This window comes from Halichoerus grypus, chromosome 3 (assembly GCF_964656455.1).
Source record: "Halichoerus grypus chromosome 3, mHalGry1.hap1.1, whole genome shotgun sequence".
In the NCBI taxonomy this organism is placed as follows: Eukaryota; Metazoa; Chordata; class Mammalia; order Carnivora; family Phocidae; genus Halichoerus; species Halichoerus grypus.
The window spans coordinates 208,213,812-208,502,169 of record NC_135714.1 but is presented as its reverse complement, the minus strand read 5'-3'; the positions used below and the strand labels follow the sequence as shown (position 1 = coordinate 208,502,169).

The 288,358-nt window shown below is 46.7% G+C and overlaps 3 protein-coding genes, 2 long non-coding RNA genes and 2 pseudogenes across 9 annotated transcripts; 2 read left to right on the top strand and 5 right to left on the bottom strand.

Moving 5' to 3' along the window:
* Nucleotides 1-15,928: 15,928 nt before the first annotated feature.
* On the bottom strand, nucleotides 15,929-16,876 carry OR11A1 (olfactory receptor family 11 subfamily A member 1). The gene has a single exon (XM_036117509.2). The coding sequence runs from the start codon at nucleotides 16,874-16,876 to the stop codon at nucleotides 15,929-15,931; it is 948 nt and encodes a 315-aa protein (XP_035973402.2).
* A 73,898-nt stretch (nucleotides 16,877-90,774) lies between these two features.
* Nucleotides 90,775-106,163, bottom strand: LOC118551639 (uncharacterized). The gene is made up of 5 exons (XR_013446684.1): nucleotides 105,973-106,163; nucleotides 104,374-104,530; nucleotides 104,073-104,241; nucleotides 93,032-103,508; nucleotides 90,775-92,808 (listed from the first exon to the last, which is right to left on the bottom strand). It is a non-coding gene; the product is annotated as an uncharacterized LOC118551639 (long non-coding RNA).
* Nucleotides 106,164-109,966: 3,803 nt separating this feature from the next.
* Nucleotides 109,967-164,786, bottom strand: LOC118551618 (zinc finger protein 705F-like). Of its 3 annotated transcripts, XM_078069929.1 has the most exons (12): nucleotides 164,592-164,784; nucleotides 154,745-154,901; nucleotides 154,056-154,182; nucleotides 153,229-153,324; nucleotides 152,590-152,672; nucleotides 136,774-136,837; nucleotides 133,512-133,874; nucleotides 120,460-120,678; nucleotides 119,987-120,155; nucleotides 115,610-115,753; nucleotides 114,423-114,497; nucleotides 109,967-110,456 (listed from the first exon to the last, which is right to left on the bottom strand). In XM_078069929.1, the coding sequence occupies exons 2-7, from the start codon at nucleotides 154,847-154,849 to the stop codon at nucleotides 133,822-133,824; spliced, it is 528 nt and encodes a 175-aa protein (XP_077926055.1). In that variant the 5' UTR covers nucleotides 154,850-154,901; nucleotides 164,592-164,784; the 3' UTR covers nucleotides 109,967-110,456; nucleotides 114,423-114,497; nucleotides 115,610-115,753; nucleotides 119,987-120,155; nucleotides 120,460-120,678; nucleotides 133,512-133,821. The 3 variants fall into 3 exon arrangements, with proteins under 3 accessions (XP_077926055.1, XP_035973383.2, XP_035973372.2); XM_036117490.2 differs by lacking the exons at nucleotides 109,967-110,456; nucleotides 114,423-114,497; nucleotides 115,610-115,753; ... (1 more) ...; nucleotides 120,460-120,678; nucleotides 133,512-133,874 and having other exon boundaries at nucleotides 135,551-136,837; nucleotides 164,592-164,786; XM_036117479.2 differs by lacking the exons at nucleotides 109,967-110,456; nucleotides 114,423-114,497; nucleotides 115,610-115,753; ... (2 more) ...; nucleotides 133,512-133,874; nucleotides 136,774-136,837 and adding an exon at nucleotides 144,305-147,316 and having other exon boundaries at nucleotides 164,592-164,782.
* LOC118551619 (uncharacterized) lies at nucleotides 117,375-123,495 on the top strand. 2 transcript variants are annotated; one of them, XM_036117492.2, is made up of 5 exons: nucleotides 117,375-117,453; nucleotides 119,089-119,215; nucleotides 120,103-120,198; nucleotides 120,665-120,747; nucleotides 121,205-123,495. In XM_036117492.2, the coding sequence occupies exons 1-5, from the start codon at nucleotides 117,442-117,444 to the stop codon at nucleotides 122,447-122,449; spliced, it is 1,563 nt and encodes a 520-aa protein (XP_035973385.1). In that variant the 5' UTR covers nucleotides 117,375-117,441; the 3' UTR covers nucleotides 122,450-123,495. The 2 variants fall into 2 exon arrangements, with proteins under 2 accessions (XP_035973385.1, XP_035973384.1); XM_036117491.2 differs by having other exon boundaries at nucleotides 121,202-123,495.
* On the top strand, nucleotides 138,301-286,358 carry LOC144381433 (uncharacterized). Of its 2 annotated transcripts, XR_013446682.1 has the most exons (3): nucleotides 138,301-138,397; nucleotides 139,025-139,312; nucleotides 286,260-286,358. It is a non-coding gene; the product is annotated as an uncharacterized LOC144381433 (long non-coding RNA). The 2 variants fall into 2 exon arrangements; XR_013446683.1 differs by lacking the exon at nucleotides 286,260-286,358 and having other exon boundaries at nucleotides 139,025-139,477.
* On the bottom strand, nucleotides 217,292-227,418 carry LOC118551640 (ADP/ATP translocase 2-like; annotated as a pseudogene).
* LOC118551626 (cytochrome c oxidase subunit 7C, mitochondrial pseudogene) lies at nucleotides 244,952-245,509 on the bottom strand (annotated as a pseudogene).
* Nucleotides 286,359-288,358: the final 2,000 nt, after the last annotated feature.

Below are 288,358 nucleotides of genomic sequence, written 5' to 3'. Positions count from 1 at the left end.
TTTTCCCCAATTGCACCTATGCCATGCACAGCATGCAAGGTTCCTGTGCTTCACAATATCCTATGCTGCTTGGCATTATCTAGCTTCCCAATCTTCACAGATCTGGTGTAGGTGACATGGTGGGTCAGTATTGTTTTAATTTTATTTTATTATGTTATGTTAATCACCATACAATACATTATTAGTTTTTGATGTGGTGATCCACGATTCATTGTTTTCTTATAACACCCAGTGCTCCTTGCAGTATGTGCCCTCCTTAATACCCATCACTAGGCTAACCCATCCCCCCACCGCCCTCCCCTCTAAAACCTGCAGTTTGTTTCTCAGGGTCCATAGTCTCTCATGGTTCATCTCTCCCTCCGTTTTACTCCCTTCATTTTTCCCTTTCTTCTCCTAATGTCCTCCATGCTATTCCTTATGTTCCACAAATAAGTGAAACCATATGATAATTGACTTTCTCTGCTTGACTTATTTCACTTAGCATAATCTCCGCCAGTCCCACCCATGTTGATGTAAAAGTTGGGTATTCATCTTTTCTGATGGCTGAGTAATATTCCATTGTATATATGAACCACATCTTCTTTATCCATTCATCTGTTGAAGGGCATCTCGGCTCTTTCCACAGTTTGGCTATTGCGGACATTGCTGCTATGAACATTGGGGTGCATATGGCCCTTCTTTTCACTATATCTGTGTCTCTAGGGTAAATACCCAGTAGTGCAATTGCTGGGTCATAGGGTAGCTCTATTTTTAAATTTTTGAGGCACCTCCACACTGTTTTCCAAAGTGGCTGTACCAACTTGCATTCCCACCAACAGTGTAAGAGGCTTCCCCTTTCTCCACAACCTCTCCAACATTTGTTGTTTCTTGCCCTGTCCATTTTTGCCATTCCAACTGGTGTAAGGTGGTATCTCAGTGTGGTTTTGATTTGGATTTCCTGATGGCTAATGATGATGAACATTTTTTCATGTGTCTGTTAGCCATTTGTATGTCTTCTTCAGAGAAGTGTCTGTTCATCTCTTCTGCCCACTTTTTGACTTGATAATTTGTTTTTTGGGTGTTGAGTTTGAGAAGTTCTTTCTAGATCTTTGATACCAGCCCTTTCTCTGTAGTGTCATTTGCAAATATCTTCTCCCATTCTGTGGGTTGCCTCTTTGTTTTGTTGACTGTTTCCTTTGCTGTGCAGAAGCTTTTTATCTTGATGAAGTCCCAAAAGTTCAGTTTTGCTTTTGTTTCACTAGCTTTTGGAGATGTATCTTGAAAGAAGTTGCTGTGGCCGATGTCAAAGAGGTTACTGCCTATGTTCTCCTCTAGGATTTGGATGGATTCCTGTCTCACATTGAGGTCTTTCATCCACTTTGAGTTTATCTTTGTGAATGGTGTTAGAGAATAGTTGAGTTTCATTCTTCTGCATGTGGCTGTCCAATTTTTCCAGCACCATTTATTGAAGAGACTGTCTTTTTCCCATTGCATGTTTCTTCTTGCTTTGTCAAAGATTTTTGACCATAGAGTTGAGGGTCCATATCTGGGTTCTCTATTCCATTCCATTGGTCTGTATGTCTGTTTTTGTGCCAGTACCATGCTGTCTTGGTGATCACAGCTTTGTGATATAGCTTCAAATCGGGCAACGTGATGCCCCCAGCTTTGTTTTTCTTTTTCAACATTGGCTTGGCGATTCGGGGTCTTTTCTGATTCCATACAAATTTTAGGATTGTTTGTTCCAGCACTTTGAAAAATGTCATTGGAATTTGGATCGGGATGGCATTAAAGGTATAGATTGCTCTGGGTAGCATAGACATTTTAACAATGTTTATTCTTCCGATCCATGAGCATGGAATATTTTTCCATCTTTTTGTGTCTTCTTCAATTTCTTTCATGAGTGTTTTGTAGTCCCTAGAGTATAGATATTTTACCTCTTTGGTTAGGTTTATTCCGAGGTATCTTATGGTTTTGGGTGCTATTGTAAATGGAATCATTTCTCTAATTTCTCTTTCTACAGTTGCGTTGTTAGTGTATAAGAAAGCAACTGATTTCTGTGCATTGATTTTGTATCCTGTCACATTACTGAATTGCTGGATGAGTTCTAGTAATTTGGGGGTGGAGTCTTTTGGGTTTTCCACATAAAGTATCATGTCATCTGCGAAAAGAGAGAGTTTGACTTCTTCTTTGCCAATTTGAATACTTTTTATTTCTTTTTGTTGTCTGATTGCTGTTGCTAGGACTTCTAGTACTATGTTGAACAACAGTGGTGAGGGTGGGCACCCTTGACGTGTTCCTGATCTTAAGGGAAAGGCTCTCAGCTTTTCCCCATTGAGGATGATATTCGCTGTGGGTTTTTCATAGATGGATTTTATGAGCTTGAGGAATGTTCCCTCTATCCCTATACTCTGGAGAGTTTTAATCAGGAAAAGATGTTGTATTTTGTCAAATGCTTTTTCTGCATCAATTGAGAGGACCATATGGTTCTTCTCCCTCCTCTTATTAATGTGTTCTATCACATTGATTGATTTGTGCATGTTGAACCACCCTTGCATCTCGGGGATGAATCCCACTTGGTCGTGGTGGATGATCCTTTTAATGTATTGTTGGATCCTATTAGCTAGGATTTTGTTGAGGATTTTGGAATCCATATTCATCAGGGATATCAGTCTGAAATTCTCCTTTTTGATGGGGTCTTTGCCTGGTTTGGGGATTAAGGTAATGCTGGCCTCATAGAATGAGTTTGGAAGTTTTCCTTCTGTTTCTATTTTTTGAAACAGCTTCAGTAGAATAGGTATTATTTCTTCTTTGAATGTTTGGTAGAATTCCCCAGGGAATCCCTCAGGCCCTGGACTCTTGTTTTTTGGGAGGTTTTTGATCACTGCTTCAATCTCGTTACTGGTTATTGGCCTATTCATGTTGTCAATTTCTTCCTGTTTCAGTCTTGGCAGCTTACAGGTTTCCAGGAAGGCCTCCATTGCATCCAGATTGCTCAGTTTATTGGCATATAGTTGTTGATAATAATTTCTAATAATTGTTTCTATTTCCTTGGTGTTAGTCGTGATCTCTCCCCTTTCATTCATACTTTTAGTAATTTGGGTCCTTTCTCTTTTCTTTTGGATAAGTCTGGCCAGTGGTTTATCGATCTTATTAATTCTTTCAAAGAACCAACTTCTAGTTTCGTTGATCTGATCTACTGTGTTTCTGGTTTCTAATTCATTGATTTCTGCTCTAATTTTAATTATTTCTCTTCTAATGCGTGGCTTAGGCATCGTTTGTTGCTTTTTCTCTAGTTCTTTAAGGTGTGGAGTTAGTTGGTGAATTCGGGGTTTTTCTATTTTTTTGAGTGAGGCTTGAATGGCTATGTATTTCCCCCTTAGGACGGCCTTTGCAGTATCCCATAGGTTTTGGACCGATGTGTTTTCGTTCTCATTGATTTCCATGAATTGTTTAAGTTCTTCTTTGATTTCTTGGTTGACCCAAACATTCTTGAGCAGAGTGGTCTTTAGCTTCCAAGTGTTTGAATTTCTGCCAAATTTTTTCTTGTGATTGAGTTCCAGTTTTAGAGCATTGTGGTCTGAGAATATGCAGGGAATAATCTCAATCTTTTGGTATCGGTTGAGACCTGATTTGTGACCCAGTATATGGTCTATTCTGGAGGAAGTTCCATGTGCGCTCGAGAAGAATGAGTATTCTGTTGTTTTAGGGTGGAATGTTCTGTAAATATCTATGAGGTCCATCTGGTCCAATGTATCATTCAAAGCTCTTGTTTCCTTGTTGATTTTCTGCTTAGATGATCTGTCCATTGCTGAGAGTGGAGTATTGAGGTCTCCTACAATTAACGTATTGTTATCAATATGACTCTTTATTTTGGTTAACAGTTGGCTTATGTAGATGGCTGTTCCCATGTTGGGGGCATAGATATTTACAATTGTTAGATCTTCTTGTTGGATAGACCCTTTAAGAATGATATAGTGTCCTTCTGTGTCTCTTATTACAGACTTTAGTTTAAAATCTAATTTGTCTGATATAAGAATTGCTACCCCAGCTTTCTTTTGAGGTCCGCTGGCATGGAAGATGGATCTCCATCCCTTCACTTTCAGTCTGGATGTATCTTTAGGTTCAAAATGAGTCTCTTGTAGATAGCATATGGATGGGTCCTGTCTTTTTATCCAATCTGCAACCCTGTGCCATTTTATGGGAGCTTTTAGGCCATTCACGTTGAGAGTGATTATTGAAAGATATGAATTAATTGTCATCATGTTGCCTGTGAAGACGTTGTTTTTATAGATTGTCCCTGTAAATTTCTGTTGTAGATCACTCTTGGGGTCTTTCTCCTTTTATAGAACCCCCCTTAGTATTTCTTGCAGGGCCAGCTTAGTGGTCACATATTCTTTCAGCTTCTGCCAGTCGTGGAAGCTCTGCATCTCTCCATCCATTAAAATGAAAGCCTTGCCAGATAAAGTATTCTTGGCTGCATGTTCTTCTCATTTAGTACCCTGAATATGTCTTGCCAGGCCTTTCTAGCTTGCCAGGTCTCTGTGGATAGGTCTGACGTTATTCTGATGTTCCTCCCTCTGTACGTAAGGAATCTCTTCCCCCTAACTGCCCTTAAGATGGTTGCCTTGGTTCTAAGATTTGCAAGTTTTACTATTACATGCCGGGGTGTTGGCCTGTTTTCCTTGATCTTAGGAGGGGTCCTCTCTGCCTCTAGCACTCGAATGTTTGTTTCATTCCCCAGATTAGGGAAGCTCTCAGCTATGATTTGCTCAAATACATCTTCTAGTCCTCTCTCTCTCTCCACTCCCTCCGGGATTCCAATGATTCTGACATTGGAACGCTTCATGGTGTCACTTATTTCTCTGACTCTATTTTCATGGATTCTGAGTTGTTTTTCCCTGGCCTCCTCTTTTCCCTTTTTATCTATTATATTGTCTTCCAGGTCGCTTATTCGCTCTTCTGCCTCAGTTACCCTAGCTGTTAGATTGTCTAGATTGGATTGGATCTCATTGATAGCATTTTTAAGTTCTGCCAATTCACCTTTTATTTCTGCCCTTAGAGACTCTATGTTGCCATGAATTGATTTCTCCATTCTAGCCATTGTCTTCACAATTGCTAGCCTGAATTCCATCTCCAACATCTTGGTTATATCTGCATCCATTTGTAAATCTGCAGCATAAGTCATAATCTCTGAGTCTTTTCTGTTTTGGGGGTTCCTCCTCCTAGTCATTCTGTTGATGGGTGGTTGAGGGAATGTATAGAGTCCAAATTATTGACCAGAACCCAAGCAAGATGCACCTGTTTTCTTGGGACCTTAGGGTTGCTGGCCTCTTGTTTTCCCAGCCTGTCTTCTGCGGGAGGGGCCTGCCGCGCTGTTACTCAGGCAACCCTGTTTGGGCAGAGTTGCCCTGTGCCCCTGTGGTGGGGGATGGGCTCAGTGGGAATCAGTCTTTGGGGCTTTCGTTCTCTGGCGCTTTTCCCTGGCGGCTTTCCGCGTCTCTTCTACGAGTCAGAGCAGAAGAGACCGTTTCCAACCCTCTGCCTCAGAGCAGAGAGACCGCAGTCTGTTCTTCAGTGAGCTCTCCAGGCCACACCATCTCCGTTTCTGTCCGTGCTGCTATAAACTGCAGCGTCCTGGGTTGTGCGCCCCTCCACAGCGCTCCCAGTCCTGCCTCCAGGTCGGGGCACCTCTCTGCCCTTTGTGCTTCTAAAACCGGCAGCCGCTCCCAGTTTGTGCACACGTGACTCCGCCGCTCTGGGTTTCCCTCCTGGGGACTGCAGTTCGCATGCATGCGATCCCCCCACTCCAGGATTCCGCCCTGGGGGCTGCAGTTTTAGGCGTGACCCTCCCGCTCCAGGTTTCCATCTGGGGGCTGCAGTTCGCTGGCGCGACCCCGCTGCTCCGGGTTTCCGCCCCTCCGGGTTTCCGCCCCGGAGGCTGCAGTTCGCAGGTGCAACTCCAGGTTTCTGTCTGGGGGCTGCAGTTCGCATGCGTGCGACCCCGCTCCTCGGGGTTCCACCCCAGGGGCTGCCCTAGAGTCCTTTCCCCGCCACTACCGGTCTGTGAGTCTGTGCCCGTCACAGCGCACGAGGGTGTCACTCACTGGCGGTGTAGGATCCCCACGTCCAGGCACCCTCTCACTGCCGTTTATCCTCCGATATCTGCCCGCAGAATCACAGCTCCCCGCTTCATACCTCAAAACCAACCTCCTGTGATATTCTGTTTGTAGAGATCCAGATCTTCTTACATCTCAGGCTGGTTTTGTGGGTGCTCAGAGTGGTCTGGTGGATATGCAGCTCAATCCCAGGGACCAGTTGAAATAGGGTCCCCTACTCCTCTGCCATCTTTCCCCCCTCTCCTGTAATTAGGTTCTTATCCATTCATTACTTTGGTCTTGCTGTGATGCTGACCTATTATCCTCACAGAAAGTTCTTCTTTGTCTCTAGTGGTGCTCCTTGTATGAAAGCCTATTTTCCTTTCTATTTATTTTTTTATTATGTTATGTTAGTCACCATACAGTACATCATTAGTTTTTGATGTGGTGATCCATGATTCATTGTTTGCATATAACACCCAGTGCTCCATGCAATATGTGCCCTCCTTAATACCCATCACTGGGCTAACCAATAAGCCTATTTTCCTTCAGAATAAAGCAACATTCCAGATTTCTTATACTTTTTATTCCCACGAGATATTCCTTACCTCCTTAACTTTTTACCTATTTTTGGCTTTATATTTCAAGTTTATCTATTCTACATAGCATATGGTCTATCCCATACGTTTTTTTAATTCAAATAGCCAACATATAAAACATCATTGGTCTCAGATGTAGTGTTCAACAATTTATCAGTTGCATATCCCATAAAGGTTTTTTCATGACTTTTGTTCTACAAAAATAAAGTGATCTATGAATTGCTCAATGAATGGCTCCTTCCTTCTGACAGAGAGTCATAGGTGTGGCAGAAAAGGGATTATTGCATCATGTGATAAGAGAATGCACTCTAGTTCAGTCACTATGACATGTCCTCTGGTCTCTCTCTACATACCATGCACTGTGTTAAAGCAGAGAACACATATTACATCTCTTTGTGCCTCCCCTGTGATCCTGTGATTACACATTATGCTTTGTAGAGTCTGATCACATGCCTGACAAATAATTCTGTTTAGAACAACAACTCAAGCTACATGGATTAAGAAGAGCTCTAGCTTGGGAAGAGTAATCCTGACATTCTCAGGCTGGGTTTTCTGTTCAGCAGCTGCATATGACCAATTCTCAGCCTGGACTTTCTTCCTGGATCATCTAGAAGTCAAACTTTTCTTTCCATATCCAACCTAATGACTTGTCACAGCATGGGTTCAGAAGTTATTTTGAAATGAAGGAATATTGCATGGACAATCTGAGTTCACACTTCTTCTGGCTCTCCAAGCAGTCTTTCCAAGTCCCCAGGATCTGGTGAATATAGGCTTTTTTCTTTCCCTGAATGTCCATCCTTTAGCTGGATACTGTATGGCTCTGGACAACAAGGTATCAGAGGAAATCCAGCCATTGGATGTTGTGAAGGTGAGCAACAGAGGTCAAAAGTCCACTAAGGAGTCAGGAACCAGTGAGGGTAACAATAATCCAGAGCATCAGTAGTAGGTAAGATTCAACACCTAGTTCATTCAGTGCTTCATTGGAGGACATGTTATAGGATTCCTAAGGACCAGAACCAATGCTGAAATTTGACTGGCCTGGGAATATTAAGTTAAGATGGAATAGGATATATGGATATAGAGAAAATTTACATATAAGAATTGGTTTCTGAGGGGCACCTGGGTCGCTCAGTCAGTTAAGCATCTGACTCTTGATTTCAGCTTAGGTCATGATCTCAGGATCATGAGATTGAGCCCCATGTCCAGCTCTGTGCTCAGTGGGGAATCTGCTTGAAATTCTCCTTCTCCTTCTGCTCTTTCCCCTGCTCCCAAGGGTGTTCTCTCTCAAATAAATAAATAAATAATAAAATGTTTTTAAAAAAGAATTGGTTTCTGAGAAGAAATATAAGAACCCCTTTCTGAAGTGCCTTTCATTGTTATTGATAGTGTATAACCCTGGCTCAGGGTAAGATGGGAAGGACAGAATTATGTCTCCTGAATTAAAAAAATAAAATGCAGAATTATAACCTGTGCGTCTTGCTATTTGAATTGTGCATTTGTAAAGATCCACACTTGTGACCAGGAATTTTGAAACAAGGACTTGACAGTAGCTTCACTAGTCACTTCTCATGCCTGTCCAGCACCACCACCACCCTTTACTCTCTACCACCATCATTTCCCTCATTACCTTTCAACAAAATATAAGCCAAGTCTACAGCATCTATTGAACATCTGCTGTGAAGAAGTCATTGTGAGAAGTCTTGAAAGGGTGATCCATCACCACCATTGAATCTTAGATATAGATGCACCGTTTATTGCAATAACAATCTAGTAAAGTATTTTACAGAGCTTTGCCAGAGTTATTTTGGTTGGTATGTACTTTTTTATTCATTATTTCTGTTCTTTTTGGGGGGGAAGAGATGAACGTTGAGACTCCCAACCCTCCATCTTTCTGACATAGTACCAAAGAATATCCCATGTGATTTAATGTATAGTGTATTAACCTCAGTCTTAGTGATGAATATTTTTAACATTTCCATTTTTAGAGGCACTCCAAAGAAATAAACCTTCAAAAGTTGGAAATCTAGGTTAAATTCATGTCCCAATAATGACAATACTATCATCTTTATCCATCCAAATGTTAACTATAACTCTGCATGCCTGAGTTTTCTCTGAGGCTTGCTCCTGTGTTTGTTCAGTTAAGGTTAAGTATATATCAATAAGAGTTGTTCTGCCTTTGAAAAATTTAATGCATCCCCAAATCTCCAACTGGGAATTCCAGATAAAATTCACTCTTTCACTGTAAAATATGTTTCCTCTTTAATCCTTCATTGGGCAAGATCTCATCTACTCTGCCTCAGATACACAGAACATGGGTATCCATGAAATGCCTCTCTCTTGCTGTGTTAGAATTTGTGCAAAGGGAAATACACTCCCTCCTCACTTTCTAAGATCTGATGGTGTAACACAGAGCACTGACCCAAAATTTTGTGTCCAGATCGGGTAGATAGAACTGGGAATTTTCACATCTGCAAGCTGGAAGGTAAAGAATCTTAGGGTGAGAGAGAGAGCTCAAGGGTGCACATTAAATGATCCTTAAAGGTTTATGTTAAATAATAAGAAATTACTGGTTCTGAGGTCAAAAGATAGTTGAATATTAACAATTACATTTGGTTCAACCTGTACATGGGTACAGCCTATGCTACACGTTTCATTCTGACTAGAGTCATATGCTGAGTCTCCAACCATTCTAAGAATTCTTGGAAAATGTGACCTTTTAGGATGTATTTCAGTAAGTGCTCTTCCATAAAACACCCGCCCCATTTCCAGGCCACCTGCCTTCACTAAACCTTCTCCATCAGTCTTCATTTGTCTGGCAATTTGAAACTGACCTTAAAGGTTTTCTGGGAAGCAGCAAATCCTAGTCTCTGAATGCCCCCAACTTTTTCAAGCTGATTTCTTTTCACATGAAAAACATAAAGACCAAACCTTGTTTTGATGCATTTTTAGAATAAACAGATCTGAGGTGCTCTTTCAGTTTGGCTGACTTCATATTTCTATTCAAAAGAATTTTCCACCCCAAAGCCTGAGGCCCACCTTGTTAAAAGTGCAGGCTCCACCCACATGCCCTTAGCAGATACACTTAGGTTGGTCATCCCGGCAGCAGCTGCTCCAGGTCTCAATTAGCAAGCACACCAGTGTATATCTTCTTAAAATGCAACACTCACCTGCCAGGGACAAAATGCTGCCCAAAACAGTTAAAGAGAGCCACTGTAGACAACTGAATTAAAGGGGAAAGAGGCAAGAACACAACAGAGACATTCAACTCACACCAGAGACACTCCCTGGAAGACCAGGTCCTGGAAAACAGGAAACACTGCACTGCAGGACATTGCAGGATCTCTTCTTCATAATAATAGTAATAGTAGGGGACTTTATCACCCCACTTAGATAAGTGGACAGATCATCTAAACAGAAAATCAATAAGGAAACAGTGGCTTTGAATGATACACTGGACCAGATGGATCTAACAGATATATTCAGAACATTCCATTTTAATACAGCAGAATACATATTCTTACCAAGTGCACATGGAATGAACATTCTCTAGAACAGATCACCTATTAGGCCACAAGATAAGTCTCGACAAATTCAAAAAGATCAAAGTCATACCATGCATTTTTTCTGAATACAACACTATGAAACTAGAAATCAATCACAAGAAAAACTCTGGAAAGAACACAAATGCATGGAGGTTAAATAACATGTTATTAAACAATCAGTGGGCCAACTAGGAAATCAATGAAGAAATCCAAATGTACATGGAACCAAATGAAAATTAAAACACAATGGTCCAAATCTTTGGGATGCAGCAAAAGCGGTCCTAAGACAGAAGTATATAGCAATACAGGCAGACCTCAAGAAGCAAAAAAAAATCTCAAAGAAACAACCTCACCATACACCTAAAGGAGCTAGAAGCAAAAACAACAAACAAAACCCCAAACCAGCAGAAGAAATAACAAAAATTAGAGCAGAAATAAATGATATAGGAACTAAAAATAAAACAAAACAAACAAACACAAAACAAACAAACAACAATAGAACAGATCAGCTTCACAGGCAAATTCTATCAAACATTTAAAGAAGAGTTAATACCTACTCATCTCAAAATATTCCAAAAACGAAGAGGAAAGAAAACTTCCAAATTCATTCTATGAGGCCAGCATTACCCTGACACCAAAACCAGGTAAAGACACCACAAAAAAAAAAAAAAAAAAAAAAGATAACTACATCTGATAAACATAGATGCAAAAATCCTAAGCAAAATACTATCAAACCCAGTGCACATCACAACACATGCCCTCCTTGCATTGGTGTTATATGTAACTAATGAATCATTGAACACTACATCAAAAACTAATGATGTACTATACAGTGGCTAACTAAACATAATTTAAAAAGAGAAAGAAATGAGTACCTTAAAATAAATTGTTTTGTTGCAGTGAAAAAAAATACTAGCAAACCAAATCTAACAATACATTAAAAAAAAAATCATTCACTATGATCAAGTGGGATTTCACCCCAGAATGTAAGGGTGGTTCTATGAAAAATCCACAGTGAACATCATACTCAATGAGGAAAAACTGAGAGCTTTTCCCCTATGGTCAGGACCAAGACAAGGATGTCCACTCTCAACACGTTTATTCAACAAAGTACTGGAAGTCCTAGCCACAGTAGTCAGACAACAAAAAGAAATAAAAAGCATCCAAATCAGTAAGGAAGAGGGAAAACTTTCACCATTTTCAGATGACATGCTACTCTATATAGAAAACCCTAAAGATCCCACAAAAAATCCACTACAACTGGTAAATGAATTCAGTAAAGTCTCAGGATGCAAAATCAATGTACAGAAATCTGTTGCATGTCTATATACTAATAATGAAGCAGCAGAAAGAGAAATTAAGGAAATCATACCACTTACAATGTCACCAAAAATAGTAAAGTATGTATGAATAAACTTAATCAAGGAGGTGAAAGACCTGTATTCTGAAAACTATAAAACACTGATGAAAGAAACTGAGGAAGGGACAACAAAATGGAAAGACATTCCATGCTCATAGATTGGAAGAACAAATATTGCTAAAATGTCTATAATACCCAAAGAAATCTACATACTTAATGCAATCCTTATCAAAATATCAAGAGCATTTTTTACAGAATTAGAACAATCCTAAGAATTTGTATGGAACCACAAAAGACCCTGAATAGCCAAAGAAATATTGAAAAAGAAAAGCAAAGCTAGAGGCATCACAATTCTGGACTTCAAGTTATATTACAAAGCTGTAGTGATCAAAACAGTATGATACTGGCACAAAAACAGACACATAGATCAATAGAACAGAATAGAAAATGCTGAAATAAACCTATAATTATATGGCCAATTAATCTTTGACAAAGCAGGAAATAATATCCAACGGGAAAAAGACAGTCTCTTCAACAAATGGTGTTGGAAAAACTGGACAGCCACAGGCAGAAGAATGAAATTGGACCACTTTCTTGCACCCTACATAAAAATAAATTCAAAATGGATTAAACACCTAAATGTGAGGCCGGTAACCATAAAAATCCTAGAAGAGAGCACAGGCAGTAATTTCTCTGAGATCAGCTGTATCAATTTCTTACTAGATATGTCTCCTGAGGCAAGAGAAATAATAGCAAAAATAAACTATTAGCACTTCATCAAAATAAAAAGCTTTTACATGGTGAAGGCAATAATCAACAAAACTAAAACGCAACCTCTGAAATGGGAGAAGATATTTGCAGATATATCCAATAAAGGGTTAGTATCCAAAATATATAAAGAACTTACACAACTCAACACCCAAAAAAACCAAATAATCCAATTTAAAAATGGCCAGAAAACATGAACAGACATTTCTCCAAAGAAGACACACAGAGGGCCGACAGACACATGAAAAGATGGCCAACACTACTCCTCATCAGGGAAATACAAGCCAAAACTACAATGAGCTATCACCTCACACCTGTCAGAATGGATAAAATTAACAACACAGGAAACAATAGGTGTTGGTGAGGATGTAAAAAAAAAGGAACTCTCGGGGTGCCTGGGTGGCTCAGTCATTAAGCGTCTGCCTTCGGCTCAGGTCATGATCCCAGGGTCCTGGGATCAAGCCCCGCATCAGGCTCCCTGCTCGGGGGAAGCCTGCTTCTCCCTCTTCCACTCCCACTGCTTGTATTCCCTCTCCCACTGTCTGTCTCTCTGTCAAATAAATAAATAAAATCTTTAAAAAAGAAACCACCAGCATTTTTCACAGAACTAGAACAAATAATTTTAAAATGTGTACACAACACAAAAGACCCCAAACAGCCAAGGCAACCTTGAAAAAGAAAAGCAAGCCTGGAAGCAATACAATTCCAGATTTCAAGTTATATTACAGTAGTTGAGAATATCACCCAGTGCTCATCATATCATGTGCCCTCTTTAACACCCATCACCCAGTTACCTATACTCAACTAATGAATCATTGAACATTATATCAAAAACAATGATGTACTACACCTTGGTTAATTGAATTTAAGTTAAAAAAATTAAAATATTTTTAAAAATCAAGTTATATTACAAAGCTGTAGTCATCAAAACAGTATGGTACTGGCACAAAAACAGACACATGGATCAGTGGAACAGAATAGGGAACCCAGAAATAAACCCACAACTCTATGGCCAACTAATCTTTAACAAAGCAGGAAAGAATATCCAATGAAAAAAAAATACAGTCTCTTCAACAAATGGTGTTGGGAAAACTGGACAGCAACATGCAGAAGAATGAAAGCGGACCATTCTCTTACACCATACACAAAAAATAAACTCAAAATGGATTAAGTACCTAAATATGAGACAGGAAACCATAAAAATCCTAGACAAAAGCACAGGTAATAATTTCTCTGACATCAGCTGTACCAATATTTGTCTAAATATGTCTCCTGAGCCAAAGCACATAATAGCAAAAATAAACTGTTGAGACTACATCAAGATAAAAAGGTTCTGCACAGCAAAGGAAAAAAATCAACAAAACTAAAAGACAACCTACAAAATGGGAGAATATATTTGCAAATGATATATCTGATAAATGGCTAGTATCCAAAATCAATACAGAATTTATCAAACTCAACACACAGAAAACAAAAAGTTCAGTTAAGAAATGGGCAGAAGACATGGATAGATATTTCTCCATAAAAGACATACAGATGGCTAACAGACAGATGAAAAGATGCTCAACATCACTCATAATCAAAACCACAATGAGATATCATAACCTCACACTGGTCAGAATTGCTAAATTTAATAACTCAGGAAACAACAGATGTTGGTGAGGATGCAGTAAAAGGGAAGCCCTCTTACACTGTTTGAGGAATGCAAACTGGTACAGCCAATCTGGAAAACAGTATGGAGGTTCCTCAAAAAGGTAAAAATAGAGCTACCCTATGATCCAGTAATCACACTACTGGGTGTTTACCTAATAAATACAAAAACACTAATTCAAAGAATACATGCATCCTGATGTTTATAGCAGCATTATCTACAATAGCCAAAATGGAAACAGCCTAATTGTCCATCAATAGATGAATGGATAAAGAATATGTAGTGTATATATACAATGGAATATTACTCAACCATCAAAAAGAATTAAATCTTGCCATTTGCAATACATGGATGGAACTAGAGGGTATCATGCTAAGTGAAATAAGTCAGAGAAAGACAAATACCATATGATTTCACTCATATGTGGAGTTTAAGAAACAAAAGAAGCGAGCCAAGGGGGAAAAGAGAGAGAAACAAACCAAGAAACAGACTCTTTTTAAAAGATTTTATTTATTTATTTGAGAGAGAGAGAGAGCAAGAGAGAGAGCACTAGAGGGGAGAGGAGCAGAAAGAGAGGGAGAAGCAGACTCCCAGCTGAGCAGGGAGCCCAACACAGTGCTCCATCCCCAGACTCCGGCATCATGACCTGAGCCAAAGGCAGATGCTTAACCAACTGAGCCATCCAAGTGCCCATGGAACAGACTCTTAACTATAGAGAACAAACTGATGGTCACCAGAGGGGGGTGGGAGGGGGGATGGGTGGACTAGGTGGTGGGGATTAAGGAGTGCACTTCATCGTAATGAGTACAGGGTGACCTACAGAAATGATGAATCACTATATTGTACACCTAAAATTAATATTACACTGTATGTTAACTATACTGGTATTAAAATTAAAACTTAATTAAAAATGTCTTTACCAGTCATAGAGCACAGTAAATATTTGCATGTGGAATATGTCCTTACACAATGTACACATCTGAATCTGCTCTAAAATTTTGCAGAAAAAAAGGAGGTATAAGTCTTTGAAACAGGGTTGGCAAATGCAGAGACTGAAGCTATATGATTGCTACATGGGGTTGCTATAATTTTCTCTCCACTTTCTCTCCAATTTCATATGAAATTGTCTACAATAAAAGAAATTAAAAAGAAATAAATAGGGGTGCCTGGGTGGCTCAGTCGTTAAGCGTCTGCCTTCGGCTCAGGTCATGATCCCAGGATCCTGGGATCGAGCCCCGCATTGGGCTCCCTGCTTGGCAGGAAGCCTGCTTCTCCCTCTCCCACTCCCCCTGCTTGTGTTCCCTCTCTCACTGTGTCTCTCTCTGTGAAATAAATAAAATCTTTAAAAAAAAGAAAGAAAGAAAGAAAATGCATTCATCTTTAAGTTTTAAAAAATATTGTAGAGCCTTAGACCAGGCAATTGAAGTTCTAAAGATTTATTGAAGTAAAATCTGGATGTAAACTATATTCATATGGTGAAAGAATTGCATACAACTAAAAAGATCCCACAATTGTACATTATTTAAACAAATCATGTTTAGCCATTCTAAAAAACCCAAAAGAGTATATAAGTACATACTTATTGAAATAGAATAATGTTTAAGACACAGTGTCCAGTGGAAAACCAGATTACAAAGTTTCACAATCCACACACAATACTAGTAGCCAATATTTCCAGGTCAGCTTTCTGTTGCTACTTTTGTGTATCTATTTTTTCTATTAAATATACATAGACTATTTTAAAAAGAATAATAAAAGATAAAAGTAAATTTTAAGTTAGCTTGAAAATTGTTGATCCTTTTTTGAGTAACCATAGAATGTTTTACAAAGGGAAAAGTCAAAATAGAACAAAGTTCTTCCTCCCCAACAAGTCCTGAAAGACACCCCAATGGAGACATCCAAAGTCCAAATAAAATATTCACCACCATTCTCCTTCAATCAGGTGTTTTGGTGTGCTTAATATACAGAAGCCTTTGCAATGCATGATGAATCTCCTTATTCCTCAGGGTGTAGATCACAGGATTGAGAAGAGGGGTGACCACAGTGTAGAGCAGGGCAAAGACCTTGGAGAGGAGCTGGGAGTGGATGGCAGAGGGTGCAATGTACAAAACCATGAGAGTTCCATAGAAGGTGGACACAACTGCCAGGTGGGAGGAGCAGGTGGAGAAAGCCTTTCGCCTCTGGTTCCCCATAGGGACCCTTAGCACAACTACCATGATCCGGGCATAGGATGTCAGAATCAGTCCAAAGGGGGCAGTGAGGCAGACCACAGAAAGAATGAATGTTGTCATCTGGGTGATGCTGGGATCCGAGCAGGCCAGGCCCATCAAAGGCATGAAGTCACAGTAAAAGTGGTCAATGTGGCTGGGGCCACAGAACCTCAGTTGGCCCATTAGGGCCACAACCAGTCCATCTACCATAAAGCCAGAAAGCCAAGCAATGAGCACCAGCCCCAAACACCCTCTGGGCCCCATCAGGACGGGGTAGTGGAGTGGATAACAGATCGCCAGGTAGCGATCATAGGCCATGATGGCCAGCATGAAGCATTCAGCCGTGGCTAGAGAGCCGAAGATAAAGAACTGGAGCAGGCATCCGGCCACAGAGATGGCTGCCTCCTGCAAGAAGCCCTGCAGCATTTTTGGCACCACCGTGGAGGTGTAGAGGATCTCCAGGAAAGACAGGTTAGCCAGGAAGAAATACATGGGTGTGTGGAGACTCTGCGAGCTAACCACCACCACAATGATTAGCATATTCCCCACAACAGTGGAGACGTAGATGACAGTGAACACAATAAAGAAAAGGAGATGCAGCTCAGCTATGTCATGGAAACCAAGGAGGACAAATTCTGTGATAGTTTGGTTTTCTAGAGCGACCATTTCCATGGGGATCATCCAAGCTGCTCTCTGGCAGAGATTAAGGGAGATATTCTGGTGCATCTCTTCTCCTACACCAACTCCAAGAAAACTAGGGCTAAAATGAAAATGATGAGAGTGAGTCTCCAGAACAAAAGTCCCTTGCACGTCCTCACCTGTCCCTCTTTGTAGTGGCTTACTCCTTGTCCAACTCCTGTTCCTGGAGCTGTCCTTAATTGTGCATGTTCTCCATGGCTCCAGAGAGTTCATCCAAACACCAGTGCAGTCTTCAGAGCCCTCCACCCTATTAATTCAACCCAGTGTTTCTGTGACACAGTGAATCCACCATCCTAATCTGTAGAACCACCCACACAGCCTTCCTCCTGAACAACACCCTCCAAATGCCTGCTAGACACACCCTACTCTCAGCTCAAAATCAGCATGATCAAACACAAATTCCTCTATCCTTCCCAACCACAACCAAACAAGTGAGTGGTACAAAATTCTGCTTTGATACTGAGCTTACCATATCATAGTCATTTTCATCTGAATTTCCTCTCCTGTTCCCCACCCCCAGTCAGTGATGTCCCTCACACATTCCCTCCTCCTTACACACCACTCACTTCAAAGCCCCTTCATGACCATCTCAGCACAGTTACCTCTGTGTGGCCTGCTAGTCCCCAATTTTCCCTCTCCCTTAGCAAGAGATTCTTCTTTAAATGCTTGTTTCATCAAGTCATTCAAGATTTTATAGTGGAAATGTGATCAATGATAGTGCCGGGAAGTATAGGTACTGTGGGAACAGAGACCAAATGCAGAGGAGTAGAGGAGGTGTGAGAATCTGGTCAGGGAAGATAGTTTGTAGGCTCAGTTTTGCAGGACAGGGAAGAGCTGGCCAGGCAACAGGCAGGAGAGTGGGCAGGGCGTTCCAAGCAGGGGAGGCATCCATGAAAGCAAAGACATGTCACTGAATTTTGAAGATCTAAAAATGGGTCTGTGTACCTACAAGAAAAATCTCCTATGCTATCCAAAGTGATGTGTGGGGTTTTATATTGAAAACAGTAAGAGTACATCAAATGATTGGGAGCATAACGGAAAGATACAGAAACAAACCCCTTATATTCATTTATACACACACACACACACACACACACACACGCATACCAAATCCTAACAATGTTATTTTTTAGGCTGCAGGATTGATAAGCATATATTCTGTTTATTATCACATAAAATATAAGCTCTCTTTAATACAGAGAGGCTAAAACATCAGTTGCCTAAGAGGTGGACCTGGATGGCTGAGAGCCAAAGGTGGGTGGGAGACTTCACTTCACGCTATTTTGTACTTCATGCCCGAGGCCACATCTGCCTTTTTCATAGAATCCAGGGTCCCATTCCCCTGCCTGCTCTGACTATGAAATATTCGAAGGTCCAGTTTACATTTCATCTTCTCCATAAAACCTCCTTGACCAGTAGAGCCCTTTACTTCTTGAGCAATCATGCACTAAGTATATAGTGTATAGAAGATATTATGCCAGGTGCTGAGTATTCTAGGTCAAATGAAACCGGTCCATATGCTCATGGAGCTTACAATCTTATGTAGAAAATGGACACATCAACAAATAATTGCAATACACTAAAAGAGAGCTCATGGATCTAACCTGTAAGAAACACTCCTGGGAGGAAGTGACCCTGGACTGATGTGATGGCTGTGGAAAACAGAAGATATGGAGGTGAGGACATTTCAGGTAAAAGGAAAATGAGCAGTAGAAACTGAGGCCAGAAACCACATAGAATATGAAGAGGGGAAGGGGGAGTCAGGGGGAAAGTAGCCAAGGACAATTAAAAGAATTTCACTTCTGGAGAAGCATTAGGATTGAGGCAAAGAACATGGAAGGTAAGGATGGAGGGGTGGTCCAGGACCAGAGCACAGGGGTCCTGTCCTGTCACAAGGAGGAACTGGAGCTCTATCCTATAGGCACCAGGGCACACCTGAGGCTTTTAGAAACTGGGAAGATGGGGTCCACCTGCACTTGGATGGTATTGAGGAAGCTGGGCCCAAGGTAACCAGAATGGAAGAAGGAAGATTCCACACAGCTGGAACCTGGGGAGCAGGTGCACTGCCTTGAAGTGATCATTTATTATTCTGTTGTTTGCACTTTCTCTTCCTTGGAAAGACTGCTAGTTCCTCTATCACAGAGATTACAATTTATATCCACCACACTCAGGAAAGTTCTAAACAAAGATGAAGGCTAATAAACACTGATGTTTATTTTTTTTTTTTTAAGATTTTATTTATTTATTTGCGAGAGAGAGAATGAGAGACAGAGAGCACAAGAGGGAGGAGGGTCAGAGGGAGAAGCAGACTCCCTGCTGAGCAGGGAGCCCCATGCGGGACTCGATCCCGGGACTCCAGGATCATGACCTGAGCCGAAGGCAGTCGCTTAACCGACTGAGCCACCCAGGCGCCCAACACTGATGTTTAAAACCACCTGTACCACAATTAAAGCCCATGTGAAGTGGGGCTTCTGCACTCCATGGACCTAGAAATCCCAGAAGTTTTGTTACTGTCCTATTCCATATTCTATACCTCAGTGTTCTTCCTTGTGGTATGAATTTGGCTTTCCTTTGAGGACCTCCTGTAGCCCCTAGATCATTTATGCAACCCAAACCCAATCTGAGGGGTGGGTCCTTTCTACACCATTGCTCTCCCAGGAGAGGAAGGAATGCAAACCAGTCCAGAACCTCCAGTCATAAATAGCTCACCATCACCCCAAGAATCAGTGCCAAAAGTGGATCATACTGACACAGCCACTTATCCCTATAGTGAACCAAGATTTTCATACCTATAGATTCCACTTATTCACTCTCCAGGTCATAAATGAAGTGGAATCCTTCTTTCTTGTGGCAGCATTCAGCTGGCTGAAACCAGAAAGAGGTGGAGTGGAAAACAGCAAGATGAGGACAAACATAAAATTAATGATTTTGTTGTGAAATTCATGTGTGCCTATTGAAATCCATCTCATGACTTTGTTCATGAAGGGAGCAATGTTTTATTTCCCTAACTCCAACTATCCTGGAGAGGAACCAGGATTTCAGGAAATGGATTTCAGGGAATGCAGAGTGAGGATGAGAGCAAGTCAGGTGAACCAAAGGAAATGAAGTCCCATTGACCTCCAAGTACAAGAGCATCAGCAGTCAGAGGCATATGTCCTTGGGTGGCAATCTCTAGGGCACCATTAAGACCTCAGTCTTGGCAAAACCCAGCCCCCCCCCACATACACACACACAATATGAGGAGAACAAACACATTACAATGTCCCAAACACCACTGACCTTCATTATGCCACTGAATAAATGCTAAACAATGCCAACCTATCCAGGGATGTGGTCAGAAAAACAAGAGATGAGAATGGAAACAAAGGGTGAAACATAAATGTTAGGGGAGCTTGGGGTATTAAGCCATTTTCAAAAGGCCAAGGTGGTGTCATCCACCTATACATGAGCTAGTCAACCTCAGTTTCCATCCCCAGTGGAATATCTAATTTCAATTACTGTGTGTATGGTCTCAGAATCCACTAGCAGAGCTTCTGGAAATATGGTTGTATTCTATCTCCCAAATCAGATTGTTCTTGGGAGTTTTTTTAAAAGTTCATTCTTGTGAAAACTAGTTTTATATTGTAAGATAACCCTCGCCTTTCAGACCACTGCATCCCAGACCTGTTTTTCAAGGAGTGAAGGGAGTGAAGGAAAGCAAAGAGGTATGGGGTGTGTGCAGGGTCACTGGAGGAGAGGCCACTATGCCCCAGAAACAGAGAGGGGCCATCAAGTAGGGAAGGAGTTGAATTTTGTGCTTGAAGACCCCATTCTAAAAGGGAGGGAAGTGAAAATAGTGCAAAATATCCATTTTCTGAAAAACACCCAATCACAGGCTCAATCCTGTACAGATAAAAGTCATAGCAGGGGGTCCTCAGTTAAAAATATCACCATTGATGGAAATACAAACTATGAATTTTAATTTTTCTTTGGAAAATGAAGAAAATTTATTCCCATATATTTTGTAACATCTGGTAAACATGTTATTTTTATAAACAGAAAACAATAAATAAATTTTCATTTAGTTTGAATTCTTAATTTAACTCTCTTTAGTCTTCTTTGGCATTTACTCTGTAATAAAGTAGAAAATATACTAAATTTTTTTAAAGAAAACATAATGACATTAGGCATATCCCAGATCTGTTATCCCATGAGAAAGAGGATAAATATCCATCATGAGGGAAATTGGTGTGAAGGTGTCCTACTCCAACTGAGGCTGCTTCATGAAGATCTACGGTCCACCTCCAGGAGACAAGGAAATGAACAGGGTACAGAAGGGAGATTGAAAACCAGCTTCTTAAGGTCCCAGTGATAGAAGTGGCAACAATAGGATTCTGGAGGAACACTGTAGAATTTCCTTAAAAACTTTTGAAAAAGAGACTTTTTGACTCTCTGAGTTAAAGGAAATGTGTTACTGATTAGAGGAGAAAACTCTGCAAAGACCAATTCTTTAGATTTCTAAAAGGATCTGTGAACTAAGCTGCAAAGAATTATACAAAAATAGGAAACTCACCTGAAATAGCAATCCTAAAGGAAAACCGTGAGTAGGAGAATATGTGCCAAGGTGGGCTGAAGGCTTCAGAATATTGACATTTCCTGCCTTCATTGCTCTCCCTCTGTGAGTTCAAGCTGATGTCATGCAGGGCACTGATTAGCAACAGCTCACCAGTCACTCTCAGCACCCTAGACCCATTCTCTCCTCCACTCTCCGTCTCTTCTGCCAGCACCCAGACTCCTGTGACCTTTCCTCGTAGGTCCTTCCTTTATCACAGGGAAGCTGACAATTGCCCAGAGGGGAGAGGCAAGCCCCTGAGAGCCAATTACAGATTTTCTGGAGAGCAGCCCTAAATGCACAAGAAAGACCAGCCTCCTGAGACACTTGTCTCTTTCCAGAGGAGTTTCCTGAGCTGTTGGCTTGACCAGAAATGGAGCAGAAACCAAGAATCAAATGGGAACGTGCCTTTCCATCCACACAGGGACTGATGCTCTCCCCCAGCAGCTCATTCCCAATCCCCAGTCTCTTCCACCAAACTCATCACAAAACTCCCCAGAGTTCTCTGAAGTATCCCTCTACCACCACTAAAACTGGTCCTCCCAGAACCCTGCTCTGAACTCACTCCCTATCATGCTGCCTCTAAGCTCAATCACCATGCCAGACAATACAGCTGACCCTTGGATCATCATGGAGCACCAACTCCCTGCAGCTGAAAACCCACATATAAATTTGGCTCCCCAGAAACTTAACTACGAATAGCTTACTGCTGACCGAAAGCTTTACCAGTAACATAAACAGTTTATTAGCACATATTCTGTATGTTATGTGTATTATACACAGTTTCTTACAATAAAGTAAGCTAAAAGAAAGAAAAATGTTAAGAAAAGGAAGACAAAACACATTTACAGTACTGGACTGTATTTATAAAAAAAAAAAAAGTCTGCATGTAAGTGGATCCGTGTTGTTCAAGAGTCAACTGTATTTCTGTAGAGACAACCCTTCAGAGGAGCGTTTTATGTAGACGGTCAGAGGTTGCCAGAACTGGGCCTTCTTTTAGTGGAGGGAAGCTGGCATTTCACTACAATGTCCAAATGTCACAGCAATCCAACCTGTCTTAAGAGTTAACTGGTTTCAAGCTTATGTGCTTCTTGCTTGCTGACCTAAGTCTGTAGCAGAAATAGTCTACTTTCCTTGAGATTTGCAGACCACTGGCATTTTAGGAGTGAAGGACCAGACTTTCCCAAAGATAAGGCCTGACCGCATTCAAAAACAGCTGCCACAGAGTCCAGCAAGTCTGTTCAGGGTCATGTCCACATATGAGTCACGGGCTAGGCACCTGCTCCTCCCACATGTATCCCCCTCCCTTTCTCCATGCCTTCCCCTTTATAGCCCCTGGTCTCACCTGGACAGGAAAGATGGTCTTTGAGATATTAGTTCACCATCTTCCCAAGTTGCTGGCTTTCCTTTCCCACCATCACTTGTCTCTGAGTATTAATTTTCAAGCGGCAAGCAGTTGAACCTAAGTTGGGAAATTGTTCTCTGTCCATAACATAAACGGTTATATGGCCTTTCAATATCCTCTGAGTGGGACGTCTGCCCAGCACATCTACTGCTTTGTAAGTAGTACACACCCAAGATGTATTATAAATGTTGTTAACCTTAAAAAGTTATTTTTAGCAGCTAAAATGGGTGTATTTCGGAATAGCAGAGAATTGAAATTAAGGACATGCAAGCCACCACATGTTAAAATTTCAGCACCTAGGAGAGTTCTCCACAACTGAGAACCTGGAGGGTGGACTCCACCTTACCCCTGCACAACACACCTATGAGGAGTCTCATTGTCAAAGTCTGCGTTGAGGAACACATGTCTTGGATATTTTGTACTCTCCCGTCAATTTCACATATGCTGTTTTTTCTCACAGCTGTTTTTGTGGTTGATATAAGGGACACTAATCATCTTGAACAGAACAACTTGGATATAATCCAAACCAAAGGAAGTTCAAGATTGTTGACATTCATTTCATGACCCTGACTTGCAGCAAGGCTGCTCCAGACATGAAACTGATGGGAACACACCACTTCAGAGAGGAGTCAAGTTTACCATTGAAAGTGTGAATCTTCTTAACTTTGAGAGATAGTTGACAAACATTTTTGTCAAAATAGATTTTATTGTCTTGTTGAGTCCACAGGTCCAGAATAAAATTCCATGGTGAAAGCAAAGATCGTTTGTGGGTAGTAGATGTTGTACTGCTAATCATCCTGGGAAGAGATTAATCTTGGGCCAGAAAATGAGGCCTCCAAAATATGGTGTGATATTAGCAGGAAAAATATATTTCTACCTCCCTTGGTGTGCTGAGGTCAGTTTGGCCTAGACTGGGAGGTGTGAAAAAGTCACGAGCAGTCCCAGATGAGATGGGTATACCAGGCAAATTACCTGGCCAGGCAAATTACCAAGGACAAAGACACTCAGGTACATGGGGGACAGTATGAGAGCAAATAGTTATCTGCATCATCTTTATCTCCCATTAAATTAAGGCTACAGCAGATTCTCCTATAAGCTACAACTTGATCTAAGTGGCACAAAGGAGGATTCTGGAATGGCCTGTTCCCTTGCTTACAAAGAGCAATTACAGGGGCCAGCAGTCACCTTCCTCACAGCCAGGGTAGGGAAAGAGATGCCAACCATGCAAACAATGGCTAAGCAGAGGGAGGCAGTTGGCACTGTCACAGAGCAGGATCATGAAGGCACAAGGAGGACACTGGGCAGGAAGGACCAGAGAAACCCATTCTTGAACACACCTTGCCAACTCTCAGAATTGATTAAGGGACAGTTCAGGGGGACTAATGTCAAGCTCAAGCCTGATGACCATCTATATCATTGTTGTTTTGGTCACATATACACCCCACTTTGTATCATTAATTCCACTTGTAAGGGAAGCACACATTCCCATAGGCCCCCATGTTGCTAGGATACTTCACAAGCCAGAGTGCAGTATCATTACCTGAGTATTAGCTCCCAAGCCCATCTGGGGCACCTTACACAACTTGCATCCAAGGAGCCTTTAACAACAGTGTCTCTTGAACCTAACTCAAAATATTGTCTTACCCCATATCTTCCAAGGCTTCTTGAGGATTAGCAATTCATTTTCCTACAAAAGAAATGGTATTCTATCCAGCGCGATTTATCAAGATAAATCATAGTCTTTGTGGCTTCTATTTAAGGATTTACACATTCTTGCATTTAGCTTTCTTCTTTACTAGACTACAAGCTGGAAGTAAATAGTGGCCAGGGCAGGTAATATATGTTGTTCACCTTTGTTTCCCATGCACATTAGCTGTTTCATGAAAGATTAGTGAAAGCATAATAAAAATACATGAAGACATGAACGAATGAATAAAAAATTGTCATTTTATTCATAATCCCTGGCATTGTGAAATGTATTAAACAGTATCAAATGGAAATAAAACACCACAGATCACCACAGTAGAGATCAGAATAGTCGATCCTCATTACTTGTGGATTCAGTATTTGTGAAATGGCCTGCTCTCTCATATGTATTTGTGTCCCCCAAATCAGCACCAAGAGCACCTTCCCAGTCAGGTGTGGACATCTGAATCTGTGATGGGCATGTTCTCGGGGGTGTTGAACAAGATGAAGATCTCCCTCTTTTTCAGTTCCCATACTATAAACGTAAGTCCTTTACATGGTATATTGTAATGCCACATACTTTGCAATTTTGGGGTGGGGGTGTTGGTGATTTCACAGTTTAAAATGGCCCCAAGTACAGTGCAGAAGTGCTGCCTGATGTTCCTTAGTGCAAGAAGGCTGTGATGTGCCCCACAGAAAAAGTACATGTGTCAGATAAGCTTTGTTCAGCCATGAGTTATAGTGCTGCTGTTGGCTACAAGTTCAATGTTCATAAGCCATACCTATTAAATAAGCTGTCTTTACGCCATGAACACTGAAAACAAAGTTATATATTGAGCAGTTGATAAAAATGTAAGCAGAAACCCAGCCCTGAATTTCACCTAGAGCAAGAGGGTAATTCAGAATTAGCCAGTTCAGTGTTCACAGCAACTTTACAGAGAGAATATAATTACCACAAAAATAAGAATCAGCTATAGAAGTTAGAGAACCAGTCCATGATTAACATACCCAGTCTTGATAATAACAAAACTGTCTTCAAATTCCAAATTTGCCAAGTTTTAAGTCCACAAATTCGTCCATGTGTTAACTTCGGTTTCTTCATTTTAAAATGAGATTACAATAGTAACTTCATAGAGTTCTAATGAGAAGTAAATAATATAATGTTTATAAAGCACAGAACACATTTTGGCACATAGCTATCACACAAATATTCACTACATTATCCCTTTTACAGAATAACTCGAAATATTGGTCTAGAATTATTAAGTGAAATACCAGAATAAGCTTCAAAAGAGGCTCATAGTAAAATTAGTTAATACAAAGGCCTATCCATAGAAATGGTAGAGAACAAAAACGTGGAGCAACCAGGCTTGTCTGCACCAGCTAGGATGCTCTGTTTACAGCCAACTGCAGCTCACCACCACATCCTGTGGCAGCAGGCGGCATTGTCACAACTTCCTGCCTCTCACCAAATTGCTGCTCACCACTGCCTCCAGTGGCAGGAAGGGGCATAGGCTGGGTTTCCTGTTTTGGCTCACTGCAGCTCACCATGCCTCCAGTGGCAGCAAGCTGCACTGCCACATCTTCCAGCATCTCTCACCCTGCAGCTCAACAGTGCTTCTAGTGGTGACAAAATGCACTGTCATGGCTTCCTGGTCTATGGTTCACTGCAGCACACCACTGCCCCAGTGGCAAAAAGCAGCACAGGCAGGTCTTCCAGCATCTCTCTCACTGCATCCACCACTGCCTGCCCTGGAAGCAAGCTACACTGTCACGGCTTCCTGTTATATGGCCACTGGAGCTCCCACTGCCTCCAGTGGCAGCAGGCTGCAGTGACATGATTTCCAGAGTCTCTCGCACTGCAGCTCAACACTGCCTCCAGTGGCAGCAATCTGCTCTGTCACAGCTCCCTGTTCCGTGGACACTGAAGCTCAGCACTGCCTCCAGTGGCTGCAAGCAGCACTGGCATGGCTTCCAGCATCTCTCACACTGCAGCTCACCACTTCATCCAGTGGCAGCAAGCCGTACTGTCACGTTTTCCAGCTCCTCATGCACTACACCTCAACACTACCTCCAGTGGTGGCAAGCAGCACTGTAATGGCTTCCTGTTATATGGTTCACTGCAACTCAACATTGCCTCCAGTAGCGGCAAGCTGCACTGTCACGGCTTCCTGTTCTATGGCTCACTGCAGCACACCACTGCCTCTGGTGGTAGGAAGCTGCACTGTCATGGCTTCCTGTTCTATAGCTCACTGAAGCACACCACTGCCTCCAGTGGCAGCAAGCTCCACTGGCAATTCCAGTGGCTGAGTGCAGCTCACCACTGCCTCCTATGGACGCAAGTGGCACTGGCACGTCTTCCAAGTCTCTCGCACTGTAGCTCACCCCTGCCTCCAGTGGTGGCAAGCTGCACTGTCACGGCTTCCTGTTCTGTGGTGCACTGTAGCTCACCACTTCCTCCTGTGGCAGCAAGATATACTGGCATGTCTTCTTGCATCTCTCGCACTGCAGCTCACCATACCTCCAGTGGCTGCAAGCTGCACAACTGTCACAACTTCCTGCATCTTTCCAACTGGAGCTCACACTGTCTCCAGTGGCAGCAAGCTGCACTTTCATGCCTTCCTGTGTCTGTTCAACTGCAGCTCAACAGTGCCTCCAGTGGCAGCCAGCTGCACTGTCACGCCTTCCTGCATTCCTCACACAGAATCCCTATCATTCCACTAAACGAATCTCCTAGAAACAACATTGTTCCAATTGCTTAATTGAATGGACATTTTTCAGTGTTTACTGTTCTTCATCTTTCTGTACCATTCGATGTGGACCACAAGCTGAGAAACTTTGTGCCAGGGATTGTCAGGCTCCTCAGGCTTTCAGGCCCAATACCAGCCAACATGTTTCCATTGCAACTGATGTTGAACAATGGAACTGCACATGCTGTCTCCTCTGACATATCCGAAGTGTACAACTAAGCCCTGGCAGAACTTAAAAAATGTGTGGGAGTGTGATTGGGATCAGCAACCACCATCCACACCAGCACACATTCATCACAAGTGTTCAATATAGATTACTGACATAGAGAAGCCAGTCTGAAAAGAGAAAACATGTCATAGTCTGAAACTAAAGAACTGAATGGCCTCTACAAAGCATAGGAATGGGGGGGGGGCGGCAGAGAGAGAAGGCAAATGAAGCATTCTAATGGTCTTACCTATTGAGGAAGAGGGAGGAAGTAAAGCATCTGAAAACCTCTCTTCCCATGAAGAGATGCAGCAGGGGGACAAAGCAGTTGGACTGGGGACATGGGGGTCCTCTTTCTTCCACATAATGGTTGAGAAATTTGTTTGTAAGTGTTACAGGGATGGTAATAACCATTAATGGAGTAGGAGAGTAGAAAATAGAACTTCTTAATTAACCAGAAAATTCTAACGAAAGAATAAAGAATCAAACTAGGAAAAAAAAAAACTAAGAGGAAATATAAGAAAAAAAACAAAGTGAAACAATCAATAATTAAAAAGTAGATCTAAAGCATAAAATTTAATGAAGCAACTAAAATACTTATTATGAATGAACTTAATTCCATTAAATCGGAATTGAAGACTGCATGTAAAATGTATTGTTTATAAAAACAAGTCTTAGCGAGTGTAATAAAGATTAAAAATAAAAAGCAAAATTTCAGCAAATGCAAATAAAAGTAAATCTGAGGTGGCAATATTAATATCAGAAAAGGTAGAATTTAACTTAACAGCACAAAAAATAAAAACAAATAAAAATAAACAAACTTAAGAATACTCATCAGAATAAAGAGGGGCATTATATAATACATAATTTAAAATAAAAAGCCATTTTAAAAACCACCATGATAAAGAATATGTGGTACACACACACACACACACACACACACACACACACACTGGAATATTACTCAGCCATCAAAAAGGATGAAATCTTGCCATTCACAATGACATGGATGGAACTAGAGTATACTATGCTAAGTGAAAGAAGTCAGTCAGAGAAAGACAAATACCACATGGTCTTACTCATATATGGAATGTGAGAAGGAAAACAGATAAACATATGGGATGGGGCCAGGGGGATGGAAAGAGAGAAATAAACCATAAGAGTCTTTTAACCATAGAGAACAAACTGAGGGTTGATAGAGGGAGGTGGCTGGGATATGGGCTAGATGGGTGATGGGCATTAAGGAGGGCACTTGTTGTGATGAACATTGGGTATTGTATATAAATGCTGAATCACTGAATTCTACTCCAGAAACCAGTATTACACTTTATGTTAACTAAGTAAATTTTAAATTAAAAAATATATATATAAATAAAAATAAAATACATTTTAAATAACCATCATAGTAATCATAAATTTGATTAACATGGAATAGTGAAAAAACATACAATGTCCCAAATGAGAAAGGTGTCATAAAACATATATAGGGAAAACATTTATTATTTTTTTTTATTACACGTGGTAAAACTCTAAAAGTAAGTTTAAAAATATAGAGAGGATCGGTAACTTTCTGTATTGTTATATCTGTATAAAGTACAATTTCTGATGAAATAGAACTAAAAAATTTGACCAAGGATACCTCGAAAATTTAAATCAATCTCAACTTGACAAATGAATACTTATCATCAATCCTAATAATGATAACAGTAATACAGCACTGATAGTTTCACATAGTTAGCTAATCATTAACAAATAGATAACTCAAATGATTTAAATTAATTCAAGGTATAGAAAAAGAAAATTCCATAAGTGATTCTATAAAGTCAATATTACCTATCTGTGCAAACTGATAAAGATTTTTGTAATGTACATAAATCTCACTTATAAACATCTAACATGTTTATAAGTTAAATGTTTATACAATAAAATTTTATTGAAAAAAGGAGCAGGGTATCAAAAGCATGCATCATGACCACATGAAATCAGGATATCAAAAATCTTCCAACATAAGAATTACATCAAGGGACGCCTGGGTGGCTCAGTTGGTTAAGCGGCTGCCTTCGGCCCAGGTCATGATCCCAGGGTCCTGGGATCGAGTCCCACATCAGGCTCCTTACTCAGCAGGGAACCTGCTTCTCCCTCTCTCTCCATCTGCTTGTGCTCTCTCTGTCAAATAAATAAAATCTTTAAAAAAAAAAAAAAAAAAAAAAAAAGAATTACATCAAGAAAGAAGACTGCCAGGGTGCCTGGGTGGCTCAGTCATTAAACATCTGCCTTCGGCTCAGGTCATGATCCCAGGGTCCTGGGATTGAGCCCCACATCGGGCTCCCTGCTCCACAAGAAGCCTGCTTCTCCCTCTCCCACTCCCCCTGCTTGTGTTCCCTCTCTCAGTGTGTCTCTCTCTGTCAAATAAATAAATAAAATCTTTAAAAAAAAAAAAAGAAAGAAAGAAAGAAGACTGCCATAGGATATTAATAGATACAAAAATCCTCATTGGACAAAATTCATAAGTGGCTTATCCAATAAAACCTTGAAGTACAATATGAGAGTAGCCCACTTAAAGACAATGAAGTTATTGACCTAAAAATAGGAACCTAACTGGTAAAACGCTAAAAGGTATTTCTGTTCAAACTGGTTTTCCTGCCTACAACTACTACCAACATTACCGATATTGTTGAAGGTTAACAAAGGCAATAAGAAAAAAATAATCAGTATGATATTTGGAGAAAATATCAAGTTATTTTTAGTCTGTTATTATTTTTCACTGGATTTTATAACTAGGAAGCTTAAAGGTTTATAGAAATGCTAGAATTAAGTGACTTGAGCAGCTGTTTGGATACAAGATAAATATACAAAATTAATCGCTCTACTTTTTTCCTTAACAATACCAATTAGAAATGAAAATGAAGGGAGATGGCATGAAAATTATAAAGGAAAACATTGAAAAACTAGGGATAAGTAAAACACCTATCTAAATAATACTGTAAAACTGTGTTAAAGATTTGGACCAATGAAAAGATATACTATGTTCCAAAAGAGACAGTTAATATAACAAAAATACAAGTTTTTGTATTTGTTATACAAAGTTAATATATAAATTAACCAAAGTTAATATATAAATTTTATATAAAAGTAAAAAATTCCAAAGTTAATATATAAATTTTATATAAAATAAAAGTAAAAAATTCCAAGTCAGGTACTTAAAATTGGACAAAACAATATTAAAATTTATCTAGAGTACTTTTCTCATAAAATTCTAGAGAATGGTACAAAAAGGAACATGGGGAGAGGAGAGCTTAACTTCACAGATCATAGGGTATACTATAAATTTATACAGTCTACAAGAGACTCAGTTTAGATGTAAAGATGTATATAAGCTGAAAGTGAAGAAATGAAAAAATACATGTCACAAAAGTGGTAATCAGAAGAAAACAAATATGGTTACACTTACATCACACAAAATAGACTTTCAGTCAAAAACTGTCTCACTAGACAAAGAAGGCCATTATAGGATGGTGAAAGGGTCCATTCAACATGAAAATGGAACAATTATAAATATATTTGCACCCAACATTAGAGCACCTAAATATGTAAAGCAAATATTGACAGATCTGAAGGGAAAAATAGATAAAAATACAATAATAGTAGACTTCATGACCCCACTTTCAACAATGGATAAGCCATCTAGATGAAAATCAATAAGAAAACACTGGACTTCAACTATGCTTTAGGTCGAATGGACAGTCAGACACATACAGAACATTCTATCCAATAGCAAAAAAATACACATTCTTCCCAAATGCACATGGAACATTCCCCAGGATAGATTACATTTTAGTTCACAAAACCAGGGTTAACAAATTTCAGAAGATTGAAATCATTTCAACTATCCTTCTCCTGACCTTGGAGTGAAGCTAGAAATCAAAAAAAAAAAAAAAAAAAAAAGAAGAAGAAGAAGAAGACAGGACGAGAAAAAGAAAGAATTTGGACCATTATCTCCCACAACACACAGAAGACTCAAAATGAATTGAAGACTTCAACAGAAGACCTGAAACCATAAAACTAGTAGAAGAAAACAGGGGGAAAGCTCCTTGACATTAGTCCTGGCAATGGTTTTTTGAATTTAATACCAAAAGCAAAAATTCACAAATGGGGCTACATCAAACTAAAAAGCTTTTGCACACAAAATAAACAATCTACAAAATGAAAAGGCAAACAGATAATGAGTGAGTTAATTTCCAAAATATATAGGGAACACATACAATTCGATAGCAATAAAACAAACAACCTGATTTTAAAAGCAGACATAGGATCTGAATAGACATTTTTTTTTTTCCCAGAGAAGACATACAAAGGCCAACAGGTACATGAAAAGGTGCTAAACATCATAAATCATTAGGGAAAAGCGAATCAAAACCACATTGAGGTGACACCTCACACCTGCTAGGATAACTGTTATCCAAAAGACAAAAGGAACAAGTGTTGCTGAGGATGTGAACCAAAAAAAACTTGTAGATCATTGGTGGGAATGTAAAGTGCTATGGCTATTATGGAAACCAGTAAGAAGCTTTCTCAAAAATTAACAATAGAACTGCCATATGATCTAGAAATCCCACTTCTGGATATATATCCAAACAAACTGAAAACAGGATCTCAAAGAGATATCTGCAGTCCTATGTTCATTGCAGCATTATTATGGTTGATAAGATATGGAAACAGCCTACATGTCTGTGAACAGATTAATCTATACACATATATTTTTATATTTGTGTATAAGTGTATACTATGTATATACATATTATATATACTGTATATATGTATGTGTATTTATAAAAACAAATATTGTTTAGCCTTAAAAAAAAAGAAGGAAATCCTGCCATTTGTGACAAGATGGAGGAACTTGGAGGACTTTATACTAAGTGAAATAAGCCAAACACAGAAAGACAAATACTGCATGACCTCATTTACGTGGAGCCTATCATAGTCAAACTCACAGAAGCAGAAAGTAGAGTAGTGGTAGCCAGGGGCTGGGAGAAGGGAGAAATGGAGAGATGCTGGTCAACGGGAATGGAGTTTTAGTTATGCAAGCTGAATATATTCTGGAGATCTAATGGACAACACTGTAACTATAGCTAACAATATTATATTGTATACTTGAAATTTACTAAGAGGGTAACATTTAAGGGCTCTTACCACAGGAAAGAAAAGATGCTAATTATGTGCGGTAATGGATATGTGAACTAGCTTGATTGGGGTGATTATTTCATAATTTACATGTATGTGAAATCATCAACCAGACCCCTTAAATATATACAATTTTTATGGCTCAATTATACCTCAAAATTCTAAAGGAAAAAAAACTATAAAAAAAATATAAATTGTCACCCTTTTGGAAAAGGTACATAAATACCTACTTAAGCTAAAAATATATTCTTCAATTCCATTCCTGAGAATCAAATATAAAAATAAAAATACTCATACACAAAATTGACATATATGAGGATATTTAAGGAAGCATTATTTATAACAGGTAATAACTAATCACAGTGAATAATCATCAATAGGGAAATGAAATAATGCCAAACAAATAGATACATATATACATACATACTAGTCCAAGTGATTCAGAAGGATTTCTGTGAAGTGTTACTAAGGAAGAAAATCAAAACACAAAAAGTATATAAAACAACTTCATATTTTTGTTAAAAAAAATAACAAAACATTTGTGTGATGGAGAGAGCAGATAAAATGTATAAAAGGATACATGCCAGATTGTTCACATGAACTGCTTCCGTTGGAAAGAAAGCTGCTCTGGAGGGAATTTGGGAGAAGAGGGGATATCAAAAAATATAAGGAAAAGAAAAAACTTCATTTAAAAATGTTTGTGTGTGGGTGGTTGTTCACGTGTATGTATCAAAGACATGCACGTTCAGACTAATGTATCAAAAGAAAAAAAGAAAAAGTTTAAAAAGATTGTAGCATTTGAGTCTATAAAAGCAGAAACTGTAGCATAAAATAATAACATAACTAAGATCAAATTTTTATTCCATAAATAAACATAAATGGGCTACATTAACCTATTGGAAGAAAGATTTCAGATGGGATCATGGAACAAAACTCAGCTCTATGTTTAGAAGAGACAGATCTAAAACAAACTGATTCATCAAGATCAGAAATTTTTAGGGGCACCTGGGTGGCTCAGTGGTTAAGTGTCTGCCTTTGGCTCAGGTCATGATCTCAGGGTCCTGGGATTGAGCCCGCATTGGGCTCCCTGCTCAGTAGGAGTCTGCTTCTCCCTCTGCATGCCACTACCCCTGCTCATGCTCTTTCTTTCTCTATCAAATAAATAAATAAAATCTAAAAAGAAATGCAACAGATCTCTGTATATTGACTTTGTATCCTGCAGCTTTACTGAATTTGTTTATTCTAACATATATTTTTTCTCCATGACAAGTTTGATTATTCTGTAAGAATTATTTTCCATCCATGACCCTACTACTCTAATTGAAATGGCTCCAAGTGATTAAGAAATAGTCTAACAAGGGGCACTTGGGTGGCTCAGTCATTAAGCATCTGCCTTCAGTTCAGGTCATGATCCCAGGGTCCTGGGATCAAGCCCCCCATCGGGCTCCCTGCTCCACAAGAAGCCTGCTTCTCCCTCTCCCACTCCCCCTGCTTGTGTTCCCTCTCTCGCTGTGTCTCTCTCCATCATATAAATAAATAAAATCTTTAAAAAAAAAAAAAGACCAGAAATTTTTAAGTGATCAAGTGTCCATTAGGCAAATGAAATAACAAAAATCATATATATATAAATATTAAATGGAAGAGCACTTCATCATGCTAGTGGATAAAATTTACGATGAAGATAGAGCAAAGATAAATATTTATGTACCAAATAACAAGTATCGATATTCATAAAGCTGAAAGCATAGGAGATGCAGAGAGAAGTAAATACAGATTCATTAAGTTACCATGTCTTTTAAGGCTATGGAAAGGGCAAAATAAAATCTACTTATGTAATTAATAATAGTAGCAGATCCAATGAAAATACATATATATGTGAAATGGAGCTCTGCTTTTTCTGTGGGGGCTCCTCTGAAACACTGGCCCCCAAATGACCATATTACCTCCAAAAGGACAACTTTTGATTGGAAAGACAGGCAGGGGGCAGGGGGGATAAGGAGAGGAAGGAAGAAAAGAGGGAAGGGTAGAGTACTGTGTGGGATGACAAGTCAGCACAGGGAAGACAGCTATCCTAGTGGGTCATCTGCACCCACAGTGGATTCCCTATGGCTGAAAGTAAATTGTCCCATGCTAAGCTGTGAAGGTTTGAGATTGCCTGCAATTGTAGCCCAGCCTAGCCTGACTAAGATGCTCCAAACCTGAAGTGGCGGGAAGAAGAGTGTGGAGCCTATGCAGCCCCCTCAGACAAGAGCAAGGAGGGGAACTAACAGGGACACATACCACGGAGCAAAGTGCAGGGCCTCCAGATACACACACATTTGCCTGTTTGGATGAACCACTTAGAAAAAGGTGCAGCAAGCATGACATTTTGCCCTTCAATACTTCACTGTGATTAAATATCACACCAGAGGAATTTAACATGTATACAATCCTATAAAGTCCTCATTCAATTTCCCAATTGTTCCAAAAGTCTTTTAAAGCTGTTTTGTTTTTGCTTTATTACCTAGGTTCCAACAAGGATCCGGAATTCTATATTATTATCATGCATTTTAGTCTGCTTCAATTTAGAACAGTATCCCCTCTGCCTTTGTCTTGTCCTTAAAAACATTAGTAATTTTTTTAAAGATTGATTGATTGCATAGCAGCAAGAGAGGTGGGCAGTGGCAGAGAGGGGCTGCCGTTCCACGGGGGCGTCCATCTGCTGGACAGCAGCTCGGTGGAGAATGCACTGCAAGTCAGGAGAAATCCCAGGCGTAGGATTGTTCCGTGATATGCCTGAGATGTAAGTCTATATATCTGGATCTCTACAAGCAGAAAAGCCACTGCTTTTTGCAAGTAGTGGCTTCAGACCACTCCAGATTTTACTACGGAGCATCTTGCTTGGGTCGTGGTTGATATTTTGGACTCCGCTCATTCACTCACCCATCCCTTGACAGAATGACAAGGAGGGGGATCTCTCAACAAAGAAAAGAACCAGAGACAATGTCCTCTGCCCCAGACTAATGGATATGGATCTAAGCAAGTTGTCAGAGACAGAATTTAGGATAGCAATCCTAAAGTCAATAGCTAGGCTTGAAAAAAACATTAGTGACAATATAGACTCTCTAAGAGCAGAAATGAGATCTAACCAGGCCAAACTAAAAAAATATGCTATGAATGATATGCAGTCTAAACTGGATACTCTAACCGCCAGGGTAAATGAGGCAGAAGAGAGAATTAGTGATCTAGAAGATAAGCTGATGGAAAGGAAGGAAGTTGAGGAAAACAAAGATACGCTGCTTGTAGCACATGACAAAAGGATTGGAGAGATTAATGATAACATGAAACATTCCAATATCAGAATTATTGGGATACCCAAGGGGGTGGAGAGAGAGGGAGGGCTAGAAGGTATATTTAAGCAAATCATAGCTGAGAACTTCCCTCATCTGGGGAAGGAAACAAGCATGTGAGTCCAAGAGGCAGAGGGGACCCCTCCCAAAATCAATAAAAAGAGATCAACTCCCCAACCTATAAGAGTGAAGCTTGCAAATTTTACAGCCAAAGAAAGAATCCTGAGAATGGCCAGGGAGAGGAGGTTCCTTCCATATGGAGGGATGAACATCAGAATACCATCAGACTTGTCCACAGAAACCTGGCAAGCCAGAAAGGGCTGGCAAGATGTATTCAGGATACTAAATGAAAAGAATGTGCAGCCAAGAATACTTCACCCTGCAAGGCTGTCATTCAGAATGGATGGAGAGATAAAGAGCTTCCAGGACAGGCAGAAACTGAACGAATATGCGACCACCAAGCCAGACCTACAAGAAATATTAAGGGGGATACTGTAAGCGAAGAGAAACCCCAAGTGTGACATGGACGAGAAAGAAACAAAGAAAATCTATAGACACAGGGACTTTACAAGTAATACAATGGCACTAATTCCTATCTTTCAATAGTTACTCAGAATGTAAATGGGATGAATGCTCCCATGAAAAGACACAGGGTTGCAGATTGAATAAAAAAGCAGGACCCATCCATATGCTGTCTACAAGAGACTTAGTTTGAGCCTAAAGACACCTCCAGATGGAAAGGGAGGGGATGGAGAACCATCTACCACACTAATGGACCTCCCAAGAAATGGACTAATGGATGATTCACCACGACTAGGTGGGACTTATTCCTGGAATGCAAGGGTGGTTCAACATTAGGATCAATCAATGTGATAAAGCAATCCTCATATCAGACAAATTAGATTTTCAAACAAAGACTATCATAAGGGATGAAGAGGGACACGATATCATACTTAAAGTGTCTATCCAACAAGAAGATCTAACAATTGTAAATATCTATGACCCGAACACAGGAGCTGCCAATGATAGAAAACAAAAACCAAAGTAAAGAAACATATTGATAATAATACATTAATAGTAGGAGACCTCAACACTCCACTCACAGCAATGGACAGATCATCTAAGCAGAAGATCAAAAAAGAAACAGGAGCTCTGAATGACACATTTGACCAGACAGACTTCGTAGATATATACAGAACAATCTACCCTAACACAACAGGATACTCATTCTTCTCAAGTGCACATAGAATGTTCTGCAGAATAGACCACATACTGGGTCACAGATCAGGTGCCAACCGATACCAAAAGATTGAGATAATTCCCTGCCTATTTTCAGACCACAATGCTATGAAACTGGAACTCAACCATAAGAAGAAATTTGGAAGGAACTCAAACACTTGGAAGTTAAAGAGCGTCCTGCTCAAGAATGACTGGGTAAACCAGGAAATTAAAGAATAACTTAAACAATTCATACAAACCAATGAAAATGAAAACACAGTATTCAAAACCTATGGGATATGGCAAAGGCTGTCCAAAGAGGGAAAACATAGCTATCCAAGCCTCTCTCAAAAAATTTAAAAAAAATCCCAAATGCACAAGCCAAACTTACACCTAAAGGACGTGGAGAAAGAACAGCAAATAAGACCCAAACCAAGCAGGAGAAGAGAAATAATAAAGATTAGAGCAGAAATCAATGAAATGGAAACCAGAAAAACAGTAGAAGATATTAACAAAACTACAAGCTGGTTCTTTGAAAGAATTAATAAGATCGATCAACCTCTGGCCAGACTTAGCCAAAAGAAAAGGGAAAGGAGCCAAATCAATAAAATCATGAATTAAAGGCAAGAGATCATGTTTAAAACCAAGGAAATAGAAACAATGATTAGTAATTATTACCAGCAAGTATACGCCAACAAATTAAGCAATCTGGAAGAAATGGATGCATTCCTAGAAACTGATCAACTACCAAGAGTGACACAGGAAGAAATATATCATCTGAATAGACGAATAATCAGCAAGGAAATTGAAGCAGTCATCAAAAACCTCCCAAAAAAACAAAAGTCCAGGGCCAGATAGCTTCCCAGGGGAATTCTACCAAACATTTAAAGAAGAAATCATACCTATTCTACTGAAGCTGTTTCAAAAAATAGAAATAGAAGGAAAACTTCCAAACTCTTTCTATGAGGCCAGAATTACCCTGATCACAAAACCAGACAAAGACCCCATTGAAAAGGAGAATTACAGACCAATATCCCTGATGAACATGGATACCAAAATACTCAACACGATCCTAACCAATAGGATCCAACAGTCCATTAAAAAGGATGATTCACCACGACCAGGTGGGACTTATTCCTGGGATGCAAGGGTGGTTCAACATTAGGATCAATCAATGTGATAGAGCATATTAATCAAAGAAAAGCCAAGAATCATATGATCCTCTCAATCGATGCAGAAAAAGCATTTAACAAAATACAGCATCCTTTCCTGGTTAAAACTCTTCAAAATATAGGGATAGAGGGAACATACAGCAATATCATAAAAGCCATCTATGAAAACCCACAGCGAATATCATTCTCAATGGGGAAAGTCTGAGAGCTTTTCCCTTAAGATCAGGAACAGAACAGGGATGCCCACTCTCACCACTGTTGTTCAACATAGTACTAGAAGTCCTAGCCTCAGCAATCAGACAACAACAAAAACAACAAAAAATAAATAAAAGGCATTCAGATTGGCAAAGAAGAAGTCAAATTCTCTCTCTTCACAGATGACATGATGCTTTATGTGGAAAATCGAAAAGACTCCACCCCTAAATTACTAGAACTCATACAGCAATTCAGAAACATGGCAGGATACAAAATCAGTGCACAGAAATCAGTTGAATTTCTATATACTAACAATGAGACTGAAGAAAGAGAAATTAAGGAATCGATTCCATTTATGGCAGAACGAAAAACCGTAAGATACCTAGGAATAAACCTAATCAAAGAGGTAAAGGATCTATACACTAGAAACTACAGAACACTGATGAAGGAAATGGAGGAGGAAGACACAAAGAGATGGAAAATCGTTCCATGCTCATGGATTGGAAAAATAAACATTGTTAAAATGTCTATGCTACCCAGAGCAAGCTACATGTTTAATGCAATCCCTATCAAAACACCATCGAAATTTTTCACAGAGCTGGAACAAACAATTCTAAAATTTGTATGGAACCAGAAAAGACCCCGTATCGCCAAGGGAATGTTGAAAAAGAAAATCAAAGCTGGGGGCATCATGTTGCCTGACTTCAAGCTACATTACAAAGCTGTGATCATCAAGACAGCATGGTACTGGCACAAAAACAGACACATAGATCAATGGAACAGAATAGAGAACCCCTATATGGACCCTCAACTCTATTGTCAACTACTCTTCGACAAAGCAGGAAAAAATATGCAATGGAAAAAAGACAGTCTCTTCAATAAATGGCGCTGGAGAAAATTGGACAGCCACATGCAGAAGAATGAAACTGGACCATTGTCTTACACCATACACAAAGATAAACACAAAATGGATGAAATACCTCAATGTGAGACAAGAATCCATCAAAATCCTAGAGGAGGACACAGGCAGCAACCTCTGTGACCTCGGCTCCAGCAACTTCTTTCAAGACAGGTCTATAAAGGCAAAGGAAACTGAAGCAAAAATAAATTTTTGGGACTTCATCAAGATAAAAGCCTTCTGCACAGCAAAGGAAACAGTCAAGAAAACCAAAAGACAACCGATAAAATGGGAGAAGATATTTGCAAATGACTTATCAGAGAAAGGGCTAGTATCCAAAATCTATAAAGAACTTATCAAACTCAACACCCAGAAAACAAAGAATCCAATCAAGAAATAGGCAGAAGACATGAACAGACATTTATGCAAAGAAGACATCCAGATGACCAACAGACACATAAAAAAGTGCTCGGGAGGAGGGAAACAGATAGCAGAGGAGTAGGGGACTCTATTCCAACCAGCCCCTGAATTGAGCTGGATATCTACCAGACCACTCTGAACACCCACAAAATCAGCCTGACATGTAAGAAGATCTGGATCTCTACAAACAGAATATCACAGGCAGGTTTTTTCGAGGTATGAAAAGGGGAGCTGCGATTCTGCAGACACATATTGGAAGATAAACTGAAGAGGGAGGGAGCTGTTGGGATCCTGCACCACTGGTGTGCAAAAGCCTCCCGCACTGGGGATGGGACTCACAGACCGATAGCGGCGGGCAAAGGACCTTAGGGCAGCCCCACGGACTGACACCTGGAACGGCAGGGCAGCACATGCGTACTGGGGGTGGCTGGAGGTTTTAGAAGCACAAAGGGCAGAGACATGCCCGACCTGGAGTTGAGGACTGGTAGTGCTGCTGAGGGGCGCACAACCCAGGACACTGCAGTTTATAGCAGCACGGACAGAAACGGAGATAGTGTGGCCTGGAAAGCTCACTGAAGAACAGACTGAAATCTCTCTGCTCTGAGGCAGAGGGTTGGAAACGGTCTCTTCTGCTCTGACTCTCGGAATAGACGCAAAAAGCCACCAGGGAAAGCTGCCAGAGAACAAAAGCCCCAAAAAACCGGTTTTCACTGAGCCCATCCCGCCCCACAGGGGGCAGGGCAACTCTGCCCAAACAGGGTTGCCTGAGTAACAGCACGGCAGTCCCCTCCCCCAGAAGACAGGCTGGGAGAACAAGAAGCCAACAACCCTAAGGCTCCTATAAAACAGGTGCATCTTGCTTGGATTGTGGTCAATAATTTGGACTCTATACATTCTTTCAACCACCCCTCAACAGAATGACTAGGAGGAGGAACCCCCAAAATAGGAAAGACTCAGAGACTGTGATGTCTACCACACATTTACAAATGGATACTGATATAACCAAGATGTTGGAAATGGACTTCGGGTTACCAGTTGTGAAGACAATAGCTAGAATGGAGAAATCGATTAATGGCAACATAGAGTCTCTAAGGAAAGAATGAAAGCTGAACTGCAGAACTTAAAAATGCTATCAATGAGATCCATTCTAATCTAGATAATCTAACAGCTAGGGTAAGTGAGGCAGAAGAATGAATTAGTGATCTAGAAGACCAACTGATAGAAAAGAAGGAAAAAGAGGAGGCCAGGGAGAAACAACTCAAAATCCATGAAAACAGAATCAGAAAAATGAGTGACACCATGAAACGTTCCAGTATCATATTTATTGGGATCCCTGAGGGGGTGGAGAGAGAGAGAGAGGCCTAGAAGATATATTTGAGCAAATCGTAGCTGAGAACTTCCCTAATCTGGGGAATGAAACAAACATTCATGTCCTAGAGGAGGAGAGGACCCATCCCAAGAAAAGGAAAACAGGCCAATGCCCTGGCATGTAATAGTAAAAGTTGCAAATCTTAGAACCAAGGAAACCATCTTAAGGGCAGTTAGGGGGAAGAGAGGGAGGAATATCAGAATAAAGTCAGACCTATCCACAGAGACCTGGCAAGCCAGAAAGGCCTGGAAAGACATATTCAGGGTACTAAATGAGAAGAACATGCAGCCAAGAATACTTTTCTGGCAAGGCTGTCATTTAGAATGGATGGAGAGATGCAGAGCTTCCAAGATCGGCAGAAACTGAAAGAATACGTGACCACAAAGCCGGCCCTGCAAAAAATATTAGGGGGGTTCTATAAAAGGAGAAAGACCCCAAGAGTGATATACAACAGAAATTTACAGGGACAATCTATAGAAACAAGGATTTCACAGGCAACATGATAACAATAAATTCATATCTTTCAATAATCACTCTCAACATGAACAGCCTAAATGATCCCATAAAATGGCACAGGGTTGCAGATTGGGTAAAAAGACAGGACCCACCCATATGCTGTCTACAAGAGACTCATTTTGAACCTAAAGATACATCCAGACAGAAAGTAAAGGGATGGAGATCCATCTTCCATGCCAACGGACCTCAAAGGAAAGCTGGAGTGGCAATTCTCATATCAGACAAATTAGATTTTAAGCTAAAGACTGTAGCTAGAGACATAGAAGGACACTATATCATTCTTAAAGGGTCTATCCAACAAGGAGATCTAACAATTTTAAATATCTATGCCCCCAACATGGGAGCAGCCAACTACATAAGCCAACTGTTAACAAAACAAAGGGTCATATTGCTAATAATACATTAATAATAGGAGATCTCAATACTCCACTCTCAGCAATAGATAGATCATCTAAGTAGAAAATCAACAAAGAAACAAGAGCTTTGAATGGCACAGTGGACCAGATGGACCTCATAGATATATACAGAACATTCCACCCTAAAACAACAGAATACTCATTCTTCTCGAGCACACATGGAACTTTCTCCAGAATAGACCACATACTGAGTCACAAATCAGGTCTCAACCAATACCAAAAGACTGAGATGATTCCCTGCCTATTTTCAGACCATAATGCTTTAAAACTGGAACTCAATCACAACAAAAAATTTGGAAGAAATTCAAACACATGGAAGCTAAAGACCACTCTGCTTAAGAACGTTTGGGTCAACCAGGAAATCAAAGAAGAACTTAAACAATTCATGGAAACCAATGAGAACAAAAACACATTGGTCCAAAACCTATGGGATACTGCAAAGGCAGTCCTAAGGGGGAAATACATAGCCATCCAAACCTCACTCAAAAAAATAGAAAAATCCCAAATTCACCAACTAACTTTACACCTTAAAGAACTAGGGAAAAAAAGCAATAAACGATGCCTACACCATGCAATAGAAGAGAAATAATTAAGATTAGAGCAGAGATCAATGAATTAGAAACCAGAAACACAGTAGATCAGATCAAAGAAACTAGAAGTTTGTTCTTCGAAAGATTTAATAAGATTGATAAACCACTGGACAGACTTATCCAAAAGAAAAGAGAAAGGACCCAAGTTAATAAAATTATGAATGAAAGGGGAGAGATCATGACTAACACCAAGGAAATAGAAACAATTATTAGAAATTATTATCAACAACTATATGCCAATAAGCTGAGCAACCTGGATGAAATGGATGCCTTCCTGGAAACTATAAACTCCCAAGACTGAAACAGGAAGAAATTGACAACCTGAATAGGCCAATAACCAGTAACGAGATTGAAGCAATGATCAAAAACCTCCCAAAATACAAGAGTCCAGGGCCTGAGGGATTCCCTGGGGAATTCTACCAAACATTCAAAGAAGAAATAATACCTATTCTACTGAAGCTGTTTCCAAAAATAGGAACAGAAGGAAAGCTTCCAGACTCATTCTATGAGGCCAGCATTACCTTAATCCCCAAACCAGGCAAAGACCCCATCAAAAAGGAGAATTTCAGACTGATATCCCTGATGAATACGGATTCCAAAATCCTCAACAAAATCCTAGCTAATAGGATCCAACAATACATTAAAAGGATCATCCACCACGACCAAGTGGGATTTATCTCCGGGATGCAAGGGTGGTTCAACATTCGTAAATCAATTAATGTGATAGAACACATTAATAAGAGGAGAGAGAAGAACCATATGGTCCTCTCAATTGATGCAGAAAAAGCATTTGACAAAATACAGCATCCTTTCCTGATTAAAACACTTCAGAGTTTAGGGATGGAGGGAACAATCCTCAATTTCATAAAATCCATCTATGAGAAACCCATAGCGAATATCATCCTCAATGGGAAAAAGCTGAGAGCCATTCCCTTACGATCAGGAACACAACAAAGATGCCCACTCTCACCACTATTGTTCAACAGAATACTAAAAGTCCTACCAACAGCAATCAGATGATATAAAGAAATAAAAGTTATTCAAATTAGCAAAGAAGAAGTCAAACTCTCTCTCTTTGCAGATGACATGATACTTTACGTGGAAAATCCAAAAGACTCCACCCCCAATTTACTAGAATTCATACAGCAATTCAGTAATGTGACAGGATACGAAATCAATGCACAGAAATCAGCTGCTTTCTTATACACTAACAATGCAACTGTAGAAAGAGAAATTAGAGAAACGATTCCATTTACAATAACACCAAAAACCATTAGATACCTCAGAATAAACCTAACCAAATAGGGAAAGGATCCATACTCTAACAACTACAGAATACTCATGAAAGAAATTGAAGAAGACACAAAAAGATGGAAAATCATTCCGTGCTCATGGATCAGAAGAATAAGCATTGTTAAAATGTCTATGCTACCCAGAGCAATCTATACCTTCAATGCCATCCCGATCCAAATTCCAATAACATTTTTCAAAGTGCTGGAACAAACAACCCTAAAATTTGTATGGAATCAGAAAAGACCCCGAATCGCCAAGCCAATGTTGAAAAAGAAAAACAAAGCTGGGGGCATCATGCTGCCCGATTTCAAGCTATGTTACAAAGCAGTGATCACCAAGACAGCATGTACTGGCACAAAAACAGACATATAGACAAATGGAACAGAATAGAGAGCCCAGATATGGACCCTCAACCCTATGGTCAAATAATCTTTGACAAAGCAGGAAAATATATGCAATGGAAAAAAGACAGTCTCCTTAATAAATGGTGCTGGGAAAATTGGACAGCTATATACAGAAGAATGAAACTCGACCATTCTCTAACACCATACACAAAGATAAACTCAAAATGGATGAAAGACCTCAATGTGAGACAGGAATCCATCCAAATCCTAGAGAAGAACAGAGACAGTAACCTCTTCGACATCGGCCACAGGAACTTCTTTCAAAATACCTCTCCAATGAACCATGAGAGGCTATGGACCCTGAAAAACAAACTGAGGGTTCTAGAGGGGAGGGGCATGGGGGATGGGTTAGCCTGGTGATGGGTATTAAGGAGGGCACGTTCTGCATGGAGCACTGGGTGTTATACACAAACAATGTATCATGGAACACTACATCAAAAACTAATGATGTAATGTATGGTGATTAACATAACATAATAATAAAAATAAATAAATAAATAAATAAATAAATAAAATTTAAAAAAATACCTCTCCAAAGGCTAGTGAAACAAAAGCAAAAATGAACTTTTGGGACTTCATCAAGATAAAAAGCTTCTGCACAGCAAAGGAAACAGTCAACAAAACAAAGAGGCAACCCACAGAATGGGAGAAGATATTTGCAAATGACACTACAGACAGAGGGCTGATTTCCAAGATCTATAAAGAACTTCTCAAACTCAATGCCCAGAAAAACAAATAATCAAGTCAAACAATGGGCAGAAGACATGGACAGACACTTCTCTAAAGAAGACATACAAATGGCTAACAGACACATGAAAAAATGTTCATCATCATTAGCCATTAGGGAAATTCAAATCAAAACCACATTGAGATACCATCTTACACCAGTTAGAATGGCAAAAATGGACAGGGAAAGAAACCACAAACGTTGGAGAGGTTGTGGAGAAAGGGAACCCTCTTACACTGTTGGTGGGAATGCAGGTTGGTACAGCCACTTTGGAAAACAGTATGGAGGTGCCCAGAAAATTAAAAATAGAGCTACCCTATGACCCAGCAATTGTACTACTGGGTATTTACCTCAAAGACACAGATGTAGTGAAAAGAAGGGCCATATGCACCCCAATGTTCATAGCAGCAATGTCCACAATAGCCAAACTGTGGAAAGAGCCGAGATGACCTTCAACAGACTAATGGATAAAGAAGATGTGGTCCATATATACAATGGAATATTACTCAGCCATCAGAAAGGATGAATACCCAACTTTTACATCAACATGGATGGGACTGGCAGAGATTATGCTAAGTGAAATAAGTCAAGCAGAGAAAGTCAATTATCATATGGTTTCACATATTTGTGGAACATAAGCAGTAGCATGGAGGACATGAGGAGAAGGAAGGGAAAATGAAGGGGGGGGAATCAGGAGGAGATGAACCATGAAAGACTACAGACTCCGAGAAAAAACTGAGGGTTTTAGAGGGGAGGGGGACTGGGGATGGTTTAGCCCAGTGATGGGTATTAGAAGGGCACGTACTGCATGGAACACTGGGTGTTATACGAAAACAATGAATTATGGAACACTACATCAAAAACTAATGATGTATTGTATGGTGACTAACATAACATAATAAAATTACATTAAAATTTAAAAAAAAGAAAAGAAAACAAGCTGGAGTCGCCACACTCCAATTTCAAGCTAGATTACAAAGCTGTAGTCATCAAAACAGTATGATACTGGCATAAAAACAGAAACAATGGAACAGAATAGAAAGCTCAGAAACTAACCCACACATATATGATCTTAACTCACAACACAGGAGCAGAAAATATACAATGGGGAAAGGACTGTCTCTTCAGTGAATGGTACTGGGAAAACTGGACACTAAATGCAGAAGAGTGTAACTGGATCACTTTCTGACACCCCACACACAAATTTTAAATGGATGAATGATTTGAACGTAAGACCTGAATCCACAAACCTCCGAGAAGAAAACACAGGTAGTAAGTTTCTCAACACTGTTTTTGGCAAAGAGGCTTTTAGATCGGACACCAAAAGCAAAGGCAACAAAAGCAAAAATAAACAAATGGAACGACATCAAACTGAAATCTGCATGGCAAAAGAAACCATCAAGAACTTAAAAGGTGACCTACCCAACAAGAAAAAATATCTGCAAATCATATGTGTGAGAAGAGGCTAATACCCAAAATACACAAAACACTCATACAAATCAAAACAAACAAACAAACAAAAAACCTGTATAAAAAACGGGGAGAATATGTGAATAGATACTTCCCAAAGATGGCACCCAGGTGGCCAACAGACACAGAAAAGGTTGCTCGACATCACTAACCATCGTCAGGGAAACATAAGTCAAAACCGCAATCAGCTATCACCTCAGAACTGTTGGAAAGGCAATCGTCCCAGAGACAGGCACCAGGTATGGTTGAGGGTGTGTAGACAAGGGGACCGGCTGCACTGCTGGTGGGAACGTAAATTGGTGCAGCCACTGTACCAACAGTATGGAGGTTCCTGAAAAAAATGAATACAACTATCGTATGACCCAGGAATTTCTCTACTGAGTAGATTTATTTGGAGAACACAAAAACACAAGGTCAAAAGGATAGATGCACTCCCATGTTCACTGCAGCATTATTCACAGTAACCAGACATAGAAACAGAGACCTTGGGAGAATTATGCTAAGTAACACAGACACAGAAAGACAAATACCAGATGCTGTCATGGACATTCCACATGGAAAAAAAAAAAAAAATACTGAACGCATAGATACTGAAAACAGATTGGTGGTTGCCAGATTTGGGGATGGGGTGGGAACGGAGGAAGGTGGTCAAAGGCACAATATTTGAGTGATAAAATCCATAAGTCATGGAATGTTCTGTGCAGCATGGAGACTAAAGCTAACCCTGCAGGATGGGGTATGGACTCCCCCACTATTTGAAAGTACAGTGTTCTTAGGAAACCATTCACAGCAGGAATGGTGTAAACCAAGGGAGGAATTACCATTCATTTATACAGAAAAATTATTGAGCATGCTCAGACTCCAAAAATGACTTCTCTTTGGCTTTTCTTAGGCCTCGGGACACAACTTCCTAATGGATGCCTAAAATAAATGGAGATAAAGCACAACAGACACTCACAGACACAATTCAAAATGCTGGTGGCTGGACGTGGAAAGCGGTTCCCAGGAAGGAGCTGGTTGGGGTGCAGGCCGCCTCTGCAGTGGCTCCTCACAAAACAGACGCTGAATGCAATGCTCACTTTTCAACATTTTCCATAAGAGGGAAATCCTCTTAGGTTTCTTCCTGTTACTGAAGCTGGGTAATGACCTAGATCTTTCAAAAAAGCCAAGTGTCTTACTGTGAACTTTTAAAAAGTGGAGGATATTTGTACTTGAAAGTTGCTGACGGAGTAGATGTTAAATGTTCTCCTGGACACAAACATCAGTAGATCCACCATGAAAGTCACCTTGCTCAGCATGTGGAACACGGACTACCTCCTATCCCCAGAAACCTCCTCCTTCCTCTCACTCAGGTCAGGACAACCAACCACAGCTGGGAGTTACCCAATTTCTCCTTTCTCCCCTGCCCCATATCTAACCCATCGGCAAATCCTGTGAGCTCCATCTTCAATACGTACCCAGAATAGGACTAACCACTTCTTCCAAGGCCACCCGTCGGGTCCACACTGGAGCCCATCTCTTGCCTGAGTTCCTGGAAAAGCTTCATCATGGACCTCCCTTGCCTCAACCCTCTGTCATCTGTTCTCAACACTGTAGCCAGGATGGCCCAGTGAAACAGGGTCCCATGGGGTCACAGCCCTGCAATGGCTTTCTGTCTCCCTCTGTCCCCTCCCTGAGGTCATGTCCTAAGCTGTCTTCTGTGGCCACAGGGCCTTCTTGCTGCTCCTGGACATACCTGGTATGCTCCTGCCCTGGGACCTTTGCACATGCTTTCCCTTCCATTTAGAATGCTCTTGATGTGATATCACTCACCTTCTTTAGATCTTGACTCAAGTATCACGTTCCTAGTGAAGTCCCACCTGGCCCCTATGTGAATAGCAAGCACCACCCTTACCTCCCCTTCAGCACCCAGCCCTGTCTCCTGCTTTATGTTCCCACAGCAGTTATCACAGTCACCAGTCCATCTCAGCAGGGCAGAAACGGAGGTCTACACTGATGGTTTCACCTCTGACTCCCTCTGATTTCCTGGTCCAAAGCCCAGGAGGAAAAGGTGCCCCAGGGCTCTTGCACAACCAGGATGCACAGGACCAGGGGGTCCACCTACTGCACCCTGAACACCATCAGGAAAATGAGCCATACGAGGAATCCACCTGCCCATGAAACCTGAAACCAGACAGCTTCCTCAGTTACAGGTGAGCACACACACTTCCTCCCCTGGCCTGAGGAGCTCATCTGAGAAAGCTGAGCAGAGACACACCCCAGGGTCCAAATCCCCCTCTGGCCAAGGCCCTGGGAAACAGACATCTCTCCTCCCTACACCAACCACCTGGGATTGCGTCCAGAATTTTCCTGTCGTCAGGCAGAGTGGTGCACCTGTCCCTCTTTCCTGTGATGTCATCACAAACCAGGCTTTGCTGCACAATTTTCAGGAAGGAGCCTGCAGCAGGGTCAACAAACCGCCCAGGTTTGGTGTCAGTCTCACACATCAGGTTCCACGTGGAACTAGACCTTCATGGAGACTGGTGTCCTGTGTGGCCTCAGATCCAAACAAAGGAGCTGAGATTTCAGTTCCCAATGAAAAGTGACCTCTTGCACACAGCACAGGTACATGGAGAGAGGATTTCTCAGGGGTGTGGCTCTGGAAGAAGTGTTTCTGCCAGCTGAATTCACAGACACCAGGCAGAGGACATCTGCTGTGCCTCCTCTGAGGAAGCAGGCGGCACACTGGGCAAGAATCGATAATGCTGCATGTGGGCTGCTTCCCAACCACCCTGCTGAGCCGAGGGCTTGAGAACCAAACAGGAAGCACCTGTCTTATCACATCTGCAGCAGGAGGGCTGGCCAGGGGTAAGGGGGGGTGGGGGGAGACCCCAGTCCCTGTCCCTGTAGCAAGCTGGCCTGCCCATCAAGAGCAATGGTCCACCACCATGGCGTCACAATCTCCCAGGTATCTGATCCGACTACCCTGCCAGGCTCAGACTTGCTCACACAGTGAGTCATAAGACCCAGCGACTTCTTTCCACTCCAGCTCAATGCTTCTCACAGAGAAGCAAACTCCAGCCTCACAAATGTGCTCATCATTAGCTCTGGAATTCCCTGGGTTGTGTCTACACTCCACAGTTACACAGACCAGCCAAGTGACTCAGTGTGCTAGAAAGTCGGACAACATCCTTGCTGAACACCAATGCTTCCAAGTCCAAGCTTCAAACCTTCCCTCACTGGGCACTGAGCACCATGTCAACATCAACACTGCTCTTTCAATTCACTTGTCTCCCATTCCTTAAAATCAGAAACCAAGCTCCAGTCACCACTCTATTTTCCCTTCAGAGAAATAAGGCAAATGATAGAATAAAACACTACATGTGCACAGCACACTTCTAATCAAAATATTATTCCTTGGTCTTTCTCATTTGGGCAGCCCTACACTACCCATACTAATGAGAGATACCACAAGTTCAATCATCATATATATACTTGAACTTGTGTTTTTCCTTTTGATATTTGTATCTCAAAGTTAATGTCTATATTGCTTTCTTAAAAGAACAATAATAATAATGACATGGTGACATAAGGGTCTGGGTCTCCATAGCCAGACAACATGGCTCTGGTCCAGATAAGGATGAAGACACAACCTCAGCCCATGAAGCAAAGCCCACACCCTCAGGGATCCCGACACGCCTCACGGGTGAAGAGTTCCTTTGCTATGTGGTTTTGTCACAGTACAAAGGATACAGGCAACCTCCAACATTCATTCTGTTTTCTTCATAAATCCCCCCAGTTCAAGTTGCAAGTGACTCACCGAGTCAAGCTTCCAGAGCCCAGGAGGGGCCTGCAGCAGGAAGGCTGGCCAGGGGTAAGGGGGCTTTCAGGTGAAAGCAGACCCCTCAGGGAAGGCTAACATGAGGCTCAATTTCCTTTGGGAGCACAATGAGCCCTCCCCGAGCTCCTAAAGAACCTACATTCTTTCTCCGTGTGTCCCTCTCACAAAGGGCACTGCACCCTGTATCAGCTCTGAGGCTGTGTTTTACTTTAAAACATAATTTCTAATATCAGAATGTGGTTAATGGAGAGAAAAACATGAACACCCACAAAGGATTCTTTCAATATTTCAAAAGATCGTTTTCCCATTGTTTAATTAAAACAGGAAATAAAAACACACAGATAGCCCTTTCCACTAGTAGGTCCGATTCACTTCACTGATTGAAAGAAGTGCAGGAAATGAAAGAGTAACAGATGTTCCGATGACCTGTCATTTCCATCGTCTAAGTTAAAACTTCACACACGTGCAAAGAAAGAAGGACGAAGAAATGTCTTGGCCTGGAAACTCTGAGTCTGAATTTGAGTGACAGGGACAGACGATGAGGTTGTGTGTGTTGGGTGAGGCCAATGGCACAGAAGAAGGTGCACTGCCAGCTCTCCACCTGTGCCTCAGTTTGTGCTCTAAGGTTGAATCTGTTTCCTCATTTGCCTCTCTCTTCTACCCCACCCCACTATGTTCATCTGTTTTCTTTCTGAAATTCCATACAAGTGAAATCATACGGTATTTGTCTTTCCTTACTGATTTTGTTTAGCTTAATCCAATCTAGATCCATCCACATCCTTGAAAATGGTAATATTTCATTCTTTTTGGAGCTGGGTCATATTCCATTGTATATATATCTCCCACATCTTCTTTATCCATTCATCAGTGCATGGACTTTGGGACTCTCTCCATAGTTTGGCTATTGTTGATAATGCTGCTGTAAACATCACGGTGCTTGTACCCCTTCAAATCTGCATTTTTGTATCCTTTGGGTAAATATCTAGGACTGCAATTGCTGGATCATAGGGTTGTTCAGTTTTTAGCTTTTGGAGGAAACTCCATACTATTTTCCAGAGTGGCTGCACCAGCCTGCCTTCCCACCAACATTGTGGGGGGCTTCAACTTTAAGCAGAACATTACCTGCCAGCAATTTCATACAGAGGCAATGGAAACTCTGTGGGATAACCTGACTCACCCAGCATCAGGCAAGCAGTTCCAGAATTCACCCCAGGGCTCCTGACGCCAAGCCCCTTGAAGCCACCAGCATGCCTCTATCCAGGAGAATTCCCAAAGACTCTCCTTCTGACTTCACCACAAAAGAAAAATACAGAGAACATTTGGCATGTCCAAATATCTAGATGATACATTTAGTCAAGCTAGAAAATCAAGCTCAACTTTTAAATGGTAAAAGGCTACTTTGAATCATTTTGAATTTTCCCTCTGCCCTCATTGTAATTCTTTGTATGAAAAGACTAATCAGTTATGAAACATCACCTTTGACAAATGATAAGACATCATCCAAGTCTGTATCTGATGACAAAAAGCCACCTAACTCTGGATGCTGGCCACTCAACCATATCCTAGGCCCAGTTGAATAAACACTGTTAGACGAAGGAACAAATGATATGTTAAAAACACACAAAGAGTATATCTCATCTTCCCCTTCTAATACAAGTGATTTCCTAGAAAACAGATGTTCAAAATACATTTGTAAGCAATAAATGAACAGAGAAAATGGGATCCCCTGCAATGTTCTACCTGCAAGGAAATTAAGTAACTCCTGCACCAAATCCAGAATGCTGACAGCTACTTAAGTTTTACTTTGTGGCTCAACTAGAGAAACGTGAAAAGCCCAGGAGCTTTTGGGTTAATGAGAGATCTTACCTCCAGTCCTGACATGCATGTGACATTGCGTCAAATATACCTGCTGCATTCTCTGAACGCTGATGTCCTGTGACAAGCTGCATCACTGACTCAGATGCTTATGTTCAAAACATCGGGTCTCATGGAGCCAGAGCAGAGAAGTGTTGTCAGGTGGGGATAAGTAGGACCTCCGACCTATAGCCTGCACACCTGCTTCGGTTTCTGGGAGAAGGGCAAACACATATTTGTTTCTTAAGTAGTAATGGTCGTCATTCTAAAGTAGACCAATGACATTGTCTTTTTTGGAAAAGCGAAATTACTCTTCCAAATTAACCCTCAACTCATCTGTTCCTCATGCAACTTCAGTGGGGTCTGGTTTACTCCAGCTTCCAGGCCCCCACCTGGAGGACCCACCTGCATGATCCTGACAGCCCATTACCACCAACCTGGGGGACACGGGGCACAATGCTGAGCTGGTGGACGGCTCTGGGGGTTGTTACCGTCACACCAGTGCCTGGAGGAACAGTGACTACAGCTCACCACTGCCTCCTGTGGAACAAGCCACACTGTCACACCTTCCTGCGTCTCTCCAACTGCAGCTCAGCACAGCCTCCATTGGCAGGAAGCTGCACTGTCATCGCTTCCTGTTCTATGGCTCACCGCAGCTCACCAGAGCCTCCAGGGGCAGCAAGCTGCACTGGCATGACTTCCAGCGTCTCTCGCACTGAAGCTCACCACTGACTCCAGTGGCGGCAAACTGCACTGTCACATCTTCCTGTACTGTAGAAGAAGGCAGCTCACCACTGCCTCCAGTGGCATCAGCTGCATTGCAACGTCTTCCAGCGTCTCTTACAGTGCACCTCAACACTGCCTCCAGCTGCGGCAAGCTGCACTGGCACTTTCAGCATCTCTCGCACTGAAGCTCACCACTGCCTCCAGTGGCGGCAAGCTGCACTGTCATAAATTTGTGTTCTATGGTCCTCTGCAGCTCAACTTGGCCTCCAGTGGTGGCAAGCTTCACTGTCACAGCTTCCTGTTCTGTGGACGACTGTAGCTCACCACTGTGTCCCATGGCAGCCAGCTGCACTGGCTCATCTTCCACCTCCACTCCAATATCTGTGGTTTCCAGACTCGTTAATTTTAGCCATTCTGACTGGTGTGAGGTGGTATTTCATTGTGGTTTTGATTTTAATTTCCCTGATAACAGGGCGCCTGGGTGGCTCAGTCATTAAGCATCTGCCTTTGGCTCAGGTCATGATCCTGGGGTCCTAGGATCGAGCTCCACATCAGGCTCCCTGCTCAGCGGGAAGCCTGCTTCTCCCACTCCCCCTGCTTGAGTTCCCCCTCTCACTATCTCTCTCTGTCAAATAAATAAATAAAATCTTTAAAAAATAATAATAATTTCCCTGATGTCTAGTGATATAGAACAGTTTTTCATGTGTCGTTTATTTGTATGTCTTCTTTGGAGAAGTGTCTGTCCATGTCTTCTGCCCGTTTCTTGACTGGATTCTTTGTTTTTTGGGAGTTGAGTTTGAGTAGTTCTTTATAGATCTTGGATACTAGTCCTTTATCCAAAATGTAATTTGCAAATAACTTCTCCAATTCCTTGGGTTGCCTTTTAGTTTTGTTGACTGTTTTGTTTGCTGTGCAGAAGCTTTTTATCTTGATGAAGTCCCAAAAGTTCATTTTTCCTTTTGTTTCCCTTGCCTTTAGAGACATATCTTGAAAGAAGTCACTGTGACCAATGATGAAGAGGTTACTACCTGTATTCTCCTCTAGGATTTTGATGGATTCCTGTCTCACATTGAGGTCTTTCATCCATTTTGAGTTTATCTTTCTGTATGGTGTAAGAGAATGGTCCAGCTTCATTCTTCTGCATGTAGCTGTCCAATTTTCCCAGCACCATTTATTGAAGAGACTGTCTTTTACCCATTGGATGTCTTTCCTGCTTTATCAAAGATTAATTGACCATAGTGTTGAGGGTCCATCTCTGGGGTCTCTATTCTGTTTCATTGATCTATGTGTCTGTTTTTGTGCCAATACCATACTGTCTTGGTGATCACAGCTTTGTAATATAGCTTGAAGTCAGGCATTGTGATGCCGCCAGTTTTGATTTTCTTTTTCAACATTCCCTTGGCTATGTGGGGTCTTTTCTGGTTCCATACAAATTTTAGATTGTTTCTACCAGCTCTGTGAAAAATGTCAACAATATTTTGATAGGGATTTCTTTGAAAGTGTAGATTGCTCTGAGCAGTATAGACATCTTCACAATGTTTATTCTTCCAATCCATGAGCATGGAATGTTTTTCCATCTCTTTGTGTCTTCCTCTATTTCTTTCATAAGTGTTCTGTAGTTTCTAAAATATAGATCCTTTACCTCTTTGGTTAGGTTTATTCCTAGGTATCTTATGGGTTTTGGTGTTATTGTAAATGGGTCAATTCCTTAATTCCTCTGTCTTCAGTCACATTGTTAGTGTATAAAAATGCAACTGATTTCCGGGCATTGATTTTGTATCCTGCCACATTGCTGAATTGCTGTATAAGTTCTAATAATTTTGGGGTGGAGACTTTTGTGTTTTCCACATAAATATCATGTCACCTGCAAAGAGAGAGAGTTTGACTTCTTCTTTGCCAATCTGAATGCCTTTTATTTCTTTTTGTTGTCTGATTGCTGAGGCTAGGACTTCTAGTACTATGTTGAACAAAAGTGGTGAGAGTGGACATCCCTGCCATGTTCCTGAACTTAAGGGAAAAGCTCTCAGTTTTTCCCCATTGAGAATGATAGTCACTGTGTGCTTTTCGTAGATGGCTTTTATGATATTGAGGTATGTTCCCTCTATCCCTACACTCTGAAGAGTTTTCATCAGGAAACGATGCTGTATTTTGTCAAATGCTTTTTCTGCATCAATTGAGAGGACCATACGGTTCTTGTCTTTTCTTTTATTAACATGCTTTATCATGTTTGTTGCAAATGTTGAACCACCCTTGCATCCCAGGAATTAATCCCACCGGGTCATGGTGAATCATCCTTTTAATGGACTGTTGGATCCTATTGTTGAATATTTTGGCATCCATGTTCATCAGGGATATTGGTCTGTAATTCTCCTTTTTGAAGGGTTCTTTGTCTGGTTTTTGGGACCAGGGTAATCCTGGCCTCTTAGAAAGAGTTTGGAAGTTTTCCTTCTATTTCTATTTTTTTAAACAGCTTCAGTAGAATAGGTATGATTTCTTCTTTAAATGTTTGGTAGAATTCCCCTGGGAAGCTATCTGGCTCTGGACTCTTTTTTGGGGGGAGGTTTTTGATAACTGTTTCAATTTCCTTGCTGGTTATTGGTCTGTTCAGATTATCTATTTCTTCCGGTTTCAGGCTTGGTAATTTATAAGTGTCCAGGAATGCATCCATTTCTTCCAGATTGCCTAATTTGTTGGCATATAGTTCCGTGTAATAATTACTAATCATTGTTTCTATTTCCTTGGTTTTAATCGTGATCACTACCCTTTAATTCATGATTTTATTGATTTGGCTCCTTTCCCTTTGCTTTTGGCTAAGTCTGGCCAGAGGTTGATCGATCTTATCAATTCTTTCAAAGAACCAGCTTGTAGTTTCGTTGATCTCTTCTACTGTTTTTCTCATTTCTATTTCATTGATTTCTGTTCTAATCTTTATTATTTCTCTTCTCCTGCTTGGTTTGAGCCTTATTTGCTGTTCTTTCTCCAGGTCCTTTAGGTGTAAGTTTAGCTTGTGCATTTGGGATTTTTTTAATTTTTTAAGAGAGGCTTGCATGGCTATGTATTTCCCTCTTAGGACAGTCTTTGCCTATTGGGGTTTTATCCTATATAGGATAAAACTTATCCCATACGTTTTAAACCACTGTGTTTTCATTTTCATTGGTTTGTATCAATTGTTTAAGTTATTCTTTAATTTCTTTATTGACCCATTCATTCTTTAGTAGGATGCTCTTTAACCTCCAACTGCTTGAGTTCCTTCCAAAAGTCTTCTTGTGATTGAGTTCCAGTTTTACAGCATTGTGGTCTGAAAATAGGAAGGGAATCATCTCAGTCTTTTGATATCAGTTGAGACCTGATTTGTGACCCAGTATGTGGTCTATTCTGGAGAAAGTTCCATGTGCACCAGAGAAGAATGAGTATTCTGTTGCTCTAGGATGGAATGTTCTGTATATATCTATGAAGTCCATCTGGTCCAGTGTGTCATTCAAAGCTCTTGTCTCTTTGTTGATCTGCTTAGGTGATGTGTCTATTGCTGTGAGTGGAGTGTTGAAGTCTCCTACTATTAATGTGTTATTATCAATATGATTATTTTGGTTAATACTTGGTTTATGTAGTTGGCTGCTCCCATGATGGGGGCATAGATATTTACAATTGTTAGATCTTCTTGCTGGATAGACCCTTTAAGTATGATATATTGTCCCTCTACATCTCTTACTACAGTCTTTGGTTTAAAATCTAATTTGTTGGTGGAGCAAGATGGCGGAGGAGTAAGAGACCTGGATTTCGTCTGGTCTCAGGAATTCAGCTGAATAGGGATCAAACCATTCTGAACACCTACAAACTCAACAGGAGATCGAAGAAAAGAATAACAACAACTCTCTGAACAGAAAACCGACCACTTTCTGGAAGGTAGGACATGCGGAGAAGTGAATCCGAGGCGATATTCAGGAGGATAGATGGTGGGGGAGGGGCTTCTATCGGCCGCTTCTGGCAAGTGATAGAGCCACAGAGCACAAAATCGGAACTTTTAGAAGTTGGCTCTGCTGATGGACGTCGCTCCAGTGGCTAAGCAGGGGGTGGAACCCTCGTGGGACAGTGTGGTCTCAGGACCCTTGGGGTCACAGGAAGACCGGGAGTGCCTGAGTGCGGCAGAGCTCCCAGGTATCAGAGCGAGGAAGCCGGCTGCAGAGACGGAGCCGAGGTGCAGGCTCTCAGCTCGGGGTTGTCATAAACCGTGATCCGCAGCACAGTCAGGCCACTGCTCCTCCAGCAGGGACCCAACAAGCAGCAGATCCAGGGAGACTCACCTTCCTTCCCTGGGAGAAGTGGCGCAGGAGCACACCGCAGGGATCTGCTGGGTTTGGAGGCTCCACGCGGGGTCGTGTGCCAGAGATAGAAACGCACGGTCACAGGCCGGGTGAGCGCAGAGTGTGGCCAGAGACCAGGGAGACGGGAGTGACTGACTGCTTTTCTCTGGGGACGCACTGAGGAGTGGGGCCCCGAGTTCTCGGCTCCTCCAGGGCGGAGATTGGGAGGCCGCCATTTTCACTCTTGGCCTCCAAAGCTGTACAGAAAGCTTGCAGGGAACAAAAGCTCCTGAGAGCAAACCCAAGCAGATTACTTAGCCCGGACTGGGCAAGGGCGGGGCAATTCCGCCTCCGGCAAAGACATTTGGGAACCACGGCAACAGGCCCCTCCCCCAGAAGATCAGCAAGAACAGCCAGCCAAGACCAAGTTTACCGATCAATGAGAACGGCAGAACTCCAGCGCTAGGGGAATACTGCACATAGAATCCATGGCTTTTTTACCATGATTCTTTAGTCTTTCAAAGTTAATTTTTTTTTAACTTTTTCTCTTTTTTTTTTTTTGAATTTTTCTTTTTCCCTTTTTCAACCAACATCTTTTTTTTTTTTCTTTTTTTTTTTTAATTTTTTTATTGTTATGTTAATCCCCATACATTACATCATTAGTTTTAGATTTAGTGTTCCATGATTCATTGTTTGTGCATAACACCCAGTGCTCCATGCAGAACGTGCCCTCCTCAATACCCATCACCAGGCTAACCCATCCTCCCAACCCCCTCCCCTCTAGAACCCTCAGTTTGTTTTTCAGAGTCCATCGTCTCTCATGGTTCTTCTCCCCCTCCGATTTCCCCCCCTTCATTCTTCCCCTCCTGCTACATTCTTCTTCTTCTTTTTTTCTTTCTTAACATATATTGCATTATTTGTTTCAGAGGTACAGATCTGAGATTCAACAGTCTTGCACAATTCACAGCGCTTACCAGAGCACATACCCTCCCCAGTGTCCATCACCCAGTCACCCCATCCCTCCCACCCCACCCCCCACTCCAGCAACCCTCAGTTTGTTTCCTGAGATTAAGAATTCCTCATATCAGTGAGGTCATATGATACATGTCTTTCTCTGTTTGACTTATTTCGCTCAGCATAATACCCTCCAGTTCCATCCACGTCGTTGCAAATGGTAAGATCTGCCATCAAAAGGAATAAGATCTTACCATTTCAACCAACATCTTATCAATCCCTTTTTTAAAAAACATTTTTATTTTTCATTTTTAGAGTCATATTCTATCCCTTCATATTAGTTACCCTTATTTTTGGCATATATATATATATAAGTTGTTCTCTCTTTAAAATTTTGAGATAGTTTCTTCTAACAGATCAAAATATACCCTAAATCTCTAGTGTATGGTTTTGTTCTACTCTCCTGCCTGATCACATTCTCTCCCTTATTTTTTTTTTAAATCCTCTTTTCTTTTTTCAAACAACTTCTTATCAATTCCTTCCATAACATTTTTTATAATTTTCATCTTTACAGTCATATTCCATCCCTTCATCATATCAACCCTTATTTTTGTATATATATGTTTTTCTTTCTTTAAAATTCTGGGAGGCACTATTTCTAACAGACCAAAATACACCCAAAATCTAGTGTGTGGCACTGATTTATGCACCAGCCTGTTCATATTTGATCATATTCTGTTTTGTTTTGTTCTGTTTTTTTGTTGTTGTTTTTATCTTTTTCTTTTTCTTTTTCTTTTCTTTTCTTTCCTTTTTTTTTTTTTTTTTGCTTTTTCTTTTTTCATTCTTTCCCTTTCTTTTTCCCCCGGCCTCAGGTCTTTTCTGATTTGTTTAGAGTGTATTTTCTGGGGATGTTGTTACCCTGTTAGCATTTTGTTCTCTCATTAATCTAGTCTCCTCTGGACAAAATGACAAGATGGAAAAAATCACCTCAATAAAAAGAACAAGAGGTAGTACCGACTGCCAGGGACCTACTCAATACAGACATTAGTACGATGTCAGATCTAGAGTTCAGAATCATCACTTTAAAGATACTAGCTGGGCTTGAAAAAAGCATGGAAGTTATTAGAGAAACGCTTTCTGGAGAAATAAAAGAACTAAAATCTAACCAAGTTGAAATCAAAAAGGCTATTAATGAGGTGCAATCAAAAATGGGGGCGCTAACTGCTAGGATAAATGAGGCAGAAGAAAGAATCAGTGATATAGAAGACCAAATGATGGAAAATAAAGAAGCTGAGAAAAAGAGAGATAAACAACTACTGGATCACAAGGGCAGAATTTGAGAGCTAAGCGATACCATAAGATGAAACAACATTAGAATAATTGGGATCCCAGAAGAAGAAGAAAGAGAGAGAGGGGCAGAAGGTATATTGGAGCAAATTATAGCAGAGAACTTCCCTAATTTGGGGAAGGAAACAGGCATCAAAATCCAGGAAGCACAGAGAACCCCTCTCAAAATCAATAAAAATAGGTCAACACCACGACATCTAATAGTAAAACTTACAAGTCTCAGAGACAGAAAATCCTGAAAGCAGCTCGGGAGAAGAGATATGTAACCTACAATGGTAGAAACATTAGATTGGCAACAGACCTATCCACAGAGACCTGGCAGGCCAGAAATGACTGGCATGATATATTCAGAGCACTAAACGAGAAAAATATGCAGCCAAGAATACTATATCCAGCTAGGCTGTCATTGAAAATTGAAGGAGAGATCAAAAGCTTCCAGGACAAAAACTAAAGGAATTTGCAAACACAAAACCAGCCCTACAAGAAATATTGAAAGGGGTCCTTTAAGCAAAGAGAGAGCCTAAAAGTAACATAGACCAGACAGGAACACAGACAATATACAGTAACAGTCACCTTACAGGCAATACAATGGCACTAAACTCATATCTTTCAATAGTGACCCTGAATGTAAATGGGCTAAATGCCCCAATCAAAAGACACAGGCTATCAGATTGGATTAAAAAACAAGACCCATCAATATGCTGTCTGCAAGGGACTCATTTTAGACCCAAAGACACCCCCAGATTGAAAGTGAGGGGGTGGAAAACCATTTACCATGCTAATGGACACCAAAAGAAAGCTGGGGTGGCAATCCTTATATCAGACAAATTAGATTTTAAACCAAAGACTGTAATAAGAGATGAGGAAGGACACTATATCCTACTTAAAGGGTCTATCCAACAAGAAGATCTAACAATTGTAAATATCTATGCCCCTAACATGGGAGCAGCCAACAATATAAGGCAATTAATAACAAAAGCAAAGAAACACATTGACAACAATACAATAATAGTGGGGGACTTTAACACCCCCCTCACTGAAATGGACAGATCATCTAAGCAAAGGATCAACAAGGAAATAAAGATTTTAAATGACACACTAGACCAAATGGACTTCACAGACATATTCAGAACATTCCATCCCAAAGCAACGGAATACACATTCTTCTCTAGTGCCCATGGAACATTCTCCAGAATCGATCACATCCTAGGTCATAAATCAGGTCTCAACCGGTACCAAAAGATTGGAATCATTCCCTGCCCATTTTCAGACCACAATGCTTTGAAACTAGAATTCAATCACAAGAGGAAAGTCGGAAAGAACTCAAATACATGGAGGCTGAAGAGCATCCTACTAAAGAATGAATGAGTCAACCAGGAAATTAAAGAAGAATTAAAAAAATTCATGGAAACCAATGAAAATGAAAACACAACTGTTCAAAATCTTTGGAATGCAGCAAAAGCAGTCCTAAGAGGCAAGTATATAGCAATACAAGCCTTTCTCAAGAAACAAGAAAGGTCTCAAGTACACAACCTAACCCTACACCTAAAGGAGCTGGAGAAAGAACAGCAAATAAAGCCTAAACCCAACAGGAGAAGAGAAATAATAAAGATCAGAGCAGAAATCAATGAAATAGAAACCAAAAGAACAGTAGAACAGATTAATGAAACTAGGAGCTGATTCTTTGAAAGAATTAACAAGATTGATAAACCCCTGGCCAGACTTATCAAAAAAAAAAAGAGAAATGACCCAAATCAACAAAATCATGAATGAAAGAGGAGAGATCACAACCAACACAAAGAAATACAAACAATTATAAGAACATATTATGAGCAACTCTATGCCAGCAAATTAGATAACCTGGAAGAAATGGATGCATTTCTAGAGATGTATCAACTACCAAAACGGAACCAGGAAGAAATAGAAAACCTGAACAGACCTATAACACTAAGGAAATTGAAGCAGTCATCAAAAATCTCCCAACAAACAAAAGCCCAGGGCCAGATGGCTTCCCAGGGGAATTCTACCAAACATTTAAAGAAGAATGAATACCTATTCTTCTGAAACCGTTCCAAAAAATAGAAATGGAAGGAAAACTTCCAAACTCGTTTTATGAGGCCAGCATTACCTTGATCCCAAAACCAAAGACCCCATCAAAAAGGAGAATTACAGACCAATATCCTTGATGAACGTGGATGCAAAATTCTCACCAAAATACTAGCCAATAGGATCCAACAGTACATTAAAAGGATTATTCACCACGACCAAGTGGGATTTATCCCTGGGCTGCAAGGTTGGTTCAACATCCGCAAATCAATCAACGTGATACAATACATTAACAAAAGAAAGAACAAGAATCATATGATCCTCTCAATAGATGCAGAAAAAGCATTTGACAAAGTACAGCATCCTTTCTTGATTAAAACTCTTCACAGTGTAGGGATAGAGGGTACATACCTCAATATCATAAAAGCCATCCTTGAAAAACCCACAGCAAATATCATTCTCAATGGGGAAAAATTGAGATCTTTTCCCCTAAGGTCAGGAACATGGCAGGGATGTCCACTATCACCACTGCTATTCAACATAATACTAGAAGTCTTAGCCACAGCAATGAGACAACAAAAAGAAATAAAAGGCATCTGAATCAGCAAAGAAGTCAAACTCTCACTCTTTGCAGATGATATGATACCTTATGTGGAAAACCCAAAAGACTCCACCCCAAAACTGCTAGAACTCATACAGGAATTCAGTAAAGTGGCAGGATATAAAATCAATGCACAGAAATCAGTGGCATTCCTATACACCAACAAAAAGACAGAAGAAAGAGAAATTAAGGAGTCGATCCCATTTATAATTGCACCCAAAACCATCAGATACCTAGGAATAAATCTAACCAAAGAGGCAAAGAATCTGTACTCAGAAAACTATAAAATACTCATGAAAGAAATTGAGGAAGACACAAAGAAATGGAAAAACGTTCCATGCTCATGGATTGGAAAAACAAATATTGTGAAGATGTCAATGCTACCTAGAGCAGTCTACACATTCAATGCAATCCCCATCAAAATACCAACCACTTTTTTCAAAGAAATGGAACAAATAATCCTAAAATTTGTATGGAACCAGAAAAGACCCCGAATAGCCAGAGGAATGTTGAAAAAGAAAAGCAAAGCTGGCGGCATCACAATTCTGGACTTCCAGCTCTCTTACAAAGCTGTTATCATCAAGACAGTATGGTACTGGCATAAAAACAGACACATAGATCAATGGAACAGAATAGAGAGCCCAGAAATGGACCCTCAACTCTATGGTCAATTAATCTTTGACAACGCAGGAAAGAATGTCCAATGGGAAAAAGATAGTCTCTTCAACAAATGGTGTTGGGAAAATTGGACAGCCACATGCAGAAGAATGAAACTGGACCATTTCCTTACACCACACACAAAAATAGACTCCAAATGGTTGAAAGACCTAAATGTGAGACAGGAGTCCATCAAAATCCTAAAGGAGAACACAGGCAGCAACCTCTTCGACCTCAGCCACAGCAACTTCTTCCTAGAAACATCACCAAAGGCAAGGGAAGCAAGGGCAAAAATGAACTATTGGGACTTCATCAAGATAAAAAGCTTTTGAACAGCAAAAGAAACAGTCAACAAAACCAAAAGACAACCGACAGAATGGGAGAAGATATTTGCAAATGACATATCAGATAAAGGGCTAGTATCCAAAATCTATAAAGAACTTATCAAACTCAACACCCAAAGAACAAAGAATCCAATCAAGAAATGGGCAAAAGACATGAACAGACATCTTTCCAAAGAAGACATCCAAATGGCCAACAGACACATGAAAAAGTGTTCAACATTGCTCGGCATCAGGGAAATCCAAATCAAAACCTCAATGAGATACCACCTCACACCAGTCAGAATGGCTAAAATTAACAAATCAGGAAAGGGCAGATTTTTTTTTTTAAAGATTTTACTTATTTGACAGAGAGAGACACAGCGAGAGAGGAAACACAAGCAGGGGGAGTGGGAGAGGGAGAAGCAGGCCCCCCACCAAGCAGGGAGCCTGATGTGGGGCTCCATCCCAGGACCCTGGGATCACGACCTGAGCCGAAGGCAGACGCTTAACGTCTGAGCCACCCAGGCACCCCAGGAAAGGACAGATGTGGCGGGGATGCGGAGAAAGGGGAACCCTCCTACACTGTTGGTGGGAATGCAAGCTGGTGCAACCACTCTGGAAAACAGTATGGAGGTTCCTCACAAAGTCGAAGATAGAGCTACCATATGATCCTGCAATTGCATTACTGGGTATTTACCCCAAAGATACAAATGTAGGGATCCGAAGGGGTACGTGCACCCCGATGTTTATAGCAGCAATGTCCACAATAGCCAAACTGTAGAAAGAGCCAAGATGTCCATCGGCAGATGAATGGATAAAGAAGAGGTGGTATATATATACAATGGAATATTATGCAGCCATCAAAAGGAATGAGATCTTGCCATTTGCAATGACGTGGTTGGAACTGGAGGGTATTATGCTGAGCGAAATAAGTCAATCAGAGAAAGACATGTATCATATGACCTCACTGATATGAGGAATTCTTAATCTCAGGAAACAAACTGAGGGTTGCTGGAGTGGGGGTTGGGGTGGGAGGGATGGGGTGGCTGGGTGATAGACAGTGGGGAGGGTATGTGCTATGGTGAGCGCTTTGAATTGTGCAAGACTGTTGCATCACAGATCCGTATCTCTGAAACAAATAATACACTATATGTTAAGAAAAAAGAAGAAGAAATAGCAGGAGGGGAAGAATGAAAGGGGGGAAATCGGAGGGGGAGACGAACCATGAGAGACGATGGACTCTGAAAAACAAACTGAGGGTTCTAGAGGGGAGGGGGGTGGGAGGATGGCTTAGCCTGGTGATGGGTATTAAAGAGGGCACGTTCTGCATGGAGCACTGGGTGGTATGCACAAACAATGTATCATGGAACACTACATCAAAAACTAATGATGTAATGTATGGTGATTAACATAACAATAAAAAATTTTTAAAAAGTCTAATTTGTCTGATATGAGAATTGCTACCCCAGCTTTCTTTTGAGGTCCGTTGGCATGATAAATTGCTCTCCATCCCCTCACTTTCCATCTGGAGGTGTCTTTAGGTTCAAAATGAGTCTCTTGTAGACAGCATACGGATGGGTCCTATCTTTTTATCCAATCTGAAACCCTGTGCCATTTGATGGATGCATTTAGCCCATTCACGTTGATAGTAACTATTGAAAGATATGGATTTAGTGTCATCATATTCCCTGTAAAGTCCCTGTTTCTATCAATTATTACTCTTGGGATCTTTCTTCTTTTATAGAATCCTCCTTATATTTCTTGCAGGGCTGGCTTGGTGGGCACATATTCTTTCAGTTTCTGCCTGTCCTGGAAGCTGTCTCTCTATCCATTCTGAATGACAGCCTTGCTGGATAAAGTATTCTTGGCTGAATGTTCTTTTCATTTAGTACCCGGAGATGTCTTGCCAGCCCTTTCTGGCTTGCCAGGCCTCTATGGATAGGTCTGACATTATTCTTATGTTCCTCCCTCTGTACGTAAGAAATCTCTTCCCCCTAGCTGCTCTCAGGATAGTTTCCTTGGTTCTAAGATTTGCAAGTTTCACTATTATATGCCATGGTATTGGTCTATTTTTATCGATCTTGGCAGGGGTCCTCTCTGCCTCTTGGACACAAATGCTTGTTTCCTTCCCCAGATGAGGGAAATTCTCAGCTATTATTTGCTCAAATATACCTTTTAGACCTCCCTCTCTCTCCACCCCCTTGGGGATCCCAACAATTCTGATATTGGAACATTTCATGGTATCATTAATCTCTCCAATTCTTTTTTCATGTGCTACTTGCAGCCTATCTGTTTTCCTCAGCTTCTTTCCTTTCTATCAGCTTATCTTCTAGATCACTAATTCGCTCTTCTGCCTCATTTACCCTGGCTGTTAGAATATCCAGTTTAGACTGCATCTCATTCATAGCATTTTTAAGTTCCACCTGATTAGATCTCATTTCTGCTCTTAGAGATTCTATATTGTCATTAATGCTTTGCTCAACCCTAGCTATTGACTTCATAATTGCTACCCTGAATTCTATCTCTGACATCTTGCTTAGATCCATATCCATTAGATCTGTTGCAGAGTACATTGTCTTTGGTTCTTTTCTTTGTTGGGAGTTCCTCATCCTAGTCATTCTGTTGAGGGATGGTTGAGGGAATGTACAGAGTCCAAAATATCAACCATGACCCAAGCAAAATGCACCTATGAAAAATCCAAAGTGGTCGAAAGCTACCACAGATATGTCATAAAAGCCAGGATAATCCAAAACAAGAAAAAAGAAAAGAGAAAAAAAGAAGGGGGTGGGGAGAGAGATTATAATCTCTCAGGGTGGACTCAGCAGGGTGATTTGCCTATTCCTGCTTGATTTTTGGTCGTGTGTTAGAAGACACTATATCTTAAAATTGTAAAGAAATCAGAACTTACATATATAGCAAGATAAAATTGAATAGAGTGAAAAATGGGCTAGTATGAGCATAAATCTATAAAAAGAAAATAAAAGTTAAGAAGTGACTTAGAAACACAGGTTGGGAAATACGAATTTATTTGAAATGGGAGCAGGGTTAAAAAAGAGAGAGAGAGAGAAAGAAAAAAGGAATAAGAAAAGAAACTAAAAAAGAAATGTAAAACTTTAGCCTGAAGTATAAGCAAGTCATGAGGGAACACCTGGAGCTCCCTATATTATTTTCCTCTGGCGCTGGAGTTTACAGTCCCGTGGGAAATAAGCTTATCATTCACCTGTTCTTCCAGTCTGTCTTCTGGGGGAGGGGCCTGCTGCTTGGCTACTCAGGCATCTTTGCCTGGGTGGAGTTGCCCCATGCCTTGTCAGGGGGATGGGCTTAATGTGAGCTGGTTGGCTGTGCTGCTTTTGTTCCTTGGCATCTTTCAACTTCTCTTTAGAGGGTCAAAGAAAATATGGCCATGCCAGAATCTCTGGCCCAGAGCCACCATGTCGTGGTTCCCCCCAGGCCCCCACCTCTCAGCAAGTCCTCCAGGTCAATCCTCTCCACCTCTGTGCATACCAAACTCTACAGACTCACGCAATTTGTGCCCACCACACCTCTCCTGGGCTACTCATGGGGACCTGTGAGCATCTCTGTGCTTTGTGACTTTGCAATTGCTAGCAGCCATGGGCTTGCATGTGCACCCTCTTCCACAGCTCCCAGGTCATGCTGACTGCCGCCCCAGCATCTCCTCTGGGGCCACACCACCCCGAGAGCTGTCCTTTTCATGGGCACAAGCAATCTCTATCTCCCCTAGGATGTTAGACAGCCTGCACCCACTAGTCCTTTTCAGGGTAGTCAGGCAGAGGGCGGTCTCCCTACCAGCTCAGCTAGCAGTTTAGGATGTCCGGAGCTGAAAGTCCCCTCTGGGCTCACTAGCCATAACCAGTCTCCCCGCTCTACTGCTTGGGCACTGTATCTGTTCAGGCTCCCCCATTCATTCTGAATCTCTTGGAATCCTGAGACCACAATGATCCCCCTAGAGTTCTGCCCTACTCACCCCCTGTACCCTTTTCAGAAGGGGATGCCTCTCACTAGAGTAGATTTTCAAGGGTCTCGATTTTTTTGATCCAGTGTTATATCACTTTCTGGCAGCTGGCTTATGGAGGCTCCCTCCCCACTCCACTTAATTTTGGATATTTCCCCTGAAGATTCAAGGTTCTGCACCTCCTACCACAAAAAGAAAAAAAAAGAAAAGAAAAGAAAAAAAGTAGTTTTTCTGCTTGTGGAGATCCAGATAAATCTTACATCTCAGGTTGAATTCCTGTGTGTTCAGAATGGTTTGATAGATATCCATCTAAATTCAAGGGACCAGATGAAACGAGGTCCCCTACTCAGCCGCCATCTTGCCCCAATCCCCATATTACAATCTGGCTAATTGAATTTAAATTTTAAAAAATAAAAAATAAAATAAATAAAAAATAAACATAACAGTAAAGAATGTCAGCAAACCACAAGGGAAGAGAGCAGGAGAAGAAAGGAAGAAAGAAAAGTACAAAAATAGCCAGATAACAATTAACAAAAGTACAATAAGTATATATCTGTCAATAATTACTTTAAATGTAAATGGACTAAATTCTTCAATCAAAACAGAAAGTGGCTGGATAATTAAAAAAAAAAAAAAATCCACCTATATCCTGCCCACAAAAGACAAAACTTCATATGTAAGGAAACATATAGATTGAGTGAAAGGATGTAAGAAGATATTCCCTATAAATAGAAACCAAAAGAAGCCCAGTGTAGCAATACAGAAAAAAAAACAACAGATTTTAAAACACTGTAATAAAAGAAGAACATTCTATAACAATGAAAGTGTCAATCCAGCAAGAGCATATAACATTTATTAATATCTATGCACCCAACCTAGGAGCCTCTAAATATATGAAACAAATATTAACAAACATTAAGGGAGAGAAAGACAGCAAGAAAATAGTAGGGGACTTTCACACTCCACTTACATCACTGGATAGATCATCAAGATAGAAAATCAGTAAGAAAACATTGGCCTTAAATGACACGTTAGACCAGATGCACTTAACAAACATATGAAGAATATTCCATCCTAAAGCAGCAGAATACACGTTCTTCTCAAATGCACTTGGAACATTCTCCAGGATGGATCACGTATTAAGCCACAAAACAAGACTTGATAAATTTAAGAATGTTGAAATCATATTAAGCATGTTTTCTGAAGTTGTTTCTTTAAGTATGAAACTAAAAGTCAATCACAAGAAGAAAATGGGAAATTTATTAATAAGTGGAGTTTAAACCACATGATACTGTGCATACAATGAGTCAATGAAGGAATCAAAAAAGAAATTAAAAGTGCCTTGAGACAAATGAAAATGGAAACACAACACAAATTCTATGGGACACAGCAAAAGCAGTTCTAAGAGCTAAGTTCATAACAATAGTCTTCTAAGAAAGAAAAGAAAGAAAGAAGAAAGAAAGAGAGAAAGAAACAAGAAAGAAACAAGAAAAATTTCAAATCAATAATTTAGCTTTACACTTAATTGAACTAGAAAAAGAGTAAGAAATAGAGTTCAAAGTTAATAGAAGGAAGAAAATAATAAAGATCAGATTGGAATTAAATAGAAACCAAAACCAAAATTACAAAGATCAATGAAACTAGAGCTGGTTCTTTGAAAGGATAAACCATATTGACAAATATTTACCTAGACTTGTAAGGAAAAAAAATAAAAAATAAAAGGCTCAAATAAATAAAATTAGAAATGAAATAGAAGTTACAAATGATACAACAAAAATTCTAAGGATCATAAGAGACTACTATGAACAATTATAAGGAAACAAACTGGACAACATAGAAGAAATGGATAAAATTCATACCAACATTAAAATCGTTCAAGCCTAAATCATGAAAAAATAGAAAACCTGAATAAAAAGTTACTAATAAAGGAACACCTGGGTGGTGTAGTGGGTTAAGCATCTGACTCTTCATCTCAGCTCAGGTAGTGAGTTCAAGCCCCACATTTGGCTCCATGCTGGGCATGAAGCATACTTTAAAAAAAAAATACAGTAAGATGATTAAAACAGTAATCAAAAATCTCTTAACAAAATTACTAGACCAGACAGCTTCACCAGTTAATTCTACCATTCAAAGATTTAAACCTATCAATCTCAAACTATTAAAAATGAGAAGGGACTGCTTTTCAATTCATATTATGAGACCAACATTATCCTTACACCAAAATAAACAAAGACAGTGAAAGAAAGGAAGAAAGGAAGGAAGGAAGAGAGAGAGAAATTAAAAACCAAAATCTCTGATAATATAGATGCAAACACCCTCAAAAAAATATTATCAAGCCAAATTCAACAATACATTAAGGGGAGCCTGGGTGGCTCAGTCAGTTAAGCGTTCAACTCTTGATTTCAGCTCAGGTTATGATTTCAGGGTTGTGAAATCGAGCCACACATTGGGCTCTGTGCTGAGTGGAGTCTGCTTCAGATTCTCTCTCCCTTTGCCCCTCCCCACGCTGCTCTTTCTATCTCTTTCTCTAAAAAATTAAAAAAAAAAAAAAAACCAGTACATTAAAAAGGTTATACACTGTGATCAAGTGAAATTTATTGCAGGAATGCAAGGATGACTCAACATCTAAAAAACAATCATATGACATACCACATTAACAAAATGAAAAGTAAAAATCATAGGATGGTATCAATAGATACCAAAAAAACGTTTGACAAAATTCAACATACACTGAAATCATAAAACTCACGATTAAAAACTCTTGAGGAGGAGGGAAGATGGAGGAAGATTAGGGGACCTGAGTTTCATCTGATCCCTTGAATTCAGCTAGATATCTATCAAATCATTCTGAACACCTGAGAATTCAGGTGAAATATAAGAAAAAAAAAGTTGCAATTCTACAAGTAGAAAAGCAACCACTTTTGCAAGGTAGGAAGTGCAGAGAAGTGAATCTGAGGCGATATATCAGAAGATAAACGACAGGAGAGGGAGCCTCTGTAAGCTTGGGACCAGAAAATTATATAGCAGCTGAGCACAAAACCTTTAGAAGTCTGCTCAGGTGAGGGACATCCCTGAATGAAAGGCGCTCAGGTGGTGAAGTGGGGGGAATCCTAGATGGGACAGCCTGGTCTCAGGATCCCCAGGGCCACAGGAAGAACAGGGGTGCCCGAGTGCAGCAGAGTTCCCAGGCATCAGTGCTGGGAAGCTGGCTACAGTCAGTGAGTCCCAAAGTGGGCTCACAGCTCGGGGTTGCCGTACACTGTGAACCATGGCAGAGTGGGGCCACCAGTCTTGGAGCAGGGGCCCAGCAAGGGGCAGAACCATGACAAGACCCCCCCAGTCCTCCTCAGGAAGGCACAGTGCAGGTGTGCGCCACAGGAGTTTGCAGGGTTTGGAAACTCCGAACAGGGTTGCCTGCCTGAGATAAAGATTCTTGCTCAATGGCTGGGTGAACATAGAGTGTGGACAGAGATGAGGGAGACAAGAGTGATTGACTGTTTTTTTATGAGGGCACACTGAAGAGTGGGAGCATGATCTTTCAGCCCCAGGCCTGGAGATCAGGGTGCAGCCATTTCCATCCTCTAAAGTAGTTGGGAAAACCTTCAGGGAACAAAAGCCACATAGAGCAATCCAGAGCCGCTTACACTGAGCCTGGCCTCCTGGCAAGGGTGGTGCAATTCCACCTGGGGCAAAGACACCTAAAAATCAGCACAACAGGCCCCTCCCCCCAGAAGATCAGCAGGAACATCCCATAATGCCAAGTTTACAGATCACACAGAACTGCAAATCTCCAGCGCTAAGGGACAATAGTATATAGAATTCAGGGTTTTATCCTCATGATTCCTCAGTCTTTCAAATGTTTTCTTCTTTTTCCTTTTTTCCCTTTTCAACTAGTTTCTTATTTTATCAATTCTTTTTTTGTTTTTTTATTTTATTTTTTATGTTTACATTTTATATATATATTCTTTATTTTTTGCTTCCTTTCATTGTATTCAATTTTATTTTTGTGTATGTATAAATTTTTCTTTCTTTACAATTTTGGGATCTGGTTTCTTCTAATAAATAGGCAAAAATACACCCAAGACCTAGTGTATTCCTATGTTCTGTCCACCTGTTTGATTATATTCTCTCTTTAGTTCCATTTTTTCTTTTTGGTTTCTGATCTCTTCTCATTTGTTTAGGGTATATTTTGCTAGGGTCATGGTTACTATTTTTGTATTTTGTTCACTTGTTCATCTATTCTTCTCTGGACAGAAAGACATAACGGAAAAACTCATCCTAGAAAAGAGAACAAGAGGCAGTAACTAACTGCCAGGGACTTAATCAATATGTATATAAGTAAGATGTTGGAACTAGAGTTCAGAATAACAATTATAAAGATACTAGCTGGGCTTGAAAAAAAGCATAGAAGACACTAAAGAATCCCTTATTGGAGAAATAAAAGAACTAAAATCTAATCAGGTCAAAATAAAAGTCTATTACTGCAAGGCAATCAAAAATGGAGGCTCTAACTGCTAGGATAACTGAGGCAGAAGACAGAATCAGTGATAAAGAAAATAAAATGATGGAGAATAAAGAAACAGAAAAAGAGGACAAACAACTACTGGACCATGAGGGGATAATTTGAGAGGTAAGTGATACCATAAAATGAAACAGTATTAGAATCATTGGGATCCTAGAGGAAGAGGAAAGGGGGGGTGGGGCAGAAGGTTTATTTGAACAAATTATAACTGAGAACTTCCCTAATCTGGGAAAGGAAACAGGCACTCATGTCCAGGAAGCACAGCAAACCCCCCTCAAAATCAATAAAAATAGGTGAACACCTGGACATATAATAGTGAAGCTTGCAAATTTCAGAAACAAAGAGAAAATCCTGAAAGCAGCTCGGGACAAAAAGTCTGTAACCTACAAGGAAAGAAACATTAGACTGGCAGCAGACCTATCCACAGAGACCTGGCAGGCCAGAAAGGACTGGAATGATATATTCAATGTGCTAAATGAGAAAACCATGCAGCTAAGAATACTTTATCCAGCTGGGCTGTCATTTAGAATGGAAGGAGAGATAAAGAGCTTTCAGGACAAACAGAAACTAAAAGAATTTGTGATCACTAAACCAGCCCTGCAAGAAATATTAAAGGGGATCCATTAAGTGAGGAAAGAGCCCAAAAGTAACACAGACCAGAAAGGAAAAGAGACAATACACAGAAACAGTGATTTTACAGGTAATTCAGTGGCACTAAATTCATATCGTTCAATAGTTACTCTGAATGTAAATGGGCTAAATGCTCCAATCAAAAGACACAAGGTATCAGATTGGATAAAAAAGCAGGACCCATCCATATGCTGCCTACAAGAGACTCATTTTGGGCCCAAAGACACCTCGAGATCAAAAGGGAGGGGGTGAGGAACCATTTATCATGCTAAGGGACATCAAAAGAAAGCTGGGATATCAGACAAAATAGATTTTAAACCAAAGAGTGTAGTAAAAGATGAAGAAGGTCACTAAATAGTTAAAGGGTCTATCCAACAAGAAGATCTAACAATTGTAAATATTTATGCGACAAATATATAAACCAATTAATAACAAAATTAAAGAAACACATCAATAATTATACAATAATAGTAGGGGACTTTAACACCCTCCTCAGTGAAATGGACAGATTATATAAGCAGAAGTTCAACAAGGAAACAAGGGCTTTGAATGACACACTGGACCAGATGGGACCTCACAGATATATTCAGAGCATTACATCTTAAAGCAACAGAATGCAGATTCTTCTCGAGTGCACACGGAACATTATCCAGAACAGATCACATACTGGGTCACAGATCAGGTCTCAACTGGTAACAAAATACTGGGATCATTCCCTACATATTTGCAAACCACAATGCTTTAAAACTGGAACTCAATCACAAGAGAAAATTTGAAAGGAACTCAAATACATGGAGGCTAAAGAGCATCCTACTAAAGAATGAATGGATCAACCAGAAGTGTCGTCAGCCACTGCTCCTGGGCTCCCAGCCAGGGGCATGGGGGCTGCATGGAAGGCCTGGATTGCTTTTGGGGGGAGGGGTGCTCACTGGCGACACCGCTTACCATACCCCTCTGCACTCTGCAATCCAGGCTCTGTGCCCAGCTTAAATCAATCACCAACACCCCACATGTTCCTGCCATGGGAGCGATCATTCAGCATCACCCCATTGCACAGAGGAGGAGAGCGAGGCCCAGAGAGGGGAGGTAAATGGCTCCAGTCCCAGGGCTGGTCAGCAGAGAAGCTGGAAGGCCAGTGCTCCAGAACCCCTGCTAGCCCAGCCACAGACTCCCTGAGCTGAAAGCGAGCCCTGCCCTGCCTGCCCAGCCACGCACTGGCCCCTGAGCTTCATGATGGCCTGTTCTTGGCCCTGAAGGTGTTGCTGGCCGACTAGGAGGGGGAGTCCAGCTCGTGGGACAGGCTGTAACTACAGGACAGAGTGACAGGTCTAAGCTAGCAGGAGCCACACTCTGATCTCGCTCCCAGAGCCTGCCCGGGAGCAGGAGTCTGGGTGCCCTAGGGGCCAGCACACACCAGGGTCTGTGCTGACCAGGGAGCCATGGCCCCCAGGGAGAGTCCACTCTGCCCTCTCCCTGCTCCTGCCTGGCCTCACCTCTCCTCACTGTGGGGCTGTAGGACCCGGAATCAAGCCCCATTGAGCTGGCTCTGCTCCACCTTGTAATGATTTTACAGCCCCCCGGGAGCAGCTGGATTACCTGGGGCTGGAGGGAGGACTGGTTGCAGACAAGGATTGGGCTGGGGAGGATGCAGGGCCTTGTGGAGGGTGAAGGATGGGGCAGGGGCCAAGTCCTGGGGCCACTGCTCATGTCTAAAAAGGGCTGAAATCCCTGAATGCCCACAGGGTCCCTCATTACAGTAAAGACCCCCTTCACACTCGGGCATCCTGCTGGTGGGCCCCTCCTCCCCGGCCTCCTTCCTGCCCCTCTGACTCCAGCCAGGGCTGCAGCCAGGGACAGGCTGGACCTCTGTCCCGGGTCCTGCCAGGAAGACACGGCAGAAGGAGGAGAGGAGAAGGGGAAGGGGCGGACTGATCTCCCTGCCCTGAGTTGGCCTCCACGGATGCCTCCAGGTCCTCTGGCCCAGCCCTGCACTTAGCTGGACCCTGAGAGGGAGTCTACATTCCAGGCCAGCTGGTTGGGGGGTATTCAGTGACTTTTGCATCCCCAGATGTCCAACCCACCTGGCCTTGCACCCTGAGGCCTGCTGCCCAGGGTGGGTGTGGTTGCGGGGCTCAGTGGACTTTGGGGCCACAGAGCAGTCGGCAGTGGTGAGGGAACGTGGGGGACCGGTCAGGTGCGGAGCCATGGGTCTCGTGCACATCCGCCGCAGGGCTGGGTCATGGTACAGGTGCTGTGGGCAGGTCCCCTGTGCACACCTGGCCGTGACACACCTGCTGGCCCTCTCGGTGGGGAGGCCTGTGTGCCTGGTGCACCTGTCCCCCACTTACCCCTGGAGGAGTGGCCGCGTTCAAGCGTTTCCATGTCCAACCCTCAGGGACAGTTGGGAACCTGGGTCAAGAGAGGCAGGGACTGGCCCAGGACAACTGAGGGGTGCAGAGTCCAAGGAGCAGGGCTGCTCTCCAGTCCTAGGCCAGCCCCAACCCTCCCATGAGGTTTGCTTTGGGGGTGAGAGCCCCTCAGATCCTCGGGGATAGCTACCCACCCCGTCCCCTGTGGGGACATGACCTTGGGCATCCCCAGGCACGTAGAAGTATGCGCACCTGGACACACACACACACACACACACACACACACACACACCACTCTGGCTGCCCAGCTGGGGGTCAGAAGGGGAGGACACCCTGGGAGCGAGGTGGGTGACAAGGGGGAAAGAATAAAGAGGTTGCAGACAGCTGGGCCATGGGGCAGGGCAGCAGGACTCCTGGCAAGGACCCAGATCCATAGCATGGGGAGGGGAGACAGGCCAGGCTGATGCTCAGGGGTCCCCAAGGGGCCCAGGGGTGTTGCCAGGGCACTGGGAGAGAACAGGGTCTGGGTTCCGGTGTCCATCACCACCCTGGGCACTTGGAAGTAGGAAGAGATACCCACCCCCAAGTCCAGAGGGGCTACAGCACAAAAGGCCTCAGCTTACTCTTCTGTCACTTGGGCTGTAGAGATGCAGTGTCCCTAGGGTCCCACAGGCTTGTAGAAGAGCCTGTTGGCCTTGGATCTCCATCCCTGACCCACTGTGCTCCCAGTCCTGGGAAAATGCTTTGTACTCCCTTGAGGTCCTTCTGAGCAGAGGACAGCCTGGGGGCTTGGGGGGCTGAGGACCTGGGTACGCAGAACGTGGCAGAGCACTGGACGACTGGTCTGGGGACCAAGGTCAAGACCCTCCTTGTTGCAGCCTCAGGGTCCCCATTTGGAAGAGGTTCCAGAATCACTGCTCTGGTCAGGGTGAGGGGGCCTTAGGAAAGAACGGAGCACCAGGACAGGAGAGGGAAATGGGGACAAGGGAGGCTTCTGAGGTTTCTCACATCGCCCCCAGAGCCTGAAGATCCTGCTCCTGTGAGAGACGCAGAGACAGAGACAGAGACAGAGAAGGAGACAGAGAATGAACACAGGAAAGAGGGAACCAGAAGAAGTCACAGACTTTCCTCGATCAGCTTGGAAATGACATCCCAGTATTTTGCCCCATTCTATGCCTGAGAGTGCAGTCACACAGGCCATCCACCCTGGAGGGGAGGGGATTCCATAGGGATGTATGACCAGGATTCGGGGATGCTGGGAGCCACTGTGGGGATTGCCCAGCACATGGGCACAGACGAGGCCCTGGGACCTGAGCCGAACCCTAATGGGAGCCCCTAGAAGTCTGTGTTGTGAGAGGACAAGGTCAGAACCAGTTCATTACAACCTTCCCACGGGGGCTGGGACACAGGCAGGAGGGGGGTGGCTTTGCCCGGACCCCAGAGCAGACCCAGGCCCCTCTGAGCTGTGCTCCATGCCAAGCCCAGCCCCTGGCTCATCCTAGCATTGCCAAGTGTGCACCAGCCTCCTGTGATAGCAGGTACCGAATGTATGTAGAGGTCCTACCCCTGATGGCGTCCCTAGAAGTAGAAGCCAGAATACCCTACTGTGCAGATGGGCAGACTGGGGAGGCCCTGAGAGGCACAGGGTCTGTCCTGGGTCACGGCCTTGGGCACGCACAGGAGCCCCGTCTGAACCCAGCTCTGTGTCCTCACAGCGGGGACAGCGGCTGCACCCAGGCCTCCCGGGGGCTGTGGGTGGGCTGTGTGGGTGTCACTGTATGGATGGGGCATGGGGGGAGGGTGAACGTTGAGCAGCTGTGGGAGGGGGGCCCTCGGGGGGCTCTTGTGTGAGGAGGAAGTTGGGTAAGGGGACCCCAAGCAGTGGTGACCTCACTTCCCTGACAACAGAGCCCAACAGAATTTGGAACCCCGGTAACCAGGCACCCACATTCCAGAGACAGCCCCCTGCCCAGCTCATTTCATTGGAGACCCTCCAACAAAAAGCGTGTTCGGGTGTTGCTTCCCAAAGTCCAGAGGCTGCAGGCTGAAGAAAGAGCGCCCTGCAAACGCTGTCCCCCCTTGGGATGTCGTGTCAGGGCTCCCCACCGCCTCTGGCCATTTGGCCGGAAGGACAGAAAGGTGACACCAGGAGGCCCAGAGCTGGCCACCCAGCCCCACATGCTCTGATCTGACCTGTGTAGCCCCAGGTGCCTTCCGTGTGTGTGTGTGTGTGTGTGTGTGTGTGTGTGCATGTGTGTGTAAAGAGGGGTCATGCGGGCCATGAGGCCACCCCGAGCAGAAGCAGGCTGATGAGGGGTCAGATACCCAGTGGGCAGGTCATGTTCAAGGTCAAGCCTGGCTGGGTGGGATGGGGTGTGTGGGCGCTGCCCCTTCTACCCTAGGTTTATCCCGATAGCCCTGCAGGGATGGGTCACTGCATCCCGGGTGCAGGGCTGTGCACTCACAGGTCTGCGTCTGATCTGGGAGCAGCAGGGGGACTGAGCAGGGGGACAGGGAGGATGGCCGGGCAGGGCTGTGATGTCTTGGGGTCGTCTACCAGTCCCTGTCTTCGCAGAAGGCCACAGATGACATCGAGAGGAGCCTGGTGGACATGCCCTCCTCCCTGACAGAGGGAGTGACCCCACAGGGCTCTCGAGGAGCAGGGCCTGGGGATTGCCTGGAAAGGCCTCTGACACCGCCCAGACCACTGTCCCAGGTGGTTGGTCACCGGACAGTGGTCCAGGAGCCGGAGCCCACCGAAGCCGAGCCCGAGGCTGAGAAGGCTGGGGCTGGGTGTTTGTGGTGTGTGGGGATGGGTCAGTGCTGTCCCCACAGGGAGAAGCCCCCAGAAGCTGGTGAGCTTTTCTCCTCTCACAGCTGCTTCATCTGAGGAGCTAGAGCCAGCTCCAACTCCATCGGCAGCTCTGGAGGGAGGGGTGGTGCCTGCAGCAACTTCAGGAGGAGACCAGGAGCCGGCAGGTGACCCGGCACCCGCCCACGGAGAGCCTGACGTGGGCCAGGAAGAATGGGCACCTGCTCCTGCCCCAGCCCCTGCCCCTGTTCCTGCCCCTGCCAGAGCCACTGCCCCTTCCCCTGCCTGTGCTCTTGTCCTGCCCCTGACCCAGGTCCTGTCCCTGCTCCTGCCCTGGATCCTGCACCTGCCACTACTGCTGACCCCGTCCCTCCCCTTGCCCCTGCCCCTGGCCCTGCTCTTACACCCATCCGTGCCCCTGGCCCTGCTCTTACACCTGGCCCTGCCCCAGGCCCTGCCCCTATCCTAACCCCTGCCCCTACTCCTGCTCCTGCAGGGCTCCCAGAGCCACATGCAGAGCCCACAGCCCTGCGGGGAGAGCTCCTTGTACAATTACCCTTAGTGCCATCACCTGACTCCGAAGCCCCACCAGAATGTTTCATCCCCTCCCCCTATGTTCTTTCTCTCTGGTACATATTAACTATTATTTTATCTTTTCATGTTCTCTATACTGTTTATTATTTGTTTTAAATAAAATTACTTGTTTTCAATTGAACACGTCATGAGCATTAAGTACATTCCCAACGCTGTGCCACCACACCCCAGAACATTGCTGCGGAATATCTCCTTCCCCAAAGGAGTCCCCGAACCAGAAGCCCCCCCTGCCCATTTCTCCCCCAGCCCAGGCCATCAAAACCCCCAAGCTGCTTTCTCTCCCTGTTCCTTTCCCTGTTCTGGATGTTTCTATACATGGAATCACGCAATAAGAGCCTTTGTGTCTGCCCACCTATTTTCACAGGGGACTTGTTTTCTTCTGTGTTTATTTGACATAGAATTTCCCTTATTCGATATTGAAATGCCTGATGGATTACACATCAGAGAGGCCACTTTAGGAATTATGGGCACAATCTCGGGGCCGAGACCCCTGTTCCTGCTGGGACACCACAGCCTGACCCCAGACAGGACAGGGCTGGCTCCTCCTGTGGCCCACACAGAAACCAGGGAAATGCAGAAAGCTGGGCAAAAGCATTGCAGGGAGAGAGCAGGGAATGGAACAACACTAATGCCCAAGGAGATGGATGGGATCCACAGTCCTGGTGCACAGGGTGGAGAGAATGCCAGGTGGTGCTAACGCGGGCGCGGGGTCTCTCTGTGCCCAGAGGGAGACCTCGGGGCCCTCTCCCCTGAGACCCACCGTCTGCATCCAGGACCCCACCTGTAAGACCACACGGATGTGATCTCCACAGGGAGACACCTAGATGGAAAGAGGTGTGCAGGTGTGAGAGAGAGAGCCCGAGACTGGAGATGTGCATCAATCCCGTCCTGATGGTCACCTCAGGGTGGGACTTGCAAATGCCTCTTCTCCCTTAGTGGTGTTTCCATGTTTCATGTACAGTGTGTCTTACTTGTGTAATTCCAAAAAGAGTCAAGTCCTAGGTTAAGTGTTCTCCATGTCTCAGTCATCCGCGGACCAAGTACATTATTCATTTTTCATCATCAAGGATTTATTACAAGGACAATAAATGTTTATCATAGTAAAATAAAGAGAAGCAATCTAGAGTGAAAGTAGCAGAGCCTCCCACCCCCGAGAGCCCTAACAGGGAGTGGTCACCTTTCCAGTCCTTCCCCTGTCTGTCCCCATGTGTAAGAGTGCCCGCCCCTGGGTCCCGTCCCACACGCGCCCGCGGGTCCCTGTGTGTCCCCCTGGGAAGCAGACTCACACCAGCTGGACAAACCCACCCTGACACTGCTCTGTGACCTCAGCCTCCAGAGCACAGCCCTCCCCCCTTGCACATTCTTTCTGTGAGCCACACCTTTAATGACACCCTCTGGCAAGAAGGTCCTCCATCTGCCCTGGAGATTGGGCGGCGACACACACCTGTTCTCCCACATCCTCCTCCTGGGGCTGTGAAAACAGGTCTCACGGACATGGGCTTGTGGAGATGGACTGGTGTCTGGTGGTGCCCAAGGCTTCCTTCTGTCCTTAGGTCCCTGGAAAAAACCATTTCTTGTCAACAGGACCTGTCTCCTTTTCTTCAGTCTCCCGGCTCCTTTGGCCTTTGGGGGTCGCTGTGCACGCACCCCCCTTCCCGGAAGAGCACGCACGTGTATGGGGGGGCACCTGTGTGTTCGTGTGCAGCAGGGCGGGTGCTGGAGCGTGTGCTCTTCCTGCAACCTGCTTTTCCAATGGGTGGACACTGGCCCCTCCATTCCCCTCCTCCCAGGCTTTTTCTGTCTCTGCATAAGAATTTGCCCAGAGCCCGGGCTCTGGACCAGGGGCCATTCCACTGTTTTGTCTGCATCACGGAGCTGTTGGGAACATCTGTGACCGTCCTCCTTGTTTATTTTGGACAGGCCTCCAGCATGAAGAGTCTCCCTCTCGTGGAAAACTGATGTGAGGTCCTGTCTGCCGTCTAGCACATCCGCAGTCTCCTTGTCCACTCTTCCCCACCTGTGTCACCTCACTGAATCGCCCTGACAATTCCATGAGGAAAGAGGGATCATTGTTCCATGTCGCCGATGGGAACACTGAGGCTTCAGGAGACTTGCCCAATTGCACCCAGCAGAGGGCAGAGCCAGGATTTGAACCCAGGGCCTGAGGACTCTGCGCGGCCCACCTCACCAGGAGACTGCACCCTGAAGCTGGGTCCTGGGAACCTTTGGTCTGGTGCCCACATAAGCCTCATGCTGCCAGGGGGCAGACAGGCTGGACCAGGTCCTGGGCATAGCCACAAAGCCCAAGGCTGGCCCTTCCCTGGCCACCCTTGCCCAGCCCCAGGCACCACTGTGCAGCAGTGCTTAGGACGAACAGTCTCCAGCATCAGATAGGTGGGGTTCCTAGTCCCTGCTCATCCTCTTTCCAATCCGTGACCCTGGGCACATCTCTCAGCCTCATCTGGGAAATGAGGAAGTAACTGGGCCGGCTGAAGGCTTGTAGGAGAATTTCCTGTGGAATGACTTGTGCATCCCTTGCCCAGTGCCTGGGAGGTATTTTGAGCCACTGCCAGGCTGTCCCAGCAGTCCTCAAGGACACAGAGTCCAGGAAGACCCTCCTCGGGGGCCCTTGCTGTTGCTTTCTTCCCAGGATATTCAGCCTGGTTTGGGGATGAGATGGAGAAGACCTAGGACAAGAGCGTGTTGCAGGCAAAGGAGGCTCAGTGGCCAGAGGACAGCTGGACGCACCCCGTGGACCATTCAGGGCCCATGCTAAGATGCCCTCCATCCCCACCCAAATCACGGCTCCTGGTGCATGGTCCTGGCTTCTGTGGTTTCACTGGCTCCCTCATTCATTGACCTATGAGCTAGTAATTCATCGTGGCCACCAGTGAGCTTCATCAGTGAGCCCGACCCTCTTTGGCCTGGGTGGGCCACATGCAATCAGTGGAAGGCCATTCGAGGAAACGGACTGAGGTCCCTGGAAGAAGAGGGAATTCTGCTTCCAGAATGTCTTCAGGCTTAAGGTGCAATGCCAGCTCCTCAGGGGACAATTGGGAAACTGAGGCCAGGGGAGAGGCAGAGACTGGCCCAGGACACTCGAGGTGAGTAGAGTCCAAGAAGAAGAGAGGGTTCCCTCCTCCTAGACCAGGGCTCCACCCTCCCATGGGGTTTGCACTGGGAATGGGAGCATCTGAGGTTTTGGGGCCCCCTGCCCACACCCTTCCATGGGGGGCCCTTTTCCCTGGGCATCCCCACCTGGCACAGTTATACACATGCACACACACACACACACTGACTGCCCAGCTGGGCATCAAAAGGGGAGTGCATGCGGGGGAGGTGACAAGGGGGAGAGAAGAGGTCGGAGGCAGCTGGGCCATGGGGCAGGGGCATCCCGAGTCCTCGCAACATGCTCAGCGCCCTGAATATGAGGAGGGGAGACTTGCCAAGCTGATGGCCGGGATGTCTGCCAAATGGCCATGCGGTGCATGGGCTGGGGCCATCCCTAGGTGCCATCAAGAGCTCAAGGGGCTAGGGTTCTGTTTCCACTCCCCTTTGCGTCTAAAACTGGGAGGAACCCCCTAGTGTGCGGGCAGCCAGAAGAGAGGCAGCCTCAGTTTCTTCTTGTCAGTCAGGGAGCTTGGAGGGAGCAACTCCAAGGCACGTGCAGCCAGGACACGTGTGTGTTCAGCTGGGTTCTCGAGAGGTGGCGAGTGACCTTGGACATCCTGTGCATGGTCCCCAGAGCCTGCAGCTCCCGCCCCTTTGCCCCAGGGGCCCTGGGAGAGCCGATGGCACTTCTCAGTCCAGATCACCTGAGCCCTCTGGGCGAGGGCGCCTGCGTCCCCAGCCCCGCCATTCCTTGTCCCTCCCCCCTCTCTGGGTGGAACCTGTGGGACACAAAGACCCAGAGCCAAGCTACAGAGAGACTCTTCCCCAGCAGGGCCGACACCCTCCCAGGAGTAACCACATGGTCAAGGACACAGAACAACTTCAGCTCCATAGTCGCCAAAGTGCACAAGGCACCTTTCCTGCCTTGCTCTGGGGCACTAGCACAAGAGAATCCTTTCTGAGCAGGGGTCCCGGATCCTAAGGCGCGCAGCGTGTCCTACAAAGGAGGCTCCTGGGTCCTCAGTGTGGTAGTTAGTGGGACTAACCAGCTAGAGATCACCTGGTTAGTTCACCATGTCTTTACAGATGGGGAGGAGCCTGAGACCGGGAGGGTGGTGGGCAGCAGGCCCCGGGGGGTTCTCCCTGGCCCTCACCTGGAAGACACGTGGACTCCATCCCCATCACGCTCCTGCGTCTGGCACAAGCCACCATCTACCACCTCTCCAGCCCAAGAGGGAGGGAGGCAAGAACAAACACGGAGCCATATTTATGGAGTTCCTGCGGAGCACCAGCAAGGACTTAATCCTCTCACTAAAGAAGACAGAGGTACCAAATCTGACCCATGAAAAAGCTGAATCCCAGAGTTCATCAGTTGGCCAGGGTCTCCAGAAAGGAAGAGGTTAGACCCAGGATATGAATCTGTGCCCCAAGATGCCAGAGTCCGGAGCCCGGCACTGTGCGATCTGGCCTTGGGACTAACCAGAAAAGCACTTTATCATCGTGTGATTGGGTTTGCAGGCTGGAGCAGAGCACACATACCAACGGTCTGGGACTCATACTTGCAGCGCTGCACGAACCGTCCGAGGGGAGCGCAGCGGGAAACAGAACCCACGGGACTGCTAACTCGCCGGACACCCCCTGATGCGTGCATCCCATGTCCCTTTCCTCTCTCCCCCAAGGGGACCCCATACTGTCACTTCCAAATTTCGTTTTCTCGTCTCTGACCTTCATGGAATGGAATCAGACAGAGCGTCCGCTGTCATGCCTGGCTACTTTCGTCATGCTTCTGAGACTCATCCCTCTTCTTGGATGTGGCTCAGTTGATTTTTATTTCCGTAGAGTACTCCACTCTAAAGCATGTCACTCGCTTCATTTACCCACGCGGCGACTGAGCCACTTTTGGGTTGTTCTCACTGTGCTGACAGGCAGAAGAATGCTGCTCTGAGCCCTGCCCGCACACAAGGGCGCATCTGGGTTGGGTGTGCGCCTACTGTGGAATGGGCGGGTCAGGGAATAAGTGTGTGTCGATCTTGGGAGATCGTACCAAAGAGATTTCCAAGTTCACACTCACAGCGGGGTGTGAGAGTTGCAGTGGGTCCACATCCTCACCAACACGAGGTGTGCTCAGCGCGTTTCAGCAATGGGGTCTATGCGTGGAGGTGTCTCACTGTGGATTCTGTTTGTATTTCCTTGAGAAGGAATGATGTGGGCACCCTTTCATACACTTCTTACCATTTGGCTACCTTTCTTGCTAAATGCCTCGTCAGATCTTATGCCATGTTTTCTGGTGGATTGTCTGTATGTTGATCAATACGGTAGGTACGTATCCTAGATATGAGTCCTTTTGATGTGGCTTGTAGTAGTGGTGTAGGGGTCTAGAACCAATGGCCTAGAAACAATTCTTGAGACCTCTTTGGTGCAAAAGGGCAGTTTTATTAAATCAGGGGAACAGGATCCCTGGCAGGAAGAGCTGCTGTCCAGGGATTGTGAGGAGCAACTGATTATACACTTTGGGGTTGGGGGAAGTAAAGACAAAGGAAGTTATAAATGGATTTTCATACGCTAAAGAGGACTCACAGGATTTTGGAGGCCTTGCTATGGTCAAGCTAAGGTTGTTTTTCCGTCTAGCAAGGCATTACCATTAAGACAGTTGGGACTCTCCTGGAGGAATCTTACACTCTGCCTGCCTCAAGTATTTGTCAATGGGCTGCAGGTTAGGACATTTAATTTTGTGTCCATTTCCTTCTGCCTTTGTTTCCCACATCACTTTGTCCAATAAAAAGATGACAAATGTGTATCCCCATTCTGTGCCTGCCTTTTTTACTCTCTTAAAGGTGTCTTTTGATAAAAATAGGTATTCATTTAAATGATTACCAATTAATCAATTTTTTGTGTTTAGTACACTTCATGCTCCAATAAATCTTTGCTGGCCCCAAGATCTTGAAATTATTTCCTAAGGTACCTTTTAAAAATATTATTCTCTCAAACTTCCACATTTTATTTGAGATCCACCTGGTATTGATTTTTGTTCATGGTATGAGATAAGAGTAAAGGTGAATTTTTTCCCATATGGTAACCAGTTGACCCTGGACCATTTACTCAGAAGTACCCTCTGTCACTGCTTTGCAGAACCTCCTTGCTATAAACAAAATGTCCCTAGGAGTGAGTCTATGTCTGCCTTTATTTAAATGGAATCTTGTAAACTATGGGAGGAGTTAAGATGGTGAAGTAGGGGGACCCTGGGCCTTCCTGGTCCCTGGAACACAGCTGTATTGAGGCCACATCACCTGGAACACACAGGAAATCGATGCAGATGGGAAGAAGGATGTCCGCCATTGGAGGGAGATAGTGGGGCAGGTGCAAGGTGCCTGGAAAGGAATTGGGGAAGAGAAAAGCTGCCCTGCTGTGGTGGGGAGGGAGCCCTTTCTGTGGGGAGAGAAAAGGAGATGGAGAGAGGAGTTGAGAGAGCGTGGTGTCGGGTTTGAACAAGACGAAAACCTCTTGGACCAGGGACTGGGGAGACGGGGGAACTGAGTGTCACAGGTTTTTTGCACACAGTGAGTGGAGCTCAAACGAAAGTTTTGGAAGTGTGGGACGTTCCCAGGAGTGGAGCTGTGGGGTGGGCTCCTGGAGAGGAGGAGGGTACTGGCCCCCCACCCTCCTGGAGATGCCTTTGCAGCAGGAGGGACACCAGACAGAGCAGTGGGGCAGGCCCCCTGAGGAAGGCAGCGCTGCTCACACCAGTGATGGAGGGCTCCCTCCCATGGAGACTGCCGGCCCGCACATGCTGGCCGGACCTCCCCCTGCCTGAATGGCCGGTGGGGGTGGGGTGGGTGGGCCTGGCCTCTGGATGGAGCCTCCCCAGGGCTGCCCCAGGGGGCTCGGTGGAAGGAAGGGCCAGGCCACTTACTTTGCTGTTTGTCCTTCTACCTCCAGGGCCATCTCCTCCATTCTGGGCCCCTGGCTGGACCAGTACTCAGAGCACTTGTCAGCCCCAGACTTTCCCTGCCTCAAGCAGCTGGTGGCCTATATGCAGCTCAACATGCCCGGTTCCAACCTGGAGCGTCATGTCCACTTCCCTGGACTCTGCTGGAGGACCTGGACCCACGGAGGTCATGCCCAAGGTTGAGAAGACCAGGGGTGGGTGTATGTGGGTGTCTGGGGATGGGGTGGTGCTGGGCCCCACCGGGAGACGCCCTGAGAGGCTGGGAACAAGAGCAAAGACTGGGCTCAGAGCGCCCAGCTGGTGGACTGCAGTCGGGAAGAGGTCCTGGTGAGGGTTGCTGGTTTCGACTTCTCTGGGAGGCTCTGGGCTGTGCACACACAGGTGTGTCTGATCTGGGAGCAGCAGGGGGACTGGGCAGGAGGACAGTGAGGATGACTGGGCAAGGCTGTGATGCCTCGGGGCCGGCTACCGGTCCCTGTCCTTGCAGAAGTCAACGGATGACATGGAGAGGCAGCTGGCGGACATGCCCTCCTCCCTGACAGAGGGAGTGACCCCACAGGGGTCCTCAGGAGCAGGTGCTGGGGATTGCCGAGGAAGACCTACACCACCACCCAGACCACTGTCCCAGGTGGTTGGTCACTGGACTGTGGTCCAGGAGCCAGAGCCCACCGAAGCCGAGCCCGAGACTGAGAAGGCTGGGGCTGGGTGTTTGTGGTGTGCGGAGATGGGTCGGTGCTGGCCCCACAGGGACGAGCCCCCAGAGGCTGGTGTGGGGCCAGGAGGAATGACTGGGCTCAGAGGACCCAGAGAGTGCACTGCAGTCGGGGAGACGGCTCCATGAGGGTTCCTTCCTGGCTGTGGCTTCTCTGGGAGGCCCTGGGCTGGGCTCTGTCTCTGCAAAGGCCCACGGAGAGCAGGCACGGGGGTGAGCTTTTCCCCTCTCGCAGCTGTGAACCCATCTGACCCATCAGAGACGTGTCCGACTGCAGATTTCGAGGAGCCAAGTCCAGGAGTGGGAGCCAGCGCAGCTCCAGAGCCAGAGGACAGACCATCTGCAGCTGGGGGCCACCTGCAGCAGCTCTGCAGGGAGAGGTGGTGTCTGGAGCGACTTCTGCAGGAGACCAGGAGCCAGCAGGTGACCTGACACCTGTGCAGGGAGATCGGCCACCTGTGCGGGGAGAGCCTGAACCTTTTCAGGGAGAGCCTGAACTTGTGCCTCTGGATGGAGCCTCCCCAGGGCTGCCCCAGGGGGCTGGGTGGAAGGAAGGACCAGGCCACTGATTCTGCTGCCTTCTACCTCCAGGGCCATCTCCTCCATTCTGGGCCCCTGGCTGGACCAGTACTCAGAGCACTTGTCAGCCCCAGACTTTCCCTGCCTCAAGCAGCTGGTGGCCTATATGCAGCTCAACATGCCCAGTTCCAACCTAGAGCGCCATGTCCACTTCCCTGGACTCTGCTGGAGGACCTGGGCCCACGGAGGTCATGCCCAAGGTTGAGAAGACCAGGGGTGGGTGTATGTGGGTGTCTGGGGATGGGGTGGTGCTGGGCCCCACCGGGAGACGCCCTGAGAGGCTGGGAACAAGAGCAAAGACTGGGCTCAGAGCGCCCAGCTGGTGGACTGCAGTCGGGAAGAGGTCCTGGTGAGGGTTGCTGGTTTCGACTTCTCTGGGAGGCTCTGGGCTGTGCACACACAGGTGTGTCTGATCTGGGAGGAGCAGGGGGACTGGGCAGGGGGACAGTGAGGATGACTGGGCAGGGCTGTGATATCTCTAGCCGGCTACTGGTCCCTATCTTTGCAGAAGGCCACGGAGGACATGGAGAGGAGGCTGGGGGACATGCTCTCCCCAGAGGGAGTAACCACATAGTGTTGTCTGGGAGCAGGTGCTGGGGATTGCCTTGGAAGACTTCTGACACCACCCAGACCACTCTCCCTGGTGATCCTTCACTGGACTGTGGTCCAGGAGCCGGAGCCCACGGAGGCCGAGCCCGAGGGTGAGAAGGCTGGGGCTGGGTGTTTGTGGTGTGCGGAGATGGGTCGGTGCTGGCCCCACAGGGACGAGCCCCCAGAGGCTGGTGTGGGGCCAGGAGGAACGACTGGGCTCAGAGCACCCAGAGAGTGGACTGCAGTCGGGGAGACGGCCCCATGAGGGCTCCTTCCTGGCTGTGGCTTCTCTGGGAGGCCCTGGGCTGGGCTCTGTCTCTGCAAAGGCCCACGGAGAGCAGGCACGGGGGTGAGCTTTTCTCCTCTCGCAGCTGTGAACGCATCTGACCCATCAGAGACGTGTCCGACTGCAGATTTCGAGGAGCCAAGTCCAGGAGTGGGAGCCAGCGCAACTCCAGAGCCAGAGGACAGACCACCTGCAGCTGGGGGCCACCTGCAGCAGCTGCTTCTGAGCTGCAGGCCACTTCACCCATTGCATCAGCAGCTCTGGAGGGAGGGAGATGCCTCCAAACGGCGTGTCTGCCCATTGTGAGGAGCCAGGTGCAGGAGCAGGAAACAATGCAGCTTCCATGGGGCTCTGCAAAGACAGGGACCAGTAGCTGGCTCGGAGGCGTCACAGCCCTGCCCAGCCATCCTCACTGTTCTTTACCCACTCACCCTGCTGCTCCCAGATCACAGTCCTGCACCTAGGATGCAGTGATATATACCTACAGGGCTTGGGATAAACCCTGGGGAGAAGGATGCCGCCCCAGCACACCCCGTCCCATCCAGCCAGCCTTGACCTGGGGTGTGAACATGACCCACCCACCGGGCTCTGATACCTCATCACCCTGCTCCTGCTCAGGGTGGGCTACCCTGCCTGAGACCTCTGCACACACACACACAGGAGGGGAGCTGGGCTGCACGGTCGGATCACAGCGGTGTCTGGCTGGCCTGGCTGGCTCTGGGCCTCCCTGTGTTACCTTTGGGTCCCTCCAGGCAAATGGCCAGAGGTGTCAGGGGTGAGACCCGACCCCAGGTCTGCAGTGTAGGAAACGGCTCTCACTGTCGGCTTTGCTGAGACCACATCCTGGGGACATCAGAATACAGCAGGATTGGAGCATCTCCCGCCAAGTGACCTGAGTAGGAAGGGGCTGTCTCTAGAATGCGGGTGCCTGTGACAGCCCTTGGGCATCTTGGGGACGCCCTGGCCATCAGCCTGGCATGTCTCCCCCGAGCCCCATGCTACAGCCCCGGGCATGTTCCCAGGAGACAATGCCCGCACCCCACGGCCCAGCTGCCTCCAACCTCCTTCTTCTTTCCCCCTTGTCACCTCCAGGGTCCACGCCCCCTTTGACCCCCCTGGGGAGTTAGTGTGTGTGTGTGTGTGTGTGTGTGTGTGTGTGCACAGAGCCTTGTGTGTACGTGTGCCCATGCGAGGATGACCAGAGGAAAGGGCCCCACATGGGAGTGTGGGCAGGGGTCCCCCGGATCTTAGGGGCCCTCATTCCCAAAGGAAACCCATGGGAGGTGAAGCTTGGCCTCGGAAGCTGGAACCCTCCCTGTTCCTCTAGCATCTGCTCACCTGGTGGGTCCCAGGCCAGTCCCTGCCTCTCCTGCCCTGTTTGCCGACTGTCCCATGAGGGGTTGGAGGAGGAACTTCATTAGTGTGGTTCGGCGTGGCCGGTCGGCTCCCACCTTTTGGGTGGACGTGGCGCAGGTGCACTCTGGGTGGGGGGGGGGTCCTCCCACCAACGGTCGGTCGGAGGCAGGTGGATCCTGCGCAGGCGCACACGGCCCAGCAGACAGCGCCTGCGCGGGACCCCACCTCCCAGCAGGCATGCGCAACACCAAGGTGCTCCCTGTGGGGTTGGTCCCACGTGTCCCTATCTCCACTGCCTGCTCAGTGACCCTCACGTCCTCTTAGGCCGGGGCCAGCCCCACTCCCACCAGGCAGGGCCGCTGGACTGAGTGGACATGGAGACCTGGGGACTAAAGAGAAATGAAATATACCCCCCACCCTGCCGTCCTGGCCCCCACGTTCCACTCCAGTGTTCGTCTCGGTGCATGGCGGGGTCAGGGGAGGGTGATGGGGACACGTCTGGGCAGGGAGGAGGTCAGGCCGCCTTTTCCTCCTCTACATCCCCTCCCCCTGTCTTCCTGGCAGCACCCCCACTCCCCAAAATCCGGCACTCAAACACCTTCATCTCCCTGCTTTAATCCCCAACACATCCTCCTGAGGCGGGAGTCACTGACCCCATCTTCAAAGTAGAAACCTGAGGTCCCAAGAGTTCCCATAGGAGCTTGCCAGTCACAGGGCTGTGACATGGCCCTGCTGTGGATTTGAACCCAGGTCAATCTGACCCAAAGCCTGAGCTTGCACAGAAGCCTGAGGAAGTGGCCTTTGAGCCCAGCCTCGGAGGTGAGGCCATCCTGGATGGGGGCCATGGGGAGGGATGGCAGGGGGCTCTGAGGGGCAAAGGCTTGGCAGGCTCCCTGGAGGAGGCTGGTTGGGGTGAGGAGTGCACGCTGGGAAGAGCACCTACCAGATCACGCAGGGCTCTCTGGATGTCGGGCAAGGAGTCAGGGGACACTGCGGGTTGGGGGGTTCAGGGGACACAATCCGGGCAGTCTTATCAGAGCCACAGCACCCTAGATTTGGAAGGAGCTTGGTGGGCATGTTATTGCCCCCACTCAAGCATGGGTATCCAAGCACCAGCCAGGGGTGTTGAAGCTGCCTCAGTTTCCTCCAGTGTAGAGTGGCGTTCGTGGTGGTCGTCTGCGTCCTTCCAGGCCTGGGCATGCCGCCTAGAAGGTCCAGACATGGCTTCTTGTCAGAGTAGTTGTTCCAGTGAGGTCAGTACCCAGAGAGGTCTGAGTGAGGGGACCAAAGGGATGCCCCACATGCCCAGTTCAGCAGGAAGCTCTTGTACTTGGTGCCAATCTTCATGTCCAGGCTGATGGGGATGAGGCAGCATCGCCCACCTGCTGGATGGAGAGCGGCAGCAAGGAGCTGCGGTTGCTGACCCTGAGACACAGAGCTCGTGTGAGCCCAAGGCTGCCACGGATGTGGTGGAGACTGAGGAGGAGGAGGAGGTGCTGTCTGAGGCTGAGATGGTGCCTGAGGTCTCCAGGGACGACTGGGAGGTCAACTCCAGAATGAGAGGAATTGCAAGATCAGCAGAAACACTGGATTGTGCAGGGCACTCCATGCCAGCATAGCCCAGAGGCTTCTAGAGACTGAGTATGCCTGGCTTCTTGTGGGTATGGAGTGGGGACCCAGGCTCCAGGTAGGGATGTCTGTCAGGGAGAAAGGGTAAGGAGGTCACCTTCTTTTCCTGGCCATCAGGGACCCTGGGACAAAGCATGTTGATCTCCTCCACATCCGGCTGGAGTTGCTGGTTGAGTGCATGCAGAGTAGGCAGGCAATGTCCCTACTGCTTAGGTAGGGGCTGCATCTGAGCTGCTCACAGGACTTGGAGTGAGGGCTCCTTTTGGTCTTCGGTGCAGTGTTGGGTGTCTGGTGGTGGAATTGAAGGGTTAACATTGCATTGATCAGACACCCTGGGTGAATGGGTGCTCAGACAACCTGGGTATCCATGGACACAGGTGGCAGTGACCCCCACATGGGAAGGTGTGAAAGAAGTGCACAAAAGACAATGCCCAGTACTACATAGGGTTTCCTACCCATGGACAGTGCTCCTTGGCAAAATTCAGCTAGTCTTCTTGTTCCCAGAGCACAGAAGTTGCTCAAGGCTGTGATTCGTCCATGGGAAGCCCAGTCTATTGCTGGACATCATACCTTGCAGTAGGAGAGGTTCAGCCTGAAATTACAGTCTGGGGGTGGCCTGGAATGCCAGGTGAGGTAGAAATTGCCCAGGTAGACTGATCCACTCCAGTCTGTAATTGCTTCTCTACCCAACAACCCAGACCTAGATGGTGGCCTTCTGACTGGCTGGTGTCTGTTACTGCTATTGGGTTCCTCTGGTTAAGAAGAAGAATGAGAAGGAGGAGGGGGAGAAGGAGAAGAAGAAGAGGAAGGAGGGGGAGGAGGGGGAGGAGAAGAAGAAGATCAAAGTTAGTAGAGCAAAAGAAACTGTGAGGATTAGAGCAGAGATATATGGAAGAGAAGAGCACTCAAGAAAATTAGTGAAAACAATAGTTCTTTCTTTTTGAGATTTACCAAATTGATAAAAGAGACAAAAATGGAACCACTTTATACCAACAAACTGGCTCACTAAGATGAAGCAGATAAATTCTGAGAAGCACACAAACTACCAAAACTGCCTCCAGAAGAAATGGAAACCCTGAGTAGACCTATAATAAGTAAAGAGACTGAAGCAGTAATGAGAACTTCCCAACAAAGAAAAGCCCAGAACCTGATGCTCTCCCTGGTGATTTGTCCTACACATTTAAAGAAGATGTAACATCAATGCTTCTAAAATTCTGCATAAAGTACAAGAGGAGGGAACACTTCCCACGTCACCTTATAATGCCAGCATTGTCCTGACTCCAAAGACTGACAAAGACCTTACAAGAAAAGACAACTGCAGGCCAAAATCCATTATGAAGAGAGATGTAAAAATCCTGAACAGAATTCTAGCGGACAGAATCTAGCAGCACATTGACAGGACTATACATGACCAAGTATGATTTACGCCAGGAATGCAAAGGCTGTTCAATGTAGGTAATTAATGTCATATACCACATCAATAAGAAACATGATTGTCTCAACTGATGTAGGATAAGCTTCAACAAAAGCCAAACCTTTTCATAACAAGTGCTCTCAATAAAATAGAAATAGAAGATTAAATTGTGATAAAAGAGGGGTGCCTGGGTGGCTCAGTGGGTTCAGTGTCCGACTCTAGGTTTGGGCTCAGGTCATGATCTCCTGGGTGGTGAGACTGAGCTCCAGGGAGGGCTCTGCACTCAGTGGGGAGTCTGTTTGGAGATTCTCTCCCTCTGCCCCTTCCTGCTCTCTGGTTCGTGCACTCTCTCGCTCTCTAAAATAAATGAGTTTTTTAAAAATTATGGTAAAGAATATTTATGAAAAAACTCATATGTATATCATTCTCAGTGGTGAAAGACTGAGAGTTTTCTCCTTAAGATGATAAATAAGTCAAGGATGCCCACTTCCACCACTTCATTTCAATGTGTCATGGAAGTCTGGTCAGAGCAATTATACAAGATGCATAATTAAAAGCCCCCAAATGGAAAGGAAGAAGGAAAAGTGTATTTATATATGACATGAGCTTATATCAAATGATCCTAAGAATTAAAAAAACTGTTTGAGATTATAATATTTCCTCCAAGGTACGAGCAGAGAAGACCAACACTTAGGAGTCAATGGAATACCACTGAGAATCAAGGAATACAAACATGTACGGTCAGTTGTTTTCCAACATGGAGACCAAGATCATTCAATGAGGCAAAAACTGGTGTTGGGAAACTGGATATCCACATACAAAAGAGTGAAGTCACAACATTACCTTACACCATGTAAAAAAGTTAACTCCAAATGAATCAAAAACCAAATCTAAGAGCGAAAACTCTTAACACTCTAGGGGCGCCTGGGTGGCTCAGTTGGTTAAGCGACTGCCTTCAGCTCAGGTCATGATCCTGGAGTCCCGGGATCGAGTCCCGCATCGGGCTCCCTGCTCAGCGGGAAGTCTGCTTCTCCCTCTGACCCTCCCCCCTCTCATGCTTTCTCTCTATCTCATTCTCTCTCAAATGAATAAATAAAATCTTTAAAAAAAAAAAAAAAGAAAGAAAACTCTTAACACCCTAGAAATAAACTAAGAGCACATGGGGTAAATCTTCATTCCCTTGGATTTGGCAATGGTGTCTCTAATATGGCACCCAAGCACAAGCAACAACAGAAAAAACAGAGACACAGGACTTCATCATTGCTAAAAACGTTTGTGAATGAAAGGACAATCTCAAGAGACTGTAAAGAAAACCCCCCCAAAAAATGGTAGTAAATATTTGCAAATCATAAATCTGATAAGGGTCTTGCATCTAGAATATATAAAGAACTCCTACAACTTAAGAACATAAACAATCCCATTAAAATAGTAGACATTTCTCCAAAGAAGATACACAGACAGACCACTAAGCACATGGGAAGATGATCATCATTAGATAGTAGGGAAATGCAAGCCAACACCATAATGATGTACTTTCCGTGCCGGGCAGGGGTGGGCTATACTGAATAAACAGAAATAACAAGTGTTAGAGAGGATTTTGAGAAATAGGAACCCTCATACACTGCTGGGGGAGATGTAAAATGGTAGAGCCACTGTGGCAAAGGGTGTAGAACGTCCTCCAAATGTTAAGCATACCATTCTCATTTGACCCAATTCCACTCAGTATCTAACCAAAGGAATTGAATACAGGTACTCGAACATAAGCCTGCACATAAATATTCATAGCAGCACTATTCACAATAACCAAAAGATGAAAACAACCCACATGTCCATCCACAGTTGAATGGATAAACACAATGAGGGGTGTTCATACAATGGAATTCATTCAGCCATAACAGGAATGAAGTATTAGTACTCGCTGTCACCTGGGTGAACTTCAAGAACATTATACTGAGTGGGAGAAACTAGATGCAAAATACCACACGCTGTATGATCCCATGAAAAATTCATCATAGGTAAACGAGTAGGGACAGGTGCCAGATTAGTGGTTGCCAGGGAGCAGGGGAGGTAGGGAATGACAAATGACTGACTGCTTAGTGGGTGTGGGGTTTCTCTCTGGGGTGATGGGAATGTTTTGGAACTGGATAACGGTGATGGTGCATAGCATGGGAAAAGTAGTTAATGTCAGTGAATTGTACAATTTTAAATGTTTAAAAAGATAAAGTTTATGGGACGCCTGGGTGGCTCAGTCGGTTAAGCGGCTGCCTTCGGCCCGGGTCGTGATCCCAGGGTCCTGGGATCGAGTCCCACATCAGGCTCCTTGCTCGGCAGGGAGCCTGCTTCTCCCTCTCTCTCCCTCTGCTTGTGCTTTCTCTGTCAAATAAATAAAATCTTAAAAAAAAAAAAAAAAAAAAGATAAAGTTTATTTTATCTTAAATTAGAAATATACCTGGCAACATGAAGAGAAAAAAAAAAAGCCAAAAGAGAAGAAAAGGAATGCCTTCACTGGTGAGGACAGGCCGACTCTGGTACTGGAACTGGCCCTGGATGTAGCTCATCAGCTGCTCCGGGAGGTGGGGCCGGAGCTGGCTCTAGCTCCGGAGCTGGTGCTGGATTGGGTCTTGCTGCGCAGAGGCCCCTGGCTCTAGCTCTGCAGGGGGAGCCAGCACTGGCTCCGGGTCGGAGGTGCCGCGGGAGCTGCCTGTGGAGCCGGTCCAGCTCGGAGTCTTGCGTTGGCTCCAGCTCTGGAGCGGGCAGCAGGCTGACCCCAGAATTGGTGGCCCCGCAGTCTCTGTGTCTGGAGTTGCTGCTGCTGGTGGTGCTTGAGCTACTGGTAGCTTGTGTGTAGGAATCAGAGCACCGGTTGTGGCTGGTGTTGGCTCTGGAGCTGGCCAGGCTCCAGCTGGGAACTGGTGTGCCAAAGCGAGTTCTGGACCTTTCTCTGACTCGACCTCGATCTAGCTCTAGATCTGGTGCTAGAGAAGTATCGCTGGAGCTTTCATGGGAGTTGGTGGTAAAACTGCCTCTATTTCTGGCCTTTGTGTCTGAGCAGAGACTAGTGTTTTCTGCCTCCAGTTTTGGTGGTGCTGCTGCTGGAGTGTGTTCTACCTCTGGAGCTTGTCCCAGATCTCCCTGTCCTCTGGAGCCGGTGCAAGAGTCCTGCTGGCTTCGGCTGTAACATCGGAGCTCATGCTCGAGCCAGGGCTGCTGCTGGCTCCTCCTCTGAGCCCGGCATTGCCCCTAATTCTGCAGGTACTAGTGGAGCTGGTTCTAGCTCTAGGAGTCCTGCTGCACTTCCGTCCTGTGGAGAGCATGGGGCTATGGTATCCCTCTTTCCAGGGAGGGGCATGCTGCCAGGAAGTCCCGACGGGCTCATTCACAAGGAGCCTTTCAAAAGAGGTCTGTAGGGAGGAGGCAAGATAGCGGAGGACTAGGGGACCCTGTTTCAACTGGTCCCTGAATTTACCTGGATGTCTGTCAAACCATTTTTATCACTCATGAAATCAGCCTGAGATGTAAGAAATATATCTGGATCTCTACAAGCAGAAAAGCACTTTTTGCAAGGTAGGACGTGCAGAGTCATGAATCTGCAGGGAGATAATCGGAAGATAAACAGAAGGGGGAGGGAACCTCCCTAAGCTGCTTCCTGGAAAGTGATATAACACCAGAGCACAAAATCAGAACCCTGAGAAATCTGTTGTAGTAAGAGACATCCCTCTCTGAAAGCGGCTCAGGAAATGAAAAGGCGGAATTCCAGGTAGGGCATTGTGGTCTCAGGTTACAAGGGACCACAGAACAAAAGGAGATTCCTGAAAGGGCAGAGGGCCTGAGCATTGGGGCCAGGAAGTAGGTTATGGTCAGTAAGCCCAGCAAGGGGCTCTCCGCTCAGATCGCCATAAACCACAAGCTGGGCTAGTCGTTAACTGCTCTTTCCTTGAACAACCTGAAAAAATCTGGAACCTGCACCTGAAACTGGGTAAAAACCCGCAGAGCAGTAGTGACCGGAAAGGGGCTCTAGGGTGGAACTTCAGGTGGGCAGAGCACTCAGCCACTCACGGTTTTAGAAGCACAAAGGGCAGAGGCTCTCCTGGGCCCCTGAAAACACTTCTGAGAGAGTAGCTGTGAGCGTGCACCGTGAGAGGCGGCAGTTTTCAGCGGCACATGCAAAAGTGGAGACTGTGTCCTGGAGGGTCTATTAAAGAGGGCAGACTGAGATTTTTCTGCTCTGGGCCAGAGGTTTGGCTGTGGCCATTTTTGCTCTGATCCTCTGAAGAGAAGCGGAAAGCCCCCAGGGAACAAAAGCCACACAGAAGACCAGTTTCCACTGAGCCCATCCATCTGACAGGGGACGGGGCAACTGTGCACAGGCAGGGTTACCTGAGAAACAGCGGGCAGGCCCCTCCCCCAGAAGACAGGCTGGAAGAACAAGTGGACGACAACCCTATGGACCCCGTAAGACTGTAAATTCCCAACGCCAGGGGAAAATTGTATATTGAGCTCCAGGTGTGGCCTCACGACTTAATTATTCTTCAGATATAATTCTTCTTTTCTTTCTTTTTTTCCCTTTTGTCATGCTTTTTTCTGTTGTATTTTTCTTTTTGCTTTCTCATTTCAACTAGATGTCTATTATATCAACTCAATTTTCATACTCGCTCTTTAACTTCTATTTTTACACACCTATATTTTTTATAGATATATGCTTTATTTTAGCCCATTTTTCACTCTAGTCAGTTTTACCTTTTTATATATACAAATCTTACTTTCCTAGTAATTTTGGGACATAGTGTCCTCTAACACACAGACCAAAATACATGCAATAACAACTGAAACACCCTGCTTTGTCCACTCTGAGAGATTATAGGCCCCCTTCCCCTCCTCCCTTTTTTAAAAATTTTCAATTTTATTCTTGTGTTTCATTTTGGCTTTGTTTTTTGGTGGTGGCTCTGACTGCTCCAGATTTTGCTAGGGTACATCTAGCTGGGGTCATGGTTGATATTTTGGACTTGCTCATTCACTCAACCATCCCTCGACAGAATGCCTAGAAGGAGGAACTTTCAACAAAGAAAAGAAACAGAGACAATGTCCTCTGCCAGAGAACTAATGGATATGGATCTAAGCCAGATGTCAGAGATAGAATTCAGGACAGCAAACATAAAGTCAATAGCTAGGCTTGAATAAAACATTAACGACAATATAGAATCTCTAAGGGCAGAAATGAGATCTAATCAGGCCGAACTTAAAAATGCTATGAATGAGATGCAGTCTAAAATGGATACTCTAACAGCGAGGGTAAATGAGGCAAAAGAGCAAATCAGTGATCTAGAAATTAAGCTGATAGGAAGGAAGCTGAGGAAAATAGAGATAGGCAGCTCATGAAAATAGACTTAGAGAGATCAATGATGCCATGAAACATTCCAATGTCAGAATTATTGGGATCCCTGAGGGAGTGGAGAGAGAGGACTAGAAGATGTATTTGAACAAATTATAACTGAGAATTTCCCTAATCTGGGGAAGGAAACAAGCATTCACGTCCAAGAGGCAGAGAAGACCCCTCCCAAAATCAATTTAAAAAGATCAACACCCCGACATATAACTGTGAAGCTTGCAAATCTTAGAGCCAAAGTAGCTATCCTGAGAGCAGCTAGGGGGAAGAGATTTCTTTTTTTTTTTTTTTTAAAGATTTTATTTATTCATTTGAGACACAGAGATACAGAGAGAGAGAGCATGAGCAGGGAGAGAGGCAGAGGGAGAGGGAGAAGCAGGCTCCCCGCTGAGCCAGGAGCCCGATGTGGGGCTTGATCCCAGGACCCTGGGATCATGACCCGAGCCGAAGGCAGACGCTTAACCATCTGAGCCACCCAGGCGCCCCAAAGCGGGGGGAAGAGATTTCTTACGTAGGGAGGAAGCAACATCAGAGTAACATCAGACCTATTCACAGAGACCTGGTAAGCCAGAAAGGGCTGGCAAGACATATTCAGGGTACTAAATGAGAAGAACATGCAGCCAAGAATACTTTACCCAGCAAGGCTGTCATTCAGAATGGATGGAAAGATAAAGAGCTTCAAGGACAGGCAGAAACTGAACGAATATGCAACCACCAAATCAGATCTACAAGAAATATTAAGGGAGATTCTGTAAGTGACACCCCAAGAGTCACATAAACCAGAAATAAATAGAAAATCTATAGAAACAGGGAACTTACAAGCAATACAATGGCACTAAATTCATATCTTTCAATAGTTACTCAATGTAATGGACTGAGGGGCACCTGGGTGGCTCAGTCGGTTAAGCGGCTGCCTTCAGCTCAGGTCATGATCCCTGGGTCCTGGGATCGAGCCCCACGTCCAGCTCCCTGCTCAGTGGAGAACCTGCTTCTCCCTCTCTCTCTGCCTGCCTCTCTGCCTACTTGTGCTTTCTCTCTCTGTGTCAAATAAATAAATAAAATCTTTAAAAAAAAAAAATGTAAATGGACTGGATGCTCCCATGAAAAGACACAGGTTTGCAGATTGGATTAAAAAAGCAGGACCCATCCATATGCTGTCTACAAGAGACTCATTTTGAACCTAAAGACACCTCCAGATGGAAAGTGAGGGGATGGAGAACCATTTACCACACTAATGGACCTCAAAAGAAAGGTGGGGTAGCAATTCTCATATCAGAAAAATTAGATTTTAAACCAAGACTGTAGTAGGAGATGTAGGGAGACACTATATCACACTTAAAGGGTCTATCCAACAAGAAGATTAAATATGCCCCCAACATGGGAGCAGCCAATTATACAACCAATTAATAACAAAAAAAAAAGAAACATATTAATAATAATACATTAATAGTAGCAGACCTCAACACTCCACTCACAGCAATGGACAGATCATCTAAGCAGAAGATCAACAAAGAAACAAGAGCTCTGAATGACACATTGGACTAGATGGACTTCGTAGATATATACAGAACAATCCACCCTAACACAACAGAATACTCATTCTTCTCAAGTGCACATGGAACTTTCTCCAGAATAGAACACATACTGGGTCACAAATCAGGTCTCAACCAATACCAAACGACTGAAATGATTCCCTGCGTATTTTCAGACCACAATGCTGTGAAACTGGAACTCAACCACAAGAAGAAATTTGGAAGGAACTCAAACACTGGGATGTTAAAGAGCGTCCTGCTCAAGAATGACTGGGTCAATCAGTAAATTAAAGAACTTAAACAATTCATTGAAACCAACTAATGAAAACACAAGGCAGTCCTAAGAGGAAAATCCAAGCCTCTCTCAAAAAATTAGAAAAATCCCATGTGCACAAGCTAACCTTACACCTAAAGGATCTGGAGAAAGAACAGCAAATAAGGCCTAACCCAAACAGGAGAAGAGAAATAATAAAGATTAGAGCAGAAATCAATGAAAAAGAAACCAGAAAAACAGTAGACCAGAACAACGAAACTAGAAGCTGGTTCTTTGAAAGAATTAATAAGATCAATAAACCACTGGCCAGAGTTATTCAAAAGAAAAGACAAAGGACCCAAAGAAACAAAATCATGAATGAAACAGGAGAGATCACGACTAACACTTCAAGGAAACAGAAACAACTATTAGAAATTATTACCAGCAACTATATGCCAACAAATTAAGCAATCTAGAAGAAATAGATGCATTCCTGGACACTTATAAACTACCAAGACTGAAACAGGAAGAAAGAGACAATCTGAACAGACCAATAACCAGCAAGGAAATTTGAAGAAGTAATCAAAAACCTCCCAAAAAACAAGAGTCCAGGGCCAGATGGCTTCCCAGGGGAATTCTACCAAACATTTAAAGAAGAAATAATACCTATTCTACTGAAGCTGTTTCAAAAAATAGAAATAGAAAGAAAACTTCCAAACTCATTCTATGAGGCCAGCATTACCCTGATCCCAAAACCAAAGACCCCATCGAAAAGGAGAATTATAGACCAATATCCCTGATGAACATGGATGCCAAAATACTCAACAAGATCCTAACCAATAGGATCCAACAGTACATCAAAAGGATTATTCACAAGGTGGGATTTATTCCTGGGATGCAAGGGTGGTTCAACAGTCAGAAATCAATCAATGTGATAGAGCACATCAATAAGAGAAAAGACAAGAACCATATGATCCTCTCAATCGATGCAGAGAAAGCATTTGACAAAATACAGCATCCTTTCCTGATTAAAACTCTTCAAAGTACAGAGATATAGGGAACATACCTAAATATCATAAAAGCCATCTATGAAAAGCACACAGCGAGTATCATTATCAATGGGGAAAAACTGAAAGCTTTTCCTTTAAGGTCAGGAACACGACAGGGATGTCCACCCCCACCATTATTGTTCAACATAATACTAGAAGTCCCAGCCTCAGCGGCTCCTATTACCCACTTACATCAAAGGTTCTACTTCCAAATGAGGTCCTGAGGTTGGGACATAGACCTCTCCCTCTTTGGGGACACAACTTACCCTACACTCTGAGATAATCTTGCTCAGAAAAGAAGAGAGTTCTCCTCCTTAAACCAGTCCCTAGAAAAGGCCTGCCTGGTCTATTAAAAACCCATGTGGGCAAGAGAGTGAGGCCCAACAGGCCCATATGTGAAAGGCACCCAGGAGTCTGCTGATTTCCTCTTGGCCTGTTGGGCTCAGGCCAGCTCCCCTAGACCTGCACAGCCTGGGGTCAAGATAGCTTACTCCCCCAAATTCTTTCAAAGGTGGTAGCTTGAAACTGGCCAGAGACAGACTCCTTTTGGACTGCATGCTTGATTGGGCCCAGGGAGCATCCAACACCCCAGGCTCCCAGAGGTCTGTGTTTGGTAGGTCCCTCAGACAATCCCACAAAGGCTCATCCGGGGGGCAGGAGGGCTCACCAGATTCCTCAAGCTCTGCCCTCAGAGCAAGGTTCAATGATGAAAATGAGGCAGACCCTTCATACCCTCAACCACCCACTCACAACACCTGCCTTGCCCCTCGGGCTCTGGGTCCCCTGCCTTGTGCAAGTCTCATAGTGCCCCCCACTTCCACCTCTCCCCCACTGAGGACAGTGGGGCCAGCCGGGGCCCTCCAGGCCTCTGGGGTCTCCAGTGGATCTCAAACCATCTGAACACCCCCCAGGGCAGAAGGTACCCCCCTACACACAAAATGTTTCTGAGTCAACAGTCAGTCCCCACCACAACAGACCCTGATGGCATCCCAGGGTTACCAGGAATCAAGGTTCCCAAGCATCTTTACCCTGAGAGCCCCACGGGCCCTGTTTGGCAAAGGCAGTCCATGCTCCTCCAGCTTTACCTTGAGGGGGAAATAGGCTCCTTTGTGTAGCACAGAGTGGGAATTAGGCAGAAGACTTGGATAGCCAAAGACCCATTCACAAGAGCCAACCTCTCCGCACCCCTGCCCTCTTCAGGTCCCTGGCTCCCTGCATCTGCATGCCTAGCCACCCCTTCACCTGCTTTGAGGAGGCCGGGTCTCTGCCTGTGCAGCTCTGCCCACACCCCAACCACCCACAGAGCCTCTTGGGCAGAGGGATCCCACCCCCGAGAATTTTTCAGAGGAGGAAGTTTGAAAGTGGTAGCAGTCAGTCCCCATCGAGCCTGCCTGCCTGATGGGGTCCCCAGCTTTACCAGCAATCAAGGCTCCCAGGGGTCTTTTGTGGGAGGATACACCAGCCAGGCAGCCTCTGGACCAGTGCTGACAAGGGAGTCCAACTGCTTCTAGCTCGGCCTCCAGTGGAAATATGTACCGCTGTGTCAGCTAAGACTTCCAATGAGACTGACTTCAGGGACCCACATAGTAGACTACACCTGTGACATGGCCTCTTCCTACAGCTGCCTCCCCGCCCCCCTTCCAGGTCCCTGGCTTCCCTGACCTGCAACTTGCCAGCCCACCAGCCCACCTTGGCCTCCAGTCCTGTGGAGCTCCAAGTCGACCCCAGGGCATCAGAATGGCATCAGGGTGGAGGGAGCCGACAGGAAAACAATCTTTCTGAGGTGGGAGGTTGAACCTGGCCACAGTCATCCCCAGGTGGACTGGCTGCTTGAGGGGTCCCAGGCTTCTCCAGCAAAGGAGGCTCCCATGTGTCGCCAGGACATCTTGCCAATCAGGGCCATAGTGGGCTACTGGGGTCAGAAGCGTGCTCTGGGGCCAGGGTTCTACCTATGGTGTCCCATTCCAAGTCCAGGCCTCCCTCCCAGGCCTGAGCAGCCTGTGCGTGTGCAGTCAGCCCTCCTCATTCACCTGCCCCCCCAACTTTGTGGGCCAAGCCCCTCGTGGAATACTGGGCTCAGGCCAATGCCCCAAACTGCACCACCCCAGGGTGGAGAGTGGTTACTCCCTGAAATTCTTTCAAAGGCAGCAGCTTCAGACTGGCACAGACAGATCCCTTTCGAAACTGGGGGCTTCATGAGTCCCCGGGCTTCTCAAACAACCAGTGCTCCCTGGGGTCTGTGTTGAGGTCAGAGGGGTCCACCCGTAGCCTGCTCCAGGGCCAGGCTCTCCCTCCCTGTTTGTCTTTCCAGTTGCATGAATTGCCCTCAGGCCTGGGTTGCCTGTCCGTGCCCAGTCAGACACCTCTCGGCCAGCCGCTGACCGTGCGAGCACAGCAGGTCCCGGACAACTAGGCTCAGCCTGACGGTGCACAGTCGGCCCCTCCTGGCTTCCTACCCTTTGTCTGCCGGTAACCTTGTGGGCTGTTGGGCGCAGCTGCGACTCCCAAACCTACATACCACCACGGTCAAGAGTGGTTTCTCCCTGAAATGCTTTCAAAGGCGGCAGCTTGAACCGGAGGCCCCACTGGGCCCAGGGATCCTCCAACACCCAAGGCTCCCAGAGGTCTGTGTTTGGATGGTCCCCAGAACATCCTGCACCACCCCACCAGATGCCTTCAGCTCTGCCCTTAAGGCAAATGCGCTCAGTGGTCCTGATGACTGATGAAATGAGGCAGATACCTCCTGCTCCTAACGGCCAGTCTCACACACTGCCTCGTGCCCATGTTACTGGCTTGGCTGCAGTTTGTGCTCAAGTATGCAGAGTCCAGCACCTCTTCCACCGCATGAGGGCAGTGGGGCCGGTCCAGGCCCTCCAGGCCCCTGGCGCCATGATTCGCTCTGGACCCACCCCAACACCATCAGGGCACAAGGAGCCCTCCCATCCCAAAGTACTTCTGAGGCGTCAGTCTTCACTTCACTTGAGGGGCTGCCCACGGGGTCCCGGGCGTACCAGGAATCCAGTCTCCCAACTGTCTTAGTGAAGAATACCCTAGAAACCACACAGTCCTTGCAGAAAGGCAGTCCACGTACTTAAAGCATTATATTCTGGGTGAAATACGTGCACTCTTCTAATACAGGAATATGAATTAGGCAGATGTCGGCGCCAATACTGAAACACTTCCACCACATTAAGAGTCCCAGTCTGTCTGTACAACCTCCAGGTAGAGGGAGACCGCCCGCTGAAACGCCTTCTGACATGGCAGCTCTCAACTGGCGCCAGTCGCTCACCCCGCAGGCAGGCTGCCCCACAGGCTCCCAGGCGCTGCGTCTGGCCGGCTCCCCGGGCCGTGGGCAGGCCCCAACCTGGCAGGGCAATCCAAGTCTTCCAGGTCTGCCCTAAGGAGGGATAGGCCCAATTATGCAGGTTAAGGCTTGGAAAAAGGCAGATGCCGTGAAGCCCCCCAACAATGTCCTCCTGTCACCCAGCCGGGCCAGACATCGCCAGGTTCCAGGTCCCAACCTCACCCCACCCTCCCCACCCACACATGCACAGTCAGCACCCTGTGAGCGGAGGGCACTCCAGCCCCACAGAGGTCTGGTCTACCCCACCCACGGGCATAGTCGTCAGGGTGCAGGGGCCCCACACTCCAAATAGCCCTCTGAGGCTTCATCTGAACTAAGGACTATCGGTCCCTTTGGTACTGGCTGCCTCTGTGGGCTCTGGGGCTTCTTCAGCAATCAAGGCTTCCCAGGTGTCTCTCCTGGGAGGTCTCCCGAAAGTGCTATTTGGCCAGAAGCAGCAAATGTCCTTCTCTTCCAACTGAATGACTCAGTTTCTCATATTTCTAGCCAGAAAATTTACTCAAGGCTTTTATCAATAACATCAATTAGTATAATGCCAAGTTAAAACAACCCAACGACTCCAACCCTTCTAGGTTATTCCCAGCTAAAGAACATTACCAGTAGGCCGCCTGGGTGGCTCAGTCTGTCGGGCATCCGACTCCTGGTTTTGGCTCAGGTCATGATCTCAGGGACCCAGGATCTGCCCACATTGGGCTCTGCGCTCAGCTGGGAGTCTGCTTGAGATTCTCTCTCCCTCGTCCCCTGTTCGCACTCTCTCTCCCACTCTCTAAAATGAATAAGTAAATCTTAAGAAAGAAAGAAAGAAAGAAAGAAAGAACATTACCAGCACCCTTCAACAGCTGGAATAAAAGTCAGGCCCCTCAACTCAAATTGAGGAGGTCAGGATATCAGAACTCACCCAACAAACCCATGAGGTGCTGAGAAGTCGGAGGGGCACAGAGGTCCGGGGCTGGTACCGAGTGTTGAGTTCCAGACTACACCCGCAGCTGTTCTCACAGAGTTGCTCTGATACCCTGCTGACTACAACAAGAAATGCTGATGCAAAGTGCACACGCCTTTCAGAAAGAAAGTAAGAGAGAGTTTCATTCGAGCCCGAGTTCAGACAGCTGCCCAAGAAAGAAACACGCTCTTCACAGAGAAGAACCCGCTCCGGAGAATAAACAGTTTTTACAGGGTTATATACTTTCTACATCTTGTAAAAGCTCAAAAGATTATAGATTAACACATTGGCAGGAATCACGAGTTTTATCATAAAGGAATGCAGACAGTAGGAGTGTTGATGGATATCACAAGGACAAAATGGTTTTCCTTCAGGCTACTCATTCACAAAGCAGATGTACAATGAGAGTGTGGGGGGTCAAAAATCAAGTTTGCGGTTTGAACAAACTCCATATGCAGTTATGTTGACTTAGAAACCTAAAATGGCTTCCATTAGGCTTTAGCGAGTTGTTCTCTCATCAGCACAGAAATGATACCTTCCACATAGCAGATTTAATTCCTGCCTTCAGTGAGAAAGAGAGGAGTCTGAGTGTCCTTCTTGCATAGGCTGTCTCTTAAGTAATTTTTATTTAAGATAATAAATATGTCGGGGAGCCTGGGTGGCTGGTTAAACGTCTGCCTCTGGCTCAGATCATGATCCCAGAGTCCTGGGATCAAGCCTCGAGCCTGCTTCTGCCTCTCCCCCTGCTCATGCTCTCGCTCTCTGTATCGCTCTGTCTCAAACGAATAAATAAAATCTTTAAAACAAAAAATTAATATGTCATTGTACATTTTGGGGCAGCCTGCCCTTAGCCCCCACATACCTGGGCCGATTCCTTATCCTCCACTATCCCACAATCCTGGACGGTCTTCAGCAAGAAACCTATTAGGTCATTTCACTCACAACCCCTAACCCCTCATATTTCCTCCTAGTAATTTGCTATCCACTGACCCCCCCCCCCAACTCTGCTCCTTGGCTCTAAATTACCAATTGCCACACTGTATTCCCAGTTGAGTCCAATCTGCCCCTCTCCACTGCAAAACCCTGTTGCAGGGTCCCTACATCAACTGTGGAAATTACCCCCAACCTAAAGAAAGTATCCTTAACTGTGCTTTAACACGTGTCATTTTTTTTCCTTAAACAATTAAACATTTTCGGATAGCTCTGACAGCAGACGTCGGACAACGGGAACTCGCCATCCACGGAGCACTTAACGACCTACACCGACACTCGGATGCCAGCCCCGCTTCGCCCCAAGTCCCGACACGGAGCCCGCGGCCGCGGCTCTGCCTCCCGCCGAGGACGCCCCGCTCTCTCCCGCCCGGCCTCCGCCACCCCCGCTCGCTCCGCGAACCCGCGCCCAGCGCAGCAGCCGCGGCGGCGGCGGCCGGGGTCCCGCCGGCCCCGCGCCCCCAGCCCGGCGCGTCCACACAATCGGGGGCCGTGCACACACCTGTCACCCCACCCGGGAGGCGTCTGCGCACGCAGGGCAAGAGGCCTCGCGGCTCTAAGTCTCACCTGGAACTGCCCGAAACAGCTCCCCGGAAGTAGGGAAGCAGCGGCCGGATCCCTCGGACACCAGGCAGCCGCCAACCGACCCGAGCGGCCAGCCGGCCGGCGCGCAACAGCGAACGAGGGGCCGACCGGAAAGCCTGCGGCCGCCTCTTCCTACCTCCGTACGCACCCTGCCCGGGCCCCGCCCCACGCCGGCCGCGCCCCGGCCGCGGCCCCGCCCCTCCGCCGACGTCCCGTCCCTGCTCCGCGCTCGCCCTCCCCGGGCCCCGCCCCACGCCGGCCGCGGCCCCGCCCCTCCGCCGTCGTCCCGTCCCTGCTCCGCGCTCGCCCCACCCGGGCCCCGCCCCACGCCGGCCGCGGCCCCGCCCCTCCGCCGACGTCCCGTCCCGGCTCCGCGCTCGCCCTCCCCGGGCCCCGCCCCGCGCCGGCCGCGGCCCCGACCCGCCGCCGACGTCCCGGCTTCGAGCTCGCCCTCCCCAGGCCCCGCCCCTCCTCTGGCGTTCCGCCCCGGCCCCGCCCCACGCTGGCCGCACCCGGGTCCCAGCCCCGCCCCTCCGCAGACGTCCCGTCCCCGCTTTCCGCTCACCCTCCCCAGGCCCCGCCCCACGCTGGCCGCGCCCCGGCCCCGCCCCTCCGCCGACGTCCCGTCCCGGCTCCGCGTTCGCCCTCGCCAGGCCCCGCCCCACGCTGGCCGTGGCCCCGCCCCCTCCCGCGCTGCCGCTCCGTCCCCGCCCTCCCTTGGCCACGTCCCACGCTGGCCGCGCCCCCCGAACCGGCCCCGCCCCACGTTGATCGCACTCCCGCACGGCCCCGCCCCTGGTTGGCCTCGCCACTCCCGGACAAAGGCCCCGCCCTCTCACGTAATTTCCTCCTAACCCGGAAGAGGATTTCCGGAAGCGAAGGTCCTCCTCTGGTAAGTGAACTCTGGTCTTGGAGGTTTAAACCCGGGCTCCTCAGCCTCTTCCTGGCTCTGTTCTCCACGCCCGGGGTTCGAGGATTCCTGCGGGCGTCATAGGCCCCGCAGCCGCCCGTGAGACCCGCGGGGAGTTCGGCGTTGCCCTGAGACACTCGGGGCGCCGGTCCCTCCGCTCCCTGGTCCCGTAGTCCGAGTCTGTTTCCGGTCGAAGTCGCCCCGAGCCCTCCCACAGAACCCAGTCCTCTCCTGAAACTCTGCCGCCGCCGTCGCCCTCCCGCGGCCGGGGGCGCCGTCACCGCCTCGGGGAGGCCCGTGAGCCCGGACTGAGGGAAGAGAGCGAGCCCGTCCAGTGGCACCCCGTGTCCTTGCGCCGCAGACCTGCTCCCCGGGCTGTGTGTGACGGCGTGTGTTCACGTGCCCGGTCCCGCGGGAGAGGGAGCTCCTCCGGCCCGGGGAGTGTCGCGGTGTGTCGGGAGCGTGAGGAGGAAAGACAAGGAGAGGGGACCAGGAAGGGGCGGCAAGGGCTTCGCACGGAGTTACGTGGAGGATGGGAGGGGGGTGGTTACAGGGGACTTTGAAGAAGCAGTGAAGGTGAGGAAGAAAGTGGCCTGGGGAGGACCGTACAGCCTGTGAAGACAGCTCAGCTCGGGCATAGGGACAGTACAGAGAGACTGACCTCCAGCGGCGGCGGGCGAGGGAAGGGACATTGCCCACGCGTTAGTATGTTTTTAAAGTTCTAAATTGCTTTCCCCATTAAATTAATTAAGTCGCATTCAGAGATGAGTCCACAGTGCTTTTGCTGTATTTATATACTCAAAGTGTTCTCTGTTGATTAGTAAATAGTGTTACGGTGTTTCTGTGTGCAGTTGTTGGATATATTGATGATTTTTGTCTTCACATTCAAAACCAGGTTTAAACAGGTAGTCTAATATTCAACACCTTCCTTTCTTCTTTTATGTAGTTTTTAAAAAGATTTTATTTATTTAGAACTCCCATGAGCAGGGGGAGCAGCAGAGGGAGAGGGAGAAGCAGGCTCCCCGCGGAGCAGGGAGCCCGATGCCGGATTCGATCCCAGGACTCCGGGATCATGACCTGAGCCGAAGGCAGACGTCTAACCAACTGAGCCACCCAGGCGCCCCACTTACATGATCTTTTTTTTTTTTTTTTTTAAGATTTTATTTATTTATTTGACAGAGAGAGACAGCGAGAGAGGGAACACAAGCAGGGGGAGTGGGAGAGGGAGAAGCAGGCTCCCCGATGGGGGCTCTATCCCAGGACCCTGGGATCACGACCTGAGCAAGGCAGACGCTTAAGGACTGAGCCCCCCAGACGCCCCGTGATCTTTTAATTATATGATCTGAGAGCTAAAGTTTCCAACTAAGTATATGATTTCTTCAAATTTCCAAAACAAAAAACAAAAATTGTAGGATGGGCTGCATCATTCTGGAACTTTGTTCTAACATGTCTCATTTGATCATAATAAATACATTGCTTAAAGGTATTTCCATACTTGACCTTGTATGTTTTCCCATGCCAATAATTAGATCTTCTTAACAATACATTTTCTGATGTATTGATGCTATGTTCTGGAAAAAAAGAAATTAAAAGCTTTTAATCAATGTGAGTAAAACCATGAAATAGAGAAGTTGTTCTTGCTCAGGAGGATGGAATACCGGCTGGAATCGTCAGGGGCAGGGATGAGAAGGGCAAGCCTTGCCAACACTGAATGCAAGCCAGCGCATGCATAAGGCCAGTGATGGTTTACTCTCCACTAGCCTCTCCTTCTCTCATCTCTACCTGACCCAGAACACACAGAGCACAAGGCAGTTGGGAAGGGAAAAACCAAGAATTTTAAAACAAGCACAGAACAGATACATCTCTTGGTAAACCTTGGTTCTGGGATGGGAGGGCAAAGTGTGATGGGCGTTAATGGGTGGGAGAGAGCCTGGGAGCTCAGAGACAGGAGAAGAGGAGAGCTCCACATCCTCCCTTGGTGATCCTGTGTTCAGCCTATACTGCAAGAGACGGCAAGGATTGGGACTTGAAAGGGAGGGTCACACAGACTCCTGTTCCTCTGAATGCCAGGTGACAGGTGGGCTTCACCAGGGTTCAGGGGTATTAAGAAGCACAGGGCAGACACTTGTTCCTCTCCATCTGCAAGTTTATCATGCCTGTTCCCTGGTGTTTTAGTAGACTGCAGAGGACCACCTGTTCCACATGCTGATTTCCTCCCCACGTGAGTGTTGGAGCCCAGGAGTGGGACGAGTTATTCAAAGACCTGAATGGCATATTTTCCAAATTAAGGAGTAACATCTCAAGACTGATCTTGCCTGAGAGTTGCTCAAAGTAGGAGAAAGATGATGATGATGACTCTTTCTCTGGAAAGAGTTCACTTATCTGTTGATTATTCTCCCTTCTTCCTGAATTGCTGTTTTTAGGACATACTAATCTCTGACTCCCAGGTATCCTGCCTGACACATTTCCTCACCCACTCATGACTTTCCCTCCGTACTCTCCCAACTCCAGACCAGTTCTATCTCTCTGTGACTAATCGACGTGGAACTTGTGAGGTGGCTCCATTTAGGGGATCTTCATGAGAAGTGCTTCATGCCCAGACACTGGTTAGAGACAAGGACCGGGCACAATGGTATCAGTGAGGTTTCCCAGTAGGTGTTGTGTAAGGACCAAATCTGGATGTACGTTAGCTCTTTACACACCAGGATCAAAGTGCATTAATCTCAAGAATACCGGAAAAATCCTGGAAAAGAATACCAATAAGGGGAAACTTGCACCTGATTGTATAATGTATTTGAAGCCTAACAAAGTGAATGTGTGCATTTGAGCTAGAAATATTAGTAATTTGCAATAGAAGGGAGAGATTACAAACTGATAGCCGTGACAAATTGAGATGGCACTTCAACACATGAGTGTTTTATTCACTAATTGCTATTTAAAATCAACCTAAATCTATAACATAAAAAGGATTTTAAAATTGTTCACAGCACATCGATCCCAACACGCCATTACTCTTAATGGATCAGCAAAGAGTCGATTCCTCTGCAGGTTTCTGAAGGTTCCTACAGTCTGGGTAAGTTGGGAATTTGCTGGGCCAAGAGATGGCACCTTTCATGTTGTGATAGATTCTGGCCTGATGGCCCCCCAGAATTGCAAAAAAATCTTTATCCATGACCAACTCACGAGGTTCCCCCTCTGCAAAAGCCAGGAATTCATTATGAACATACATACGTGTAGATTTGGATGAAATGACAACTCTTTATTTCCATTTTACTAATTACGTAAGAGACTGAATATATTTTATTTTTATAGAGATACAATATTAAATGTTTTTCTAATTCATTTCTCATGTGCATTTACACACTATTTTTTATTTTGTAGTTTAATCATATATAGGGGCGCCTGGGTGTCTCAGTCGTTAAGCGTCTGCCTTCGGCTCGGGTCATGATCCCAGGGTCCTGGGATCGAGCCCCACATTGGGCTTCCTGCTCCGCGGGAAGCCTGCTTCTCCCTCTCCCACTCTCCTTGCTTGTGTTCCCTCTTGCTGTCTCTCTCACTGTCAAATAAATATAAAATCTAAAAAAAAAAATCATATATACACAGACACATACTTTGTTCTTATAATGAAACCACAATCCTTTCTTCATGCCCTTTGCTTTTCATTTTTCCTGTGGAAGGCATCACCTATTTCACATTAAAAAATACCTTATTCCACTTATTTCTAATATTGTATCATTGATTATTTATTTTAATTAAGTTGAATTGTGTTAAAGTTTCAGATAATGTATCTTCAGAGGTAATTTGACCTACCTTCATTTTTTTTCTGTTCTAAATTGTTTTGGCTATATTGTCACCCAAAATCAAAATCGACACAAAATTGACTTTTAAGGTAATTCTCAGTTTTTATGTGCAATACCATGTTACTTTTTTTTTTTTAATATTTTATTTATTTACTTGTCAGAGAGACAGAGAGAGCACAAGCAGGAGGGAGAGGCAGAGGGAGAAGCAGGCTCCCCACTGAGCAAGGAGCCCGATGTGGGACTCGATCCCAGGACCCCGGATCATGACCTCGGTGAAGGCAGACACTTAACCAACTGAGCCACCCAGGTGTCCCACCACGTGTTACTTTTAAATTTGGATTGCACCAAATTTCTATAGTCACTGAGGTTTTTATGTCACAGTGTCCTTTAGTTTAAGAATTGATTTGATAGGCTTTACTCCTGTCATTTTGTGTCCTCAAAAAGTTCTTAAAACATTTTTACATGGGTATACAAAATGATTTCAAATGGGAGCCATAATATTTTGCTGTTGTAAGTAGACTTTTTTTAATGTGTTCCCTTAGTTTTTAAATTACTGTAACTAAACAAAGTACTGATTTCAGTATATTAAGCATAGATCTGTCCACTTCTGAAAATATTTGTATTAGGTATGATCGTTAAGGATTCTTCTGTTCTTTGGAATTTGAAGTCATCTCTTCTGAGAGTAGCTGCGGTTCCAGTTCCTTGACTCTGTGTTTGTGTTTCCTGTCTGTTTCTCTTTGTCCTGACTCAAGCATCCTGGGCAGTGGTGAGTGGCAGCAACCCTGGCCAGCCCCCTCTTCTCAGCCTTAACTTGAGTGGGACTGCTTCTTTGCTGCTGAATATGTTTGCTGAGGTTTCCTTGATTAACAAGAAGTATTCCCCACTAGTTGACATGAATTTTAAAGATTCTCAATTATTTTGAAAGGTCAAGTGTTTTTATAAGGATCTGTTGATGTGATCTAATTATTGCGGTATTTAAAATTATTTAAGGGACTCCTGGGTGGCTCAGTCAATTAAGCATCTGCCTTTGGCTCAGGTCATGATTCCAGCGTCCTGGGACCAAGTCCCACATCGGGCTCCCTGCTCAGCCGGGAGTCTGCTTCTCCCTCTCCTTCTGTGATCTCTCTCCTCTCAAATAAATAAATAAAATCTTTAAAATAATAAAATAAAATAATTTAATGAAGATTGTTTTCTACGATTGAATCTCTCATTATTGCACTAAACTAACTTGACAAGTTGTGTAAGTGCTTTAACATATTGAGAGAAATCACAAATCCATTTTATAGATGGAATGTGATAAACATAAATTATATATTAAAATTGGCGGGGCGCCTGGGTGGCTCAGTCGGTTAAGCGGCTGCCTTCGGCTCGGGTCATGATCCCAGGGTCCTGGGATTGAGCCCCGCATTGGGCTCCCTGCTCAGCAAGGAGCCTGCTTCTCCCTCTCCCTCTGCCTGCCTCTCTGCGTACTTGTTCTCTCTCTCTCTCTCTCTGTCAAATAAATAAATCTTTAAAAATAAAAAAAATAAAAAATAAAAAAATAAATAAAATTGGCTAATCACATTGTTCTTTGTGAATGAATATTCACAACATTTTCTTGGAAATTAATCCATTTATCCTACATACACAGTAAGAATAGAATTCCTGTTTTTCTTACTTTTTTTTAAAGATTTTATTTATTTGACAGAGAGATCACAAGTAGGCAGACAGGCAGGCAGAGGGAGAGGGAGAAGCAGGCTCCCCACTGAGCATGGAGCCTGATGCAGGACTTGATCCCAGGACGCTGGGATCATGACCTGAGCCGAAGGCAGACGCTTAACTGGCTGAGCCACCCAGGCACCCCTCTTACATCTTAAATTACTGCTTTTAAACGAATATATGGTCTGTTTGATTTGCCAGTGTTATTTTTTTCATAAGTCCTTGGTAATTGCTTGATTTCACTGTGCAAACTTCTATTGATTTCTGTCAAATCTGTTTTTTCATTTCATTCTTTAAAATTTATTTACTCCTTTTATTCTTCTAACTTTTATAAATACATGCTTTATTTGTAAACATTTGAAAACTCAAAAGTCTTGTTTCCTTTTTCCTTTTCTTGGTTTATAAATGTTTTTAAGCTCACTGAAAGTTTTGGCCTTAACTCTTATTAAGAGACTTAAAACTTGGAGCAGTTCTTGGTCCAGACTACACTGTGCCCAAGCCAAGTACAAAGTTTACTTCTCTAATAAAATATCTTTAGGTTATACAGTAACATAGTATTGCAAATTAATATTTATGTCTTTATTGTATTCTATATACATTGAGAGAGGAAAATATTTTTTTTTAAGATTTTATTTATTTGAGAGAGAGCATGAGCGGGGCTGTGAGGGGGCAGAGGGAGAAGCAGACTTCCCGCTGAGCAGGGAGCCTGATGGAGGACTCGATCCCAGGACCCTGAGATCATGGCCCGAGCCAAAGGCTTAACCGACTGAGCCACCCAGGTGACCCAAAAATATTTTTTTAAGTGCATGCACAGCCTGACATAATTAGCACAAAGTGTGACTCATAGGGTTCAGTAACTGATAAATTTTAAAATTCATTATTTTGTTGCTACTTCCTTTTCTTTTGCTCTCATATGCTTCCACCTGCCCCACCAGTTTCACTATCAATACCCTATGCCAGACCAATGTATTATTCTTAAAATTAATCAAACCTTTGTTTTACTGCATTCTGCAGCAAGACTCATTTACAGACACAAATCTATTTGTTTCTTGCTTTCAGTTCTCCAGTGGATTCCTATTAGCTTTAAAAATTAAAGGGGTGGGCGCCTGGGTGGCTCAGTTGGTTAAGCGACTGCCTTCGGCTCAGGTCATGATCCTGGAGTCCCAGGATCGAGTCCCGCATCGGGCTCCCTGCTCGGCAGGGAGTCTGCTTCTCCCTCTGACCCTCCTCCCTCTCATGCTCTCTGTCTCTCATTCTCTCTCTCTCAAATAAATAAATAAAATCTTTAAAAAAAAATAAAAAAAAAATAAAAAAAATAAAAAAAAAAAAATTAAAGGGGTGCCTGGGTGGCTCAGTCGGTTAAGTGTCTGCCTTCGGCTCAGGTCATGATCTCAGGGTCCTGGGTTCAAGTCCCACATCGGGCTCCCTGCTCAGCAGGGAGTCCACTTCTCCCTCTCCCTCTGCCCCTCCGCATGTTCCTTGTCTCTCATGCATACTCTCTCTGTGTCTCAAATAAATAAATAAAATCTTTTTTATTAAAAGACCAGTCCAGTTACAATGCCCTTTGGTCCCTGAAATCTGCTTGCTTGCCTCCATCTCAGGTTCATCCCATAACTCTGCCTGAGTGTGTCCTGGCCTCCTGGGGCTCAGCGGGCTCTGCGGTGTGTCTACAGTGTTGCACTTGCTCCCTCATGGGGGGGGGGGGGCCTCCTGGGGCTCAGCGGGCTCTGCGGTGTGTCTACAGTGTTGCACTTGCCCCCACATGGGGGGGGGGCCTCCTGGGGCCCAGCGGGCTCTGCGGTGTGTCTACAGTGTTGCACTTGCTCCCTCATGGGGGGGGGGGCTGAACCTATTTCTGTCTTCGCTAAACTTTCTAATGCTTTCCCAACTAAATTTTAAGGTGTCCGATAAATTACTTGTGCATTTTAATAGTGTTTCCCCACCTCCACAAATGAAATGCTTTAGTATTTGTACAGAGAATATTCTTGTCATTATTTCTTTAATCTCTTCTAAACTAGACTTACCTCCACAAGGATGATCTTTCTGCTTTATTCATCCATGTAATTTCACTGTCTGGTACAGTCTTTGTTCTGAGTTGACTTGGAACATTTATTAATGACAAAAGGAGATCATCACTTATTCTCAAGTACAAATGTTGCAGTAAATAGGTTAAAAAGACATAGAACAACAACAAAAAAAAGACATAGAACACATCAAAGGGGCGCCTGTGTGGCTCAGTGGGTTAAGCGTCTGCCTTCAGCTCAGGTCATGATCCCAGGATCCTGGGATCGAGCCCCACATCGGGCTCCCTGCTCAGTGGGGAGCCTGCTTCTCCCTCCCCCTCTGCCCCTTCCCCTGCTTGTGCTCTCTCTCTCTCAAATAAATAAAATCTTAAAAAGAAAGAACACATCAAAGATACATGAAAATGAAAAGTTTATCAACTAACGGTTTACTACTAAAATAATACATACTAAAGATCTTTTACTGTCAGAAGATTAAAATGTTAAAGAAAATGACAAAGCATTCCTTACAGCATCCTACCTAAAAGGAAACTATATTACATGATTTTTCCTCAGAAACAGTATATTCTTCTATAAAGAAATATCTTAAGATTTTAGAATTTTTATTCTTTTACCATCAGTTTAAAACATACACTATTTAGAGATAAAAGTAGAAATTCCATGGTTGTCAGAAGGTGAGGGTGGGAAGAGGAATGGGAGTTGTTTAATGGTTTAGAAGATGGAAAAAGTTCTGGAGATAGATGGTGGTGATAATTGCACAATATTATGAATGTATTAACATTATTGGACTATACACTTAAAAATGATTAGGGTAGGGGGCGCCCGCTGGCTCAGTCAGTGGAGCGTGTGAGTCTTGATCTCAGGGTTGTAAGTTCAAGCCCCACCTTAGGTGTAGAAATTACTTAAAAAATACAATTAAAAAAAAAAGATTAGGATGGTAAATGTTATATTGTGTGTATTTTGCCACAATAAACTGGAAAAATATCCTATTTATAGTAAAATCAATGCTTACAGTGATCATTCACTCTGGAAATCATCTGTCAAAAAGAATAAGAATCTGTCAAGTTATTAATTCATTTACTTAGGAAAAAATCTCATTTTTTGGAAAGTGAGGGGAGAAATCAGAATGTGTGAGTTCAAAGGCATGGAGGTTTGAAATATTTAAGGAGCATCGAAGATTTATTAGTTACCAAACAAGAATGGTGTTGCCAGATACATTTGGAAGCTACTACGAGTTGTGACTTGACGTAGACAGGAGGGTCAGCATCTCGGTCCTCTGTCACCACATACAGTCATGGAATAGGCAGGTATGTGGAGTCACCTTCTGTTGGGGCCTTGATCAGCAGACATAGTAAAAAGACATAAATAACATTAGTCTGGGTAAATATCTATGGAAGTGAGTAACTGAATTAAACTGGGCGGTAAAAATGAGGAGGGCTGGAGGCTGACGTTTGGAAATTGGGGCAATGCTGTGGTTCTCATGCAGTAGAGAACTTGGACACGGGATCTAATTCTGTGAAAAAGCAAGGACAGGTGGGTTGTAAAAATAGGGTGGGGCCTCTGATTGTTAATGTTGGGGGTACTATTCCAGGTAAAATCTAGGTGTGATGTGTAACGCTTAAAATTTGAGAGTAGGAGAAAGGCAAAGGAAAATTCAAATTCTGCCCGTAACACTTTTCTAATGTGCTTCTGTGCATGTATATGCTGGCATGCATGGAGTTTTGTCATACTACTGAAGCTTCCTGAAACTCTGATGATGGCATTTATTAAATTAATAATGAAATCATAATTAGCAGAATTCTTTTGAGGAAGAAATGAACAAATTATGTATATCTCACAAGCACAGAATCACATAAAATAAAACTTTATCTTTTCTTGACATGAGATACAAATGGGTAAGTTAAACCTACTTCTGTTTATGACTCATTATTATACTTGTCCATGAAATACATTTACTTACTATGGATGTTTTAGGGGAGGATTTACAATTTATAAATGCTTTCACAGATACACAGATACACAAAATCAAACAACGAAATTCAGGGAAGTTGCAGCTAATGCAGATTTCAGTGCAATTTTCTAAAACTTTAGCTAGAGTAAATAAAAGTCCTCCTAAAATCCTTTCATTCTATAATTTTTGGAAGTACTACCCTGTAAAGATTGTTGGACTTGACGTTGTGCTGTAATCCACATATTCCTGTAATTTTCTGATGCAGGGGATTTTAAAGGGTAAATTTGTAAGATGGGTGTCTAAGATTTTTTATTTATTCATTAGAGCAAGAGCACGAGCAGAGGGAGGGGCAGAGGGAGGGGCAGACTCCCCCCTGAGCAGGGAGCCTGATGATGCGGGGTTCCATCCCAGGACCCCGGAATCATGACCTGAGCTGAAGTCAGACGCTCAACCGACTGAGCCACCCAGGCATCCCCATAAAATGCATTCTTAATAATCTTGTTTCATAAACAAACCCATTCAGAACAAATCTAAAGGTCAGTGTTGGAGTGGTACTGCTGGAGACCTTCCTTGGAGGAGACAATGATGGATGATATGTGTATCCAGAGAGAGGGCTGGGACAGGGAAGAATAGGGATAGAGTGAGACACCAGAGGGCTGAGGAGGAGTTAGGGAAACTGCTAATAAACTAATACCTAAGTCTGAGAAATTTCACAATGCTTACACGTTTGGCAGGTGCCAGAAATCCTGTTTTGGAATCAGGAGGGAATTGGCTTTTCACATTCTTCCTAAATTGAGGGTACTTCTATCTTCTCTCCAAGCAACAAGAGAGCCTTAACTTTGGAGAGCTGTCCTCCCCTCCCCATTTCCTTTGGAGCACACTGCATGTTTCTGTCGGTTCTGCTGGGGATTACTTCCAGGTGAAGGAGTGGAGCTTCGTAACGAGTGGGTATGGAAATTGTGGGCAGCTGGAGTGTCATGATTCCTTTCTCCTTCCTCAGCTTTGCCTCCTATTGGTGAGACTGTGTATGAGTGAAAATCCAGAAGACACTTGACAATCGAGCTACTAAGAATGGACTCACAAGTGAGTAGGGAGTTATTCTTTCTACTGAAATAGCATGTCTGTTGCCATCATGTGGACATAAATCTACAAGCATTCGTGTTCTAAGTACACTCAAGTGTTTCAAGGATCTGAACTTTAAGCTTTCCACGAACTGTGGAATGGTCCTGTTTGGTCAAGGACTCATCACATGGTAATCTCTTTCCCAATGTTATGCTAAGATATCTCAGCCTCAGTTAATGCCCTGTATTTTCAGGAGAGATGAGAGTTTTTTTTCATATCCATCCCATGCCCTAGTCGGCACCAAAAATTCATTCATTAACCATTTTATTGACTGTAATGGGCTTAGGATTCAGGTCAATGCAGGTGATAGAGATTAATAAGGAGTAAAACTTTACAACCCAATAGGAAGGCAGATGTTCCCACATGTGAGCTCAGTCAATCCAGTATATGTGCTGGGGCGGTGGGGGTGGGGGATGCTAATTACTACTGAGGGAAAATAAATGATGGTCATGCCAGAGAAGCCAATGTGGAGTCATTCTTTTTTTTTTCAAATGTAAACCTCTTAAAAGTTTTGATAGAATGTATTTGTACTTTTTGAAACTTATAAAAGAGAAAACTAAAATTCATTACTTCTCTTGTCCCAAATGAGGGGATTCTTTTTTCCCCTCTTTGTAATTTCCCTTAGTTCAAGTTTGGTAACTGGAAACAATGTATAGGGAGTATTGTTTTCTTAACTTTGAGTGTAATTCAGGAAAAGGAGTATAGGAGGTAAAATAAAACCTAAGGACCTCTGGAAATTTTTGAGCTCTACAAATCAGAGCTGAAGAGATAAGAACAATAAAATGGCTTTAAGCATACTTGAACAGAAAGACAAGATAAAGAAAAGCACAATGATAACTGATATGTGAAGGGCCTCATGCAATAGAAGGGTCGGGGATAATACTGTCCTTCATTACGGAAGTCTCAGGGCCTCTGGCTCGTGCTCATGAACCACTTAGGCTTATACTTTATAATGAACACCTGTAATGTGAAGATAAAAGGATGTGCTGCTGATCTCATATCCTGTGTGAATTCTGTTCAGTTTTGCAGAATTATGGAGATTGCTTCAATACTCTGACAGTTATTGGATAATAAAACTAGAAGTTGTGTTTAAGAAATGTTTGCTATTGACATTTACTATGTCACTGGATCTTTAAGAACTCATAAAAGGTCATTACACCATTTCATGGATGGTGAAACTGAGGTCATATAAGGGAGTAATCTAATCAAAGTTCTTAAAAAGTGGCAGGTTGTGTAATGAGTCCATAAATTTATTTGAAATTGGTGGAGACTAGTGTTTTAGTTTTAAGTTTTCCAGAGAGACTTTTATACTCATGATCTGGAAGTCTTAATTAAAAGTTTATTGGGAAATCCACAGGTTATATCCACATCTCATTTGGTATCTCTATAATGAAATATATGTACTTTGAGTGTGTGTCTGGGTATATCTGAAAGTCCAGTGTCCAAGGTGTGCACTGAAAACGGACTGAGGCCAACATCCTGTGTGAGCTCTCTGTCCACGCAGCCCCCACTTCCTCAGTGCCGTCCCCTGTACCAACCTCCCCGGAGTATTGGCAGAGATGGCCCTGTCTGAAAACAACGTCCATCATCTTCTAGGAATCGGTGACCTTTGAGGATGTAGCTGTAGACTTCACTCAGGAAGAGTGGACCCTGCTGGACAGGTCCCAGAGAAAACTCTTCAGAGATGTGATGCTGGAGAACATCAGTCACCTGGTCTCAATTGGTGAGTCTCTTAGTGTTTATGATGTATGTATATGTCCGTTCACTCATTCATTCAACAGCTGTGTGGAAAAGATTGCTCATTTCTGTGATTTCTGAAGACTGTCTTCTTTCTTACCCACAACTACCTCACAGCAATCTTCTTCACATTTTACATTTGTCATCCCACTAGAATTTCATGTCTTTCTTGCTACTCAATCTCCACAACAACCAAACAGTGGTGGGAACTCATTATTTTTGAATTGGTAAGTAAATATACTGACTTTTTTTTTTTTTTCCTATGGGGACCGATCAGACCACAGTATTTAAAAAAAAACAAACAAACAGGGGCACCTGGGTGGCTCAGTCGGTTGAGTATCCGACTCTTTGTTTCATCTCAGGTCATGATCTCAGGGTCGTGGGATTGAGCCCTGCATCGGGCTCCATGCTCAGTGCAGAATCTGCTTAAGTTTCTCTCTCCCTCTCCCCCTCCCACCCCCCCCCAGTCTCTCTAAAATAAATAAATCTTAAAAAAAAAAAAACAGACAAATGGTTTTCCATGTAGAACCAAGATTTTTCTGGTGGAGTTGTATTATTGGATTCATTTAGGATATACTATTCAAACACTGTGAGAACTTGTATCTTCTCGCTGTGTTAAAATATTGAAGATTACACAGTTTATCTCTGAACTTAGTTAGGCATCAACAATGATAGGTCCTTAATGTCTTTGGGAAAAGTCAAGAGTTAAACTTCTGTTGGTGAAGGACTGTCCATGTTGTTTTCAACATACTCTTACCTGGGATGACTTTCAGAGGTTACCTTATTCTTTCTCATTAGTTGGTCCTATATTGATGATCATGCAGTGTTATGAGCACAGAAGCCAAAATTCAATTATCTTTTTTCTATGAACAGGCAGACAACTCTACAAATCAGATACGATTTCCCACTTGGAACCAGGAGAGCACCTTTCAAAAGAAGAGAGGGGTTTGCTGCAATGCCAGAGTCCAGGTGAGCTACAGTAAGAGCCTAGTCAGTGAGTGAGTAGGCCCTAAGAATCATCAAATGAAATTTAGTGGCTTTTTAAAAAAATAAAACAGTATGATAGGGGAAAATTTTTTCAGATATCATCATTCTACTTAACAGGTGTCAATTTCTGTTCTGTCTGTGGGAAGGTAATAGTTATGTACTTATTGGAGTTAAAATACACAAAATGTCCCTTTCCATGATTCTCTTCTATGAAGATTTTCCCTCTTTTCCTCCCCAACTTACCATCTCCATCTTATTTTTTCTCATATTTCAGTCCTGAAAAGGTCAACTGTTGATGTCCTTTGTGTTTCTTCTCCTTATGGTATTCCTTAATTTGACATTCTTTCCCATCTCTGTCAGTATTTGAAACATACTCAACGAGCATTTAGTGTCTTCAGCATTTTAATTCCGTCAGTCACTATGGCAATTTTTTCCCCAATCATTTCAGATAGGGAAGATGATCTTAAAAAACAAGAAATGATATTCATGCAACATATCTGCAAGAAGGACACAACATTAATCAGTGAAATGGTAAGCTTTAAGGGAATGAACCTGTGTTTCCAAATGATGTGGGTATTGAATAAGTAAGGAATTGGGCACAATTACCCAACCATAATTTAAGTTGGAATCAAGGGTTTTCACAGCAGGAAGTTTTGGTTAGTTTGATTTTAGGGAAGAAATTAATCTGAAGTCAAAACCATAACCTGAGGTCTTGTAAACAGACAGCTGCATGATCATGACTTACATACCTAACATTTGAAACATAATAATGTCTTTAATCAGGTATCTCTGCATTTGGGATGCTACAAAAAAGAAAATCTCTATGCTTGCTGGAGAAGAATACCCCCTGTTTATGTAACTAATCTTGAGACAATGTTGTAGGACTCTATCACTGAATGATGACTGTAGAATTTATATGTAGATGAAAGAGGGAAGGAATAAATGTGAGGGAATTTTTAACAGTCTCTCATTTCCTTTCAAAAAGCAGAGATCTCACACTCAAGAGGATCCTTTTGAATGCAATGATTTCGGAGAAAATTTTACTGAAATACTAACATGGACTCAATATGTGGTACCTAAAATGAGAAAGAATCCCTATATCAGCAAAGAATGTGGAAAAGACAGCAGTTATTTGACATCTTTTAATACATATAAGCAGAGTCACAGTACAAGTAAATCATACGAATGTCATCAACGTGGGAATGCCTTTATTCAAAGCTCTGCCCATAGACAAACCAATAATACTCAAAATGGAGAGAAAACATTTGAATGTCATGAATGTGGGAAAGCCTTTGGAAAAAGTTCCAACCTTAGGCGACACGAGATGATTCACACTGGAGTGAAACCACATGGATGCCATCTGTGTGGTAAAGCCTTCACTCATTGCTCTGACCTTAGGAAGCATGAGAGAACGCACACGGGAGAGAAATCATATGGATGCCATCTATGTGGGAAAGCCTTCAGTAAGAGTTATAACCTTAGGCGACACGAGATGATTCACACCAGGAAAAAACCCCATGGATGCCATCTATGTGGGAAAGCCTTCACCCACTGTTCTGACCTTAACAAACATGAAAGAACTCACTTTGGAGAGAAACCATATGGGTGCCATCTATGCGGGAAGACATTCAGTAAAACTTCTTACCTTAGACAACATGAGCGAACTCATAATGGAGAGAAACCGTATGAGTGTCATCTGTGTGGGAAGGCGTTCACCCACTGTTCTCACCTCAGAAAACATGAGAGAACTCACACTGGAGAGAAACCATACGAATGTCATCTGTGTGGGAAAGCTTTCACTGAATCTTCTGTCCTTAGACGACACAAGAGAACCCACACTGGAGAGAAACCGTATGAATGTCATCTGTGTTGGAAAGCCTTTACTGATTCTTCTGTCCTTAAACGACATGAGAGAACTCACACTGGAGAGAAACCGTATGAATGTCACCTATGTGGGAAAGCTTTCAATCACTCTTCTGTCCTTAGACGACATGAGAGAACTCATACCGGTGAGAAACCATATGAATGCAATGTATGTGGCAAAGCCTTCAATAGAAGCTATAACTTTAGATTGCATAAGAGAATCCACACTGGAGAGAAACCATATAAATGTTTTGTATGCGGGAAAGCCTTCAGTAAATATTTTAACCTTAGACAACACGAGAAAATACATGTAAAGGTAATAAATGTGGAAGATTCACCACCTGTAGCTTCAAACTACAAACACTCCTGAGGGCTCAAATACTCAAGAAACACCATATTTATAATCAGTGTGGGAGAGCATTTATTCATCCTTATTACTTCACTCAACTGAAGGTAATCCAAAGTGGAGAGAATCCGTATGTGGGTCATCTATATGACAAAACCTTTAGATAATGGACTGACACGGAAGGATGTAAATGAAGTGAGTGTGGAAGAATTTTCATCCACAGTTCCGTCAAACAAAATGGAGAAGTTACATGTCAGAGAAAATATGTCTGTAATCAATGCAGAAATACTTTCATTTATCCTTTAAACAAGCCAGTTGTGCAGGAAAGCCTAGATCTGTAATCACTATGCACTCAATCAATTTAGCAACTCATTTGGCATGCAGAAGAAGTCTGCTAAAACAAGAAGTAACTGGGGAAAAAATCATTCCTAGGAAGACAAGAGAATTTTGTTGCCAAAGGGTTGTGTTCGGTGAGAACTAGGACATGAAAGAGACTGAGGATATTTGGAGTATCCTATTTCCAGAATGCCTAGCACACTCACGCTAACGTCTGCTAGTGGCAAAAACCACAGTCTGGCACAGCCGAGGGCTGAAGCAGAGGCAACCCAGCCTTGCCCATGTCCCTGACACAACAGCCACAGACGCACACATCACCCAACTGAGGAGACCTGTGCGTCCCGGTTCCCCCCACAGGCAAACGCAGAAAGCCGGGAGGCCAGAGGACAGGCCGAGTCATTGGTCTTCACTCGCTTGAGTATGATTAGTCATCCTTGTTCACACGTGGCAAGAAAGAGAATGCAGATGCTTATGATTAACTTATAGAGTGAGTATGCAATGCCTTGTCAATCCCCACTTTATCTCTGCCCTTTGGTTTGAAGAGATTATTGATGTGTCCTCACACTAATTTGTTTTCTATGTGTAAAGTCTTAAACTCACCCATTAATGTCACCAACAGGACATAGCTTCCCAAACCTAGAACTATTGAATTTCTCCATCTTCTCATGTTTCTTATAACTTCTATTTTGTGTAGTAATATTATAAATTTTCCTCCTAACTCCAACCTAAAGATAGATGTGGATTTGTTCATTGTGTCTTTTTTTCCCATCACCTTTCCTGCTGCTTTGCAAAAATGTTTTTGTATTTTTTAATTTTTTAATTTCACATATTGTCTTCAAAAAAAGGAGACTGAAGTTGATGTGGTTTTACCCAGACAAGTTTATTATTCTCTTAGAGTGAGGAAACATCACTTCTTCCATCCAGGAATTGAAATAGACTCTGGCTAGGTGGCAGCTTTGATTTCATTCAGACATTCATGTCTTTCAGGTCATTCCTCTAGATTTACTGAAGACACCTTCCAAAGTAATATAAACTGAGAAGACAAAACACTTTCTTTTCTTCTTTATCCCCACCTAAAAACCTATGGGGAAAAGGATCCCAGCATTGGAGATTCTCTATATTTCAATCAGCCTATGTCAGTCCACATGTTTATATATCCATCTACTTGTTATTTCCGTGTAGTGATTTTTTTGCCCATGATTTTCAGTGTCTATACTAAGCAAATTCCCCCAGGTGTGGAAATCAGATGGTCTCTTCCTGGTTCTTATAGTGCTCTCTGGTTTCACAAATCTCTGAATTTAAAACATCTAATTTCCTGTTGTCTGTCTTGTCTCTACTCAACATCTTACCTGGAAGCAGAAGCCTCAATATTTTGCTTGAACAAATTTCCAGCTGATTTTATTCTCAGTCAAGAAAAGCTGCCTATTTCTCTGGACTGTCCTTCCGTGGTGTTCATTTCCAGATGCTTCAGTAGAAAAAGCCAGTATGAATATGAAAATCACATCATCGAGCTTCCCTTTTCTCAGACTGTATCACGTCATCTGAACAGGCCACACTTCAGTACCTCTGAGCAGGTGCTTGTGTACTTTAGTAAGGTTTCACTGCTGTCACTGGTTAGTTGGTCCAGGACAAGCTACTCAGGGCCAAAACGGAAATAATTCACCTGGAGACATTTTAAACCAGAGAATGATTCATCTCTATTTTTAATGCATAATATATTTGTCAGAATTTAGAAAATAGTAACTATTTATATTCTCCAGTTTACAAGTTGGAATCACATTAAAACTTTGATACTTTCTCATGGGCCTAATTATCTACACTTCCCTAACTTAATTTCTTGGTACTGTGTTCGTATCAAACCCACAGGTCAGCCATACAAAGCAGTTGTGCTGGGTTCTGCTGGAGGTCAGCATGCATTTCATTCCAGTGCCAAATGCCTGGCCGCCTCAGCCCTGGGCTTCCGTGTTGATGTCCAAGGCTGAAATACCCTATTATCAAAGCACACGTGGGCACAGCCGGGTTTTCCTTTGAGGACTGTGTCAGCAATTGTGTGTGTGGGCAGAGGGCATATGGTGATTCTGTGACCTGTACACAGTCATGTTTCCTTGTTTCTGTGACTTTAGAAGGCATGGGTCATTATGGTGTTTGAGAGTATGTGATCAGTGTGCAAGGTGCACACGTGACTGTCACAACACAGGCACGTGTTCTCAGATCTCCTCTGTGCACATGCACGTGTCAGGGCTTGTGGGATCAGGGTGATGTCTTAGAGGGCACACGAGGTAGAAAGCACCAGCTCAGCAGTGCAGTAAAGACCCACAGAGCATGCCCACTGGGGAGCCTGGGAGAAGTGAAACCAGCATTGTGGGGTCAGGCCTGTGGGACTTGCAGGGGCTCCGGAGAAGGGAAGACTAGAACCCAGGGTCTGAACAGTCCAGAGATGCGGGAGCTGTGGGCACCAGGGATGGGGGCTCTGAGTGAGAGTGTTAGTTTGGGCAGAATGGTGAGGAGTTAGTTATAGAGCTATGTGGTGGAAAGCCTGTAGGTTGGGGGATCAAGGATTCTGAATTCTCCACTAGGGGAAAGGACCAAAGCTACTTTGAAGCAAAACCCCAAAGCAAAAGTGTGAGGTGATACATACTGGTGGAGGAAGGGGCAGGTGCAGAAACACCTGAATAGGGTAGGTGGGGCATGGACGGCTCACACTGGCTATGTGTTTCTCAAGGCCCAGCACCACCTCACCCAAGCCTCACTGGCCCTGCCCCTTCCTGGGGGAGGCCTCTTTGACCAACACTACCCGCCCTATAGCTTCCTGTTGAGCTAGAAGCAGATTTGCTGGAGCAAAGGTGCCACCCAAGTGGACCAGGTGCTCCTGTCTTTGAGACTCAAATCCTGCATTCACTGGTACCTCCCCTCCCCACCCATTCTTCACACCTCGTTGCAGGAGTCCCAGCAGATAGCACAGTCCACGCACCTGTCCATACCATCAGCAGGGAGACCCCCGAGAGGCTCAGGACACGGCCGTTCTGCCGCCAGGTCTAACTCACTTTGTTTCTAGTTAAAATGGATGGGAAGCTATCCCTGTTTGGACTTTCTGTCTTTGGGCTCTTCACTGTCTCCTGTCCCAACGCTATGACAAGTCACAATTAGGGAAGTGGATTATTGCCTTTCACCACCATCAACCCTGTTGGCCCTCCAGACCATCCCCCAGGTGCCATGCCATTCCTGGTCCTAGCATTCTGCAGACCGCAGTCCTGTCCTGAGACCCCTTTTCTGTTCTCCTGGGAGCTGTGCCCTGCTGTTTCTCAGGCCCGCCCTTCAGGCTGCCTCAGGAAGGTCCCGGGGCCGGGGGCGGGGGGGGCACCAACCTCTCCTGTTCCAAATTTCACCTCCCGTGCTGTGTCTGGCATGGTATGTTTACATTCCCAGTGTGTCACTGGAAAGTGGGCTCTTCCTAGGAGGCTATCTTCAGTACGTCCGTACGGATTTCTAGTCAGGTGTGGGGTATGGAGGAAAGAACACATCAGAGAGGGAGAACAACAAGGGAGACAGAACGAGTCAGAGAAAGTAAGGTCGAATGAGAGTTAAATAAAGGATGGGGGGCAGGTGGATCCAATGGGCTCATAAAGACATAACAGCAGCAAAATAAGAGTGATCTAGACAAGAATCAGTGGGGTCATCAGGGATGGAGGACAGAACAGAAGCCTTAACAGCGGCATAGGGCACAAAGGAAGAGCCAATGTCCTAATTATCATGTTTTTAAAATTTTTTAAATTATTTCCCCCTCAAAATTAACAAGGACTGAAGAATATTTTCAGTATATAATACTGAAAAACACTGAGGCCTCGTGACAATAAAATAATTTTACATTATTTCAATATGTAGTTTGTAAAGACATTAGATTTTTCATATTAACCAGTAAGACCTTGTTTAACCAGCTAGTCTTTTATCAGCGGCATCCTTGCTTTCTTTACGTGATCTTCTGACTCACCGAGCAGTGAGCTCAACATGACTGATAAATTGCACAGAGCCATGTCTATAGCAGACTTCTCAGGTTTTCCTGGATCTTTTACTTAAAATTTTCATGCAGTCAAACATAAAACCTTCCCTTCATGCCCTCTTTCTTGCCTTCCTGTGAAAGGGCTCCAACTGTTATTATAAAATATTACTTTCTGAGAAAACAGACTTCATCAACATGCCAGGATACTTTTCTACTGTCTTCCTGTCAAAGAACACTGATTAGACAAAAATCCAGCATGAGAGGGCCTTTGTGGAAATTCGGGAGCCCAGCAGAGAAGTTCCAGCACACTGTTGGAGCAAGGAAATAAAAAGAAGTCGTCGAAGACTAGGTGCATTAAAAAGGGTAAGAGTTAACAGTTTCACTTTAACTGGATCACCATTCTCCCAAAATGGCACATCTCAGTGGCACATCCTAACCCATGTTTTCTCCCACGGGAGAAAGGGAGAGCATCTAAGTGAGTGACCTGCTCCTCTAGCCAAAGAAACCCAGGTCTTCCTGCACTCCCTACAATACCGGGGTGTGCTGCATGACCTGGGGCTGGGAAGCCTCTGTGAAAAGAGCAGGTGGAGGTCTTACAGGGCAACGGAAGAGATGCAGATCCTACTAACTCCACTGCAGACTCCATCAGGAAGCCTGTCCATGAGCTGCCAGGGACACTACACCTCTGAACCCCCCAGTGCTCAGTGCACATCACCCACACATCTCTCAACCTGGCGGTCAGCTCCCTGAGTGCGCTCCCAACTGCGTCCAGAGTGAGCCTTGCAGAAGGCTAGAGAGCATGCAGACAACGCCGGCCCGACTCTGTGGGACTGTGCGTCAACACAAAACGGGAGCACTCAGCACCACACTAGGGAAAGCAAAAGGAAGGCTGTCAGCACCTGGCCTGGCTTTGCACTATCAAGAGAAGGCCTACAATCAGAAATTCCACAGGCCCCAAGAGGAGACAAGAAGTGCAGAGCACGACTATACGTAGAAAAGGTATGAGAGAGGATACAGCAAATGCAGGATTTGTTTTTTGACCAAAGTCTGACAAGATTTAAAAGAACATGGGTGCCTGGGTGGCTCAGTCGGTTAAGTATCCAACTCTTGATTTTGTCTCCCGTCCTGATCTCAGGGTCGTGAGTTCTAGCCCCACACTGGGCTCAAAGCTCAGCAGGGAAACTGCTTGAGATTCTCTCTCCCTCTGCCCTCTGCCCTTCCCGCCACTCATGTTCTCGCTCTTTCAAATAAAAAAATACATCTGTTTTGGGCGCCTGGGTGGCTCAGTCGGTTAAGCGTCTGCCTTCGGCTCAGGTCATGGTCCCGGGGTCCTGGGATTGAGCCCCACATCGGGCTCCCTGCTCGGCGGGAAGCCTGCTTCTCCCTCTCCCATTCCCCTGCTTGTGTTCCCTCTCTCGCTGTGTCTGTCAAATAAAATCTTAAAAAAAAAAGGGGGGGGGCTGGGTGGCTCAGTCGTTAAGAGTCTGCCTTCGGCTCAGGTCATGGTCCCAGGGTCCTGGGATCGAGCCCGGCTTCGGGCTCCCTGCTCCGCGGGAAGCCTGCTTCTCCCTCTCCCACTCCCCGTGCTTGTGTTCCCTCTCTCGCTGTGTCTCTGTCAAATAAATAAATAAAATCTTAAAAAAAAAAAAAAAAAAAAAGGCAGAGTGGGTGACTGCATTAAAAAAATTACCCAAATATACCCTACCTACAAAAGATTTGCTTCAGCTTTAAAGACACATACAGATCCAACCTCTGAAACAAATAATGCAATATATGTTAAGAAAGAAAAGAAGAAGAAGAAGAATGTAGCAGGAGGGGAAGAATGAAGGGGGGGAAATCGGAGGGGGAAAAGAACCATGAGAGACGATGGACTCTGAAAAACAAACTGAGGGTTCTAGAGGGGAGGGGGGTGGGAGGATGGGTTAGCCTGGTGATGGGTATTGAGGAGGGCACGTTCTGCATGGAGCACTGGGTGTTATGCACAAACAATGAATCATGGAACACTAAATCTAAAACTAATGATGTAATGTATGGGGATTAACATAACAATAAAAAAATTTAAAAAAAAAAAAAAAAAAAGACACATACAGATCCAAAGTGGTGGGACAGGAAAACATATTCCAGGTCAACGGCAATCCTGAGAGAGCAGAGGTAGCTATACTTAGATCAGACAAAACAGACTTTAACTCAGAAATTATAACAAGAAACAGGACCATTATACGTTGACACAGAGGTGAGTTCATCAAGAAGATAGAACATGTGTAAGTATATCAAACAATATGATACTCAGACTAAAATGAACAGAATATTTTATAATGACAGAATAAGGGAAGACTTCCAAAATAAAATTAAAAACATGATAGCATGAAGTAAAGATTTCTATTTCACTGTATAAAGATTATAACTAAAATAGATCAAAGTGCACACACATATGTGTACATATAACTATGTGTGTGATAAAACTAGAATACAAAATATTTTGTAAAATCATGTGAAAAATGAGCCAGGTAGGAAAATACGTGAAAAATGAGCCAAGTAGGAAAATTAATTTACATGGACATGTCTATAAATACAACTGTATTAATAACATTTATTCAGTAATCAGTGAAATATAGTTATTTTTCCTTATATACATAAAAATAAAGAATGTAATAATGACTCCTGTTTGCAGTTGAGTGAGAAGCCCACATTTTGGTGATGGTTGACGGTATCACTGCGACTCTAGGCAGGGTCTGTCTTGCCAGAATCTATCAAACCATGAATGCACCATACTTCACACCAGCACTCAGACTCCATCTTGCCCAGAGCATAGGAGCACACAGAGCTCTTCAGAGAAGTCACTGTGCTTAGAGGCAGCCACTGAACGATTCTTTACAAATCCAGTAACGTAAGGTCTCTGGAATGTATGTGTTGTGAGCTATTTTTAAAACTCCTACTCTTAGACATTTAGGTTGAGTTCCTTTTTTTTTAAGATTTTATTTATTTATTTGACAGAGAGAGCACAAGCAGGGGGAGTGGCAGGCAGAGGGAGAGGGAGAAGATGCGGGACTCGAACCTAGGACCGTGAGATCATGACTTGAGCTGAAGCAGACGCTTCACCAACTGGCCACCCAGGCACCCCTGATTTCATTTTTAAAAAGCAATTGTGGAATAAAACCCATCCCATCATGTGGATTAAATGAATGCAACCTTGATTTTCATGATCAGTTTCTGCATTCTCTCACTTTATTCCAAGAAATTAATATTTTGAAGCCAGATCCACACAGGCTCACTTTGCTAAGGTTGGAGTGCATTATAAAGTCAGGGAGATCAAATTTTCCATTACCAATCTTATTTTCCAAGATTTTCCAGCAATTCCTGCACATTAATTAGTCCTTATTCACAGAGAATTGGCAGGGCATCCTGCTTTGGTCCCTAGGAAATCCCTGCTACCCTACCTCATTGAGGGTCTAAAATCGCATTTCAGAGGGAGAGGACATAACGATCAACAGAGAATATAATTTTTCTTCTAAGAAAGAGGCATTCCTGACTCCTGCTCATCTTCCTTCTTGTCTGAGCTTCCTTCCAAGGCAAGATCACTCTTAACTCACTCCTGAGTGTTGAGACTATGCCTTTCAGGGCTTGGAATCAATACATCTTCTTGTGCCACAACCATACATATCAGGAGTCCTCTTTCTACTGAAACATGGGGACACCTCCCACACTCCTACACTGTATGATATGGATGGAGGTTTCTGTGATCTGTCCCGCAGAACCTTCCACCCCGACCTGCACGAACGCAGGCAGGCTAAACAATGATGTGTGAGAGATTCCTGCTGCATGAGTGACCTCGGAGCCTGGTCAGTGGACATTAGCTGGCTTCCAGGTCAGAACGGGCCCTTCTGGTGTGGACGCCCAGAGCTGTAAGTCTCGCCTTACATCCCCTCCTGCTCCAGGCTGGGCTGTACCCCCGGAATGGAGTCTGGGAGGGAGGCAAACACAGCCCAGAGCTGTAAGTCTCGCCTTACATCCCCTCCTGCTCCAGGCTGGGCTGTACCCCCGGAATGGAGTCTGGGAGGGAGGCAAACAAACACAGCCCAGACTCCTTGAAGATGCAAAGACGTGATAACACAGAAATGCAGCTCACTCCAAACTGCACGTAGGCAAACAAATGTTGAACTTCAGACCCCGTCCTGTGCCCTATAAATACAGCCCTTGTGGGGATGGTCAGTGGGAAGTTTCAGCTGAGGGGAGGACGGAGGACGCTCCGCCCAGGCCTCTCCACCGGGACTGCAGCCCGGCTGTTTCCACAGGGCTTCCCCAGCTGATGAGGTTGGATGTTCTAAGCACCCGAGTTGATGGAACTTTGTCTTGTTCTCCTTTACTGCTTACTCCTGCCCTCATCTATGTTTTTTCTTTTTTTCTTTCGGTTTCTATTAGATTTTTATAATACCAATGGAGTGTTTTTTCCCCTTCGAAGCAGAGAGTTTGGCTGCCATGAATCTTTTCTTCAGAACTTGCATCGACAATAAACTTCAACATGGAGACCCAGAGTCTGGTTTTTCTGTTTCTTCAGAAAGTCTTCCTATCCTAGTGAAACCCACACGTCACTTGGGAGCAGTGGGCATGTGACTGAAATCAGACACTGAAGACCCTGCTAGTGCCTGCTGAGCAGAGATCTCCAGGTGAAGACAGGCAGAGATTTTCACTTCTCCTCTTCTGGAGCTTCCCAGTGTCCCACCCACTCCTGGTTCCTTAACCCCCTTCTGCATTCTTCTTTTCCTTCCCCAAGCTCAGGACACGTCACTGGGTGCCCCTCTTCTTGGGAGAGACACCTATGTTCTGTGCTTAGTGTAAACAGTCTTGGTCCTCACCCACCCAACTGCCCTGGAACCCTGTTCATGTGTGTTGGGACAGGCAAGGAGGTCCGCAGAAGCCGCAGGATGCGACCACCAGCCCCCGCACAGGAACAGGCTTTCTCTTCGCAGCCCTACCTCACAGATTACAGGCCGTATCTCATACTCCTCAGCAACTTCTCTCTCACGGTTTTAATCATAATGATCTCAAGTAGTTCTCTTTGCTCAAACATCACATTGGACTCTCAGAAAATATGAAGTTAAGAACTAATTACTGGCACTGGAAATCATGAAGGCTAGCCAGCCATGGAAACAGCTCTGTGTGATGTGTTCATCCTGAACAGATGGGCTTTGTTAGAACAACACAGCCCTGTCATCCAGCCCATCCTTGAACATTCACTGAGAAAGGATAAAGGGAGCACATACTTAGTGGGAAACTTCAGTTCACAGCCCACGAGGTTAAAAGATCACATAAAGAAAATGTATTATTAGACAAACTGCTTAAACAAAACTTTGGTGATGCCAAAATAAAAAATAAAAATCACTATCCTTAATAAATGCACATTGAAAGAGTGGAAAATTATTAAGTTCCAAAGAATATTTTCAGTATACAACAAAGAGCGGAAAACTACTGAGTCTCATAATCCGAGTGTGACACTATAAACGCAGAAGATAAAAAACAAACTATGACTCTGGTGTCTACCCTTCGGTCATCCGCCCCTCCTCCATCTCCACGCTGAGCCCCTTTCTGTCCCTTCTCCGTGCTGCTTGCCCAGATCGCAGTCCTTCACCTTCCGAGGGTGCTCCCCTACCGTCAGCCCCTCTGCACCCCCACCCCACGTGCACACGGACCCGTCACCCACCCTGCACCCCTTCCCCACGTGCACACGGGCTCGTCACCCCTCTTCGCCCCCTCCCCCACGTGCACACGGACCCGTCACCTCTTCGCCCCCTCCCCCACGTGCACACGGGCCCGTCACCCCTCTTCGCCCCCTCCCCCACGTGCACACGGACCCGTCACCTCTTCGCCCCCTCCCCCACGTGCACACGGACCCGTCACCCCCCTGCACCCCCTCCCCCACGTGCACACGGACCCGTCACCCCCCTGCACCCCCTTCCCCACGTGCACACGAACCCGTCACCCACTCTGCACCCCTTCCCCACGTGCACACGGGCTCGTCACCCCTCTTCGCCCCCTCCCCCACGTGCACACGGACCCGTCACCTCTTCGCCCCCTCCCCCACGTGCACACGGGCCCGTCACCCCTCTTCGCCCCCTCCCCCACGTGCACACGGACCCGTCACCTCTTCGCCCCCTCCCCCACGTGCACACGGACCCGTCACCCCCCTGCACCCCCTCCCCCACGTGCACACGGACCCGTCACCCCTCTGCACGCCCTCCCCCACGTGCACACGGGCCCGTCACCCCTCTGCACCCCCTCCCCCACGTGCACACGGGCCCGTCACCCCTCTTCACCCCCTCCCCCACGTGCACACGGACCCGTCACCCCTCTGCACGCCCTCCCCCACGTGCACACGGACCCGTCACCCCTCTGCACGCCCTCCCCCACGTGCACACGGACCCGTCACCCCCCTGCACCCCCTCCCCCACGTGCACACGGACCCGTCACCCCCTGCACCCCCTCCCCCACGTGCACACGGACCCGTCACCCCTCTGCACGCCCTCCCCCGTCCCGTCCCCCCACCCCCGCGCCCACCTGCACCAGAGGGCCTCCGGGGGAGGCGTTGCCCGGCGGAACGTAAAGACACCCTGGCAGGCACAGCCCGCGGCACGGCATCCGGACAGAGGGCAGGGGGGTCCCGCGCACACCGGCCCTCCCTCCCAGCTCCGGGCTCTGCAGCAAGACCGGGCCGCACCCCTGCCGCGCAGCGCGGTTCCCCACCGCATGGAAGCTCACACTCGCGGGCGGGAGCGGCGCTTCCGGACAGCGCTTCCGGGTCGCGGGTCGCGGGTCGCAGGGTCGCTGGTCGCGGGGCCCCGAGAAGGGCGGGGCCAGCGGGAACGGTGCCAGCACTTCCGTCCTCCGGGCCGCGGCGCTTCCGGTCTGGGCTTCCGGCCGCGGACTTTGACGGTCCGGCTTGCGCACGCGCGGGTGCGCAGGGAGCTTCCGTTCCGCAGGTCCTTCAGGCGCTTCACCGTTACAGCTCGCAGCAACGGACGGGGCAAGCGCTGAGCCGGCTCCTGCCCGCACCTGGAAAGGGCTTCGGTCACAACAAGCTTTTTCTCAGTGTTCCCTGGGAGTGCGGCGGGAGCGGGCGGGCTGCGGGGTCCGGGGACCCGGGCGGGGCGGGCGGGGGCGCACCCGGGCCGTGGAGCGGGCGGAGCGGGTGGGCTGCGGGGTCCGGGGACCCGGGCGGGGCGGGCGGGGGCGCATCCGGGCCGTGGAGCGGGCGGAGCGGGCGGGCTGCGGGGTCCGGGGACCCGGGCGGGGCGGGCGGGGGCGCATCCGGGCCGTGGAGCAGGCGGAGCGGGTGGGCTGCGGGGTCCGGGGACCCGGGCGGGGCGGGCGGGGGCGCACCCGGGCCGTGGAGCGGGTGGGCTGCGGGGTCCGGGGACCCGGGCGGGGCGGGCGGGGGCGCATCCGGGCCGTGGAGCAGGTGGGCTGCCGTGTCCGGGGACCCGGGCGGGGCGGGCGGGGGCGCACCCGGGCCGTGGAGCGGGTGGGCTGCGGGGTCCGGGGACCCGGGCGGGGCGGGCGGGGGCGCACCCGGGCCGTGGAGCAGGCGGAGCGGGTGGGCTGCGGGGTCCGGGGACCCGGGCGGGGCGGGCGGGGGCGCATCCGGGCCGTGGAGCAGGCGGAGCGGGCGGGCTGCGGGGTCCGGGGACCCGGGCGGGGGCGGGCCGCGCTGGGCCAGGGCGGGGAGACTGCAGGGCCTGAGTCTGTCGCTGGTCCAGGTCCACACGGAGGGTAGAAACACAGACATGCCCGTTCAGTCCTTTCTCCTTTCCATTGACTTCCTTCTGCTCAGAACTTGTAGAGATGATTTATAAATTCTAGTATCTTTGGGCTCCCATCCCCTCATGAGGCCGTGAGCACATGAGGGGGTAGAAGGCACCAAGTGTATATGCTGTTTCCCAGTGCCGAGTTGGTAGGGAAGGAAACGACAGTCCAGAAGTAGAAAGTGGGGGATGGTGAGCACAAACGCAACGAGTAATCAAAACCCATGGGCGAATGAGACCCTCACGCCCAGACTTAGACACAGCCTTCAGAGGGCCTGGCCTCAGGCGGAATCTCAGGTCATTTCCAAAGACAGACCTCCATGCACTGGGCAACAGAGTCCCCACCGAACCCAGATGGCTCCACCGGGTCCGTCCAGCGGGGACCACCAGCTGCCGGGGCACATAGCGGGTTAAGGACAGCGTGCTGAGGACCCCAGCGCATTGCCTTGCCCACAGCCTATCCCAGCAGGCCTGAGAGCACATGGTAAATGCTCAGTCATGTTTTAATGAATGAATGCTTGCTGGTTCTCAAATACTGCCTTGCTCAGACACTACGGACTTCTCTCAATTTAATAAGGGTCAGCAAGAAAGACAAGGGCAGGAGGACTAACAGGCATGTCACTGGAACCACATCTGTGTGCGCTGAGAAATGATGGTTGAGTGTAAGGGACCGTGTGTGCTGTGCTCTTTCCTTAAGCTTCGTGCTACCCTGAAATCATGACCTGAGCCAAAGGCAGACACTTCACTGACTGAGTCACCCAGGCAGATCCTGAACTAATTTTTGAAATACTTATTTACAGGGGCGCCTGGGTGGCTCATTCAGTGAAGAGTCTCCCTTCAGCTCAGGTCATGATCCTGGGGTCCTGGGATGGAGCCCCGCATTGGGCTCCTTGCTCAGTGGGGAGTCTGCTTCTCCCCCTCCCACTCCCCCTACTTGTGTGCAAGCTCTCTCTCTCAAATAAATGAATGAAATATTTTTTAAAAAATAAAGTAAAAGACATTTATAATGATGTTTAATAACCAAAATATACAAGACAACAGACTATTGCCCATAATGGTTCCCACTGAAACACTTCAACAGAGCCAAAAACGCTTGTCTCTGGACAGGTCACTGCTTAAAAGATGCACACCAGATAGGCTGGGTCCTTTTCCCAGATTTTATCAAAATGTAATCATTCACAGACCCAAAGCAGGTTAATTTCATAGCATTCTATTTACATTATAGTTTAAAACCTACTCACACAACCTGACTCATTTTTAATAAAAGCCACTAACAGTTTAGTAAGTTCCAGTTAAGAACAGTTAAGTTTACGCACCTGTGCGGCGTCTGCCGCGTGTCCCCCGAGCACGGTCTGCGGTTCCACCGCCGCACACATGCCGGAGCTGGGAAGCTCTGCAGAGCCGCGAACGGCGGCCTCCTGCCTCTCCCCGTGCGGATGCGACAGTCACGTCCACGCCCCGTGAGACTGCAGGCTGAGCTCACCTCCTGCACGGCGTCCCGCTCCGGCCGTTCTTCTCAGAGGGGTTCACAGAGGACGCTCAAGGGGACATCGGCACAGTCCGGGCAAGCGGAGGGCTCTGGACTGGACCGAGCGGACCGGAGGGCGGGGCGGGAGCTGCCGTGGGTCTGGAGCCCCGTTGCGCACTGTCTGCCGTGGGGAGGACCATTCGGAGGGACGGGCCGAGAACGGGGCTGGCTGGTGACGATGAGGACCAGTGCGGGTCCACACGGCACTCAGGCGGGCCAGTGCTCTGCGCCCCAGCCCGCAGCTTCCTGCCACGTGGGGGTTGCTTTCGGTCCAAGGCCAGTTGCGATGGACAGAACCTGCGGTCTGCGCAGCCCCGGTCAGGTCTCTGAGAGCTCTGCTGCGTGATCTGGAAGGGACCAGGCCTTAGTGTACTTGGGGGCTTGTGGGGAGTCAGGACGGGCATGGTCAGATCTCTGGCCCAATGCCTGGAGGCTGAGCTTGGAGTCCTGGCCCAGGTTGGAGTTCGTATTATGACACGTGATCAGGACGAGGCTCAGGCCATGTGTTTTAGGGGCAAACTCCAGGCCTGTCTGTCAAGGTGATGATGAGGGCAGGGTCCTGGCATATCCTGACCGCCATCTCCGGTCCGATCTTCTGCCCGTGGTGGGGTGACGCTCACTTCAGGTCTTTTAACGGGAGACCCTCTAGGGCACATGGATCTCACAGTAGGTTTCTTTCCCAGCAGCTGACTTGTGAGAGGGTCCAGGGTCCATGTCCCCTTGGGTGTGTCGACAAGCATGGGCCTGATTGGAGGCTGTGGGGGAAGACACCACACACACACGTATGTAGTGTGTTATGTGCGTGCGTACACACGTATGTGTGTATGTATGATGTACATGTGTACGTACACAGTTGAATTGCACGGGACACTTACACATGCCTTGTTTTCAACACCGTAACACACTGTAAATGTATTTTCCTTCTGTTTTCTTAATATCAATAATTTCTTTTCTCTGGCTTACCTCACTGTAAAAATACAGTGTATAACATATATAACGTACAAATATCACATTATCTCGGTAAGTCTTCCAGGCAACGGTAGGCTATTAGTAGCTCAGTTTGAGGGGGAGTCAGAAGTTACACATGGATTTCCAGCTGGTGATATATGTGTTAATTAACTTGACCGTGGGAATCCACCACTATGTATATATATGTACATGTATATCAAATCATGTTCTATAATTTAAGTATATCCCGCTGCAATTTGCTAATTATACCACAGTAAAGGTGAAAAAAACAAAAATTTTATTTAAAATGTTAAAACAGGGGCGCCTGGGTGGCTCAATTGGTTAAGCGACTGCCTTCGGCTCAGGTCATGATCCTGGAGTCCCTGGATCGAGTCCCGCATCGGGCTCCCTGCTCGGCAGGGAGTCTGCTTCTCCCTCTGACCCTCCCCCCTCTCATGCTCTCTCTCATTCTCTCTCTCAAATAAATAAATAAAATCTTTAAAAAAATAAAATAAAAAAATGAAATGTTAAAACATATGAATATTATGTATACATATATTACATACACACATATACCCACACACATACAAGCAAAAAAGTTCAATAATATATAAAAAGGGTAAGACACTAAGACAATGTAGAGATCCTCCCAGGAATGAAAGGCTGAATCAGTACTTCTTTTTTGAATCAATACTTTTTAAATGAATGTAATTCACCATATTAACACAACAGTGAAAATCAGTATGACTCTCTCAAGAGATGAGGGAAAGCATAGGGCACATTTCAATGTCCAGTATCGTGCAAACTCCAAATATAGCCGGAAGGGAATGGAATTGCTTTAATCTGAAAAGTGCATCTACCAAAAAAAAAAAAAAAAAAAACTCGAGCTAACAGGACACTTAATGGTGAAAAGAAAAAAAGGAAAAAAGAATGCTTTCCCTCTGAGATCTGGAACCTGGCAAGGATGTACCTTCTCACAGCACGGTTACGTGGGGGCCGTGGGCTTGGGGCCTGGAAGAGGCAGTGGGCCACGGGAGGTTATGGGCAGAAGGTGTCCCACGTGTGTCCCGAAGCCCCCCGTCGGCGTCTGATCCATCTACAGTCCCCACAGAGAGTATCCCCACCCCCATCAGCACTTCGGTCTACTCTCCGTTTCTTTTCCTCAGCATGCTTACTACTGGTATTATCATCAGTAACAATGTTTACTCTGGTTGATGTTTATATTGTCTTTTTCTGTGTCATTATCTTACACTCTTGTCTTTATTTTCTTCCTTCTATCTGCTTCCAGCATTTGTGTCCTTTTTCACTTCCTAAGAAGGACATGGAGGTGACTGATTGCAGTCTTTCTTCTATTCGCACGTGTCCACGTTAAGTCCATAGATTTGCTCCTAAGCACTGATCTAGTTGGGTCCCACGTCTTCCCTCGTCTTCTCAAACCCTGTGCCCGCCAGCCGTGTCTGCTCTCCAGGGTCACCACGCCACGTCTTCCGCTGTCCAACCCCTGTGCCCATACCCGTGTCTGTCATCGCGTGTTTCTAGTCCCTCTGCCAGGGGTTCTTGCCAGGTCTCCAAAATCGACATCCCTTGTGCTTGCATCCTCATGGTAAATCGTCCCGTAGGCACATCACGAGCTCACAGCCCCGTTTCCCTCTGTGCCCACACAGCCCATGGCAGGAGCTCAGCCGGCCCGGGGGAGGCAGCGAGTTGTGTCAGAGCAGCAAGCCATCCAGTCAAAAATGAGAGCGTGAACCCTATAATCACTTACTGTGGTGGCACAAGCAAGAGCCCCGGCCATAGAAGTTCCCCCCCTGGTGGATGGGACATTGTACAGGTCACAGAGCAGTGCACACGAATGTGGGGCTGGTCTTGCTGTTCAGGAAACCCCAAACAAAAGGTTGTGGCATTTTCATAGACCCTTGGGCTGGTGGGAGAGTGAGCAGCACTGAGGCAGGAGGGTCTGAGCACTGTGTCAGAGCTGGAAAAATGTCTTCCAGGTTTCCCCTTCTTCTCTCCCTACAAGGGGATCTCAGCAGAAGCGTCTGGGGAGCATCTCATCACAAGACTCAGATGAAGAGAAGCATGTGTGTTTCAGGAAATGCTGTCCTTCCCTGAGGTTTCTTATGATGAAATCCAATTATCTGTTAAGCACCAAATTCCCAAGTGGCACCATCATTTAATGATGAATAGAGAAATGGGATCCCACGAAGAACGTTAGGAGAATGTGTCAACAGTTGAGAATGTACACAAGAACTTAATGTCAGGGACGCCTGGGTGGCTCAGTCGTTAAGTGTCTGCCTTCAGCTCAGGTCATGGTCCCGGGGTCCTGGGATCGAGCCCCGCATCGGGCTCCCTGCTCAGCGGGGAGTCTGCTTCTCCCTCTCTCTCTGCCGCTCCCCCTGCTTATGCTCTCTCTCAATTAAATAAAATCTTTTTAATAAAAAAAAAAAGATTCATTTTGGATATACTGCTCTCATTCCAGAACAGTAACAGGATGAATTTGTGTTCTATGTCAAAGAAACGGAGAAATTAACAGAAGGGAACACACACACAGCACTAAGTTCATATAGTCCAAGAGGGAACCTCTGCTAATGAACTAATTGAAAAAGCAATTCAACTATTTCAGAGTATTGCTTTAGTCGAGCTTTCCCAGTGGTTTTTATAAAGGTTGATAATAGATCCTTCCATAAACTGGCCCATATAATACATGTCAGACAAATATGACATATGCCAAGAAATGTTAAAATATTACACAAAATACAAGTAAACATTGCATCAACCTAGTAAAATATTGTGCCATGATCAAGGGACCTTTATGTCAGGATGCAAATGTGATTCAGATTTAGGATATCCATTAAAACAACCATATTAACAGAAATGAGAAAATGATGTGCTCATGTTCATAGATGCAAAAACTATATTGGAAGAACTCTACAGAAATGTGTTTTAATCAAACAAGTAAATGCCACAGAACAAAAACTATAAGTCTGCACTCAATATGCATGCTCGTTGGGCTAAACATCGCCTTGGTGTGCACAAGAAAATTTAGTGTAGGGTAACTGCTAAAACAGGAAATAAGTGAAAAAGAAATCACCAGAAGGATAAAATCTTCTATGAAAATAAGGTAATTCATGCTGGAGAAGCTACTTTACGAAAAATCATCAGAAATTCTTTATTAACAGATCAAGTAAACGCTGATGGTGCATCAGTTATCTTCCTTTAAAAGGACAGTTAGTATTGCCATCAAAACTTTAAAAGTAATAAGGGGCGTCTGGGTGGCTCAGTCGGTGAAGCATCCGCCTTCAGCTCAGGTCATGATCTCAGGGTCCTGGGATCAAGTCCTGCATTGGGCTCCTTGCTCAGCAGGGAGCCTGCTTCTCCCTCTGCCTCCGTTTCTCCCCCAACTTGTGCTCTCTCTCTCTAATAAATAAAATCCTTATAAAAAAAATAGCCACTGCAGATGCCTTCCTGCAGTTGGAAGCAATCCCCCCAAAACCGTGGGACGGTATTATAGCACCTTTCTTGCCATCCCCACCTCCTAGCCTGCAGCCCTGTTTTGGGGGACTGTGCCCATCAGCTTGTTTTTACCCACTCGTGATGTCTTTCTCCCTAAGACTGCCAGTGTCCACACTAAGCAAGTTCTTCAGGTGTGGAAACGCCTGGTGATCTCACCGCCCCCAGTGAGGACTTTTACCTGTGCAGCATCTTAGTTCAGGGAATCTTTTTTGGCCCCCCAACTCTCTAAACTTTCACAAATACACCCTGTAAGCGAATATTTCCTACTGCCATCTCACCTCTACTCACCACGTCTTACCGGGAAGCAGAAGCCCCAGTATTTTGCTTGCACAAAATTCTACCTTATTTCTACTAAGCCCAGAAAGGCTCCACTTTTCTCCAGGGACTTCATTCTCACTCCCTGATGATTTTCAGTTGCCCCCGTAGAAACACCAGTGTGCATGAGGCAGTCCTCTTCCTCTGGTACCCGAGAAACTCCTGTTTAAACATCTACATAACAATGTCTTCAAAGATTTGTATATTTTAACCAGGTTTTGCTATTGCTTTTTATGGGTTGGACCAATAAAATCTACTCACCGATGGCAGAAACTGACATTCTTTTACTTCATATATTTTCAAGCAAAGAATGCTTTAATATTTTTATGTACAAAACACTTACATCCACATTTTAAGAGCAATAGGACTGTTCTGAGGACAAATCCTCCTAATTGACCATCTGGATTCATACTGAATCCTTAATGCATTCTTATAGGACCCTGGTTACATTTTCTGCATTTTTAAAAAAGATTTTATTGATTTGGGGCGCCTGGGTGGCTCAGTCGTTAAGCGTCTGCCTTCGGCTCAGGTCATGATTCCAGGTCCTGGGATCGAGCCCCGCATCGGGCTCCCTGCTCCGCGGGAAGCCTGCTTCTCCCTCTCCCACTCCCCCTGCTTGTATTCCCTCTCTCGCTGTGTCTCTCTCTGTCAAATAAATCAATAAAATCTTTAAAAAAAATAAAAAATAAAAAAAAAAAATAAAAAAGATTTTATTGATTTATTTGACAGAGAGAGGGAACACAAGCAGGGGGAGAAGCAGAGGGAGAGGGAGAAGCAGGCTTCCCGCTGAGCAGGGAGCCCAAGGCTGGACTTGACCTCAGGACCCAGAGATCATGACCTGAGCCGAAGGCAGACGCTTAACGACTGAGCCACCCAGGCGCCCCTTTCTGCATTTTTCCCATTAATCTTTTTGCTGGTATGTTTGTAGCAAACACCTCGGATGCAGACCCTTGGGCCCCACCAGTCTTACACTCTCTGCCAGGACTGAGGCACCACGGATCTGTGCCTGGGCCTTGAGCCTCTCCCCGCGAAGCCCTGGGTTTCCGTGTCGACGTCCGAGTGTGATATGCCTCCTGATCAAGACACATGCACAGCCAGATTCCCTGCATATAAGGATGGCCAGAGTACATGGCCCTCGGATCTGCACCGTCGTTTCCCTGGTTTGTCCGACTGAGGGTGTTGGCCACTACTCGTCTGTTGAGTGTGGTCAGGGTGGGGGTGCACACGTGACTGTCACAACACAGGCACGTGTTCTCCGATCTCCTCTGTGCACATGCACGTGTCAGGGCTTGTGGGATCAGGGTGTGTGATGTCTTAGAGGGCACACGAGGTAGAAAGCACCAGCTCAGCAGTGCAGTAAAGACCCACAGAGCACGCCCACTGGGGAGCCTGGGAGAAGTGAAACCAGCATTGTGGGGTCAGGCCTGTGGGACTTGCAGGGGCTCCGGAGAAGGGAAGACTAGGAGCAGAGTTATTGAAATGTATAGTGGAAATCCTCTAAGTTTGGGGCTACGATCTGCAAAGTTTGTGATTTGGGGGTCTTGTAGGGTCAGTGATCACGGGGACAGCATTTTGAATGCCTCCAAGGAGTCAGCAACGGGCGCTCTATGGGTCAGTCACCCAACCCGTGAGGGACAAACACAGACATCCTTGTGTGGTCTGATATGGGGGACACGTCACCTTGGTGGGCCCCCCCCCCGGGAGAGCGCCTTGCCCTCTGCAGTCACCGTGCCAGGCTGAGGCCCCGTGGTGCCACCGTTCCCCACGCACTGCCCGCAGAGCACACCCGGCAAAATCCCTGCACCAATCACATCCAACAAGTAGGGGGCCTGGGCGGCCTACTCCTGGTTTGGGCTCGGGTCACAATCTCAGGGTCGTGGGCTCGAGCCCTACGTCAGGCTCCTCGCTGTGTGTGTGCCGCTCCCTGCCCCACCCCCGCTCACGCGCTCTCTCTAAATAATTTACAAGACCCATCTTCACTGCCAGGAGAGACCTGACCAACTCCTCACTGAGGACACGAGTGCTAGCAAATCGTCATTTAGAAAGTGCATGAGAGGGGCGCCCGGGTGGCTCAGTCAGTGAAGCATCCGCCTTCGACTCAGGTCATGATCTCAGGGTCCTGGGATCGAGTCCCGCGTCCGGCTCCCTGCTTAGCGGGGAGTCTCCTTCTCCCTCTGCCTCTGCCTGCAGCTCCCCCTGCTCGTGCTCTCTCTCAAATAAATAAAATCTTTTAAAAAAAAAAAAAAGTGCATGAGAAAACTTTCACTCCCGTCACAGGTCGTACAGAAAGACTGTTTTCCGATATAATGGGCCACAACAGGACCGTCTGCTCCCCCCACCCCCGCACCCTTACTGCCCCTTGAAACGGTCGGCTCGCTCTGCATCTGACACACGGGCAGGAGTTACGCTCGGCAATAACGCTACAACAGAACAGAAAAACTGGGAAAGAAGACAGTACATGAAGTGACTGTGTATGCAGAAAATCCAACTAAACAAAAAAAAGTGCAGAGAAAGTTATTAAACTTACCAAGTTCAGAGAATTCAAGGTCATATAAGTCAATTCTACTTACCTGTGAGCGATGAATAAATGTAAGTTAAAACATGAGATTTACAAAGGCATAAAAATATAAAACCTGGGGATGACTGTGATGGAAGTTGCGCGAGCTCCTGCAGCGACGGGCCACGTTCTCTCCCAGGTGCAAGGACCTACAACCCCAGCTCAGAAACGGGAGATCATGGGTCTTGTTGCTGTAGGTTTGACTTTGCTGTAGTGGACCCCAATGTACCTGCTAGCTGCTTCACATACAAACCAGCAGCCTCTCCCCTTCGTCTGAGGGCTTCATCTGCCCCCTGCTCACGTCGCCCCATGCCCCACTCCCCTCCACCCCAAGGAGGTCCATCTGGTTACTTTGCCCTCTTTTCTTAGAATGCTGTTCGCGGTCTCCTGGGAATGTGTTTTGCCTGGTTGATTCCTTCCTTCGCCTGCCTTGGCTCCCCTCCTCTGGCCCTCATGTCCTCTGAACTGGTTTTGCTGGGAGCCAACCCCGTCCCCCCCAACAGGAGCATCTGCTCTCTCCAGCGCTGGAGCCTCCCACCTCCCCTCCGCCTCCCCACCCACCCTGGCCTTGCCCAGGTCGCTGCACCGCTTCACCCCACAGTCGCTCTGCAGCTCCTGTCCAGGGGTCCTCTCCCTCCATGCCCTTGACCCCATCTGGGGTGGGGTATCCAAGCCAAGAACCCCTAGAAGGGATGAGGGGCAATTCTCCTCAAAGGTTTGGTGCTCTGTTTGGGACCTTCTGAGGCAGTCACAGAGGGACACATTCTTCTGGGGCTGCAAACGGGGTCCTGAACCTGGTCACTTCCTACCGAAGTCGGCCCTCCGGGCCTCGCTCTGTAGTACCTGGTGGCAAACATCTGCCAACCTGAAAACAAGAGCTGCCACAAGAGACCGACGAGAAAAGTTTATTTGGGGTTGAAGAATTGCGCTTTGGGGAGCACAGATTCCAGCAGTAACCACAAGTGTCCCGTGTACGGGGTGAAAGCAAGGGGGTTTTATGAGAAACAGACGGGCGACTACATGGCTGGGGTAAAAGAGAAGACGGCTGTCCTCTGATACGGACATACGGTCAATCCTGGAGCGTTCTCGCGTGCACTGGAGGAGGCACTGTGCCCTTCGTGGATGGAGTGCTCGGGATCCATCTGATCTAATGTGTCATTGAAGGCTCATGTTTTCTTACGGATTTTGTCTGAATGGTTTAGCCATCGATGAAAATGTGTATTCAAGTTCCCCTCCTATCATGGTATTACTGTTTCTCCCTTTACATGTGTTTATGTTTTATATACGTAGTTGTTCATTTTTTAAAAGATTTTGAGAGTCAGAGAGAGATCATGAGCAGGGGGAGAGGGGCAGAGGGAGAGGGAGAAGCAGACTCCCCACTGAGCAGAGAGCCGGACGCGGGGCTCCATCCCAGGATCCCGAGACCATGACCTGAGCCAAAGGCAGACGCTTAACCGACTGAGCCACCCAGGCATCCCTATATGTAGGTGTTCCTATGTTGGATGCGCAAATATTTACAGAGGTTCTATCCTGTTGAACTGACCCCCCTTATTGTCAGGTAATACCCTTCATTGTCTCAATAATGCCATTCTAAAATGAAAATTTATGCAGAATTCGGTCACAAACTATGTATTAATCTTTAATTCATCATTATAATCTACATACATGGTTAACAATATGTAGTAATGACACATCATCTTGTGTTGTTTTTCAGTTAATATTCAACATTACTTTCTAGTTGAACCCAATCATAATTATTGCTGTATGAAAAATAGGACCTAACCAATATAATGGATTTTTTAGCAACAATTTTGCTTCATATGCAGTTCTACATACTAGAGTCCATTAAGAAAGAAAATAATTGTCATAAAATTCTGCATTCAAAATTCCCAGATGATGTCACAATCCTACATATGTTTCTTACATTTTTATAATAGGCCATCAGGCAAAAATATAAATTAATGTCTAAACTGTGTGGTTAGACATTCTCGATAGATGTTTTTCCTAGTCAGGGATTTCTAATGCAAACTCTAACCTTTCATCTGATTTTAGCAATGGCATATATACAATGTGAGAAATTGCATGTTGACTAAGGAATTAAAAATCACTGAAGACTTCCGTTCATTCACTATTCTACAGAGTGTGAAACTTCACATGCCTACAATAGTTTTTCTACTAGTAAATGTTTTTTCCATGCATATTACAATGAATAAGCTCCCCAGCATCAATTTTTGTTACTCTCCTAGAGTGACCTCCTTTTGTAAGATTCTCCTGTGTAATTTCCCATTCCAGGAAGGTTAGATTATCATTCATACTGAATTTTCTTGTGCACCCTACAACTGGAGATCAGCTAATGTCTCTTCCTCCTCGACGATAAATATAGGGTTCCTCCAAATGGAGTTCACTCATGTTGTGTAAGGATAAATTTAAAATGAAGGCATTTCCATAATGAATATGGCCATAAATTTCCCCCACTTATGAATTCTCGGATTATAGATTAGAGCTGTGGCTGAAGGCTCTTCCATGTTCTTTCACTACATTTAAAGTGAGTTCTCTCATGTCTTCAAAGGCAAGAGCTCGTAACAAAGGCTTTTCCACATAGAGGACATTTATATGGGTTCTCTCCAGTATGAGTTCTCTCAAGTTCTTTAAGATTAGAGCTTTCAACAAAGGCTTTTCCACATAGAGGACATTTATATGGGTTCTCTCCAGTATGAGTTCTCTCATGTTCTCGAAGATTAGAGCTTGTAACAAAGGCTTTTCCACATAGAGGACATTTATATGGTTTCTCTCCAGTGTGGGTTCTCTCGTGTTTTCTAAGACAAGAGCTTGTAACAAAGCCTTTTCCACATAAAGGACATTTATATGGTTTCTCTCCAGTGTGCGTTCTCTCATGTTCTCGAAGACAAGAGCTCGTAACAAAGGCTTTTCCACACAGATGACATTTATATGGTTTCTCTCCAGTATGAGTTCTCTCGTGTTCTCGAAGATTAGAGCTTGTAACAAAGGCTTTTTCACATAGAGGACATTTATATGGTTTCTCTCCAGTGTGGGTTCTCTCGTGTTCTCTAAGATTAGAGCTTGTAACAAAGGCTTTTCCACATAGAAGACATTTATATGGTTTCTCTCCAGTGTGAGTTCTCTCATGTTTTTTAAGACAAGAGCTTGTAATAAAGGCTTTTCCACATAGATGACATTTGTATGGTTTCTCTCCAGTGTGTGTTCTCTCATGTTGTCTAAAACAAGAGCTTTGAACAAAGGCTTTTCCACATAGATGACATTTATACGGTTTCTCTCCAGTGTGAGTTCTCTCATGTTCTCTAAGATTAGAGCTTGTAACAAAGGCTTTTCCACATAGAAGACATTTATATGGTTTCTCTCCAGTGTGTGTTCTCTCATGTTGTTTAAGGTAAGAACTTTGAACAAAGGCTTTCCCACACAGATGACATTCATAAGGCTTCTGTCCAGAATGAATATGCTTATGTCTAGTTAAAGATGAAAAATACCTGAAGTGACTCCCACACTGATTACAAACAAATGGATTCTCTCCTGTGTGAGTTATTTTATGGGAACGAAGGTGGGAATTTCGACTGAAGTTTTTTCCACATTCATCACATTTATAGGGTTTCTCTCCTGTGTGAATTCTCTGGTGTATGCAAAGCTTCCTTCTATTATGGAAGCATTTCTCACATTGATTACATTTATAAGGTTTTGCTTCCATGTAAGTTTTCTGGTGTCTATAAAGGTCGCTTCTATGACTGAAATGTTTCCCACATTCACTCCATTTATAGGGTCTCTGTCCAGTGTGAGTTAAGACATGTTGAGTCAATGTGTAGGTCTGAGTGAAAACTTCATCATACCCAATATGTTCAAAAGGGTCTTCTCCTGAGTGATATTTCTGCTGTTGGGAAAGAGATGAGATTGTTACAGGAACTTCTCAGAAACATTTATCCATTCAGTTCTCTATATATAAATTCTAGGCTGACCACTCAGTGATAATCTCCAATTAAAACCTTCCCCAGGTTACTTATGTGCACATGGGGTATTCATCTCCTGCACGCACAAACATTTTTACCTTTGCATATTATATGGATGGAGGTTTCTGTGATTTGTCCCGCAGAACCTTCCACCCCGACCTGCACGAACGCAGGCAGGCTAAACAATGATGTGTGTGTGACTCCTGCTGCATGAGTGACCTCGGAGCCTGGTCAGTGGACATTAGCTGGCTTCCAGGTCAGAACGGGCCCTTCTGGTCCGGATGCCAAGAGCTGTAAGAGTTGATGTACCTTTCTTGTTCTCCCTTACTGCTTACTCCTGCCCTCATCTATGCACAGACTTCCCTTTCCTTCTTTCGGTTTCTAGTAGATTTTTATAGTATCAATCGAGTGTTTTTTCCCCTTTGAAGCAGAGAGTATGGCTGCCGTCAATCTTTTATGTAGAACGTAACTGGTGTAGTCAGCCGGATTCACGACATGCCTTTTCTGTTTCGAAGAGGAAACCCCCCCCCCCCCGATGCTGATATTCCTGAGTGGGAAGATCCGCAGTTTTGCTCACTGGCAAAAGAATGGTCTAAGCAGGTCAGTCTGTATGAACAATGGGAAGGTAAAATAAAGTCAGCCAAGCCACCACTGCTCACAGACGCTCTGCGGACTCTAACTGGGATAGATGATGTGTCATTCCTAGCTCGCTGGGGATGGTGTTTGTTAACAGCCTATAGACAAATGACCACATCGTGGTAAGTGCCAGGAGGAAAAACTAAAATTAGAAAAGGAAGTAGCGGATTTACAATCTAGAATGGCTATGCTTCAATGTCAGACTTACCAAGTCCACACCTATCAGCATGGGGCAGAAAAAAATGGCCATACGGTTGGCCAGGTAGAAATAAAAGAGAGGGAAGATGGACACTAAGAAAGTGCACGTAGCTATGGGTTCTGCTGGGCGGGAGTGGGATGGCGACATCTGGGATGATGATGACGGGGGTACAGACAACACCTCTCAGACGGAGCCACCTAGGGCAGCAGAAGCATCACCCCGCCAGAGAAGAGATGTGACAAGTCCAAGATACTGTGCTACATGAAGTTTTAAAAAAAGGTGAATACACTGCTACATCTGTGGCAGTTTCAAAGAGATCTTACCCTAAGATGGACGGAAATAATGGAAGCAACTCTATATGTATGAAAGTAGGAGATATGTAAAAAAGATGTAAGGAACGGGAATGTATTTTTTTGAAGGTAAAAGAAGGTAATTTTGTCCTGGATGAGACTGTTGTTTGGAGAGAAATGGCTTAGGATAAAATCTGAATGCAAAGTAAAGTTGTAGAAGGTTTGTGAAGGGAGATCTTTGGAATTTTAAGTATGATAAGGACAGACTAAATAAGATTGAAATGAATGGATTTTAAAAGTACATGGTATAAGATTAAAATTCTGCTTTTCTCTCTGTTCAAAAGACAAGTTTCTCAAATTATTGGTCTGCACTTGCTAAGAAGATGTAAACGGTTGTTTTCTTTTTGTCTGCTCAGAAAAACCAGTTTCTATGTTTTGTCTTTATCAGGTCTTTAAGCATCTGTAATTCAATTTAGGCATGTGCTTTAAAACTTTCTAGGGTTTTAACAAACTTCCCAAGATTTCAATTGCAAATGACGTCTTTTTGACCGAGGCCTTTTTATTCGGTGTGTTAAGTTACTTGGAAAGCACTGTCAAACAAATGATGTTAAGCCTTAGGATATGTTGTTTGGGTAAATGCTATAATTATTCTAGAGATTATATGCAATTCCTAAAGTTGTTTTTTTTTTAAGATTTTATTTATTTTTTGACAGAGAGCGAGAGAGGGAACACAAGCAGGGGGTGAGGAAGAAGCAGGCTTCCCACCGAGCAGGGAGCCCGATCCCAGGACCCTGGGATCATGACCTGAGCCGAAGGCAGACGATTAACAACTGAGCCACCCAGGCGCCCCTACAATTCCTAAAGTTTTAATAAAGGTCAAGTAAGCCCATGCTATCTTGGTTGCAATTTGTTATCAAAAAGATGACTTAAAAAAAAAGAAGATAGCAGGAAAGGAAAAATGAAGGGGGGGGAATCGGAGGGGGAGACGAACCATGAGAGACTATGAACTCTGAGAAACAAACTGAGGGTTCTAGAGGGGAGGGGGTAGGGGGATGGGTTAGCCTGGTGATGGGTATTAAGGAGGGCACATACTGAATGGAGCACTGGGTATTATACACAATGAATCATGGAACACTACATCAAAAACTAATGATGTAATGTATGGTGATTAACATAATAAAAAAAAGGATGACTTAAAATAATGGTTAATTTAGTGTCACCAAGTTTTCATGGGTAACTGTTAAGATAGCTTTCAAAGTCTTTGGTAACCTGGAACTTTAAAGTTTTGCTTGGATGATGAATTGGGATTGAATTCGTTGGATGTCTAGGTCTTTTCCAAATAGGATGAAGTGCTAAAGCACTTGATTACTGAAACAGGCTTGCACTTCTGACTTCTTACTGCAGAGAAACTAAGGATATTTGAGTCTTTTGATAAACATGCTTTGTGCTTAATTGATCCATAAATTTGCCATCCAAAGAATTCTGGTCTGACAGTTCACAACCGGTTACTACTTAGTTTTTATTGAAGACGCCTATGGGAAGACATTTGGCAACGGGCCCCAAATACTAAAATTACTGTTTTCCATGTAGATGCTCACAGTGTGCTTACCTCCACAGAGCAGACCTTCAACAAAGTAGCTAACTCACTAGTTCAATCACGGCAAACACAGGTAAGCCTGTGACTGACACCAGACTGGCGAAAAGCGGACACTTGGGAAGGTAGGCTACTCACAGGTGGGCCCAGGACTGTGGGATACCCATCACTTGGGATGCCATGAAAGAAAATGTATTAAAATGTCCAACTTGTCAGATTTGGCAAAAGCAAGAAATCCCACCACAGTACAAGGGGCAGAATCAGCAGCGAAGACCTCCTGCCCAAATTTGGCAAATACGTTATGTGGGGCCATTACCCTACTTCCAAGGCTGTCGGATTTGTGTGGCAGTGGACACTTTCTCTGGGTATTTAATAGATGGCCCATTTGCCCACACCACCCAAAAGAAAACTATCAAAACCTTAGAGACTATTCTATGATGATGTACCTACTCAGACCCAGAATGGTAACAGCTCCCACTTGACAGGTAAGTTAGTAAAAGCTTTTGCTTCCTCCTATGATACTGAATGGATCTGTCATATTCCCTATTACCCCCAGGCGGCTGAATTGATGACACAGATAAACAGATTTTTTTTAAACAACAATTTAAAAAAGTATGGGATGGCTCTTAATCAAAATGAAACTTATACTTAACAGAGGTTTTAAAAATCCTGACCGATAGACCTATTGGTCAAAATCAGATTCCATTAGGGCAGATGAAGATCCCTAATTTACAAATAAGGTGTATGACAAACCCTTCTAGCCAATATTAATATGCTGGAATATTAATTCAGATGCTAACTTACCTTCCAAAGCCATCCGACAACATTCCCCCTTCTGCTGAAGTAACTGCTCAAGGAGGGGTTGCTACAATGATGCTCATGTACTCCGATGATAAAACATTCTATCATGTTTGGGTTCTATGCTCTCCCATCGCCTGGACTCAAGCCAAGGCTATCTCCACCCAAGTAGGACAGCCACTGATCCTGCCCTGTTGGGCCCACCGCTCTCTACATGTAGGACCTATGTGCTGGTGTCATGATGGACACAAGATTTACTCCCAAAAACACGTCGGACATCTTCTTGACCTCACTGACCAAACTCGTCGAGAGCACTGTAATCTCACCCCAGGACTAACAGCTATCACCTTGTCCGATGACGGTGAACATACACATGTAAAATTGAGAAAGCAAATTCCCAATGATGTCAGTTTAAAACGAGAATCTATGCTTGTGACAGTGCTAATTTTCCATTACCAACCATTAATTAATCCAATCAATACTTCCCCTAGTTTATTGGACTGGTTACCCCGTTGAGGAGGGTTTCCAAAGGATGCTGTACTCATAACATTCACTGTACTATTTATATGTTGTTGGACTTGTGGATGTATCAAAAGTGCCTTGCAGGTACACACGGTATCGTATCATGCAGGACAACTCAAGGACCGAATGTACTGTATGGATGGAGGTTTCTGTGATCTGTCCCGCAGAACCTTCCACCCCGACCTGCACGAACACAGGCAGGCTAAACAATGATGTGTGAGAGACCCCTGCTGCATGAGTGACCTCGGAGCCTGGTCAGTGGACATTAGCTGGCTTCCAGGTCAGAACGGGCCCTTCTGGTCTGGACGCCAAGAGCTGTAAGTCTCGCCTTACATCCCCTCCTGCTCCAGGCTGGGCTGTACCCCCGGAATGGAGTCTGGGAGGGAGGCAAACACAGCCCAGAGCTGTAAGTCTCGCCTTACATCCCCTCCTGCTCCAGGCTGGGCTGTACCCCCGGAATGGAGTCTGAGAGGGAGGCAAACACAGCCCAGACTCCTTGAAGATGCAAAGACGTGATAACACAGAAATGCAGCTCACTCCAAACTGCACGTAGGCAAACAAATGTTGAACTTCAGACCCCGTCCTGTGCCCTATAAATACAGCCCTTGTGGGGATGGTCAGTGGGAAGTTTCAGCTGAGGGGAGGACGGAGGACGCTCCGCCCAGGCCTCTCCACCGGGACTGCAGCCCGGCTGTTTCCACAGGGCTTCCCCAGCTGATGAGGTTGGATGTTCTAAGCACCCGAGTTGATGGAACTTTGTCTTGTTCTCCTTTACTGCTTACTCCTGCCCTCATCTATGTGCAGATCTCCCTTTTCTTCTTTCGGTTTCTATTAGATTTTTATAATACCAATGGAGTGTTTTTTCCCCTTCGAAGCAGAGAGTTTGGCTGCCATAAATCTTTTGTTATAGACCTTGGTAGCATCTTTACTGGAGGACTGAGTGCTTTTGAAGATGTCATTATGTTTCGTGCAAATAAACCATGGTTATACAATTATCATTTTAACAGAGTTGTTAAAGTTTAAATCCAGGCCAATTTCTTCCCCAAATTAAATTTTTGACCACATTCTGTGGCAATATGTGATTTTTATGCATTGTTAACTTATCCGAGTCCCATGCCTCCAACACGGACAGGCAAGGTCTGTCCTCATGAAACTTACTATTGTGTTGTAGTTAGATGGGTCCTCCTTGAAGATATCTTGCATAGATATTGTTTCTTCCTTTTTATGGCTGTTTTCCAAGCCTGAAATAATTGAAGATAATAAGAAATAAACCTAAGAAATATCTTGAGTAGAGTAGGGGAATTAAAGTGTTGAAAAACACACAAGACCCATGTGTGTTCCTAATACTAACCACTGCATGACCAAATAATGTGAAACTGAGGATTATACTGGTGAATAGACAAGCACTTGAGAATAATATCAATCAGAATAATATTAGAAAAAACCTCAAAAAAGAAAAATAAATAATGATGGGCTGTTGCAGAAAATATGAGAGTGGAAATCATTTAAAAAAGAGAGAGAGAAAGAGCAGAAATCATGACCAAGACCACAATGTGAAATTTTACATCCTATGAGGACAGGAACATTGCTTCTCTGAGGTCAAATATAAGTACAGATGTACGAAGAGAAACTGATGTGTGACAAGTTAATGACAAAGTCTGAGGAATGCAGGCTCACTGGCCACTTGGTCTTCTGAAGCTATCATTCCCTCAAGGAAACGTGCGTGACATCAATAACAAGATCCTGCTCACTGACTCACTAGACTTCTCGCACTGAGCGCCTGTGTCCACAGCTCACCTGGACTCCAGCCTTGGGCAAGTCCTCTGTCTTCCCTCCACAGCACCCCTCCTTGTTCCCACTGGGAAATCACATCTGATTGGAAGAACTGACACCCTAGATCAATGGAAGAAGGGTACGTGAATTTACAGTTCTGCGCTGAGAACAGTGCATGATATTCTACTGTGCAGGCTGCTGAGGAAGAGCAGTGTGAGCACTGCACAACAGCCCCGAGAATAACGCCTTCAACACTGGAAACATCAGTGGAGTTCTCAGCCTGACACTGCACCCAGGTCAGTCAACACCTCTGTTTGCTGATGCTCCTGCCCAAGCTCAGCAAGTGCAGAAGGCTCAGCGTGTGCATCCAGAAGGAATGAAATCAGTGTTCTCACAGGGCGGTTAACATTATTTCCAAAGGAAGACAATAAACATACGCTCCATCAGAATATTCTGTGGAGTTTTATGTGGAAAGTGATACAAGGTGTTCGATTTTCTACTGTGCTCAAACTTCACCATAGCGCCCAGAGCAGAAAATAGTTAAGATCTTTATTTATCCATCCAAAAACTATTCATTGTATTTCCAGCATTGTTCTGGGTCTTGGAGAAAGTGCAATAGAACGACACACAATTGTAGTCAAGACGACTATAATTCAAATTATTATGGAACACACTTGATGACAGTAAAGAAATTTACAAATTTCATCTAGTCAGAAGAGAAGGGCTACAAAAGAATATGAGTTAGGGCAGAGAGCTGTTAGAATCTGTGGAAGCTGCTGCCTACACGGTTCATAAATAAAAAGATGAATGAATGAACGAATGAATGAACGGACAGATGGCGGCTGACTCACCCACGGAGACCAGATGAGTGATGTTCTCCAGCATCACATCAATGTACATCTTCCTCTGGGACCTGTCCATCAGGGTCCACTCCTCCTGGGTTAAGTCTATGGCTACATCTTTGAAGGTCACAGATTCCTAGAATATCACAGAGAGTGTGTTTCAATAGGCCCATGCTTAGTAATCCGTAGGACAGAACTGTCAATAGGATACTGACGGCAAAGGGGGAAACCGTGTGGATAGGAGGTCAAACGCTGTGTGTGGCTCAAATCGCACGTTCTCCCGTGATCTGCCTATGCCTTTCAGACACATTCAAAAAGAAAGACGCACACAGTAGGCCCACAATTACTTCATTATCAAGGAATCTCAATGTGAAATCACCTGGCAATTTCCCAATAAACTGTTAATTTTGACTTCCTGGTTGGCAATTATAACCTAGATTAAATAGCACTGAGGGGCACCTGGCTGGCTCAGTTGGAAGAGCATGTGACTCTGGATCCTGGGGTCATGCGTTCGAGCCCCAGGTTCATAGAGATTACTAGAAAAACGAACTTATACATAGTGGTGCTGTGATTTCCACTGAGCTATTGTGCAAATGCTTCTTTCAGCGCCAACACTGACCACACACGTGATCGGTCCACTCATATGAACAGGGAGAGACTCATGAAGCAAGGCCCACCACTCATCGTACAAAACTCACTTGTTCTTTAGAAGAGATCAGGGCAGACAGTATCGTGAGGGGCTCCTGAGATTGCTCTTCTGAAGGATGGCCCCACAGTGATCCCTCTTGCAGCGAGCTCTCCATTCTCAACAGCAATTATCCTTGGATCGGTTCTCTGTATATTAATGCTGTTTTTCTGTTCAAAGGCAAGAGAATCCTCTCAATTAGTTCTGGCCTCTCTCGGTCCTTCAAAAACTGCTTCAGGATTTTAAATTTTACTCTAAAATGCACAGCTAATTTTTAAAAAATACTCCCCAGGCACTGTTTTCAGATTTCCAATTTTAACAAAGTTTAATCACAAAGAGGGAAAATGGGTGAAAGGGATAAAGGTAGTAAAGAGGATTTTAGTCATCTTTGGAAGCTCCCAAACTTCAAGTACATGTTAACAAAATTTTTAAGTTTAAAATTGAGAGGAAAACATGATTTCTTCTTTCTTCTCTTACACAGATGTTTCTTGTGTTCTCTAGAAAACTGCACAGCTCGAACACCTGTCCCCTCATGGGCCGAATGTCACCCCTCCCCACGTTACTAGGACTAATGAGCACACCATTTCCCAACTAAGACCGTACGATGGAGGAGAAAGAAAACTCTGCCAATTTCTTTTCTGCAAGGACATCCTTCACGGAGAATGAGATATCTAAATGTTGGAAAGGAGATGATTTCCTGATCAATCCCTGACCAAGCACAAGCATCCCTAAGTCCTGGGAACAATTAAGCAGTGCCCAGCTCCCTGAACATTGCCTGGGTGCACTGAGGAGACTCAGGCCAAGAGAGGCCTTCCCATCCACTGGCAACAGAGCTTTTATCCAGAGCAAGAGCCCATCTCCACTCACCTGCAGCTGCATTCTCAAGAATTCAGCCACCCCCTCGCCTCCTCTGGATCTCCACTCACAGAGAGTACAAGCAATATGCAGGAAAAGCTGAGCAAGGAGAGAGAAGCCAAGAGACTCTAGTCTTATCCCCCATTCCTGGAGATCCTGATCGTGAATCCCTGAGACCCCTGCATGCAACCCCCCAGCTCCCTCTACAAGAACATGCCATGGGCCCTCAGAGAAGTGGGCAGCTCTCACATCTGCCTGGAGCAAAAGTGAGAAGGCTTTGGCTACTGTTGCTAGTAAATAAAATATGAAGATTCTTTTCTATTTCCAGATAAGGGAATGAAAATCGTAGAGTTTATAAGTTAACCAGCAAGCTGGGTTTTTTTTTTTTAAGATTTTACTTATTTTAGAGAGGGACAGAGAGACAGCAGGAGTGAGGGGCAGAGGAAGAGAGACTCTCAAGCAGACCCCATGCTGAGCATGGAGGCCGACGTGGGGCTCGATCCCAGGACTCTTGAGATCACGACCCAACCCGAAACCAACTGTGCCACCCAGGAGCCCCTCAGACAAGGAAGTGAAAATCATTGAGTTTTAAGTTTTTTTGTTGTTTTTTTTTTTTTTAAGATTTTATTTATTTATTTAATTGACAGAGAGAGAGAGACAGCGAGAGAGGGAACACAAGCAGGGGGAGTGGGAGAGGGAGAAGCAGGCTTCCCATGAAGTAGGGAGCCCAATGCGGGGCTCGATCCCAGGACTCTGGGATCATGACCTGAGCCGAAGGCAGACGCTTAACGACTGAGCCACCCAGGCTCCCTAGTTTGTAAGTTAACCAGCAAGGTTTTCATAAGGTTATTTAATTCTTTCCCTAAACCCCAAACCTAAAAGTCCCCAACTTAGAAAATGTAGAATGCAAGCATCTTACAAGGAAATTTCTTCAATCTAACATTTTAGTAAATTTGTAACTGGAATACTGTCCTACATTAATCATCAGCACAAACAACACCCCAGCATTTCATAAATCTTACATTTAAAAATATTGGTAAACTTTATGGGGCGCCTGGGTAGCTGTCAGTTAGGTGTCTGCCTTCGGCTCAGGTCATGGTCCCAGGGTCCTGGGATCAAGCCCCGCATCGGGTTCCCTGCTCCGCGGGGAGTCTGCTTCTCCCTCTGCCCCTCCTCTCACTCGCTCTCTCAATCTCTCTCTCTCTCAAATAAATAAATTTTAAAAAATAAATAAAGTATTGGCAAACTTTAAATTCTTACCAAAATTTTATTACTTAATTGTATTTCATGGAAAAATGATATATCACAAACAAAAGTAGATTTAACTCACCTCCTTATACCTAGAGTCCAGAAAATAAGGAAGACAAAATAAAAGTTTAATAAATATGACTCTTCTGCTTGGAACTTTAAATACATTCACTTAATTAATCCTTACAAAGACTTTGGTGTATTTACTGCTACGGACTGAATGCCCATGTCCCCTCCGCCCCCACACAACTCCACTAGTCAAAGCCCTACTTCCCAACATGGTGGTCTCTGGAGGTGGTTTAGATGAGGTCATGAGAGTAGGACCCCATGAAGGAACCAGTGACATTATTAGAGGAGCAGACCCACAGCTCTCTCTGCCATGCTGGGACTCAGTGAGTGGCAGGGAACTGGTCCGTCACCAGGTCCCGAATCTGCAGACACTTTGGTCTTGGGAGCTGCCAGGCTCCAGAACTGTGAAAAATAAATGTGTGTTGTCTAAGCCACCAAGTCCGCTGTGTTACAGCCTCCCGGAATGACTACAGCACGTACTTCTTTAACAAATGACATGAACATAGTTTTGGAAAGCTTTAGTAATATGACAAAACTACATGGCTAAAGAATGATACAGCTAGCACTTTAACTTTGGTCTATTTCCCAAACTCAGATTTCACGGTCCTCTTCAGGGGTACAAACCACCCCTAGGTCTTAGCAGGAATGCCCCTCAGCAATCCCCGCCGTGCTCCTTCCAGCAGCTGCTCAGAATCAGTCCTCCCACCTGGGGACCACCTTTAGTCTACCAGCCCACTTCAATCCCCATATCCTCCTTTCCACATGCATCCAGGACAAGAAAATGCAGTTTTGTTCCAACTGCGTATGCAAGACCTGTCCCAATGCCTGGTTACATGGCTTGTGCTCAAAACTATCGGAGATCAAAAATCCCCTTTTGTTAGATCTGCCTATCTCCCTGATACACCCATTTCTTCCACCCGTTTAATGACCAACACCCCGTAACAGACAACAGTCCTATTTCTCAAAATCCAAACATTCAAATAAGTAGTCTTTTTTTTTTTTTTTCCACACCAGCAAATTCTCTGACAGCGACTGGGTGTGCCAGGGTTCGGCTCAATCCTGGCAGTCTCTTCCCCGAGTCATCATCAGATCCCCACAAGCCTTCCTCTACTCCAGATGCCAGCAGCAGATGTAGTGCCGGGCTACTCACACTTCTGCTGGGCACACTGCAGGTCCAGGGGTTCCCACAACCCCTCAAAGGAGGTTTGGTAATTTTCTAGAATGACTCCTAGAATTTAGGAAAAACTTCACTTGAGCTTACTGGTCTGTTATAAAGGACAAAAATGAGCAGTCAGATGAAGAGGTACATGGGGTAAGGTCCAGGAAGGTTCCCAGTGCATCATCCCTGTCCCTGTGGAGGTGGGGTGCACTACCCTCCAGCAGGTAGAAGCTTTCACCAACCTGCAAAGTCTCCAAACTGAGCTCAACCTCCAGCAAGCTCTCCCCTCCCCAGAGGCTGTTGCGTGGGGCTGATATCATTTACAAGCACAAATTTATTCATAACACTCTCCAGCTTTAATTTCTTCCATGCTTTCTCACTGGCCTTGAAGTAGGGCCTTTAGACCTGCCATGATCTTCAGGCCCTGAAACCCTCCTGCCTGCTGCCATAGCTCATCCACCCAGCTCCTCCCACTGCGGTCGGCTCCCTGCTTGTCTCAGCAATTTTACACAAGTTCTGTTACCATGAAAAAAATAAGTCTTTAAAATTATTCGTACTTCCATGAGTATTCCTAAGACTTCGCTCAAATAAATTTTTTACAGGTTTTATTTATTCATTTGAGAGAGAGACAGAGAGCACACAAGCAGGGGGAGAGGCAGAGGAAGAGAGAGAAGCAGGCTCCCCGCTGAGCAGAAAGCCCAGCACCAGACTCAATCCCAGACCCTGAGATCATGACCTGAGCTGAAGGCAGATGCTTAACCAACTGAGCCACCCAGGCGCCCCTGCTCAAATAAATTTTTAAGAATTAACTAAAATATCTGCATTTTACATAAGAGTTATATCCTTTAGGATTACATACACACAGTTTTGTTCCTTAAATTTCTTTAAATTACCTCTCCTAAATTAGCCTCTAAACAACAGAGTCTGACAATTTATCCTTCTTATTCTCTAGGACAGCTCCTCTCTCTGGCACAAGCCCTGTTCAGAGTCTCCTACCGCACACGTCCGTCTGATGAAGAGAGATCCTCACTGCCGCAAGGACACTGCAGTGTGACTAGGCAAGACGACACAGAAGAGAACCCTGGAGACGGAGCACTTGATCACCTCAAATGCCTGCTATAAAAATAATACTCTCAACTTTTGAGAGTTAGTATAGATTCACTTTTATATTTGATATAAATACACTGAAAAGAAAACAAGACAAACCATTCTTTCTGGAATCAAATGCCTGTGCCTAAAATGAAAATACACTGCCTGATAATTTTCTTCAGAAGTCATTTATTCTTTTATATATTAAGATAGATCCTAAGACTTATCAGCTTTTTCGTATTATTAAAAAATAGTTGAAACACATCCTATTTATGGGAAAACCAACACTAAAAGTATAATTTATTCTTGGAACTTATAATATTTTGAAGCATGTCGAGTATTACAGTCACTAGGATTTCAAGAAATCTGACTTGAAGAGATCTGTGTTGGATGGTCTTTCTCTCTTCCCAGGAGCTAATGGGAGAGAAGGGTCCGCACAAAGATTCCATTTGCCTGCCTCGAGGTGACCAGGAGGGGTGCTGCGGGCAATGCCCTGGGCCTAGAAGGGTACACAACGTCTCCCCTCCAGGTTTTCACCACAGGCACACCTCATTTTAGTGCACTCCGCAGAGTTGTTGTTGTTTTTTTTTTAAGATTTTATTTATTCATTTGAGACACAAAGATAGAGAGACCATGAGCAGGGGGAGAGACAGAGGGAGAGGGAGAAGCAGGCTCCCCGCTGAGCCAGGAGCCAGATGTGGGGCTCAATCCCAGGACCCCAGGATCATGACCTGAGCCGAAGGTAGAGGCTTAACCATGTGAGCCACCCAGGCGCCCCTGTTCTGTGTGTTCTGACTGCTCCACTAAGCTGTCCCCCCATCTCTCTCCCTCTCCTTGGGTCTCTGGTCCATAAGACACAACAATATTGATATTAGACCAATTAATAACCCTACAGGGGCGCCTGGGTGGCTCAGTGGTTAAGCGTCTGCCTTCAGCTCAGGTCATGATCCCAGGGTCCTGGGATGGAGCCCCGCATCGGGCTCTCTGCTCAGCGGGAAGCCTGCTTCTCCCTCCCCCACTCCCCCTGCTTGTGTGCCCTCTCTTGCTGTCTCTGTCAAATAAATAAAATCTTAAAAAAAGGGGGGGGGGCCTGGGTGGCTCAGTTGTTAAGAGTCTGCCTTCGGCTCAGGTCATGATCCCAGGGTCCTGGGATTGAGCCCCGCTTCGGGCTCCCTGCTCAGCGGGAAGCCTGCTTCTCCCTCTCCCACTCCCCCTGCTTGTGTTCCCTCTCTCACTGTGTCTCTCTGTCAAATAAATAAAATCTTTAAAAAATAGTAAAAAAAAAAATAAAATCTTAAAAAAAAAAGGCGCTAGTCCAGTGAACACATGAATAAGAAAGTGAAGTGAAACAAGCTTATTGCTGATATGGAGAAAGTGTGAGTGGTCTGGATAGAACACAACATTCCCTAAGTCAAAGCCTAACCCACGGCAAGGCCCTAACTGCCTTCAGTTCCGTGAAGGCTGAGGGAGGCGGGGAAGCTGCAGAAGAAAAGTCTGAAGCCAGCAGAGACTGGCTGGTGAGCATTAGGGAAAGAAGGCGTCTCCATAACATGAGAGGACAAGGTGAGGCAGCAGGTGCTGATGGAGAAGCTGCAGCACATCATCCAGAAGATCTAGCTCAGAGAATTCAGGAACGTGGCTACACTCAACAACAGACTGTCAGTGTAGACCCAACAGCCTTCTGTTGGAAGAAGATGCCATGTAGGGCTTTCATAACCGGAGAGAAGTCAATGCCTGGCTTCAAAGCTTCAAAGGACAGGCTGACTCTCTTGTGAGGGGCTAATGCAGCTGGTGACTCTAAGTGGAAGCCAGTGTCCACGAACCATTCTGAAATCCTAGGGCCCTTCAGACTCATGCTTAATCTACTCTGCCTGTGCCCTGTAAATGGAACAACACAGCCTGGATGACAACACATCTGTCTACAACATGGTTTACTGAATATTGTAAACCACCATTGAGGATCTACTGCTCAGAAAAGATTCCTTTCAAAATACGACTGTTGTTGATCTCTGCACCTGATCACCCACCCAAGGGCTCTGAGGGAGACAGACAATGAGATTAATGTGGTTTTCAGTCCTGCTAACGCAGCATCCATTCTGCAAAATGGCAGGGGAAAAGGGGACACAGACCCAGAACTTTGATAAATTATAGGGGAATAAAAGCTTATAAGGGTCTCTATAGAGAAAAATCCAAAAACAGAAGAGTTTCCCCCCTTTAAACTGTAGGCTCAGAGCGCCTGGGTGGCCTCAGTGTAAGCGTCTGCCTTCGGCTGATCCCGGGGTCCTGGAATGGAGCCCCCCCCACCCCGCGTCGGGCTCCCTACTCAGGGGGGAGTCTGCTTCTCCCTCTCTGACCCTACTGCCCACCTGTGCTGTCTCAAATAAATAAAAATCTTAAAAAAAAAAAAAAAAATTGTACGCACAGTTGTAAATATGAAACAATTGAATAAATATTTGTTAGGGAAGAAAAGGTGTGGTACTGAAAAAGCAACATTTGTGGGGACTGGAAAGTGCAGCTGAAGGTCATTCACGAAGAGGCCTGGGGAGACCAGTGCTGAGAAGGAAAGAGCATATGCAAATGTCCCAAGGTGAGGCGAGCCTGACAGGACCGTGACTTAGCCAAGTGGTCTGTGTGCTGCAACAGTGAGTCAGTTACAGCCCTCTGGTGACAGTTAACAACCCAGGTTTTATTTATTTATTTATTTATTTTTAAAGATTTTATTTATTTATTTGACAGAGAGAGACAGCGAGAGAGGGAACACAAGCAGGGGAGGTGGGAGAGGGAGAAGCAGGCTTCCCGCGGAGCAGGGAGACCGATGCGGGGCTCGATCCCAGGACCCTGGGATCATGACCTGAGCCGAAGGCAGATGTTTAACGACTGAGCCACCCAGGCGCCCCAACCGAGGTTTTAATATTACATTTCATTTCTGTTTTGTTCAGTGTTCATCTCTGGCAAACAAATACTAAAATCTGTTTGTGTATTTTTTCCGCAAACAAAACACCATATGGAAGCTTCTTTGTGAAAGGAAAATGAATAGAAGCATTAAGATACAATTGCTGAGACAGAGCTCCTTATATTCACCCCAGCTCAGTTATATCTGAGAGGCAGAGAGTTGAGAAGGGAGATGCTAATCTTAAAGTAAAAAGACTAAAGATATTCTATTTGAATCTGATAGTTGGCTCCCTACTGCTGGCTCTTTCTGTCCTTTAAGTTAGCGGTCCAGGAAAACTGGTTTTTATTAGATAAAACATAAGCAGTGGTCATTTCAGAAAGTAAGAGAATATCAAATCCCTATGCTCTCCCCTGTTGACACCCACGAAAACGCCCATGCAAAGTCAAAATTCACATGATTATGTGAAATAATTTATAACCTCAATGGAAAGTGGTCCAAGAATAATTTCCATTATAATAAGCACTACTTATGTAGGGATGCATTTTCTCCTGAAAAAGGGATGCAAGGAAACAGAGACTCGGAGACATGGTGTACAGTTTAGTTTGGTTTACTCAGATACCCACCTTATGGGCTCAGTTTGTCATAGGGAGATATGCATCCCATACAGACTCAAGGGGACTCATTCCATATGATGTGGAGACTCCCAAATACACATTATATATAAACCTAAACATTGAGGATTTGATGGAGAAGGTGACCTGGAGGCTGGATGGGTTACATAGAATTCTATCACTTGACTCCTATGTAAGCAGAGAGGGGATGAAGAAAAAGTAAATGGAGAGTCCAAATGTTAAGACTACTTGACCACCAATGGTATAAAGTCCTGGCTCCTTAGTCAGAGTCCACTTCCTAGCAGGTCTGAGAGGAGTAAGCTGAGCTCAGGGGAATGGAGATTTGGAGATTTGGAGGAGAGCAGGGCCTCCCTTCTTTGTAAGAACTCCAGAGTGGTTACTGTTCTATTGCCTAACAGAAAAATATCTACCAAATTCTCAATTGATTTGAGTTCAAATATTAATATTAAATCGACTTAAAAGTTTTGAGAAAGCCATAGGGACGCCTGGGTGACTCAGTCGTTAAGCGTCTGCCTTTGGCTCAGGTCGTGATCCCAGGGTCCTGGGATGGAGCCCCACATTGGGCTCCCTGCTCAGCGGGAAGCCTGCTTCTCCCTCTCCCACTCCCCCTGCTTGTGTTCCCTCTCTCACTGCCTCTTTCTGTCAAATAAATAAATAAAATCTTAAAAAAAAAAAAAAGAAGTTTTGAGAAAGCCAGAAGGGTGTCCTCTCTTATAATCTTTGGTAAGTTCTGCAGCATGAACAGTTGCAATCTAGTATTGCCAAATTCCAACCAGCATAAACCTCAGTGTTTCCAAAAGAAACATTAAAAAGAAGATTATTAATTTACAGTTTCTTGTAAGAGTTTATTAAGGGTATAAATGAAGCTACTGAAATTTGAAAATCCAATTTGATCATTGTTTTTTAATGTTTATGGTGTGAAAATTCGTAATGGGAAACCTCCCTAAAATGGAGTCGGGAGATCTGGCAGGGAGAACTCTCAGGCAACTGCAGACCCAGTAGGAAGAGGGACTGGACCTTTCAGGGACTTGACCTTGCACGTGGATACTACTCTACAACTCCAGCAGGAGGAAGAAAAGCTCTCCTCATCCCCCCCCAGGACCACAGCTCAGCCAATGAGAAGCCACCACACTTCAAACTCCCAGTTTCCTCCAATGGACTTTTAGTTCACAGCAACCTTCCCAACTTACCCCTTTTCTCCTTAAAAAAGCATGCCTCTCCTTTGTTCCCCTACTTGCCTACAGCTTTTCTACAGCTTGTTTGTCCCGGATTGCAATTCTATTCCCAAATATTCCCCAATATTTACCAGCTGGTAAAATAAATGGCAGTTCTACTTTTAAGGTTAACAATGGGAAACAATAAACATCCGTATCAAATGTCCTCAGATACTAAAAAATTAATTTTTCATTAACTAAAAGCAAAAACTACGTATTTCCTAAACAGTACTCGTTTTACAAGCCTCATTATCCTAACTGGACACAAAACATCGAGAAATAGAAAACAAAAACCCTGATTAGAATACCCCATACTTCTCAAAATTAAACATTTTCGGATAGCTCTGACAGCAGACGTCGGACAACGGGAACTCGCCATCCACGGAGCACTTAACGACCTACACCGACACTCGGATGCCAGCCCCGCTTCGCCCCAAGTCCCGACACGGAGCCCGCGGCCGCGGCTCTGCCTCCCGCCGAGGACGCCCCGCTCTCTCCCGCCTGGCCTCCGCCACCCCCGCTCGCTCCGCGAACCCGCGTCCAGCGCAGCAGCCGCGGCGGCGGCGGCGGCCGGGGTCCCGCCGGCCCCGCGCCCCCAGCCCGGCGCGTCCACACAACCGGGGGCCGTGCACACACCTGTCACCCCACCCGGGAGGCGTCTGCGCACGCAGGGCAAGAGGCCTCGCGGCTCTAAGTCTCACCTGGAACTGCCCGAAACAGCTCCCCGGAAGTAGGGAAGCAGCGGCCGGATCCCTCGGACACCAGGCAGCCGCCAACCGACCCGAGCGGCCAGCCGGCCGGCGCGCGGCAGCGAACGAGGGGCCGACCGGAAAGTCTGCGGCCGCCTCTTCCTACCTCCGTACGCACCCTGCCCGGGCCCCGCCCCACGCCGGCCGCGCCCCGGCCGCGGCCCCGCCCCTCCGCCGACGTCCCGTCCCTGCTCCGCGCTCGCCCTCCCCGGGCCCCGCCCCACGCCGGCCGCGGCCCCGCCCCTCCGCCGACGTCCCGTCCCTGCTCCGCGCTCGCCCCCCCGGGCCCCGCCCCACGCCGGCCGCGGCCCCGCCCCTCCGCCGACGTCCCGTCCCGGCTCCGCGCTCGCCCTCCCCGGGCCCCGCCCCACGCCGGCCGCGGCCCCGCCCCTCCGCCGACGCCCCGTCCCTGCTCCGCGCTCGCCCCCCCGGGCCCCGCCCCACGCCGGCCGCGGCCCCGCCCCTCCGCCGACGTCCCGTCCCGGCTCCGCGCTCGCCCTCCCCGCGCCCCGCCCCGCGCCGGCCGCGGCCCCGACCCGCCGCCGACGTCCCGGCTTCGTGCTCGCCCTCCCCAGGCCCCGCCCCTCCGCTGACGTTCCGCCCCGGCCCCGCCCCACGCTGGCCGCACCCCGGTCCCAGCCCCGCCCCTCCGCGGACGTCCCGTCCCCGCTTTCTGCTCACCCTCCGCAGGCCCCGCCCCACGCTGGCCGCGCCCCGGCCCCGGCCCCGGCCCCGCCCATCCGCTGACGTCCCGCCCCGGCTTCGTGCTCGCCCTCCCCAGGCCCCGCCCCTCCGCTGACGTCCCGTCCCGGCTCAGCGCTCGCCCTCCCCAGAATCCTCCCCACGCCGACCGCACCCCGGCCCCAGCCCCGCCTCTCCGCTGACGTCCCGTCCCCGCTTTCCGCTCACCCTCCCCAGGCCCCGCCCCACGCCGGCCGCGCCCGCGCACTGGCCCCACCCCACGCTGGCAGCGCCACTCTCTAGCTCGGTCCCAGTCCATCTGACACCGCCTCTACAAGCCCCGCCCCTAGAAGGCTCCGCCCCAATTCGTAATTTCCTGGCGCCAGAACTTTTCTTGGCGCGAAGGATCCCCTGCGGTGGTGGGTGGGCGTTGGTGTTTGTGGTTCAAAGCCGCGCTCCGCGGCCGCGTCCCCGCCCGGTCCTCCCGGACGGCACAGGCCCCGTCCCTGCCCGCCCCGCCCGCGCGGAGCTCCGCTTCGCCCTTAAACGCCCCGCGGCCGGGCGCTGGGGCCGGGCCAGCGTCTGTCCGGTTGGAGTGGCTCCGAGGCCTGCACGCTCGGCCTCCCAGCTTTGCGTGTCTTCTCTGTGTCCCCGCACCGCGCCGCGTCCTCACTCGGGACGTGGGTCCTGGCTCTGCACGTACCCCCACAGCCCGCTGGCGCCCGGGCCGCCCGACACCCCCCGCCCCGGCATTCAGCTCACCCCAGTCCTCGCGGGACACCCGCCTCCCCATTCCCGTCCTCCGGCAGCGGGCCCCGCGGCTCCCGGGCCCCCCCTCCGCAGCCTCCGATGGCGGAGGGGACGACCCCGCTCTGGGACACCGCGTGCTGTTCTGTCCCTAGGCCCGTTCCCCTGGCCGTACCTGCCAGAGCTTGTTTACTTTCCCAGTGTCCCACTGCAAAGTCCGCGCTCCCTAGGCAGCCGGCATCTTCGTTCCAGCTCGAGTGTGGAGTGGGCGGGGAGAGGAGGGAAAAAAGAGCCCGAGAGGGAGAACCCGGGAGACAGCGTGTAAGGGAGAGTGAGTAAGAGCAAAATAGAGGATGAGAAGGGGGAGGGCCTATGGAGTTGGAAAAACAGTAACAGTGGAAGAGAGGAACCTGGGCGAGAAGCAGTGGGGTCAGCAGAGAGATGGAGGAGGGGGCCTAGACCAGCAGCAGCAGTGGGGGGCAGCGGAAGGGCAAATGCCAAATTCATTCCAGTTTTAGTTTCCACACCACTTTCCCTTTTAAATTTATTGTGTGAGGTTCAGATTGGAGGCCTCAGTGCTTTCCCAATCCTTATTACATATTGAAAATATTATTTGGTACTCAGTAATTTTACACCGATTTAATGTGCACTCAGTGAAGATATTGATACTTTTTAGTATTAACAGCCAGACCCGGTGTAATCAGTCTAATAGGTAACAGCTTCCCTTCTTCGCTTATGTGATCTTTTGACTTAGCTGGCTGTGCGCTAAGGTCTCCAACTAAGTGTGAGTTCTCTTCAAGTGTCCTTTGTCCTTTGTCCTCAACAAATGTTGAGGGATGGGCTGGATTGTCCAGCCATTCTTGTTCCTAGCTAGCCCTCTGGGGGGACATGTACGGGTCGTTCCCTGGTTCCGCTGGGGACTGAGACAACCTCTTGTGTCTCGGTGTGTGCATCACCTTCTCAGCGGCGCCGACCAGTCCCAGCCTCCCCTCCTCGGCATCCAAGGTAGGCCTAGAAAGCCTTCCATGAGAGTTCCATTTTGGGCAGTGGCATTTCCCAGGCTCCTGAACTGACCTAGGAAATTCTGCAGAGGGGTTAAGTAGCATAGACACCCTCTCCAATCTTTCCAGGCAGACACTATGGCTCTTGGGTCCTCGTGGCCACTTGGAAAATTTCAATAGAGTCAGGCAGAGCATGGTGAAGTTCACTGCTGGTCCATGGTAACAAAGGGGGTTCCTGGCTTGATTTAAACTTTTTTTTTTTTTTTGGTGGCTCCAGTGGGCCAAAATGCCCTGGCTATTGTTTTCACTTTTCCCGTCTCCCACTAGAAAAAGAAGCTAAAATAGAGGATGCAGATGATCTAACGGACTTGGAATGACACAATAAGAGTGAAAGGGAGTGGGTGAATATCATATTTTGGTATTCAAGTTTTACTACAATACATACAATACAATATCCATTTTTCCTCTTAAAATGTTTTTTCATATGGCACTTCAATGAGCTTGTCTTGGTATTTTTATTTTATTTATTTATTTTTTAAGATTTTATTTATTTATTTATTTGAGACAGAGAGAATGAGAGAGAGAGAGAGCACATGAGAGGGGGGAGGGTCAGAGGGAGAAGCAGGCTCCCTGCCGAGCAGGGATCCCGATGCGGGACTCGATCCAAGGACTCCAGGATCATGACCTGAGCCGAAGGCAGTCGCTTAACCAACTGAGCCACCCAGGTGCCCCAATTGTTTTGGTATTTTTAGAATGGAAATAAAAATATGAAATTGATAAGGCTTTTCAAGAAATGATATCTATGAAGTGTGCAATATGTTTGAGATATGAAAGACCAACAGGACAAAGTTTTCAGGTTCATAATGTGTAATGAGTCATGAAAAGTTTATTCATATCTTATTTCCCATCATGCATTAGAAACGTGTATTTAGGGGCAGTAGGAACTCACTTATGATTTTTGTCAGCTAGGTCAAGTGAGGGGCGCCCAGGTGGCTCAGTCGGTGAAGCATCTGCCTTTGGATCAGGTCATGATCCCAGGGTCCTGGAATCGAGTCCTGCATAGGGCTCCCTGCTCAGCGGGGAGCCTGTTTCTCCCTCTGCCTGCCTCTCTCCCTGCTTGTGCTCTCTCTCTGTCAAATAAATAAATAAAATCTTTAAAAAAATTTTAATGTAAAAAACTACTTGCATGGATTTTGTTTTCTTGAGATATGGTTTCCAAATGACACATTATATGTTTAGTATAAGTTTTGTTTATATCAAGAAGGACATCTAGAATAGATGGTCATATGTATTTCTTATGCAATCCAACTCATGTCCTAGGAGCAATATTAGATTATTATTTACATGTGCTTATGGTTCCAAAATGCTGAAAATAGAAATTAGCAAAATATGACAGGACATGAAAATTCATCTGAAAGACAAATTGTCATTCAGAGGCAGTTCTTCTTTTGATTCCTATAAATGTGTTTGTGTGTACGTTTTCCAGGGAAGCTGGACTTAGTTAGGATCCATTTTTGCCTCCATCCAAAGCCCTGCCTACAGCAAACATTAGGCCACAGCCCTGTCTCAGTACTGACTGCCTTGCTGCACTTTCTGCTAGCTACACTCATGTCTGGACTCCTGGATGTGGGCTCTTTGTCTGGGGCTGTTGATGGACCATGAGATCAGTCCCTGGGCATCCTCCTCAGTGTTCCCCAGCCACTAGGGGATGCCTTGGGGTGGGCTCACTGGCTCCCAGGTTCTGGGATATTCTTAGAAAATTCTGGGGATGCCTGGATGGCTCAGTTGGTTAAGCGTCTGCCTTTGGCTCGGGTCATGATCCTAGAGTCCTGGGATCGAGTCCCGCATCGGGCTCCCTGCTCAGCAAGGAGCCTGCTTCTCCCTCTTCCTCTGCCAATCCCCCTGATTGTGCTCCCTTCCTCTCTCCCTCTGACAAATAAATAAATTAAATTAAATTAAATTAAATTAAATTAAAAAAAGAAAAATTCTGCACAGGCGCCAGTAGGTGGGGACTTCTCTCAAGACTTGTCAACTTGCCCAGTGGTGTTTGAGCCCTGGGGGTCTTAGGAAATTTGAAGCGACTCTGGTGGTCTAAGGATGCCCTCCCAGTACCTTTAAGCAGCCATGAGCCCTTACTGGACTCCAGGTACCTTAGAATATTTTCCAGGGGCTCAGGCAGGACAAGATCCCCTCCTTAAGTCTCCCCTGTAGAAATAGTGATTCTGGGCATCTGGAAAGGGACTTGAAAATTTCCAGGCACTTATCAGGGGAAATGCCATCGAGTGAGGGAGCGCCTGTGTGTTTGCATATGTTGGGAATATCTAGTCATCCTATCCAGTAACTCCTACCCTGATTGGATGGAGAAACATTATTTATGTTTTATAACAACAGCAGTGATTAATCATTGCAGCAATAATTATAATAATGCTGATGAACATCAATAATAATAATGACGCTCTTTATGATGATGACAATAATAAAAACCATCAGAAGAATCCTCAGAAGCTGGGAGAATAGAAGACAGGACCTCCTGGAGTGAATGGCAAAGTGTCCAAATCAGGATTTGTGGAATGGTGTGAGTCAGAGTCCCAGTTCTGCACAGACTTGCTTTGTTTTCTTGTGCGTCGCAGGTCCCGTTTCTCACAAATTGAAGGTGTGTGGCAGCCCTGCAGAGAGTAAGTCTGTTGACACCATTTTTCCAACAGCAGTTACTAACTCTGTATCTCTGGGTCACATTTGGAAATTCCTGCAATATTTCAGATTGTTTCTTTGGAAGTGGAACCTGAAGATGGGACTGAATTATTGATTTTGTTTGTTTTTTTTAAATTTATTTATTTGAGAGAGAGGGAGAGAGTTGTGAGAGGGAGAGAAGCAGTCTCCCCCTGAGCAGGGACCCCGGCACGGGGTTTGATCCCGGGACCCCGAGATCATGTCCTGAGCCCAAGCCAGACACTGAACCGACAGAGCCACCCAGATGCCCTAATTGCTGGATTTTCAGGATCAAACTTGAACAGATGAGGAGTTGCTTCTTGTGGATGAGCAAAGAAAGTGGCTTCCTGAGATGGAATCCATTCCTGGTGAAGATGCTGTGAAGACTGTTGAAATGATGACAAAGGATTTGGATCATTACATAAACTTAGTAGATAAATCGGCCCCAGGGTTTGAGAGGACTGACTCTGATTTTGAAAGAAATTCTACTGTGGGTAAAGTGTTCTCAAACAGCATCAGAGAAAATCGTGAAAAGGAAGAGTCAATTGATGTGGCAAACTTTATTGTCTTATTTTAAAGATTGATTGATTTATTTATGAAACAAGAGGAAACCAGAGAGGGAGACAAACCATAAGAGACTCAATCTCAGAAACAGAGGGTTGCTGGAGGGGAGGCGGATGGGATGGCTGGGTGATGGACTTTGGGGAGGGTATGTGATGTGGTGAGCGCTGTGAATTGTGTAAGACTGATGGATCACAGACCCGTACCCCTGAAACAAATAATACATTATATGTTAATAATAAAAATAACAGAAATATAGTAGTTAAAATACTATATTAAGGATCATAGTTATAAGCAAGCCGATTGGACAAAAATGTATCGTTGAGTTTTATACACTCTAGTTGGGTTGTTTTCTGTAGCAGAAATACAGATCTTTTTTTTAAAGTTACCAGTAGAAAGGAAACTGCATTCTTTTTTTTTTTTACCTTGTCATCCCAGTTGCTAGGAGTCCTACATTTATACCAGAAGCCAAGCTGCTGCCCTGGCAGCCTCCACAAGGGGGAAATTACGGTCTGGGCTGTTCAATTGTCAGGATGTACTTTTGAAATCATCTTATTGCCATGATTCTTCTGTGTCCTCTTTTGCAGTTAAAATAAGGAGTTTCAAAAAGGAGTGAGTTATACAAACGAATACGTTTCACAGTCTGATATGTGAGTGAGTGTGGCAAAACTAAAACACTTAACTGTTGAATACCTACTGGCTTGCTAAGCAGTGGACCACAGATTCTGTGAATTAATCTCCATCAGGCCTCTAAATTTTGCCAAGTCTGTAATGCTAAAAAATAAAGCTACAAATTAAGCACTTAGAAATTTTTTTTTTTAAAGATTGATTGATTTATCTTTCTTTTTTTTTCTTTTACGACTTATTTATTTGACAGAGAGAGACAGCAAGAGAGGGAACACAAGCAGGGGGAGTGGGAGAGGGAGAAGCAGGCTTCCCGCTGAGCAGGGAGCCCGATGCGGGGCTCGATCCCAGGACCCCGGGATCATGACCTGAGCCGAAGGCAGACGCCCAACGACTGAGCCACCCAGGCGCCCCTGATTGATTTATCTTAGAGAAAGAGAGAGAGAGAGAGCTAGCAGGGGGAGGGATCAGGAGAGAAGCAGGCTCCCCGCCGAGCACAGATTCCCAGCGCGCGGCTCCATCTCACGACCCTGAGATCATGACCTGAGCCGAAACCCAGCTGGATGCCTCACTGACTGAGCCGCCCAGGCGCCCCTGCTGTCTGATTTTAAGAAACTGCTCTAGCAGCCACCCTGCCCGGGCAGCAGCCATCAGCACTGATGCGACACCCTCCACCAGCAAAGAGGTTAGGACTCACTGAAAGCTCAGAGGATGGTTAGCATTTTTTCGTAACGAAGTCTTTTTTAATGAAAGGCACTTACGTTGGGTCTTTTTACAGTATCATATAAACATGACTTTTATACACATTGGAAAACAAAAAAATGTACGTGACTCACTTTACTGCAAGACTGGCTTTGTTGCAGTGGTTTGGTCCTGAATGGCAGAATCTCTGGGGAGTCCCTGGGGCCTTGAAACGCAGCCCATGCTGGGCGCCTGGGTGGCTCGGTCGGTTAAGTGTCTGCCTTGCTCCCGGGTCATGATCCCGGAGTCCCAGGATCGACTCCCGCATTGGGCTCCCTGCTCCCTCTGCCCCTCCCCCCACTTGTGCACACTCTCTCATTCTCTCTCTCTCAAATAAATAAATGAAATCTTAAAAGAAAGAAAGAAAGAAAGAAAGAAAGAAAGAAAGAAAGAAAGAAAGAAAGAAAGAAAGAAAGAAAGAAAAGAAAGAAACGTGGCCCATGAAAGTGAAGAACAAGGAGCAGAAAGGAGAAGCAAACCACAGAAGCACAGCAAGTATGCCGTGGAGGGTTCCTGGGTGGACACTGGATGAGAGTGTAGTAGGAGCCCCTCTGCTCCCCACACACAGCTGCTTTCTGGAGCGCAGCCCCCCTGCCAAGCGAACAGGACTCCTGACCCCATGCCCACGTTCCTGCAGTGCAGCAGTCCTGTCTGCCATGCACATTAACCCCTCAGCCGTATGTCATCCCTCTCCACCATGCCACCCAGTCTGCTTATCCCAGGCCCGGAGGTCCAGATAGCTGTTGGCAAACGCCCACCCAAAGCCACCGGAGGGCACTGACCTCAGTGATCCCAAGCCAGCAGGGGGACACGGGCTGGCTGGTCTTTGTCCATCAGCAAAGACTTCACATCTTCCTTCTCCATCACTTAACCACCATCATGTATGCTCCACTCACCTGGCATCAGTTTGTCCTGAAGAAATCTGTATTTTCTGTCCCCGACACCTGCTTTCTAGTTAGTAAGTTACTGAGACCCATAGATCAAATCACACCAAATATCATATTGGGATACCAGAAGCCTGAAAGCTAAGTCCAACTAATGGTCATCCCAAAAACTGCATGGAAATCATCCACTAATTCCACATAAATATGGTGTCTTTGTACAGTTACAATACATCGCCGTGAAAAACACAAAGTTCCCCCTTCTTGGAGCTTACTTTCAGATCTCTTCTACAGTCTATTTTTTTCTGTAAGTGGTCAGATAGTAAATATTTTGTGCTTTGCAAGTCTTGAGTCTCTGTGACATGTACTCATTTTTTCCATAATTGTACAAAAACAGTCATCAACCATACACAAACAAATGACTGTGGTTAAATTCCAGTGCACAAGAACATCTGAATTTCAGATATAATTTTTATACATCAAAAATGGGCTTTGGGGCGCCTGGGTGGCTCAGTCGTTAAGCGTCTTCGTTCAGTTCAGGTCATGATCCCAGGGTCCTGGGATCGAGCCCCGCATCAGGCTCCCTGCTCCGTGGAGAGCCTGCCTCTCCCTCTGCCCTGCCCCTCCCCCTGCTTGTGCTCTCTCTGTGTCTCTGTCTCTCTCTCTCAAATAAATAAATGAGAATCTTAAAAAAAAGAGGGGGGGCTTCTTTTGATATTTTTCAAAATTGAAAAATGTAAGACCCCGTTTAACTCGCAGGCTTAAAAACATGCAGAAGGCAAGATCCAGCGCACGGTCAGCAGTTAGGACCCTGACTTGCGTCATTGTTTCCAGAGCCAACTCTTTCATCCTTAACAACAGTATTTCAGATCGTCTCCACCCAACTTCTACCCCAACCCACTCAACACGTTTTTCAAGTCTTTTACTGATGTGTTCATTTTGACATCATGTGTCCTGTGTTCAGAACAGAGCTGAATTCAGAAGGAAAACCTCCGCGGTTTTAGAAAGTTCAGCCAAGCAGTATTCTGTATCTGATTTTCATTGGGTTAAGAAGTCCGTGTCCCCTCACAACTAAGACTTCTTTAATTTACATCAGTTGTACAGCATTTGAGTGACTGTTGCTTCCGCCCAGGTTTGTTGCACAAGGTGCATGTATTAGATTTTTTTTTTTTTTCCGAGAGAGTACGCATGCGCTCGGTGCTTGCCAGTGGGCGGGGTGGGGGGAGGAGGGAGAAGGGGAGAATCTTAAGGAGCCTGACACCGCCTACCACCCGGCTTAGACTCACGACCCTGAGATCATGACCTGAGCCCAAATCAAGAGCCAGAGGCTCAACCCACTGAGCCACCCAGGCGCCCCTCTGGCTTGATGATTTTTGTATTTGATTCACTGGGGAAATCATATGACCTGGCTTATTGAAATTGTGAATTCAGCAAATAGCCAACTCTGAATAAGCATTCAAAGCTCCTTCCTGATTATTGAAAGAAATGTATCTTAGGGCAAAGATTTTGCCTTTACTCAGTTTCCACACTACTAATACTCCTACTGATAGTAATTATAAACCTAAGGAGATGGGAGAGTCAGTGAATAGACTTCTCGAAGAACCAGACAAGTTACTAACGTCTGGGCTCATGGGGTATTTTCGATTCAGGCTCCTAGGTTGACACAAGAAAACTGTCCCATAGGCAAAAATGACCAGCTGGTTGGAAGAGAAACCCAAACAGGAGGAGGGCATGCGTGAGCTCGGAAGTACACAAACCCTAGAGGAGAGGTCTAAAGGATGGGGGTAGAGGCTCCAACCCGGGTCCCGGACTGCCCATCAGGTGACAACCAACAGGGTTCAGGGGCTTGGCCAGCTGAATGCAGGGGCGTGGCACCTGGCAAGAAAGGCAGGAGCCAGATCCACAGACGGCACCAGAAGCTGCACTTAGGGCGTAGGTTAAGTCTGGAGTCAGCATCTGGCTGCCCTTCTTCTTTTTTTTTTTTAATTTAAATTCATAGAGTGTATTATTAGTTTAATTAACATAGAGTGTATTATTAGTTTCAGAGGTAGAGTTCAGTGATTCATCAGTTGCATATTAACCCGCAGTGCTCATCACATCACATGCCCTCCTTAATGCCCATCCCCCAGTTACCCCATCCCCCACCCCCTCCCCTCCAGCAGCCCTCAGTTTCCTAGAGTTAAGAGTCTCTTACGGTTTCTCTCCCTCCCTGTTGCGTCTTATTTTTCCTTCCCTTCCGCCATCTATTCCACTCAGACGCCTGGGGCCCAGACATCTCTCTTTGCGTATTGAGCTCAAGGCCCAGGAGTGCTGGAAGGAGATATCCCCCAGCTCCTGAGGCAGCAGGGGTGGGGCGACAAGGACCAGCAGGCACTTTTCCTGGACCTCCCGGAGGACTTAGAAAATTAGGAGGTGGCCGGGCCGGCACGCTGCCATTTTGTGTCTTCCGGTGCAGCAGCAGCTTTTCCTGGGACAACAAGGGGACTCAGATCTTCCAAAAGCTCAGACTGGCTCAGGGTCCCCTCAGTTTTGTGCCTCAGCTTTTGGCAGTGATGATTCCTGGGCTCTGAGCACAACCAGAAAGTTTTAAAGACACTCGGGCAGGCACTAAAGTTTTCTCCAGCCCTTTCTGAGCCCCCCAGTTGGCTTAGATACATGTTTGGTGACTCTTTTTGGCTAAGGGTAGTCTCTAGGTATTCCAGTTCAACAGAAGAGGGTGCTGGGCCCTCAAGGGAACAGGTAAATTTTTCTGGAGTCATGGGCAAGCCGAAGGCATCCTTCCTGGGTCTTCCCCGCCAGCACTGGGGGCGGCGTGCCTCTGGACGGGGACTTCCAGTATCTAAGGAGCCCTCCTACCAGCTGGGTAGTACGGCAGCAGACCTAGAGCCTCAGTGTGCACATAGGTCGTTTGAGGAGCCTTCTGCAGGGCAGCATTGATAAAATACTTGGCTTTTCTCTTATTTTGTTAAAATGAGATATAATGCACATATCAAATACTCACCCCCCTCTTTTGAAAAAAGATTTTATTTGACACAGAAAAAGAGAGAGAGAGAGGGAGAGAGAGCACAAGCAGGGGGAGCAGAGAGAGAGGGAGAAGCAGGCTTCCCACTGAGCAGGGAGCCCGAAGCGGGGCTCGATCCCAGGACCCTGGGACCATGACCTGAGCTGAAGGCAGACACTTAATGGCTGAGCCACCCAGGTGCCTCTATACTCCAATTTTTAAGAAAAGGAAAAGAGATCATCTTTTTTTTTTTTTTTTTAAAGACTCCATTTATTTGACAGAGAGAGAGACAGCGAGAGCAGGAACACAAGCAGGGGGAGTGGGAGAGGGAGAAGCAGGCTTCCCGCCGAGCAGGGAGCCCGATGCGGGGCTCGATTCCAGGATCAGGACCTGAGCTGAAGGCAGATGCTTAACCATCTGAGCCACCCAGGCGCCCCCAAAAGATCATCTTTTAATAACAGCAATATCGTCCCAATTTAGTGCAGAGCACATGATTGCATTTCATCTTCCTAGGCATTAATAACCTGGGTTATCAATCAGTTATTTTCTTTCTTTTTTTAAATTTTATTTATTTATTTGAGAGAGGGGAGAGGGAGAGCACGAAGGGGGGGTGGTAGCAGGCAGAGGCAGAGGGAGAAGCAGGCTCCCCGCTGAGCAGGGAGCCCGACAAGGGCTTGGTCTCAGGGTCCTGGCATCATAACCTGAGCAGAAGGCAGACACTTAGCTTAACCGACTGATCCACCCATGCGCCCCTCAATCAGTTATTGTTATAAAGTTGCCCACTGCCTCTTGTATTTTCCCATAGAACTGCAGATATATGTTTATTGTAGAAATTATGATAGGTACCGTAATTTTTTGTGTGTCCCCACTAATCTTTGAAGTCTTTGAAAGGAGGGTATATGTGTTTTTTGCATTTCTGTTTTTGTTTTATAAATGTCTTATTCCACATTCCCAGGAACAAATGCAGCAACTAGTACAAAAGATATTTTCAGTGAGTGTTTTTTGCTTGGTTGAATGAATAAAAGACAGGTATAGGAACTAGTTCAAGAAGCGCTCATGTATTTGAATACGGACATTATTTGCAAAGTTATGTCCATTTTCTCTTTCAGCTGCTGGAGAGGACAGCAGGAACTGGAAGGGTTGAGCATAAACATCCAAGTTGCTCTGAGTCGATTAGAACTAACAATAAAGTGGAAATAATACGTTGTGTTTTAATAAATGAGAAGTTGAATGTTTATGCAATTTATTAGGGTTATTTTCTGAATCTCAGGGTTAGTAGAAGTGAATTAAATATACATACATTTTACATTGACTGAGGTAGAACATTCTTGTAAAAACATCAGGAATCTTGAATGTGATCTTTATTATTTATTTTTTTAAGATTATTTATTTATTTGAGAGGGAGAGAGCGAGCCCAACCAGGGGGCAGGAGCAGAGGGAGAGGGAGAAGTAGGCTCCCCACCGAGCAGGGAGCCCCACATCACACTGGATCCCAGGACCCTGGGATTGTGACCTGAGCCGAAGGCAGATATTTAATGGACTGAGCCACCCAGGTACCCCAGATCTTTATATTTTTTAAATTTTATTTTAAGTACTCTCTACACACCACGTGGGGCTCAAACACACACCCCAAGATAAAAGAGTTGCATGCTTGGGGCACCCGGCTGGCTCAGTCGGTAGAGTGTGAGTTCAAGCCCCAGGCTGGGTGTAGAGATGACTTAAAAAACAAAATTAAAAAAAAAAAAAGTTGCATGCTTTACTGAGGGAGCCAGCCAGGCACCCAACTGTGATCTTTATTACAATTTAATGCCAAAGTATTTTTCACCTTGAGAAAACATTTATAAAATTAAAAGAGACATTTAGCTAGAAAAAAGTACATCAAGAAGGAAATGCATCGTGACCCCCCCTGTAGGATCTGAACGTGGTTCATACGTGTTACCAGCACAGATTGTCCTGCACATTAGCGTATACTTAATAGATTGCACATAAATACTGAACTTCCAGAAGCTAATATATTTTTAAAAGATTTTTTTTATTTACTTGAGAGAGAAAGAATGAGACAGAGAGAGCATGAGAAGAGGGAGGGTCAGAGGGAGAAGCAGACCCCCCGCCAAACACAGAGTCCGATGCGGGACTCGACCCCAGGACCCAGGAGCTAATATTTTTATGATTACTCCGGGAATAGCTGACTTTTTCATTTTCTCAAGGAAAAGAAGCTACTTTCTTAATATGTTCAAAGCAGCTGGGACTCACTGAGCATCACCTACCTCATGTTAGGTGTTGCCGTACATTTATACATCATATATCCGATGCAGTGCAATACATCAACACCGTTCTCACAATCATTTGTCAGAGAGAATTTTTGAAGAGTCTAAAATTTTGTGTCATGTCACATTGTCTATGAAAACTAGTGCTTTAGAGCATCAAACAATGCATGTTAATCATGTTACTCATCACTGCTTCACGTCTGTAGTCCAAATTATGATCTGCAATTCCATTTTATCGCCCAAACTCCATTATTTTTTCTAAGTGTAAATTAGCACATATTAATAAAGAGGTTTGATGTGGGATCGTCGAGCTCAACGGTCAAGAAAGAATTCTTGAGATGTTTTATGGTGCAGAAAGGTGGTTTTATTAAAGCACGGGGACAGGACCTGTGGGCAGAACTGCCTTGGGCTTTGGAGGAGTGACTGATTATATAGGGTTTTCTATCCTATGGAGGTGAAGGTGATGTTAGGGCTCCAGGAAATTGAGTCTATAGGTTCTTGGAGGTCTGGCTATTACTGTGTTTTTCTTGTAAATCGTTAAGACAGTTTCGGACTATGGTGGAGTTTCATGTCCTGCATTACTGTAATTGATGTGATTTGATGTGGGGTCTGGGAGCAAAGGGTCAAGAAGGAATTCTTGAGATGTTTTCAGTGCCAAAAAGGTGGTTTTGATGAAGAAGGCAAACTGAGGACAAAGCAGAAGCTGACACCCCACAGGTGGGATGTGTGACATTCCTCAGGTGATCCTGCCTGCCTTAAAGCTAAGAGAAGGATAAAAAAACCCCAAATGGTTAATGGACAGAGATCACAGTCCTGCAGGACAGGAGTCTCCATCAGTTTACCAATGTCTTACTGATTTATAAGAGGGCGTTCTTATCAAGAGCCTAACTTCCAGAGACCCACAGCTCGATTTCCTGAGCCCTAACATCACCCTTCCCTCCAGAGTGATGTGGGAAACAGAGGCAGAAGGGACTGTAAATAAAATTTAAATGTCCTTATAACCCGCAGCCCATTGACAAATACTTAGAAATAGGCAGAGTGTAACGTTGTTCCAAGGAAGCTCCCCACTGTCTACATGTTAGTCCTGCTAGAGGGAAAAACCACCTCAGTTTGACAATAGCCAGGCCTCCAGGATCTCGTAGGTCCTCTTTAGCATATCAAAGTCCTTTTGGACAACCTCCCTCTGTCCTTACCTCCCCCAACTCCTAAGTAATCAATCACTCCTCACAAACCCCTGGGGGGGCAGCAGCTCCTTCTGCCCACGGGTCCTGTCCCCGTGCTTTAATGAAACCACCTTTTTGCACCAAAAACGTCTCAAGAATTTTCTTGGCGGTTGTGGGCTTGGGACCCCAACAGTCCAAAACCACATCAGTTTCATGGAAGCACAGGGCAGGACCCGTGGGCAGGAGGAGCTGCTGCCCCCCCAGGCCTTGCGAGGAGCGACTGGTTATGGAGCTGGGGGAGGTAAAGACCAGGGAGGCTTCCACAAGGCCTTTGATCTGCGAGAGAGCACTGGCAGGATCCTGGCGGCCTGGCTATCGTCACGCTAAGGATGTTTCTCCCCCAACGAGGCAGTAACGTTAAGACAGTGGGGAGCTTCCTCGAGGAAGGTTCTGCGCTGCCTGCCTGAAGGGCTGCTCAGTGGGCTGCAGGCTGTAAGGAAATGTAATTTTATCCGCCTTTCCTCCTGCCTTGTTCTCCACATCACTACCGGAACAATTTCCACACAAATTAACATTCACCAAGTACTAATATACATAATCTCAAAAGAGGAAGTACACACTGCTGAAATCAAAACCATTTTGGTGGTTTTTTAGAATGCAAATTACCAGTGTGGTGTGTTATTTTGAACAAAGAGGAAATAGTTACCACTCTCTAAAGGAGAAATTCTAGTAATATATGAAGTTCTATGCTATTAGGCCTGTCCCCCTGCTTAAAACAAATGAGAGGAAGTGACTTTTGAAAGCAGGTTAGACGTACCTAAAACTTTAACAAGACTTAAGAATACACTTTCTGAATTTGAAAAAAAAAATAGATTTTGGAAATACTTCTGTTTTGGGTACAAATAAAATTTTGGAATTTCAAATGTGTTAGTACATGTTTTTTCAGCTACTTTAGAGTTGTAAGGAAATTAATTATAAGCCAGTGGAAGCACAAACATAGAAGCCCCATTTCCCTTTCATATGTTGAAACAGCCTTCAATTCAGTAAATTGGAAGATCTAACTGGCTTTATTGAACGGTTTGTGGATTGGGGCAGCATCCCATCCAGCAAGGAGCGAGCAGCTCCTCCCAGCGAAACAAGGGGAAGGTTTTTAAAGGCAGAGACAGGGGATTAAAGAGAAAAGGAATTCATTAGCAAGGAATGCATTGTTTAGGCAAAGCTGCGTCCAGGGGAGGCTGGGGTCCATCCGAACCTCCTAGGACTGCCCCGGAAATTCCACCTTCATTGAATAAAGGTTACATTCCTGACCTCTAGCCGACTCCGACAGCGGCTGTCCTCACCCGCAGGGGCAGAGGCGGCCCTGGCCTCCCGCTGCTGTGGGGTCCCGCACCCCCAGCCCTCCCGGCCACAGGCCCTCCTCCCAGTCCCCGCCGGATCCCCCCCGTCCGCGCTCCCCCCCGTGCCCCCGACCCCCGCCAGCGCCCCGCCCCCGGTCGGGACCCCCAGCCCTCCCGGCCACAGGCCCTCCTCCCAGTCCCCGCCGGATCCCCCCCGTCCGCGCTCCCCGCGTGCGCCCGACCCCCGCCCCCGATCGGGACCCCCAGCCCTCCCCGCCACAGGCCCTCCTCCCAGTCCCCGCCGGATCCCCCCCGTCCGCGCTCCCCCCCCGTGCCCCCGACCCCCGCCCCCGGTCGGGATCCCCAGCCCTCCCGGCCACAGGCCCTCCTCCCAGTCCCCGCCGGATCCCCCCCGTCCGCGCTCCCCCCCCGTGCCCCCGACCCCCGCCAGCGCCCCGCCCCCGGGCGGGACCCCCAGCCCTTCCGGCCACAGGCCCTCCTCGCAGTCCCCGCCGGATGCCCCCCCCGTCCGCGCTCCCCCCCGTGCCCCCGACCCCCGCCAGCGCCCCGCCCCCGGTCGGGACCCCCAGCCCTCCCGGCCACAGGCCCTCCTCCCAGTCCCCGCCGGATCCCCCCCCCCGTGCCCTCGACCCCCGCCCCCGGTCGGGACCCCCAGCCCTCCCGGCCACAGGCCCTCCTCCCAGTCCCCGCCGGATCCCCCCCCGTGCCCCCGACCCCCGCCCCCGGTCGGGACCCCCAGCCCTCCGGCCACAGGCCCTCCTCCTAGTCCCCTCAAGGATCTTCCTGCCCACACACCGGTCCCGACCCCGCCCGCGCTTCGAACCCCGCTCGCACCCCCCGAACCCTGTGCGCGCCCCCCGGGTCCTCGACCCCGCCCGCACAGGGAGTCCCACGTCCAGCCCCCTGATTGGTGGGCGGGGAGAAATGAGTACCCCTAAAGCGGCACCTGGGAGCGCAGTGACCCACGCGGGGGTGACCCACACGGGGACGCCCCGGAGCGAGGCTCTGCGCTCCCCGCCCGAGAAGCGTCTCCAGGAGACTCGGCACAGCCCCCTCCCCAGCGCACAGCCGTCCGGGAGCACATCCGGGGGGGGGGCGCTCCACGGCCCAGCGGCCGCCGCGGAAGGCGCATGCGCCCCTCTCGGACCGGAAAGTGCGCGTTCGCGCGCCGCCTGCTGGCCGCGGGGGGGCAGCGCAGGAGCGCCGAGCTCCTCGAGTAGTGTTGCCGGGCGCCCCCTCCTGGTGTCTGTGTGCGACGGAACTTCAGCCCTCAGTTTGGAAGCTGACCAAATGCACCCGCCACCCGGTGCTTTGACGGGAATGCAAGGAGATACCAAGGATCAAAGTATAAAGTCAATTTACAAAGTGCTTTCCTACGCACTAATAATAAACGATTGGAATTTGAACATTTAAAAATGTCATTTTTAATAGCCATTTAACATCCCCCAAATTGAAGTCCTTAGGTATGAACCTAACAACATATGTAAAAATCTGCATTCAGTAACACAATAAGCCTGCTGAAAGATCGCAAACAAAATCTAAATTAACGCAGAGATGTTAGTTTTTCATGATCCACAGACTCAATATTCTTAAAATGACAATTCTTCCTAATTTGATGCACGGATTCAGCTTAATCCCAACCAACATGCAAGCAAAGCTAGTTGCTAGACCTAGAATACACAACATAAGATTGAGGAATAAAGCTAGAGGACTCACACACCCACATTGCAATATTTACATAAATACAGTAAATGAAATATAGTAAATTACAGCAATGAAGGGAGTGATCTTGGCAAAGGACTAGACACAGAGAGAACTGGAACGAAGTGAGACCCATGTGGGAAAAAATGACCATGGACACCAACTTTACAAACTACACAAAAAATGCATTCAAATTTAATAGACTTAAATTTACAATGCAAACCGTAAAAATTCTGGAAGAAACCATACAAGAAAATCTACATGACCCTGGGTTTGGTGACATTTTTATTTACAACAGCAAAAGCCAATCCATGCAAGAAAAAAAATTGATAACATGGATTTTAATAAAATTAAAAAATGTATATTTTGTACATGTACACCAGCAACAGTGAACCCTAAGTTTGTGATAATGATGTGTCCCTGTAGGTTTGTAGATTCCACAGAGGAACCATCTGGTTGATAAAAGGTGGGGGCTATGCATGTGCAGGACAGGGTCTGTATGGGAAATCTCCACACCCTTCTCTCAAGGGGGGGTGCAGAAGAGGGGTGGGGCACCTGGAGGGGCTGGGAGTGGGGCACAGGAGAACCCAGAAAGGAGCCCGAGGGGACTGGAGGCAGTGTGTGGAGACCAAGAGTGGCACGTGGTGAGTCAGGGTCGGAGAAGGGCTCTGGGGAGCAGTTCCTGGAGTGGGTGCCGAACAGAAGAAGGTAGATTGTGTTCGTGAAAATATCACCTGGAAACATAACCAGATAAGGAGACCAGGCACTGAGCAGCATCAGTTGTATGAGCTAATAAGGTCAATGATCACAGGGCGTCTGCCACAGAGCAAACACAAGGTTGGAAAGAGGATATACTCAAAATTGTTACTCAGAAAGCACCCTTTTTTACAACTCTGGGCTGAACTTACTGGAAAAGGCCATCTTATGCATCTTCCCTAAAAAAAAAAAAATGCAATTAATGCATTCTGAAAGACTAGTCCAATAAAGTCAGATTGTGAAAAAGACAAGCTATAGCTCTTTTTTTCACATGCAGAGTTACTTGAAAACAAGCACTCTAGGAATCTTTTTTTTTTTTTTAATATTTTATTTATTTATTTGACAGCGAGAGAGGGAACACCAGGCGCCCCAAGCACTCTAGGAATCTTGAAGAACTCTTGAGTCTTTTTGGGTAATTTACCCCTCACAGGGCTAACTGGTGCTCTGCAAACAGGACCCAAAGAATTTTCACACACACACACACACACACACACACACAATGGCTGTGCCCCAAGACTTGAGTAAATGAATTAAAGTCTTTGCTTTACGTTTCATCTTCACTACTGTCCTGTAAAATATGGAGTGTCTGGGGGCGCCTGGGTGGCTCAGTCGTTAAGCATCTGCCTTCGGCTCAGGTCATGATCTGGGGATCCTGGGATCCAGCCCCACGTCGGGCTCTCTGCTCCGCGGGAAGCCTGCTTCTCCTTCTCCCTCTGCCCCTGCTTGTGTTCCCAAATAAATAAATAAAATCTTAAAAAAAAAAAAATACAAAGTGTCTGGCCTCTGCACTGAATTATGTATATGTTACATCTGTTACAAAGGGAATTTAGCACAGTTAATTGTCATGATTTACATGCAAGATTTCCAAGGCTGCCTAGTGACCTTCCTCCCCAGCACTCCTCAAACTCAGCAGTATTCCCGACTCCACGGGATCTCATTCTGCTTTCCGTGCATCTCATGGAGATTCGCCATGACCAGAGGGCTGGACGCAGCACGAGAGGCGAGCGACCCTAGGGAGTGCCGTGCATGTGATCATTCAATGACCAGCAGCCAACCCAGGGGTTTTGGAGCACAGAAACTCAGACCCCACTGTTTGCCCATCATGACTTGGGTTCTGAACCCACTTCCTTCCGGCAGGGGATGCCTCGTGCCCACTGATGTCTCGGCTCCCTTCCCTGGTCGCTGTGGAGCATCAGGACTTCTTACCAGCACTGCTCACGTAGGAGAAAAGACACTATTGTACACACTTTCAAACTTCTGAGGGAAAGGGTTGTGCTTGTGTTTGTGTTCATTCCTGAGGCCCTGCAGGGTGTGGGAGTGAGAACCAGTAGTGAGAGCTCTGTCTGATCCCAGAGACCACATCACCCTCCGGTGTCACCCTCCCCAGGGCTCCTTCAGACCACCTGCCAAAGCCTGGCCTCTCCATCCTTTAACCAGCGCCCGGGAACCCCCCCTCCACTCTCCAGGGGCTCTTCCTCTCCTGCTCTGCTCAGAAGCTGAGGTCTCCAAGCAGGCTTGCCCTTCTGTGTAATGTCCCATCTCCGTCCACCTGGTTCACCCGGCCAAGCCCGGGCCTGATTTCAGTCCCCCCGCCCCGCATGCTCCCTGAAAACCCGCGTACCCTTACGGACAGGTCCCCCCTGCTCCCAGCGGCCATTGGTGGTGACCCTACAACGTTCTGCTGGTCCTTTCTCTCGCTTCAGCTCCTAGGTGACAATCTTGACCTGGTGGAGGCAATCGGAGCAGGACTCCCTGGGCGCCCACAGCCTCCTCCCTGTGGGCCCGGCTCCCCTGCTCTTGCGGGGTCAGGTTCTGATCCCGTCCCTTGTCACCACCCCAGAGGCCTCCAGACACAGCAGTGCTGTTCACCAGATGCTTTACTGTTCTCTCTTGATCAGGTCATTCCTGTCCGCACATGCGTGGGTCACATCACCCAGGAGAACACCACATGCCCTCCGTGGGTCCCGCACACCCCGCGAGCGACTGTTCCCACAGAGGGGCTGTCTGTACTCGGCATCTCCCTCAGTCCCTTCTGAATCTGCTGGAGTCAGCTGCCCATCCCACAGACAGGGTCCCGGCCACTGGGGACCTCCACATCCCACGGCACGGAATCCTGTGGGCAGCTCGTCGTCCTCCTTTACAGCCGGGCACAGCCAGCATTTGACCCTGGCCGTCTGTCCATCGTGTGGTGAAACCCCTCATTTCCCTGGTCTTCGGAACATTGCCTTCCTCGTCTTTGTCCTTCAGCAGCTGGCTCTCCTCGGGGTTCCGGGTGCGCCCCCCTTGTCTTCCTGACCTTGGTTGGATCTGTGATTCCCACAGCCTCCCGTCCCGTAAATGGGGGCCCCGGGCTGTGACAGGGTTTCTTTCTTCCTGCGAAGACTCATCTTCAACCTGTGAACACATCCTGCAGGCTCACGCAGACCCCGGAGGCCCAGGCCCAGCGGGGGCACCAGCGGCTCTCACCCGGCTCCTGACCTCAGCCTCCGGCCTCATCTAGCCTGTGACCCAGCACTGCCGGCAGAGTGGCTCTTTGAAAACTGGGTCCCCGTGTGTCTACCCTTGACTCAAAACCCTCCAGTGGCTTCAGTGTCAGAATCAAAGCCTCAGGCCCCGGGAGCCACACTGGCCCTGCAGGACGCCACCCCGACCACCTGTGGGATCTCCCCCGCGCGCCCCCCACCCGCGAGCGGTCTCCAGGCACAGACGATGCACTCCGCACACCTTCGCACGCCTCCCCTCTGCCTGCAGAGCTCGGAACTCGGCTCCCCGCGATTCCCGGTCCGCACCCACACCCCTAGGAGCCACCTGCCCCTTCCCCACGCAGGACGCTCTCCTCGCTGCTTTGCTTGGCTCGTCAGCACTGAGAACCCGCGACACCCCGCACACCTCGTCCACAGTCCCTCTCCTGACCTCGGCCGGGGCGCACAGGGCTGCGTGCAGGATGCGTGCCCCGTGATCCCGCGCCGCACGGCGAGGGGCGCGGGGAACACAGGAGAGAAAGGCGGCCGGCACAGGGGGGCGCGGAGCTGGGCTCCGCGGTGGGACCTTCTGAGCAGCCAACCAAGGGCTCTCCGAAGCCGCTCCCTGGAGGGAGGAGGCGCACGTCCTCAGCCTGCAGGTGGGTGGGGGAGGGACGCCCGGGGGGGGGGGGGTGCTGGGCAGTGACCCCAGGACGCCCGCGGGAGCCGGCTCGGTGCGCTGCCACGGCACTGTGGCGTTAGCCAGGCTTCTGCAGAGAATCAGAACCGAGTGGATCTCCGTGGATAAGCAGGAGGATTCCTCCCATCTGCAGGCGGCGGGCCGGGTTCCGGGGACCCGCAAACTGGGGAGCCCATGTCTGAGGGCACACGGTGCACATGTAGCTCACGCACGACAGATTCACCCATCCCCTGCCTTTCTGCTCCACTTGGGCCTTCGGTGATTGGCAGATGCCAGATTCTGTCCTAGTCACGGAAACATAGGGACGCATTTAATCCCCAGCCCGCCCCGCGTGTGTCCTGTCCGAGTCTGCAGAACACGACGCACACCTGCTGAGTGACCGACTCAGGATGACTTGGCTCTTCAGTGTGTCGGAGACAAAACCGAACCCCCTCCCTCCAAAATCTGTGCTTTTCCCTCAGGCGACCGACTCCTGCTGGGAACACTGCTGGTGCCAAAGAAACAGCGTCTTGAGGGAATCTGGTGAGACTCTGGCCAAGCAGACACCAGCTCCCTGCTCCGGGCCCCTGCACGCCTTTGTCCTCACGCTCGAGGCCATCACAAACACGGGTGGCAGGCGGTCCTCCCAGGGGCTCGAAGGAACCCTCCTGCGTTCCGAACACCTGCTGAAATGTGGGAGCCTCGAGTGCGCTGCCCGTTGAGTCTGGGAGCGCACAGACCCCTTGTGTGACCGTCCTGCCGAAGGACGGGAAGACTTGGTCCGTCCTGTTTGAAGAAATCCACCCAGTCTGAGTCAGGCCCTGTTTAGAATCCGAAGCACAGAATGTTGGAGGTGAGCTGTGGCATCTGTCAGGAGTTTGGGGCATTTGCTTCCGTTTTGATGTATTTGGTTATATATTCAGCATTGAATTCTCTGGGGTTTATTTGTTTTGTTTTTGATTTTTTAATGTGTCCTTGATCTCCCCCTACCTCCCAGGTTTGTTGGAATAATCTTGCATTTTTGTGTCAAATTATTATGCAAATTCTTTTAATATTATGAAATTTTTCTTTTTTTTAAAGATTTTATTTATTTCACAGAGAGAGACACAGTGAGAGAGGGAACACAAGCAGGGGGAGCGGGAGAGGGAGAAGGAGGCTTCCCGCCGAGCAGGGAGCCCGATGCGGGGCTTGATCCCAGGACGCTAGGATCATGACCTGAGCCGAAGGCAGACGCTCAACGACTGAGCCACCCAGGTGCCCCTATTATGAAATTTTTCTTTCAGAAGAATGTGTATTATTCACATTAGATTAGGTTTTATAATCGTATAGAAAACAATTATTTCCATATGAACTCTCAGTAGTGTGGGTTGTTCTCATCACCACTGTCCCTCCAGACTCTGTGTCCCTTGTCCTCAAACCCATCCTGGGCAAATTAAAAGGTTTAATTTTTAACATTTCAGAAATGTATTCTATTTCCTTTCTTTTTTTAAGATTTTATTTATTTATTTGACAGAAAGAGAGTGAGTGAGCACAAGCAGGGGGGAGAGGCAGAGGGAGAGGGAGAAGCAGGCTCCCCGCTGAGCAGGGAGCCTGATGTGGGACTTGATCCCTGGGATCATGACCTGACCCGAAGGCAGACACTCAACCAACTGAGCCACCCGGGTGCCCAAAAATGTATTCTATTTTCTAAATTGGTCCAGTGGGCTAAACACAGACACACACATGGACGAGGGGGAGAGAGAGAAGAGCAATACCTAAGGTTTGTATTCAAAAATTACCAGAAATGGAAGCTACATAATCGTCCCTTCTTCTTGCCCTATCTTTTCTTCTCGAAACAACTGGTATGAAATCCAAGCAGGCAACGAGTGGGAAGCCGGCAAATCCTTCCAAAGTGCTGAATTCCTACTAAGATTTGGCTTCTTTTTCTGGCTCATCTGTTTCCTTCCTCTTCATCAAAGCCGTGTTGTAACAGAGGTACAGGGCCGGAAAGGACCGTGCCGCACGAAGGGAACGGCCCTGAACAGGTCTTCAGCGCCAAGCTCTCATTTGCAGGCATTAGAAAAAGATCCGATCAGGTGTGTACTCTGCTCCTCATCCCAGACAAACTGGCAGAACTGCCTCCTGGTTTGAGAATCCTGCCTCAGCCACTTTCGGCTGCCGCCTGTGGGGACACCTTCTGGAAGGGCAGACCCCCTGAGCACACTTGCTTAGGTTCCAGAACCTTCCCACATTCCCACCGTGGCACCAGCTCTCCACTTCCCTCCTGCACAACTCAAACGGAGCACTTGGGATCCTTCATATTCGTGCCGTCGCCCGCGGGTGAAGGGACGGCGTGCCAAAATGCCAGTGTCGAAACCAGTACGGCGAGAACACACAGGGAGTGGATGCCCTGTGTACACATGAAATATCACAGTCTCTGCCCCATCAGTTAGGTCATGCGGCTCAAGGGCAGAGGACGTGCCCTTGCCACATGTCTGTGTCCCCTGCACCAGGACACAGGGCCCCTCCAGTGCGTGGACAGGGAGGACAGCCGGACCCCTGTCGGGAAGCTGTGGCTGGCTTGGCCCCATGGACGCCCGGACGAGGACTCGGAACTATAGTCACCGGACATCAGAGCCACATGAGATTGTAGAGTCAGGGGTCAAACAGCTCACCAGAACCGCGCCCTCCCTTCTCTGCACCCATCCCACGAGGGCACATCTCCGCTGCGGGGTCCATCTCGCTCGGCCGCCGTTTCTCCGTCTTGACCCCCTTCCCACCGCCCACCAGGCGGCGAGCTTCTTAGAGCTGGGGTTTGTGTCCTTCACATCATAAAGTTCACCGAGTGTACGGCTCAGAGCTCCCGTCTGTCTGCACCGCTCATCACTCCCGGTTGTCCAGCACATGGTCGACACTGATGTAATGATTCTATACGTGAGAAAGCAAATCGAGGCCCACACGAGTTTCGACCCAGGCGAAAGCCGCAGATTTAGGTAAAGGAGAGAACACAGACTTGCATCTTGCCACCTCCCAGGCTGTGCTTCCAGATGTGGCCCCCGATCAGGCTCAGCTGTGCTGCGGGGGGACAGGCTCCTACTGCTGGGTGGGGAGCTCGCCCCCAGACACCTGTTCTGCACGGGGGCCTTCATACGCTTCCCGCAAGAAACCCCCTTCTGACGACTCCGCGGCCGGGAAGAGCAAGTCCCCTGAGTACGTCAGCTTCCTCTGGACACTGATGCAAGGAGGGATGACAACTCAATTTGGCAGATGCTTTCAGAAACGTCAGCCAAATTTGCAGCCCCCACCATGAGATTTATCCCTATCCTTGCCTACTCTTCCTTCCTTCATCTTATGTTTTTTTTAATATTAAATTTTTATTTTTTTAAGTAAACTCTACACCCAGCGTGGGGCTTGGGCTCATGACCCTGAGATCAAGAGTCGCATGCTCTACTGACCGAGCCAGCCAGGCGCCCCATTTCTTCCTTCATCTTAATTACAAGTCAGACTGCCTTATCCTGTTTTTTGGGTGACGGCCCAGTGTTTTATGGCTGATGGGCTGCCGCGAGGCAGACCCCCGATGCCAGCCTTCTGCTCGGCTCCAGACACAGAGTCACTGTGCCTCTGCAGGGCCAGCCCGGCTCGGGGAGAGCAGCCCCCGTGACCACGCCCCTCCCCCCTCCCTTCCCTGCCTGCAGGGTAGCCCAGCCCCCGTGACTGCAGCGTCCTCCAAGCTCCCAACAACCCCACCTCGACCACGGCCTCCGGACTCAGGCCTGTCGTAGCTCCTCCTGCTCCCGCGAGCAGTAACCAGAAAGCCTGAGCCACGGGGAGCTCGGGTGCTGCTCCTTCCTCGCACAACTAGGATGGCCTGCTTTGTGTTCAGGATGGGCCCCGTTCTGCTCGGCGGCAAACAACCACGAGCCACAGCGTCCCACGGCAATGAAGGGCCCTCTGCCACGGGCGCCGAGCACCCTTGCTGCAGGACTAGAAGGGGGCGGCCTCTCGCTGGCCGGGCCTGTGACCAGGATCAGGGCAGTTCCCTGCGGGCTGAGAGGAAGGAGGAAATAAGCCAGAGCAGGCAGAGAGCCCGTGCGGGGGCAGGGGAGGCATGGGGAGGGCGGGCAGTGGGAGCCCCCCCCAGAAACAGTGTAATCCAAACAAGCAAGACAGACTCAGACAGGATTAGCACGTGGAAGAGTGCAGACTAGTGGAGGCTTTGTTGTGGGCAAATGTCAACGCTCAGGTCCTTTTCAAAGCCAGGTGCTTCTCAGGTGTCAGCTGGGGGTCCCCGAGAGGCAAGTGCCCCTGCAAAAGAAGGATTGAATTTGTTTTTCACGCAGCCGCCAGGCTTTCCCCAACATTTAAATCTTTCTCCGGCCCTTGGATAATAAGGTGTCATGGCAGGAAGACAGTTATGGAAGGACTGTCAGCGCAGATGGGGGGTCAGGCCAGCAAGGGAAGCTGGTCTGCTGTTTACACAGCAAATTACATTTTCGAATAATGTATCACAGCAGACTAACCCTGCACAAATCATTCTTTCAGGCCAGTGAGCACTTTGAGGGGTTATTCAGTCAGAAGGGACTCCTGATGGTCCTGCACTCAAGGTCAGGAGAACAGAATTTCCTCTGCAGCTGTGCACATCCCAGTCTCAGCGGAGGTGCGGCTGGAGGTCAGCTCGCCACACACTCTCCAGGCGCTCACCACCCTGAGCGTCACTGCTACGCCACCTTTTTCTAGGAGAGGCAGCAAGCGTTTATTTAAAGCAAACAGCATGCACTTACACCAGTGATTTTTTTTTAAGTTAACTTGAAATAACTGCAGGAGTTTGGGGCTTGGCTTTTCCATAGGAGTTTTGATTGTTCCAGCAGCTGGGTCTGGCGCGCAAACGCATACCTGACCTGTCCATGAAAACTAAATACATTCCCAGATGAGACTCCCTTGGGGTCCAATACTGCAAGGGTTCAGGAAAGAGCGTGTCTCCTGCCGGCAACAGTCAGGAGAAGGAGGGACAGCATGCTCTCAGGCAGATCATGAGTCTGGGGTCGGGGGTGTAAATAGGGATCCACAGGCATTTGGGGTGTTTGCCTCTCAGCTCCCCGTTGCACTGGTCTGACTCAGTGGGCTTCTGTCCACAGCCCCACACCTCCCGTTTCTCATGTTGTTGACCAATGGACTCAGAGGCTCAGGGAAGGCTGCCCGGAGCCCCAGATGCACTTACTAACTACCTCCACACGTGAAAATCACTGAAGGGCAATCTGTCCTTGGCTTAGGGAGGCTTTGCACACATTTTCTCTATTAAAAAAAAAAAAGGAAAAACTCTCCTGTAGGAGGGGAGCTGGTAGAAAGTTGCCCTGGGGGAACAGCAGAGGCCTAGGGCGGGCTATGGACCCCAGGGACTGTCCTCGAACCGGACAGTGAGTGTGAACTGCCCGGAAGGCGCATCAGTGCCCAGGGAGCGCCGAGGAGCCGGGGGAGGCCGGTGGGCAGTTAGCGGATGAGCAAGAGAATACACGGAGCGCGGTCTAGCAGTCCTGAGAGGCTGTGTCTCATAAGCAGACCCCACACAGTGGAATGGAGAAGTGTAAGGTCTGTGAGCACCACCTTCCAGGCAGAGGAAAAAGCAAGAGCTAGGGTCCCGAGGAGGTCCTGGGGCGGTCCCAAGGTCCCGCTCATCCTCTTTGCAGTTCAGAGAGAAGCCCAGAGAGGCTGGAGCCGCATGAGCAAGGCGGAGCTGGGGAGGCGCAGAGCCGGGGGCTGGACCTACCTAATTCACCCCCAAGGCCACCAGCCTCCGCGTGGAGGGTGCTGGAGGCAGAGGGCACACCAGTCCCAAGGCTCCACTGACCCGTGGTGCAGGGATAGATCACTCATCACGATGTGCTCGTGGGCTAGAGATTCCGACGAGGGAGGGAGGAGAAGGAACTTTGGAGGGGCACAGCCGCGGGCCAGAGCTCCCCCAGGCACCTGGGCTGAGTGAGCAGAGATACTGCACGTGCCAGGAGCCGGCGGGCGTCCTGCGCCGCTGTGAGGAGGACAGGGTGCCTGGTCTGGAAGACCCCCAGGGCTTCAGCCCCTCCTTGGGGTATGTGGGTACGTGGGCGTCTGCTTGCAAAGAGCGTTTGGAGGTGAGGTGGGCAGAGGCGTCAGCAGGAGGGGGAGGGGAGGAGGAGGGGGAGGGGAGGAGGGGGAGGAGAGGGAGGAGGAGGAGGGGGAGGAGGAGGAGGAGGGGAGGAAGTCTGACCCAGGCCTGCAGGCGACTCCCGTGCTCCGGCTCCCACACCCTCATCCTGGGTCTTTCTGCAGAACCTCCAGGGGACAGAGGAGCGCGGATGGAGCCAGACGCAGTCCCGGCCGCCACCGAGACACGGGGAGACCTGAGCTGTCACCAGGTGGTCAATACGGTGCTGTTAACCATAGTCACCATGCCCTGCGGCAGGTCTGGGGACCGACTCATCCTGCATGACTGCGGCTTGGACCAGCGCCTCGCCGTCCCCACCTCCTGTCCCTGCTCGCCACCATCTACGTGCTGCCCAAAGTTTCCGCAGATAAAGCTGACGTGTTTGCTGTGATGTCAGGGAGCCTCTCTCTGGTGAGGACTTGGGCACAGCGGAGGCGGGAGGCTGCCCGGCTTGGGGTCACCATTGCACTATTTGTTTTGTGGTTTTCTTTGTATTAGGGAGATTTAGAAGCACGTGCAAAAGTAGACAAAGATATACCCATCAGCCAGTTTTGACAGTGACACAGCTTGGTGAATCTGGTCTGTCCTCACCCCACGTCCCTCTCCCGCAGGGGTATCACGGCAATTCCCGGCAGAGCGTCACTTCATCTACCCTGAGTATCTCTAAGGGATGGGAAACCTTTGTGAATAGAATCGCAGCTCTGCACTCCAGGGAAAGTTAACAGTAATTGCTGAGCAAAATAAAGCATCCAGCTGTGGTCATCAAGACACGGCTGAGTCCCGTTTAGTCCGTAGGCCGCAGCGGAAGTGATGGGTCTCCCCTGGGGGCTAAGCCTTAAGGACCCACAGGCTCCTGTTCGCTCCTTGTCGGGCCTGACACCACTGTAGTGGGCGGAGCCAGGGAGGGGTGATTTGGGAACGGAGATGGGACAGCCCACAGGCCTCAGACGCCGCTGGGCGTGCCCCTGGGCGTCCCCCTGGGTGTCCCCCGGGTGTCCCCTGGGTTTCCAGGCACGGTGGGAGGGCCCCACACCTGGCTGGAGGGGTCACCTGGGCAGTTCAGCCCCTGCAGACGCCGCTGCCCCATAACCAGCCAGCCTGGCCCTGAAACGCAGGCAAAGAGAGCGCTGTTATTTTAGGCCAGTAGGTTTGGGGTACATTGCTGCACCCTAGTAGAGGAAAAAAACCATTGTTCTCAATTCCTCAGATGGCTCAGAATTAGACTTTTTTTGTTCAGACTGGAGGGTCCCAGCTATGATGGGCTGATGTGTCTGGTGAGTCTCACAGTCTGGAAGCCGCCCCCCTGCGCCCATCTCCACCCTCCCTGCAGGGAGCCCTGCTCTCTCGCGAGTGCCTGCCCCTACGTTCCCACTGACAGCAGTCCTGTGGGGTCATTTCGGGAGTTCACCACATCCTGTGTAGACCTGGAAACGTGAGCGGACTCAGGTTCCTGCTTGATTTCTTGCCAAATGAGGAGAGACAAATGCGGACGGCTGGAGGCTCCTTTCTTTCCACCTGGGGACTCAGGGGAGAGCTGGCTCAGCTGGGCCCACTGCTTCTGGGGGCCCCGAGGGCCTTGGTGACCCCTGGGGACCCTGACCTGTTCCCAGGACCTTCGACACGCTGAGAGCTTGTGTCCCCAAGTTCTTGAAATCCTAACTCCCGCTGAGGTGACGCTGGGGGGGGTCCTTTGGGAGAAGAGGTCCTGAGGCCAGTCAGGCAGGGGGTCAGTCCCCGGCACAAAAGCTGGAGGACTAGCTCGAGGTGGAGCCTGACTACACCCTCCTCGGAGTGCCGGTCCTGGGAGGGGACGTTCCCTGGTGGGGAGGGCGTGAGCAGGGGAGGGTCCGTGCACGGGGGAGGGCTCGCTGCGGGGGAGGGTCCGCGGGGGCGTTGGTGGGGGGGGAGGGAAGCGTTTGCCCGAGTGAGGGTCTGCGCTGTCCTGGCGTGACCTCAGTCCTCTGGCGGTTGGCAGGGACTGGACGGCGCTCGGGTAGGATTTCCCAGGACTGTTGGCTGTGGCTTCTGGAAGAGTATGGGACAGCGGAAAGGGTCTTCCCGAGCCTGCTGGAGGGAGGGGGGCGGGCTCAGCCCCTGGACCACGGGTACCGCAGCCACCGCCCTTGGCCCGGTCGCCCCTGAAGGCCCCCCTCCCCCACTCTGCCGGCGCTGTGCCCTGGTGCGCTGCTTGGCCATGGGTTCGGGTCCCAAGAGTTTCTCCTCGGTGAGGGAGCTTGAGAGCTGCAGGGGCCTTGTTGGGGTTGCGGTGTGTGGGGTTTGGGTGCCCCGAGCTGTGGAGCCCTGGAGCCTGCCCGCTGTCTTGTGCGAAGCCGTAAATGGAAGGCTCTGTCTCCACGGCCCCGCTCTGCCTTCCCGCGCCCCTCGGGGGTGGTCTCCGTAGGCTTCCATCCACGAGGCCGCCTGCGGCCCAGTGCCCTTTCCCACGCCCCTCACGGATGCTTCCAGCTGCAGGAGCTGGACCCTGACCTGCCTGTCAATGGGGGTCATGCAAGCGCTCGGCCCTCCCGGTTCGAGGAGGGGATCGTCAGTGGGTGGTCAGTTTTGCCGCCCAGTCCAGTGTGTGTCTGTTTCTGGGAGATCAACAAGGACACCCCTCTGCCACCATCTTCCCCAAATCTTCCTTGAAGCCACGTTTACCTCTTCTAAGGAAACGTGGGCCGAGGTCGATTACAGAAAAGATGAAATGTGTGTCATGTCCGTCTCTCTCCACAAACTGTAAGGGGGAGTATATTCCCGGACGTTGGGTGGAAAAGCGTGCGTCGCGCTATTGTACACAGTAATCACTCACTCACATTCGGATTCAGTGTTCCTCTCCGGTACCAGGGTTCTCTAGAAGTCTGATCTCCAGAGTTTCCGGACTGCAGGCTGCTCTGGGGATTAGGAAATAATTTTCCTGGCCTCTGAGCGAATGAGGAGCGAATGAGGAGCGAACGTGGAGCGAATGGGGCCATCATCGTGGCTCTACCCCCTGCAGAGTAGGATCTGCAGCACCGATCGAGCGGGTCGCAAGCTGGAAAACAGTTTGGAAGGAAATGCGCGATGAATTAGGTTTCAATTGTTGCTGTAAAAAAGTTACCAACCGTGACTGGCTTAAAGACGTGATGCTGTTATAGTGCCAGGGATCAGAAACCTCGACTGAGGGCCAGTGCTCCAGGGGAGAATCTGTGTCCTCACGGTTGCCCAGCTTCCGGAGGCGCGGGGCTCCTGGGCTGGTGCCCCTCCTTCTTCAAAGCTAGCAGCCCAGTATTGTCTCCCTTCTCTGGACTCTGCTCCCTCACACCCTGAGCCTCCTGCCTCCCCCTTACAGGGACCCCATGGTGGCAGTGGGCCTGCCAGATACTGTGGCCTCAGCCACGAGCGATGCTCAGAGAGCGCCTGGGGCCAGAGGGGTGAAGCGTGGGACTCTGGCCAAGGTGGGGGCACAGGGGTCGGAGCAGAACTCCCCCAGCCCCACTCCTGCATCTGTGGCAGGCACGGCTCCAGGGAGTTCGGGGCCTGAACGTCTGAGGACACTGCGGCCTTGCCCGTGGGATCACGCTTGGCAGTGGAAGTAGAACTCAGAGGGCTCTGTGTGGGCGTGGCAGGCGTGTGGTCCCCACCGAGCCACAAGCACTGGTGGCCGGTCCTGCAGGGGTTTGCCCTTGAGCCCCTTCTCATGGGACTGCTGTGTAGGGGAGCGCTCGGGGATAAGGGCCAGGTTTGCACCTGGGCCTCGGGGAGGTGGTTCCCTGCCCTGCTGGTCCTGCTGAGTGGAGGTCTGAGTCACCCACGGGCTGACTGGAATTTGCCCCTGGGGTCATTTCTGTTTAATGCTGTTTATTATTTTTCTTTCTTTCTTTTTTTTTTTTTTTTGAGGCCAATTCAGGCTATTCTTTTTTTTTTTTTTTTTTTTAAGATTATTTATTTATTTATTTGAGAGAGAGAGAATGAGAGAGAGCAAGCACATGAGAGGGGGGAGGGGCAGAGGGAGAAGCAGACTCCCCGCCGAGCAGGGAGCCCGATGCGGGACTCGATCCAGGGACTCCAGGATCATGACCTGAGCCGAAGGCAGTCGCCTAACCAACTGAGCCACCCAGGCGCCCAGCTGTTTATTATTTTTCAGCTACATCGTCTTACACAGGTCAGAAAGTTTCACAAAATCTCTTGCTTTATTATGTAAAGAAGCTAGATTAGCTTCTTTCACTTGGTGATCTGCATTCCAGGTTCTTCTGTGTCTTCCATGGCCTGATAGCTCATTTCTTTTTGGTGCTGAATAATATTCATTGTCTGGATGAATCCATTCACTTATCTGTTCACCTACGGAAGGACACCTTGGCTACTTTCAAATTTTGGCAGTTATGAATAAAGCTGCTGCAAACATCCACTGCAGGTTTTTGTGTAGATATGTTTTCAACTCCTTTGGGTAAATACAAGAGAGCATAATTGCTGGACTGTAAGGTGAAGAGTATGTTTAGTTTTGTCAGAAAACACCAAACTGTCCTCCAAAGTGGCCACACCACTCTGTACGCCGCCCGCCGTGCGTGGGGCCCCCGGAGCTCCGCACCCGCATCCTCGCCAGCATGCGGTGTGGTCGGTGTTGGGGGTCTGGGCCCTTCTCATGGGGCAGTGGTCTCATTGTTGTTTTAATGAGCATTTCCCTGATAACTATGATGTGGAGCATCTTTTCCTATGCTTACTTGTCATCTTTATGAATTTTAATTTAGTTTCCAACATTCCCAGGAAAAAAAAAAGAGATGATTTTTGGTTAAATTTTTCTGGCAAATTTAAGAGGTAGCACATATTTTGTGTTCACATGGCAGATGGTGTGTCTCTGGAACATGGTGGAACATGGGTGCATGAGACTCCACCAACATCTGGAGAAGGAGTGTCCATAAGGAGACCCAGCATACTGAGCTCTAAGTATTTTGACTTTAGCTAATCACGAGATACTCCTTTAGGTTAGGTCGAGTGCTGTTGTTTTTTTTGTTTTTTTTTTTTTAAGATTTTATTTATTTGCGAGAAAGACAATGACAGACAGAGAGCATGAGAGGGAGGAGGGTCAGAGGGAGAAGCAGACTCCCTGCCGAGCAGGGAGCCCGATGCGGGACTCGATCCTGGGACTCCAGGATCATGACCTGAGCCGAAGGCAGTCGCTTAACCAACTGAGCCACCCAGGCGCCCGAGTGCTGTTGTTTTAACCACAGGTGAAAGGAAGCTTTCTGCAAAGTCTATCCATAATAAAGAACTGGAGTATTGAATAAAATGCTGTTCCCTCCCTTTAACAGAACATCCTGTATTGATAAATAGAAATGTGTGTGTGTGTGTGTATGTAAGCAAGGACACCACTCCAGATTTGTTCAAACTGGTTCAACGCTCTGTTTCAATTCAAGTCAAATGCTGGTTTGGAAGGATTTTTGGTGTCATGTGTAATCTACAGTCTAGTGATCTAAGCTGATTGAACGTTGAGTAAGAATTTTTTTTTTATATCATGTTTACTTGTTGAAAGCAGAATTTTTTTCAGAGAAAGAGGAGAAATGCCACACATTTCAGTTTAAAAATGTGAAATGAACGGGGGTGCCTAGGTGGCTCAGTCGTTAAGCGTCTGCCTTCGGCTCAGGTCATGGTCCCAGGGTCCTGGGATCGAGTCCCGCATCGGGCTCCCTGCTCCGCGGGAGGCCTGCTTCTCCCTCTCCCACTCCCCCTGCTTGTGTTCCCTCTCTCGCTGTGTCTCTCTCTGTCAAATAAATAAATAAAATCTTTAAAAACAACAAAAACAAAAGTGAAATGAAGTATATTTTTTTGCTGATAAAATATGTGAGTTTTTTTTCTTTTTCCCAATCCACAGAGTTGATTGAGCTAATCTGGTATCTTTGCTGAGCCCACAGGTTGAGTATGTAGTGGACCCCAAGTGCATCCACTTAGATCTGCCGCAGCTCTCCCTGCCTCCAACGCCAGCCCGGATTCTGATGCCCTCCACGCAGGGTCTTCCTTCCCACAGCTTCACCTCCGGCTTCTCTGATGCCCCAAAGCTCCTCTCTTCTTAATTCCATTAGCCGGTGTTGTCTGTTTCTGCCTTGCACACTGGCTTATGGGGATCCTGCCAACGTGACCGCCAAGCTCTTTCTCTCCAACAATTAAAACAGGCCCCAGACCAGGTATCCACGCAGCTTTGCTGGCAGGCTGCCGGCTTCAAACTCAAACCACTTACAAAAAAGGAGCACTGAGTTACTTACGCTTGTCTGACTTGGATTTACCCCACGGTGACGTGGACCTGATTCAGGACACAGATCCTCAGCGCCCTCTGTGCCCGGCCCTGCCTCGGAAGCCAGGACCCCGGAGAGGAAGAAGCCAGAAAGAAACCAGCCTGCTCTCCCCTGTGGAGTCAGAATCTGGCTGTGAGGACGAACGGGTGGGCGCAGGGCGACATTTCCCACGCGCATCACCGGCTGGGTGTGCTGGGTGTGACTGAAGGAGGAGGAGGAAGGGTGTGGGGGCGGCGAGGGCGCAGGTGGATGGGAGGAACCGGCCCCCTCGTATGTGCGGGGGGCATCCCCAGGCCCCGGTGCACGCCAGAAACCACAGAGCCCAGCCAACCCCAGACAGACTGTTTTTCCCTCTACACAAAGTGTGATGATCCATGAGATGGTAATGCACAGAACTAATCGTGAAATAGGACAGTGATAACAACATGCTGTGATGAGCCCGTGCAGCTGCGGTCCCTCCCAGATACCTCGTCCTGCACTCGCCCTCCTGCCCCCTGTGGAGGTAAGAGAAAAAAATCGGATTTACAGAAAGTTCCTAAGGCTAGGGCCTCAGCAGGGGCTGCTTTCTGCTGCACAGAGCAGGGCCAGGAAGGCCAGGTACAGACGTCCTGTAGGAGGCTGGGTCCTGAGCCCAGGGAACAGTGCAGAGCCTACAGATCTGTGACTCTCAGCGTCATGTTGGGATGGATGCAATGACCTGAGTAGTGAGGGACAGAGAAGGATTGTGAGCTGGAGTTTTCCAGTATTTACGGGCTGGAAGAGAGCAAGGGTCCAGCCAAGGGCCAAGGACACAGAAGGAAAACCAGAGAGGTGTGGTATCTTGGAAGCCAAGTGGAAAAACAAAAAATGTCCAGGTAAAAATCATTTAAAAAACTGGTTTCTGAAAAGTTAGCCAAAGTGTCCCGGTACCGTGGAGAGGAGGAGGATATGGACCGAGGCTGCCGTTGGGTTTTGCCGATGGGAAGTTGACAGACTTTGTCGGGAGCGGTTTCACGCAGACCCTGGGGCTGGAAGCTGCTTGGTTCCAGAGAGAATGGAGGGGAGAGTGTGCAGTTCTCCTGGAGAGTTTGCAGGAGAGCAGAAAACGTGTGCAGAAAATGAGAGCAGAAAAGTGTGTGGAATTTGGAGGGAGGTGTGTGATCGTCAGTGATGCCGGGTTTTTGTTTGATTTCTGCTTTGGTTTTGGACAGAGATCGGCATGTCTGCATATTGATGTGTTGATCCAAGAGAAAGAAAACAATAAAGCCATGGGGTTATGGAAAGGCCTGCTCGATGTATGCAGATTCTCTTTAGTAACGGGCAGGAAGCCTCTCGTCCTCATTTCTCCCTGTGCCGGGGTTCTCGGGGCTCCCTGGTTTGCCCCTCGTTCGAACTGCCGGCCAAACATCCACTGTGGCTATTATGAATCACTATACCTCATTCTCTTCTACTTCCTCAGATGGCCTTGTTTGTCTTCTGCACTTGGCACAAACCTAGATGGTGGGGGCCAGCCTCAGACACACCTACCCCTCAGCCCCTGGCCTTGCTAGCACAGGGCTGCGTCCCAGACGTTACTGTGAGCCTCAACCCCGGAGTCATTTGGAGGAACATCTCGCTCCGTCTCGGCGTGAGCAGATCAACTCCATCCTGAATTCTCTGCCCGAGGGGAGGGAGGAGCCGGGCCCAGGGCAGCCTTCCCAGCAGCGTGCCGATGTCCCTGCCGGAGACCTGGTGGCTGGTGGCTGCTTTCCTTAGCCAGACGCTTCCCTGGGCGCACAGACTGCACGAAAACCATGGTCCTGGCTCTCCATGCCCAGAGGGGGGCTCGGAAAAGCAAACTGGAGAGAAATTCCGATTCGACTTCCAAGGAGCGTGCATCTGTGCACGTGTGTTTTTCCCAGTGGACGGTCTCGAGAGGACCAAACGGCCTCGACGGCGTCCTGTCTGAGGCTGACTGCGAAGAGGGGAGGCGCCCCAGGCAGTCCTCAGCGCCAGCCGGCCACCCAGACAACGTTCCCAGTCCAACCACGAGGGGACACCGGACACTCATTTCTCTGTGCTTTTGAGGGTTGGAAGGAAGGCTGCTCTAATATTAGAGTCAGAAATATTAAGGAGACAAGACACATACTGACATTTTAACAGCTTGCCTTTTTACCTGTTGTTAAACAAAGGCAAGATCCATCGCAGGGAGAGGTTTCCAACAGAAGGAACTAGAGGGCAAGCTGATTCAGGACGGATTTAAGTCGCATGTCAGAAACAAACAAAAACCAGAGGAAGGTGAGCACAAATTGACTTTAAGTGACAAAGTGACAAGCAGAATGAATGTCCTTTGACATACCTAAGGTTTGAAAATGAAAGCAAGTTTATCTGCACGTATATGAATTACGTTTGAGTCTTTTGCATCTCGTCTGACCGCATGCCGTTTCCATCCTCCCGTGAGTCCCCGGCGTTTCCTCTGTGGAGGGGTCTGCAAGGGCCACAGCCCCCAGCCAGAAGTCCCTGTAATCAGGGTGTATCCACGGAAACGACGAATGAATTCGGAGACTAATCTGTCCTGCTTCCCTCTTCCTTCCTGCTTCATAGTCCTGTCCCCAGACAGCACCTGCTGCGCCCCAGCACGCGCACACACACGTGCACACACACGAATGCACACACACGCGCACACACAGACACGAATGCACACACGCACACGTGCACACACGCACACACACAGACATGAATGCACACGCGCACACAGACATGAATGCACATACGCACACACATGCACACGTGCGCACACACGCACACACGCGCACACACAGACACGAATGCACATACGCACACACATGCACACACGCGCGCACACGCGCACACACACACGAATGCACACGCGCGCACACACGTGCAACACAGACATGAATGCACACGTGCACACACAGAAGGAACGCACACATGCACACACACGTGCACACACACGAATGCACGCATGCGCACACGTGCACACACAGTGCACACACATGAATACACACACGCGCACACGTGCACACACACGAATGCACGCACGCGCACACGTGCACATACACACGTGCACACACGCGAATGCACGCACACGCACACGTGCACACACACGTGCACACACAGACACGAATGCACACACACACACACAGGACACAGGTGCACCAGGAAACTCTTAGGGCGACACCTAGGTGCCAAGCCACTCCATCCGTCCCAGGGGGATGGCTCAGCCCGCACGTAAACATCCTTGTGAGTCTGAGGACCCCAGGTTGTAAACCTCACCGAAAATGTACATCAACCTGTGGGCACCAAAGTTCAGCGTTTTTATCTCGGCGTGTCTGCTGCTAGAGGTCCGTACAGCCACACTCGTTTCTAAAAGGCTGAGATATTTGGATAGTATTATGGACTGAATTCATATGCTGAGACCCTAACCCTCAAAACCTCAGAAGGTGACTGTGTTTTGAAGGAGGGCCTTGATTTTTGTATTTTTTTAAAGTATTTGACTTATTTATTTGTCAGAGAGAGAGAGCACGCAGCAGAGGGAGAGGGAGAAGCAGGCTTCCCGCCGAGCAGGGGGCCCGATGCGGGGCTCAACCCCAGGACCCTCGGATCATGACCTGAGCCAAAGGCAATCGCTTAACGACTGAGCCACCCAGGCGCCCCATGGAAAGAGGGCCTTTAAAGGGGTGGTTAGGGTAAATAAAGGCCGCCAGCGGGGTGGTAATGCCCCAGGGCCCGTGTCCTTGTAACAAGAGGAGGGGAGGACCCGGGAGAGCCGTGTCTGCAGGGCAGGGAGAGGCCTCAGGAGGACCCGGCCCAGGCCCTGCGCTCGGGCTTCCCACCTCCGGGGCGTCAGAGGGGCAGGTCTGTGGTTTAGGCCCCTGTCTGTGCTACGCTGTCGCGGCGGCCGAGCTGACTCATACAGACTGTAAAGTAATAATGTCCTTAACTTACCTTCTGTCCTCACTTTTCCTGCCTTATCTTTCAGATGCGTCCTCCATCGCCCGTGCAGAGAAGGCGTGCAGGCAAGGCAGTGCGAGTCCTCTCGTGAAAGGTGGGCGGGCCGCGCGTTTACTCCGTCCTCAGAGAGATGCACGCTGTCACCAGGTTCTGGCGAGCGGCTCCATCGGACGCCTGTGTGGAAGAGGCGGGGGCGTGCTAGGCGTGGGCACGTGTTCTGTAGGAACAGCAGGGAGAGGAAGGAGGCCCTGAGCGGTCGACGTGCACGGTGAGAGGGACCCAGGGCCGGTGGGTGGGCAGGATGGCCGTGCCGTCAGTCAGGAGGTCCCAACGGGAGACCCAGGGTGTGGTGGGAGCAGAGCTGGAGGAAGAAGTACTGGAAGGATCCGTGCTCCGAGCCACAGGAAACACGAAGTTGAATCACGTTCATTTTTAGCAGGTTTCTTAGCAATTATGCAGGTGTCATCACCACCACAGAAAGAATCAGTTACTTGAAGGGATCTTAGGTGAAAAGGCACAGAATAGCTTCAGGCCTTCATTACCACTGTGGATTTTTTTAAGGAAGCTCTTTATCCTACAGTTAGAAGCTTTCTTCACCTCGCCCCTGCTTCTGACTCCAAAACCCCATCTGTGCTGATGGGAGTTATGGATGCTTTGTGCAGGGAGAACACACTGCATGAATAGGGACAGTAATTTTAGGGCTGACTGAGCGCAGAAGGCACTGAGATGACATTCTGCAGGAAGAAGCTTGTGTACAATCCAAAAATTGGTCATGTCAGGTGGTGTTCAGAGTGAATGCCAGAAATAGCCTGTTTTTAGTGCGATCAGCCATGACGTACCCCTTTTGTTAAAAGCCTAAAGGAATAGGGGCGCCTGGGTGGCTCAGTCATTAAGCATCTGCCTTCAGCTCAGGTCATGATCCCAGGGTCCTGGGATCGAGCCCCACATCGGGCTCCCTGCTCCACGGGGAGCCTGCTTCTCCCTCTCCCACTCCCCCTGTTTGTGTTCCTGCTCTTGTTGTGTCTCTCTCTGTCAAATAAATAAAAATAAATAAAATAAATAAATCTTAAAAAAAAAAAAAGAAAGCTAAAAGAAATAGGCATGCACAGCCCCAAACCTTTCTCTTTGGTCCAATGTGCTTGTGCGCTGAGGGAGGCCCGTCCTTGGGTCTGGTCGCTGCTGAGCCTCATGTGCCCCAGGCACACACTGAAGGAGGGCCGCTCTCCCTCCATGTGACACCCGGGCCAGCCCAGCAGCCCATCGTACGGGCCAGGACACTGAGGCCCGTGCACATGAGCTGTGATGGCCGCCCTCACCTTGGGGAGAATCTGCGTCCACTTCTCCTGAAGACTTTCTTCAACCCGGCGGCGCACCTGCTGGAAGTGGGGCACCTGCTGCCGTCTGGGTGCTTTCAGGGGCCCCGTGTGTGTAGGATGAGTCGGGGCACAGCCCCCTACCTCCTGTGGGGGACACAGAGACCCCTCGACACCAGCGTCCCTCCTCCACCCCCTCCCCCACCACACACGTCCTGTGTAACAGGTGAGTGTTGCAGACTCGGTCACAAAGATTATTGCCCCCAGTGGTCAAGGTCTCTGCTTACAGGGCTGTACGGAATGTCGCGTTTTTGTGACGGATTCGTGGAGGGCTCAGAGTTCACTGCCCCCTGCTTTCAGCCTGAGCACCTGCTCGCTATCCCGGAGCTGCTTTTCCTACGTCAGGCCAATTCGAATGTCCTCAGCGCCCCCACCCCGTCCGGAGTCAGAGCTGCTGCTAAGGGGGCCTCTTGCTCCAGGACTGGTCCCACCTGGGAAGTTCCTCGGAGGTCTGATTACACCTCTGGCTTCCCCGTTCTGCAGGGAGCAGCGCAGTGGAGAGCCTCATGTGTCTGGGTGTGGCATGCCCGGGGCCGGCTCTGAGTGGGCTTGCTACATTTGCTTGTTCTTTTTCCAAGAAGACAGGGTTCAGGACGCACGGTGCTAATGGGTGATGTGTGTCAGGAAAAGCTAAGTACAACTGTCCTGCTGAAGTAGCGGGTGGTCCCCCCGCCCCCGCTTCCTAATCAGACTTGACAACCGTAGGGACAGCTGCGTCCTCTGCCTGTGCAGCACCCCCTTGCTCTTCTCCAGAGCATGCACCTGGGGGACATCTGAGCCTGTAATTGGGGTGGGGCTTCCCCTACCCTGTGTGTCTAGGGGAGGCGTAGAAACTAGGTCTACCCTACGAGGGTTCTCCATTTCCTGACCACTGAGAGTGGTTCAAGATGGGCAGCTGAACCTAGCAAGACCAGTATGTGTTATATCCAAATTTGCTAAAATTATTGAGGGGAATCCCCTCTTTTTCTGAGGTCCTACATGCAAAGCATCATGAGAGCCCCAAGCTTCGGGGGGTCGTTGTTGCTGCCAAGTGAAGAAAAGCAGCTTAGAAATGAGGCCTACACAGAGACAGCAGTCAAAGACAGGGACAAATTTCTAGATGATACTGAGCACCTGGATCCAGCAATGCCTGATGTTCACATCTGGACTTTTGGGTTTCAGCCCCTTGCAAGATAAGGTGTCCTGACCATTCCCTGATAGAATAGAATCGCTTCAGCAGGAGTGTGCTAATGGCAGATGATACGCAGGGAGGAGAGAGTGGAGTCCCTGAACCAGGTGGGGGAGGGACAGAGGACTGGCCGTGGGCGTGGCCCCCTGGGCTCGGGGACCTCCGGGCCTGACGCTTCCGTTCCTCTTCTGGTTTCACCCCACGGACTGACCCTGTTTCAGCTGTGAGCATGCAGAAGGCGCAGTTTCCAGAAGAGCAGCTGGTTTGACTCCTGTTGCCCGTGACTGGCTGAAATTCAGTGCACTGCTGAACCTCGGCCCCAGCTGGTACCGTTCTGCGATGCTGGGACGCCACCCAGACCCCACACGCACAGCCTACGTGTGCACATGTGCGTGTACGCGTATGTGTGTGTAATCACGTGTGTTCTAAATCTCCCTGTGTCTCTGTCTCTGTCTCTGTCTCCATGTCTCTCTCTGTCTCTCCATGTCTTTCTCTCTCTACCCCTGTCTCCGTCTCTATGAAAGGCAATTTCTTTTTTTAAGTCATCTCTACAGCCCGCGTGGGCCTTGGACTCACAACCCTGACATCAAGTGTGCAGGCTCCACCCACTGAGCAGGCCAGGCGCCCCTGGAAGACAGCTTCTTGTCTCCAGGTCCCCTTCGGGCCGGTGGTTTGAGCCTCCCAAGGCCTGCGGCAGCCTGATGGGCCTCATATGGGTCGGATGGCTCCCTCTGCCCGGTTCTGCCCACACTTCCATGTAACACGACAGACAGGAGACAGCTGTTTGCTCTGATGAATTCTCTTTGGCAAAATGAGAGACTTCTTAAAAATTGAAGCTGCCAGGGCTGAGTGGGAAAACTTGCATTGCATGCTGTGGAAAGATTAGGAACTCTTACAGAGGGATGGGCGAAAAAGGGGCCACTTTCCCATACCCACGTTCGAGAATGTTCTAGAGCATACAGGCGTGACGGGGCTCCCGTGCGTAGGACGCGCTTTCTGGGTGCCTCCCAGGAAGGGTACCATGTGACAGTACCACGGACTGAGCACAGCAGGGTCACGTGGACGGGCGCCGAGTGGGAAGTCCAGCGGAGAAGGGCCTCCGGTGGGCAGAGCCGAGCGAGGGGCAGGGGGAGAGAGCTGGGGGCGACAGGCCCCTCAGCAGCTGTGCCAGGGCAGGCCTTGTGCGCACCTGCACTAGGGAAGGGGAGCGGGCTGGGGTGGGCATGGAAGTCGTACCTTAGGGTCATCTGACAAGTAGGACCCATACTCAGCATCCGGCAAAGAGGAGTGGAGAAGTTTCCAGTATCTTTCCCAGTTTCCTTCTGATTTCTGGTTCCAGCCGCACGGACTATTTTATCTGGCAGGGATGTTTTTTCCTGATAAATCCTTTGCAGTAAACAGCACACAGGACATCACCCCGCACCCAAAATGAAGCGGAGTCATCGCTGTAATGATAAAAACAGTGCGTTCTGGACAGCTCCGGTGACAGGGCTCAGGGTCGATGGCATTTGCCTTTCTGATTCCTAGAGGCAAGGGGCCACGAAGCCTTCTTCATGGGCAGTAAGTCCTTTCTCTCTGAAGCCCCGTAATCCTAGAAATCAACAGTCCTTAGGGACTGAGGCAACTTCCCCGCACGTCCGGTAACTCTCCGAGGCCCCAAGGAAAAGCCTGCCCGCGTCCAGGAAGATTCGCGCTGCTGAGGCCTTGGCAGCGGGGGGGGGGGGGGGGGGGGGGGGAGGGGGGGACCCACGAACACGAGTCCCAGCGAGTTAAGTGACAGACTTTATTCGAATAAACTTGTCAATCAGGACAGATGTGGACCGTTGACCTTTTGACCTAGGAATTTTAGTTTTTAGGAAAGTAGACTAAGGGAATAATTAGAAGCACAAATACTCACATCCGAAGATATTTGTAACAGTGTTATCTATAATGGGAAAATTATTGAATACATCTGAGTTCAAAAGGATGAATTAGTTAAATGTATATAAATGCAATGAAATGTTACTTAGTCATTAAAATTGTTTCAAAAAAGTCGTGTCTCCTGGAGGAATGTTAAGTGGAAGGGCTATTGCGAGTAATGCTGCAATGAACGTGGGCATACAGGTATCCTTCCAGGTAGGGATCTCATTTCCTCTGGATAAATAGCCAGAAGACGGATTGGTAGACCACACAGAAGTTCTGTATTTGGTTGTTTGAGGAACCCCCACACTGTTCTCCAGAGCGGCTGCACCAGCCTGCATTCCCACTAACAGTGTAAGAGGAGGGATCCCCTTTCTCCGCATCCTCGACAACACCTGTTGTTTCTTGTATTTTTGAAACTAGCCATTCTGATAGGTGTGAGGTGGTATGGGGGTTTTGATTTGCATTTCCCTGATGATTTTGATGTTGAGCATTTTTTCACATACCTCTTCATGTACCTGTTCATCATCTGTGTGTTTTCTTTAGAAGAATGTCTGTTTAGATCCACTGACCATTTTTAAAAAATATTTTATCCATTTATTTGACAGAGAGAGACAGCGAGAGAGGGAACACAGGGGGAGTGGGAGAGGGAGAAGCAGGCTTCCCGCGGAGCAGGGAGCCCGATGCTGGGCTCAACCCCAGGACCCTGGGATCATGACCTGAGCCAAAGGCAGATGCTTAACGACCCCAGGCCCCCCAGAAAGTAGACCTTAACGAACGCAGCAGCGAGCTGGAGAGGCCCTTACAAATTCGAGAACAGTAGTGCACTCATTGGAACTGGTACCTGGGTCTGTTTTCAAAGTTATCACTTGGATGTAGATATTTCTATATTTTTTTAAGAAAATCAGCCTTTACTGTAAAGTCCCATCTTACCCACTTATTCCCCAATTCTGAAAACAGACTCGTAAGAGAAAATCTGAGAAGAAATCTAGTTGGCGGGGTTACGGAGGACACAAAGCAGCCCCCCGCAGGTGGGGTCCACCAGGGCCTTCGCTGCTGGGGGCGCGCTCCTCACTCCACACGGCCACAGGTGAGGACCCTCCCCTTGATAATCGCGTTTCAGAAGACACGGCTTCAAAATAGAACGAATGCTCATCTTCATCCGCTGTTTGGCACAAGCCACGCAGGCAGAGATACTCGCAGCTGCCGTTGGTGCTGCTGAGGGGGAGGGGAAGGGGATGGTGCCCAAGGGCAGCGTCTGCTCACGGCTGCACCCCTGACTCCGTTCCCGAGGTTCGCTGGCCCGCCCTTCGGAGTCCAAACGTGCCAACCGTCAGTGGGCTCTGTATTCATCTTTGCACCGTGGATTTTTCCCTAGTGATTATTCTCATCAGCCCACCAAGAGTTCCATTTATTATCTCCCTATTCCCCACAGTTTGTCTGCGTTTGCCCCATCTCCTTTATGATGAGAAGCCATGAGCAGATCTCTGGTCTCCTGGGTGCTCGCGTTGCCCCTGACGTGTGCGATGTCCCGCCCCCAGCGTCTGGGTCACCCTTCTGAGCCTGGTGCCCCTGCCCCTCCGGCGGTGGCCCATCTCCGTCTGGGGTGCTCTCAGGGTTGGGTAGATCTCCTGTGAGATATGTTACTGTGGATACTGGAGACACTGTGTGGGAAATGCACGGGTGGGGATATTTTTATTTTCAGTGTTATTGGTAGAAATGAAATATCTGAGCCTGAATCAAGCAAATATGACTTGGTGAGTTAAAAAAAAATTGCTCTTGTTCAGCCAGAATCAGGCCCGAGGAAGGAAAGCATCCTTAGGCTGTAACGTTTTTGTGAGCACCAGAGAGAGGTGGGTTTGGAGGGGGGACAGCATCGCATGGAAGGTTTGAGGCGTGAATTAGAGCAGGTTCGGTGAGCTGGAGAAGCGTGTGCCCCTCTCGTTCTCCCGGCACCGTGGGGGTGACCTGCCCGGATGCCCGCCCTATCGCCTCACTGCAGGGAGGGAGTCGGGGACCGTGGAGCGGGGCTGAGGGGCCAGGACTCTCCCGGGCTCCTTCCTCCACCGGCCCTGCTCTCTCACCCCTGGCAGAGAAGCTCAGTCCCCCCAGATGGACTGGGGTATGCCCTCAGCTTCACGTCCTCTACACGGAAGCCTTGCAGACTCACAGGGGGGTGCGTGGAGCAGACGGGGCAGGACCTGCTCTGCTGCGTGTGGGGACAGAGCCCTGGTCGCAGGTTGTGCGGGAGAAAGTATAACATAACACGCACACGCATGCGCACACACACGCACGCACATGCACGCACACATGTATGACATGCACACATGTGCACGCACACATAACACATGCACACCCCCCCACAAACAACACCCACGGATACAAGCCCCCACGTGCACATGTGCGTACACACAGACACCCACACGTGCTTAGACACACAAACACACGCACACACATATGCATAAAGTACATGCACATTAACACATACATACCCACGCACACGCACAGGTGTCAGAGCTGGCCTCGGGTCCGGTACATTCTTACCCATCAAATCCTCCGTTATTCTGAGGGGTTTGCACAGCTAACAGGATGGCGTGCTCCGCCCTACACACCCAAGACCATCGCTCACTTATTTCTGCCCTCGCCGGGCTCCGCCTCAGTGACCACGCCCACGGCCACGCTGCTGGCCTGCTGCCACCGCTCTGTCCACTCTGGGCCTGACAGCACAGCCACCGAGGCAGATGCCCACGAGACCCCAGCGTCGAGGGGCTTTGGCCGAGGCTGCCAGCTCCACGTGGGCTGGGAGCCTGCACTTTGCTGGAAGCTTCAGGACCACGTGGCGCCTGCAGGGTCTGAATCATGGAGCCGTGGGACCAAGTCGTCCACCCCTGGGTTCTGCAGATAGAGGCGACCCAGAAATCCTCAGTATTTCTATGCAATCTGCCCACTTACCGTTGCAGGTAGGCATTACACAAAACTTCGGTTTGTGATATTAATTAATGTAATTTTGATTAAGATGGCTTCTCCCTCACATTAAATATTTTCAAGAATGCTAGGAAAGGAACATGGACCAAACCAATGAATAACATGAAAGACAGTAAGAGATTTCAAAGGCTGAGGTGCTATGAGTGAATGAATGGAAACATTTATCACATACCCACAATTTATTTTCCAGATTACATGCCCATTTTTCTTGGCCACCTCATTTTACAGTTCCTGTGGTTCTTTGTTATGTTATTAATTCTTAATATATATCATCTTGTACACACATCTTGATTTCCAAACTAGGTGAAAATCCCCATTAGGGCACAGACAGGGGCCTCTGTCTCTTTTAATAGTGTTCAAATATTTATTGATTGGATAATATATGATTGATCGATAAAGACAAAAACTAGTATTTTAAATTGGTTGTCACTGAAAAAATTATATTAGACAAGATATTCCACTGCTTGACAATAGAAATGAGATGACCTAATTGCTATGACTACTTGGTTAAAAACTCCTCCAACTAACTATCTTTGGTTATCCCATTTTTTATTATACTGCTTCTTTCTAAGAAATCTCTTTTTAAAAAAATTATTTATTTGAGAGAGAGCGAGAGAGTGAGCACGAGTGGGGAGAGGGGCAGAGGGAGAAGCAGACTCCCTGCTGAGTGAGAGCCCCATGCGGGACTCGATCCCAGGACCCTGAGATCATGACCTGAGCTGAAGGCAAACGCTTAACCCACTGAGCCACCAGGAGCCCCTCTAAGAAATCTCTTGGTAGATAATCTTGTTGGATACTTTACTTTGTTTCATTCAACGAATTTCTCAATGGATAAACTATTTATTCTAATATTATTTCTGTGTCTTTACTCCATTGAAGGTGTGGCGTTTGATTTGGAGGAATCTTGTCCTGCTAAAGGATGTAATTTCTCATTTCCATATGTGTAGTCCCTGAGCAAAGCACTTCTCAGCAGCTTCAATGGTGAAATGAAAATAGTAGACACCAGCTCTCATAAAATTTCAGTCTCTAGGAGTCCAGGATGGGACCGCCTCCTTGCACAGAGGTGCGGCCGCCTGTCTCGCCTCCTGAAGGGTGGATTTTGAAGGCTGGAATGAGAACCTGGGACAGATTTAGAACCACCTACAATCCAAGATGTGCAGACCCAGAATAGCTCCTGGTCTGACTCATTTGTTGTTCATGAGGTGACGGAGAGCAGCAGGGCATCCCTGTTGCCTGCGACTCTGAGCCTTCCTGTATCCTCCAGAATGCCTGAATGTTCTAGAACCAAAAGGAAAAGCAGAAGGACACACATGAGAGAAAACACAATTTCTCAGATGGTCATTTATATCCAGAACTCCCTAACTTCTTCTTTTTAAAAACTTCAGTAAAAGATCTTACCGGTGCAGCGGGAGGAGGTCGGCAGCCAGAGGGATGCCGCTGGCCCTGGCGCGGGGAGAGCGTGAGGAGCCGGCCGAGCAGACGACAGAAACGGCACCAAACCCCACGGACTCCTCGCGTAGATCCGAATCTCCATGGAGAAGAAACCCCACTCCTTCTATGTTTAGACCCGTGCTGTTTATTATTCGCAGGAGAGGCACCTGCTGACTGATACTTGGAAAGACCATTAGGGAACGGGGAGGGGGGTTGCTTGGGTTCAAGACGCCACACGAATACACGAATTGGGTCTGCCCCCCAGCTCTCTCGCGATCAGGAGCGCCCACCGGCCCCAGGGAGAGGGCAGAACTGCCAAGGACTGCTGTCCCTGAGGAGCCTCCAAGTCAGGATGGATCCCTATCTGGAGGTTTTCCAGCCTGGTTGGCACATAAAATTGGGTTTTAAATCTCCAGATAATCGATTTCCAGGGAGGATGGCCAATGATGCAGTGATTCTGGATAGGTGGGTTTGGGTGTACGTGATAAACTGCCACCACAGAGGGGCTTGCCCCGAAATGACCAGCCCACCTACACCTGCATGCCCCTGGCATTTCCAAGTACACCTGTATGTGTACCCCGAGTGGACACACTGAAACTTCTTTATATCAGCCCTTTTCCATGCTGTTCTCATGCATCACGCCATCTTCATGGGCCATGAAGTAGGTGGAAACACACATGTGTTTCTCAGGGCTAGTCTTTTCAGGGAGAGAGGAGACCTTTTCCATATCAGGATGTGTCATCTTTTGGAGAGGTTGTTGTTGTTGTTGTTTTTTAATTTTATTTATTTATTTGAGAGAGAGAGAGTGAGTGAGAGAGCACAAGCTGGGGGAGAGGTAGACGGAGAGGGAGAAGCAAACTTCCCACTGAACCCGGAGCCCGATGTGGGACTCGATCCCAGGACCCTGAGATCATGACCTGAGCCAAACGCAGACACTTAACAACTGAGCCACCTGGGTGCCCCTTGAGAGTCTTTAAAAACAAGGGAAATAGGGACCAGAGGGAAAGTGCAATGAGTGAGCCCCACACTTTGTCACACCACAAATGGGAAAATACCCGTCCTAATTGAAGGAATACATAGTCCTGGATGACTTTACAGTAGCACGTCCCAGAATCAATGCATTCTTCTTCTTTTTTTTTTTTTAAAAGATTTTATTTATTTATTTGACAGAGAGACACAGCGAGAGAGGGAACACAAGCAAGGGGAGTGGGAGAGGGAGAAGCAGGCTTCCCGCTGATCAGAGAGCCCGATGCGGGGCTCGATCCAGGACCCTGGGACCATGACCTGAGCCAAAGGCAGACGCTTAACGACTGAGCCACCAGGTGCCCCCAATGCGTTCTTCTTAAAACTGTCTATAAAAAGGGGCACCTGGGTGGTGCAGTTGGCTAAGCGTCCGACTCTTGGTCTCAGCTCAGGTCATGATCTCAGGGTTGTGACTTCGAGCCCCAGGACGGCTCCATAATGGGTGTGCATCCTGCTTGGGATTCTCTCTCCCTCTGCCCCTCTCTGCCCCCACCTTGTGTGTGTGTGCATGCTCTCTCTCTAAAACAGCCCTAAAAAACCTGCTTATAAAAAGAAAAAAATATATAGTCAACATCTGTAAAGCTGTGTTCTGTTGGAAGTCTCCTTCCCAATGGCGGAGTTACAGGTGTAATTTCCCTCCTTGCATCCCTCTTGTGCTGAGCAACCACTGAATTGCAATGCTGGGTGAAACCCACCCAAATCACCATGTACATTTGCTTTTGAAGGAGACTACATTCACTCTACAGCAGGATCTCACCACATCTTTTTTTTTTTTTTTTTTTTTAAGATTTCTCCATTTATTTGAGAGAGTGCCCACGGGGTGGGGGAGGGGCAGAGGGAGAGAAGCTTCAGGTGGACTCCCTGCTGAGCACAGAGCCCACCGTGGGACTCGATGTCACAACCCATGAGATCATGACCTGAGCTGAAACCAAGAATCAGACAGAATCGGCAGAGCCCCCCAGGGCCCCAGGATCTCACCACCTCTTTACCTACTATCATCAAAGAAGGCAAACAACTTTAATCCAGGAGATAGATTGAGTCTAGAAAGGAGGAGAATGGTGTCAGACCTCAGGCTTCCCCTCTTGAACAGTATATGTCATGGACAGTTGGAGGGTTTTGTTTTTGCTGTGAGTGCAGAAGACCACAGGGCAATGGGACAGGCTGCCCATATGGTCTCCTGGGAGACTAAAGTTAGCAGAGCAGAGGGCTGGACAGGCTCCACTTGGGCTCATGGTTACTCTGTGCCCAGCACTGTGTTCTTCCGCATCTTCCTTTGGGAGCTGTTTTGACCATAGTTTCCCCAGGCTCAGGTCTCCCTCAGGCTTGAAGTGTGATGATAGCCACATAGACCGGTGCCACTGAGTCTGAGAAGTCACACTCCTGAAAGGCCCCAGGGTCTTGAGCACTTCTTCCCCAAGGGACCAACATCTAGTTCAGGAAAGTACTTTTTAATTGTGAACCAACGCAACAAAAGAGAAGTATTTTCTTCATAACATTTAACTTAAAAATAACTCGTTATGAGTATGAGTAAGAGATTTGGGGTCATGGTCATTTTGATACTAGAAATGTGCTTCTCAAGCATGTAGAGATCCCTGAGAAGATATCAAGGGACCTTGTGGATTCCGAAGACCCCAGTTTAAGAAATGAAGCCTCCCATGGTTTCTCTTGCATCCAGGTTCATTTCTCTCCAAAGGTTCTACCTTCACTCCTTAATGTACCATTTCTTTCAGGAAGTGTTTTCTGAATCCCGTATTCCACAGCTTTCCCAAGCAGATCCACCTTGGACACACCCTTCTTCATTTTCTTTCCTACAGAATCAAACTAAACTCTGAGACGTGGCTTTCTTATTTGGGAGTATTTCCTGGCAGCTCCCAGTTCTCACCCAGAGCTCTGGACCCAGTGGTGCTGTAGTTGCAGGAAACCCTGTGAGCACACGGTTCCCTTTGTGCTGAGGGTCCCAATCTCTTCAGTAACCACTGGTTGTGTTCTGATTTCACAGAGCACAATGCCAGCCACTTAATTCAGGGAAAGTCCAACAGAGTTCCAGATCCCACCCTTGACCTTCCCTCAAAGAGCTTATTGTCTAAGATGACACCACAGTTAAGCCCAGAGGCTTTGGAATCTGATTTGTATGAATTCAAACCCTAGCTCTACCTCAAGAAGATCAGCTAACAACACCTGAACCTCGATGTCCTGATCTGTCAGACTGTATCATAAACCTCAGAGTGTTGTCTCAAGCATTATAACAGAACAGGTGTAACGTGGCTGTCAGTGCTCCTAGTACGGACGCAACGAAGGGTGCCCTATGCAAGGCAGAGAGACACAGAAATAACTAACTGTGTAAGATGATCATGGATATTGATAGAAGGGAAATGTTAGCTTAGAAGAAATGGAAATACTCATGAAGTCCTCTTCCCCCGGATCGTCATCCTTCTTTCCAGCCCTCAGATCCCGTGAGACCCTGGCCATATTCCTCAGGTCCACAAGGTGGGTCCTCACTATTGCAGCTCTCCGGTCAACCCTATACTCGCTCAGATTCCTACTTCGTGCCAGACGCCGCCATTGATGCTGGAAATCCATCAGTGAGAGTCACTGGTTCCTTTGAAAATCTCTCAGGTTCTTCTGTCTGCTCACCCCATTGTCTTCTAGCCCGTAACACTGTCCTTCTCCCTGGCCTCTGATGCTCTGGAGCCCGGCTAGAACGCAAGCAAGTTATTAATCTGTACGACCAATTTAGTGCTAATGCTGGACACACACATCTCCCCTAGTGTCTTCAAGGAGCACTGATCTTACAAAATGTTTCCCAAGGAACTGTGCTTGTGGTCAAATACAGGGCCAAACATTGCTCACTATCTCACCCTCTTGGACATTTAAAATGCACATGGACTCTGAGAAATCTTTCAGTAAGGATGCCTGTTAATGTTTGCCAAGCTAGCATTTCCCGAACTTACACAGATCCTTTTGCAAATAACAGCTGTGCATAACAAACAGAAGAGGTGTACCACGGTGCATGCTCTGGGAGGTGTTCCTATTTATATCCTCATTCTGCGGACATTGTTTTGTTAGCTTTACTGCAATAAGACTCATGTTACCTTGAGAGCAGTGACTGTGTCCTTAAATTATTTAGTAGCAATGATAACTAATACTATTATTAAGCAGCAGATAAGCATATAGTAAGTGCTCAATAATAAGTGCCCTCTGGCAGCTCAACCTCTCTGGAGCAATCATTTTCCATGTCTCAAATATACCTGGGTCTTATGTAAGTATCACTTTGCTTTGGCTCTGTGGGTTTCTATTTTTTTTTAATAAAATCAACTTTACTTATTTATTTTTAATTTTAATTCAATTAGGCAAGGTATAGTATATCATTGGTTTTTGATGTATGTTCAATGATTAATTAGTTCAGTATAACACCCAGTGCTCATCACAACACATGCCCTCCTTCATGCCCATCACCTGGTCACCCCGTCCCCCCACCCAGCTCCCTTTCTGTCACCCTCATTTGTTTCCCAGGGTCAAGAGTCTCTCATGGTTTGTCTCCCTCTCTGATTTCTTCCCATTTAGAAAAATAAGCTATTTTTAATTATTTTTATTTTTATTTATTTTTTTAATTAACATATAATGTATTATTTGTTTCAGAGGTACAGATCTGTGATTCATCAGTCTTACACAATTCACAGCGCTCACCATAGCACATACCCTTCCCAGTGTCCATCAATAGACTATTTGTAAAGCGGCTTTAGGTTCACAGCAAAATTGAGGGGAGGATGCAGAGCTTCCCTGTGTACCCGCTGCCCACCCCCTTCACCCATCTTCCCCCCATTGTCAACATCCCACCAGATGGAACATTTGTTACAACCCATGAACCCACACAAATACTCCACTCTCACCCAGAGCCACACTTTACCTTACGGCCTTTCTTGGGTTGTAAGACGGTAAATCTATGGAGGGGGGAGAGACAGAAAATGGGAAAATAACATTTTGCTTTAATGCACGAAATCTCACCATATGTACTTGGAGCATAGGATGAGGAAGGGTGGTTTGTTTCTTTAAACAGCTCTCCAAAGATTGCACACTGGGGATGAGTGAATTTTCTGGGTCAAAGAACGCAGTGCACATCTGTTGTGCTTTGCAGGCTACTGGGTCCGGGCGGAATGGAAGCGTGACGGTCAACAGAGGGTGGCTGGGATGCCCTGAGAAGGCGGTGTCGGCATCGGGGAGGGTGGCTGCCTGCCCCAGAAGCTGGTCTGAACCCGCAGCCCGAGCCTGCTTCTGGCCAGAGGCGTACGGAGCTCTCCCGGAAGACAGCATGTGCGATCTGAGCAGCAGCTTCTCCTGGAACAGCCGCTGCGGCCCCTCAAGGACCATCTCTCCGACCGGGTGAAAAAGCAGGGGCGTCCTCAGGCCCATCAGCGTGAAACATCTGAGGAGACCACGCCGGGGCACTTACAGGAAAAGGGTGTCATTCTGCCTGGGAACGCGGAGGCAGTAAGAGCCTTGAGCACCCCCTGCGCCCTCCTGCCGCAGCTCGGAGCCCACCCGCCCCCTCCTCTGCGTAGAGGTGCTCGTTCCTCCAACACACCGTGTGACTCTGAGGGCTGATGAGGACCCTCTGGACGCCCCTGCTGCTCACAGCACAACGCGCGTGGAGACAGTTCTGCCACGGCGGCCGTCACGTGCGGATTCCTGGCCCCTGCACTTATACCACCTAGAGCCCCTGTGCGCCTGCCACGTCCTTCTGGGAGCTTCCACCGCCCATTGGCTTCCGGCCAGGGGCAGCATGCCAAAGGCCAGGGATATGTATTCATTTCTCTCCCGTTGCCTGGAACGTAGTGGGTACTCAGTGAATGTTCCTGCGCTGAGAATACAGGCCTCCGGGGGGTTCAGAACGAGACCTGACCTCATCCTCGCTGCCAGGCCTCCTGAGGGGACCACCTGCCCGTCTTGAGTATGCGCTCCCTGAGATGGGACCGGGATGTCCCGACATCACTGCATCCGCATGGCCCAGACTGGCGCAGTCCAAAGCAGGAGCCACCAGCCACATGCCGCCACTGAAAGTGGAATTCAAGAGAGTGAAAATGGACCAAGTCAGAAATTCAGTTCCTTGGCCATCTGGGCTGCATTTAGGTGCTCAGGAGCCAGGTGGTGGGCACCCTGCGCGGACACAGCACATGCCCGCCCCTGGGAGAGTTCCCACGGACATCCCTGGTCCACAGAAGAGCCGGATACCCAGCAGACACAGGGAACCAGGGGCGTGGATGACTGACCTGGCCCACGCCTCTCTCGAAACTGGCGCTGGAGCCCTTTCCAGGTTTCTTTACAGTAGGATGGAGGATCCAGCTACGGTGAAAGCCGCCGAAGCTAATGCACGTGTGCGGCATGGCCCCCTGGGGGGGGGGGCGCGGGCTGTGCCTCAGAGGAGGAAACTGACATCCACCCCGTCCCAGGCCCAAACTGCCAGCTCGTCAGATCTAGTCTCCACCTCTCTTTAAAATATGTACATTATACCACGGCCCCTTGAAAAACACTCTGGCTCCTTCATCACGAGCGATCTTCATCCAGCCGTCTACTGTGCCCTACTGTACCCGTGTACATGATGTCAGTCCCTTTGCGCCCTGACTGCATCATCTTTTGGCGGCGAACAGTGTCAAACGAGTAGGAAGTCAACCCGGCAACCGCTGTGACGGATTGTGCGATCATCCAGCTGATGAAGATGTGAGTATTCTTGGGATCTGGCAGCATCCCCTTTGCGGTGTCATAGATACCGAAGCAGGCAGCTCGGTAGAGGATGGTGCCCCGCACAGACACATTAAAGCCTTGGTACAGGCCCTTCATCCCATCAGATTTGTAGACCTTAACCAGGCAGTCACGGAGGCCTCTGAATCCCCTTTCAGCTCCAGCTTTGCCCACATCGGCTGCTAGCCGGGTACGGGCAAAATCAAGAGGATACACAAAACACGAAGACGTGGCCCCAGCGGCACCACCTGACGCCAGGTTCCCGGCAAAGTAGCGCCAAAACTGGGTTCTCTTGTCCACGCCACCCAGGAAGATCTGCTTGTATTTATCTTTGAAGGCGAAGTTGAGAGCCTGGGTGGGGAAGCGTCTGATGACATTGGCCAGGTTACCGCGCCAGAAGGACAGGACTCCCTGCTCCTTGGGGATGCGAACCACACAGTCTATAATGCCCTTGTATTGCTTATCTGCGGTGATTTGCTTGTTGGCATGCATCCAGCAGCTTGACCCGCTCGATGGGCGCTACCGCCATCTTGGAGGTGGCCGTGGTCCAATGTTCTCAGAGTGCTGCTTTTGTGCTGGTCTTCTATGATGAAATCAAGTTCACATAAGTTATTCCCTAGTCTTCCCCCACCGTGCACAGGCATGTTGTATTATATAATGTATCTTGAGCATTCTTGACAGACCATTGGCTGTCTATTTATCAATGGCAACTATTCCACTGGTTGAAAACGGGAAGCAATGATATTCATCTGATCAGTTTTCTCTTAAAGCTATTTCCATGATGACGGGACTCAATTATATTTTTTATTTCAGTCACTCCTGATAAATGTGAAGAAATAAAAAATATCTGAAATATAAAAAAAAGTACATTATAAATTAATTCTATTTAGATTTCATTTAAAAATTCTAAACTTACAGGATTTCCCATTTGCTTAAAAATCAGTTTCATACCTTGGTGCAGACCCGTTTTTCCTGGCGTCCACTCAGTGAGGAGCCCCCACCTCGCTCACCTGGACCGATGGGGCAGGTGAGCCCAAAGTCTGCATCTATACCGAGCAAACAGCTGGAAACCTGCCTTTCAGGAGGCTTACATATGGCCGGCTGGGCAGAAACAGGAGACGGGGGTGAAGCATACCCACGGGTATTTAATTCATACCTTAACCATGGATTAGACAGAAGCAATGGGCTTCAAATGTGTAATATATTGATGTATTTTCCCTCGAAGAAAGATGAAGTATCTCAGCGTGGTCATTTCAGCAGCCAGATGTCCAAGGATGGTGGAGGGGGCTCTCGTCCTACCCTCAGAGCAAACGGAGCAGGTAACATCACTCCTGCACATTCAGACTTGGGTTGAGGAAGACAACCTCAAGTCCATCCCAGGTATTCTTAGGAGCTCCTCAAGAGCAGTGCAGATGCCACCTCCCTTGTGGGGCCCCGATGCTCTCAGACTGGACTGGGAGTCCTTGTCCTTTCTCTGTGTCAACACAACACTTTGATTTACCTCCATTTTTACCCCCATCGAGCTGCATGGGGCACAAGCTGATGCCGGGTCCTGGCTGTGAAGTGTGCATTCTGGCTTCAGCAACACACCCAGGCAGCCACCGCTCTCTGCTGCTCGGCATCTCTTCCCCGGGGAGGCATGCTCTACCCGGCCAGGTGAGCACAGGTGGCTCAGAGTCATGGGAGAATTCCTGCACTCGGGCATGTGACTGTTTCGGACACTGGTGGGTGACCTAGCCAAGTCAAGTAACATTCTCCCTGCAAACGTACGAACACGAGGTCGATGGTGCTTCTTCCTCAGGGGATCCTGCTCTAAGGGATGAGCAGACGCTGTTTGCAGGAAGCTGTGTGCACCGGAGAACAGCAGGGTGACATCCACAGAGAGGCAGACACAAGAGGAGGGAGGAGAGGGTGGATGGAAGGTCAGGGAACAGGGGACAGAGGGTGGAGGGAGGGAGGACAGGTGGGGGACAGAAAGCAAACCATTTTTGACAAAATCGTTTAAACGCCTATATCCAGCCATGACTGCAGCTGGCCTCTCCCCCAGATCTTTGTGATGTGAGCCAACAAATTCCCTTTGGATTAAGCTAGTTTTTATTGCTACCAAAAGGTAATTGTTTAAAGTTGTCTGATGCAGAAAAAGCATTCGACAAAATACAGTATCTTTTCCTGATTAAAACTCTTCAGAGTGTAGGGATAGAGGGAACATACCTCAATATCATAAAAGCCATCTATGAAAAACCCACAGCGAATATCATTCTCAATGGGGAAAAACTGAGAGCTTTTCCCCTAAGGTCAGGAACAGGACAGGGATGCCCACTCTCACCACTATTGTTCAACAAAGTACTAGAAGTCCTAGCCTTAGCAATCAGACAACAAAAAGAAATAAAAGGCATTCAAATTGGCAAAGAAGAAGTCAAACTCTCCCTCTTCGCAGATGACATGATACTTTATGTGGAGAACCCAAAAGACTCCACCCCCAAATTACTAGAACTCATCCAGCAATTCAGTAATGTGGCAGGATACAAAATCAATGCACAGAAATCAGTTGCTTTCTTATACACTAACAACATAACTGTAGAAACAGAAATTAGAGAATCGATTCCATTTACAATTGCACCAAAAACCATAAGATACCTTGGAATTAACCTAACCAAAGAGGTAAAGTGAGATGGTATAGGCTTGTAAGCCCCTTGTAACCAAGGTCATTTGAGGACTGCAGTGAGATTAAGGACAACCAGGCAGGCCTGGATCAGGAGGAGAAAATGTTCTCTTCCCCTTATCTCACGTTGGAAGTTCTGAATGCCTGGATCTGCAGGAAGTGGCTCTTGCCTATATTAGAAGTGTTCTTTTATAAGAACGTGCTGTTCTCAGAGGAAGGGTGGCCGAGATAGTTCCGCGCTTCGGCAAACAAAAAACAGGATGTAGTTTGTTCTTATATCTTGCGTGTCTTTCTTCAAGGATGCTGGCATGATCTTATTATCAGCTAAAAGTACACATTGTCATGCTTATCTGTTCGCTGCAAGTATATAGCTGTGTGGGAAATAAACGACAGCATGCAGTTGCAAGTGCTGCCTTTGCTCTGCATCCCCTGTGTCCTGGTTCTTTCACGACCCTTACCCAGGGACCCCAACGCACTAGACGTTGACAGTAAAGGATCTATACTCTAGGAACTACAAAACACTCATGAAAGAAATTGAGGAAGACACAAAGAGATGGAAAAGCATTCCATGCTCATGGATCGGAAGAATAAACATTGTTAAAATGTCTATGCTCCCCAGAGCAATCTATACCTTCAATGCCATCCCGATCAAAATTCCAATGACATTTTTCAAAGTGCTGGAACAAACAATCCTAAAATTTGTATGGAATCAGAAAAGACCCCAAATCTCCAAGGAAATGTTGAAAAAGAAAACCAAAGATGGTGGCATCACAATGGCTGATTTCAAGCTCTATTACAAAGCTGTGATCACCAAGACAGTATGGTACTGGCACAAAAACAGACACATAGATCAATGGAACAGAATAGAGAACCCATATATGGACCCTCAACTCTATGGTCAAATAATCTTTGACAAAGCAGGAAAAATTATGCAATGGAAAAAAGACAGTCTCTTCAATAAATGGTGTTGGGAAAATTGGACAGCCACATGCAGAGGAATGAAACTCGACCATTCTCTAACACCATTCACAAAGATAAACTCAAAATGGATGAAAGACCTCAATGTGAGACAGGAATCCATCAAAATCCTAGAGGAGAACATAGGCAGTAACCTCTTTGACATCACCCACAGCAACTTCTTTCAAGATACATCTCCAAAAGCTAGTGGAACAAAAGCAAAAATGAACTTTTGGGACTTCATCAAGATAAAAAGCTTCTGCACAGCAAAGGAAACAGTCAACGCAACAAAGAGGCAACCCACAGAATGGGAGAAGATATTTGCAAATGACACTACAGACAAAGCGATGATTTCCAAGATCTATAAAGAACTTTTCAAACTCAACACCCAAAAAACAAATAATCCAATCAAGAAATGGGCAGAAGACATGAGTAAACATTTCTCCAAAGAAGACATACAAATGGCCAACAGACATGTAAGGAACTGCTCCATGTCACTTGGCATCAGGGAAATACAAATCAAAACCACAATGAGATACCAACTCACACCAGTCAGAATGGCAAAAATTAAGAAGACAGGGAACAACAAATGTTGGCGAGGATGCAGAGAAAGGGGAGCCCTCTCACACTGTTGGTGGGAATGCAAGCTGGTGCAGCCACTTTGGAAAACAGTATGGAAGTGCCTCAAGATGTTAAAAATAGAACTACCCTACCACCCAACAATTGCACTACTGGGTATTTACCCCAAAGATACAGATGTAGTGAAAAGAAGGGGCACCTGCCCCCCAATGTTCATAGCAGCAATGTCCACAATAGCCAAACTGTGGAAAGAGCTGAGATGCCCTTCAACAGATGAATGGATAAAGAAGATGTGGTCCATATATACAATGGAATATTACTCAGCCATCAGAAAGGATGAATACCCAACTTTTACATCAACATGGACGAGACTGGAGGAGATTATGCTAAGTGAAATAAGTCAAGCAGAGAAAGTCAATTATCATATGGTTTCACTTATTTGTGGAACATAAGGAATAGCACGGAGGACCACAGGGGAAGGGAGGGAAAACTGAATGGGAAGAAATCAGAGAGGGAGACAAACCGTGAGAGACTCTGGACTCTGGGAAACAAACTGAGGGTTTCAGAAGGGAGGGGGGTGGAGGATGGGGTCACCGGGTGATGGGTAGTAAGAGGGCACATGATGTGATGAGCACTGGGTGTTATAGGCAAATGATGAATCGTTGAACACTACATCAAAAACTAATGATGTACTATATGCTAGCTAACTGAATATAATAATAATAGATAAATTTTAAAAAGAATAAAAATAAAGCCACAGGGAAAAAAAAGAATAAAAAACTATATAAAGTTGTCTGATACACACTCCTCCTATTAAGCTCCCTCTGGACCTACTCACCACGTGTCTAGAGCCTTCCCCTGCCTCCAGGCACCTCAAACCCACGTCCTTCCTAGGGTCTGTGCTCCAGACCGCCCCTTCCCTGTAAAAGTTGTCTTCTTGTAGGACGACGCAGGGGCAGGGGCTTTCTGCAATGACAGTGCCTTGCTTGTCACCTGCAACTCCACTCTTCCTGCCCTTGCCTTGAGCCCATCTTTTCCCTGACCTGACCTCCGCGCTAACTGCCCCTTAGAAGCCGGCGCCCTCCTTGGTGGACCCCGGGGGCTGCTCCCCGGCTCCCGCAGAACGAGCTCACCGGTGACCCGCAGGGCGCCGTGTGACACCCTCTGCCCTGCGTGTGCCTCCGGAGATGGTGCTGACACGTCTCCATCTCTCAGGGCTTTCACGCGAGCAGACCCATACAGGCCTTCTCCGCACACCTGTCTCCCTGTGTGTCCCGCGAGGAGAGCCTCTGCCCTCCCATCAGCCCCGACGCCCCGTCCTTCACTCTGTTCATGAATTCCCAAACCCTACTGGTTCCGTCACCCACGGTCTCTGACTTTCCCGCATCTCTTCTCCTGCTCGGCCGGCCCCACCCCAGGCCTCACCTGTCCCTCACTGGTTCTCCCACTGCTGCGATGTCTCTTGTCTGTGGAGTGGTTTAATCTCCACACTGTTCACGCACATCCCCAGCATCTGTCTGTCCACTCGGGCGGTGCAGCAGAAAACCAAGACTGGGCGGCTTGTACATAGCAGAGCGGAAGGCGCTGGGGTCAGTGAGGGCCTGGTGCCCAGGGGGCATCTTCCCTGGACCTTCACATGGAGAAGGGGCTGGGGGCTCCCTGGGGTCCCTTTACAAGGGCTCTGATCTGACCACTGGGCTCCAGCCTCATGACCTCACCTCCTTCCCAAGGCCCGCTCCACTCCATCACCGCAGCATGGGACTTTGGGGGGACAAATCAGCAGCTCATGGCAATGTGTTGGAGAGCCTCCATTTCTTTCTCAGTAGCATCCAGACTCTGTCGTGTGGTCTGCACGGCATCCCTGGATGTTTCTCAGCCTGTGGCCATGAGGCTGAAGGGTTTTCCGTCTTTGCCATTGTCTGGAGGCATCTCCACTGAGCTGTGCGACCGGGGATGGTTGGCTAGCTTTTCTGGGCCTCTCTTCCTCAGCCATAAAATGAGAGTCTGGGAAAGGAGCCTCGCCGATTTGCCCGCTGAGCATCCTTCTGATGCACGAATGTCACCTAAAACATCAATGGAGGTGCCTGTTCTGGGAGGGGAAGGAAACAGCAGAGCAGGGGGTGGTCGCCTCCCACCCAGCCTTCCCAGCGCCCCGTGCGGAGGACAGCGAGTTCTCAGACACAAAGGCGTTCAGCGGAAGCAGCAACAGGTGAAGCGAAAAGCCCGGAGAACCGGTCGCATAAAGAGAAAAGCTGACTCGAGTTGGGAAAAGCAGGGAACCGTCAGGACATGCAGAGCTCTTTACCAAGCTGCTTCCTGGGATGGTTTCCAAAAACGTTTGACTTTTTCCCTTAATGAAGCAATCGTATTGAGAGGGCTTCACTTTGTTTGGATTTTGACCCATAATATCTCCCTAAATAAATCAGAATAGTGGAATCAGATACATTGCCGACAAGTCATATGTAAATACCCAGCTTTAAAATTTGCCATGAGCGGAAAGCACTCAGCTGGGCCCACGTCCGTGTGGATGCCCCTTCCAGGCAGGCTTCCCGGAGCCGCGCACACGGTTACGTGAGGAGTGCTTCCTCTCCATACCCCATCCCAGGTGTGTGGTGGGCACACGTGAAGAGTGCTTCCTCTCCATACCCTGTCCCAGGTGTGTGGTGGGCACACGCTTGTGTGTAGGGGTGTGTGTAGGAGTGTGTGTAGGAGTGCGCGGGCTCACGGATGTGGGTGAGAAGGGACGAGCTCCTGGGAGCAGAGAGTAGACGGCGGGGGCCCTGGGGTGGGACGGGCTGTGTTGGCCCCACTTCCAGCTCTGGGATGCAACGCGCAGGCGGTGTAGTGAACAGTCCCGGGCTGCTCATGCATTTGCTCTGAGCGTGGGTCCGCAGTGTTCTCACCACCAAACCATAACCAAGGTAACGGTGTGTCCCTGAGCTTGCCAGGTGGTCACTTCAGCGTGCAGCATGCACATACTCAAACCTCACACCACACGCCCAGAATATACTCTATGCCCGTTGATCATACTTTGGGGCATCCGGGTGGCTCAGTCGTTGATCGTCTGCCTTTGGCTCAGGTCATGATCCCAGGGTCCTGGGATCGAGCCCCATGTCTGGCTCCCTGCTCGGTGGGGAGTCTGCTTCTCCCTCTCCCTCCGCTGCTCCCCCTGCTTGTGCTCGCTCTCTCTCTCTTTCATATAAATCTTTTAAAAAAAAAACATACCTCAAGGAAGCTGGGGGAAAACCTTACAAAACAGTGAGTTTTGTCATCATTAGCTTACTCCGCTCGGGGAGGGGGACTGACTAAGGGCTCTGGCGGGGAGGAGGGTGAGGAGGCTGCAGGGGGAGGCCCCAGGTGTCAGCAGGGAAAGGAGAAGCACTGGGCTTCCTGCCCCGCCCGTTCACCTCCCTCCACAGGTGCTGTTGTTAACACTGCAAAATCAGTCCCCAAGTGGTTTTCTCCATAACTGAGGTGTCAGTTTCGTGTCACATTTCACTCCTGAAATGCACCCAGGAGATCTCTTCTTATTTAGGAGGAGCACATCCTCGAGAATACTGTTCAAGGTGAAACCCTCTGAAAACATGGACAGAGGTCGCAGGACCCCGCACAGCCCCATGGCTCTGGGACCCCAGAGAGCCGCCCCCTCCCGGCTGACAGTTACTGATCCCCGGGGTCTGTGGGTTGAGCTTCCACACACTCCAGTCCCCTGGGGCGCCACTGATCAAGTGACCCATCACAGCGACTGTGCAGGAAAACCCTTAACAAACACCTTCACAGCGCACTTGGTTTGAACCTCTCCCCAGGGCCTTAGTGACCCCTCGGGTTAGGGTTTCTCACCAGCCGCCTGCCTCATCCATTGTCCTTTCGCCATCAAGGCGCTGCGTCTGGAAGGGAGAGCCCTCAGGACGGCCGTCCCGCAGTGCAGGCCAGCTCGCACCTGAACGCCGGGCCTGCCAGCCACGCGGGGTTCGGCCTCCCCCGCACCCCACCGTGAGGACGGAGGCTCCCTCGGCCCCTCCTTGCACACCGCCGGAGACGGGCCACATGCACACGGACGCACGTGCGTAACCAAGGCCAGCCAGCCTTCCCTGGAGAGAGAAAGGACTGTCCCTGTCCTCTCCCTGACCTCGCTGAGCCCCGGGGGCCCCTGGCAGTTCCCGGCATTCCTGTGACCAGTCCCTCTACGGAGCCGTCTGAACAGATTGGCTGGCATGCGGTCGGCCACCTAGATCCCGCGCGGGACATCCACGCGGCCTTGCAGGAAGAGTCCGAGGGACTTTGCAGACTCAGCTGCTTGTGCTCGCAGCTCCGTAGCCGCTCGTCCAGGGGCCTCCCCGGGAAGGTCCTGCATAGAGAGCAAGTGTCAGGGAAGGTCCTGCAGTGAGAGCAGGTGTCAGGGAAGGTCCTGCAGTGAGAGCAGGTGTCAGGTGCGAGCTTCCCGTCCAAGGCTCAGCGCTTGCACCGGGGAAGCAAAGGCCCAGGAAGCCAGGCCCCCACCTCCGTCCAGGTCCGCGCGCCGCGTGGCGGTGGATCGTCCGTCCCTCCCCTGCGCGCCGCGTGGCGGCGGATCGTCCGTCCCTCCCCTGCGCGCCGCGTGGCGGCGGACCGCGGGTCTAGTTCCCGGGCTTCCGGCTCCCACGGCAAATTTGTCCACACGAGGGCTTGCCATCAGGGAGAACGTGTCTGGAGGCAGCACGCTGAGACCCCCAGGGTGCAAACCCCGCCTGCCGGTGGGGTAGGGCCCGGGGAGCCAGCCCTCCGCTGCAGAACACCGCGAGTGTTCCAGGGCCCCGAGGCGTGCGAGCTGCGCTGAGCGGCCACCAGGCCAGGCTGTGACCGTGGAAGCCCCGGCCGCTGCCCGGCCCCGGCAGGTGGGCTCTTCCGCGCGCAGCCCGAATCGAGCGGGTCACAGCCTCCCACGGCCTCGGGCCTCCGCGCGGAGGGCAGTATCCTCACTGGCTGCGTCCAGAGCCGCCCGGGCACTGCCACGAAAACGCGGGCCGGGCGGGAAGACCGCAGGTGCTCAGGACCCGGGTCTGCGCGCACAGCAGCTTGAAACCAGGCGGGCTTTTCAAGCTGCTTGCGGTGAACACGTGCAGCGTTTTCCGTCCTGGCAGTTTGTACCGACCACGGCGGTCCCCGGGTACACCACCCGCCACAGGTGCGCATACCGCCGCTCCATCACCGCACGGCAGACACTTTCCCAGCGACGGGATCGGAAAAGACCTTTCTTAGAAACTGTCAACGCGCGGCACGGGAGTGCTGAGCGCAGCGCCATTGCGTCCGGGGAACTAGGGGAACCTGTCCTGCGTCACGGAGCCCCCACCCCACCCCCTACCATTGCGTCTGGCAGCCGCCAGTCTGTTCTCTACCCACTAGCTGGGGTTTATGTGTAGATTCGGCATGTAAGTGAGATCATATGGTATTTGTCCTCTGACTGACTTCACTTCGCATGATGTCATTCTCTCCTCTGGCTGAGTGTATTCCCTTCTGTATGTGCACCACACCTTGACCCCTTTGGCTGTCCACAGAAGGGGATGCTTCCAAACCTTGGTATTGCAGAGAATGCTGCTATAAACATAGGGGGGCCCATACCTTCTCAAATTCGTGTTTTTGTTTTTTTAAACATTTTATTTTTTTATTTGACAGAGAGAGGGAGAGCACAAGCAGGGGGAGAGGCAGAGGGAGAGGGAGAAGCAGGCTCCCTGCAGCGCAGGGAGCCTGATGTGGCCTGGATCCCAGGACCCTGGGAGCATGACCTGAGTCAAAGGCGGTGGCTCAACCAACTGAGCCACCCAGGCGCCCTCAAATTCATGTCTTTGTTTTCTTTGGGGAAATGCCCACTGGTGGAATTGCTGGGTCATACGGTAGCTCTATTTTTAACGTCTTGAGGAACCTCCATACTGTTTTCCAGAGTGGCTGCACCAGCTTGCATTCCCACCAACAGTGTAGGAGGGTTCCCCTTTCTCCGCATCCTCACCAACATCTTTTGTTTCCTGAATGGTTCATTTTAGCCAGTCTGACAGGTGTGTGGTGGTATCTCATGGGTTTTGATTTGTATTTCCCTGATGATAAGGGGTGTTGAGCATCTTTTCATATCTATTGACCATGTGTTCTTTGGAGAAATGTCTGTTCAGATCCTCTGCCTGTGTTTAAATCAGATTGTTTTTTGCTCTTAAGTTGTAGGAGTTGTTTGTACTTTGCATATTAGCCCCTCACTGGATAGATCATTTGCAAATATTTTCTCCCACTGGGTAGGTTGGCTTTTCATTTTGTTGATGGTTTCCTTTGTTGGGCAAAAGCTTTTTATTTTGGTGTAGTCCCAATAGTTTATTTTTGCTTTTGTTTCCTTTGCTTTTGGTGTCAAACCTAAGTTTGTTCTTTATGGAGCCGGCAGGAAATACAGTTCTGTAATCATAATCAGATAATGCATGCAAACGTTTAGCTTCTTTCTACTTACAAAGGGCGATTTGGTGCCTATTCATGCAGCATAATTCTAGGCATTCATGCTGAGTGTTCTTTGTGTGCTGGTGGTTTTATCCCAGCCTGCATTTATGATGACCACAGTTAAAATCATCACAGCATGTTTTTGTATAATTATGGCTGCATATTTGAAGTTTGAATAAAGTCTGTGTGTTTATCAGACATACCAGCGAGACCCGGTTTTGGCCCCAGAGCACTTATAATCTCTCAGTCTCATTCTAAAAAGCTGTATTTTCTAAACGAAGCGAAATAAGAGTCCATTTGGGGTTCTCGATCTGGCAGAAGTTTGCTGCTGTCGTGGAAATGGCTGTCTTCTGGTTTAGGGGCAGGTGGGAGTGTGTCTGGGCTTGCTGGTCCAAGCGACCCCCCATGAGCACATGTGCACTGAGTGCTTAGTGCTCGGGAAAAGCAGACCACATCTTGACCTGCTCCAGTCTGAGGAGGATCATTCGACGTTGCTTACGTCTTGCTGACTTCCTGCCTTCTCTTTGCTGTTTGACCTCTAATGCAGAATTGGTGATAATTATTTGCAATTACCTATTTCTTAAACACACATAATAGTTTAAATTGCAAATGTCTGCTTCTGGGAATCCACTTTCTAAGTACAATTGTATATGTTATTGTCACTTTAATCTTGGATTTATCAAGCTGGAAAGAAATCACACTTCATTTAGTCTTAAATGGTTTTTTTTAATCACTTACCACTAAATTCTCTTGACTTCCCTTGCTTGAAGGGTTAGGAACAGGTCAGGAGAGGGGAAGGGGGGGGGCAGTGTTGATGCTGAAGGCAAGGTGGACAGACTATGACAGCATGTGTCCAGGAAGACATGGTCCCGGCACATTGCCTCCCCACAAATTAAAATTCTGCTAATTTTAGAATTTGAGGGACCTAGAGGTCATCTGCGTTGAATCCCAACCTCCTGCATGTTACAGATGAGAAAAACAGAATAGAGGTTAGTATCTGGAGGAAGGCGTTCAGCCGCTGGGAGGCCAGACAGGAGCGGGGGCTACCTCCCCACACCTGCCCTTTAGCACTTCTCATGCTCAGGCGCCGCATCCGATGTATGATTATGTAGCAATCCATCGTAGGTGCATCCTGGGTCATTCACCACAAGAGCTGATGGTCTTTAGTTTGTGACTTAGTCATTTTAAGTAAAAGTGCTAGTCTATACCAGTATTAAATTTGAAAATAAGTACTTCAAAAACAATCTTATTCATCAAAAGAAAGAAAAATGGGGTGTCAGTTAGGCATCTGCCTTCGGCTCAGGCCTCGATCCCAGGGTCCTGAGCTTGAGCCCCGCATCGGGCTCCCTGCTCCTCGGGAAGTCTGCTTCTCCCTCTCCCTCTGCCGCTCCCCCTGCTTGTGCTTTCTCTCTGACAAATACCTGCATGCATGCCAGTCCAGTCTTCATGCTACATTTCCTGGACTCCCTTCCCACGGCCCCTGAGCCGACTTAGGGTCAACCAAGTAGATGGGCTCACGGGAGTCTTCACTGGGAACCAAGTGAGGTGTGGAGTGCTAGGGAGGGAGGCACTGATTGCTGGAGTGGACCTTGTAAGCCACGGTGTGGTTCTGGAGCTGGAGGAAGAGGTCCCTTTCCAGTCCTAGCAGCTGGTTCCTCATTGCATTGGGAACAACACCTCCGTTAGCCCCCCCAGTCCTGTGCTGTGGCTTTGGGAATTACCCCTGGAGGCTCACTAGAGTCTGAATCTTCATCCTTTCCACAGTTTTATTAGCATATTAATAATCTTTTAGGCGGCCTTTCCGCCTAAATAAGTGAAGTTCGATCCCATTCTCTACAACTAGACTCTCAAAATACTGTAATTCAGACTAAAATGGCATTTTCCTGGAGTGCAGCTGGGGGACCCAGGATGGGACAGATAAACTAGAGCTGGATTTTGTACCACCCTGAATGCCAGGGAAGAGGTTTGGGGAGAACGGAAGCTGTGGGATTGGGTGAGCAGCAGGCAGAGGTGGTTTAGTGCGCGGGTCAGGTGCAGGGAGGGAGGAGGGGGGAGGGACCAGAGCTGAGTGCAGGGTCTGGGCTCAGTGCTAGGGAGCAGTTAGGCCAGATGGCACTTCGCATGCCCGTGACCTCGGTTACAGCCGCACGATGCCGCAGCTCTAACCAACAGGCTACCATCTAAAGAGCAGGATTTCCTAATGCCAAGGCCATTAAAGAAACCCAGAACTCTTTCCATCAAAATCAGCTCTAGTTGTGTTACTGCGATCCAAGGAGGCAGATGGAAACCTCTAGAATGCACAAAGAACAGCTTTTCTCCTCTAGGATCTCTGGTTAGCAGAGCAAGTCGCCAGTGGGCTACTTAGAAGCCACCTTGGAGTGAACAGACTGGGAGTGCGTTTCTGCGTCCGGCCAGCCACGTTGTGAGCGCCGTCGGGGCTGCGGCCGCGGACCGCACACGGAGGGCCGCACAACACCCCCATCTACGAGCTCGGAACACAGTTGCCTCCAGACACAGACCCGCCTCCACCGCCCCTGCAGCAGACAGGCCCTGGCTTTCAGAAGCACCCCGCGACTGGCCGGGGCTCCTGTCCCCTGTGTGTCACGTGGGGCATCCCCGCGACCCGACGGGGCTCCTGTCCGCTGTGTGTTACGTGGAGCACCCCGCGACTGGCCGGGGCTCCTGTCCCCTGTGTGTCACGTGGGGCATCCCCGCGACCCGACGGGGCTCCTGTCCGCTGTGTGTTACCTGGAGCACCCCGCAACTGGCCGGGGCTCCTCTGTCCTGTGTGTCACGTGGAGCGCCCTGTGACCCCGCCTGGGCTCCTGTCCCCTGTGTGTCACGTGGGGCGCCCCGCGACCCGACCCGGTCTCCTGTCTGCTGTGTGTTACGTGGGGCGCCCCGCGACCCGGCCCGGGCTCCTGTCCCCTGTGTGTCACGTGGGGCGCCCCGCGACCCCGCCCGGGCTCCTGTCCGCTGTGTGTCACGTGAGGCGCCCCGCGACCCGACCCGGTCTCCTGTCTGCTGTGTGTTACGTGGAGCACCCCGCGACTGGCCGGGGCTCCTGTCCCCTGTGTGTCACGTGGGGCACCCCGCGACCTGAGCCGGTCTCCTGTCTGCTGTGTGTTACGTGGAGCACCCCACGACTGGCCGGGGCTCCTGTCCCCTGTGTGTCACATGGAGCGCCCCGCGAACCTGCCCGGGTTCCTGTCCACTGTGTGTCACGTGGAGCACCCCGCGACCCGACGGGGCTCCTCTCCGTTGTGTGTTATGTAGACAAAAGTACCTTTCATTGATGTGTAACCTTCCGACTCACATTTCTATAATATGTATGTTTTCTGTCAATTAAGTTATTGTCAATCTTGTCGTGGGTGTGCTAGCAGAGAGTTTGTTCCCCGACGCATGCCCTCTGCACTGTGCACACAGGGGGGTGTTCGGGTCAGCGGGAGTTGGGGGCTGAGGGATAAAGCAGGGAGCAAGAATGTATTCCTAAACTGGTGGCCTGAGAACCTGCTGGAAATGAGCATCTACACAAATGAAAAGCCGAGGTTCTGGACTTGGACAGCGGCTGGGGCGACCCTTCTGACCTGTCACGGGCCACAGCTTACACACTTGGAGACCTCGACCTGTAGGTAAGAGTTAGCCTTCCAAATGCCCGAAGGCTCAGAGCCTCCGGAGCCCACGGTGTGGGTGAGGGTTCGCACCGTGCTGGCAGGTCTGAGCAAGGGGTTTTCAGGGGAATGTCTGTAAGTGGATTTTTAAATAATATCTAAGTGGAGATACACAGTTGAGAGGTAAATAAAAGTCGAAAAAGAGGTGTTGACCAGAGAGACAGGAGAAAAGTTCTAGTTACAAAGATTTTTAGCTGAAGTCGTAGGAGTAGGCATTTTTCTAAAGCAAAAAACAAAGTAATGAAATTTCAAGGCTGAACATTTTACACTGAAAAATAAAATTAGTAAAGATAGAAGTTGGCACCACTAAATAAGAGAAAGACAACTACATGGAAACACCAGAGCATGTATTTTCACTATTTAAAAAAAAACCTATTTTGAACATCTAATATATATCTAATACTGCTAGATGTTGAGACAGTGAGGAAGAATGATCAGATTTCCTGTTAAACATGGTAGATTGAACAGAAGCAGTTACGTATGTATCCTTCAAAACCTCTCTAAAATTAAAGCACGATTTCCGAAAAATATAGCCTATAAAAATAAAAGTGACTCAGCACCAGCAGCAGACTTTTGGAAGCTGGCAAGTAGATGGGAGGATGGTAATGGAATTATTAGCGGACCGGACAGAGCTGGTACATGAGCATCGGGAGCCCAGTGCAGCGGAGACACGGCAGGACACCCTGAGGATGGACGCAGGACAGACGGGGCCAGCTCCCATAGGAGCAAGTGGGGGTCCAGCACACAGCCGACGTGCAGAAGGCTGTCCCACCCAGGGCAGCGGCAGACCCAGGCTCTCTCCGAATCAGGGGTCCCAGCGGGATGAATGGCAGGGCATCTGTTTAGCAGGATGTTAAAACAGAGCCGCGGCCATGACCTTGCTGCAAGCCTTCTTTGCAAACTAGACGTCCAGAACCAGTAATAGGACTTGTAGCCACGCACCCGTAGGGAGGATTAAATCATCAGCAGTGGGACCTTTTTCAAGGCCTCTTTGGGGAGACATAAACGGTGTTACACCTTATAAGTACATCATACCTACTGAGGGCAATTTTAAGGAAATGACTGAGCAGCTCCCAGTCCCTGGGAGTTGGGGTCCGGAGACTGATGAGTGAAACATGCCTGCAGCATCTAAAGCTATGGGTAATGCAGAGAGTGGAGCAGAGCAGGAGAAAATATGTAAAAATCAAGATTAGGAAAGAGTTGTCTCTCCACCAGTAGCGGAGCCGAGGACTGGCCTCCTGAAGTGGGGAGGGGCTCCCGCAGGAATGCTGGCCCAGCCGCCAGGACTATCCCAGCGGCCAGGACTCAGCCCTTCGTGACGGTCCGCTCTAAGGCCTGCCTGCCCAGAGCACCCAGAGTCTGGAGCACCCACCCAGTAAGGGACATTTGCCTTCTCCCTCCCTCCCTCTCATCTCTCCCAGCCTGGGTGGTCAGCGTAGCTACAGTTGCTGGGAAAGTGAGCACAAGAAACGAGATGCCGCTGTGCGCCTGCCCCACCATGGGCCTTGGCAGGGACAGTGATAAATCCTCAATTTAAGTCAAAATCAGAATTGTATTTTTATAAAGAAGTGGATAATTTCCATCACTGAACTGATACCATGCATGTGACCTAAAGTGACAGAAGAACTTGTTTAACTTAAAAGGGAGCAGAAAAGTCCTAGGCCTGTGTTTTTTATCCAAGAAAGAGAAGCTCTTCCCACAGCAAATAAACTTAGTTTATTTCTAATGACATCCCACAAATTCAGCTTGCACAAGAACGGCCCAAAACCAGCTCCATAACTCTGGTCATTCACGTGTGGAGAGTGTGTGTGACCCCACCCTCCCACCCCAGGGAAGAGAGACAGATAGACACAGGACAGACAGATGGAGAGGGACAGAAACTTCAAGAGAACAGGAGGTTATAGAAAGTGAACGTGCAGTTAACAAAAAGAGCCAGGAACTTAAAATCTGATACAAATCCTTGAATTCCATAAAAGTTGTACTTAAGTCGACACACCTCGCAGAAGGTAAAGCTACAAGAAAGAGACTCTAAACGTGGAAAAAAGTATGAGACCATTGGAGGATCTGTTTAGGATCTTCAACATCAGTGAGTTCAAGGAAGAAAATGGGAGGACGAAGCTATCAAATAATTCAAGAAAATCTCCCCAAACGGAACCGGTTTCCAAATTGGAAGCGCTAGCCCAGAAGTGAATACAGAGCTGCCTCCCAGGCCTGGACTGAAGGCCTGGGGTTTGGGAGGGGGCAGCGGGTGAGGGACTCGGACCACAGGGTGACCGCAGCTGTGAAGAAGGCACCTGTTGACTCCAGTAACGCAAGGTGTCCTCCAGGAAAGGAATTTATGACTCAGGGATAAAATCGTACGATCAGTATTGATCTAAAAATTATGTTACATTTACAATGCGAGGATGGGGAGGTATGTGTGTGGTCAGAAGAAGGGGGAAAGAATAAGAAAAATCTGTACAGCGTGGAAAACCATTGATAATAGCTAACAAGAAAAAAATCCGTATCGGAGCCATGTTGGTGAATTTGCAGGCAAACCTCAAACGCAGCTCGAAGTTGAAAGCGTGGTCTCTGGGGCAATGGCAGTGAACCGCTGGGTGGACTGGTGGGCTTGTTGTTACAAAAACCTTACAGACTGATTTGACTTACTGAACTACACGGGATGTAACTAAAAATTAACACAAATGTTTAAAGCATGATGGAGCCAATTATGTGCAAACTCATTCTCGGGAACAAGGGAAACTGAGGTACGAGCTGAGAGTTTCAGGGGTTGAGGAAGGACAGCTTCCCCGATGTGGCAGGTGCCGCGTGCAGGGTTAGCTCAGATCTTCAACCCTCATGAAGCAAGTGCCGCTGTGAGCAGCCGGCTAGAACCATCCTACAATCTGACCAAGACCACAGCTAACTCCTGAACGCAGGCGTCCGCACGGCCCTGCCCACCCCGCCCGAGGCACCGCGTGAGCAGGGCTGGGTCCAGACGGCGCCCACGGGCCCAGCAAGCCGAGGGCCATCTGCACGGCCAATGTGTGTTCTGACGTTAACTATTTCGGACTCTTCCCCTGCTGTCCAGCGTTCCCTCGGGTCCAGAAGGAGGGAAGAGGAGGGAAGAGACCTTGCTCTCTGCTCACCCTTGGTTGTTGCTGGTGCCTTTGATTTTGTTAATATTCTGCACAGATTTTATCATCGAGACCTGCAGGAAGGTTAGTCCTACCAGCTTGTGAGGCTATGACTTTGATATTATTTTACTTTTAGATTTCTGTCCATTTAGGGTTCATTTCTGTATATGGTGTGAGGGGTGGACCACTTTTCCTTCTTATTTTTTCGTTTAGCTTTTTCTAAGTGGTTGCCCCACTGCCTGTTACCGTTCACAGATCTTCCCGTTTGCCTCGGTTGGTGAGATGCCACCTTCTCTACAGACTGAATTCCCATGTGTGCGTGGGTCGTTTTCGTGACTTTCTATTTCAGTCCATTTGTGTGCATGTCAACTGGGCCAGAACCATGGTGCTTCCATTACAGAGGTTTCAGAGTATGTCTGTAAGAGCTGATAATGCAGGTCTCCTGTACTTCTTCCTTGTTGGCGTTCCCTAGTTTTTGAGTTTTTTCCCCTGTGTGCACTTCTTTGGCCCCCAGGCTGTGTCCTGATGGATCTCAACTGTACAAGGCGCACGGGGTCACGGGCCTTCCAGCAGCTCCTTCCCTAAGTAACTAGAAGAGGCTCGTGTTTCCTAAAGGAGTCTGGGCTTTTTCACCCTAAACGTTTAAAAATAGAACGTGGTTAAGAGAATTTATAAATGAGGACAGGGCATGCCTCAGTAAGCCAGGCAGCTCTCTGTGGCACAGTTCATGTTTCAAATCTCTCCGTCCTTCAGAGTGCAAATACACTTGGAGGACCCAGTCCCAGCACACGGTCGCCTCCTGACTTCCTTACAGAATGCTCAGCCACACGGCCCACATGTGATGTTTCCCTAAATCCTTGCTGTTCTGTGAACTGCACGAGCATGAACACATCAGGAGACCAAGTCTGAGCTGGGGCCGGTTAGTGTCCCCCTAGGAAGAGGGATACACCTGCTAGGAGATGGTAAAGAATCACCCACACTCTGGAAGGGAAGATACGTTCTTGCCACCCATACTGTGCAAGAGTAACTCAAAGTTGCAAATTCAGTAACTTGGCAAAGCAGAGCTGTGGCAAACCCCAGGAAGTTGTGCTAACGGGGTATTTGATGGGCAACTCTAGAACATGTTAGCCCCTTGTAAAACCTGCCTCAGGTTATAACACACCAGGAACTCAAATCCTACCATTGGCATCGGGATTTTGGAACTCAGAGGAGTGTGTGAACGAGGTTTTGTTTCGTATCACCGTGTTGGGACCATGGTGGACACTTGCAATGAATGATCGCCATGCTCAACAACGTGGACGAGCCTCGAAAGAATTGTGCTGATGAAGGAGCCTGAAGGCTTTATGATTTCAGATTCTCAAAAGTTCTAGAAAATGCCACACAGTATGTTGTGACAGAAAGCAAATCAGTGGTTGTCTGATGAGTGAGTCCCAGTCCCTTCTGAGGGAACCTTACAGGTCAGCCCAGAGACTATGGTAATGCAAGGCTTGTCAAAGCAAGCGGGGAGGGAGGGATTGCTAAGGAGCACGGAGAGACTGCGGGGCGATAGGCGTGTTCGTTATCGTGATCGTGGCAATAATTGCACAAGTGAATGCGTATGTAGGACCCATCACCCTGATGTGCACACAGATATGCTCAGTGTATTGTGTGTCAGGCGTACCGAGAGCGACAGACGGGGGAGGGACAAGAGGGGACGAAAATGTAATTGGATCATCTGAAGTCACATGTAGTAAGAAACAGCAGTGAGGACAGTGGCATCTGCAGGGTCTTCCCTCTCCTCCGCAATAGCTCTGGGGGAGTCGTCGGTTTATCTTTGCGGATGAGAAGGCAGAACCTCAGCTGTTCTCCCACCAGCAACAACTGGCAGGTTCTGCTGTCCTGTCCCAACGCTCAGAGCACACGGGCTTCTGGGACTCCAGGATGCAGGTTCCAGCCCTCCTAGACACTAGGACGTGTGCACATGCTGAGTAAGAAATAGTGCTGGGTATTTGGAAACAGATACTTCCACTCAGACATATTCAAATTAGTATTAGATATCTTTTCTTTATCTCTATAGAAATGTATTGGCCATAATAGAAAGGTAGCTGTTGTTAGCTAGGCAGTTCTATATGGTTTTGGTTTTGTTTTAAACAATTTTAAAAAATGACTAATTGAAATTTTTTTGACATTTTGATAATTCTAACTTGAAAGGTAGTTTTACCTTTTGAAATTGGAGACATCGTTCCCTATCCAAGTCCTAAAAATGGTGACAGAAAATTCTTAATTCGGTATCTTCCCCAGCGTAGCTGGTCTTCCTGGAAAGATTCATAGCGGTCAGTCGGTCGTGAAGCAGGTGGGATCTCTGTTATTTTTAGATGTAAAAGGATCACAGCCTGAAGTTTTAAAGTTTTCGCCCACCGCATGTATTAAACAAACAAACCAAATGGTCCTACAGGTTACCTGATTACTGTAACCCAGCAGGCTCAAACCCATGCGGGCACTCGCTCACTCAGGAAATACAGTTTACACAGGCAAATGTAAAAATGTGCTCTGTCTATGTTAAAGCTGTCTCAGGAGAACATGTCAAATAACGAGGAAATAGCTTCATTATACGTTAATATGTCAGCTTTTCATGGTGTTACCTTCAACTAGAGCAACTGAAAAAGAAACTAGTTATCTTTCTGAATGTAAGAAAATAATCCTGTTTCCCCTTATATGTTGCAGATTGGAAATCTGAGCAGTGTGATAAAAAGTGATGCATTGAATATGAAAAACAATGAGTTTCATGTTGCAGCATTTTCAGGAGCGTTCGTGCGGGGAATGCCCTGGGCTTGAGTTAGGAAGCCTGCCACCCAGTGAAATGCAATCCAATTCCCCAGACTTTTAAACACAATCTCTGTGAAATGTAAATGATGAGTGAGTCCCAGTCCCTTCTGAGGGAACCTTACAGGTCAGCCCAGACACTATGGTAATGCAAGGCTTGTCAAAGCAAGCTGGGCAGTAAAAACAAAGTGCATGGTCAAAAAGATCCCTCCATCCAAATTTGGGGGCTGGGCAGCACAGAGCAGAGCTTTACAGAGGAGACCGTGTTTAAAATGGACTCTGAAGGTATCAGGTTGAGTCTCATAAAATTGCCAGTGTTTGAGCACCATGGTCTACAAGAAGACTACAGAGACAATATGGATTCCACCCCATTGGCAGGGACGCAGAAGGAGGGGTAGGTGGGGAAGCAGCTATGTCTAAGGACAGCTGCTCTTCAACAGCCCTGGGCGTTTGGAGGGGGCACACTCCTGAAAAGGGGCTGGGACCAGGGTCTGATGTCACATTTTGTGCAAAGTGGAGGCACTGAAGCCTTCCTAGTAAGGACGTAGTAAGTCCAGAGCTGGGTTTTATGGAAACCAACCTGAAGACCCAGTGAATTGGAGTGAGGATGGGCATCTGGAAAGCAATCATTCCAGAATTCACTGCAGTAGCCTGGGCTTAGACTGAAATAGGTTCATCTGCAATGTGAATAGGAAGCAGATGGCTGGAGGAGAAGTGGGGAGGGGGTCCACGGTGCTTGGCAGTTGATTAGCTCTGTAATCTAGTGATACAGGAGAAACATAACTCCGATGGTTGGAGTCTAGGCGATTAGTGGAAACTGGGAATAAAGGAGGAGGTGCATTCGGAAGAAAGATCATGGTCTTGGTTTTAGGTAGTCCAGATAAGTTGGTCAAGAGAGAGCTGAGCCAAGTGCACGATCTGGAGGGTGCTGCTCTTGTGAAGAAGGTATTTACTGAACATCTGAATGTGTCCATCACTGGGCAGCCTGCTAAAGACTGAACAGTGGTCCCAACATCATGACTGAGGCACAGGAGCAATAATGGGATCCTGAGAGTCATGGGACAGAGCACCATCCCAAAGAGAGAAGACAGGATGAGGGCCCAGGAGGAAGTCCAGTGACAGATTCTGGGGGACAACCGATGTGTACGTGACAGGAGAGGGAAGTGGCAGCCACATCAGGTCAAAGGAGCAGTGGTAAGATGAGTTGGACCCGTGGACCCCAAGGGAGGACAGGCACGGGCAGGAGCCCTTGCCCACCCTGCAGAGAGATCGAGGAGAATCTGTCAGTGTTGTCGGTTCTGCTGTGACATGTCATATGACCTTGGAGAGTCCTTATGTCTTCTGGGCCTCATTGTTTCCTTCATATGTAAAATTACACGACTGTACAAGATGAGTTCTCAGCACTCTTTGCCTAAAATCACTAGATTTCTCTGACCATTGAACACAAGCAATCAAGTTAGGTAGGTATGAGATTGATTTTCCCCCAATTAAACCTGAGGGACTGGTGCATCTGTGTGTATGGTAAGAGCACTGAACACAAGATCCACCTTCTTAACAAATGTTTCAGTGCGCAGCATTGTGAACCACACTGCCCATCCCTCCAGCTAGTGCATCTCCCATAACCGAAACTCTTCAGCTTCTGAGCAGCGGCGTCCCTCTGCCCCTCCCCTAGCCCTGGGCACCCATCTACTCTCTTTCTCTAGGAGATGGACGGATCTCGGTACTTCCTGTAGATGGAATCACGCGGTACTTGTGGTCCTGTGCCTGACTTACTCCATTCCCATAAGTCCTCCAGATTCACCCGTGTTGTCACATGTGGGCGGATTTCGTCTTCTTAAGGCTGAATAAGATTCCACTGTACCCAAGGCTACATTTTCTTATCCAGTCATCTGCTGACGGACATTTAGTTTCCATATTTTGGCTACTGTGAATAAAGCTGCAATGATTTTGGGAGTGTAAATCTCTCTTTGAGATCCTGATTTTAATTCTTTTAATTTTTCTGGGATTGCTGGATCCTATGACTGTTCTATTTTTAATTTTTTGAGGAACCTACATACTGGTTCTCACAGTGGCCGCACCATTTTGCATCCCCACCAGCAGTGTAAAAGCAACATCTACGATCTCTCTACGTCCTTGCCAACATTACTATTTTTTGTTTTTTGGATGACAGCCATTTTTAACAGGTGTGAGGTCATATCTTATTGTGCTTTTGATTTGTATTTCCCTGATGATGAGTGATGTTGAGCATTTTTTCATGTGTCTGTTGGCCATTTGTATGTCCTCCATAGAGAAATGTCTATTCAAGTCCTTTGCCTGTTTTTAAATTGGGTTATTTCCTTTTCTGCTGTTGAGTTGTAGCAGTTCCTTTCATATTCTGGACATTGACTTCTTAGGTTTATAGATGGCAAACATTTTCTCCTATTCTGTAGACTGCCTTTTCACTCTGTTGATTGTTTACTTTTCTGTGCAGAAACCTTTAGCTTGAAGTAGTGACATTTGTCTATTTTTGGTTTTGTTGCTCGAGCTTCTGATGTTATATCCAAGAAATCACTGCCCAGACCAATATCACGAAGATTTCCCCCTATGTTTTCTGCTAGGAGTTTTACAGTTTCAGACCTCACATTTGAGTCTTTAATCCACTTTGAGTTTATTTTTGTGTGTGGTGTGAAGTAAGGGTAAAGTTTCATTCTTTTGCACGCGGATATTCACTTTTCCCAGCACCACTTACTGATGAGACTCTCCTTTCCCCATTGGATGTTTTTGGCATGCCTGTTGAGGATCAGTTGGCCGTATATGCATGGGTTTATTTCCGGGTTCCCTATTCTGTTCCATTGGTTCAAATGTCTGTTTTTATGACAAAACCATACTGTTTTGGAGACTGTAGATTTGTAATATATTTTGAAATCAGGAACTGTGATGCCTTCAGTTTTGTTCTTTCTCAAGTTGCTTTGGCTCTTTAGAGTCTTCTTTGGTTCCACATGAGTTTTAAGGATATTTTTACCATTTCTATAAAAAATACCATTGATATTTTGATAGGGATTGCATTGACTCTTAACAATATTAAGTCTCCCAAGCCACGAACATACGATGTATTTTTATTTATGTCTTCTTTAATTTTTTTTTTTTACCAATATTTTCATAGTAGTCAGTGTACAAGTCTTTTCCCTCCTTGGTTAAATTTATTCCTAAGTATTTCATTCTTTTTGATGCTTTTGTAAATGGGATTATTTTCTTAAATTCCTTTGCAGATAGTTTGTTATTAGTGTATATGATTTTTAAAATGTTGGCTTTGTATCTTGCCACTTTACTGAATTTATTAGTTTCAAGTATTTTTTTGTGGCATCTTTAGGATTTTATACATATAAGGTCATGTTATCTGCAGACAGGGGTAATTTTACTTCTTCCTTTCCAATTTGGATGCTTTTATTTCTTTTTTGCCTAATTGCTCTGGCCAGGACCTCCAGTACAATGTGGGATAAAAGTGATGAGAGTGGGCATCCTTGTGTTGTTCCTGGTCTCAGGCGAGAAGTTTTCAGCTCTTCATCATTGAGTATGATGGTGGCTGTGGGCTTGTCATATACGGCCTCTGTTATGTTGAGGTACATTCACCTCTACCCACCCTGTTGAGAGTTTTTGTCATAAATAGATGGTGAATTTTGTCAGATGCTTTCTCTGCTTCTATTGTTATGATCATTGATTTTTATTCTTCATCCTGCTAATGTGGTATATCATGTTGATTGATTCACGTATGTTGAACCATCCTAGGAATAAACCCAACTTGATCATGGTCTATGATCTTTTTAATGTGCTGTTGAATTCTGTCGGCCAGTAGTATTTTTTTTTTTTTTTTTTGGCTCATTATCACTGCCATTTTTAAATGTCAAGACAGTTTATTTAACTAACTATAGTTGTTTATGAGATAGGATACGTTTTTAAAATGCTTAGAAGCTCAGCTCGTTAGCAATTAAAAAGTGGGTCCCAGGGAAAAGCCTTGACAGCTGTATTATCAAATCATCATCTAGTTAAGCCGAAAAAACTATCTGCTCAAAAGTGGAAAGACAGAGTCTTATAAGTTTGTTCTTTTTTTAAAGATTTTATTTATTTATCTGACAGATAGAGAGAGAGCGAGAGAGGGAACACAAGCAGGGAGAGAGGGAGAGGGAGAAGCAGGCCTCCCGCCGAGCAGGGAGCCCAATGCAGGGCTCGATCCCAGGACCCTGGATCATGACCTGAGCCGAAGGCAGACGCTTAACGACTGAGCCACCCAGGCGCCCCTAGACAGAGTCTTATATTCTGGTTGTTTATCTTGCTTTTTCTTAAGTTGAAGTTTTCCCAAAGGGAAATATTTATTAATATATTTAATAATAGATATATATTTCTAAAAGAGGAATATTTACTAATATAAAGTATGCATCATTGGAAAACAGCCCTCATTTCATGCTTCCCTCAGAGTACTACCCAATGTCCCTCCTTGTTGAAATGTGTCAGTTAATGACTATGATAGACTATAATTTTGTTTTAAGATTTTATTTACTTAAATGAGAGAGACAGCAAGAGAGAGCGAGCACAAGCGGGGTGAGGGTGGAGGAGCAGAGGGAGAGGGAGAAGCAGACAACCTGCTGAGCAGGGAGCCTGATTTGGGACTCGATCCCAGAATTCCGGGACCATGACCTGAGCCGAAGGCAGACGCTTAACCGACCAAGTGACCCAGGTGCCACCCGCGCCCCCCGCCCCGACCTTTTGGAAGATTTTATTTATTTGAGAGGGAGAGAGATAGATTTTTTTAAAGATTTTATTTATTTATTTATTTGAGAGAGGAAGGGAGTGTTTCTTCTGTTTTTTAAAACTTGTAAGCAGATGACCTTTTTTTTTTTATAATTTATTAACTTTGAAACTACTTTTTTATTGAGGTATAATTGACATGTAACATTATATTAGTTTCAGGTGTATAATGTAATGATTTAATATTTTTGTACATTGCAAAGTGATTTCCACAATAAGTCTGGTCCCTCAGTCTGGGGACATCTGTCCCTATACATAGTTATAATCTTTTTCTTATAATGAGAATTTTAAGATCTATGCTCCTAGCAAATTTCAAACATACAATACAGTATTATTATACCAATGCTGTACTTTGCATCCCCATGACTTTATTTTATACCTGGAAATTTGTACCTGTAGACCCTCTTCACCCATTTCATCTACCATTACCACCCCCCCCCCCCATGTCTGGCAACCACCAATCTGTTCTCTGTATCTATGAGTTTGGGGTTTTTTCTCTTTTTCTTTTTTTAGATTCCACATATAAATGTGGCCATATGGTATTTGTCTTTCTTTGACTTATTTCACTTAGCATAATGTTCTCAAGGTCCATCAGTGTTGTTGCAAATGGCAAAATTTCCTTCATTTTATGGCTAAATAACATTCCTGTGTGTGTGTAAAGTATTCTCTTTATCCATGCATCCACTGATGGACACTTAGGTTGTTTTCCTATCAAGGCTGTTGTTAATCATGCTGCAGGGAACATGGGGTGAAACTCCTTTTGAGTTGGTGTTTTCATTTTCTTCAGATAAATACCCGTAAGTTGAAATTGCTGGGTCATATGGTAGCCCTATTTTAATTTTTTTTTTTTTTTAGATTTTATTTATTTATTTGACAGAGAGACAGCGAGAGAGGGAACACAAGCAGGGGGAGGGGGAGAGGGAGAAGCAGGCTTCCCGCCGAGCAGGGAGCCCGATGTGGGGCTCGATCCCAGGACCCTGGGATCATGACCTGAGCCGAAGGCAGACGCTTAACGACTGAGCCACCCAGGCGCCCCCCTATTTTAATTTTTTGAAGAACCTCCATACTATTTCCCACATTGGCTGCACCAGTTTAAAATCCCACCAGCAGTGTGCAAAGGTTCCCTTTCCTCCACGTCCTCACCAACACTTAGTTCTTGTCTTTTTGATATTAGCCATTCTCCAGGTGTGAAGTGATATCTTGTCGTGGCTTTGATTTCTATTTTTCTGGTGATGAGTGATGTTGAGCACCTTTTTTTTTTATGTACCTGTTGTCCATCTGTGTCTTCTTTGGAAAATGTCTATTTAGATCCTCTGCCCTTTTAACAAATTTTGTCACAGTATCACTGCTATACAATGTTCTATTAGCTTCAGATGTACGATTCTGTACCCTGTGCAGTGCTCACCGTAATTGCGTGGTTCCCATCTGTCACCGTACAGCACTATTACATTATTGACTATGTCCTGTGCTCTGCCTGTTTTTAAATCAGATTGTTTGGTTTCTTTGCTAATGGGTTGCATGACTTCTTTATACATTTTGGATATTAGCCCCACATCAGATACATGATTTAAAAAATATCTTCTTCCATTCAATAAGCTTCCTTCTTATTTTGTGATGGTTTTCTTTGCTGTGCTGAAGCTTTTTATTTTGATGTGTCCCACTTTTTTATTTTTGCCTTTGTTGCCTTTGCTTTTAGTGTCAAGTCTAGAAATCATCACCAAGACCACTGTCAAGTAGTTTGGTGCTTATGTTGTCTTCGAGGAGTTTTATGGTTTTAGGTCCTACATTCAGGTAATTTGTCTTCAGGTAATTTTTGTATTTGGTGTAAGATCCATTTCTCCCAGAACCCTTTATTGAAGAGACTGTCCTTTCCCCAGTGCATATTCTAGGCTCCTTTGTTATAAATTACTTGACCTTATATGTGTGGGTTTATTTCTGAGCTCTCTACTCTGTTCCATTGATCCACGTTTCTGTGTTTGTGCCAATATCATACTTTTTTTTTCAAGTTTGCATTTTTAATAACATAAATTACCAACAAGGTCCTGACCTAGTAATCAAAAATTAAATAAAACCTCAAAATCTAAAAACAAGAAACAGACTAAATCACACACTAATCTGACCAAACAAACTAATCCTGGAATATTTCCCAAATAAAAAAGTAAGCACAATTATTACATTCCATGTTTCAGAGAAGAGGCATTAAGGATTCATGCCATAAGTTTATTTACAAACATACTGAGTATGTTGAAATCAAGAGTTTGATCCATTTTTCAAAGAGACTGCACCTCTTAAAATGTTCTTTTCACATCTGTTTGATGGGTTAATTAAAACATCCTTATTTCTTAAGCAGCTGATGTCTTGCTATAAAAAAAGGTGCAGCAAATCCAGATCCAAAGTACAAAGTCATCATAAGTAGTAATCGCCACTTGTTTTCCACTGAAAATGGCAAATTCTTCCCTCGGCCCTCCTCATAGTGGCTCCTATGGACCACAGAGCTTGTGAGCCTCCAGATGCTCTGTCCCAACATGGCGCCATTGGAAGTTCTTCGAAAGGGGCAGAACCCTAAGATTGTAGAAATGGCAGCACCACCAAGTCTCCTCTTCTCACGACCTTGTTCCTTGGCGTGTGTCGATATCATACTGTTTTGATAGCTATAGATTTGTAATACAGTTTGAAATCAGGGACCAGGATGCTGCCATCTTCTTTTTAAGATTGCTTTGGGTATTCAGGGTCTTTTGTGGTTCCATATAAATGTTAGGATTGTTTGTCCTATTTCTGTGAGAAAAGCCATGGAATTCTGATAGGGATTGCTCTGAACCCATAGATTTTTTTGGGTGGAATGGACATTTTAACAATATTAAGTCTTCCAATCCTTGAGCACAGTATGTCTTTCTATTTATTTGCATTTTCTTTGGTTTCCTTCATGAATGTCTTATAGTTTTCAGTGTACAAGTGTTTACCTACTTGGTCACTTTATTCCCATGTATTTTATTCTTTTTGATGCAATTTAAAATGGGATTGTTTCTTTATTCAACTTTCTGATGGTTCATTTTTAGTGTGTCAAAACACAACAGATTTTTGTAAATTGATTTTGTATCCTGCAACGTTGCTGAATTTATTAGTGCCGATGGCTTTTTGATGGAGTTTTTGGATTTTCTGTATATAATATCATGTCATCTGAAAATACTGACAGTTTTGCTTCTTCCTTTCTGATTTAGATTCCTTTGATTTCTTTTTCTTGCCTAATTGCTCTGGCTAGGACTTCCAATACTATATTGAATACAAATGGTGAGAAAGGGCATCCTTGTCTTCTTCCTAATCTTAAAAGAAAAGCTTTTAGCTTTTCACTTTCGAGTGTGATGCTAGCTGTGGGCTTGTCATATATGGCCTTTTTTTTTTTTTTTTAAAGATTTTATTTATTTATCTGACAGAGAGAGAGAGAGAACAAGTAGGCAGAGAGACAGGCAGAGGGAGAGGGAGAAGCAGGCTTCCCGCTGAGCAGGGAGCCCGATGCGGGGCTCGATCCCAGGACCCTGGCATCATGACCTGAGCCGAAGGCAGCCACTTAACTGGCTGAGCCACCCAGGCGCCCCTATATGGCCTTTTTTATATTGAGGTATGCTCCCTCTCTGCCTACTTTGTTGAAAGTTTTTAACATAAATGGATGTGGAATTTTGTCAAATGCTTTTTCTGCATCTACTGAGATGATTATAGATTTTTATACTTCATTTTGTTAATGTGGTGTGTCATATTGATTGATTTGTGGATGTTGAACCATCTTTCCATCCCTAGAATAAAACCCACTTGATCATGGCATATGGTCCTTTTAATGTATTGTTTAATACAATTTGCTAATATTTTGTTGAGGATTTTTGCATCTATGTTTATCGGGGATACTGGCCTGTAATTTTCTTGTGGTGTTCCTGTCTGGCTTTGCCATCAAGGTAATGCTGGAGTTCTAAAATAAGTTTGGAAGTGTTTCTTCTTTTTCCACCAGGACTATTGACTTAGGCAGCCTTGTTTTGTAGAAGTTCTCCAAAAGAAATGTTTCAAAATTCAAACTTGTAAATATAAATAGAATTTCTTTATGTAGCCAAAGCATGCTTTGCCTTTGTATTTATAGCCAGACATCTTTTAAAATTAAAATAATTATTTTATTATAATATTTTTACAATTTAAAAAATCTTTTTGAGATTCACCTTCAGAAAGTAAAAAAATAATAATAACAAAATCATTCTCTACTAGAAGAGAACTCCTTTTTTTTTTTTATTAACATATAATGTATTATTTGTTTCAGGGGTACAGGTCTGTGATTCATCAGTCTTACACAATTCACAGCGCTCACCATAGCACATACCCTCTCCAATGTCCACCACCCAACCACCCCATCCCTCCGACCCCCCTCCCCTCCAGCAACCGTCAGTTTGTTTCCTGAGATTAAGAGTCTCTTATGGTTTGTCTCCCTCTCTGGTTTCATCTTGTTTCATTTTCCCCTACCTTCCCCTATGATCCTCTGTCTTGTTTCTCAAATTCCTCATATCAGTGAGATCATGTGATAATTGTCTTTCTCTGATTGACTTATTTCGCTCAGCCTAATACCCTCTAGTTCCATCCACGTCATTGCAGATGACAAGATTTCATTCCTTTTGATGGCTGCATAATATTCCATTGTATATATATATACCACTTCTTCTTTATCCATTCATCTGTCGATGGACATCTGGACTTTTCCCATAGTTTGGCTATTGTGGACATTGCTGCCATAAACATTGGGGTGCATGTGCCCCTTTGGATCACTACATTTGTATCTTTGGGGTAAATACCCAGTAGTGCAATTGCTGGGTCATAGGGTAGCTCTATTTTCAACTTTTTGAGGAACCTACAAACTGTTTTCCAGAGTGGCTGCACCAGCTTGCATTCCCACCAACAGTGTAGGAGGGTTCCCCTTTTTCCACATCCTCTCCATCTGTCATTTCCTGACTTGTTAATTTTAGCCATTCTGACTGGTGTGAGGTGGTATCTCATTGACATTTTGATTTGGATTTCCCTAATGCCGAGCAATGTTGAGCACTTTTTCATGTGTCTGTTGGCCATTTGGATGTCTTCTTTGGAAAAATGTCTGTTCATGTCTTCTGCCCATTTCTTGATTGGATTATTTGTTCTTTGGGTGTTGAGTTTGATAAGTTCTTTATAGATTTTGGATACTAGCCCTTTATCTGATATGTCATTTGCAAATATCTTCTCCCATTCTGTCGGTTGTCTTTTGATTTTGTTGGCTGTTTGCTTTGCTGTGCAAAAGTATCTTGATGAAGTCCCAATAGTTCATTTTTGCCCTTGCTTCCGTAGCCTTTGGCAATCTGTCTAAGAAGAAGTTCCTGTAGCTGAGGTCGAAGAGGTTGCTGCCTGTGTTTGCCTCAAGGATTTTGATGGATTCCTGTCTCACACTGAGGTCTTTCATCCATTTGGAGTCTATTTTTGTGTGTGGTGTAAGGAAATGGTCCAGTTTCATTCTTCTGCATGTGGCTGTCCAATTTTCCCAACACCATTTGTTGAAGAGACTGTCTTTTTTCCATTGGACATTCTTTCCTGCTTTGTCGAAGATTAGTTGACCATAGAGTTGAGGGTCCATTTCTGGGCTCCTTATTCTGTTTCATTGATCTATGTGTCTGTTTTTGTGCCAGTACCATACTGTCTTGATGATTACAGGTTTGTAATAGAGCTTGAAGTCCGGAATTGTGATGCCGCCAGCTTTGCTTTTCTTTTTCAACATTCCTCTGGCTATTCGGAGTCTTTTCTGGTTCCATACAAATTTTAGGGTTATTTGTTCCATTTCTTTGAAAAAAGTTGATGGTATTTTGATAGGGATTGCATTAAATATGTAGATTGCTCTAGGTAGCATGGACATTTTCACAATATTTATTTTTCCAATCCATGAGCATGGAACATTTTTCCATTTCTGTGTCTTCCTCAATTTCTTTCATGAGTATTTTATAGTTTTCTGAGTACAGATTCTTTGCCTCTTTGGTTAGTTTATTCCCATGTATCTTATGGTTTTGGGTGCAATTGTAAATGGGATTGACTCCTTAATTTCTCTTTCTTCTGCCTTGTTGTTGGTGTATAGAAATGCAACTGATTTCTGTGCATTGATTTTGTATCCTGCCACTTTACTGAATTCCTGTATGAGTTCTAGCAGTTTTGGGGTGGAGTCTTTTGGGTTTTCCACATAAGGTATCATATCATCTGCAAAGAGTGAGAGTTTGACTTCTTTGCTGATTCGGATGCCTTTTATTTCTTTTTGTTGTCTCATTGCTGTGGCTAAGACTTCTAGTATTATGTTGAATAGCGGTGGTGATAGTGGACATCCCTGCCGTGTTCCTGACCTTAGGGGAAAAGATCTCAATTTTTCCCCATTGAGAATGATATTTGCTGTGGGTTTTTCAAGGATGGCTTTTATGATATTGAGGTATGTACCCTCGATCCCTATACTCTGAAGAGTTTTGATCAAGAAAGGATGCTGTACTTTGTCAAATGCTTTTTTTGCATCTATTGAGAGTATCATATGGTTCTTGTTCTTTCTTTTATTAATGTATTGTATCATATTGTTTGATTTGCAGATGTTGAACCAAACTTGCAGCCCAGGAATAAATCCCACTTGGTCATGGTGAATAATCCTTTTAATGTACTGTTGGATCCTATTGGCTAGTATTTTGGTGAGAATTTTTGCATCCATGTTCATCAGGGATACTAGTCCTTTTTGATGGGGTCTTTGTCTGGTTTTGGGATCAAGGTAATGCTGGCCTCATAAAATGAGTTTGGAAGTTTTCCTTCCATTTCTATTTTTTGGAACAGTTTCAAAAGAATAGGTATTAATTCTTCTTTAAATGTTTTGTAGAATTCCTCTGGGAAGTCATCTTGCCTCGGGCTCTTGTTTGTTGGGAGATTTTTGATTACTGCTTCAATTTCCTTACTAGTTATGGGTCTGTTCTGGTTTTCTCTTTCTTCCTGGTTCAGTTTTGGTAGTTTATACATCTCTAGGAATGCATCCATTTCTTCCAGATTGTCTAATTTTCTGGCATATAGTTGCTCATAATATGTTCTTATAATTGTTTGTATTTCTTTGGTGTTGGTTGTGATTTTGATAAGTCTGGCCAGGGGTTTATCAATCTTATTAATTCTCTCAAAGAACCAGCTCCTAGTTTCATTGATCTGTTCTACTGTTCTTTTGGTTTCTATTTCATTGATTTCTGCTCTGATCTTTATTATTTTTCTTCTCCTGCTCGGTTTAGGCTTTATTTGCTGTTCTTTCTCCATCTCCTTTAGGTGTAGGGTTAGGTTGTGTATTTGAGACCTTTCTTGTTTCTTGAGAAAGGCCTGTACTGTTATATACTTTCTTCTTAGGACCACCTTTGCTGCATCCCAAACATTTTGAACAGTTGTGTTTTCATTTTAATTTGTTTCCATGAATTTTTTAAATTCTTTAATTTCCTGGTTGACCCATTCATTCTTTAGTAGGATGTTTTTAGCCTCCATGTATTTGAGTTCTTTCCAACTTTCCTCTTATGATTGAGTTTTAGTTTCAAAGCATTGTGGTCCAGAAAGATGCAGGGAATGATCCCAATCTTTTGGTACCAGTTGAGACCTGATTTATGACCCAGGATGTGATCTATTCTGGAGAATGTTCCATGGGCACTAGAGAAGAATGTGTATTCCGTTGCTTTGGGATGGAATGTTCTGAATATACCTGTGAAGTCCATTTAGTCCAGGGTATCATTTAAAGCCTTTATTTCCTTGTTGATCTTTTGCTTAGATGATCTGTCCATTTCAGTGAGGGGGGTGTTAAAGTCCCCCACTATTATTGTATTGTTGTCAATGTGTTTCTTTACTTTTGTTATTAATTGGCTTATATAATTGGCTGCTCCCATGTTAGGGGCATAGATATTACAATTGTTAGATCTTCTTGTTGGATAGACCCTTTAAGTATGACATAGTGTCCTTTGTCATCTTATTATAGTCTTTGGTTTAAAATCTAATTTGTCTGTTATAAGGATTGCCACCCCAGCTTTCTTTTCATGTCCATTAACATGGTAAATGGTTTTCCAGCCCCTCAATTTAAATCTGGAGGGGTCTTTGGGTCAAAAATGAGTCTCTTGCAGAGAGCATATCGATGGGTCTTATTTTTTTTATCCAATCTGATACCCTGTGTCTTTTGATGGGGGCGTTTAGCCCATTTACATTCAGGGTAAGTTGAAATATATGAATTTAGTACTGTTGTATTGCCTGTCAGGTGACTGTTACTGTATATTGTCTGTGTTCCTTTCTGGTCTATGTTACTTTTAGGCTCTCTCTTTGCTTAGAGGACCCCTTTCAATATTTCTTGTAGGGCTGGTTTCGTGTTTGCCAATTCTTTTAGTTTTCGTTTGTCCTGGAAGATTTTATCTCTCCTTCTATTTTCAATGATAGCCTAGCTGGATATAGTGTTCTTGGCTGCATATTTTTCTCGTTTAGTGCTCTGAATATATCATGCCTGTCCTTTCTGGCCTGCCAGGTCTGTGTGGATAGGTCTGTTGCCAATCAAATGTTTCTACCATAGTAGGTTACAGACCTCTTGTTCTGAGCTGCTTTCAGGATTTTCTCTTTGTCTCTGAGACTTGTAAGTTGTACTATTAGAGGTCGAGGTGTTGACCTATTTTTATTGATTTTGAGGGGGGTTCTCTTTGCCTTCTGGATTTTGATGTCTGTTTCCTTCCCCAAATTAGGGAAGTTCTCCACTATAATTTACTCCAATATACCTTCTGCCCCTGTCTCTCTTTCTTCTTCTTCTGGGATCCCAATTTTTCTAATATTGTTTCGTCTTATGGTATCACTTATCTCTTGAATTATGCCCTCGTGATCCAGTAGTTGTTTATCTCTCTTTTTCTCAGCTTCTTTATTCTCCATCATTTGGTCTTCTATATCACTAATTCTCTCTCTGCCTCATTTATCCTAGCAGTAAGAGCCTCCATTTTTTATTGCACCTCATTAATAGCCTTTTTGATTTTGACTTGGTTAGATTTTAGTTCTTTTATTTCTCCAGAAAGGGATTCTCTAGTATCTTCTATGCTTTTCTCAAGCCCAGCTAGTATCTTTATAATCGTGATTCTGAACTCTAGTTCTGACATCTTACTAATGTCCGTATTGATTAGGTCCCTGGCAGTCAGTACTGCCTCGTGTTCTTTTTTGAGGTGAGTTTTTCCGTCTTGTCATTTTGTCCAGAGAAGAATAGATGAATGAGAGAACAAAATGCTAAAAGGATAACAACAACCCCAGAAAAATATACACTAAACAAATCAGAAGGGACCCAAACATGGGGGGGGGGAAGAAAAAAAAAAGAATATGATCAGATCTGGTGAAAAGAAGAGAGCCACACACTAGATTTTGGGTGTACTTTGGTCTGTTAGAAGAAACTGCCTCCCAAAATTTTAATGAAAGAAAACTTATGTATATACAAAAATAAGGGTAAATATGATGAAGGGATTGGATATGACTGTAAAGATGAAAATTTAAAAAGATTTTAAAAAAAGAATTGATAAGATAAGAAGTTAGTTGAAAAAAGAAAGAAAAAATTTAAAAAAAAAAAAAAAGGAGAGAATGTGATCAGGCAGGAGACTAGAACAAAGCCATACACTAGATTTAGGGTATATTTTGGTCTGTTAGAATAAACTGTATCCCAAAATTTTAAAGAAAGAAAAGCATATATATATTTACAAAAAATAAGGTTAAATACAATGAAGGAACAGAATATGACTGTAAAAATGCAAATTGAAAAAATTTTTTAAAAGGAATTGATAAGATGTTGGTTGAAAAAGGAAAGAAGAAAAATTAAAAAAGAAGAAATAGGAAAAGAAAAAAATAAAGAAAATTTTAAAAATTAACTTTGAAAGACTAAAGAATCATGGTAAAAAAGCCATGAATTCTATGTGCAGTATTCCCCTAGCGCTGGAGTTCTGCCGTTCTCATTGATCGGTAAACTTGGTCTTGGCTGGCTGTTCTCGCTGACCTTCTGGGGGAGGGGCCTGTTGCCGTGGTTCCCAAATGTCTTTGCCGGAGGCGGAATTGCCCCGCCCTTGCCGGTCCGGGCTAAGTCATCTGCTCGGGTTTGCTCTCGGGAGCTTTTGTTCCCTGCAAGCTTTCCGTACAGCTTTGGAGGCGGAGAGTGAAAATGGCGGCCTCCCAGTCTCCGCCCCGGAGGAGCCGAGAACTCGGGGTCCCGCTCCTCAGCGAGCCCCCAGAGAAAAGCAGTCAGTCACTCCCGTCTCCCCGGTCTCCCGCCGCACTCCGTGCTCACCCGGCCTGTGACCGCGCCTTTCTATCTGGCACCCGACCCCGGGTGGAGTCTCCAAACCCAGCAGATCCCCGCGGTGCGCTCCCGCACCTCTCCTCCCGGGGGAAGAAGGTGAGTCTCCCCGGATCTGCCGCTTGTTGGGTCCCTGCTGGAGGGGCAGTGGCCCGACTGTGCCGCGGATCACGGTCTATGACAACCCCGAGCTGAGAGCCCGCGCCTGGGCTCCGTCTCTGCAGCCGGCTTCCCCGCTCCGATCCCTGGGAGCTCTGCCGCACTCAGGCACCCCCGGTCTTTCTGTGACCCCCAGGGTCCTGAGACCACACTGTCCCGCGAGGGTTCCACCCCCCACTTCGCCACCAGAGTGACGTCCCTCAGCGGAGCAGACTCTAAAAGTTCCGATTCTGTGCTCCGTGGCTCTATCACTTGCCAGAAGCGGCCGACGGAGGCCCCTCCCCCGCCGTCTATCCTCCCGAATATCGCCTCGGATTCACTTCTCCGCACGTCCTACCTTCCAGAAAGTGGTCACTTTTCTGTTCAGAGAGTTGTTGCTCTTCTTTTCTTCGATCTCCTGTTGAGTTTGTAGGTGTTCAGAGTGGTTTGATACCTATCTAGCTGGATTCCTGGGACCAGGCGAAATTTAGGTTGCCTAGTCCTCTGCCGTCTTGCCAACAGTTGAAGAACTCCTTTTAACTCCTGTATTTATCAATCGTGTTTGAGAATCCAGTGCATTTTGAAAGAAACCTAGATTAACAACCTGGAACACCAGAACAAATTTCTGGGCATGTTCTTTAGGGCATATGACAATGCAACTTACCAATTTCTCATGAAATGCCAAAATTTTAAATGTGAAAACTAATAACCCCAACTGAACATCTAAGGTGATGCCCACATATAAAATCCTGTCTGCAAAAGTCAACTTTGTATCTGTCAATGACATTCAGAGGAATTAAAGCGAGGGCCCAATCCCAGGACTACCACTGACTAGTCACATAAACTTGAAGGTCACTTGGAACTTGCTCTTAAAAGGGGAATAGGAATGAGATGCTACCCAAAATCTGTACTATAGTTGGGTGAGCTCTTCATTTCCTTCCGGTCCTAGAATGGAAGATTCCAACTTAATGTTCCTCTTCTATGTCTTTGAGCTGGTAGATAGCTTTCATTGTTGCAGATTTAGAAGATAAAGTCAGCGCTATGTAGTTCTTTCTTGCCAAAAAGGTTAATTTAGCACAGAGTTTATAAATAAGGATTTTTGTGAAATATTGATTCATGGGCTCTTAATAAGTATGAAGGCAAAATCTTGTACAGTCCATTGAGTTTGGATAAGCTAGTGTTAAATTTCTGGAAACATCAACTGTGCTCACGTGCACTGTGACACCTGTCAATATAACCGTGGGCATCACCTGGTGTCCCTGACCAAGAAGGCCTTTTCCCCACAAAGCGTTTCGTGGGGCTGTGTTCTGCAGAAATGCCATAGCAGTAAACATTTTCTCAGTATAGCTTCCTAAGAACAAAATCATTATTTCAAATTTATTAGAGTTGTTCTCATTAATTTAACAGACTCCTACACCCTAACCTTTCATGAAATAATTCCAGTTATTATTATTACTAGAGGAATAGGAGAGAAGGTCAAGAGGTAGTTCCAGGAAAAAAACACTGGGTAGCATTCGGGAAACACAGATCACAGCCCCAGCTACATTAGATTCTGGCCGTGAGAAACTTAAAATATTTTAATACAATCAAAACAATGTTTTAATAATTTATTAATTTAAAAATTCAGTAGTAATTTAGGGCGCCTGGGTGGCTCAGTTGGTTAAGCGACTGCCTTCGGCTCAGGTCATGATCCTGGAGTCCCTGGATCGAGTCCCGCATCGGGCTCCCTGCTCGGCAGGGAGCCTGCTTCTCCCTATGACCCTCACCCCTCTCATGTGCTCTCTCTCTCTCATTCTCTCTGTCTCAAATAAATAAATAAAAAAAAAATTTAAAAAAAAAAAAATTCAGTAGTAATTTGGATATAATTTTGGTAAAAGAGCTGTGAGTTTTGTGTTCCCAGCATCTCCATGGTTCTTGAACTAGGACGTGTCACATTCGATGTGTATGATGGTTTCAATTTCAGTACATGTTCTATGGTAACTATTACTCGTTTTAGCTCATTCCTACCGTTGCACTGAGTGGAACACTTTCACTCATCTGTATGGCACAATATGAAAATGAAGCATTCATTCTGAACATTTCCAGCAATCGTGGTGCCAGGTTTCTATCATGACACTTTCAGTACTGCTTTGAAGGATTCAGCGGCGTCCAAATGTCTTTATGTTATATTGTCTGTGAAATTGTGCATTTGATGATATGTTCGTGCTGGGAGTGCTGAGAGAGGGAATTCCAGCTTGAACAGGAAGTGTGCTCTCTGAGAATTTAAGACGCTTCTGGGTTTGTCCAAAGTCTTTTTGCATAAGGAACCACAGTAGGCTTGGAGGGATGAAATCATCTTTGGGGAGGGGAATTGAGAGGGCCTGCCTTCTCCCCGTTCAATCTCAACACAGAACAGGATAACTGGGTGGTCAGGGTGCCTGGAGGATGCGACCCTTGGGCTTCCATTCACCCAGGGTAGGACAGCACCACACAAGGGACCAAAGATGCCAACCTTAAGGATAGGACAGAGCCAAGCTGAAGAAGACCACCTTGGCAGCTTCGGGCATATGGAGAGATGATGTCCCTGGAGGAGGTGCGCTTGCTGCACCACAGGCCCCCTTGTGTGACATCATCCTTGGGATAGATGTCATCGCGAGAGGCTAAAGAAGGAAAGAAGGACACGGTAGCTGCATCTGGGGGCTGAGGTGTCCTTTTGCTGTCCCCTTGCTGTAACTGGGTGGAGGAGGCTTAGGGAGCATCCCCTTGCAGCTAACGGCTCTAGGTGCACAGATGGTCCTCATCGCCACCGACCTGTTCCCACTTGGGAGGCCCTCTGCCCTTTCTGCCCCAAACCTTGCAACCTGGAGGGGCATGTGGGAAGCTGGGCTAAGTCATGCCCTTCACCGAGAAAGGGAAGTGCGTGCAGTCTTTTAGGGGGCCGTGTCAGCTTAGCATGAGTGGCTGTTTTATGATCTACAGGAAACAGAAGAGGAATGATGGGCTGGTGGGAGAGTGGGAGGAACCGCTAAGTCCTGTGAGCAAGGAAATACCCTCAGGAAAATTTTCCATGTTGTCTTATTTTATTTTATTTTATTTATTTTATTTTTTTTAAAGATTTTATTTACTTATTTGACAGAGAGAGACACAGCGAGAGAGGCAACACAAACAGGGGGAGTGGGAGAGGGAGAAGCAGGCCTCCCGCCGAGCAGGGAACCCGATGCGGGGCTCGATCCCAGGACCCCGGGATCATGACCTGAGCTGAAGGCAGACGCCCAACGACTGAGCCACCCAGGTGCCCCTTTCCATGTTGTTTTAGAAATGACGTACCACTAGAGGGGTTTCATTAACAGATATCTAAGTACATATGGGACTTGATATACCTAAAACATCACTTCAGATCACCGGGAAGAAGTGGATTGTTCAATAGTTTGTAGACTCTGGTTAGCCATCTGGAAACAAAGTAAGCTGAATTCCATTTCACCATTTATAGCAGAATTGATAATTCCAGGCCGATAAATGATTTAAACAAGCAAATGAAATAGTAAAAGTACATTAAGAAAACATGACAGAATTGATTTTGTAATCGTGGAGTAAACAAATTATTTATAAACAATCCAAACGATGAAAACTATAAAGAATAATATGACAAATTTGACCACATAAAAATTTTAAACTTCTGCATTGTTTTTTAAAATACCATAAACAAAGCTAGAATATAATGCAAAACTGACAAAAACTGTTTTCGAGACATATGGCAGAAAAATGCCCAATTACATTAATATGCAAAGAGCTTTTTATAAATCAACAAAGAAAAGGAAAAGCAAATCAAGATGGTCAATTCACTGAAAAAAATTAAATGATCAGTGAGCATATGAAAAGATAAAATTTAAATGGTAATAAAAATGGAATGAAATAAAAAATTAGACTTTCAATAAAACATACAACTGAAGTCATAGAAAAATAACCCCTTTCAATATTCATGAATCAATCAATGTGGTCCAGCACATTAATAAAAGCAAGGATAAGAACATTATGATCCTCTCAATAGATACAGAAAAAGTAATGGCAAAATACAGCATCCATTTTTTTTAAACATTTTTATTTATTTATTTGTCAGAGGGAGAGAGAGAGAGAATGAGCACAAGCAGGGGGAGCGGCGGGCAGAGGGAGAAGCAGACTTCCCGCTGAGCAGGGAGCCCGATGCGGGGCTCGATCCCAGGACCTCGAAGGCAGACGCTTCACCGACTGAGCCACTCAGGCGCCCCTGACGTCCACTGTTGATAAGCTGTGCTGGAGCAGACACCATCCACAGAGGTGCGATCCGTCAGTAGACATCATAGTTGTTGGTGAGGGTTTTCTTTTAAATTGTTCGTGTAGCCAAATTTCAAAGTCTAAATAAAAATGAATGTCTTTTTTTTTTTTTAAGATTTTATTTATTTATTTGACAGAGAGAGACACAGTGAGAGAGGGAACACAAGCAGGGGGAGCGGGAGAGGGAGAAGGAGGCTTCCCGCCGAGCAGGGAGCCTGATGCGGGGCTCGATCCCAGGACCCTGGGATCATGACCTGAGCCGAAGGCAGACGCCCAACGACTGAGCCCCCAGGCGCCCCGTGAATGTCTTTCATAGATAAGAAATCTCCGCACATCCACCAGCAGAATGCACACCTGGGCGGTTTACAGACGCGGGGATTCCTGACACTGTGTAGGCTCTCCCTGCTAAAATGCTGTCTACCTGGTAAAAACATAAAATCCCAAATTAAAATAGCAATCGTGAGTTGCAATAAATAGGCAATAAATGTTTCCTTTAAAGAGCATTTTCTGATATACACAGCTGCTTTCAGTTAGGATGATTAAGCTTCATTTCATTTTAATCAAAGTCAATCGACCGTATCTTGGAAATTCAGGAAGTGGTCACCTTTATGCTTGTAACCAAAGTGCATGTGCATCCGGTGAGGTCTGTGTGTGAGGCGCCGCGCACCCCGGATGGCCATAGACCTTGCTCGCGATGACATCCACTCAGGTCTGAACTGTGGGTGTGGAGGAGCAGCTCCAGGCCAAGGAGCCGACCCAGCACATGGCACTGGGGACTTACCCTGAGAAGGTTGCTGTTGGTAACTCGGCACCAGGGCTCCACGGAGGAATGCGTCAGTGCCCCTGGCCACCTCAGGCGATGACGAGGGGTCCGAAGCTGAAGGGGAGTGAGTGTCAAGGCGAGACCCCTACTAACAAATCCTGAGCCGTGGTGGGAAGGGAAGCCTGGCCCAGCCTGTGGGGAGCGTGCCCTGGTGGGCAAAGAATTCACCTCCGGCTGGACGTGAATGAATCTGGGCTGCGTTTGGGGACACGGTTCCGCATTGGCAGGAAGAGACACCGGCCACTTTTCTATATTCACCTGCCAGCCTGATCCACAGAAGGATGTCCTCATGGTCCTACGTGGGGCTGTGGAAGGAGCTGTCCCTGGGAAGGCCGACGCGGAGGCGTTCTCGGGAGGAAAGCAGAGCTTCCAAGCTTCGACCAAAAGGCTGTTCTTAGCCTGCCGCGGAGAGAACAGAGCAGGGAGTCCAGATGGAGAGCAAGTCACAAACCCAGGACGGCAGAGCTGACGTCCACAGCAATCTGTCCATCCGGCGTCTTCAGGCAGCAGACACAACACGAGCCACGGCCACGGGCCACGAGCCACAAGCCACGAGCCACGGCCCTGAGAACGGGAGACGGTGGCAACCGCTTTCCAGCCGGGCTCGCCAGGAGCCAAGGAGAAAGGGTCCCGCCCCAGCCCCCATTGCCGCGGCCTGAGCCCAGTGACGTGAATCACGCGGAGGTGATGCTGCTCAACGGAGTGTATTTGGCGGGTGTGCTCTCTGCTGCAGCGAGTAGGAAAAAATGGCCCAAATACTCCTGCCATTCGCAAACAGCCCTCTGAAGTTACACCATGCAATCCAGAGTCCACAGTGCCGTAGGAGACGAATAACGGAACGGAGCCTTAGGTCACAACTGGGTCCCGCCACGTTACAGGTGCAGAGCTGGGATGAGAATCGTGGAGGGTTCTGTCAGCCCATTGTGCCCATCTTACCGCATGCGGGGTCCTGGCAGCCCTGTTAGCAGCCGATGATGCAGAGGAGAAATCAAAGCCGAAGCCAGGAAGTACTTTAAGGGCGCGTGCTGGAAGCTCAGTCCTTCTGACCGTGAGTACTCAGAGGTCAGCTGCCATCCAGAGAAGAATGCTGGTCCAATGCAAAGTGACCTTACCTAGCGGGAAACGTATTTTCTCCAGAATATTCATCGTTCTAAGAAACTCTTGTTACTCAAAGTTGCGATACCTGCTGGGGAAAGGTCGTATGGTCAGTGCTAAGGGAAAAACACTCCCCGTGTCCTGTCCTGCTTTGGAACGTGTCTGCTCCCTCCCAGCGCGCACTTCTGGAAGGAGCGACGGGCCGGGAGTCAGAAGATGCCAGTGCAAGGCCACGTCCCCTCATTTTCAAACGCAGTACTCTTGGGTGAGTCGCTGCTCTCTCCACTTCCTGGGAGGAATAAGAACCTGTCGTGTCCACCGCTGGGGGCAGCTGCAGGATCATTTGGTGAGCTGGAATCTGAAAGTACTCTGTAGAGGAGGAAGTGATCTGCGAGGGAAAGCTGCTTTCGGCCTCAGCATCCTAACTTCAGACACCGAGGAGCGTTCTGTGTAAGCAGAGGTTCTTTACTGAAACATTCCAATTTTAAATGTTTAAAAGGCTCCTAAACTGGGCATGTGGCAGATAAATTTGCCTGTATTCCTGTCTTGTTATGAACGTCCTCTCCTGGCTGAAAACTCACGTGTGGACGGTGAGAGACGAAGACATGGATAGAGACTTCTGAGTCGTCTCCTCAGCGGCCTCGGCAGTAACCCCAGAGCCTCCCTTCTGCAGAATGGTTCCTGGTGTCCGCTGGGTCGAGGCCACTCTCCCCACACTCAGGAGCGGCCCGTGGTGTGTGCCCACAGTCATGGCCACACGGCAGTGGTGCGTGCCGGCACGAGTGGGGATGGGGAGTTGGGATTAATGGGCACAGATTGCAGGTTTTCAAGGTGAAAAAGCTCTAGAGGTGGATGGTGGTGATGGTTGCACAGCAGCGTGAATGTGCTTAACACCAGCGGATCGCACACTTGGACATGGTTAAGATGGTAAATCTTATGTGTGTTTTACCACAGAAATCTTTGAAGGCTTCATATGCTTTTTTAATTTAAAAAATGAAATGTCCTTCAATAACACATGCTTTGCAGTCAGAAGTAGGCGTCTGCTGAAATCCTGTAAATAGTGAGCCAGTAGAGGAAGAGGGTTAAAAGAGACACAACAGATGACCGTGCGCCTTGTGCTGGGCTCTGTTGAAATACAAAATGAAATTTCATTCGTGAAATATTTCACATATGTGCCAAGTTCCAAGCACTGAAGAAGTAAAATGAATAAGATACGTTCTTGTCCTTGAGGCTCTTGCCAGCGAGCCCGGGAGGACAATACGTAAGCATCCCGACGTCGGACAGGGTTCGAATCCGCGCACAGAAGGAGCTCTGAATGCTGTGGAAGACTAAAGGAACGGAGCCCACAAAATGCAGCTGAAGCTATTTTTACACACACCGAATGGATGATTCTGCAATCAGATGGACTGTGTTTGGGACCGGCTTCGACGTCGGGTGGGGTAATTTCTGCTCTCTGGGCGGCAGTGACCGGGTCCGTAGGGTGGGGCTGGGCTGTAAGAAGGCACAGGACTCCGGGTTGCTAACGCAGCCCCAGCAGCCGCGTCCCTGACCCTGAGACCGCTAACGCTGTCCGCACAGTGGTCCGCACTGCGCCTGCTGTTCCCGGGGGCAGGCCCTCCCCTGGGAGGCGACGGGCACAGATGGAACCTGGGGCCTCCTTTAAACAGCGCCCCGGCGGGATTCTGCCTCCAAGCCCTCAGAGCCACGGGCTTCCTCCGCATCTCACCCACGGCTGAGCCTCTGCTGTCCTGGGCGGAGCTGAGACACGCCGGCCGTTCAACCCGCTCCTCAGTAATTACGCTGTGTCGCCAGATTTGGAAAATAGTGCCCTGCGCATTTCTGGGGTGCACACCACAACAGAGAGGATCTTCGGTTTTTTCCAAAGTTGCAATTTTCACAGTTGCTTTTCTGAAAGATTTGGTCAGAATGTCACCTTCTGGGATGGCTTATTTGCCTGGTTTTCTGAAATCCCCATGACTGCCGTGGTTTTTTAGTAGATCTGGTTGGACTTACACCTATCGTGTTTTTAAATAGCCGGGAAGATGTGTTCAGTCTTCCATGGAAAATCGAGTAAATGTGTATCACCGGGACGTAGTAAAGATGGCCCCATTGGCTTCTACGTGCTCCTACAAAGCTTAGAACGTGATTGCTTGAAATGCCTTCTCTCCAGCAATCGACTACATCAGTCAGACCTGTCTATAAAGTATGTCCAGTCTAGGAAATAAAGCACCAGTCGCTTTTTAGAACGCTGCTCAACACATTAAGGTCCCGCTCTCTCTCCCCATTGAGCCCCTTGCCCGCGGTGAAACAGGGCACCGGACCCTCGTTCCCTGTGTCTTTGGTTCGGTAGCTTTTGTGCTTCTGGTGAAACAGGTGTCGGCTTTCAGAAGAAATCCCGCCTTCGAGTCCAGCCATCTCTCCAGCAAAGCGAGTTCATCACCCACATAACTGTGTCCCAGGAAGAAATCCACATGGAACACAAGTCACGGTTCGAGTGAGGAAAGTCGGTAAATTAATGGAGAGAGTCAGGAGAAACCTGCAAATTGTTCACAAGTGCTGCCGAAGTCCTTGCCAACCTGTGGGATTCTCGAGTGCCCTGTAATGCCCTGCTTTCCGTGCCCCAAGCTGTCGGGGCCCTGGGGCTCCGTCACCACGTGGATCCATGTGGGGCGCAGACACCAGGAGAAGGAGTGGGGCCTCCGTTCCGATCACATAATCAGAATTAGCGTCTCCGTGCGCTTCCCGGGTCCGAGAACATCAGGTCTGCTATAAGCCAGCGAGAGCACATCCAAGCAAGGGAGTCCCTTCATGTTTCTACCCCGGGGGTGAAGGTGGACAGTCACAGTCGGGGCAGGCATGTCCCTCGGTGCGTTTGCAGACGGGGCTGGGGCAGCAACACCCCCCACGTGCGCCTCCCTCGGCCGTCACGGGTGTGACCCGGGCCTCTGAAGAACAGCTGTCAGGAGGCGCGCTCGCTTTCCGAGGACGCTGTAGAAGGACTGGAACGTTTCCAGAGCAGCCTGAGCTCACACACGGATCTACAAGGAAGCTCCCCTAAAGGCACAGGCCCGGCCGCCTGCTGAGTCCTGAGAAGTCTTCAAGGACATGCGGTAGCAGGACCGTCCACATATTTGGGACGTTGTGATCCCAGTGCAAACACAAAGTCACTGTGTGTTTGACAAGCATGATGCACGAGCCACTGAAAGTACAGTTCTTGGGAGCTTCATAGCCTCAGGGTCTCTGCGAGAGTGAGTACAGTGTGGGGCTCGGCTGCGTCTGCTTGGAAGATGCCAGACGGGCCAGGAGACGCGGCCAGGCCGCAGTGTGGGGTAGAAGGTCAAAGGCCTCCTGCCTGCACCCTCTTGCCCCCGTAAAGGTCCTCAGCCTGGCTTCGACCCGCAGTACGTGGCCCCGCCATGGCCCCCACACCCCACCTCCCACGGCCCTCCACCCCCCAGGACTTCCCACCGCCTCCTGTGCATCCCACCCAAATCCGTGCTTCAACCGAGTTCTGACTCACGAGGATGACACAGTAGCTTTTACAAGTGAAAGAAAACTTGAAGAATAACATATTTCAAGTCCTAACAGATGAAAGATGGAGGAACAGAATAATGGGTCCAGATTAACCCAACTACAACCTTATAGACCCGACATTAATTCCAAACCTACCTTTCATCTGTCCATATTGATTCCATTAGAGCATGTATCATCTCTGGAATTCAATAATTTTTAACAAATCACAGATACCAGGGGCACCTGGGTGGCTCAGTCGGCTAAGCGGCCGATTCTTAGTTTCGGCTCAGGTCATGATCTCAGGGTCGTGCGATCGAGCCCCGCGTCAGGCTCTGCTCTCAGCAGTGAGTCTGCTTGAGATTCTCTCTCCCTCTCCCTCCACCCCTCCCCATGCCCCACCTGCGTGCACGCTGTCTCTCTCTCTGTAAATATTAAATAACTAAAATCTTAAAAGTCATACATACCAAAACAAGTACAAAACAGATATTCAGGCTGCTCACTATCGAGTGAAGGAACCCCACGCACTTTTACCTGCAGCTTGTCTGCTGCGTATCTGGGGGCATTCGGTTTTCCTGTTTCCACACCCTCCCTCAGCAGGCTGATGTCCTGAGGGCTCGTGGCTGCTGGTGATTTGTCTTCACCTGCTTACAGTTTAGGATTTGCAGAGGACCTTCATGCCTTAGTTTTATTAAAAATGTTTGGGGTTTTCATGAGAGACGATGGACTCTGAAAAACAAACTGAGGGTTCTAGAGGGGAGGGGGTGGGGGAATGGGTTAGCCTGGTGATGGGTATTGAGGAGGGCACGTTCTGCATGGAGCACTGGGTGTTATATGCAAACAATGAATCATGGAACACTATATCTAAAACTAATGATGTAGGGCACCTGGGTGGCTCAGTTGGTTAAGCGACTGCCTTCAGCTCAGGTCATGATCCTGGAGTCCCAGGATCGAGTCCTGCATCGGGCTCCCTGCTCGGCAGGGAGTCTGCTTCTCCCTCTGACCCTCCCCCCTCTCATGCTCTCTGTCTCTCATTCTCTCTCTCTCAAATAAATAAATAAAATAAAAAATCTTAAAACTAATGATGTAATGTATGGGGATTAACATAACAATAAAAATTTTGAAAAAATATCATAAAGTTGAAAAATGTTTGGGGTTTTGCTCTCCAGTTGCCCTATTTTTATGTAGTGATCCAGAGATGAAAAATTATGCTGCCTCTGTCAGCTTGTCAGAATCCTGCAGCTCTGAGGATTTTGAGAGATTATGGGATTTTTATTCTGCTTATATTAAATCAAATCCATTTAATGTGAACAACCTTTAAAGACCTTCCACAGGCTGGGGAGACCTGCGCAGATGGCACCCCCCACCCCACACACGCGCACACACACACATGCGCTCCCTTGTCCTGACCTGCACACCTAAGAGGTCGGTGACGCGTCCGTTTGCCAGATTTGTAGAGGACACCTGACCCCTGTTGGCCCTCCTGAGCACCGTTCTGCACACGGGCACTGAGGCACTTGTCTTCTCCCCGGATCGGGGCTGAGCCACTGCTGACCGTTGTCCGCTGAGGCTGTGCTCCGGCTCCCCCCGTCCCCCGTGTCCCCCGTTCGTGGTGCTGGTGGCCCTCACCCAGCTCGTCACTTTCTGGGGAGGCGGTTTTTCTGCATTCCAAGCACATGCCTGCACGGCCCGTTTGGCCCCCGTAGGCCCCTAACACTGGCTCCTTGTTCATTTTCTTACTCAGACGTCATCACTCACTGGCCCCTCCTTATTATGGGAATGAAAATGAATCCAGCTGCAGTTCTTTTAAGACTTGGCAAGTTTCTTCCCCACCTCTGTAAATGCTCCTCCTGCCAGCGCTCTACCACTCAGTGGGAAGAATGTGAGGGACGGAGTCGCGGTGGGAGCCCCGAGGTGCTGACCTTCCACGTCAGTGTGACCCTTGCCATCAAGGTGGCAGAAAGCTCGAACCGGAATGTCTTAGACTCACTGATTTCAGATCTCATGTCCTGTTGCCCAGTCCTCAACACTCACTGTGCTCCTTCACACTGTGTCATCCGTCATCTGAGATTATTCCTGTGGTCACTCTTGTTTAGCTGAGCATTTTAGGGGCTCTGTGAGCCTTCTGAGCCATGGAAGCGTTCCCTAGAGAGCTCGGTGCAAGTGTGCAGGGGGAGGGAGCCTGTGAGTGGCCCGTGGAGAAGGGCAGACCTCAGAGGGAACCACTGCAATGCTGTAGTGAACCCGTACCCAGAAGACTCTCAGGTAAGAAGGAACGGTTAGTATGGGAGCAAGTAACAGAACCCTAATCACTAGTCAAAGACAGCAGCTTTAGGATGGAACTGGAGGAGATGATGCTAAGTGAAATAAGTCAAGCAGAGAAAGTCAATTATCATATGGTTTCACTTATATGTGGAACATAAGGAATAGCATGGAGGACATTAGGAGAAGGAAGGGAAAAATGAAGGGGGGAAATCGGAGGGGGAGACGAACCATGAGAGACAATGGACTCTGAAAAACAAACTGAGGGTTCTAGAGGGGAGGGGGTTGGGAGGATGGGTTAGCCTGGTGATGGGTATTAAGGAGGGCATGTACTGAATGGAGCACTGGGTGTTATACGCAAACAATGGATCGTGGAGCACTACATCAAAAACTAATGATGTAATGTATGGTGACTAACATAACATAATAAAATAAAAAGAACACTTAGGTAACTCGAACACAGCAGTTTTAGAATAAAGACATGTGCTAAAATTTACCAACCATTACTATCCAAAGGGAAAATAAAATCTTCTCGAACCAAGGATTCCAGTGTTCAACTTCCAAAATCCAGTCCAGAAAACTGAACGCCTCCCAACACACAAAATTAATGTATTAGATCAAACATGCGGGTGCACGTTGCTCTACATAGGAAGGTGTTCTCAATCCCTGATCCCCGGGGATGGCGGAGTCTGAACATACTTGCAGAAGCCATGACACGTGAGCCTGTGGGGAAGCTCAGGTTCATCACTGAAATGTCTTAAATCGCACTCCATATAACACCCAACGTGTTGCTGTACTGACTAAAACTACAATGATCTCTCAGCACGTTGTTGTTGTTATTTAATGGAGATGATGTGGGAAACAAAGGCCAAAAGAAAAATTAAATTTCCTTACTGCCTACAGCCCACTGATGAGTCCTTAAGACAGGCAGAGTGACCTTCCTCTGGGAGCTCAGCCGCCTGGATGTAGACACTTTGCTAAGGGCAAGAGGCAAACTTAGCCCAACCCCAGGGTCCTGTGAGTCCCCTTTAACATATAAAAATTCCTTTGGAAACTTCCTTTGTCTCTACTCCCCCTTCCCCCAAAATAGCGAGCCCTTCAGGATCCTGGAAACCTTGTTTCCTAAATTCCTGAGAGACTCACGCTCTCCCTAACCCCCTCCCAACTTAAAACTACAGAATCAGTCACTCCTCACAAACCCCTGGGGGGGCAGCAGCTCCTTCTGCCCATGGGTCCGTCCCCATGCTTTAATCAAACCACCTTTGTGCACCAAAGACGTCTCAAGAATGCTTTTTTGGCCGTCAGCTCCAAACCCTACCATTCTTCCTCCATCAGAGATATTTGCAGCATTAGGATTCCCTGGCACCGAAGTCCAAGGACTGCACCAGAGAAAACCACCAAGTTCAAGCAGAGTCTGCAGCCTCTCGAAGCCCATGCCAGGGACACTGGCAAAACGAATATTCTGAGTCATGCGGGCTGCTTGCCTCTCCGTTAGGTGGCTCCGCACATCTTCTAGGAGGAATTCGGTCTGCAGGGTTTGCAAGGGCAGCCCGGGCAAAAGCAAACACCGGAGTCATTCGTTTGTGCCCAAAGAGAATAGGATCCGACCGTCGGTCTTCTACTCTCAGAAGCTCCTGAGCTTTGGCTTCAGAAGTTGAGAGGAGCGCAGTCACCTGTTGTGATCCTGTGATTTATAAAACGAAATCCCTATTTGGTCTACGTTCCTTTTTCTGGCAAGGAGCTCCTAAAACCCTGGAATTTCCCAAGTGAGGAGCGCCCTGAGGTATCTTTTGTTATGTTAAGGAAGCAATGTTTTGAAAGCACCCCAGGATGGGGCTGGTTGCCCGGGCAACCAACCATGTGTTTGGAGAATCAGAACTTTCAGCCCCTCTGGGGTGGGGAACAGGCCAGAGGGTGAATGAATCACCACTGGCCAATGATTTAATAATGAAGCCTCAAAGCCCAGCCTTGGGACACTGGTGCCCCCAGAGAGCTTGGAAGCTTGCAGCCCTCCCCACACTTTGCCCTATGTATCTCTTCCGTCTAGCTGTTCCTGTCTCCTTGTAAACTGTTAATTTAGTAAGTAAAATGTTTCTCTGAGTTTTGTGAGTGAGTCTAGCAAATTAATCAAACCCAGTGAGGGGCTTGTTGAGACCTCCAGCTTGTAGCCTGTTGATCAGAAACACAGGTGACAACCTGGGCTTTTGATTGGCTTTTGGGGTTGGGGGGATGTCTTGCAGGACTGAGCCCTTAACTTGTGGGATTTGGTGCTATCTCAGGTAGACTGGCTCAGAATTGAGGTGAATTGTGGGACACCTAGTTGGTGTCTGAAAATTGCTTGGTGGTGTGGAGGGAAACCCCCACCCATTAGAATGGGGTACAGAATCACACCTGTTCACCTGACACTGGATCTTAATGGAGCTGGACCAACCAACTCACCAGGTGTTCAAAGAACAGTGAGCTCAAGCTGTGGATACTCTTGTTCTGTCCACGACAATGACTCACGGTGACAGCCTCAGCATCGTTCACGTTTACGCCAGGCTCCTGAGCCTTAACCGTGCTACTCAGTTTATTTCTGGTTTCTGGCCCTCGACCTTGGCTTTGACCTTTGGTGCTCACAGAGGCTCATCCTTCCTACCTGCCTCTTCTTCCTCTCCATGGTGGAGAAGCAATCACCTGGAGGGAATCCGCCTGCTCTGACGGGTGCAGGACCTTAGGCTAGTCAAGTTATCTAACATCTCCCTCCAAGCCTCTGTTTCCTTGGCCATAAGATGGGACTTAAAAACATGCCGCATATGGTTTTGTGATATTGGAATGAGAAAATGCATGGAAAGATCCTAGCAGCATGCCAAGCTCTCAACTAATATTAGCCATTTTCTTATGCATGATTTTATGAAAAATTTACTGAAGTGTTACAAGGTGGCTGCCTGATTTAGACTGTGCTAAGGGGCGAGCACAGTCTACATCACATCCGCAAAGATACACTCGCTTCCCGCCTGGGCCCAGGAACCACGGCCTTCTGACCTCTTGGCTGCTCTGTTCCACAGCCCTGCCTTCTTCATGTCACTCTTCTCAGCATCGAGTCCTCAAATAGGTGTACATAATTGGAAGCAGCGGGGTCATTTCTGGACCCAAGCTCCAAGAAAAGCTTGGAAAATAGACTTCTACCCTGGAGAGGCATGGTTCCCAAGGCGGGAAATTCCCCAAACATAAGGAAGGTTTGCAAATGTTAATCGATGACCATAACGCATTACAAGTGACTCCCCCACTGGAGGATTGGGGCACCTTCCTCCGGGCAGCCCACCACCACACACGTCCCTCTGTCGGGTCATCTATGCCCCTGCCACAGCTAGGTCTCCTTGTGTGAGCCGCCTGCCGCTGGCTCTGACTCACTGAGCAGATCTAAGTCCCCATCGTGTTCATATCCCTTGCACCTAGGATGGTGCCTGGACACAGAGGTTACTTGATAAAGGACCGCTCAACTGGTGGTTGAAAAACACGCACTCTTGGGGCAAGAGTGGCGGGTTCTGTCTCTGCTTTATGCATCTCGTGAGTATTTGAAGATGAACTTACTGAACTCAAAGCTCTCATCTTCTCCACCCACGGGCTGGTTACGCATCAGCACTTGTGTCGCACATACCACACCAACTATGGGTTTGTCCTCTATTTAAGCAGGTTCCGTGGGCTTTGAAATTCTTGCCACACTAATGAATATAGCATCAGAAAATCTTATTTTGCTGGAACATGTAACAGCTGGAAAGCATCCAAAGCACCAAGTGCTTGCTGTACCTGGATTTCAGCGGGGACCACAATGGGTCGGTCATTCTTAAAATATCGTTGTATGTAAGTTTGCATCTTGAGTGAAAGATCCTCAGACGGATTGTAAGAACCCACCATGACCGTTTCAAACATGCAAACAAAGCACAATTTTCTGCATTTCTACTTCAAGTTTTCCTGAAAACATGTAAAGAGTTCACTATTCTTTTTTTTTTTAATTTCTTATTGTTATGTTAATCACCATACATTACATCATTAGTTTTTGATGTAGTGTTCCATGATACATTGTTTGTGCATAACACCCAGTGCTCCATGCAGAACGTGCCCTCCTCAATACCCATCACCAGGCTAACCCATCTTCCCACCCCCCTCCCCTCTAGAACCCTCAGTTTGTTTTTCAGAGTCCATCGTCTCTCATGGTTCGTCTCCCCCTCCGATTTCCCCCCCTTCATTCTTCCCCTCCTGCTATCTTCTTCTTTTTTTTTTTTTCTTAACATATAATGTATTATTTGTTTCAGAGGTACAGATCTGTGATTCAACAGTCTTGCACAATTCACAGCGTTCACCATAGCACATACCCTCCCCAGTGTCTATCACTCACCACCCCATCCCTCCCACCCCACCCCCCACTCCAGCAACCCTCAGTTTGTTTCCTGAGATTAAGAATTCCTCATATCAGTGAGGTCATATGATACATGTCTTTCTCTGTTTGACTTATTTCGCTCAGCATAACACCCTCCAGTTCCAACCATGTCGTTGCAAATGGCAAGATCTCATTACTTTTGATGGCTGCGTAATATTCCATTGTATATATATACCACCTCTTCTTTATCCATTCATCTGTTGATGGACATCTTGGCTCTTTCCACAGTTTGGCTATTGTGGACATTGCTGCTATAAACATCGGGGTGCACGTATCCCTTCGAATCCCTACATTTGTATCTTTGGGGTAAATACCCAGTAGTGCAATTGCTGGATCATATGGTAGCTCTATCTTCAACTTTTTGAGGAACCTCCATACTGTTTTCCAGAGTGGTTGCACCACCTTGCATTCCCACCAACAGTGTAGGAGGGTTCCCCTTTTTCCGCATCCCCGCCAACATCTGTCCTTTCCTGACTTGTTAATTTTAGCCATTCTGACTGGTGTGAGGTGGTATCTCATTGAGGTTTTGATTTGGATTTCCCTGATGCCGAGCGATGTTGAGCACTTTTTCATGTGTCTGTTGGCCATTTGGAGGTCTTCTTTGGAAAAATGTCTGTTCATGTCTTCTGCCCATTTCTTGATTGGATTCTTTGTTCTTTGGGTGTTGAGTTTGATAAGTTCTTTATAGATTTTGGATACTAGCCCTTTATCTGATACGTCATTTGCAAATGTCTTCTCCCATTCTGTCAGTTGTCTTTTGGTTTTGTTGACTGTTTCCTTTGCTTTGCAAAAGCTTTTTATCTTGATGAAGTCCCAATAGTTCATTTTTGCCCTTGCTTCCCTTGCCTTTGGTGATGTTTCTAGGAAGAAGTTGCTGCGGCTGAGGTCGAAGAGGTTGCTGCCTGTGTTCTCCTTTAGGATTTTGATGGACTCCTGTCTCACACTGAGGTCTTTCAACCATTTGGAGTCTATTTTTGTGTGTGGTGTAAGGAAATGGTCCAGTTTCATTCTTCTGCATGTGGCTGTCCAATTTTCCCAACACCATTTGTTGAAGAGACTGTCTTTTTCCCATTGGACATTCTTTCCTGCTTTGTCAAAGATTAGTTGACCATAGAGTTGAGGGTCCATTTCTGGGCTCTCTATTCTGTTCCATTGATCTATGTGTCTGTTTTTATGCCAGTACCATACTGTCTTGATGATGACAGCTTTGTAATAGAGCTTGAAGTCCGGAATTGTGATGCTGCCAGCTTTGCTTTTCTTTTTCAACATTCCTCTGGCTATGCGGGGTCTTTTCTGGTTCCATACAAATTTTAGGATTATTTGTTCCATTTCTTTGAAAAAAGTGGATGGTATTTTGATGGGGATTGCATTGAATGTGTAGATTGCTCTAGGTAGCATTGACATCTTCACAATATTTGTTCTTCCAATCCATGAGCATGGAACGTTTTTCCATTTCTTTGTGTCTTCCTCAATTTCTTTCATGAGTATTTTATAGTTTTCTGAGTACAGATCCTTTGCCTCTTTGGTTAGATTTATTCCCAGGTATCTTATGGTTTTGGGTGCAATTGTAAATGGGATTGACTCTGACTTGTTGTTGGTGTATAGAAATGCCACTGATTTCTGTGCATTGATTTTGTATCCTGCCACTTTACTGAATTCCTGTATGAGTTCTAGCAGTTTTGGGGTGGAGTCTTTTGGGTTTTCCACATAAAGTATCATATCATCTGCAAAGAGTGAGAGTTTGACTTCTTCTTTGCCGATTTGGATGCCTTTGATTTCTTTTTGTTGTCTGATTGCTGTGGCTAGGACTTCTAATACTATGTTGAATAGCAGTGGTGATAGTTGACATACCTGCCGCGTTCCTGACCTTAGGGGGAAAGCTCTCAGTTTCTCCCCATTGAGAATGATATTCGCTGTAGGTTTTTCATAGATGGCTTTTATGATATTGAGGTATGTACCCTCGATCCCTATAAGGAGTTCACTATTCTGAGCGTCTGCAAACAGCTTACCGTATGTGTGTAATTGGGAAAGCACTAGCAGGAGAGCAGGTGGACATGAAGCCTATCGAGTGGCACAGCTGTTCCGTAGTTTAGAGTAAATACCTCAAAATTAGTCACCAGTCATATTTAATATAGAGAATGTCGTTGATGTCTGCTCATAGACTTTTAGGACTTCACAGAGAACCAAACTGTCAAGCTTAATAACAGCAATAAGGGGTAAATATGTATTTTCCATGGAAAATAATTTGCTCAAAAACAGGAATGCTTTAGATCTGACATTAAGAATGTGTTAACTTGCTAAAAGAAACCTTTAGCCCCTGTCTTGTATGATGAAGAAAAACAGGTCATTCTTCTGGAAAAAGACTTGAAATATTTTATATAATGACTGACTTATGTCACTCAGCATAATGTCCTCAGGGTCCATCCATGTGGTTACAAATGGGAAGACTTCATTTTTTTTTTTTTAAGATTTTATTTATTTATTTGACAGAGAGAGACACAGCAAAAGAGGGAACACAAGCAGGGGCAATGGGAGAGGGAGAAGCTGGCTTCCCACAGAGCAGGGAGCCCGATGTGGGGCTCAATCCCAAAGACTTCATTCTTTTTATGGCTGAGTAATATTCCACTCTGTGTGTGTGTGTGTGTGTGTGTGTGTGTGTGTGTGTGTGTGTAATCACATTTTTAAATCCATTTGTTGATGGACACTTAAGTCGTTTCTATATCTTGGGGTTATAAATAATATTGCAGTGAACATGGGGATGCAGAATCTTTTTGGAGTTAGTGTTTTCATTTCTTTGAATCAATACTCAGTACTGGAATTACTGGATCACATGGTAGCTCTATTTTTATTGTTTGAGGAACCTCCGTGCTGTTGTCCACAGTGGCTACAGCAGTTTTCATTCCCACCAACAGTGCAGGAGGGATCCTTTTTCTCCACATCCTCACCAACACTTGTCTTTTAATTTTAGCCATTCTGACCAGTGTGAGGTGATCTCTCACTGTGGTTTTGATTTGGATTTCCCTGGTGATGAGTGATTTAGAGCATCATTCATGTACCTATTAGCCATTTGTATGTCTTCTTTGGAAAAATGTCTATTCAGACCCTCTGCCGATTTTTAAATCAGATTGTTTACATTTTGCTATGGGGTTGTAGGAGTTCTTTACATATTTGTAATATTAACTCTACACCAGGCATATTATTTGCAAATATTTTCTCCCATTCAGTAGGTTGCCCTCTCATTTTGTTGATGGTTTCCCCTGCTGTGCAGAAGCTTTTCAGTTTGATTTAGACCTACCTGTTTATTTATGCTTTTGTTGCCTTTGGTGCCACATTAAAAAATCATCGCCAAGATGAATGTGAATGAGGTTACCACCTATGTTTCTTCTAGCAATTTTATGGATTCGGGTATTACATTCAAATTCATTTTGAGTTAATTTTTGTCTATGGTGTAAGAAAATGGTCCAGTGTCATTCTTTTGCATGTGGCTGTCCAGTTTTCCCAATACCATTTGTTGAAGAGACTGTCTTCCCCATTATATATTCTAGTCTCCTTTGTCATAAATTGATCATATATATGTGTGGGTTTATTTCTGGGCTCTCTATTCTACTGTATTGTTCCATTTTTATATGTCCATTTTTGCCAATACCATACTGTTTTGATAACTGTAATTTTGTAACAGTTTAAAATTGGGGCACATGATGCCTCCAGTTTTGTTGTTAAGATTGCTTTGGCTATCTGGGGTCTTTTGTGGTTTTATACAAATTTTAGGGTGGTTTATTTCTATGAAAAATGCTATAAGAATTTTGATAAGAATTGCATTGATTCTATAGATTGCTTTGAGTAGTATCAACATTTTAACAATAGTAATTCTTCCAATCCATGAGTATTCTATATCTTTCCATTTATTTGTGTATTCTTCAATTTCTTCATGAACGTCCTATAGTTTTCAGAGTACAGGTCTTTCATTGTCTTGTTAAATTTATTCCCAGGTATTTTATTCTTTTTGATGCAATTTTAAATAGGATTGTTTTCTTAATTTCTCATTCTGATAGTTTATTATTAGCATATAAAAAAGCAATATATTTTTATATATTGATTCATGTTCCACAACTTTACTGAATTTATTAGTTCTAGCAGTTTTTGATGGAATCTTGGGGTTTTCTATATAATAGCATGTCACCTACAAATAATGGCAATTTTTATTTCTTCTTTCCAATTTGTATCCTTTATTTCTTTTTCTTCCCTAATTGTTCTAGCTAGGACATCCACTGCTATGTTAAATAGAAGTGGTAAGCAACTCTTTCTTATTCCTGATCTTACAGGAAAGGCATTCAGCTTTCCACCATTGTGTATAATGGTAGCTGTGGGCTTGTCATATGTGGCCTTTTTACATTGAGGTACATTCCCTGATACACACTTTGTTGGGGGTTTTATCACAAATGGATGTTTAATTTTGTCAATTGTTTTTCTACATCTATTCAGTTGATCATATGATTTTTACAATTCATTTTGTTAATGTGGTGTGTCACACTGATTTGCAGATGTTGACATACTTGCATCCCTGGAATAAATCCCACTTGATTGTGGCATATGATCATTTTAATGTAGTGTTGAATTCAGTTTGTTAATTTTTTTTCTTTTTTTTTTTCAGTTTGTTCATATTTTGTTGAGGATTTTTGTATCTATGTTCATCAGAGATATTGACCTGTAATTATTCTTCTTGTTGTATTCTTGTCTGGTTTTGGTATCATGTAATGTGGGCTCTTAAAATGTATTTGGAAGTGTTCCCTCTCTTCTACCTTTTGGAAAAGTTTCAGAAGGATTGGTATTAATGCTTCTTTGAATGTTTGGCAGAATTCACCAGTCATGCCATCTGGTCCTGGACTTTTGTTTGTTGGGAGATTTTGATTACTGATTCAATCTCCCTACTAGAAATCAGTCTGTTCAGATTTTTTAATTTCCTCATGATTCAGTCTTAGTAGGTTGTGTGTTTCTAAGAATTTATCAATTTCTTCTAGGTTGTCCAATTTTTTGGTATATAATTGTTTATTGTAGTCTCTTGAGGTCCTTTATATTTCTGTGTTATTAGTTATAGCATTTCCTCATTCCATTCTGATTTTGAGTCTTCTCTCTTGGTGACTCAGCTAAAGGTTGTCAATTTTTTTTTTAAGATTTTATTTATTTATTTGAGAGAGAGAGTATGTAAGAGAGCACAAGCGTGGGAGGGGCAGAGGGAGACGGAAAGGGAGAAGCAGGCTTCCTGCTGAGGAGGGAACCCGAAGCGGGACTTGATCCCAGGATCCTGGGATCATGACCTGAGCTGAAGGCAGACACTGAACTAACTGAGCCACTCAGGCGCCCCAAAGTTTGGTCAATTTTGTTTATGCTTTTCGAAGAACCAGCTCTTGGATTTATCAATCTTTTCCATTGTCTTTTTAATCCCTATTTAATTTATTTCTGTTAGTGCCCTGAGGGTGGTAGCCTGCCAAGAATTGTCTGATTGTTATAGTCCCATGGGACCCAGTAACGCATGGCCCCCTGGGTCTCCAGAGCTAGGCAATCAAGGGGAGTGCCTGAGTGGCAGCCACAAAAGCCAGGGCAACAGATGCATGTCAAGGCTCCCGTCCAGGAGCTATTGGCACTCTGGAATGCAGCGGGGGGAGGGTACAAAAATGGCACCTGCCAGCTGGATGGAGGCAGAGTGGGAACACACAAATGGTGCCCACTGGGAGAGGAAAAGATTGCGCCCACCAGCTGGAGCAAGACAGAGGGAGAGCATGGAGATGGTGCTCGCCAATTTCTGTCCCTGGAAAGTATCCCAGCAGGTTCCTACATATGTGTGTTAAATTAGATGCCTGCCCCATAGGCTTACACTTTAATGTAAGCAAATGACCATGCTTCACATAAAGTCTGGGCACAGTTGGCTGCTCTGCATTGGGTGGGTTTAAGCACATAAGCCTTTCAAGAGTCATTTCTCAGTTTATACCTTTATGGGTGTTATGGATATGAGTCCCATTGGGTTTCAAAGCTAGATGTTTTGGGGGCTCCTCTCTCAGGTGCAGGACCTAAAAGTTGGAGTTCCCAATGTGGGGTTCCAACCTTTCACTCCTCAGGAAGAAGCTCCAGGTTTTGAGTTCCCTCCTGATTGTGGGTCACTGCACCAGGGTTGGGTTCATGCTGAGATTCTGTCTCATTCTCTCCAACCTTCTTCAGTGTGTTCAATGAGCATTTGCCCAATGGGTAGGGCTCAATCTGCTGGTTTTTAGGTTTATTTCAGAGGAAACTCTTCATATGTAGCTATAGATTCTGTGTCTGTGGAAAGAGGCGAGTTCAGGATCTTCCTATGTTGCCATCTTGAATTAAATCCAAAAATATTATAATTTTACAACATTAATCAACTAGGGAAAAATGTCTACAGAACTTTTGCAGCCCACTGGCTACCCATTTCTACCCAAATGTAGTTCAAACTCTTTTTTTTTTTTTTTAAGATTTTATTTATTTATTTGACAGAGAGAGACACAGCGAGAGCAGGAACACAAGCAGGGGGAATGGGAGAGGGAGAAGCAGCCTTCTTGCCGAGCAGGGAGCCCAATGTGGGACTTGATCCCAAGACCCTGGGATCATGACCTGAGCCAAAGGCAGGCACTTAACGACTGAGCCACCCAGGCGCCCGTAGTTCAGACTCTTAACTGTAGGTAAGTTCATGCAAATGTAGCAAACCTACAGATCATAACCCCAAACTCCAGACATACTTGGATTTTATAGGTGTGTTCAACCTCACCAGGCATAGGAACTTTATTTCTGGAAATTTTGGTACCATGCCAGACCAGTGAAGGAAATATTTTAATTGTATGACTCATTTTTAACCTCCAAAGGCATATTTTGTAGCCAAATACTTTGTTTCAAATAGTTTAATTAAAATTTAAATAATCAAAACTATTGTCTCTGGGGCGCCTGGGTGGCTCAGTCGTTAAGCGTCTGCCTTCGGCTCAGGTCATGATCTCAGGGTCCTGGGATCGAGCCCCTCATCGGGCTCCCTGCTCGGTGGGAAGCCTGCTTCTCCCTCTCCCACCCCCCTGCTTGTGTTTCCTCTCTCACTGTGTCTCTCTCTGTCAAATAAATAAATAAAATCTTTAAAAAAAAAACAAAAAAAAAAACTATTGTCTCCTGGGGTGCCTGGCTGGCTCAGTCAGTAGAGCCTGTGACTCTTGATCTCGGGGCTGTGAGTTCAAGCCCCATGTTGGGTGTAGAGACGACTTAAAAATAAAATCTTAAATAAAAAAGAAACTATTGTCTCCTAAAAAATTATAAATTCTGTCTTTTTTATTATTCTCTCCTATTACTTAGCAGAGTATCTATTCTGTTGAACAGATTTAAGTAAATATTTCAAATCTTTAGACCAGGAGTCAACAAATTATGCCCCAGCCAAATTCAGCCAATATCTGTTTTTGTAAATAAAGTTTTAATAAAAAACAACCACACCCATTTATCCACGAATTATATGGCTGTTTTCCTGCTACAACAACAGCATTGATTCATGAACACAAGGTATATGGCCTGCAAAGGAAAACGTTTACAGACCATGCCGTACTTGATCCATATAATATTAGCCATCAGCCATGCCAGGAACTAAAACTTGAAGAACACACTAAATTCACCTTGTTACTTTTCTTCACAGAAATTTGATGAAATTAGGGGCGCCTAGGTGGCTCAGTCATTAAGCGTCTGCCTTCGGCTCAGGTCATGATCCTAGGGTCCTGAGATCGAGCCCCGCATCGGGCTCCCTGCTCCGCAGGAAGCCTGCTTCTCCCTCTCCCGCTCCCCCTGCTTGTGTTCCCTCTCTCTCTCTCTCTCTCTCTGTCAAATAAATAAATAAAATCTTTAAAAAAAAAAAAAAGAAATTTGATGAAATTAGATTTTTACAACAGACTTTTACCACAGTTTTGTTTTACAAAAAAACAGATTGAACTAAGCGGTTTTTCAATGTCTTAGTTACAGTAAATTACATTTACTGTACATCAGTAAATGGGAATTGGCAACCTAACATACATTACTGACTTATAGGCTTTATGTACGATCTCAGAACTGAAAAAATGTATATTGGAAAAATGTACAATCAAAGCTCCTCATTCAGAGAAAAAAAACTGCTCCAAGGATAACAGTTTACTTTGTAGATGGTCAATTCTGAGGGTTAATTTTGCTTGAAAGTAAGCATAACACATACCCAGCATGTCTTCTGACACTGAGAATATCACAGGGACCACGTTCTGAAAATTTTAAGTAATGATGTCCAGTTTCTAAGTATAATTATGTGATTTATAATCACTCATTGAGTCACAAGAAGTATAGTCAAGACCGGCCAGATCCTGATTCACAGAAAAGTATTAAAGTCAGTCTGAGAGCTTACAAAGCCTGTCTTTTGGCTGACAAAGATCACTAACTGAATTAGGGGGAAGTAGAAAACACAAGCGAACGGCATCTACTGTTAGCACGACAGGATTCAGAGGGAGGAAAGTTTCAATCCAAGTTGGTAGTCAAGAAGGAAGCGTTTAAATTTGACCTGGGACTGAAGAGCTGGCTAGAGTGGGGATGGTTTGAAAGGGAGCAGGAAGAGGAAAGAGAAAGAATGCAAATGTCTAGATGGTTCAAGAACCAGGAGATAGGGGAAGGCCTGTTCCAGAGCCAGTAAAGCATTACATGGCTTTAAACAGAATCTAGTGGATGCCAAAGTTCAAGTCACAAGCAACACACAGGGTCCCCACTTGCTGTGCTGTTCCATCTATACCTAGGGCCTCAAGGACATTACTTGCATTAGAACAAGTAAATTTTTCTCTAGAAATTGGATTCTCTTTCCCAGGGTTTGAGTCACTTCCTGCCATTGATTCTTTCAGGGTTGGGGAGTACTTACCCTCAACTGCGTTGCTTCCATGGAATAAGTGGAAAAGAAAAAAGGTGTAGCTTGGAAAATGAAACGAACGGCTGACTCTAGATCTTAGCAATACAGAACGAGGGAATATTTGACGTTGTTGTGTTTTCTGAGTTTTAGTTTCTTCACCTGGAGAAAACACTATGACCATGAAGTCCCCTTCTAACTCAGATTCTCTGAGGTCCATGGGTCTACCAGCTCTCCTTGCATTCTGAACCTCACTATCTAGAATGTCAATATAGAGAGTAAGCCACGCTCACGCCACTTTCTAAATTTTAAACATGCTCAACCCCCAAAGATACATAGCTGGGAGGGATACGTGACTGAGAGATAAGCTTTGGCTTCAGCACACAAAGGCATGGGAAGCATCAGGGCTTCGACTATGAGTGATTGAGCAGAAGAAGCTCACCGGTTCCATTACCCGCTGAAACTGCACACTTTGGTAATGTTGCTGGCCTTGGCACCTCCTTTCCTCCTCCTGGTGAATAGGAGAGACTCATGAAATCTCTGGGGCATGCTATCATATGAGTCACTCTGGGGCATGCTATCATATGAGTCACTCTGACCAGAACCATTTTTATTTTCTCAAACTGTTTTTTAATATTTTTGCAAGTTTGAGAAAAAGACACATTTTGAGCAATTCCTGCTATAAAATAATAGCTAGCATTTTTGTAGTACTTCAGCTTTACAAAACATTTGACATTCATATAATCTCAATTTGTCATCCCAGCGGCCTTCCAAAACAGCTATTTCTGGGTTTCACTGAATCTAAGGCACCATCTTTAGAAAATACACAGCACTATTTTGTATCACAACCAGAAAAGAATGCTACCATTTAAGCTACGATACACTGTGGCTTAGAATTGACTAAAAAGCAGTGTTTCCCACATTTTTCAGATGAGGAAATTGAGGTGGCCAAGGCCAACTAGATAACGATGGCAGAATTGGGATTTTACTTTATACATCAGACTCTAAATGATCTGTAATTTACAACTAAAACATAGGCCATCCTAAGCCACTCATCAATGCCTTAATTCCAGTAATTATAATTTACTTTTTTACACCAGTGAATGGGAACAAGCAACCCAAAGAATATATTATTATGCTTTATGTACCTTCTCAGAACTGAAAAAAAATTTATTGGAAAAATGTGTAATGTACACTGCACAAATGGCCCTTATATGTGTATAGCAATGTACACCCACACCGCAGCTCTTCTGAGCTAGAAACTAGAAATCCTCTTTCCCTGCAATCTCCCAGACATCATATTCTCTCCTGGCACCATCTTCTCACATGTCACCACCACAGAAATATCCTTTCTCTTTGTGTTTCCAGGAGTTCATAGCAGCCTACTAATTAGGAGAGCAACAAGAAAAGATTTGAAAATTTCCAAATGTTGATCACATATTTAAAGGCTCCCAGAGAGGGGAAAGGATGCAATCTTTACTGTTTTCTGGGAGACACTCTGGGATAGGGAGACCCTTAGCCCTGTTGTTGAGCCATGTGGTCTATTTTTTTCTGCATGTGATAGGTGAGAGCCAAACCTCGGCTTGGAATGAGTAGGGAGTAACTGCTCCCCAAATATTTCCAGGTCTCCTCTCTTCCCTGCCCTATATCTGTCTGTGGGGCCTCCTTTAACCAACGAGATGGAAACAGAAATCATGCACATCACTTCCAAGTGGAAACATCAAAGTCAGGAGAGATGTGCCATATCCCTCTGGTCCTGCCTTTGTAGGAAAGAACCTGGAGTCCCAGCACCTCCGGTGAGCACACAGAATGGAGCCATCCAATTCCAACAAGATGTGCATGCGGCAAGACCACGAAATAGTGATCTCTCTTTCCAGTGACTGAGATTTCCCAGTTGTTTGTCACCACAGCCTTGACTCATACTCTGATATCTTGTGCCAAGCATTAATACCAATTTCTTTGTGAAATTTGCCACATCTGCAGTGTACGCCTTTGGCATGTTTTGCTAAGACTATGAAGACAACAACAAAAACATTGTCGAACACACAAAAGTATTTACAGAGAAGATCTGTACAATGACCGTGATGCAATCATGCTGGGAACAGCCAGGTCCTGTATTACTAGCATGCCCCCAATGCTATTCTGAATGTTTTACGTGTATTAACTAACTTCCTTCTCACAACAACGTTATCGTGACCACTTTCACTGCCGTTCATAGGTGAGGGACCATGGCACAGTCAGGTTCGTGGCCTGCTCAGCTCACACAGCAGGCAGGCGGCAGAGCCTGGACTCACAGAAGCTGGCTCGTGAGCCAGACTGTGCCTTCAGCCCCTGGAACAAAGGGATGTCATCCCAAACCATGAGGAGAACCTGGGGCCTCCACTGTAGGGAATCCAGTACATTTTCCAGTTCCAAGAGCAACTTATGTGCAAGTTTCTCTGGCATTTTCTTTGCTGATTTGCTGAGATCATTATAAGATTAAGTGTTCTTCAGTGACTTTTCACATCTGCTAATGACTTCAGCAAAGTGTTTATTGGTGACTTTGTATGCCTAATTGTGGTAATCATTTAATATGATTAAACTTAATTGAATACCATGTCATTAAATGAAGCTATGTCTTTTCCACTGATGAAATTCATAAATGAGATATCATGACCCATATGCTCACTTTAAGTAAATTTCCAGAATGCTTCTGTTGATGTGTCCACAAAGTTACATAATTAGGAAAATTAATTGCATGGCATGTTCAACAATTTTGAGCTTTTGAGCAGATCGTCAAGCTGGGATCTCAAAGGCAATTCAGCCACTAGACTTTATCAGCCTTGCCAGGAGCTCTGCCCTGTGGCTGATGCTGAGAGAAAGGCAGCCTCATCTGGGTTTCCTTGTGTCAAATCCCTGCTTCCTTCTTAGTCCCAAGGCATTTCTCCCATCAAAGCCTCACTTTCTCTTGCCACATTCTAGAATATCACTTAGATCAAAAGCAAAAGACATGTTCTGGATCAATACGACTGAGGAGACATCGAGGCTGAGTAGTGAGAAGGGGCGAGGGGCAGTCCCGTCAGAACCTGAGGCTGACTGAGAAAGAAGGAGGTTCTTCCGTATGTGCCAGTATGGGCGAGGCTGGGGGACAGGGTGCTTGGTGGCCCGTGTGGTCCCAGAAGGACAAACGCTGCATCAGCAACAGTCCGATTCCCAGCACGGGAGTGGCGTGGTGGGTGTCGGACTGGGGAGCAGGAAATGGGGAGTCGCTTGTTAATCGGGGGGCATGGATTGCAGTCCTGCAGGATGGCCAGCGGTACAACCCGTGCCCGCATGGCGCACAGAAAAATTTAACACCTGCGCTGGCACTTGCTAGCGAGGCTGGCAGTCCACATCGAAAACCAGCCCCATCAGTAGCCACACAAAGCCCGCTGCGCTGAGTAGATTAAAAGATCCAGGGGGTTTCCTTGCACGGTCCTAGCTGTGCAAGTCCACTTTTCCCTTACCGTTTGCAGAGCCCTGGGGGCGCTCACGGCATCATCTCTGCCTCCCACGCTGCCTTCACTCGGCTCGCTTGTGCTCATGTTCGGAAACACAGCCGGCATTTCTCCCTCCGACAGATCTCGTTAAATGAGCACATCTCCCTCCCTTCATGGTGCAGCCCCGAGACAGTTGGTTTGTCAGGATGTTCGTCTAATTGGCATGGTCTGTTTCCTCGGGGGGAGACGCACCCTGTAAAAGGACTAGGCAGGGTTTGTTGTAAGTCCCTCGTATATATGGCTCAAACGCGCCTTTGTATTTACTTTAGCGCTCACAAGCCCCTTCCTGCGTGTTTATACAGATGACAGTCCAAAAGGCAGTTCCGGCTGCCAGCCAGCTGCTCCTGCTTACATCCCAGCCTCCCAGGGTTTATCTACACAAGATGTTTTCTCAGCCTCTGGAGCACAATTCTGAACCCACACAGAAAAGTGACAGCTGCCGTTCACCTACCGTGATGTGCGGCCAGTTTATTCTCCACGGGCTTTGCCGCAGGAAGAGATGCCCTGCAGATGCCACCAGCCCTGTGATCTGTGGGGTTGATATTGTCCACGGGAAAAATGATGGAAGCTTGAGAGAGGAAAAAGTCCTTTGCTGCAACATTGTGTGAAAGAGAAAGAAATGCCATACGTGTGAAAATGCGAAGTCAGGCTTGTCGCCGATGGAGATCCTGTGAGCCCGGGACATATGGGTTGCAGAAGAGTCTCCTCGCAGGTACGCGGGAAGAACGATGACCTGGGACATTATACCATAGGAAGAAACAGACCCAACAAAGTGTCCTCCAGATGGGCTCGGCAACAAGAGCACCATTGAATGAGCCCAGGGACATTGTGTTTGGAGGGAGATATACACACACCCACATATATATTACATATTATATTACCATGTATTATTATATATCATTATATATTATGTAATTATGTATAATATATAATCCTATGACTATGTAATTTATAATATGATTATAAAATACATAATTACACAGTTATTTCTATGTTTATATAATAAATGCCATGATATGTAATAAATGACATTATAAGATATTAAATATACTACATATTCTATATAATATATGCTATATACACTGTATATTATACTCTCTATATTATGTGCTATATGTCATATATTGTATGTATACAAAATATATAGGGCATAAAATATGGTATGTAGGATAGTTACATATATTATTACTATAATATAAGGCTATTATATACAATATACAGTGTTACTATACAGTAATATAGTATGTAGCATAATATATATGTAAAATGTAAATATAAATATATTATATAAAATATTTTTAAACATATTTTAAAATATTAAGTGGAGAAAACATAAATATTCGATATTTGATCTTTTCAACAAAGAAGAGTGAATTAAGAATCCAATAGGAGCTACAGCTGAGTTCCGGTTCGCTCTAACTGGCTGTGAAGTGCTGGAAAATCACTAAGCTACATGGTCCAGTCTTGACAGTGAATGAACCATTAGGTGGAACCACCTCTGGAGGTCCTTCCAGAGCTTTCTAGCCACGTATGGCCCAGCGGAGCAAGGCAGACCCAGGATAATGCTATTCAAGAAGCAAATTCTGCTCAGCCTGAGTCCGCTACCTTCAGTTGGTCCTTCTGAGTGACTCACCCCTGCTTCCTGGCCGAGATTTCCTGAGCAACCTGCCCTCTTGCAGTGAGACCCCCAGCAGGCTGAGAGCGACCCCCTCCCTCTGCCCCGCATCCCTGGGACACTCCTTGGGTCTGGCTTCTGGAGGAATGTTCTCCCCACCCTCCCTGCCCACCTGCTGCAGACATTCAGACCCTGGTTGGGAATGTCTGCCGGAATCAGGTGCTTCAGAATGGCCCTTCGTCCTGGAGCCCAAAGCTCAGGCTCTGCTTCAGTTTGCTGCTTTCCTGCACCTGGTCCCCAAGTCCAACCTACCGGACTGAGAATAGTTTGTATATGCAGAGCACAGTGTATGCGGAGACCAGACACAGCGAATCAAACAGGTTTTTCTGGGGGCGCCTGGGTGGCTCGCTGAAGCATCTGGCTTCGGCTCAGGTCATGATCTCAGGGTCCCGGGATCAAGCCCTGTTTGGCTCTGTGCTCAGCGGGGAGCCTGCTTCTCCCTCTGCCCCTCCCTCCCACCCTGCTCGTGCTCTCTCTCTCAAATAAATAAATAAAATCTTTAAAAAACAAACCAGGTTTTTCTGCTCTAACAGGAGGAGTGGGGGAGGGAGGGAAGAGGGAAGGCAGGAGAGCGGAAGGACAAGAAAGAATATGGCCAGCCATGATCCCTAGTAACAAATACATTTGGTTTTATCATACTGCTTCTCAAATACACACCCAAGCAATAAAAGTCATCCTAAGCAGAATAGATGCACAGCCTCCCCGTGCCTGTCTGCTTGCTGGAGGAGATGCTGCCCGGAGCATGAACCCTTTAATAAAGTCAGCGAGTCTTCAAATCCACTGGGGCGAATGTTGTTATTTAACAGCAGAAATACAGATTCTTGGCTAAAGAATCATCACAGAGACTTGCAGCTGAACAGGGTTAAAAATGAACCATTAGAATGCCGCTGGAAAGAAAGCCCTTTGGGGGCACCTCTTCCTGCCTTTACGGACAATTTTCTCTCTAGATGCCAGACATCCTGCCCTATCCTTCAAGGTCAGTTACTTAATTGAGATGTTTGATGATGTCGATCTTCTGCATCACTTTTCTCCCTGGAACATAAGATCGGCCGATAAACATTTTTCATTGTTGCAAGATAGCTTTATGCTCTCATATCTTTCCTCCTCCCCTTTACTTCTTCTGTTCTCTCTAAGAGTACCACTGTGCACGGGCTGTTTCTCCACGGTCTCTGGCTATCCCCGTCCCCATCTTTGCGGCACTCCGCCCTTCTGCACGGTGTCCGGTGTGATGCTGCAGATCTGTCCCAGCGTCAAGGACTGTGCTTCCGGCCATGATCATCCTGAGGCTCCCGGCTTCTCTCGCAGCGGACGCGTCCACGAATCTCTCCCACTTACCCCTGAGCGAAGCATCTGCTTTCTCACCTCCCTGTTCTGCAGCCTCCCCCTGGCACCTGCACCTCTGCCCTCAGCGTGTGCTGCCTACGAGAGCTTATCTTCACTCTGATTTGGTTTAGGGATGTTGTTGTTCCTTTGAATGATTTCTCATTTCTTTGACTTTTTGCAATTTTGAAAAATATTTAAAGATACAGGAAAAGTGAAGGATGTTTACAAAACACAATCATATTCCCACGACCCAGATTTATCTAAATATCCTGTCAGATGGGTTTCTAATCTTTTTAAAAGGAAAAAAAAATAGCGGCCCCTGGCTGGTACAGTTGGTGAAGCCTGCGACTTGATCTCAGAGATGTGAGTTCGAGCCCCACATTGGGGGTAGAGTTTGCTTAATTCTTTTTTATTTTTTATTTTTTTTTAAAGATTTTATTTATTTATTTGAGAGAGAAAGTGAGAGAGAGAAAGAGCACAAGAGGGGAGAGCGGGAGAGGGAGAAGCAGACCCCCTGCCGAGCAGGGAGCGCGATGAGGGACTCGATCCCGGGACTCCAGGATCATGACCTGAGCCGAAGGCAGTCGCTTAACCAACTGAGCCACCCAGGCGCCCATAATTTTTTTTTTTTTTAAACAACAAGGAGCACCTGGGTGGCTCCATCGGTTGAGTATCTGGCTCTTAATTTCAGCTCAGGTCATGATCTCAGGGTCATGAGATCGAACCCCGTGTTAGGCTCTGTGCTCAGTGCAGAGTCGGCTTGAGATTCTCTCCTTCTCCCTCTGCCCCTCCTCCCCCCACTTGCAAATGCTCTCTCTCTCTCTCAAATAAATAGATAAAATCTTTACAACAGCAACAACAACAACATACAGTCTCATCCTTATTCACCCAGTGGTAACTGGTTTGGCATGTTTTGTTTGTATATTTTTATTCCTTTTTTAAAAATGTGAGGCAGTTCCATGTATCCACGACATAAAATTGTTTTTGAAAGTGTTACTTTCCGGGCGCCTGGGTGGCTCAGTTGGTTAAGCGACTGCCTTCGGCTCAGGTCATGATCCTGGAGTCCTTGGATCGAGTCCCACATCGGGCTCCCTGCTCGGCGGGGAGTCTGCTTCTCCCTCTAACCCTACCCCCTCTTGCGCTCTCTCTCACTCTCTCTCTCTCAAATAAATAAATAAAAAAAGTCTTTAAAAAAAAAAAAAAAAGAAAGTGTTACTTTCCATAAATGGCACCAATGCTCTACGTATTGATCTTCCTCTTTCACGCTATGTCAGTGATTTAAAAAGTCCTGCATTGCCTATCTTCTGTCCTACCAGTGTTTGGTTGGTCACAGTTAGGATTTATTCATCTTCTACAGAAGCAGGAGTCTTGTTGAAAGGGTTTTCCCATACAGAAATCCACTCTCTCCACGTTCTATATGGACTGTGCTCGGATGCCCCACTGACTTGTGACACCAGCTCCATCGTATCACCAAATTCCTGAGTACGTGCTCCCCGTCCTTTCCACGGGTCTGTGCCGCCCTCACACTCTTTATGTGACCGTACCTTTGTAATGTGGTCGCTCTCTCCTAAGTTAATTTGGCTTTTTCACAAGGAAAAGTTTTAGCTATCTCTATTCATAAACTTTTTTTAACCTTGTATTATAGAACATTTTAAACGTACTGGAGTAGACCCCGTGGGACAGTGACCTCCTGTGCGCTTACTCCCCAGTTTCAAGGATCATTACTTCGAGCCTCCCTCCTGGTTCCCAGCCCAGCCCCAGATTCTTCTGAAGCAAATTCCAGGTACGGTATCATTCCAAACATTTCTTAAGCTGCTTCTCCACACATGTTCTTCCATATATGCTTTAGAACCAGCTTAGGTTCCCCATGTATGTCAATGGAATTTTGACTGAATTTTCATTAAATTTATAGGTTTTGGAGAATTCAAGTAAAATGCTGTATCTTCCTATCTGTGCATTTTGCATTTCTCACCATTTATTTAATGTTTCCTTTATAACTTTCAATAAGTTATAGTTTTCTCCATGAAGTTCTTGCCCCTTTCATTATTAGATTTTGCTGTAGTGACAAATGAATGACACACTTCCAGCCCCCCTCCCCCTCTGGTCACTGCGGTTGTGAAGAAATGCTATGAACTTTGTGCGTGGCTCTTATTCTCTGCAAATCTGGCTGAACTGTTATTAATCTCGGTAGTTTATTCCTAGATTGTCTTGGACTTTATATGGGGATGATGACATCATCTGCAAGAACATGAGAGCTGTGCTCTACCTTTTCCTTCCTTACAACACTTGTTGTTTTTAGTTTTTGTTTCCCGCGATGGCTTGGAACCCCAGTCGGACGACAGTAGTAATAAACGGCAGCCTGGGTTTGTTCTGTCACGGGTCACGTAGGCTCTCCCTCGCCTAATGTCTTTTTCCTGCCTGACTGTCTGATACGTTTCCAGGATCTCTACCTAGCCACGTGCAGATTCCTGGCTAGTAGTCACCTTTGAAGGAGGCAGTTCTGAGCCAGCCTCGTCCTTAAGACCAGTGGGAGGGAGTGGGAGGCAGAGCGAGCTGCAGAAAGGCCACCGCGTTCATCTATCCGGGCTGTTGTCATCGTCTCCTGAGCTTCCCTAAATCGCCCCCGGCCCATGGCAGCCTCCCTTCCCCCTGCCCACCTGCCCTTGGGCAGACTCTCAAAGCTGCAATGCGGGATTCACCTTCTGTTTTACCTCCCACCTTGGAGATGGCGATGCTGCTTCTCGAGGGCCCATCGGTGGATACCCACCTGCCCCCCACCACTGGGACAGAGCCTGTCTCTGGGGCAAAGATGAGCCTTCTGTGAGCATGTCAGATGGGGTGGGGTGGCCCAGGAGGAGTGATGCTTAGGTTGCCCCCAAACCTCATCTCCGCTGTGTTGCGGGTCCCCAAGACATCTGCCCCTTTCCCTTCGCTCCTGCCCCTGCCCCTGGCCCTGGGGTTTGGAAACCCTGGGTGGCTCATGCTTCGTTAACACCTGTCCCTCCCTGCACCTGCCACCAAACATTTCCAGGTGTAAGAAAGCCTCTGATTTACACGATTGCAAATTCAGCTGAATGTACAGTGATATGAGAAACCCTCCTCACCACCGTCCCTGGTGAC

What these genes read in the sequence shown, in the direction of transcription:
- OR11A1 (XM_036117509.2), bottom strand. Translation starts at nt 16,876, where the DNA reads ATGGAAATGGTCGCTCTAGAAAACCAAACTATCACAGAATTTGTCCTC.
- LOC118551619 (XM_036117491.2), top strand. An exon ending in CAGTCACCTGGTCTCAATTG is followed by an intron (nt 119,216 to 120,102) that starts GTGAGTCTCTTA and finishes TTCTATGAACAG; the next exon opens with GCAGACAACTCTACAAATCA. An exon ending in GCTGCAATGCCAGAGTCCAG is followed by an intron (nt 120,199 to 120,664) that starts GTGAGCTACAGT and finishes CAATCATTTCAG; the next exon opens with ATAGGGAAGATGATCTTAAA.
- LOC118551618 (XM_036117479.2), bottom strand. Translation starts at nt 154,849, where the DNA reads ATGGAGAGCTCGCTGCAAGAGGGATCACTGTGGGGCCATCCTTCAGAA. An exon ending in CACTCATCTGGTCTCCGTGG is followed by an intron (nt 153,325 to 154,055) that starts GTGAGTCAGCCG and finishes CCATTGATCTAG; the next exon opens with GGTGTCAGTTCTTCCAATCA. An exon ending in CATCTAACTACAACACAATA is followed by an intron (nt 147,317 to 152,589) that starts GTAAGTTTCATG and finishes CTTTCCCAACAG; the next exon opens with CAGAAATATCACTCAGGAGA.